The 282672-nt window shown below is 42.4% G+C and overlaps 20 protein-coding genes and 1 long non-coding RNA gene across 24 annotated transcripts in view; 14 read left to right on the top strand and 7 right to left on the bottom strand.

The window, feature by feature from the left end:
* adcyap1b (adenylate cyclase activating polypeptide 1b) overlaps window positions 1–632 on the bottom strand; it is a 2344-nt gene extending 1712 nt beyond the window's left edge. For both annotated transcript variants that reach the window (XM_068748643.1, XM_068748644.1), the window contains exon 1: window positions 538–632. In XM_068748643.1, the coding sequence (XP_068604744.1) occupies window positions 538–632 (95 nt within the window). The remainder of the gene's footprint in view (window positions 1–537) is intronic.
* A 9443-nt stretch (window positions 633–10075) lies between these two features.
* On the top strand, window positions 10076–21305 carry yes1 (YES proto-oncogene 1, Src family tyrosine kinase). The gene is made up of 11 exons (XM_068748635.1): window positions 10076–10358; window positions 11143–11242; window positions 11782–11880; window positions 12723–12826; window positions 13694–13843; window positions 14044–14199; window positions 16230–16409; window positions 17015–17091; window positions 17787–17940; window positions 18012–18143; window positions 19547–21305. Exons 1-11 carry the CDS (start codon window positions 10076–10078, stop codon window positions 19753–19755), a joined length of 1644 nt encoding a protein of 547 aa, XP_068604736.1. The 3' UTR covers window positions 19756–21305.
* Window positions 21306–21778: 473 nt separating this feature from the next.
* clul1 (clusterin-like 1 (retinal)) lies at window positions 21779–24842 on the bottom strand. Its single transcript, XM_068748638.1, has 6 exons — window positions 24740–24842; window positions 24429–24577; window positions 23731–24340; window positions 22850–22972; window positions 22551–22765; window positions 21779–21961 (listed from the first exon to the last, which is right to left on the bottom strand). Exons 1-6 carry the CDS (start codon window positions 24840–24842, stop codon window positions 21779–21781), a joined length of 1383 nt encoding a protein of 460 aa, XP_068604739.1.
* Window positions 24843–29732: 4890 nt separating this feature from the next.
* LOC137904661 (collectin-12-like) lies at window positions 29733–47969 on the top strand. The gene is made up of 23 exons (XM_068748865.1): window positions 29733–29844; window positions 29976–30026; window positions 36457–36579; window positions 37872–37958; window positions 38061–39104; window positions 39225–39788; window positions 39884–40026; window positions 40154–40263; window positions 40359–40505; window positions 42042–42106; window positions 43651–43735; window positions 43986–44061; window positions 44260–44355; window positions 44481–44627; window positions 44759–44849; window positions 45040–45235; window positions 45474–45568; window positions 46269–46357; window positions 46562–46649; window positions 46845–46899; window positions 46992–47145; window positions 47332–47459; window positions 47762–47969. Exons 1-23 carry the CDS (start codon window positions 29733–29735, stop codon window positions 47967–47969), a joined length of 3954 nt encoding a protein of 1317 aa, XP_068604966.1.
* A 134-nt stretch (window positions 47970–48103) lies between these two features.
* tmem236 (transmembrane protein 236) lies at window positions 48104–55051 on the top strand. The gene is made up of 5 exons (XM_068748639.1): window positions 48104–49919; window positions 52037–52298; window positions 52976–53048; window positions 53627–53750; window positions 54411–55051. The coding sequence occupies exons 1-5, from the start codon at window positions 49886–49888 to the stop codon at window positions 55049–55051; spliced, it is 1134 nt and encodes a 377-aa protein (XP_068604740.1). The 5' UTR covers window positions 48104–49885.
* Window positions 55052–57800: 2749 nt separating this feature from the next.
* cacnb2b (calcium channel, voltage-dependent, beta 2b) lies at window positions 57801–68843 on the top strand. The gene is made up of 14 exons (XM_068748864.1): window positions 57801–57848; window positions 63381–63446; window positions 63708–63830; window positions 63931–64070; window positions 65047–65108; window positions 65203–65228; window positions 65457–65537; window positions 65661–65719; window positions 65824–65933; window positions 66207–66215; window positions 66743–66894; window positions 67030–67125; window positions 67217–67390; window positions 68130–68843. Exons 1-14 carry the CDS (start codon window positions 57801–57803, stop codon window positions 68841–68843), a joined length of 1860 nt encoding a protein of 619 aa, XP_068604965.1.
* A 1335-nt stretch (window positions 68844–70178) lies between these two features.
* On the bottom strand, window positions 70179–72087 carry LOC137904456 (zinc finger protein ZFP2-like). The gene is made up of 2 exons (XM_068748637.1): window positions 71201–72087; window positions 70179–71032 (listed from the first exon to the last, which is right to left on the bottom strand). Exons 1-2 carry the CDS (start codon window positions 72013–72015, stop codon window positions 70363–70365), a joined length of 1485 nt encoding a protein of 494 aa, XP_068604738.1. The 5' UTR covers window positions 72016–72087; the 3' UTR covers window positions 70179–70362.
* Window positions 72088–74361: 2274 nt separating this feature from the next.
* Window positions 74362–88821, bottom strand: mrc1b (mannose receptor, C type 1b). Its single transcript, XM_068748862.1, has 31 exons — window positions 88752–88821; window positions 87984–88340; window positions 87487–87657; window positions 87142–87297; window positions 86584–86694; window positions 85657–85794; window positions 85391–85567; window positions 84777–84931; window positions 84545–84658; window positions 84292–84407; window positions 84039–84187; window positions 83742–83941; window positions 83137–83252; window positions 82624–82696; window positions 82370–82523; window positions 81528–81566; window positions 81251–81417; window positions 81068–81129; window positions 80593–80693; window positions 80372–80514; window positions 79855–79960; window positions 79635–79762; window positions 78807–78851; window positions 78605–78707; window positions 78026–78258; window positions 77619–77784; window positions 76722–76886; window positions 76507–76623; window positions 76027–76182; window positions 75889–75918; window positions 74362–75631 (listed from the first exon to the last, which is right to left on the bottom strand). Exons 1-31 carry the CDS (start codon window positions 88819–88821, stop codon window positions 75384–75386), a joined length of 4266 nt encoding a protein of 1421 aa, XP_068604963.1. The 3' UTR covers window positions 74362–75383.
* A 7649-nt stretch (window positions 88822–96470) lies between these two features.
* Window positions 96471–98751, top strand: LOC137904186 (peptidyl-prolyl cis-trans isomerase FKBP1A-like). Its single transcript, XM_068748328.1, has 4 exons — window positions 96471–96591; window positions 96683–96730; window positions 97194–97306; window positions 97968–98751. The coding sequence occupies exons 1-4, from the start codon at window positions 96555–96557 to the stop codon at window positions 98091–98093; spliced, it is 324 nt and encodes a 107-aa protein (XP_068604429.1). The 5' UTR covers window positions 96471–96554; the 3' UTR covers window positions 98094–98751.
* A 72-nt stretch (window positions 98752–98823) lies between these two features.
* Window positions 98824–107344, bottom strand: LOC137904187 (uncharacterized). Of its 2 annotated transcripts, none has more exons than XR_011105811.1 (3): window positions 107255–107344; window positions 106813–107021; window positions 98824–99201 (listed from the first exon to the last, which is right to left on the bottom strand). It is a non-coding gene; the product is annotated as an uncharacterized lncRNA (long non-coding RNA). The 2 variants fall into 2 exon arrangements; XR_011105812.1 differs by having other exon boundaries at window positions 98824–99198.
* LOC137904185 (nicotinamide riboside kinase 2-like) lies at window positions 102430–104820 on the top strand. Of its 2 annotated transcripts, XM_068748326.1 has the most exons (8): window positions 102430–102604; window positions 102683–102773; window positions 103499–103547; window positions 103717–103894; window positions 103985–104056; window positions 104135–104241; window positions 104363–104448; window positions 104540–104820. In XM_068748326.1, exons 1-7 carry the CDS (start codon window positions 102579–102581, stop codon window positions 104446–104448), a joined length of 609 nt encoding a protein of 202 aa, XP_068604427.1. In that variant the 5' UTR covers window positions 102430–102578; the 3' UTR covers window positions 104540–104820. The 2 variants fall into 2 exon arrangements, with proteins under 2 accessions (XP_068604427.1, XP_068604428.1); XM_068748327.1 differs by lacking the exon at window positions 103499–103547 and having other exon boundaries at window positions 102536–102604.
* Window positions 107345–108881: 1537 nt separating the features above from the next.
* Window positions 108882–113026, top strand: LOC137904657 (protein-lysine 6-oxidase-like). The gene is made up of 7 exons (XM_068748861.1): window positions 108882–109764; window positions 110196–110304; window positions 110706–110843; window positions 111023–111179; window positions 111825–111920; window positions 112739–112854; window positions 113020–113026. Exons 1-7 carry the CDS (start codon window positions 108882–108884, stop codon window positions 113024–113026), a joined length of 1506 nt encoding a protein of 501 aa, XP_068604962.1.
* A 19415-nt stretch (window positions 113027–132441) lies between these two features.
* On the top strand, window positions 132442–156071 carry LOC137904972 (myosin IXb). Its single transcript, XM_068749197.1, has 42 exons — window positions 132442–132528; window positions 132688–132750; window positions 132901–133696; window positions 136787–136881; window positions 137095–137157; window positions 137436–137535; window positions 138375–138475; window positions 139650–139773; window positions 140085–140174; window positions 140375–140491; window positions 140829–140963; window positions 141363–141484; window positions 142130–142271; window positions 142736–142925; window positions 143257–143335; window positions 143496–143588; window positions 143713–143752; window positions 143859–143981; window positions 144634–144714; window positions 144817–144927; window positions 145043–145165; window positions 145465–145614; window positions 145780–145910; window positions 146296–146637; window positions 146859–146940; window positions 147166–147363; window positions 149127–149233; window positions 149522–149604; window positions 149872–150056; window positions 150505–150612; window positions 150698–150868; window positions 150955–150996; window positions 151382–151493; window positions 151598–151671; window positions 151804–151996; window positions 152389–152517; window positions 152767–152872; window positions 152986–153117; window positions 153257–153380; window positions 154256–154356; window positions 154442–154566; window positions 154898–156071. Exons 3-42 carry the CDS (start codon window positions 132929–132931, stop codon window positions 155164–155166), a joined length of 5661 nt encoding a protein of 1886 aa, XP_068605298.1. The 5' UTR covers window positions 132442–132528; window positions 132688–132750; window positions 132901–132928; the 3' UTR covers window positions 155167–156071.
* Window positions 156072–157744: 1673 nt separating this feature from the next.
* On the top strand, window positions 157745–167826 carry mfsd14a2 (major facilitator superfamily domain containing 14A2). Its single transcript, XM_068748761.1, has 12 exons — window positions 157745–157828; window positions 159265–159360; window positions 162360–162422; window positions 163519–163646; window positions 163820–163934; window positions 164096–164314; window positions 165205–165318; window positions 166108–166179; window positions 166495–166607; window positions 167092–167189; window positions 167368–167525; window positions 167614–167826. Exons 1-12 carry the CDS (start codon window positions 157745–157747, stop codon window positions 167824–167826), a joined length of 1473 nt encoding a protein of 490 aa, XP_068604862.1.
* Window positions 167827–177300: 9474 nt separating this feature from the next.
* On the top strand, window positions 177301–208606 carry insra (insulin receptor a). Its single transcript, XM_068748613.1, has 21 exons — window positions 177301–177441; window positions 185149–185697; window positions 194940–195270; window positions 196405–196544; window positions 196783–196927; window positions 197262–197476; window positions 198058–198184; window positions 198577–198830; window positions 199797–199964; window positions 200345–200543; window positions 201163–201458; window positions 201770–201909; window positions 202423–202582; window positions 203802–203901; window positions 204001–204068; window positions 204420–204649; window positions 204747–204857; window positions 205458–205617; window positions 206024–206153; window positions 206403–206537; window positions 207138–208606. The coding sequence occupies exons 1-21, from the start codon at window positions 177366–177368 to the stop codon at window positions 207493–207495; spliced, it is 4092 nt and encodes a 1363-aa protein (XP_068604714.1). The 5' UTR covers window positions 177301–177365; the 3' UTR covers window positions 207496–208606.
* Window positions 208607–212246: 3640 nt separating this feature from the next.
* arhgef18a (rho/rac guanine nucleotide exchange factor (GEF) 18a) lies at window positions 212247–224035 on the top strand. The gene is made up of 18 exons (XM_068748857.1): window positions 212247–212331; window positions 212925–213065; window positions 213201–213451; window positions 213724–213849; window positions 214465–214582; window positions 214715–214966; window positions 215926–216002; window positions 216128–216309; window positions 216585–216640; window positions 218120–218293; window positions 218477–218605; window positions 219079–219191; window positions 219273–219332; window positions 219400–219447; window positions 219593–220078; window positions 222124–222445; window positions 222638–222742; window positions 223147–224035. Exons 1-18 carry the CDS (start codon window positions 212247–212249, stop codon window positions 223287–223289), a joined length of 2868 nt encoding a protein of 955 aa, XP_068604958.1. The 3' UTR covers window positions 223290–224035.
* A 551-nt stretch (window positions 224036–224586) lies between these two features.
* Window positions 224587–231798, bottom strand: sppl2 (signal peptide peptidase-like 2). The gene is made up of 15 exons (XM_068748658.1): window positions 231738–231798; window positions 230990–231106; window positions 230317–230499; window positions 229965–230054; window positions 229682–229821; window positions 228831–228973; window positions 228522–228618; window positions 228268–228384; window positions 228058–228139; window positions 227882–227956; window positions 227734–227796; window positions 227559–227658; window positions 227287–227364; window positions 226820–226980; window positions 224587–226273 (listed from the first exon to the last, which is right to left on the bottom strand). The coding sequence occupies exons 1-15, from the start codon at window positions 231783–231785 to the stop codon at window positions 226091–226093; spliced, it is 1677 nt and encodes a 558-aa protein (XP_068604759.1). The 5' UTR covers window positions 231786–231798; the 3' UTR covers window positions 224587–226090.
* Window positions 231799–232825: 1027 nt separating this feature from the next.
* On the top strand, window positions 232826–236879 carry dapk3 (death-associated protein kinase 3). The gene is made up of 9 exons (XM_068748413.1): window positions 232826–232856; window positions 233533–233595; window positions 234206–234566; window positions 234928–235057; window positions 235176–235224; window positions 235329–235355; window positions 235451–235603; window positions 235693–235738; window positions 236081–236879. Exons 2-9 carry the CDS (start codon window positions 233534–233536, stop codon window positions 236615–236617), a joined length of 1365 nt encoding a protein of 454 aa, XP_068604514.1. The 5' UTR covers window positions 232826–232856; window position 233533; the 3' UTR covers window positions 236618–236879.
* Window positions 236880–239346: 2467 nt separating this feature from the next.
* phc3 (polyhomeotic homolog 3 (Drosophila)) lies at window positions 239347–247399 on the bottom strand. Its single transcript, XM_068748856.1, has 15 exons — window positions 247223–247399; window positions 246929–247084; window positions 246786–246809; window positions 246530–246688; window positions 245696–245785; window positions 245313–245459; window positions 243762–244382; window positions 243553–243667; window positions 242874–243154; window positions 241609–241765; window positions 241386–241497; window positions 240734–240863; window positions 240123–240348; window positions 239602–239752; window positions 239347–239443 (listed from the first exon to the last, which is right to left on the bottom strand). The coding sequence occupies exons 1-15, from the start codon at window positions 247397–247399 to the stop codon at window positions 239347–239349; spliced, it is 2643 nt and encodes an 880-aa protein (XP_068604957.1).
* A 3268-nt stretch (window positions 247400–250667) lies between these two features.
* On the top strand, window positions 250668–270127 carry prkci (protein kinase C, iota). The gene is made up of 18 exons (XM_068748325.1): window positions 250668–250774; window positions 256529–256650; window positions 257341–257430; window positions 259143–259193; window positions 259933–260018; window positions 260402–260539; window positions 260668–260719; window positions 261417–261472; window positions 262484–262660; window positions 264630–264727; window positions 265298–265384; window positions 265489–265624; window positions 265753–265840; window positions 266050–266175; window positions 266806–266885; window positions 267158–267247; window positions 268231–268346; window positions 268460–270127. Exons 1-18 carry the CDS (start codon window positions 250692–250694, stop codon window positions 268545–268547), a joined length of 1764 nt encoding a protein of 587 aa, XP_068604426.1. The 5' UTR covers window positions 250668–250691; the 3' UTR covers window positions 268548–270127.
* A 7911-nt stretch (window positions 270128–278038) lies between these two features.
* The window catches only part of skila (SKI-like proto-oncogene a), a 20890-nt gene continuing 16256 nt past the window's right edge, over window positions 278039–282672 (top strand). Inside the window, exon 1 of the mRNA XM_068748466.1 lies at window positions 278039–279163. Coding sequence (XP_068604567.1) covers window positions 278039–279163 — 1125 coding nt within the window. The remainder of the gene's footprint in view (window positions 279164–282672) is intronic.

Here is a 282672-nt window from a genome sequence, read left to right as displayed (position 1 = left end):
TACAGCAAATGCGCGGAGACGAATTTACGTTCAGAGTTCTGCAATTCGCAGTGAAAATTGGAATCTATACGAACCACGCCCAAATTATGGTTTTGCTTTTCACAGAAGGACATAATAAATCTGAGATTTGTAGAGCTCTGCCATTCGTTTTGCCTCGCCTCTCCGGTGACGCTGGTCCACCGTCATCCCGTGGGCTATCCACTGCGCTCTCATTTTTAATAAGGGGAGTTCTGAGAACAGTCCCACCGGACAGATGCCTCTACGCAATTTCCATTGCAATTTTCCAAACGAAGCTGTTTTGTTCTTCTTGTTGACAATGCTATCAATTCTGTGATTTAACATTTTTGCTCATATTTGTGTGCGTAATTACGCACCATTACTTAGTGCTAACAACGCATTCAATAAATGGGAGCGTATTTACATATCAAAAAGCAAATACCATCAATGAACAAAAATTGTGCTCAGTGTAAAATAACATGAATGCATTCCAAAACATAGCCAAGTTTATAAATGCGCACAAAGCGCAGACACACCTACCTAATCTTGGGGTAATTTATTCCGATAGGTGTGCAGAAGACGCTGTAGTGCGTTAAAATGAGCAAGATTAAAGTGGCTTTACTTGAACTGGCCATGCTGTTAGAAAATGGAAAGCAGACGTAAAATGAATCAGGTTAGTCACTCCCAAAGAAACAACGTTCTTTGCTCTGTCAAATTCACAAGCTGCGCTACTTCTCTTCCTATAAACTATCCGAAGCTGGATCGATCATGAACCTCTTTAAATGAACTGGCGGAGACGCCGCCTCCGTTTGCTAGAAATCTTTTTTTTTTTTTTTGTCTAATTCATCCCATTTCGTAAAAGTTTAACTGATACGGAATCCTTTGCATGCAGCGCTGGAGAAAACAGCACGTCTCCTTGTGCAAGGAAGAAAAGGAATAGTTTCCGCTACTTTATCTGGTTCTCCATCAATAAATATCTCCTAGTTTTTTTTTTTTTTTACAATACACAGATAAAGGACATACCTCAGCGGGAAGGCAGAGAGAACGCTGTGCTGGCTGTGCCCCGTGCGCGGCTGCGGTGGTGTGTGCGTAAGAGAGACGGTATCTTTCTCACGGCACTTCTTTCCCGGCTGACGCGCCTCCGTCGTCTCCTTATGTTCCCTTCAGAACAGCCTCGCTCACTTTTTTTTTTTAACAGATTCGGTCACTCGCTGCAGGCGAACAGAAACTCTGTGGTAAAGTGGGCTGTATGTTCGTCTACATATCTTTGCCCTTAACTTTTGTTCTGTGCTGTGATTGCCTTGGATTTTTATCCTTGTATCGTAAGCCTCCCCCTCCCTCCATCCCTCCCCCTCCCCTCCCCCCAATAAGTCACATTAAGGATGCTACAGACGTCATCAAGTCTGGCTCCCGGAATATAAAAGTACAGTTCCTTTCTCATCCATGTATCCGTCAGACTCACCCCCACCCCCCCCTAAAATGGAAGTTTACTTCGAAACTTTCTTCTTTAAAAAAAAAAAAAGATTGTTGTGAACTCGTGAATTCATGAATTTTGCATAAAATCGATTTGTCCGTCACCGCGGTGGCGTATTTTCTCCCTTCACCCCCCCTCCCTCCCCCCTTCCCGCCTCAATAATAAGTCCTAAAATGCTTTTATGATTCTGACTGGGAAATGATTATCTCTGATGCTTCTGTGGGCGGCGGTTGTGTCCGTGGTTTTAATGGAAGAGGAAGAGATCAGGCTGATCAAGTTCGAGGCCCCTGGGGAGTCCGGAGCTGTCCGGTGCTGAAACGAATCGCCATCCGTCGTGTGACTGTATCTGTATTTACAGGAACTGCTTCTAATCAATTCCAATAATTATTTATCAATTGACATCTTTCAAATGGCCACGAAGCACCCGCGCCAAAGGCCTGGGCGTCGGCGTTACATTGTTGAACTATAAGCGGATCTGATTTAATCTGATTGAAACATGCGCTGATGACGCATCAAGCAGCCTCAAATGATTCACACATCTTCCCAGCATTATGATGTCTGTGTCATTATTGTGAACTATAACTAACTAACTATACATAAGACGTGTCGCTCTATTCAATTTATGAATATCCAAAGAAGCAGTTGGTCAAATTTGTCCACCCCGTATGCGTAAATTGATACTTGAATTGGTTTAATATTCTTGACATCTAAAACTGGCGTCTGAGAGAGAAGAGTTGAGTTATGACACTTTGAACTCCGATGGTCGACGCATAGGAACAAATCTAATTTCAGCGTCATGCGCCGTGTGGGCCCCGTCATAATCTCACCACACCTTTTGATATTCAAACTGAGTCACACCGATGGCTCACCTGCCCATTGAAGAGTCTGTCAAATAAGAGAGATTCACGTCAGCATTTATTTACTCTGACGCAATATGACGGAAAAAAAAAACGTCAGTCATTGGACGGGTTTGGGTGGGGGGGGGGGGGGCATCCACAAGTTCTTGGTGACACCGGCAGGGAACATAACTTAAATGGATAGATGGATCCGGTTGTTAATATCAGGCCCTAATGCGCGTATAAATGTTGCTCAGCAGCATGAGCAAACAGCGCCACCGTGAGGATTGCAGCATGCCTACATGCGGGCCATTCTTGCGCACGGACCATGACCAGAAACACTGTTCTCACAGGAGAACAAATCGTTTTCACCTCATACCTTTCAGCTAAAATAACATTGACTTAAAAAACCAACACCAATAACGTTCAGATTAATGTTTTTAAAATGTATAGAAAATTCCCCTTAGACCATTTATGAACCATTCATAATTATTATTTATCAGAATTTTTCAAAACTTTAACCAGGAAGATTTTTACCAAGTACCCTGAGGCCATGGTTTATTGCCGATCCTGTCTTGTTGATTATTATTGTGTAGCTGTTGTCATCAGCTGGTCACAATAGGACATTTTAGTGCCTTCATGATTTGAACCTCCCTGCATGCCCATTTTTATTTCATTCATTCTGCTGTTGAATCCCTCCCACTCCATGACAGAACATCCATCCATCCATTCTTTATACAAGCATGCAAGGAATATCCACGAGTCTAGGTTTATGCATCTGTGTTTATTATTAGAAGAATCTTTTTAGATACGTTTGGAAATAATATTGGCACATAAAAACAGAAAAGAGTCTGGCAAAAGAAAATGAAACCTTTTCTCTGACTGGACATCCGGCGTCCCACTGGGCTGCTTTTCAGGAGATGACGCCATAATAGAGCTGCACAATGCAGACAACGTCGGTAGAGGGCAGTAAATCCCTTCAGAATATTTTCATAAATCTCAGCACAAACACGCGCACACGCGCGCACACACACAGTTAGTAGTAATTGTTTTTGATGACGCAGAATGTTTATGACCCGAGCCTTTAATAAAAAAAAACTTTATTCGAGGTTTCTGCAGGTCTTCCACCTTCAGAACTGATATCATGTGCAGGCTTTGATATCAAGCAAGAAGCCTTTGAATCATTAACATCATTCATTCGTTCACACACCTAGGGGGCGCCAGAAGCCAAGACGTTGTGAAAGTGTTTGTAGGATAAAAGACACGTTACGCCGTCGTTGTTTATTTTTTAATTACACTGCACATGTATTTGTACGCAATTTTATTGGGTAATTGTGTGCACTGCACAGATGGCGTCTCTCCTCAATCTGTGCCTGTGATGCCGGCCATACTGGTCCCCAGAGAAAATCATTCAATAGGACGTTGTGTGACGTTAAAGTGTCATGGGAAATAATAAAATACACCTGCGTAAACTGCGTAAATAAAAAGAAGACAAGACGTACATTTCCATTAGAAACCCCAACTCTCAAGCAGGTATGTGTAAATTGTTACCTATAATAATTGTAGATGAATGAGTTGTTTTCATTATTGAAGAGGAAAAAGAAGGAATAAAAGAAAAATAAATTATTATGGCTAGAGGCAAAAGTCCTAGAAGGTGGTCTGAACTTATTAACAAGAAAAGTGGTTCTTTGCTGAGTTCATTTCTAAATCTATGATGTACGATTCTGATGCGGGTTCCTGAACGCCGCGCCATTACGCCTTTGGCCTGGTCTCTGCTCGGCGCTCGTTCGGCTATTGTTGTGAGCGTCCCAGCAGCGCGACCGCGCTCCGGAGGCAGGCGGTGATTTACGAATGTTTACTGTGTTCGTTTTCCTCCTCAACGCGCAGTAGTCAGTGACCTTCTTCAGCCGTCGGCTTCTGCTTTTTCTTTTTTTTTTTACATTTGAAAGGAAAGTACAGGACCCAAGTGGAGGACTTTGGGCTGGTTAGGTAGTAAATCGGTATGGGACGGAGGGGACAGTGAGATTCCACGCGTAAATTCTTCTTCCGCGTCCCTGGAGTGAACTGAATGGAGTAAAAACTCTGGAACGGGGACCACAGGGCGCATGCAGTCGAACGACGACACTGCTAAAGTCGCTTTTAAGGTAAGAAGTGCTCAGCAAAAAAAAAAAAAGAAAGTCACATGTTGTCCTGTCGGTGAATACGCAGGCCTAGTGGTGCCGTGACACTTGGAGAAAGTTAATTAAAGGTGCTGGAAGAGTTTCAGCTGCGTTACGCTGTAATTAAAGTCCAACTCATCGTTAACCCTGAACCACGGCTCGATCATATCGAATGACATGTATAATTATTTACTGAGATAATAAAACAGCGAGGATTTCCAAAAAAAACCGTTTCGGAATTGCTTCATTTTCATGAACTAAACGTCATCAAACCTTTTGATCTGTGACCTTTAGCCTCATTTGGAAATGTTCAGCCAAATCTGCCCCCTTTTCTGCCAATCACCCTCAGGCCTTGCTCACCATTAGAGCTTCCAAAAGGACAAAGCTATCATTAACCCTCTTGCAGTCATTGTGCCTGTCCGCTCTTGCGTGCTTTTAATGCGGTGGGGCGACTTCACTTTTTTGTATTTGCAGACTCCCCCAAACTTCACGAGTGCCAGTAGAAGTCAAGTACAGTGTTGCATCTCGGTCTGTGTACCTATACGCGTGTATTTGCAGTCTGTATCTGTTGGTCTGTTTACACACTGTGGTGCCGCAGTAATCCTCCATGGTAATCCCTCTGTTAGTACAGACCCAGTTGGCAATCCCGTCTCCCTCACACAGGGACGGTCCGGTGGCAGAGGGGTGAGTGGCGCTAACAGGTGGTGTCTGCCGGGTGGGGGGGGTTCGGGGCTCGTGTTAAGCCGAAGACGTGAAGGATCGGGGCGCTTTCCTGGAGAGTCACTCTGCAAAGTGGCGTTGGAGGTGGTTCGTTCCAAGGAAATGATTCGTCATTAAGTCATGGTGAAAGGAGAAACCTCAGATTTTGGATATCCAGCGATGGGGGACAAGAAAAGCTCCCACGGTTGCAGCTTGAGGATGGCTCTTTCTCTCAGCCTGCCTCGCTCTAGCCCGTCACAGCAGGTGGCCTCAATCGCATGAATGGCTTCGGAAGGAAGCGCCTCTTCTACCCCCATCGACCCCCCCCCCCTCCCCTCCACTCACGCAGTGGGATTGGCAGAGGTGGCAGGCTGCCCTGAAGATAAGACTGAGCTGCGTCTCAGAGAGTGTGCCAGGGAAATGGATGAGTAATGTCCCAGTAATGGTTTGCAGCCCCAAGTCCTCATCCTTTTGTGATCGAGGCCAATATTTATGAGGCCGGCCTGTCAGCTTGGCCTTTTGGCTTTTTGCCCTTGATTGATTTTTTCAAATCGTGATTAGGTTTGGCCTCACAGGCTCCTCCTGTTTGTCCAAGTAAAATAGAATAAAAACAATTCTCCTTTAACATGATCTGGCAGGAACTCGATAGCAAGCCATTGAGCTTTCTTGTAATATGGAAACGATCAATGCGAAACAATTCAAACACATTTTGGTGATCAAAGAACATGTCTGTGTCGGTTCTCAGTCGTCCAGGTCATGGTAAATCACAAAGAATCAACTGGACTTGTTCTCTTGTTGTTTTCTGCTCCAACAGGAAATAAGTATTCTAATCTTTGACAGATGGCCATCCACTATGAGCCTTAGGTTCTGTCCAAGGTTTCTGCCTGTTAAAAGGAAGTTTTTCCTTGCCTCCATTGCCGAAGTGCTTGCTCTTGTGAGTCAAGTTGGGTTCGGTCTTTCCCTGCTACACCTGTGAAGTGCCTTGAGATAACATTCTGTTGTCATTTGGTGCTATAGGAATAAAATTTAATTTAATTAAACTCTCTAGCAGTCTCTCAGAACGGAAGAAGCCTCTTGGATGAGAGGTGAAACATCTTCGATCAAACTTGAACAAGTCAAGTGGACTTCTTTTTCGCTCTTCGTGATTGATCAACGGATAGTTCAAGCAATCCTTTCTCTGCTTCGCAGCCTCAAAGTAGGGTTTAGCAGCAAAGGTTTTGTTGGTCCACACAGAACTAGTCTATCGTAGAATAGTGTGTTCTGTAAGCGCACTGGTGTATTACTCTTTTACACAGTATGTTTTATTTTATTGGCACCGAGTTTAAATTCTTAATCCTTTAAAGCACTAGTTATGACTCCAGTTGTTGTATCAGAATAGCATTTCATATCAGCCTGGAACCCACAACATGTCTTTTTACCCACACATGAATGTGTTGCCGAGTCAGCACTTCCACGCATACGTGCTCCAACTTCATATGTTTTTAGAGAAACACACAGTTTTCCATTTAAAGCAGGAGCTCTGTGATTTCTGAAGTCCATTTGCTTCATAGTCAACCTTTAAGGATCACCAAACTCCAGATCATGTATTCCTGACTCTACAGCCTCGATGACTGTGTTAGTTGTGAACCAGGTGACTGCAAAGGGAAAACCGGAAAGCAGCTCAAAGGTCGAAAGGCCTCTCCCAGTACACTCCAGAATTACCTCTTATCTCATGACTCGGAAGGAAACGGGAGTTACGTCTTGTGTCATGCCTGATCTCTGAGTGCCTTATACCTTCACAGTTGTTAAACAGATCCCATTTATAGGCACTTTTCTTGCCCAAACTATATGCGACCTGTTCTGTGATGCCTGATGCTGTGTAAATTCTATACGGTACTAAAAATATCCCCAATCGAGCTGCATCGATTAAATCGAGTAATTTGATTACAAAAAAGCGTCGATTAAAATTTTTGATTCATTTAATTAGTGTTGCGTATTAAAACCACCCATAAACTGCTGGCGCGTACCACCCGGGACTTAAGTGAAGCTTGTTGTTTCCACACGAGAGGGGTCGCAGTCCAGTGTGGTGGCGGGGAGCATGGGTAAAGATGGAGACGAGGGTGACGATGAAGATTAAGATGAGTTTTTATTGTCATTGTAATGTTTACACATGTTACACTGCAAGTTCTCCTGCTGCTAATACCCATCTGTGGATCCACTCCTGATGCTGCTGTTTTTGTGATGTGTTCTGTACTCGTATGTTTTTTGTAACTTTGTCTATTTTAGGGCATACGCATTTATTATGGTCATTACTGGAACGTGTTGCACGACTTCACCAAGGAAAATTCCCAGTCTGTGAACCCTCATTGACAATAAACTGATTCTGATTCTGATCTGGTCGCTATGAATATTTAACTCGATCTGTTACTTTGATTGATGGCTTGGCTTTTTGGCTCCACCTCTGACAGTGATTTTGTGCCTTAATTAGCATTCGTGCTGCTTGGTGTTAGCATGTGGGTTGCTCATGAGATTGGGAGCGTGCTGTGCTTTGTTGGGGAGCACAAAAGTACCAAAAGGAACCTTTTTCTCTGTCCATAACAAAACGGGATGGAACAAAGAACAAGTCGGAAGCCTTTCTCTCAATCACACCAACGTTCTGGCTTGCTTGGTTGCCCTTCTGTAGTAGCAAGACGAGGGAATTATTAAAAGTGTGGCATTTTTTGTTTCTTTCCTTCTGAATTATCGACAGTTCAGAACTTCATTCAGCTCTTGGAGTAACTGTGGATTTCACTGAAGGCCTTTCCTTCTTGTATTTTGAGCCAGCAGGTGGAAAATGAATCTTGTGGGCGTTGAGCCCATCAGGCGTGCCAGATCATGAACGCTCTCCTGAACTTGCTCAGACTTCCTTCAATTCTATCAGGATTTATTCAGGGCTGATTAATTTTTTTCTTTCTCATTTTCTTTTTAAATCAATTTCTTTGGGTGCCTGCTCATTGAACTAAGAACATGTTGGATGAGTTTTTATTCTAGTATGCAGCTTGTAATGACATCATTTATGGAGGAATCAATGAGGAGAGTATCCTCACAATGAAATGAGAAGTGTGATGAAGGACTTTAACTCCCGCCCACACAGGATAAGATATTTATGTATGCTTCTCCGAATCAAGCCATGGTGCATTGATCCTCGTCCTTCTTGTCGATACTTCAATTGCACCTCTTTTTAAAGCCGATGCAGTCGCCTTGATTCACCAGAATGAGCCCCTGCATTTTTCCCTGCATTATTTTTCAGGATTCGCTTCCCCTTCAAACCACATCAAGATTCTTTAAACTGTTTTTCTTTCAGGTCAGCCATTTTTTTGCATTAATATGAGCTGTAGGGTCAGGCGCTAAGTGTCGTAGACATTTGGACACATGGTGCGTTTGGACATGTGCAGCAAATAAGGTCAAAGATGGCAGTCATGCTTATTTTTGTGTTCTGATGCCTCTGAGGTTGTGAGGATGCAAAATGTATTTATTTTTTACACTTCAATTTAACTTGGATGTAAATATTCCACAATACAGTCGGTGCCAAGAGGGATGAGTATGTTTTCAGTCAAATTGCAAAACTGTCAAAATTAACTGTATCGCTGAACAGCTGAAAATCCTGATGGTGGTATTTTTACAAAACAAACAAAATCATCAGTTTTCAAAATAGTTTTTGCTTCATTCCTTCTCTTAAAAACTGTGAAGCTGCAGCTAAAAAGCCAAAATATTTCCCTGAAAAACACAACCAAACTCAGTTCGTCCAAACTTTTAAAAGTCGGTAAACTGTACTGACATTTCCTTCTTTTTCTTTCTTTCTTATACTAAAATAACAACAAACACCTCCTTCATATATTTTGGCAGTTTTGTGACACTTCGTGAAGCTGTGTTCAGTTTTTAATCATTTAGTATCTTTAGATGCTGTAATTAATGTGATGAGAGTAAAAAAATTAAATAATCACCACATGCCATTAAGACTCCTGGGGAAACGTCTGTGCACTAATGTGGTCTTACACCTAATCCAGCTTCTCATATATCAGTGAGACGCTTTACACTAAAGGAGCTCGTTGCAGCTCAATCTGTCAGTGACATCGTGATCACAGGGCAAAGCTGACACAACCATAGGCTGCAATACGAGCTGGTTTCAGTCTTCTGTTGGGACTTGTGAGGTCATACGGTGCAAATTCATTGTTGGCTTTCAGTCTTGTCTTAACTTCTCTCTATTCCTGACACAGCCTCTGCAACAACAACAAAAATAGTGATTTTTTTGTTGTTAATTTACGCACCAAAAAAACTCCCATTTCAGATACTTGTTCATTAATTTCGTTTTGAATTTCTAAGTTCATGCTAAACAGGTTTGGTAGTTGTTCCTGGGCACATGAAGAGGTTTGCTCCATTGAGGAATGAACTCCCTGCCTCGGAGAATTCTCAGGAGCCAACCCTGGACATCACCTGCTTGAACTGCTGCCCTCTGGACGCTTCAGGCATTTGAGGAGCTTTAAATCATGGACAAACAGATGTCTTCCCAGAGTCCAACATTAACTTATGAACAGCATGAACATTGTGTGAACTCTGAATGCTGTGATCATATCACCCATGGCTGCAGGGACAATATAGGTGTTTTTTACGTGATTTACTTCCTTTTCAGAGTTTGATATTTTAAAATGTCTCTGTAATCAGTAAGGAAGACCTTTTTCCACAGTGAGAGGAGAGGTGTATCATCTTATTTTATTTCACATAGCAGCTGAGAGGTTCGGGTCGTGTAGGACGTCTGATCCTGAAAGGTTTCCATTTTTACTTCTAGAACGTGTGCTTTGAATTCAGTCTTAAATGTCGTTGGTTTCAGGTTTGATCACTACATCTTGTGTTTGAATGTACGGTTATTCCCAATTAACCCTCCAGGCTCGACGATGGGTTGTGTCAGGAGTAAAGAGGACAAGAGTCCGGCTCTCAAGTACCGACCCGATAACACGAATGCCACGCCGGCCAACACACACCTGGGCCACTATGGACCTGACCCCACCCTGATGGGTCATTCACCAGCTATGAAGACACACAGCAACAGCTACAACAGTCACGCCGCTGGCCTCACTCCTTTCGGCGGGGCCTCTTCTGTCATGGCGCCCTTCGGCGGAGCCTCCACCTCCTTCACATCGGTGGCAGTGAGCAGTCCATTCCCCAGCATCGTTGCAGGTCAGTTTTTGGAGATGCTCTTTATTTAAGGAAACACTTTATTCAGCATTAATTACATACTCATCATTATTCAAGTTCATTCATTTTGCTGTCGGTCCGCTGATCGTTTCAAAGAGGGAATTATGTGTGAATCAATGCACATCTTTAACATAAATTCTGACTCAGTACGTTCTGAGCAGCAGCTGTTATTCAGGTTATACATTTCAAATGTGCCAGATAAAACATCAGGGCCAAAAAGAATCCCAAAATAGGTCTGAAGCAGTGCAGCAGGCATTAAGAAAACAATTACATGCACTGTATTCAATTGATTTAGCCATGCAAATACCAAGTTAACACTTTCAACTATGGTTTAAAACAAACTAATTTTAATGTTAATATTAAAATGACACTTTATTAGTACGCATCAAGATGACGCATTTAATGTGGGCCGATAAGAGTCTCTGCTCGCTTCACTTTGCACGGATCGACTGGTTTCGTTGCACGGTAGCGATTCACTGACATCAGTGGGACTGACTTGTGATTAAACCACAGAGTGTGATAAACGAAGAGAATGTTCAAAAAGAGAAACAAAATTAGAAACATTAAGAGAACTGGTTAATGGTTTCGTTTTGGCTCTGAGTGGAATATATTTCTGTTCACTATATTCATCCTCAATGAGGCCTTTAAAAATAGATAAACAGCAAGAAAGGAATGTAAGCAAACTGTATTTTTTTTCTTTATTTATTTTTTTCATTTGTTGTGCGTGCTAGGATTTAATGTCTGACTGGATTGACTCCGTTTTCAGGTGGAGTAACTTTTTTTGTAGCGCTGTACGACTACGAGGCGAGAACATCTGACGACCTGTCCTTCACAAAAGGGGATCGCTTCCAGATTATCAACAACACGTGAGTGTAATTGCATTTAATACTGATGGTGTGTGTGTGTGTGTGTGTGTGTGTGTGTGTGTGTGTAATCCTCAGTTGTATTCAGGTCTTGACTGAAATCAGTCGCGGTGAATGTGTGCCGCTAATGGGCCATCTGTCTGTCTTCTCATTTGGATTACAGTGATGGATTACAGAGTATTTCCATGCTTGTGTTTACTTTAATATTTTTGTTACAAATAAAGCACTTATAATACAGCAATATTTCCTTCCAATATTTCCTCAGTCACCTGTGGAAATATCACACTTGAGTTCAGTATACTTTAATTTATATGTGTTGAACATTTAGTTTCTTGTGCATCACTACATTCTATACAGTCCAGAAGGAAGTAGAGCCAATGGCGGCTTGTCTTGCACAATTTTCCTTTTGATAGTGAAAGTTTTTCACTGATAAGGTCGTGCTTTTATTATACCGGACTTTGAACGTGCCTAGATTATTTGACAGTGGACACCAGTCATAGCCAACAAGGTGACTTGACTATTCTCTCTCTCTCTCTCTTCAGGGAAGGCGATTGGTGGGAGGCTCGCTCCATCAACACCGGACAGAAAGGCTACATCCCCAGTAACTATGTGGCTCCAGCCGACTCCATACAAGCTGAAGAGTAAGAGCACAGCACCTGTTCTAACACTATCTGCCTCCGTCCTCTTCTTTCACTACGTGTGTCCTTCACGAGTGCTTTTGCTCTGCCTGCCCTGCTCACGCAGTTTTCCTCTGCTGATTAAGAAGATGTGATGTGATTGCGTGGTCACACATTGCGGCTACCTCACAGTGTTCCAACATAGCAGAGAGTCTACTCTAAACAATGGAGTCCTGTCCTAGAGCTGGTGGTGATTCTGGTGTGACAGAAAAATGAATTATCTGTGTTGCTTTCAGTTTTAGCCTGGTTTCTCATTGGTGTACAGACAAGGACATTTCATAACTCACAAAATATTCCCTGGATGAACAAGTCAAATCCATTTGCCTCCAGTCTGACGGAGGGGAACAACACGTCACGGTTTAGGAGTTTTGAATCCTTCTCAGTTTAGTTTGAAAAATGCGTCAAACAAGAAAGACAATTAATTCAATACGGCTGGAAACAGAGTTATCTATAATCAAAGTTGTATGGACTGAAATTTTGAACTACCGGTAGTTACTTTTTGAAATTGTCTTTGAGGGTGGCCATGTGTGACAGAAATGAAAATTCTTGAATTGAATCTTAGCTGTATGGTGCCACCTATTTTTCATTTCACTATTCCTCTGTGTTTGAGGCTAAACTCGCCAAAACACAGCCGACAAAGTTTATAAGCTACATCTGAAGCTGAAGGATTTCCAAGTCCACGAACATCTAAACATTACGTTAGAAGCAGTGTGTTCGTATTGTGTGAAAGTGAAGCTTGTTATGCATGATATCGCAGGGAGAGCTCCTCCTGGGTCCTGACTGTCTGACATTCTCTCCTTTGGCAGATGGTACTTTGGTAAAATGGGCCGTAAAGATGCTGAGCGTCTGTTGTTGCTTCCAGGGAACCAGCGGGGAACTTTCTTGGCACGAGAGAGTGAAACAACCAAAGGTATGAGGTGTAACGATAATTAGAATATAGAGTGGAACCTTGGTTCTTGAACATAATTTGTTATATTGTAATATTGTTCAAAAACACAAAATATATTACCTATAGGAACTAATGTAACATGATGTAAACCTCCATAAAATGACCATGTGACTGTCCTGTGTATTTTTCCTTCTCTTTCTCTTTAGATCAGTTTTCTTAGGAAAAGTCAAAGTTGTTTATTTCTCCATACCGTAATGCGCAACAAGATCCCAGAAATAGACGCCATTTTCATATTTGTCGATCATTTCCTTCTTCAATTGGACAGTTGTTCTCGCTGCTTTCCTCTTTCCTTTGACAGGCGTATTACTGCTGCCTTTGTTTAGATCCATGAGTAAGAGCTCAAAAGAATAAATCCAAAAAAATACGCACACAAAGCGAAAAAGGTGCACACAGCTACGGCAGATCTACTCAAACTGAACCTACTCCGCCTTCTTCCGCATGTCTTTGGTCCGTTTCGGCTCCACTCACGCGTCTTCGTTTTTTGTTTGTTTGTTTATTTAACCAGGTAAGATTGCCTCGGCTCTTCTTGTGTGTTTGGATTCCGAAAATCTGTTCGACTTCTGAGGCAGTTTGAACTCCGTTTTTTAGTTTGAGAACCGAGTCGTTCGAGAACCGATGTTCCACTGTATAAGGCGAATTCATGAAGCTTGTTTTGTTCATTAGTGCTGTGGATTGTGGTTTTATTGCAGCCATATGTTTAATTGTACTGTTAAAATGTTGCCGATTGCACTGATCTGGTTTTTTGTATCACGCATGGGATGGATGGCAGACCGGATAGTATCTGTTACCAAGAAGCACAAACTAACTCGATGTCTGTGGATTTTAAAGGTGCCTACTCTCTGTCTATCCGGGACTGGGATGAGGCAAAGGGAGAAAACGTCAAACATTACAAGATCCGCAAGCTTGACAATGGCGGCTATTACATCACCACCCGGGCCCAGTTTGAGACACTGCAGAAGCTTGTGAAACACTACACGGGTATGCCTAAACAAATTGTTGTTTGTAACTTCTGGTGTGATTTTAACTTGCTGAAATGTGTCTGTGCTGACTGTGATAAATGTGTCTTCATAAATCTCAGCAATTGTGTCTTTGTTTATAACAGGCTGATGGTGTGAATCAGCAGGCTGATTGCTAACTAAAGCCAACTAATTGTTCTGTCCTCTATTATGTGTGTCCAGAGCATGCAGATGGTTTGTGCTACAAGCTGACAACAGTGTGCCCCACAGTCAAGCCTCAGACTCAGGGACTAGCGAAAGATGCCTGGGAAATTCCACGTGAATCCCTCCGACTGGAGGTCAAACTGGGCCAGGGCTGCTTCGGAGAAGTCTGGATGGGTGAGCCGTCGTTCCTGCTGTACTACAGGATGCTTCTTATGTTTCAGCCAGTGCCGTGCAGTTTGGGGAGGACCGGGAGGCCGAACCTCACCTGCTATCCTGCAAAAAAACAACAATGTATATTTATCCAGTAGTTTGTATTATGAAGTTATTTTGAACTTGAACAGTTTAAGATTATTTTTCATTTAAAATAGCTGACTTGTCATATTTATCTTTCAAATAATGAGAAGAGATGTGCGATGAGGCACCAGCCAGCTCAGCCTCACCCTGAATTGTGCAATGACTTGGCTAACTGTTCTACATGCTGTGCAGTGAGAGTCGCTATTTACTGTAGCTATATGAACCAAATTACCAAAGTTCAGTTGAATCGAATTCATTTTTATTTCTATAGCGCCAAATCCTAACAGAAAGTTATCGCAAGGCACTTTACGGGTGTCGCAGGGAAAAACAGATCCCACAAGAGCAAGCACGGAAGCAAGGAAAAACTTCCCTTGAACAGGCAGAAACCTTGAACAGAACCGAGGACTCATAGTGGACGGCGGTCTGTCTTGACCGGTTGGGGTTGAGAAAGAGAGAGAGAGACAGAAGTAGAGAGACAATGACAGAGACGAGGACAGGTAGGAGGAGACTCAAAAACAAAGAGTGATAGAGAGACAGAGAGCAGGAGCAGACAATAACAATGTATTTACACTACATCCAGTAATTTGAAAAAGAGGCACTAGGTGAGGCACGCAGATTTTTAATATAAACCAATCAAATGGTGCATAAGAGACTCTGTAGGATTCATAAGTTTGTGAATCTGATTGAGAGGAAGTCAATGCCTCACCAGACATGAGCTTCACCGCACGTCACTGGTTTTAGCAACACACAAACGTACATTCATTCATTTATCTTCTTGAAGATGAGATGATCGCTTATATTGGACTAATTAGCATAAGAAAAAGCAGATTCTGGGACTTGGTTAACATTGCATTACATACCGGCTGTTGATCATTGATTAGTGTCTGGATCTGTCCTGCTGGGACACGATGAGATTAATACTTCTTAATGTTGGTGATTATAACAACAACTGCATGGAAACTAGTTAAGTTATGGGACGACTTCCACTATGCATTATTGGTAACGATACAATACAAACCAGAAGCAGTTATTGATACAGACAGTAAGAGATGATTCATTTACACATGTAGCGGAGTTACACTGGCCTCACGGAAGAGTTGATCTCTGACGCATTTGAGCACATGATTACTGATTACCATCGGATTAGATACACATATCAGTAATCACAAGTCGACTCCTACGCTTCAGCTCTCAGCCTGCATGCGAGACGGGGGCCTTTCAGTGAACACAGCTCTCTTCATTCATCATGCAGCCTTTCATTAAGCCTGGCCTGCAGCAAGCCTCGACCTGCAAGCCTACGCTGTGCAATCCCAGGAATCCCTCCCTGTCTCTCCCTGCAACCGTTTGCTCCTGATGGTTTTCTGCTATGCTTCTACTGCTTACCGAAACTCCGCCTTCTTATTAGACATCATCATTGGCCTACTTTGTGTGCACGTGTGCCTGTGTGTCCTTTGTGCAGTGTGACTCAGTGGTGAAGGTCAGTCTCATGACGGAAGCAGAAGAGCTCATTGTGTGTAAGCAGGGTGTGTGAGTAAGTGGCTCCCAACCAGGAAGTGGCTGGTTATTCAAGTTGTTGTTTTCTTTCTCTCTACAGCTGTTCTTTACCCATGGGGGGGGGGAGCCAGGAATCTGTCATGATGGTTGTTTTAGATTTAAGGAGTCTGACTTGAGAAGTGTCAAAAGTCTTTAACATACCCCCAGTGTGTCACTTTATCAAAAGATTTCCTCAGCAGTTCGTTTCCAATGCAAAACTAACATTGGTTTATGTCAGTGGTTCTCAGATGATGCCCCCCCCCCCCCAATTGGGGCATGGTGAGGCGAGGCGTAACAGAGAACAATTGAGGAGCACTGGTTTACAGCTCGCATCAAACATGACTGAGCATATTGTTTTCCTCGTGTCTTTTCATCAGGCACGTGGAACGGCACGACTAAGGTGGCTATTAAGACCCTGAAGCCAGGCACAATGTCTCCAGAGGCCTTCCTGCAGGAAGCACAGATCATGAAGAAACTCCGACATGACAAGCTAGTGCCTCTCTATGCTGTGGTGTCTGAGGAGCCCATCTACATCGTAACAGAATTCATGGCCAAAGGTATGGCCAGGCGGACCCAGAGTGCTAACTTTACTGTCTTTATTCGTTTCAACGTCTAAACATCATAAAGGAGCAGATGTCAAAACGGCTCCTTGAGTTTGTTAGCATCAGTTTAGTTTATCATAGCTGTAGTAAGTCTACGTCTCGCTGTATTTAAGTGCAGTTGTTACATCGACTCCACTAGAGTCAAGAAATCTAAACAACCTTTTTCCACAGATGGCTAAAAGTTCAAGTAAAAATAGACAAAGCAATCGGCACGAGTCACAAAGGGCGAAAATCCAAGCAGTGAAACGTGTTCTATTGTCGTTCACTGTCAACGTCACTGCTGCTGCCATAGAAACAGCAACCAAAGTTCTATAGAAATAATGTGTGTATGTCCACCTATGACTGGGAATATCTGTCCATCCAGTATTAGTGCTGTGTCTTTCTCTGGCATCCAATCAGATACACATGCATGTCAGGATGCAGGCTGCTTTAATTCAGGTCAAGTAACAGGAAGGATTTCCAGGAAATCAATATGAGACTTCCTGGAATAGTCTTCCAATCGATTCTGTCTGTACCACCGGATGGATGTATTGACGACGCTCTCTGTACGCTCTCGACAGGTAGTTTGCTGGACTTTCTGAAGGAAGGAGATGGCAAATACCTGAAGCTGCCTCAGCTGGTGGACATGGCTGCGCAGGTATGATCAGAACCCCAACATCTGAACACTAACACGGAAACACACGGAAACCGCCTCCGCCTCACGCCTGTTGTTTTAACTTCTGCTCGAAGAATCGTGCAGCAGCAATAAAGCAAAGACAGCTGCGCGCAAGAGTGTCCCCAGCAAGTGATAGAGTCTTGATAAAAAGCTTTTTTAGTTTCTTCATCTGGCTGTCATCATTATTTAACATCCCACTTGAAATCTTTCCCCTCCTCCTCCTCCTCCTCGCCGTGTGTGCTTCTCCTCTTTCTCCGCAGCTTAACTGCCTGTAGCACTTAAACGCGGATCGTCGGAGGCCTCTCGAGCCCAGTCGCCTCCTGTGATCTGCTCTTAATTTGGCCATCTCGGCACTAGCAAGCCTCTCTTCTCACTCAGCCGACTGGAAAAGTGTTTGAGAATGAGACTGGAGGCATTTGAAACATTGAGCCATCTCAGCGGGAGTTGACAGCCAGAGTAACTGATGTGTTAAATGTTGTTTTAACTGTAGACGATACTAGTTCAGTTGGCTTTTGGGTCCACGTAAATAAAGTGCACTGTATTTCACACGTAGCATTTGTTAATTAATGTCTTATTTCTTTGTTCTGCTTTCTGTGTAAAGTTAATTTGATTGGATGGGGATGCCATTTTCTCTTAGTTGACGCTCTTGTTTTCTGTCCTGTCCGAACCCACCCCAGATTGCGGATGGCATGGCCTTCATCGAGAGGATGAACTACATCCACAGGGACCTGAGAGCCGCCAACATCCTGGTGGCCGATAACTTGGTGTGTAAGATTGCAGACTTTGGCCTGGCTCGGCTCATCGAGGACAACGAGTACACCGCCAGACAAGGTGTGTGTCTGCATCTTAGAAATGTACCCATTTTTTCCCTCCACGTTGACTCTTAATAATTTTTTCCCCAGGTGCAAAATTCCCCATCAAGTGGACGGCCCCCGAAGCTGCTCTGTATGGCCGCTTCACCATCAAATCCGACGTCTGGTCTTTTGGTATTCTGCTAACGGAGCTAGTGACCAAGGGCAGAGTCCCATACCCAGGTAAGACCCAGAGAATCGTGCGTCTTCTTTCTCCTGCATCCACCTGATCGACAACCGAGTTGAACGTTTTCTATTCTATTATTTTTGCAACGGGGTAATCTCAACAAGTGTTCACGATGCTCTATTGTCTTTGAACATATTTTCATCATGACTCAATTCAGTTGTCTCTGAGCCGATTCCTATACAGAACCTCTTCCTGAGCAGCATCTCTGACCCCTGCTGTCTGAAAACAGTACTGCGATATGCCTGTTTCACTGGCACTGATTTCAGTGTGCCAATATGGTTGGTTTAACCACCGTGTCTTGTCATCGGCGATCTTACTCCTCTGGCCTCCTTTGGTTTCAGTACAACCTATACAGTGAAATTTGTTTTAATTACCATGTTAATACATGGTAAAGAAACGTCTATTCAACAGTGAATTGTGGGAGCCGAAGCCAAACCCCCTCCTTTTTGTTTTATGACCTATTGGACATTTGTGGTTAATGCCCTGCTGTGCTGAAGTCTTGTAGGTATACAAAGTGGAAGCATCTGCATGGGAACGCGTCACAGTTCTACTTGAATCTATATATATATATATATATATATATAAAACACTGCAGTATGACACATACCATGGATGCAGCAGCTGCTGGGGGGCTTTCTTCTCCCAGTGCGGGATAACCTGATCCCTACTGTCCCACGGAGAATGAAGGGGGGTGGGGGGGGCTGTGAACGTACCACCAGCTTTGTGTCATAACCTCTTTTAGCTGCAGTGGAGCTCCCCACGGAGCTGATGTGTCACGGAGTTCAGGATCCGCTGTCTTCCTATCTTGGGGAAGGGACAGGAAGAAGCTGACGCAGAACTGCTTGTTCTCTGTCTTTGATCGCTGCAGTCATTCAATAATAAATGGGGATCTGGCCTTATTTTAAACGGGAGCTTCAGCCTTTTATGGACCTGACTTGCATAATGTCGAGTGAACGCTGAGGCGGCTTACATTTTACTCAAGTAGCTGACTCGTGGTGCTTTTGGCTTCAGGTTTGAAGTTGAATGCATGGCTTACGGGAAGCGTTGACACTTGTTCCACCTTGTTGGAGTTTTCTTCATTTTCTGCCTTTCCCTTAACGCAGCATTTGTGTGGGCGAGCCTTTTTCTTCATCCTGCTGCCATGGCGCTGACATTTTCTGCTGCTTCAGGCTGCAAACTGGGTTCTGTACTAATCAAAAACCTGCAACCTTTTTTTTTCCCCCGACCAGAAAACTTTGAACTTGAATTTTGCTTTAGTGCCCTCAAATAACTGACTAGTAACAGAAGTCATAGTTCCAGGATTAGCAATTCTTTGGTTCTTGTAAATCTCTGTCTCTGCTCACTCTTTTATATTCATTAATATTACGGAATGAAACGTATTACCGCGTGTTTCCTCCAGGTATGGTCAATCGAGAGGTCCTTGAGCAGGTAGAGCGAGGTTACCGCATGCCGTGCCCCCACGGCTGCCCCGAGTCCCTTCACGAAATGATGAGGCACTGCTGGAAGAAAGAGCCAGATGAAAGACCGACTTTTGAATACATCCAGTCCTTTTTGGAAGACTACTTCACAGCCACAGAGCCACAATACCAGCCAGGAGACAATCTGTAGTCTGAGAGATGCGGCGCCAAACTCAGGCATCACACAGAGGTACATTAGCGGAGGGGAAAGCTCGGCACAGAGAACCTCAACTGCTGGGAAAAGCCTTTATGAGGGTGCGGAATAAGCTTTTTTTAAGGCTACAAACTAGTCCACAACCACACTGGCATATGTCCAAGTGCAAAAGGAAAGGTTTTCTCAAGTAGAGGGCTGTCCCTTGTGTAGCCGGGGACCATATGACCTGGGAACTTTGCTGATTTGTGCCTTGGTACATTAAGATCTGGGAAATCAGAATAATCCATATGGACTGGCCTCAACACTGTGATCAAAGAGAGAGGGGTTGTCTCTTAATTTCAAATTAACAGATGCTTTTTTTTTTTTTTTATTGCTTTTATAAATATGTTGAACCCCTCTCTGGTTCTTTATTTTGTATTTTTCCTTCTGCAAAGCAATTCTTTAGTATGGGAGTCCACATTATGTCCATGTGTGTGACTTTGGCTTGAATGTGTATATTTTTAAGTGACCAACAACTGTGGTTGAATTGAGATTGTAAAACCTTGATGGAGAAGATGAGGTGAGATGAATTAAAATAATGTTCTTCATCATCCAAGAGCGATGTCAGCAGGTGTTCATAGAGGATGTGCGAACTACGGGATTTTAGTGGGTGTGATCAGCTGGGTGACCTCGAACATGAGGGCTCATTTGCATGATTCATCTTTTTTTTTTCTTTACATTGACAAATCGAGTCAGGTATGATTTTCTGTTTAAATGGGGACTTGAAAAGGTTAAGAGGTATTTTGATATTATATAAATAAATAAATAAATCTCTTTTTAAAGTTTTATAAATGTCTTTGAGTGGGCAATTCTGCTGTGAAATTTAAGCGAGACTGAGTTTCTTTTCGGTCTGAAATTAGCATCTTTAGCTGTAAAAAATCTCCTTACCTATTTCTCCTTACATTTCAGACAGCCGCAGTTAAACAGCTTCGTCATTTCTGTGGTAGTTCTCTCCTTTTTATAAAATTCCATCAATCTTCTGTAGCTGTAGTGAAGGTAGATATTTTTTTATCCAAAGCCAGCAGCACAAATGCATCTTTTAATTTGTAAATGTGACTATGCAAAGTCAAGCGGTGGTGTTTTAGGAAACGGAAAGTCTAAAACATGTTTGCCTGTATTATGGTTTTGTTATTTCAACTCCCAGGTGTAGAAATTATGGTTCACATCTGGAGGGTAAGTAAACAAAACAACACACTTCGATCACGCCAGAGCTTTAGTGATTTTTCTAGACGTTAAATACAAATGTCAAATCAAAGGTTTTCAGCTGTGTTTCCACTGGATGCCCTCTGATGTGTGGTGGGGAATCTGGAAAGATGCAAAGGCATGTTCTTCTTCATTAAGTTTGAGCTTGGGGAAAAATAAGTGAACATTTGTTTGTGTGAGAACTTCACGTGACTGTTCCTCAAGCTGGGATGAGGGTAGCTCATGATGAATTTACTGAGAATGTCTGTGGAAATTCAGAGAATGGTCACAAATGTGATTTTGTAAAGAAACAAATAAAAGTTTTACAGAAAATTTTCATTTTCGTCTTGTTGCTGACAAATAGCTTTGATTCAGACACCAAGATTCCTCTCGCGCTTCATGTCTGCATATCGCTCTCTGAGCCAGTGAGTCACGCACTTTGATTATATTTGTATTTATTGAGCCGATTTTCTTAGTTTTTTTTACGGTCAGCATGTAGCAATGATTAACATGGTTCAATTTCAATGTATTTATTTTCAACCATTTTATGCTTCTCTACAGAAACACAATCTACTTTAATTCAAAGTGAAAGTTCTGATAGAAGCTGAAAAAATGGATGCCGTAGTTTCACTCCTCTTCAAACCTGTGAAGATTAAAAAAAATAAAAAATAAAAAAATCAGTATTGCAACCAAAATTTACAAGAACTATCTAAAGACAACATTTTACACGTTGTGGGCTGATTATGGTGCCTGTCCTGCAAAATTGAAGTACACAGAACAATGGAGGTGATGGAAAGTCTCACCTGAGCAGCTCCTTGTACTGGTTCAGAGCCTTCTGGATCACGTACTGGATGAAGTCTGGGTCCTTCAGGTCCAGCTCCCCAGGAACAGACAGGATAAGTGGTGGAGAGGACAGGATGGTCACCTCCACCTTGGTCTCAGTCACAGAAGCGTTCTGGTCTTCAGGGCTCTTTGGCGCCACCTGGTGATTACAGTAAGTAATGTTCCACATCGATTTCTCCACTAATGAGACATGCTTATCTTCACTTGTTGTATTTTTATATAAAATATTTGCATTCAGTATTTAAGGGTGTAGGGAAAATGCTCAATTCTTGTCTGTATCAGAATAGGATAAGTTACTTTATTTTTTTCAACAGTCAGGTTCTCATATATGGACCAACACAAGTTTGGGATTTAGGAATTCATTTCTTTCATAGTGGTCTTTAGGGCTTTTTTTTTTATTTGAGTAATTAGAAACAAGGATATATTCTCAACTCTTGTAAAATTATTATTATGGTTCGGTGTCAAATTAAGTCAAGATTTTAATGTTATTGATGGAAAATGTAATATTTGTGAATTCTGTACAGTAGAAATTAGGAATATACTCACCTTTTTTTCCACTTTTGTCTAACTCAGCCGAGTTTTCAAATTATGTGCAGACAGTTTGTTCTGTATTTTGATCTCTTTATATTCGGTAAGAGTGTAGAATAAGAGTATAGCGTATCGGTACTCATGTTGACACAAGACTTCTGTTTGAAGACTCTGCTTTCTCATTGGTCTCCTCTCCTCACCATGGTGACCCGGAAGATGTTCTCAGGGTTGCTGCTGTTGTTCACAGGTTGGGCCACCCAGCTAAACTCAGCCATCATGTTGAAAAGCCAGTCGACTGTTTCATCAGCGTGACGTTGGACGATAGACAAGATGTCCTCGTACTGCTCTTTGGAAACATTCAGCAATTGGGAAACGGCATCCAGCTCGACATGCAGCTCCGTAACGCTTGGGCACTCTGGAGACAGGAGGCAGACAAGTCGTTAGGGTGTATGTGAGGATGATGAAGATGACCCAAGCAGAGAGGGTAGCGGTGCTTCACCTGTGAGCAAGGCACCCTGGCAGGATTCACACTGGCGTTGGAGCTTCCAGCACTCTGAGGTGTGTTTGCGAAGGTTTCGGCAAAGCCTCCTGTTCTGCATGTAACCGGGGAATCTTTCCCTCACTACACCAAACAGAGAAATGTTTAGGGTGGGGGTGGGGCGGGTTATTGTTAATTAGGATTGCTTTATTTATTGTAGCGTTTAAATATTAAGGAAAGAGTCAATAAGCTACATCTGTGTATTAGGATTTCTTTACCTCCGCTACGCTGCGGCGCTACTGGTGTTGGTTTTTCTGTTAGCAAGATAACTCAACAAGTGAGGGTCGGATCTTGATTTGGTGATGATCCAGAAAAGATCCTGGATTCTGGATCACTTTAAAAATGAACATTGCAAGCAATGGAGCTTTAAAATGTTTTCCATAATATCTCGGTTGATTATTGGCCGATGTTTATGGCGTTTGACAGAGTCATGTAGGGTGGGGACCTCTATCTCACCACCGAATTTCATCTGGATCCGATCTAGAATAGAGTCAGGAATAGACACATCAACTCCGATTCACTTTTACTTTTCATGGTTGGTGTATAAAGATACCAAGAACAATCTAGAACCTTTTGTTGATGATCCAGATCACCATGTGGATGGTGTAAATCTAATTAGGAGGGGAATGAGCTGCTTGGTGGAGGTCTGCACTCGGAGTGCTTTTCTAATTTTTAATTTAAAATGCCTTTCGTGCAATATTTTAACAGCAATATCTACCACATGCTGCCAAAAACAAACATGGCTTCATTCCGATCTACCATGACGGCAGCTAACATTGAAAGTCCACACCAGAGAAATTAGCACTTGTAGTATTTTTTTAAGACCCTAATCCTAATCCCACCTTTCTTTGTCTCTGCCACCACTGTCTCGTGGAGCCCATCAAACATCTGGGTCACCACGGCGCCAAATTCGTCAACCACGCTCTTGCCAAAATCATAGAAGGACTCCAGCACCTCCTCCAACCCCGAGCCCTGCAGGAAGCCTGAGTCCAGGCTGGGGCTGTAGGGGTCGGTGGTGGCCTCCTCCGTCGGGATGTCGGCTTCATTCAAGAAAGCCCCCTGGAGGACTTTATCGAGCTTGGTGCGCATCCGGGAGACCAGGGCAACGCTGCGGTCCACCAGGGAACCCACTTTGCCTGTCAGGCGGTTGAAGGAGTCCTCGATGCGTAAAACCTCATCGTCCGCATCAACAGGGCCTTGATTCACCAGCATGTCCCCCGCATCGACGCGAGGGGCTCGGGGCCCAAAACTCCTGGACACCTTGTGGAATAAGTTCTCCACCTTGGTATGGAAAGTGGCAAATCCCCTGCGGCAGGTGGAGGTGTAGAAACTTTTACATGCATCCTCCAGACAGGGCCTGCAGGCCTCCCACTCAGACTGCAGGGAGTCTTTACACTGCTCCTCTGCCTCCTGCAACTTCTCCGTCACTTCCTGAACCAGCTGGGTTGCTCCCTTGTAGCAGAAGAAAAAACAAAAGGGACGCTCTCATATGTTAGCTCTCTCCTCTGTCTGTCCTGCATTCTGTTAGCATTGGGCGTACCTTCTTCTTGTCACTGATGTACTTGAGGGACTTCATGAGGTGTTCATGCTTCCGCTCATTACTCAGCATCACCTCCTTCATCTGTTTCACCCCATACAGAGCCCTCGTCACCTCCTCGTTCACGAGCTGCTCGCCATTCATAGACAACTCTGAGGGGAGGAACCAAAACCTGAATTTTCATAAACTGAATTTCTGTCAAAAAAAAAAACCCAGTGACTCTTAAAATACTGCAGTTTTGTGTACATATGCATGCAAGTAAAAGCCAAAGGAGTGTTGCTGAGATGAATTTGGGTTCTTGCGTGTCGACTCACGTTTTAACGTGTCCTCTGAGACGCCCCAGGCTTGATCCTCTGGAGCAGAATTAATGATTCCGACTGTGAGCACCAGGACAGCTGGACCGAACAGGAGCTTCATCTTGAGCTCCGGCTGCATATTGAAACATGGAATCCTCTCTTTAGACTGATAGAAAATCCCGTTTAGTCTGTGTCAGTCGGATTATCAATCTCACTCATGATCACACTGAAGCACCATGGGGGAGGGGGGGAGAAACACGTGGGCAAAACATGTTTGAAGAGCGGAACTCTAAAACAGCAGGTTTTCGTCTGTCCCAGAAAACTACCGGTAATAGGGTTTGGGTTTGAGCGTGATTAAGTCAAGCATCACTGGTGTGCATGATCAACAGCAGGCCTACCACTAGGTGGTGCTGCACATCCATCTGAATGAAATACAGCCTGCCACAGATGTGTTTCAATGAATCAGTGAATCGTCTCTGTGCAGGGGGAGGCCTTAAAATCTAGATTTCTTACAATAAACGCCACAAATACAATGAAATATTTCTTACTTTCCATCTTCTGTGGTAGTATACATTTATTAGACAGACTTTAAGCGTTAAACCGGGAAGGTCAACAGTCAGCACCGAGACACATAAGATCAATCATGTCTGGAAGACTCAGAGGTCGTGTTGACATCCAAACCATCTGCCGTGGCGGGAGGTCAGACGCCATCGAGTCATAAAAGCATAGAAGAAGAAACCTTTAAGAGGCTTCCAAGACAATCTAGCCTGCCTCACTCAGAAGAGTCACATCATTCTGATATCCATCATGCGTTTACAGATAAGGGAGGATGTATTTACTTGAATTATTCGGATATGGGCTCAATTTGCCGACTCACAACTTTTGCATTCCTACTCGATCTGTGGAATGAGCACTGAGATGTGAGCAGATATGTCTATGATCAATAAATGAAAAGAAGGACTCAGTAGTCACCGGTCTTTATCTTCGGATTCATGCTAAGTCGAAAGCAAGAATAATGAGCAGATCAGATGGTGAGATTTTTCTCATGATGTTATCAAACTAACATTTTCTATAAAAACAAAGTCTCATGCTGACAAAACGAAGCATGATCTTAAGGAAATGTTAAATTCAACTAAAGCCGAGTACAAGATATGGGAAAAAAAAGGCATGACAACTTACAAGCCGGATTGACTGCGCCTCTCCACCAACAGGAATAAATAGAGTGACCTATGTGGGCACCAGCGGTGATGCTACCCTGATCTGACCACGTCTATTTTGTGCTGCTTCCACCTGAGCTTTATCCTATTACAGTCTTTAAGTTGATGCTTTTAATCCAGCATTAAACCGACTTCTCTTGCATGAGAGCTTGCATAGTCATGTCAGACAGTATATGCAGCAACACAAGTGGCACACAAAAGCATGTCATGTAAGGAGCAGCTCATGAGTTCTGGCATTTCATTGGACTGAAATACAGACAATTTGCATCAGAGAAGTGAAATACGGTCTCTGTTTTGTTTTGTTTTTACTATTTGTATTAAATATAGTCATGAATGGAAGAGAACGAGTTCTAATTTGTTGTTTACCATGTGGAAATGTTCATAGTGCAAATGAATATTGACGCGTGTTAATTGAATGAATGTACGCTGCGGTGGGACATGCCGCATCCCTCCGGCTGCACTGACATCAACTCTCAAACTGTCCGTCAGCCCGTGCAACAGACACGCGAGGTGCGTACACACAAACACACACGCACACACGCACACACGCATGCATGATAGTGCTAGGAGGTGGTTTGGCAGCTATTCTAATGTAATAAGTCAACAGTTACAGAGCTGCATCTTTTGAATGCGTGGGCTGCAATAAAGTTGCAACCAGCCCGTATTAACATAAGCCTTTGTTTAGAGGCCGGAGGTAACGAGGACCAGCTGGTCTGCTCTGTGGAGTATTTTTAGCTGAAGGAAATAGGATTTGTTAAGTAGCTCCTCTCATGAATGGAATGTGAGCGACTCGGGTGCCCCCCCCCCCCCCGTCCAAATAAAGACAAATGTGCCCTTTTTACATGCTGTGACCCAGAAAATAGGGTCCTCAGTGGATAATAATGAAGAGCAGCCAGTGCTGCATCCCAGTCTGCAGCCTGTCTGGATGAGCCCTTTCGTCGCCTGCTTCCGAGAACACTGCAGGGAGAAACGTTACTTGCATGCGCGCCCAGGTTTAACATCAAGAAGTTGGCAAAAGAATTGTCTGAGCTATATGCAATATGCTATATGCAGCCATTGGTCAAAATAAATATTTTCTTGAACTAGTATGAAACTAATAACGATGCAGATGTGATTCATGTGCATTTAATGCTCAGCGAATCGGCTGTTAGGTGCAAAGACGTGATGGTGAAGCTGATGGATTTGTCCCTCGTTGAGTGATCTCTTGCTATAATAAAACTTTCACTTTATGCCCATCTGTATAACAGCAATACAGTGAAAACACGCTGTAATTAACACATGACTTAGAGCAAGTATAACATAAAACCTTATTTTTAGTAACAGTTACATGTTAGTAGCTTGTGCATGAATTTACTTTCAATATACTTTTTTTAAAAAAGCCAATCATCGTTTTGAAACAGAAATGACAATAGAGGAACACGATTTAGCTGCAGACAAATGCAACTATTGCAGGATTTTAACTGAACCAAATATTAATTTAATTATCAGTTAAAGACAGTGTCTGTTTAAAAAAAAAAAAAAACTAGAGAGTTAATTTAATTGACATAATTTTATGTAATACAAGACAAACTGAATGCTGCAGGTCTGACATCCATTCCCACATGCTGCAGAAGTACCATCCTATAATGTTATGGTCCAACACACACACACACACACACACACACAGGTTGTGCAGACGGTGCGTGCAGATGTGGGAACACGTGGTTTATTCCAGCAGCCCTCCGGGTGCACCATAGACGTTCTGCGGATGCCACCGGAGTGCTGAGTGCACACCAGGACACTCACGCACCTCCCCAGCATCCAGGACACACACACACCTCCCCAGCATCCAGGACACACACACGCACCTCCCCAGACACACACGCACCTCCCCAGCATCCAGACTGATCACATTTTTGTCCGGCTATTTCCATTCCTGCTCGGATTCCCCACTTGCAGCGAACTTTATTGCCTCTTTGCTGCTGCGTCTGAGCAACACTTGAAGTTACCTGCGCTGCTGGAGATCGAGCGGAGTTTAGGAGTCACGGATGGAGATTTGAGCTTTTACCAACACGCACAACAACAACAACAACAACCACAACAACAACAACTGTCATTTGGTTGTTTGGATGAGTGTCGTGCACTGGAAGGGAAACCGCGATGCTGTGGATGTAACGCGAAACGACAGCTGCGCTTCACGACGGTAGAGTTCTGCAAACCACAATGAAAGGTAGGAGACAGTTGAATAGAACTTCTGGAGCGCTCAGGGCGTAGTGATGGGGAGTCCATTTCTTTTCTGCTCGGGCTTTGTCGCTGTTCTGCCTCTTTCTCCTCTGAGCCGGGAGGAATGCGTGGGTTACAATTCACGTCTGACATCTGGTTTCAATTGAAGGACACCGCGTGTGTGTGTGTGTGTGTAGGTGTGCGTGTGCGTGTGCGTGTGCGTGTGTGTTGCATCTGGTGTCTGCGTGCTACTACTCACAACACGAGTCACGATCATGATAATAAAACCTCGTCACTGTGCGTTAGTGGAACACATGGATGGATTGGGGGGGGGGGGGTAGATGGAGGAAGATAACGTGTTTATCTTGGATAATAAAGAGCGGAATTCCAAAGCACAGAAGGAAAAACCGAGTCAGGCTGAACTTTGTACATGAACAGCTTTATTGTGGTCAGTGCGCACACGCCTCCTAATCCATGTGCGTCACAGCGCACCAACATATTTCATAATTTGCAGCCAACTAAAAACTACAGGCGTCCTGGAGATGACAAATGAACGTTTAGATCGAAAGTCCAGGTGTTGTTCTCATGTGTGTGTGTGTGTGTGTGGGGGGGGGGGGGGGGGGGGGGTTGCGGGGGGGTCGCGCTTTGCTTGGATCGCGTCATTCTTACAGGTCAACACACACTTTACGTTGGCTCAGCGGTGCGCGCTTCCTGCTGCCTTGTTGATGTCTGGGGTTTAACATTCATGTCCGCGTAATTTAAAAGTGTTATGTATTTGGAGGAGATTGAAAATATATCTTAAGTTGAAATGTTATTCTAAAATAGATCTAACCACGTGCTGCCTGTAACTACATCTAAAAAAAAAACATTCCTTTGCAGCAGCTTTAGTTTTTTTTCTTTGCAAAAGCGTCTGATCTCTATATCTATAATGTGGAGCAAATCCTTGTCTCTGGTAATATCCCTCTCAAAATCTGAATGAATGACACAGAGTCCAAACCAATTATCTTTTTTTTTTAATCCTCTCAGTTTAAATCTGAAACACTAATTCCTGCAGTGGTTCTTTAAAAAGCAGACGCACTTGTGCTGACGTCACAATTATATGGCTTTGGAACACAAATAGGAAAGTAAGCTGTTTCATTTTATTTATAGCTATTTAGGTGATCTTATCTCACTCCCTCATGAGGTGTTTGTTCCAAAGTCACACTGATTTCTTCCCAGAACGGTCATTTATGAACATTCCCAGACTGCATAGTTAATCCAGGAGATACAGACAATGTCCCGCCAGCTTTCCTCATTAACCTGCTCAATCAGCCGTTCTCTGATGGATAGCCATGCACGGTTCTCTCAACACCACAGCGCTCTGCCTTTGGCATCAGATTTGAGAGATCTTTCCTGACGGTGCTGACGGTTCCCAGGTCAGAAACAGTCAGTGAAGTTGACATTAGAGCAAGTTGTGAGGTGACAGCAGCAGCAGCGATGGGAGTCAGCTCCTCAAATGAAGGAAAAACAATGGCTTACTTCAAAGAGCTGAGCTAATCTGAGCGAGACGGGGTGTACAGTATTTCATTCTATAATGAAGCGCTGCACTGCTAATGGCTTTGATGGGCTGTGACACGAAACATTTGGAAGCAGTTTGTCCACAAAGTTTCTCTTATACCGGACTTACAAAGAGCTTTCAGCAAGGATTCAGGATCTTTATCACAGGTCAGGCTTTGTGTCAAAAAGGTTGAACAAACTCTTCGAATGAAAATGAGAGAGGGCTACTAAAAAATGTTAACCTGAAACCGTGACGATTCGTTGACCTTTATTTCATTACTTCTCTGTTTTCCCTCCAGACGACTTTGCCGACGAGGAGGAGGTGCAGTCCTTCGGTTATAAGAGGTTTGGTAAGTACTGAATGACTTCTTGACTTCCAGCTGTGAACTCAAAAGACCAACATCCTATAGGTTCACATCCCACATGACACCTTTGTGATGACTGCATAAATACTATTTTCTTTAAATGCAGTATTTTGACTGGATTGTTTCCACCATTAAACTTTTCTCGCTTCTGCTTTCTTTGGCCTTTTTCTCGGGGGGGTCCTCTGAAAAGGAAGCCCCGGCATCCTGGGTGTTCCGGACCACTCTACTGATTCTGCAACCTCATCAGCATCCTGGTTCACTTTTGTTTAACTTGGCAAAAGATCTACAAGTTGCAACACGGACTCTATTAAACAGAAATACACATTCCCAGAACGGGTCTGCTGATTCCCTCTAAAGGTTCTAAAGGTTCTCCAGACATTTCCAGACAGGTTCCTAACCTCACTCACTTGTCAGCCAATACAAACGATACCCACTGACCCGTAACTCCCTGGTTGTGTGTAAAAATATCCCGAAATGTTATTTGAACACATTCCTGGAGTTCAAGCAGCTACTCCTGACACAAGCAATCATTTCCCCCTGATAAAGATTTTTGGCAAAGTATGCAGCAAACTGCTTCTTTCTAAGGCTTTTGAAAAATTAAACTGAGTCTGAAAAGTCTGCTTGGTCTAAGCATAAAAAAAGTAACTATAAATCTGACCATATTCCCCACAGTGCTTTTGGTTAATGAACTTAGAAACTTAGACTTGTGTTAGTAGCCACATGACCATTGAAACATGAAACTAACGTTTTAGAATAGCAGTCACCACTACTACTACTGTACTTTGGGCTTGTCCAGTGAGGGGTCTCCACAGCAAATCAACCTTCTCCACTTCACCCTGTCCTTTGCATCGTCCTCCCCAACACCAGCCACTCTCATGTCCTCCCTCACTCCGTCCATGTATCTTCTCCTGGGTCGACCTCTAGCCCTGTTCCCTGGCAGTTCCATCCTCAGCATCCTTCTTCCGATATAGTCCCTGTCTCTCCTCTGGACATGTCCAAACCATCAAAGTCTGGTCTCTCTGACTTTATCTCGGAAATGTCTAACCTTCACTGTCCCTCTTATTGTCTCATTTCTAATCCTATCCAGCCTGATCACTCCCAAGGAGAACCTCAGCATCTTCATCTCTCCCACTTATTCTAACAGATTCTTAGTTTTTTTTTCTTTTCTTTTTTTTTTACCTTATAAGCTGTTTAAAGCTAATTTAATTATAAAGTATATAATAATAATAATAATAATTTTGATTATTATTATTATTATAATTTCTAAATATAACACACATCCAAATTTCTCATCTCATTATCAGCAAGCAATTGAGTAAATAGAAAAATGTGCCTCCAAAAGGTTGGACTTTTCTTTTTTGCTACGTGTCTTCTTTGCACCAGCAGTGGAATCCTGCAGGTTGTCCTGCTTCTATGCTAAAAGCAGAGTGGAAAGAAATCCTTGACTTATTCTGACATCTGCTTTCCACAGAGAGATCTATAAATTAGCTTCCTGTGTCGATGCTGGAAGTTTATATAGTGCTAATCTATATACTTGCGGAGAAGGAATCAGAGGCGTTGTGGGGCCTTCAGGGGGCCGTGCTGCCTCAGCAATGTGCCTGGACAGACGACCCCAAAAAAACCAGACAAATGAAAAAGTCATTAAACGAATAGTTTTTATTTTTTTATGACTGCTGGATTTATTTTCGTGTTCTTTAGTGCTCAGCTGTGATTTATTTTAATTTTTTTCTGCAGCTCATTTGTCAGCAGTTTTATATTCAACATATAATCACATTCACAACTTATTTTTAGGAGCAAAATAGCAAGTGGTTTGAATTTTTTTTCTGCGACTTTATTACCAGAAAAGAATGTTTTTAGAGCGTCTGTTACTCACAGCCTCCTCCGGGGCACGCATGCATTCCATTCATGTTCCGCTGGCCTAATGAAAGATTACCCACTCATGTTTTCAATGAAGACTTGAGCGAGTCAGAGGAAGAGACAATGAGAAAACAAAAACATTCGCAGGGCAACCAAATGTGACACAAACAAATGATAAACTGCACAGAACACTGCCGTTAAGACTGTTCTCACCCGGTCAGGGCGGTGGGTCAGTCCTGGATTGACCAATCACAAACTGGCAGGAATGCACCCCAGTCACGGCACACATCAGTGCGTCCTGGGACCAACGTAGCTCGTGCTGTGGGGGATTTGAGCTGAGAGTGTCAGTGTGTGTGTGTGTGTGGGGGGGGGGGGAGGTCAGCTCCAGGTCTCTTCAACAAAACCTTTGTTTAATACTTTAAACCGTATTTAACAACGAGAACGGTGACAAAGGCTTAGCCAAAGTCTGCTACAGCACATCCCACGCAGACACGGGGAGAACATGCAAACTCCTCACAGAAAGGTCCCAAGTCAGATTTGAACCCGCAACCAACATGAGTTTATGTTGGAGCCCCATGACAACATCTAAAGCCATAGGCAGGTTTAAAATACACAATACCACCCTGGCAGACAAAACTAACTCACCCACACATCAGCCAATAGGAGTCCAAAACACTGACTGGCTGGTGTTGGATTGTAATTGGGTTAAATGTCCCATCTGATGTAGGAGCAGCAACTCTGATTGGTGACAGTTCTGAGGTAGGAGCACAAAGGCTCATGGGACGGTTAGTGTTAACTTTAAAAAAGGGATGTTTTCATGATGCTCTGTTGTTTTTGGGTTTCAGCGTTTGTGTGGCTGGAACAGTGTCAATTTGTTTTGCTAATGCCGCCGCCGTGGCTGAGATTTCTGGCGTGTTCAGTTTTCAAGGCCAGTGTTCGTGTGTACGTGGCAGGCAGCTGCCGATGCTAACTACAATGCTTTGTCTAATGAGGTCCAAATTTGATAGGAATAACATAAATGGAATGCGTTGATGTCAGACTTGGTCAAAGGTCAAACCAGTTAAAGGTGTCTCACTCAAGTGTCGTCAAGGTCAGTTTGGTTCACAAAACCTCTCAAAATGGTTTGTTAGATGAAATGCTGGTTTGTGTTTTCTGTTTTGCATGTGGAGTGTTTGGAAGCAATCACAGACGGCCGGAATGTATGAATGTTATCAAGAACTGGCAAAAGACAGAATGTTGCATGCAAGATACAAGGACATGGATTTCAGTAGCACAAAAACAAAACTATTTCTATCTGTCTGCAACAAGCAGTGGAAGTCATTTGCCCAGAGGAAAGTGTTTGTGAAAAAGGACTTTATTCCATTTCCTATTTTTTTGCTTCTTAAACTTGATTGATTGAGCTTTGATTTCCTTCAGGTGATGATTGTATACATTTATTCATGCTAAATTTATTAGCTGAAACTAAAAAATAAACTGAAATAGGCCTAACAGAAAAAAAAAGACTGAGCACATTTATATTTAAACAATGAAATTAAATTCTGTGAACTTAAGTTAGAAACATGGGATTATAAAAATGTTTTGAATATAAATAGCACTAAATCAGACCACACAAAGTGGAAGGAGATTAATTTGTATTTTTGTCAACATTTATGTCATAGTGTGTTCCAACCTATATAAACATTCCCAGGCATTATTGTGCAGACTTTGACTCGTGTGTTTCATTATACCTGCTTTTAGATGAAAAGATGAAAGTTGTAATGTTTTAAGGGCCACAATGTTGTTGGCACGTTTCTCTGTCTTCTATGTTTTTAGTCTACCTTGCTCAGTCATGGCAACAACTTTTTTCCAGTCATGCCTGCCAAAATATCCCCAATACAGTGGCCCGGTCTCGTTTGCGAAGCACACTTGCATGCTTACAAGTCTGTCCCTTGAGAATATGATATAAGGCCCATTTGTCATTGACAGTTTCCTTCTAACCAAGCACAGATGGGATGACAAAATAAGATCTAATCAGCTCCATATGGCTGCATGCTTCCTTTTATTTAAACCCTAGTAAGGATCCATCTCACCGAGGTATTCTGCTTCCTTTACCACTTAAGAAGTTGAGGTTGAAACATTCCCTCTACCTCTGTATACCTTTAAGATACCCTTTTCTGCTTCTGCAAGGTTCTGTTAAGAAATGCAACACTGCTCATAGTTTCCATGACATGAACAAATATTTATCACAGCCACAGAATGAGTGAAATACATGGATAACATACAGTGTGCAGATATGGGATGAGCTCAAATTCCAATGAAGATGGTTCCAAAGTCTCATAGCTGGCTGCAGAGACATATCATGGCAGCTTCTCCAGAAAGCACAGATTTAAATATCAAAGCAAAAGTCATGTGTCCTTCACATGAAACTATTAAAACAGTCTGGTTAAAACAAATCAATGTTCTCCACTTCACCCTGTCCTTTGCACCGACCTCCCCAACACCAGCCACTCTCATGTCCTCCCTCACTACGTCCATGTATCTTCTCCTGGGTCGACCTCTAGCCCTGTTCCCTGGCAGTTCCATCCTCAGCATCCTTCTACCGATATAGTCCCTGTCTCTCGCCGACACTCTCCTATCACAGAGCACACCTGATACTTTCCTCCATCCGTTCCAGCCTGCCTGCACATGATTCTTCACTTCCTTTCCACATTCTCTATCACTGACCCGAGGTACTTGAAGTCCTCTACCTTCTAAACGTCTATTCCTTGTAACCTCACTGTTCCTCCTGGGACCTTCTCATTTGCACACATGTACTCTGTTTTACTCCTGCTCACCTTCATTCCTCTTGAAAAACAATGTGTAAAAAGAAGTCTGTATGGTCTTTTTGTAAATGTGTATTTACAGTAAGTCAGTATTTTGGCCTTTACACTTCAGCCAGGTGGAGAGTAGAGGCAGGGTCCCTCTGTGTAACTGATGGTTTTTTGGCTTGTGATCATATTCTGCACTAAAATAACACAAAAATGAAAGCTATAAAGTGAAAACATTCCTGTGGTTGCCACCCAGTTAGTGTATATAATATAGTTTTAACACTTTGCACAAAGGGTCTTCACACAAAAAGCCTCCAGGCTGTACAGACTTTCTTTGTGTTGGAAGTTTCCACTGCCAGCCAGGAGTGAGACAGGGCATGCAGGCGAGGGCAGGTACATGGAATAAGGGCATAAGTGTTTCTGTTACTGACTCAGGGTGTACAGGAAATGCAGCGCTTGTACAGACACCAAACTGGACCGTCCCATCGCTTTCACTGTTCATTAGGTCTGTCCTGTTTTTCTCAAAGTCTGTTGTGCTATTTTGACTTTCACTAGGATTGCTTATAAAATTCTTGATAGATTTTAGTGAAAATTGGTGGGAGGGTTCGGTTTGTTGTGGGACCAATCCCATTACATTTTGAAGTGGATCAGAATAAAGGGAGTACTTTTTTTAATTTAACTATGGGTGGCATGGTAACCTGTCTCATGACGGTTCTGGGTTGGGATCCTATTTGTTTGGATTTTTTTTTACATTGGAGACGAATGTCAATAATTTAGCATTTGGTCTTCATATTATACTGATATAGTAATATTTACTGCTTAAGCACTTCTGGTAAATGCAATCTGTATTTTGTTGCTTTGTGACATGCGCAAAGATGATAAAGTTTAATCTAAATCTAATATCAATTAAAGAGAGAATTAGACAAATACAATTCTGGAGTGTGTTGCATGATGTTGTACTTTAATGATCACAGAAATACCACCCAGGTTTTGCTCTTGACCCACAACCTGCAGACGGCCAGCTGTTTGTTTACATGGTGTGATACTGTCCTTGAAACAGTATGTGCTGAACCGGCGGGGGGGGGGGGACTTTACCACGCTAGCCACCACCATGAGGTCTCAGCATGCACAAGGACAACAGTGGCCCATCTCTCGGACCTCTTTGAAGTGATCAGATGTTATGTTTTCACAGATGTGTGGGTCTAAAGCTAAGAGGCCAAATCCCCATTACGCCTCTGGTGTCCCTGTCCAACCCTTACTTGGAAGGACGAAGTGTCTTGCTGTTGCACATTTAGGGACATAAATTAAAGGGATGCAACCAGCCTCTCGCACTCTTGTGGAAAGACGTCATATGAATAGCTGACCTATTCTAAATGTCATGGGGAACATTTTGATCAGAGCCTGGTGGTTTATCGGATGACATTAATATAGACGTTCACGTCAAGAGAAGAAAATGTATCAAGCATACTCTTTATACTAACTTACTTAAAAGTGTAGGAAAACATGCAAACACTTGCTTACAAGTATGGCCGCCCGTAATGCATTGTGGGAAATTTAGAAAAGGACGAACCCCTCTATTCTCTCATTCTAACTTAGTTATGGAATTAAATAAAAATATGCAGGTATATAACATATTTTTTTAAGAAAACCTCTTTGTGTTTATTAATCTTTTACTCAAGCTGCACATTTCAATTACTACTGATTCTCGGGATTATATCTGTAAATGGCTTCATGCACACTGTGTAGTGATTTGTGGAAATTCTATGTTGCAGGAATTCAAGAGGGTGCGGAGTGCACAAAGTGTAAGAATGACTGGGCGCTGAGGGTTGCTATCGCGCTGCTCTACGTGCTCTGTGCTTTAATAACGATAGCAGTGGCTGTCCTTGGATATAAAAGTAAGTCAAAGAGCAAAACAGAAAGTACTTTTTGTACAATTCAATGCTGTTATATTTAAACATGTCTAAGTGACCCAAAACCTCTGGCCGCGGGTGTACACACTGATAGGGATATTGGGGTCAGTGTCAGGCCCATGTGGTTTAAATGGTTTGGTGTTAATGACATACAGATGGCCATGCAGCGACTCCTCTATCTTAACAACTCATAGGAGATTCTATGTCTTTTAGATAATTTGTTGTCTCGTGAACCACATATTGGCCCACAAAAGGCTGCAGGTGTCAAATATATTTTAAGTTTGCAAGAAAACACACAAGACATAATTCTGTTTTCCTCATCTACACTAGTACATAAACACAATCGTCTGCACTATTTAATATATTCCTTAGTCTTGGTCTTTAAAATGATGCATTCTGTCAAGAGTTGAAAACACTGATTGTCACGTCTGTAGTGTCTGCTCTTGCACCACCAGTCAGCAATAATCTGCTCCATGTTGAGTAACTACTCAAGTATGGCTCATAGTTTGGATCACATTAAGCAGCCAATAAGCCTTACTCAAATTAGAAGCCTTATATAACTTATAATGCTTTTCCAATACAGCACTGAAGGAGAGAATAAAAGATTGACAGGGTGGAATAAGAGTGTGTGTTAGACATTAGGGACGAACAACAGTGTGGCCTGCATTTAGTTTCATATTACATTTTTTGTCACTATTGTCCTGGTATGTTCTCGACTGTGTAGAAATAGAATCTTAAATTAATGTTATTGTTAAATAATAAAGCTGATATGCACTCAGGATAAGAAATTAGTATCTGTATTTGTTCAAATGAATGCTGATGTTTCATGTTTTGTTACTTTTGCAATGATAACAGTGAAATTTAAGAATGTTTTCATGGATAGATTTTAGATGCCAGCATACCACCAGAAAAACAAACCACAGGGAACGGGAGATGGCTTGTTGTTGCAGATGTGAAGAAAAAGTTTGATATTTGTAATGTGTTTGTTATTGTTTGTGTACAAGAATTGGAATTTGAGGTTTGTGTTGATAGACAGATACACAGTTACCCAGTTAAAAAAAACAACACTGGAAACTGTTTAACCTGTTTAACTTCCTCTCAAATGAAGAGGAAGGAATACAACAGTGCCCTCTGTTGTTGAACAACAGTGTTACATGGTGGTGATTTGTCTTTAATTTTTAAATCTATCTATCTATCTATCTATCTATCTGAATCTGTACTGATTGATTGTTTATCTATAGATTTGCCTCATTAGTGCTTTGCTTTACTTTTTCTAGTGGTTGAGAGGATGGATCATGTCACAGAGGGAATGCAGAATTACGGAGGCAAGATTAATGCTGTGGAGACAGATTTGAAAAAACTAGGCAAGACTCATTAATATAACATTAGATGCAAAATAAGGATAATTTCATCTGCAATAGCTGTGAACACATTCTCAAACATTTTCTTTACTTTCACTTTCTTAGATGACCAGACAGGAGAGAAATCGGTCAACGCTACGAGTGAGTTCAACACTTTCAAGTCCGATCTGGGGGTGTTACAGAACAAACTGAATGATATTGCCCTCAGGACATCCAGAAACAGGCACAAACTGGACGATCTTCAGATCATAGGAGATGACATGCATAACGACCATGTCTACCTGAAGAGCTTTCTGGAAAGTAACACTGCCTCCTTACGTGGGGTCAATCAGACCCTGGCCTCCTACAGTGGCATTATCGACAATCTCCAGACAAACACAGCACAGCTCCAGTCAGAGATACAGGGCCAGGTCAAATTGCAGAGTCAAACCCAGGTTACTATTAGTGCACTAAACATTACCCAATCCCAGCAGCGTAATCTGCTCAGCACACTGCAGAGGATGCTTGAAGACGTGGGACAGGCAGTGCAAAAACTGAAGAATGATTACCAGACTCTGCAGCAGACGACCAGGCAGACCCAGTCTGACACAGACTGGCTTAAAGAAAAGGTCCAGAACCTCCAGGTCTTGGAAGGCAACAACTCAGCCTCGGCCCGGATCAACGGGGAAGTTCTCGATGACTTGGGGGCTCAGCTCAGCACATTAGCCAGTCACATCCAGAACACCTCAGCTCTCACTGAGGGGCGTGACCAGAGCCTGCGTGAGCTGATGGACCATCAGAGAGACTATGATAATGCCACCTCTTCCAAGTTTGATGAGATGGAAGCAAGATTAGACCGACATGAGAATGACATGGATCGTGTGAGTGGAAATTTGAGTTTTTCCTCGCAGCTCCTCGGTACCATCAGCTCTGACCTGAATGGCCTGAGGTCCTGCGCTGAGACAACGATACATCATTCAGACCTGTTACTGAGGCTGAATGGTAGCGTTGCCGAGGCCATGGCAGATAGCAGAGAGCTGCGAGCACAGCAAGATCAGCTGACAATCAAGTTGGACAGAGAGGTCAACAGCCTCTCTGTAGTGATGGGGGAGATGAAGCTGGTGGACAGCAAGCACACACAGCTCATCACCAACTTTACCATCATGCAGGGTAAGAACACAGGGGCAACATCTGCGAATTCTGACGAGGCTTTTTAAATGTGTCAAAACCACATAGCAACAATATATTCCGACATCGGTGGTCCAATCATATATTGTTATGATGTTTCAGGTCCACCAGGTCCAAGGGGCTCCAAGGGTGACAGAGGTCCCCAGGGGCCAGTTGGCCAGGCTGGACAGAAGGGTGACAAAGGTGAGAAAGGAATGTCAGGACTTGTGGGCTCCAAAGGAGAAAAAGGTGCTGCTGGACCACTGGGCGCAACAGGGCCAAGGGGCACCGCTGGGTTTCGGGGTCTTCCAGGCGCTAAAGGATCTAGAGGGTCTGGAGGACGACCTGGAAGCCCCGGTGAAAAAGGCGATCTTGGAACACCAGGTCTTCCTGGAAGGGATGGACAGCCAGGAATGCCAGGACCACCAGGGCCACAGGGCCCGAGAGGAGCACCAGGACCTTCAGGGTTGGATGGGCCCCGTGGGCCTGTTGGACCCATCGGTCCTGCTGGTCCGCCTGGACTAGCAGGAATACCTGCACCTGCACCTCCGCAATTTTCAAAGCCGCTTCAGCCCACTCAGAATCCTGAACGCTTCAAACCATCCCAACCGCCAAAATCAGTAGAAGAAAAGCAAGGCTCGGTGTCCCGGCAGGTCCAGATCCCAGCAGCCACGGCTCCATCACCTGGTGAATTCAGTTATTATACAAGAGTAGGAAATAGACCCAAAGCATACAAAGTGATTTTACTTACATAGCGACATCCTGTAAATGATTTCTTCCAGGTTGCCCACCGGCGTTCAGAAGGTTTGGAGACAGCTGCTATTACTTCTCATCTGGTTCCCAGAGACTCAACTTTGAAGAGGTTGAACAATTTTGCACTAACAAAACGTCTCATATGCTCATTATTAATGACAAAGAGGAACAGGTAAATGAAGACTCCGATAATTAATGTTACATATTCTCTAATTAGACAAGGATTTGCACAAATGTGGCTCATTTGTCAAAACAGATAAAAATCAATTTTGCTCTTTTTTTCTTTTCTTTTTTTTTAGCAATTTGTGAGAAATGCAATTGCAGGAAAAGGTTATTTCTGGCTGGGCCTTACTGACAAAGAGGAGGAAAATGTTTGGAAATGGGTCGATGGAACGCTTCCCGTTTTTAAGTGAGTAAGCCAAACAGGCTTAAATAAATGTATTCTGACAACCACATTGTTGATGCTTAAACGTTAAAGTGCATTGCTCATGTTGTTGCTCTCAGGAATTGGAAGGCTGGCCAGCCGGATAACTGGACTCACGGCCACGATGAAGGCGAGGACTGTGCTGGCCTCATCCATGATGCCAACTGGAATGATTTCTACTGCACTGACCGCATTGGCTTCATCTGTGAACGTGCATCTGACTGTCAGTAATTTCACACCTAAATATCAGAGCTTTTTAATATTTCAAATCTCCTGTTGGTGTGATTGTGTGTGTGTTTATCTATTTTATCGTGGTTGCTATGACTGTACTGTATAGTATTATCCATCATCATCTACCATCTATCATATTTTTATTATTTTTGTTACAGTGAAAGTTCCAGCTTCATAGCATACACCTAAAACAGCGAGAACTGTCCCTCGTAGAGCAGTGAAGAGGCTGGAGTTGAGTTTGAAGATGCAAGAAGAGTGAAAGACGTGAGGATGATCGCTGCATGTCTCGAGGGCTCTTATGAAGCTGGAAGAGTCGAGCATCACTGGGACTGGAAATAAGGTTTGCCTTTAAGGCAGAGCATGCACAGACCCAGCAGACGATGGAGTTGTGTTTGTACCGAAGGAAACATGAGAATGGGGCCTTTTTACACCGCACTAAATCAGTATTTGATGCAGCCATTGATGTGCAGACCTGTGTATCTGTAAATAATAGTTCACAAAATATAGCTTGTTGGCTGAGATTGAATTTCGTATCACTTCATTTCATAGCTGCATTCTTAATCTTGATGCAAAACTCGAAATCGGAGGCTGATGTTTGTAATAGAGTCTATCTATTTTTTTTATACTGTCAAGTGCTTCACTTCAAGTGCCCACTTACCATCAGCTCAATCAATATGACTGCAAACTGAGATGATGAACAGAAGTAATGCTTGTAAATGTTACCTTTTACTGACTGAGCTCACTGATGATTGTTTTTGATGCACAATGAGATAATTGCTGCTGCTTTATGAAGGACCGTATTGTTTTAGATTTTAGAATACCAGTTTGAGTACAGTATAGGGCAAACAATAGCAATATACTGATCATACCATGGTTGGTTTTTTTTCAATTACCGGTATATGAAATGCAGTACATGAAATGTGTTACATTTTTATAATTTGCATAATCAGTTGTTATTACTGACGTATTCCAATTGTAATATCGCTCAGGACTAACGTCGCCTTAATGAAATTACAAAATTCCTATGGATCACATTAAAATGCAAAGGAAACTGTGTGAATTTCATGCTTTTTGTCCTGCAACACCGTGATAATAATACTATTTTTTTGTTAGCATATCTAAACACTTCTACCTCTACTGTTGTGTACATGGCATGCTATAAAAACGAATTACCCAAGGCTGGAGCAGGAACTGCCATGTGACACGTCACATGATGGCGAACGTCAGATCATGACATGTTACATTTAAGGATAATTTGTAGTTTACTGTAAATTTTCTTGAGTGTAGAGAAAGGATAGTTATATTAGTATCTGTGTCTATCAAATAATATCCACATTAATGACCTCATTTCGTTCCGCATGGGAACGTCTGCTTCTTTTACCCAGAATGCTCTGCTGCTCGTCGCCGTCGAGCGGAGGAGTGACTGTGTAGAATCAGACTGCAGCCAGTTCAAATTCGTGTTTTTGTCGTTGTTATGTGTTTTATTGTATGAAATAAGAAACAGAGGAAAATAAATCTTAGGGGAGGACGAGATCCGTTGTTGTCAACACACCAGCAATGCCTCTCTTCACGGCAAACCCATTTGATCAAGATGTTGGTGAGTATTCAGGACTCGAGGCTATCTGGCTAGCTAAAGTAGCTGCAATCAGGCATCTTTGTTTGGGTTCTCCAAGTAGCGCCAATGATGCCTGCACCGCTTATTGTTCATGTCAGATGGATGTAATGTATCTTATAGCTAATGTATATAGCAGGCTGCATGAACTTACAGTGTGTGTATGTATATATATATATATATTTGTTGTTGCGTATTTGTTTGTTGTGCTAGCTCAGTTCGTTAGCCACTGAGCAGCTGACTAGCTTGCTACCTCATATACCTTAACATTTTGACGATAACGTCAATAAATCGTTTAAATGGTCAGAGCTAACAATTTTTAGAGTCGACGTTACTAAAGAATAGCAATATTTATTTCTGACGTATTGCATATAAACACATGTTTATATATATATACTGTTGGTGGTGTGCAGCCAGTGTTAGCTGTTTTGTATTAACAGTAGCTAACTAGCCTGCTACCTCACCGCTGCTTGACGGTATTCCTCTATTTTACATGTAACAATTTGAAGTGCCTGAACTCAAAAATAGACGAAGTGAAAGGGGATGCAGAGGAGATAAAAGGCATCATAGTCATTCTGTTTCCTGTTTTCTTCTGTCGCTTTGTTCTGAGCCGAGTGGTTTCAGTTCATATTTCTTTTATAAGACACACTTCAGTTAACCTTGAGTGGGATATTTTAAATATATTTCCAAGGAAACAAATAAATTCAAAAGCGCAATGATTTTTTTTTTTAAACATTTTATTGTATAATTAACGCTGTACGGTGCGGGAGGTGGGAAAGGTACACAAATGTGTCAAGATGTTATATTCCTATTCTGTTATGTTCCTATACACCTCAGTACTGTAAAAAGAACTTTGGGTTTTGTTGATTTGAGTTTGTTTGTTTTGGTATCAGTATTCGGTCACGTGTCTCATCATGGTATACTGTACCGTATAATTTGGGATGGGAAAATAAAGTTCTCGTTCAGCATTTGTTGCCTGACATCACAGTGTCTTTAAATAATTTGATGATGTTAGGTTTTCTTTAAAGTGATAGCTAATAACTGGATAAGAATGTTTGGCTAAGTTAGCAATTTGAGACCTTAATATCAAGTGAGAACAGGGCAAAAAGACGCAAAAAGCTAATTCCAAGAGGAAACGCATTATCACCAAATGAAAGGAAGTGTATTTCCTAAACACCCCAGTCTACAGTCTCAACACAAACCCAACATTATGAGCTTTCACGGTGAATAATAATAGTCAATCATCATTATTTGGTAATATCTTTTTAGCACAGGGCTTTTGTTACTTTGTATGTCTCTACTGTCTATGCTCTTTTGTCTTATTGCCAATGAACAAAAGACAAAAAAAAGGACAGACTCTCACATACGCAAACAACTTGTAACTTTATTTTCTTTGAGATATTTTTTTACCATTTGCATTTCCATTAACAAGATCCACACCTCTCGCTATATTCAGTTTAAGTCCCCGAAGAAATGTATTTTAAATGTTTACCTTTTCTGCTGTCATTTGTGGTTCTTATTTCCTGTAGAGAAAGCAACCAGTGAGATGAACACAGCTGAGGACTGGGGCCTCATTCTGGACATATGTGATAAGATAGGACAGTCACGCACTGGGTTTGTAGACTACCCCTGACACAAACATATTTATAAGCCATTGCATGATGTTGTAAAGCACCTGTTAGTAGGGATCACCTATAGACATGAGGTCACTTTAAAGATAAATATTGGTACATGTCATTTGATATGCTTTGATGGTTGATTAACAACCTCCAAAGTGACTTATTTTAGCAAATATATTTGCATATTTTTTTCCTTTCCAAGCATTTAATGACCTTGCTAATTGATCTGCATCATTCTGCTGCAGACCTAAAGAATGTCTTCGATCTATAATGAGAAGAGTGAACCACAAAGATCCCCATGTAGCCATGCAAGCACTGACTGTAAGTAGACAATTCTGTTTGGTGAAAGTGTTATTTGTTGCGATCAAAGAGGCACGATGTTTTCTTCTTCCAGCCTTTATTAACTTCTCAGTGAGATGTGAATGGACGGAGTAACCTTTGATGATGTGTTTTTCATGTGTATCCCATGTTTTTGATGGAACTGAGTGTGATGAATTGTTTGTACCAATATCCTCACAGCTCCTTGGTGCTTGTGTCTCAAACTGTGGGAAGATATTCCACTTGGAAGTTTGCTCGAGAGAGTTTGCTAGTGAAGTCAGTAACGTCTTAAACAAGGTATGGATTTCAGTTTTTATTTCCTGGGAACTATTCATGAAAGGTTTCAATAGATCATTTTGATTTACAGTGAGGTGATGGTACTTCAGATTTATTTTTATTATGATGTTAATTGTTGTCCCCAGGGTCACCCCAAAGTGTGCGAGAAGCTGAAAGCCCTGATGGTGGAGTGGGCAGAGGACTTTCGCAACGATCCCCAACTCAGTCTAATCTCTGCCATGATCAAAAATCTACGTGAGCAGGGTGTCACGTTCCCAGCTGTAGGGTCCCAGGTAGGTGACAATATGCTGTCTTTGGATTATCTAAACATGCTCCCTGTCATACATTTGTATTCCAAGGCCTTAAACTTCAGTTTATTCGCCAGAACATGGGGTTATCTTTTTTTTTTTCTTTTTTCCTTCAGGCGGCAGAGCAAGCAAAAGCAAGCCCTGCTTTAGTAGCAAAGGACCCCTCCACCTCAACAAACAAAAAAGAAGAAGAAGATTTAGCCAAAGGTATGGAGGATTTTTCAATCTGGTATTTGAAGGGTCTTTTTTCAGGAAAGCATGCCCACTTTACACCTTCAATTATTTATTTGCCTTGCATAAATCACTCTTTACACTAGTTTACTGCTTTGCAGATGCTCAGCAATATTTAAGGTCAAGGCCAAATATTTGGTTGCCAATATCTGTCTTGTGTGTGCAGCTATTGAGCTATCACTGAAGGACCAACGTCAGCAGCCGCAGACCTCTCTGACGACCCTTTACCCGAGCACCTCCGGCCTGCTTTCCTCACACAAGTCAGATGGCAGGAAGGTACGCGCCATCTACGACTTTGAGGCCGCAGAAGACAATGAGCTCACCTTTAAGTCAGGAGAAATCATCACTATCCTGGATGACAGGTGCATTTCTTTTCACACACTGAAATAAGAAGCGAGTAAATGAGCTCAATGATTTAAAAAATACCTGACAGGATTTGCTAGTTAATACAATTCCTGATGTCTTCAAGAAGCTCGACACTGTGCTGGCTTAATGAAAAAAAATAAACATCTGTCCATCTGATCTTTCAAATCTTTGATCCTCGTATGGTGCTGAGAAGAGAGTTCAGATCTGTATTTCCAAGAATTCTTTTAATTTCAGTGACCCCAACTGGTGGAAAGGGGAAACGTACCAGGGAGTGGGGCTGTTCCCGTCGAACTTTGTCACAGCAGACCTCACTGCAGAGCCAGAGATGAGTAAGTTTGCTCTTTTTATACTTGCGTCATCTTTTAGCCCATTAGCTATACTGTTTTATTGATCCCGCGGTGAGATCTTGAACGCAGCTGGTGAACGACCACAGCAAAATAACATAATCACACAGAAAGGAAGCGATCACTAATGTTTCATAATGATATCACATCTTGAGGTATGTCTCCTTCATTGCTGCAGCAGTAGTGATTTCAAACTTTTCCAAAGGAATTCAAGTACTTCCTGGTATACATGTGCCAATAGTTTAATGTGGGTTTATTAAGATGTTAAGTTGCACAGAAGGACCAGGGTTAAATGGCATTCAGCGTTATCTGCTCTGCTTTGTTGCGTCTGGTGAGAGATTGGCACACTTCTTTACACGCAAAGGTTTTACAAGTCCATCCAGGCACTCACTCTGGGCTTATGTTTTCTGTTGTTGCTTTTTTTTCCCCCGTGTTAGTTCCACTTAGCACACATGACCAACCCTGACTTGTTGCAGACTGCCAAAAATTGACTGGAAATTCAGAGCATGAAATTGTAATATGATTAGTCAGAAGCTTGTTTTAGTTTGGAGTTGTGCATTATTCTAAAATCACTTCAGGACTGTCATTGTTCCATCATTGCCCCAGATCTCTGGACATATGAGTAGCCAGTTGTTGTTGTGTAGCGTTTTGTTTGTGTCATCCACTTTGTCTTTGAAATCTACAGTCAAGACAGAGAAGAAGACGGTGCAGTTCAGTGAGGACATCCAGGTGGAGACCATCGAGCCTGAACAAGAGCCTGTCTATATAGATGAGGTAATAACTATGCTTGTTCAGCCAGTTTACCACACAATAGAATCTAACTATTAACAAAATGTCAATTGCTGTTAAAATCAGACATGGCAAAGTAAAAAATAAATAAAAATAATTCACTAATGTTGACTGGGTTTCTGTTTTAACATATTTTAATGATTCACTTTTCTAATGCACCTGTGAAATGTCATCACTGCAATCTTTCAGGATAAAATGGACCAGCTGCTGCAGATGATCCAGAGCGCAGACCCCACAGACAACCAGTCAGACAGCGTTGAGTTGCTGCAGCTCGAAGGTAAACCCAGTTTAAGCTTAAAGTATGTCCATTAATAATCATAGTGGAGGCTCACCGGTATGGCATTTGTGTTTAAAAAAATAAATAAAAATTATATCATTAAGACATCACAAGATTTTGACAAAGCCTTCGTCTGCATACAGAAGCTCATCTGGTATGACGGTGTTTTATTGTTGACCTATTTTCTTTCTCCAGGTGCTTGTAATCAAATGGGACCCCTCATTGATCAGAAGCTGGAGGACATAGACAGGTAGGTGCTTGACATGTTTTACCTGCTGATTCAAGCACTTTATAAATTACAAGATAGCTGCTTATCTGTTGTGTGTGGTTTTGTACGATAAGGAAACACTCAGAGCTGTCGGAGCTGAACGTGAAGGTGATGGAAGCGCTGTCGATGTATGCTAAGCTAATGAATGAGGATCCAGTGTATGCCATGTATGCCAAGCTGCAGAGCCAACAGTACTACATGCAGCAGCCTGCAGGCGTCGCACAGCAGGTACAGTCGACACGACTTGGGTGTGACGATAAACACAAACGGGAATCCTGAAGGCTTTGGATTGATTTGTCAGAAGTCATTTTGCAGCCATCATTAACTTTAGCGGTCCACCTGGTCAGACTGTTCATCTTCCCACCAACTCCTTCACTAACACTCAGTGTGCGAACACTCTGTTTATTTCTGTAGACACACGTCTACCCTGGTCAGCCTGCACCCGGTTCGTATGCCATGGGCAGCGCTGCGCTGCAGGGATACTCTGTTCCCATGGAGCAGCTTCCAGCTGGAACCCCTGTACCTGCTCAGCCAGCTCCCAGGTGAGACTCGCACAGCTCAGTGGACTGATTGGCTTCTGGTTCACTTGAGAGAAGAAAAAAAAAAACCATCAGAAGTTAGTGATATTATCCATATATTTAACAAGGAAAGAAAGTTCTGCCATTTTAAACCGCAGCACGACGCTGAAACATTAACTCTTTACTCATTCATCCACCTGAGGAACTGCGAGGATTGTGAATTTTCATATCATTGCTGGAACCTTCACTCAACCCAACTTTTGTTTTGTTTAAGTCGTGGTTCCATCTTTCTGTCTCTCCTAATGTTGCTTCACTCTTCCCACTAGTGATGTCCACATGTACATGGGGCAGCCACCAGTCTACACTGCAGCTCCAGGCAGCATGGCACCGTCAGAAGTTCAGACTTACCAGAACACCGTCCCCGCCCCAGGCCCCGCCCCAGGCGCCACGCACACGCCAAACTACAGCATCCCGAGCATAGCGCCCTCGTCAGACGTCTCGCAGGCTCCCTACTCAGAGAAAGTCTTACTATAATCCTGACTCACTCACACACTCACACACACACCAGACTTGATCAAACGGTGGTTGTACATATGTTATTTTAGTATTTGTCAAAATACGTTTTATCACAGCATGGAAGAAATGGTCCGACTGGAATAGACTCAACTTGAAATTTGACACTGTAATAAAAATGGTGCTGTTTTAGCATCTAATCAGCTGACCTGAAATGTACTCTTAAACTGCTTATGATGCACTTTCAATTTTGACAAATTGGAAAGCGATGTTTCCACCCCCCTATTTATTTACAGTAGTTTGTATAGACGTTAATCAAAATCTGTATTATTTTCCTGGTGACTTGCCTGATTATTAATTACAAATTGCAGACCGGTTAAATACTGAAACCACAAACATTATACCCCACTACTGCATGATCAAACGTGAAATTTGAATAAGCATTCCCTGACACTACCCTGCGCCATTCACACTGGAGTCACACACACACACACACACACACACACACACACACACACACACTACAGGCAGGTGTACAGCAGGAACACACACAAACGTAATTGCATCAGTTGGATTACCATCCTCAGCAATATGCGATTATATACTGTACATTCACTAACACACTAACATGGAGAGGAGTCCACAACATGTCATAGACTTCTCATTCTATTGAAACAATTGTGTCCCAAACAAGGATCATTGACTTCCTTTAACCTCAGCGTTTGTTTCTTTAAAAATTACTTTTAGCAACGCTGAGTCTTGTATTTTTTTGTCGATGTTTGGAAGTACGAAAAACTGAAGTCACTTTGTAGTTTTATTGGGAGTGGAATCCAGAGGAATTTAAGCGTGCACATGGCTCTTGTATATACTGGACTGAAGAAGTCATGCTGGCTCGTGATGACATCATGAGCCAGCATGCAATTAGCACAGCACCAAGTGTTGATCGCTGCCACGATGCCCACATTGGTCCAGAGCGAACAAAAAAAAAACCCTCACATGGCAAAATACAATATGGTACTTTTGTCATGTCTCTGAAATACTAATGGCTCCTTTAGATAATACAGAGTTTTCCTTTTCAAAACGAGCATCTCTAACTCCCTGCTGTTGGACGCAGGATCTGCTCTAGGGGCTGTATGACAGCCTTGGCTGCTGGCGACCTCTCTGGTCCACTCCAGTGTCCTTAAAGAATCTCTGTAGTCAGTGTTGGAAAATAAATATGTTCTTTGTTTTTTTTTCGTAGTACTCTTTAATTTATGTTTAAATATCGTTCTGCTATTTTAAGGAGCAGTGCAGGATGTATGTATTCAGAGATCAGCAGGAAATGATATTCTGTCTAAGATTGTCTTTGTTGTATATTTAAATTGGTCTCATGTTTGATACGATGCTTATTGTACTGTAGGGTCAGATGGTAATGTGAAAACCTGCTCACACCTGTCTTCGCTGTCTTACGCTAAAACAAGTTTCTACCTGAAGCAGAGCTGGAATGGGGTTCCTGTGACTGGAAAGTACCATCAGAATTTAGAAACGCCTCCTTCCTGAGTTCTCACTGAGCTATTAGTTACAGCGACTTTCGAGATTAAATATTGCACAATGTCTACTCTTCATACACTTTCCAGTACAGACTATCTACAAGAAAGGAGTTCTTTGGGAAAGCGTAGATGTTTACGAATACTGATTGGATTGGAGGAAACTGAAGGAAAATATTTATTGTTGTATAATGCTGAATGATCAAACATTAAGGGATTACAACGCTGTTTTAAACATGCTAAACTGGACTTTTTCCGATTGCAGAGAAACTCGTATTGATCTGACTTGAGATGTTTGAAAGGTGTTTCTCCCACCGTTCTTTTGCTGCCTTGAAGACATAGAACAACCCACATCTTAAACTGAGTTTAGGAACAAGAACCGCGTTTTATATTATTATTGTTAATTCATAGATGAGTTTGGGGTTTTTTTGGGGGGGGGGGTGTTGCTGCCTTCAGATAAATGAGTGAATAGTGTTAATCTGTTGGATCAAAGAGGGCCGGCTTAACAAAAGTAAAATACCTGTGACTGGGAGCCATTTTTTCTTCGGACAGCATCCGAATGCAAATCATCTTGCAGCACAATGTTGGAATGCAGCCCTGATGTAACTTTATTGCACATGATTGAGATAATGCCTGTTTTAATTTTGAAAGCATCATCATTGTGAAGTTTCTTTCTAAATGTGTTCCCTGCTGTTTGTATTATTTTAATCATACTTATTAATTGGTAATCACAATAAAGCCAGGCCAAATGTACAGAATAATCCGAATCGCCTTGTTTTTCATGTTTTTGAAGCCATTTCAGATCAAGGTTTTAGCTCTAGTAGTAGTTCTTCAAAACAAAGGAACACTTTACCCACTTTCCCAGAGCCCAAAGTCATCCCCTCAAATATTTTTTTCTTCTGCTAACGGTCCAAAACGAAGTTTTACAATTCTTATATTTGTGTTCCTACATTTAAGAAGCAGTAACCCCTAAATGTTTGACATATTTTCTTTAAAAAGTGAAAATATATCATCAATTAAATGTTTAGTAAATTTTCTTTGGATTAGTTGAGCAACAAAATTATTGTAGCGCTAAACTTTATTATGTGTAATGGTTTCTGACAAACACACTACTGTATTTTAAATTTATTTTGTAAAATATAAGTAAGGTATAACCTCCTTGCATGTAATATTCAAAGGTTAGATCACATAATCATTTGCGCCACCTAAATGTAAATTAATTTAGTTTTTTCCCCTAAAGAATTTGCTTCATGTCATAGAGAAACATTTCCAGAGGCTTTAATTGTCTTTATTGCCACAAGATGGCGATTAGCGCATGTTAAAAGCAAAAAAAGATTACTATTCTCTGCGTGCCAACATAAACGGCCTTGCGTGCCCTCAATTGTTGTTAACCTTCCATACCTACTTTTTGGCATCCCACCCTCGGACGTCCAACCTTCGGCCAGCATCTGTCTGATGACTCAGATTAGGACCAACCCCTGTTTGCTGCGTATTACAACAGCTGTGCAAACTCTATAATACGAGTTTGGAGCAAAGTCCACCAAGGCGGAAGACAATGGCCCTGAATTCAACAGAATTCAACTTCGGGCTTCACACCCACGATGTCGAGCCTCAAACCCTTTATTGTTTCCTGCGTGCCGCCAACACATGGGCGGCAGTGGCTCGGTAAGTTGGGAATTGGTTGGAAACCGAAGGGTCACCAGTCATGTCCAGACTGGTGTCTAGCGAGGGGCCAGCCTACCTCCAGAGCACTGCTGAGGTGCCCTTGAGCCCCAACAGCTCAGGACTCACCGACCATGGCGGCGCCCTCACCCTATGGCCGTAGTTTAGTTCAGTGCAAACTGGAAAGCTCATGTTTGATTGTTGTTTCATTTTTGACGGTACATGTTCCTTTTTAACGGGAATTATTCTGATCCAGAATGTCAGGAAAATCTTACATTTGAACATTTACATTTAACATCCATTTATGGATTCAAAAATCTGTTAAAAATAGACATCAACTCCGATTCAGTTTTACTTTTCATGATTGGTGTATAAAGATACCAAGAACAATTTAGAACCTTTTGATGATGATCCATATCACCATGTGGATGGTGTAAATCCAGTTGCAAGAGGAATGAGCTGCTTGCCGGAGGTCTGCGCTCTCCGAATAAAATTCTAGATAGTTGTTTCACACAAATTGTATTTGTATTTCTTTTGATTCATATTTTTTTGTATTACTACAGAAAATATTTGCAGATTATATTTGATTATGTAAATTTGTATGTTTCCAGCTATATTTCTTTATATCGAAAGTACTAGTAAAACGGACAATATACTTAATCTTATCTTGTATTTTCCAGCACCTGTTTACAGTCAGAAGTTTCATCAGCTTGATTTTCTCCTTGAAATGATGGGATAGGAGTGCTCTTCTTCTGTGAGCTTATAAAAATGCGAGCGTGACTACTTCATTACCGCAACAATAAAATAATACAGCCTTCGGTGCGGTGTTGGTGCAGAGTCCAATGGCCTGATGGGTTTGTGTTGTGAGAGATGGTTGTCAATGTCTTTTGCTCAGATCAGCAGGAATCATGCCCTCGGGGAAAACGGTCAAGCTTGTCCTGTACGAGGTGTTGCAGTTTGCAGCCCTTATTGTTCCAGTCTTTGTGATTATGGGGAGGTTTGCCAGCCTCATACGTGATGTGAAAGGAGAGGATCATACTGCATACTGGCTAGTGGTGGCGCTTTCTATCGCCTATGTGACCTCTGTCACGCTGCTGGTGTGGGTTCCACTGAGATATGTGACCCTGAAGCAGAAGAGATTCATCTCAGAGATCAAACAGTGGTGAGTACAGAGATTAAGTGTCTACATAAAACAGATAACGCACTTAAAGAGGTGGAATGGACAAGGAGATAAAATGCCTCGGACAAACCATGAGGTGTTGTGCTATGCAAATAGGGATGAAGAAATATTAGAAATATGGCAATTCAAAAAATGCATCTTAAGAATCAGACCTACATACAAAAATTAAAAATGAAAAACTTTCTTAATGGACAAAATGGGTTTTGTTAAACCTTTAACAAAACTTAACAAAACATTAGAGTGAAATAAAATGTATTCTTACAAATTATAAATTCAAATCAGTGAGCCAGGACACAACTTGTTTTTATTATTTGTTTCCCTTTATCTCATATCCCATCACTCAAGCTCGTAGCCTAGAATTACCCAAAGTGTGTTTCACCAAGAAATAAACACACACCATCCATGGCAAATTACGTAATGTGTAAAAAATGTGGAGTACAAGTCTTAGGTGGCATTAAACAGAATGCTTAGAAAACCATGTGATTGTAGATTTTTTTATTATTATAGTACATAATAGTATATATTTTTCTGATTCTGACTGATGTGTTAAAAAGCAGCATTTACAGTACTTTGCAAATTCTTTAAAAGAACAATTATCAGCATATGCTGATTTAATTGTCATTCAAATGTAAACTAAAACAGCCTCATTTGTTTTCCAGGAGACCGACGGCACTGGCGTATCTCATCCTGTGTACGCTACCGTGCTTTGCTATTTTAATAGCCAGCTCCAAGGTACAGCTATGGAAAGAGGTTGCTCTTCCCACTGAGAAGCATCTGTTGACTTTTTATTTCCTGTCGCGCTACCGAGACATTTTTGCTGTTAAGAGTATATTTGAGGCTCAGACTCTTTTTTTTATGACCCCTTCATGTGAGATAATGTGTTTTAGAGTACTATAATAACTCACCGAGTGAAGGCTGACATGGCACATTGCACCACAGCGTGCTTAACTCCTCTGTCTCTTTCTTGAATACCATCCACCAAGAAAGAGTTTCATTTTTTCACAGAAATTATCTTATTTACGTGGATATAAGTACGAGAATCTGGCCTTCAGAAATTGCCTGACACATTGACTACTGCTTAGTCTTGTGTTAAGGATGTTCAGCAGCAACTTAGTTTCTATGACGATCAGGTGATAAAATTGGACGGCCTCTTAAAACTTGGAATGCAGGCGCTCATCTTTCTGCAGCCAAATGTCACAACAGTGTCGATTTCGTTTCTGCACAATTCACCCCTAATCGTTTCTAAGTTCCACATCACTTAATTCTGTTATAGAACTCACATTGTGTTTTCATTTTATACTGTGCTCTAGTTGCAGGCTGACAGAGGAAGCAAACTCGACCATTTCACTGAGTTGCCCGTTTCCTTGGTGCTTTTCTCCCTCATATGTGTGGACATCATAGAGAGGATTCGCCCCTGCAGGCTCCTTGGACAGTGTAAGCCTCGTAATGGTCAGCATTGTTACCAAAGCGAATGCATCCTGCAATATTAAGTATGATTTTTTCATGTTATTTATTCTGCTGGTTAAAATGGATTGAGCTCAAATTCGTGCCGTGTTACGGATAAGGGTTTAAGCCTGTGTGACCTGATGTCCCAGAGAATTGAAGATATGCACCATGAAAACACAATGTTAAAGTTTTATGGCCCATGAATCACAATCTTGGTGGAGGAGTTTGGGTGCCGACTTGATCTTAGGAGCAGTGTTGTTGGGAGAATTTGAGTCTGTCTGTCTGTCAAACCTTTGATTCAACAGGAACAATGTGCTTTTTGTCCTGGTGAATTGACTCTGCTGGAAGGTTTGCCCAAACACTCTACATGTGGACTTGGTGAAGAAATACAACCATGTCCCTTGTAGTGCTCTTTTGGTGGCGCTCCCAGATTATGGGATATTGGGAGATCAAATATATCTGAGTCTTTGTCACGAGTCAAGAAAGAATGGAGCAGTTGACTGGTAGAAGGAAGGCAGACTAAACAGCAGGTATTGGCATCATGTGTAGATGAAAAAGACCGAGGACAAGAGCTTGGCCTTCAGGAGAACCCTCTCATACAAAATGTCATTTATAGCGGCTGATGTTGTGTGCTCCTGTCATTTTTAGCAGACAGTCTGGACCCTGATCTTGACATGTCAAGACCTGTCCTCACCAACCCGAACTATGTGGCCACCATTTCCAGACAGCTGCATGTTGATATAGGCCAGAACGGCTCAACCCAAAGCCATCCAGACGCCAGGAATGGCAGCACCTCAGACAGATGGCAGGACAACGCTGGCTCACCCAACTTCTCAGCACTAACCTCACGAGCTCCCAGCACAGCCTACCTGTACTCGTCATCCTCACGCCGTGGATCCTACTCTGGTCATCTGGGCTTTCTGCACAGGAGGGATATGAGGGCAGAGGTGATTGTGGACAGTTTTATGTTCTGGCTAGACACTGTGGAGTTAGTGAGAATGGCAGGAGAGCCATCAGTCTTCTACTCAGGATGGGTGTTTCCTGTCTACATCTTTGCCTTCCTGTCTACTCTCCGCGTGGCTATCGTTCCTAACAACCCTTTATTGGCATCTGCTGGACTGGTTTTGCAGGACCTTCCCTTCTTTGTCATCCGCGTTGCTGTGATCATTCTGTTTGGTTTTGTCACCCCTGTGTTGTACCCTTTGAAAAATGTTCTGGTGAGCTTGACTTTCATCTATTTCACTTTTCTGGCCAAGCTAAAGTTTTTTAAAAGGCCTAGCATGTTTTGAGAGTGGCATATTCATCATGGATCTGCTGTGAGTCTTCATGGCTGAACAGCTGGCAGCTTTATGTGAGCTGCAGCAGAGACGTGTGCTGCTGCCACTGATGATGAAGAGCAACATGTTTTGAATTGTAATGGCTGCACATTTCATCCAATCAAATTGTGGAAAATAAGTCTGGATTTAAAACAAGTCGTGTCTGTGTCCAGAAAGCCAACTGTTTATCTTTCTGTGATGTATTTGATTCCAGATGTTTATTGATAGATGATGAGGATATGCTTACTGTCATATGAACAAGCTTTAAAGTGTGATAAAAAAAAACAAACACTTAAAATTTAAAATTACATTTACTTCATTAAATGAACATAATTTATTTTAAAACTGATATAAATATTTGAAAATGTTTATTCATTTTTCAATGTTAATGTGATAATAGACAATAAAATAAAAGTAAAAAACATTGAATTCTTACATATTCTGATTCTGATTCTGATTGAAAAGCCCATTTATGGATTCAAAATCTTTTTCAAATACACATCAACTCCGATTCACTTTTACTTTTCATGGTTGGTGTATAAAGATACCAGGAACAATTTAGAATATTTTGCTGATGATCCAGATCACCATGTCGATGGTGGAAATCTAATTATGGAATGGAATGAGCTTCTTGGCGGAGGTCTGCGTCGTCCGAGTGCTTTTCTAGTTCATACTAAAATCTTCACTAATGCATTAGTGGAGTGGGTTTAGCACACTATGTTGTGTTGGCAGACTGCAGAGCTTTGTTTTATTCCTGCGACAGCATAAAGTGATGAAAGAGGAGGTCACCAGCTCTCTTCCTGTTTATCAGTCTGAAAGAGTCACATTCAGCTGTAAAGGGTTCTCCAAGGCACATGGCTTCTTTCATTTATTTTTTAGCATCAAAATCACTTTTCATGCTTGCATGAAGAGGTTTGTATTTATTTGTACTCATTACATACAGGCCTATCTTCATAACTTCATTAATGTCTTTTATAAAGACAGATAGTGGGCTGCTGTTACACTTCTGGGAGAATGAGTGAATCATTATATTTTTATTTCAGATTATGGATTTGTGTGCTGGGTAGGTATCCTACAAGCTCTTACATCAGCTATGCCATTTCTAACAGAAGTTAATGGCTGTAAGGATGAATCCTAGTGAACTTCTCCCAGGTTTTTCCTCATGTGCTGTGCGGCTGATTTGGTTTTTCATGAAATATAAAACTGATAAATGGATTGCCGTGACAAAACCTGCAAAGTTACAGCAGATACTAATGCAGAATTTGTTTGTATTGTCCCTTTGGGATGAATTGTACCATTAACTTTTCATCTACTGCCATCCTCAGGCCAGAATTGTAATTGTCACTTACTTTTATATGAACACATGCTAAACTTATGACATATCTACTTGCTTCACCTGCATTTTAATATTCATCGATAAAGCCTGAAAGAGTCACTAGAATAGCTGTTGACTGTAAATAATAATAAAAATCAAAATGTTTACTTTTAGAAAAAAGGATATTTCTTTTGGAAACAGGCTGAAACTTTCTCCCTGTACTGACAGCCAACTGTTTTTTGAAATAACTTAAAAAGAAAGAGATGCTTTTGCAGCTTTGCGCAACAATCTCTATGTGTCCCTTCATTTCTCTCTCAGTGTAACATAAAAAGAAGAACGAGTGCAGCAGCAAAGAGAAAAAGGTAATGACAGGAAACAACAGTGGAGGAAGAGGAAGCAGACATGGTCCGAGAAGAAGAAAATGAGGAGGAAGGGAGGATGTATCGAGGAGGATGGACAGGATGGCTAGGGGAGGGAGAATGGGTGGTTGCTGTTACGGGTGGAGGCTTTTATATATCTGGGAAGCTGGAGGCGCATTTGAATTCAGGCTGTGTGTCTCCTGCGCTAGTTGAATATTACCTGCTCTAGCGTGGCGACAGAGGGAGAGAGGGAAAGCGGCGAGCATCAGCTGCAGCCTCCACACACACACACACATGCATGCATGGTCACAACCACAGCGCAAGGAGTGATTTAGATAAGCAAAAACGCGACAGATATGAAAGGATCCTTCAGAGAGAGAAGCAGCGTGGTGGCGCGAGAGATGCTGGAGGAGAAGCTGCAGCACCGGTATTTTTGAGGAGGAAGGAATTGCAGAGAACCTGGCAATATTTGTCTCTGGACTCTAAGGGTGGGCTTACAAGAAAGAGGTTTAAAGGGATATAAGCAATGTGAATGAGACCAGAGGGCAGAGCGACAACCACGAGAAAAAAAATAAAAATAGTTCATGCACCAAGACTGTAGCTTAACACAGAGAGGATTCTGACTCCGGACTCAGAGAGAGAATTAGGATGGTAGGTAAACAAAGGATGTCAGATCTGACATGATGCGAACGCACAGGTGCGAAGCAAGACATACAGACCTCTGGGATTCCCAAGCACGTCAGACTGGTTCCCAGCACAGTCACTGGATTTGGGATCGATTGGATCCCCAGAAAACGCAGGACTTTGAAGATACTGTGAGATGGTTTTTGCATCCTATCACCCGGACTAATCTGAGGAGATAACGTTTGAGAGGGAGCATCCATTGCCCCCCAGGCAATCACATCCGGCAAGAACTATTGGATGCAAGAGATTCCCTTGTGGTGTCCCCTCTCAGGCTTAACACCTGAGCGTGAGCCTGGCGTGAGACGACCCACCTCAGAGGCTCCATCGGCGTGTCCCCTCCTCTTCCCTCCCCCTGGATGTCTTGATGTATTGCTGTGGGCTGGGACACGGGCAGAGAGTGCAGTCCATCTATGTAAGTGACACGCACAACCACATTTGCAGCATCCATCCTCAATAATCTCATGTGGATGGTATGACTCTGCCGTTTCTTTTCTTTTTTTTTCACTACGATACAAAGTTTAATTCAGCTACAAAGCAAAAGAGCCAATTAGAGTTAGTTTTTAATTCCGTATCAGCAAATTAATTTAATAAATGGCAGTTTTTTCTCTTATCATCCATGTCTGAGCTTTCTGAAGGAGGAGAATAGGGGGAGGGCATTATCTAATTTGCAAGATAGGTTTTACCGTCCTCTAAATAACAGAGGAGCACCAAGGACAGTCTCACTCCATTTCTCCACTTTTATATTTATTTTTGTCTTTCCACTAACTCTCTCTTCCTCTCCTCACTCTTCCCTCTGTCCGTCAGCCATTGCTTTTCTCTTCATGTGTCCGCTCAGTCTCTGATTAGTCCCGTTGGAGCTGATCCTCCAGTCTCTGAGTCCTGTCTCTGACTTCAGAGGACCCTGTTATAGCCACATGTCTACATAAAATAGGCTTACTGTTAGTTCAGAACTCAATATGTTGATTCCATCCAGAAGGAGGGCAGGATTGCCAGGCTGTGGCACCATGGCGGAGGGGCATCAGCCAGATATTTTGTTGCATATTTATAAAAGGCTTTATGGAACTGAAGAGAGGTTACACCACAGACACGGCAGCTGACAAGGAGAAGGAAGAGGTGGATTCGAGTGGATGGCTGAAGGAACTTTCATATCTGCCTCTGACAGGCACTTTAGGCGCTCTCCTATCTTTGTTTCCTTCTCCCACTCCTCCTACATCTTGTCGGTTTTGGATCATGTTCAGCTGGGTGTGATTGGAGGACGATGCTTCAGGCAAAACACGAATCTGGTGTGGGGTAGTTGGAGCATGAGGAAATCAAATGAAATGCCCGTCTCCACAGCTGAGTGGGCTGCTGCTGCTGCTGCTGAGAGTGGACTTGTGTGTTTGAGCGTGAAGACGCTGAACATTTTGGAAATCAGGCTCTTGGCCTTTCCGCCCACAAGCCATGTCAAGAGTGCCCAAGAACAAAAATGTCTCCTGGGTGAGTACTGCCTCTGCGGTAGACGTTTTCATCACTTCTTGCTCTTCTTTTGTTTGGAATTTGTTCGGATGCAAATGAATACATTTACGTTTGTATCTCAGGTCTATGTTTGTTTTGTAGCTTTAGATGTTTGTCTGACCCAAAGTGCTTGGTCTACGCTGCAAACCAAACAAATCCAACCGTGCATGCTTCGTTTCTGTTTTCAGTTATGTAACACTCACCCAAAGCTCTCTCTGGAGATTTTGGGACTTCACTCTATCACCCATCTGCTGATGAAGGACAGGGTGAAGTGGAGAAGGTTGATTTGCTGTGGCGACCCCTCACGGGACAAGCCCAAAGTGCAGTCTTATTAGTAGTAGAAATACATGGAAAAGTTCAACCAAATCCTCTTGAGTACTTTGCACTCTCCCACTGACAGTTTACAGACAGCACCATCAACTAACAGGTGTCTCCATACTTGCTGCATTCGGTAGTTATTTTGGGTGTGTTTGTGTTGAGGGAAGGAAGATGTCAAGATGTCCTGCGTGACTAAACCCTCAGGTCCTCAAGTCTCCTCAAAGGACAAAACACGCTCAGCATCTTGGTTTAAAGCCAAACTCGAAACAGAGAGCATGTTTTCCAATGAATTCCAAATAAAAATGCGTGAATGTTTCAGCGCCTTGAGTGCAGCAAAGCCTTGTGGCGTTAATATATAGAAACACATCAAGCTCTGTAAATGAAATGAAATGAAATGCTTTTATTAATCATCATCTGCTGACACACACAATGAAATCGAATTTAACACACGCATAATCACACCTGAATGGCGGATTTGAGAACAGAGCGCGCGGATATAAATGAATGACTCTTGGTGAAGTACATGATTGTATGGATGTCGGCTACAGAGGAATTATGGCGTGCTATCTTTTTAATCCCATCTTTCGGATCGAGGCCCTTCTCCAATTTGCGCAACCAAACCTCAGGAAGTTGTCGGGACGCGCGCACTTACTCCGCGTGAGCGTCCTTATCACGCGTCCTTCGCGCGGCGGAGAAATAAGCCTTTAATACCCACAGGACTCGTGAAAGGGTGACCCACACGCATCTCACAATACAGATTGAAGTGAAAGCCCCCCACGCCACTCGCTCGTGTCTCCGCCAGTTTCCTGCGCGTCGCGATTTCTGGAGAGATATTACGCACAAAACGGTGTTTTCTTCCTGCGTTTTGTGGTATCAGCGGATATAGTGGCCGGTTTTGTCGGTAGACGACACAGTCTGGTGGAATACGTGTCCACGGTGAGCGGATTAATTAATCCGGTCCTTACAACCGCGGAGTAACAGAAGTGGAATGCTTTGACAACCATGCCACCCAAGAAGAAGGTAAATACGGAATATACACGTGTGTTTCGTGTGTGTGTGTGTGTGTGTGTTTTGTTTGTCAGTCCGCGCGTGTCTATGCATGCACAGGAAGGATAGGAGAATGCACCATCTGTTGCACCAGGCGTTAATCCTTGTGTGGGGCCTGAACGCATCATTGCACTCAGTAAAGCAGTCGCTGTGCACAGGGCGGATGGGGATGAATCTCTGCTGGCATATATCATGTGTCCAGATGAAAACCACAAGATCAGAGCGAGTTACGTAACTGATGGGGTGTGAAGATCAGATTAAATCTCTTCTCTCGCCCCTTTCTGTCATTTATAATGCGTCACCTTCCTGAAAGCACTGAAATTCTAGATGTTTATCTTGTTGTTCACTTCACAGGCTACAGGTTTGGTTGGTCCAACAGCAGCAGGCAAAGACTTCCACAGCTTCATTCATCCTTTTGGTGCTTTTTTTTTTTTTATTAGTGTCACGTTGAGGTTCCAGAGCCAGAATCAGTATCATTAATAATGGCATAACCTTCTGGATGTGAAATATTATGTCTGCTGCAAACACACAAAAAAGGAGGTTAGCAAAAGGTTCTACTGGTTATTTCTCAATCCAGATAGAGATAATAATCTGCTGGCACAAATCTGCAATCTTTATAACTCTGAATGGAAGATTAGAGTAGGGACTAAGAAGATATTGTGTGTTTTTTAAGGTGTGACTGGCTTCTTCTTTTTCTTTCTTCTTCTTTCTTTCTTTCTTCTTTCTATCTTTTCAGAATGGCAAAAATAAATTAACACAATCATTGGTGTCTCAATCAAAAAAAAGGTAATTATTTTTCAGAAGACAGATTATTAGTATGAGTAAAACTTTCTGGATGTCCCACTGTCTTGGTATTACGATGTGTTGGTTAGACCTGGCCCATCACTTGGTACCTAGAATAGGAAAAGCCTCTTAGTAGCTGTTACTGGGGCATCACATGCCGGTGCTTGCTCCGCTTCCAAGCACCGAGTTCAGCAATGAGACGGCTGGACACTCTGGACTGTTTCACCACACTGAAATGATGTCAGGTAGCAATGAATGAAACAATCTGATTTCAAATGACTAGTCTATCCCCTCCTTTTAGTGTTAAAACATAAATGAGACATAATGCCCTGCAGACTGAGACACAGAGAGGGACAAACAGAGGGAGAGAGAGGAAGTAGTAAGATATGTTTATACAATGTAAATAACCAGTTGGAGAGTGAGGAGCGCAGTGTGTCATTGGAGGATATGCCAGTAGTCTATACGACAGCTTAATGATATGGATATTGTATTTCCCTCTGACTGTCAGGGAGCCGGAGCACATGGCAGCAGTCTTGGCTGCCTGTGAGGAGTTTGCATTTGTCTCTCCGTCTCTCTAAAGCTTAGATTGACACACAATATCTTAATCTGCTTAGTCGGACGCAAGCGTGACCCAGAGAAAGAAAGCAGAGCTCAAATACGCTATCGTATTTTTGGATTTATATCCATTTTGGTCTTTAGTGATCTGAATGAGAATTTCCTGACTGATTATGTGGTATTGCTCCGTATAGGTGCTATAAAATATGGTGCAAATACAAATGACCAAGTATTAATGATTAACACGTAAAAATGCGGTTGACCTCAAAGAGGATCAGCGTGACGAGACAGACTTCATTGTTCCTCGGCAGCAGACAGAACCAGCACAAAAAAATATGTGAACACCTCATCAAAATATCTCAGCCACAAACATAAGGCACATCCTTCTCTTTGAGACCCAGCCCAGCCTTCAGTTTGTCCTCTGGGGAACCTGCAGTGCTCCGGGCCAGCCAGCTGGCTCCTGGTGGTATACTGATCATTTTAGTTTGAGGATGGAGATTGTTTTCTCCTATCACACGCCATTCCTAATGTCCTTCCTGGCACGTGTCGAAAAAGCTGTGCAAAGGATTTTGAGTCACCTTCAGGTAGCTTCGTCATCGTTTCTCTCCTTCTTTTACCCACCTTTCCAGCCAGTTAGTTAAGTTACTGGCATCAAGGAAGGATGGAGGAGGAGGGACTGGCATTACACACAGTGTTCTCCATCTGCACTAAATAAGTCTGTGTTTTTATCACAAAGTTTGTGATGAAAAAACTTCAGTCGGGTCACAACTTAAACTATTTTACAGAAGAAAAAAGCATGAAGGCCTTGAATAAAAATTGTTTGATAGTTACAGATGTCTTGTTTATTGAAATAATGGATGGATTTATTAGGTAATACACATGTCTTCAGACAAATGTGTGACTAAAATATTAAACCATCACAAAAACATTCATAGACAAAAAAAATCTAATCATTCATTGAAAGAGAATTATTTTTGCATCTAAATCTAGATTCTAGATGATTGCAAAACCTATTCTAGAGCTGCTCTTTCGTTTGGAGAGAACAAACGGTTGCATCAGACATAACATTCATTTTAACATTAGTCATTCACAATCAAAAAGAGGAAAGTGCAAAATTCATCTACCGGTAATTTCCAAATGTTTGCTGCCCTTTTCTAAATGTCAAACCCAACTTGTTTAATTATTCAGTGCGGGGCATTTTATATGACTGGCTGGGTGACATGGCTTGCAGCAGGCGGGTGCAGTGAGAGCAGTTGTCTGCACCAGCTATGGGTAAATGAAGAACAACTCTGCCCCAGGAGATTTATTCCCTCCTCATCCTGCTGAACTCTCCGTCTTGACATTGTCTAATCTACATCCCACTGTCCCACCTTGTTATCATGTGTGCAAATGAGAAGGTCCCAGAGGGGGAACAGTGAAGTTACAGGGAATCGCCGTAAAGAAAGTAGATTACTTCAAGTACTTAGGTTCAACAGTGCAGAGTGATGGAGAATGTGGAGAGGAAGTGATGGATCGTGTGCAGGCAGCTTGGAACGGGTGGAGGAAAGTTTCGTCATTAATTCCAACATACTTCTCTGTATTTCTTTCTGTTTCTTTTGCTCTTGTCTCTTTTTGTTCAAGGTACATTTTCTGTTTCTCTTCAAGAAAATTGATAATGATTACATTAGCTTATAGGGCAAGCCACAGGAATCAAATCAATGCAAAGAACTGATCAAACCAATTCAACGACTCTTTCTCTCTTCTGCAGGGAGAGCGTCAGGACTTGGATGGAGTTGAGGAAAGAAACGCTCAGGTGCAACTCGAGAAAGCTAAGGTACTTGTTTTTTACCCTCGCCGAAGGGGAGGCGTGGGTATTGCAATTGGGTCTGTTTGTCTGTTTGTCTGTCTATGCGCATAACTCAAAAACTAGGGGCTTTGATTATGCTCTATTTCACTTTTGTGACCGCATGTAATCAAAAAGTAATCATGTTATTTTATCAAATGTAGTTGTCTTGTTAAAATGTAAGTCTAGGTGAACTGCTGTGACCTCTGATAGAAATCCCGTTTCGCACCAACACGTGTCCTGTGTCCTCAGTACAAGCCTGTGGCATTTGCAGTACGTTGCAACTTCTCTTACACGGCAGCAGACGACGACAACGTTCCCGTGCCAGGCCAGGCCGTTGTCTTTGAGGCCAGAGACTTCCTCCATGTCAAAGAGGTGTGGAACACACACACACACACACACACACACAGACAGCCCCCCAAAAATGTGGCTGGCATTATCAGTGCGAACAATAACTTTTTTTTCTACTGAGCAGAAGTTTAACAATGACTGGTGGATCGGCCGGCCTGTGAAGGAGGAGGGTGTAGTTGGCTTCATCCCCAGTCCGGTCAATCTGGAAACCATTCTCATTAGAAGAGAAGTCCAGGCGAGGAAAGCTGCCAAAGCCTTAGCTACGTACGTCTACATGTTTCTCTTCTCCACTATCTTCAGGGTTAAAAGTTACTACTTACATCCACGCTGTAGCTTGCTGACTTCATTTCTCTCCTACTCTCTTGTGTATTAGTGTGCATGAGTACCTCACAAATAAAGACATGTGAATACTTGTTAACTCTATTGTTACTCGTATTCATTCAAAAGTCATATTACGTTGGCTGCTATATTGAAATTATTTACTTGATCCGTCAAAGAAATCAATCATTGTCATCATTCATGACTTAACATGCTGTTACGTTTGATACAAGCGCCACTTAGGGTTATTACAGATCTTTTATTTTATTTTATTTTATTTCAGTGTAACTTAATTTCATGTGGTATGGTTTAACTCGCATGCAATTGGTCTGCATGTTTCCTCATCTGCTAAAGCACGACCGTAAAGACTACAAAAGTGGCGCCAGTTAAAATAGAAGTGCACCGTCAGGTTTTAAATCATAACCTTAGTTTTTGGCTGTCGGTCCGGGTCCGTGTGGGACGGACCCGGACCGACAGCCTCTTGTTGCCCGGATGAAAATCTGTTGCCACGTTCCACCTGATTGGGAGCATGAACATCCAAATAAAGAGGAATAAGAAAATAGATGAAGCTGTGAGAGTGCAGAGCGTCACCTGAGGATGTGAGAATATAGCTGCAGTACATGAGGGGTGCCAGAGGCAGTTTATTCTCTTAAGTGAAATGAGTCCTTTTAAGGCCATAAGTAACACGTCTAGTGGATCTTGAAAATGATGTGTGTGTGCTGATCACGTCAAGGGATTCAGCCTGTAAGCTTTGTATAGCTCATGTTTATGATATATATCAAATTATTTTATTGTATGGAAGCAGTGTGCTCTCTTTTTACCATGACAAGAACATTCGTAGACAGAAAAGATGGCTGCATTTTTCTCTGGTTGTCTTTTTAAGAAAGATCTGAGATAATTCAAGACTTTGTTCTTATTGCAGAAAAGCAGCGGCTCAAGCAGCTCAAGATTTGAACTCAAAGAAATACACTCCTCCATCGCAAGGTCAGTGCGTGCAAAATTTTTGCGACACTATTTTATGTTATTGTTGATTGCAGAGATAACCTTGGATACCTTTCTGATTGGTCCTTATGAACAGCCAATCAGCAGGTGAAAAAGAAACCGGTAAGTGATGGAACATTTGCTGCTCAGTTGACATTTCTAGTTTTTTCTTATTACACTGTAACAGCCATGCAGACGGACTGTGTGAAACGTGCTGGCCTATCAGTGGACAACTGAATTTATGATCTATTTTCAGTAAAAGAAAATCGAATTAAATAAAATATTGCATTCACAGACACTCACCTTCATTGTAATAGCTGGATTAAACTTGTCTTGTCTACGTGGCCGTAGGGAGAGCAGGTGTCTATGTACGACGTCGTGCCTACAATGCGTCCTGTGCTTCTAATGGGACCTGCGCTGAAGGGCTTGGATGTGAGTCTGTTTCCTGTGAAACCTATTCTGCTAAATAAATGCTGGTATTCTTTTTTTATTTATTTTTTTACTTTTAATAGTCAGGAATTTTATTTAAAATCCATGTTTCCCATGTCATTCCAGGTTACAGATATGATGCAAAAAGCCCTATTTGATTTTTTAAAACATCGATTTGAAGGCAGGTAAGTTCTGATTTAAGTCTTCAGCATCAGACCTTTCATATGTAAATAAAACATAATGAAAACCATGACTGTGTAAGCAATCCATGTTTCTGCCTCCTCTCTAGAATTACAATTACACGGGTCACAGCAGACATCTCTCTGGCTAAACGATCCATCCTCAACAACCCAGGAAAAAAGGCTTTAATTGACCGGACAAACACTCGCTCGAATTTAGGTAGATGGTTTTGCAGCCTTCTGTCTCAATCAGAAGGCTGCAGTCGTGCTACCATATTATTGTTATCACTTTTATTGTGGATGGATATGATCGGAGTGCACCTCATCAGACAATTCCGATAGTATCAATAACAGCAGTTCGCGTCCCATTGTGACGCTCCTTGTGTTGTCCCTTAGAAATTTTCACCCACTTGCAAAACAAATTAGGTTGAAATGTGGCATACGACTTACAAGGTTTTCTTGGCTTTTGTCTTTCTCATTGCTCTCATCCCAGATGCTGCGGGTATGTATGACTGAAAGCTCTGGTAGTCCATGTCAGTCTGAATGCTCCACCTTTGCTCCTTTCATCACCTTTTAGCAACGCTACCAGAGATTACGCGTTGGGTAAACGCATACGGCACAGGCAGACTCTGCTGTGATTTGTTTTTAATGGGCTAAAAGATCTAGGTAACTCAAAATCCTCCATCTCCTCCATGACCTGCTTTCTTTATTTTCTTTAAATTATTCCACCTGGAGTTATTGAATTGAAGGGGAAACATCAAGATAAAAAAAAAATGCATCACTTATTTTGTTGGTCTCATTAAGTAGGCATTGTTCACAGATCTATGTGGTGGTCGTGTGGTAGGTAATCAAGTTTGGAATCCTTTTCTTCATTGAAAGCTCCACAATAAATGTACGTTCTGGTAAGAGTCTTAAGCCATCGGGAAGTTACCTGCGAGACAGCTTGTTTTAGAAGAAAACAATATGTATATTTGATGGACTTCCTGGAACTGCAGTGGCAAACTCAGGTTTTTACGTCTACTTTTGCAGCGCAGATTCAGGGGGAGGTGGAGCGTATCTTTGAGCTTGCCCGTAGTCTGCAGCTGGTGGTTCTAGATGCTGACACAGTCAACCACCCACTTCAGGTGTCTAAGACCTCACTGGCACCAATCCTGGTCTATGTCAAGATCTCCTCACCAAAGGCAAGCTTGTCCAGTGATCATTATCGCCTTTGACTGAGTAGTCCTCAGTTCTCCCTTAGTAGACAGGGGGTTTAAAATGTTGACAACCTGTTCTTTTGTTCCTTTTTAATCCTCATCTTCACTTCTGTTGTGTAGGTACTGACGAGACTGATAAAGACAAGGGGGAAATCACAGACCAAACATCTTAATGTTCAGCTGGTGGCCGCAGACAAGCTTGCTCAATGTCCAGCTGTGAGTGCCATCTAGTGGCCACTGCCAGAAACAGACTCAATATTATCTATCTGTCTATCTATCTGTCTTTTTTGTTCTCATTTTCTCATAGGAAATGTTTGACGTCATCTTAGATGAGAACCAGCTAGTGGATGCCTGTGAGCACCTTGCTGATTATCTGGAGTCTTACTGGCGAGCCACACATCCACCCGAGATGGAGCCTGCCAATGCGCTGATGGCCCAGCTGGCTGAGAACACACTGCCCACCAGTCCTTCAGTAATACCGGTACCCAAGACACAGATGCATGGATGACAAATGTTGCAGAAAGAAAAAAGATAGATCGAATGCCATTTCCATGCTGTCATCTCATCCCACTCGCATCATCCTCGCTGTCACAGTCTCCTTATTCTAGCCTGCTGTTAAGTGTTGAAAACTGTTAGTAGGACAGTAAATTACGAGGTCTGCTGGCATGTCAGGACTTCATATTCTGCTGCATGTTCATATCTTTCCATTTATTCAACTAACATTTTCATTTTCCCTTCATCCTACTTCATTGGAAAGTTGAAGAAATGAGGGGTCTAACTGGTGAGTGAGCTGCCTTCTTGTTCTGCCAGCAGTCTGCAGTAATAGAGATACTTGAATGTGTTTTAATATTCATAAACATTTTTGAAGGCCAGTAATTACGGAATGAATGGCAGTAAAAATATATATATATAAATCAATCGACAACTAAATCTTTAATAAAAACAAACGATTTTTTGCACAAATAATTGTAGAGAGTGGTCAATACTAGTCTATTAATGAAACTGAGTTCTCATCCAAAAATATTCAACTCTCCTCTGTTGTGTTGCCAGTTTACTCATTTGAATGCTTTAATAACAGCAACAGTGTGGCTTTTTCTGTATGTGTGGAACTGCAAAGACATGTGTGTAGGTAAAAGCATATGGATTTGGGTACTAAATAGTTTGTGTTTCTACATACGCCTGTATATTTGTGACCTATACATTGCATTTTCTTGTCCCAGGATGGGCAGAAAAGCAAGAAGTCTGCTGCCCCTAAGAGAAAGGGTTCCCGGGAGAACCATCGAGAGCAAGAGGCCCGTTCAGTCTCAGCACAGGAACAGAGGACTAAGGAGGGCCAAAAAGAAGAAGACGAAGAACAGCTCCTGAAGACTGAACCAAAGAGACCCCAGCACACCCACCACCACCATCACCACCGCCGCCGCCGGATGGAGCATCACGGCCGCGCCGAGCACAATCAAACATCCACTGGCCTGGAAGAACACTCGAGCAGGGATTATAGACACAGGCTTTCCCTCAAGCATCTGCCTGATGAGAGACTGGAAGTGGTGGAAGATATGGTGGATGAGGCTGGGGAGGAGACTCAATATAACCAGCGGGGTCATAGCCAGCACCATCGCAATAGTAACCATCACCACCACCAACACCACCGGGGGAACAAACAGCCACATGTCGGGGAAGACTATAAGCAGGAGCACAATGAATGTAACCAGCCGCACAGGCGTCACTCACATATTCCACCACAGACCCACATGGATAAATATCCTCCACACAATAATCACAGCGATCACAACTACCAGAACCACCAGAGCATCAACAGGGACAGAGAAATAGGTAGAGAGCGATTCAAGGACAGAGAAAGAAAAAAAGATAGGGGTCGAGGCAGAGATAGAGACAGAGATGCACAACAATGGTGCAGAGATTCCTGCATACATTGACAACTGTGTTGTAGCCTCAACGGGTTAATGCATATCAACTTATAATGCATTAATGGATAGGGTAGAGTGGTGATCAGCTCTACGGATGATGACCAATCTCATATTTTTGTCTATCATTTATATAGTCGATTTTTGTCCCTTGGTTTTACAGTTTTAACAAATTTAACAAAGCAGTTCATGCATTTCTCAAAACAATTAGTGAAAGCTGTAAAACTTGGTGGATAACCTGCAAAAGCACGGCACTTGCTCAAAATGGATAGTCCATTCCTCAAAAAGTCTTGAAGGATGAACAATTTTGACACTGATCTGTGCTACATGCTGGATACTCTATGCATCTCATAAAATATATTGCTTGAATACAATCCCTATGCATTTGTACATACTTCATAATTGCCTTGTTAGGTTAATGGAGAAACAAACAGAAAGCCTATTGCTGTTCGAACTTGACCTGCTTGTGTGTGATTGCTCTGAGTTGGCAAGACTGAATGTACTTTGATTTGTTTCGTATTTTCTTTTTCTTTTTTTACATCATTCAGAAGTAAGTTTCAGAAAAATATGCATTCTGTTGTTCAAAATGATTCCAATTTAGAGCTGAATTATGTGTTAAGGTATATTTATCTGATGTCAGAAAATCTAATTTAGTCACACGGTCCAGCAACAAACAAAGGTGAATCAAAAGCGATTTGCTAGTCATTTTTAACTTTATTCACACAGAACTCACACCATCGTGTTCATCTGGTACCCAGGATGAAAAGCATCAGGTCACTTCACTGATATGACCTTGGATTTTGAACTGCAACATCTTTTCTGAGGTGTGTGCTTTGACTCTTTTTCTACGAGTGAGTGAATGTTTTTCTCCCAGACCCGCAGCTAATTATTGTTGGTGATGTAATTTCATCGCTGTCCTTTCTGCCACACTCGGAAACCCAAAGAGTAAAGAACCGAAGAGGACAATGGAAAATTCCTTCCTTTCACAAGATATTCCCAGTTGTCTCTTAGTTCTCAGAACAAAAGGTTTAGTACATTTCTAAAAAAAAAATGGAAGTCATGAATCAGAAATTAGTGCCACTAGTATTCAAGGAAAAATCTCTGCATGGATGAAAATATGTGATCTAATTGTGGAACTTTAGAAAAATTGCCAATTCCTCCTTGTTGATTCATCAATTCAGTTATTTAACTCAATCCAACATGTTGCTCACAAAAAATATTTACACCAGTTCTCACAGCACCACCACCAGCAATGATACAACTAAGCAAAAATTCCCTTTCCCCCGCCAAAACCCGCACACACATACAGACACCGCATACACATACATGAATACATACATGGTTTCATCTCAAGGGGCTTTATCCTTTCAAAGAAATAAATAAATAAAAACCACAGAAACTGAACTGTTGCCTGAAAGGATCTTCTGCTTTTGGTCAAATCATAAACACAATATATTTTTTCAACAAATCTTTCCAGTCCACTGGTCCTCGCCAGTGTGGGAAGACCTTCTGTGATGTTTCCCACGTTCGACTAATTTAAGGCTTCTGTGTGGGTTCTCATGTGGATTGTCAGCTTATAATTAGCACCAAAATATTTCCCACATGTTTTACACCTGCAAGGTTTCTCACCAGTGTGGGTTCTCATGTGGACTGTCAGACACCCATTATGTCTGAAATGTTTCCCACACGCTCTACACCTGTAAGGCTTCTCATCTGTGCGGGTTCTCATGTGGAACTTCAGATAAACAGTTCGTGTAAATCTTTTCCCACATGTTTCACACCTGTAAGGCTTCTCATCTGTGTGGGTTCTCATGTGAACTCTCAAAGCACTAGGCTGTCTGAAAGGTTTCCCACATGTTTTACACCTGTAAGGTTTCTCACCTGTGTGGATTCTCATGTGGGATGCCAACTGACTACTGGATCTGAAATGTTTCCCACATGTTTTACACTCGTAAGGCTTCTCGTCTGTGTGGGTTTTCGTGTGGACTGTCAAAGTACTACGCTGTTTGAAAGGTTTCCCACATGTTTCACACCTGTAAGGCTTCTCATCTTTGTGGATTCTCATGTGAACTGTCAAAGTACTATGCTGGCTGAAATGTTTCCCACATGTTTCACACCTGTAAGGCTTCTCATCTGTGTGGGATCTCATGTGGACCTTCAGATAATCACTTTGTCTGAAATTCTTCCCACATGTTTCACACCTGTACGGTTTCTCATCTGTGTGGGTTATCATGTGTAATGTCAGATGAGAAGCCCGTCTGAAACGTTTCCCACATGTTTTACACTCGTGAGGCTTCTCATCTGTGTGGATTTTCATGTGGGCTGTCAAAGTACTAGGCTGTCTGAAAGGTTTCCCACAGGTTTTACACCTGTAAGGCTTCTCACCTGTGTGGACTCTCATATGGGATGCCAACTGACTACTGTCTCTGAAATGTTTCCCACATGTTTTACACTCGCAAGGCTTCTCATCCGTGTGGGTTTTCATGTGGGCTGTCAACTGGCTCCTGTCTCTGAAATGTTTCCCACATGTTTTACACTCATGAGGCTTCTCATCTGTGTGGGTTTTCATGTGGACTGTCAAAGTACTACGCTGTTTGAAATGTTTCCCACATGTTTCACACCTGTAAGACCTCTCATCTTTGTGGATTCTCATGTGGACTGTCAAAGTACCATACTGTCTGAAATGTTTCCCACACGTCTCACACTCGTAAGGCTTCTCACCTGTGTGGATTCTCATGTGGTCTATGCAGTGTTCATTTCTTGCAAAAGCTTTGCTACATGTGGTGCAAACATATGGTCTCCCTTTTCCATTCTTTTTGCTGTGGGATTGAAGCGTGGGCTCAAACTCAACATCCTGTTCACATGTCTCACTTCTCTTATCGTGGCTAGTAGATGCATGACAGCTGTTAGAGAACAGCAGCTGGTCAATGTCTGCTGCTCCTACCACAGAGACAATAACTGGCATGAGAACTCCAGACTCTTCCGACGCTGCATCTTCCTCAGATTTCAGGTACAGAGTCTGATCGTTGCTGTGGTCTGTTTCTTCACAAGTAGGACTCAACATTAAGGTTTCCGTCTCCTGCTTCAGTCCAAGCCGCTCTCTCTCCCGACTGGTGGGGATTTCTTCCTGCTCCTCTTTCACATGTGGAGGCTCTGGGTCCTCTTTGTCCATAGTGGAGTTCATCTCCTCCTCACAGAGCTGCTGATCAGCAGGAACCTCCTCCTGCTCCTCCTCCTTACAGACGTGTTTCGGTGGACAATCTGGAGGACAGAGAACAGAAGAAATTGGACGCTGCTGTGATGAAACAAATGTAGACATGCGAGGACATACATACCCCGTGCCGCTGCGCTGGCCTTGGTTTCGTCGGCTGTGTTGGTGACCGTCGCCCCCGGGCCCTGGGCTGGTTCTTCTGCGTGTGGCTCTGGTGGGACCCCGGGGGTTGTTTTCGGGTTGCTGTGGCGGCTTGGGGTGATCTGGGGGGCTCGTGCTGCCATGGTTGGGTCTGGGGTGACTGCTCCTTTCTTAGGTGGAGGTTTCATGCATGCCAGATCCACCACTCCACAACCTATTGAAACTCGATTTGAGAGTTAACTCCGCCCACAGATCTCTGAGTCAGTGGAGGTTGCTGGGTCAGTGTTTGTGGCTCTCACTATGCTCTCCCTCTTCTTCCTCAGATCTCCTGAGAACTTGGTGATCCAGACTTTCCTCTCGAGACTGATGAGAACCTGGTGTATTGGGATAATTATTGGTTATGGTTGGATGAAATGGATAGAATCAAGGAGCACAAATAAATCCATTGCACTTTCTTTTCAGAACACTGTATTTGTCACTTTGTTTGTCCATGTTGTATGTTCACTGCGGTGTGCGCAGCCCTCTACGGCGGTAAACAGGTAATAAAACTAATAGAATATGAATAGGCTAGTCTGCCAAGAGGGCAGGTGACGGTCACAATCACAATAAAAATAAAATTGCATAGAACTCTAACAGTGACTGACGTTATTTACGTCATTTTGGTGAATTCTGCCTCTCTTCATAGCTCTTGAACAGAAAACGGTAGGAATGTGCTTCTTTCACTTTAACCTTTCATTTGGGCGGTTCGGTGTTTGCGTAGTCAGAGTGCATAATGTTCTGTGGGCCTTGAAATATGGGACAAAAGGAGCAAAAGCCGCCGGCACTGAATGAGTTAATTACTAACATGCTGAACATTCTTCCCATATCTGTGTCTCTGTCCTGCCAGCCTGTACAGATCCGCCTGTCCCTCTCTACTGTCTAACCATACCGGTTATCATGGCCTTTGCCACGTCTACCTTTGCCTCCCGTCTCACCTCCCTGTACTCCTGTTTACTCTCTTATGTCCCACTTATTCTGAGCTAACCTCGTTTCCTGTATACACTTCGGCACTTCCAAAAAAAAAAAAAAGAAGAAAAACAAAACTTCGGCACTTCCCCATTCCAACACCAGGTGTCCTTATCGCCTTTCCTCCCAGTAAACACACCCAGTACTCTCCTACCTGTCTCCGTGATCGCCATATCTGTTGTATTCCAGCCTTCTGGAAGCGTCTCTTGCCCACGAATATGTCATTTAAACGTTCTATGCAGTCGAGACACGGACAAGGCGGTATCGTTTTTACTTACGGTGAAATAATGCACACTATCTTGGGCAGTCCGTCTCCGCTACCGAATGATTTAATCACTTTAAAAAGTCTTGTAATCATACATTTATCTAGAGAGGGGGAAAAAAAGTTTAAACAAACTGTCTAAAAAACAAACTCAGTTCAGGAATACGGTCTTCGTGTTGCGATGAGACGCACGCCACGGGAACTAACCAAGCGAGTCCGCTGTTTGGTCACGGGATGATGACGTCATTGCATTACCCAGCAAACTCTGTTCTACGGAATGGCCAATCCGATCTGTTAACACGCCCTCCGACGTGCTCACCGTGGCGCCATTACTAAGTGTTGGAGTGATGAAAGTAAACAGCCGCACATATGGCAAACATCATGCAAAAAGTGTCAATAATAAAACAAATCGGAAAAGTAGCATTACCAGATAAACGAGCTCAATATGACACTGTGGATAATGCTACTTGGAAATATACATTTAATCCTTTATTACAGAGAGAAACCCGTTTATTAAACATGTACTATCATAACAATCATGTACATGTCGTATGTGTGCATCTGGTGTATTGCTATTGTGTAGCCAGTGTAGCCAACATTCAAATAATTCATACAATACATTCTGGTACTGGGCAAAAATACCTGTGATTAAATAATTAATATCTATTATGGAGGGTACAGAGAGATACTCATAGTATGTATGTTGTGTAATATGCAATCCAATCCAATGCAATTGTATTTGTAAGCACTTTTAAAACAAACACAGCTGATCAAAGTGCTGTACAGGATAAATAAAAACATCATAAATAAAAGACATAAATGTTAAAACAAAATAACACTTACCTTTTGCAGTAAAAGACGATGAGAAGGAAGAGTTTTCTTCGGTACATGTTTATTTTGTTTAATGACCCAACATGATTGCTTATAGAAATCAAAAGAAAATTAATTATTAATAAGGATTGAATAATTTATTTTAAATTATTTGTATGGCTTTATTTGCCGTGTGTACTCAAAGATGGACATAACAGATAACACAACAGACATTCTGGAGCCTATACTGGTTGGTTACATGTGGTAACCCTGTAAAGAAATACATTTGATATGTTATAAATTAATTGTTAAAGATGTCTCCTGTTTTGCTGCCCTGCCTCTGCTCACTATATCCCCACCCCCTCGTGTGTTTCCATCCATTTGGACCCCAGTGGCTTCTTCCCTCTTCTGCAGCATCCCTCGGCCTCAGGACCCAGGCACTGATCCCTCTCTACCTTCATTCTCCGCACTTTTAAATTCCCGTCTAAACCCTGTCTGTGTTCATGATTTTGAAACCCAACGGCATAATGTGAAACTAAACTTTTTTTCCCGCAGAGAGACAACAGAGAGGAGATTTTATCATATGCATGAATGTGACGAGAAAAAATTAACTGATACGCAGGGTATCGCAGGCTCTTTCTTTGTATAAAGAAAGATGTAAAGTACCATTTTAGATATAAAGGATGGCACAATCTTCCGTGAGATTTTCAGTTCTCATAATTTCACCCAATTTGCTGTTATTTTATTTAACACAAATCAATTTTGTTAAATTAAAATTTATTGTTTAGTGCCAAGTTTAATTTTTCATTTAATGTTGACAAGCAACACAGATTTATTTTGTACACATTTCAAGAGCACAAGCAATAAACAACATCTAGTAAGCATAAGCACAATAGGTCATAATTATGTACATTCAATCACTGAGACATCCTAGAGCCTAAATGTTTCTGTTCCACGAAGTCAGACATTGCCAACTTCATTGAAACTCACTCTTTGTGACATATTGTTAAATAAATGAATATATAGCATTTATTTAAAAAAAACAGCAAAAACACAAAATGAAGCATCAAAGTGTAATTCATCAGTCTGAAATACAGTACATCACATTGTATGTCCCACTGCCTCACAGAGTTATAATCGGCTCAGCATTTTCTACCTCTGCATTTTCTATTAGTTTATTAGTATCGACCACATCCGGCTGAGATCGTTCACTGTCGAAGTAGAGTGGGTTGATGATTGTAGTCAAGGAGTGAGGAGATTTCTTGTAGAGGAAGAATGCGACGACCATCAGAGTAGATACAGCAGTAATGACCAGCACAACTATCAAAGTCGCGTGGCCACGATTGCTCACATTATCACCCTCATGAGGCTCTGCAAAAAAAAAAAAGGAGTAGATGATAATCAGTCAATACAAATAAAAACTACCTTCAATTTTAAATATAATGGCCTGTTGAGGTGACACTGACTGTTTTATTAATTTTTTTAGAATAAATTATATTTTAAATAGTTTTAGAAAACTATTCCAATGGTTTTGTTTTTGATTAGACTTTTTCCCCAAAATCATTATGAAATAATTATTATACTTCAAAACATTAAAAAAAAAAAAAAACTATAAGAGGGTAACTTACCGGCTTTTGAGTCCGAATCAAAATTCATTACTGTTAAGGGAGGAAGGAAAATATTTTCAAACATTGAACTTTTTCAATCAATATAAATATATAATTTTATATAATAGCAGTGACATACAGCATCTAAGATCAGCTCACCTTTTGGTGTCTTGCAAATGTATGCTCTGTCATGCCATCTGCGACCGGACCTCCACATTCCATCTCCAGTGCTCATCTCAGCAAATTCATTCTCAACCTCATCTGTGGCCCAGTTGGTGTAGTCCAAAACGGTTTGGTCCAACCACTTCCATGTACCTGGGGACAATCAAGAAGTCAGGGGCTACTGTCGGTGTGTACCCTATTGCTAGTTGGGTTAACTAGTGTGACAATAACTTTAATAATATAATATCCACCTTGTCTTGTGGAAGACTTCAGTCATCCCACAATGAGTGCGCATGCATAGATGTAAACTAGCCATGTACTTGATTTGGACAGAATTAAAAAAATAAAAAGGGATTTTTACAAGTTTTATTACAAACGTAAGAAGCAAACTTCTAAAATGGCTTACAACCTCAAACTTCAGGTAGACGCTCACCTTGAAATCGCCTGTTACTGCAGGGACAGCGAGTGCAATCTTACCTTTGTGGGTTTTATACAGGCCAATCCAGAAAGATGTGTGGCTATCTTGAAATATTGCCACAGTGCTATTGATGAACGTTTGCTCATCTGGATCTGCAATGCTGGCCAGAAGTCCACCTTCACGACAAAAAAAAAAACACTCTGCTTTTAGTCATCACAAGAATGTCTTTCAAGTTTCAGCTGTGCGACCTTTCTTTCGACAGAATTTCTCTCACCATGCCTTACGCAGCTACTAGCTGCATCTGCCCATTCAATTTCATCTGTGGCGAACAAATAACAATTAGCCTTAAATGGCAGCCAGGTATAGCTCTCGCGATACTCCTCTTGTGCCTCTTCAGGGCAGACTCCTGGGTAGTCGTTTGATTCTGTTGGTGGCACATCTGTGGGTGAAGTAAATGAAATGAAATTATACCAAATGTCCAACTTTGAATACACTGAACTCTTAGACGTTGTAAAGCTTCCTTTGATCTAGGTCCTGAAGCAAGGCTACTATATTAGCTATTAGCTATACTGGTATTTTAGTACGGGTATGTCCAATAATATGCAGGGAAATAAATACAAATACACATATGTCTCGAGAAGATTAACGTTACATATATCCACCAGAGCTGCGCAGTCTTCCACCTCCTACATGCATCTGATCAAGATTGTCATTTCTAACTTTATCTATTACTTAATAAAGATGAGAAAAAGATTGATCAGAATTGTCTCATTACCTTGATTTGTGCATCAATTTAAACACGCTTTGTTATCAAACATTAAACATAAAGTGAATACGGCTTTTTGGATGCAAAACTATAGAACATTTGGAAAATACCCTACATTGCAAAGCTATGCAAGAACAATGAATTATCTGTCTAGATCTTCTATCTGTCCCCAAATTTAACAGGTTTTGTCTGCTCCATCCTTTGACCATGTTTTTGAGGAGAAATACTATGTGAATAAGGAAAATGTCTGCAAGAATCAGTATTGTTTAACCGTTAAACATAACACACACACAGTGTGCCAAAATGGTAAGAAAAACAAAGGTCTATTACATCATTTTCAGTATATGCTGTAGGTTACAGTGTGACTGATTGACTTTACTGACTTTACTGACTTTACTGACTTACCTGTGGTTTGCATGCAGACACTGTTCATGCTCTGATTGCAGTAAGCTGTTCTCCATTTGCCATCCAAATCCATGTGCACACAAGGCTTGTCCGAGCTTGGCTCCCTTTCTGCCCAGCTTGCAAAGTTGAGATGCCAGCCATCGATATACCTAAAATAACCGCCTGTCTGAAATCATTGAAAATATCCATTTCAGTTCAGTTGATTAACAAAACACTTTATTTATTACATTTATGGTTAAATTGTGTGACTTTGTCAAATATATTGTAGATGGTCTGCACTTCATGAGTGCTGTTTTATTAGAACATTTACTATTAGTATTAATAATTAATAATTTTTACTTGCAAATTACAGGTTATAATTTCCCCCGGACCAGTTTATGTGAGACAACACAGTAAACAGACTGTACCTCCTTTTTGTTTAGTCCAATCCAAACAGGAGCTTTGAGATTAGTAACCAGCAGCTCGATGTAGGCCTGTGTCCACTCATTTCTCAGGAAGGCCAGGCTCGCTTTATCACGTTCACAGTTTTTTTGGGCGTCTGCCCAGGTAAGATTTTTTGCTACAGCCTTGATGCTGTCATTTCCTATAGATACATAAATGCTTGGAATGGTTGTATCAGGTGGAGTATTGATATTTGGATCTTTGGAAAAGAGAGAAAAGGTCATATTATTCATGTATATTGTAAACATTTGTTACAATCATTAAAGGGACTACAGGTTACTCATACAGTATAATTTATCTCTCTGTGTATGATTTATTATTAAGCCTTAGTAAAATATGTAAAATAAATATTCACGGGGGGGGGGGGGGGGGGGATTTACAAAAATATATACATAAATAAAAAATAAAAATAAAAAACAATTAAGATATTTTAGTATTTATATTAACTGTTTTGTTATTTATTTATGTATATATATTTATTTTTAATTGTGCCAGTTTTGGTCCTCCATAAGTAAATTTGTAAGGGATCATAAAAATTGACTCACCAAGATTTCGAAGACAGACAAAGCCATAGGTGTCATTGCATGACTTTGAGAACCATTTACCGACGCCTTGGGTCAGTTTGCCGGTCATTGTAACACAGTCCTCCTGCTGAACAGCATTGACAGTGGTTGGGATTTCAAAACTGCTTTAATCTCAAGTGCAATGAGTGACATTTTATTTGAAAATCATGGATTGACTTTTTACCTCATTCCATCTTTGATAGAAACTCCCCTGATGGCGTCGTTTATTCTAAAGAGAACAGGATTACTTAAATTTTAAAGAGTTAATAAAATTACGAGTTCAAGTCAAGCACACCCTAAAGTAGACTGATACTCAATATTATCAAAAAAATCGCTGGAGGTTAGCAAAAACATGATTTCCACTTGGTGTGAAGTTCATTTTTAATTTAATTAGCTTAATATTACAATCACAGTACAGAAAAAATAAATAAAACTAAAAAAGCACTTAGAGAGTGCAAACCTCTGCCAAGCAGCTCATTCCCCTCCTAATTGGATTCACACCGTCCACATGCTGATCTGGATCATCACCAAAAGGTTCTAAATTGTTCTTGGTATCTTTATACACCAACCATAAAGAGTAAAAGTGAATCGGAGTTGATGTGCATTTTTAACTGATTCTTGAATTCAGAAATGGAGTTTTCAATGTTAAAATTTTATATTTTTTCCTGACCTCATTCTGGATCAGATCCAGAAGACATTTTTCATGATAGTGAATATCGGACCCCTTTATGACTGTCATTTTCGGTTAGTGAATTGAATGCATATTTTACGAGATAAGATTTTTTTGAAGCCTCCATTATAAGTAAATGGGAAAATCTGGTTTGTAATTTTTTATAAATACATTTTTAATCCAGATGGGTATCCAGATCATTTTACAACTTTTATGGGATCTAATGTAGACCAAGACCCATCTTCAGATTCTCCTTCATCAAGACCCATACAGCACTTTTTCTGTAATCCTGCCATCAAAAACATAACCTCCTTGGTGGAGGAAAATATAGAATGTACTTACACTACGGCCCCAATTGGTGTATCGCCTTGGTTGTCCATCAGTCCAGAAAAACCCATCTTTATTTAATCCATTTAAACCAATCCATAGATCTGAAGCTGCTACTTGGACCATTTTAGTAATCAGAAATGCTGAAAAATGTAAAATGTAGTAATTTTCATATTTTTCCTCCGAATTTTCCAACATTCCCCAACCAGAGAGAGAGAGCAGCAGCAGAACTAACCTTGCACACTCCTTGTGGGAATCGAGGCTAAGTTTCCTCCCATGGAGATGCACTGTGTCTTTGCTTCCTCCCAGGTGCCTGTCCGTTTAGTAACGATACTGTAACACTATGTAAGAAATAAAGAAAATAAATAAACTAACTTGCTTTGATGCCATTTAATCAGATCTTTAAAATTACCATGTTCTGATTTTTCTTCCAATTCCTGAATAAATAAAATGAACCCCATTTAACTTGTAAGATTAAAATTCTTGTATTTTATTATTTCTCTCAGCAGAATTTACATTGCAAAAACACCAATATAATTGTTTAATTAAACTACAATGTACCACGGTGGTTTATGTTTGTTGGGGCAAAACTATTTTCTATTTCGTCATTTTATGTCATAAAAATATATTAAATTACTGCTCAACACTAATTCATTCAACTCAAAATATGCTTTAATAAGAGCAAATAGAGCAAAATAGATTAATCCGCCATTGAAAAGTGTTTGGGAAGAACAGGTAACGCTGATTCTGACCTTTGATCCAAATTTTGTCCACTCGAGTCGGCAGCCACCTTTAGGAGCAGCTGTGGGAGCTGCAGTGGTGTTGAGAGGCGACGAGCCTCTCCGCCTGCATATAGACTGCATCTCTCGGCCACAGTTGTAAGTCTGCCAGGAACCTGAAACGCAGCAGAGGTTGATTTCTCTAAGAGCAGTTTGAATTTAGAGCATCTTATATCGTGACAATGATCACTCACCCATGTAATACGTCATGCCAACACAATTGCTATCAAAATTATTCATGCTTGGTTGATCTTCATCCCATTTTTGAAACCCCAATCGACTTCCATCCATCCACCTTAAAGCACAGTTTATTTTTAGGTGTGATGTGTAATAATGGCAACAATAAGTCTTTGAAATTGGGCATTTTCATACATTTTGGTGCAGGTTTGGTGAAACAATAGAGGGATGTATTTTGAGAAGCGATTTTAAAAGACGTTGTTTTAACAACAAGCCAATATCCTTGTTTAAATGAAGAGAAAGTTCTCGACTTAGATTGGAATAATATGCAATGGTGTACAAAATACACTGCTCAGTATATTCATTATAAATATCAATAACGATTACAAATCACAAACAATAGGTTAAAGAGTTTGGTGCATCCTTCTTAAAACTTATACTTTGTTGGCACATTTGTTATTATTAAATTTTATCTTAATAATTCGTGCTCACCATAACGACCCATCAAGATCCATGGACAACCCGATATAAAAGCTTCCGTAGCTTCTGGAAATCTGGAACCCCCCACACACACACACACACACACACAGACACACACACACACAAGCAAACATTGAGCATTCTGACCCACTTTTACCGATATAGTTGGGGGACGTTGCGAGTGTGAACACACACCTGTTTCCATAAGAAGGTGTTTTCATCTTTGCTGTTGATGGAAACCAGGTCACCATGTCTCTGCTGGCAGAAGTGACGGGCATCCTCCATGTATAAGTGGTTTGTGTTAATAAAGTACTGATTCCCTCTCCACTCCAGCCAGCCGTCTGAAGTGACGTTGTAGTCTGCTGTTGGTTCACACAGTTTAAACGGGTCATTATTTCACCACATCGTGCTGAAAACGGGTGTGTGTGTGTGTGTGTGTGTGTGTGTGTGTGAGTGTACAATGTCCGCTTACCTGAGGCTGTGTCATTTGGAGGTGGCTTTGGAGTTACCCCTGTAAGACCACAAATGACTGTCAGTGCTTTGTAAAAAGAAGATGTGACTTGAAGTATCAACTTATTCCACTCTCTCAGCGACTCTTCTGTTGTTGCTGCCCTCGAGCTGTGGTGACATCATCTTTACTAAATCAGGAGGGGGGGTATCTGGGGGTACTTTAGGAATCATACTAAAGGTTATAATGTTGAAAGGTTAAAATAGACTTTGTAGTTACACAAAGTCCTTCAAAGGTGAGACAACACTGCAGGGCAAAGATATTATTCAACACATGATTGATTGATTGAACACAACTTGCATTATTACTTTCTGTCCTCTAATATTACAATTATAGCTGTAAATATGGATTATTTGTGCAAAGTAACAGTGTATTTCTCTAATTCAAACCCTTCATGTTATATGTGGAGGTAAAGTACCAGTATTTTGTATATCCAACTGTTTAGATGACCAGAATCCATCCATCCATCTATTTTCTTGTCGATGAGACGGTCAACTCATGGTAGTTAATTGTTGAATTCCTTTTTATTTTCTCTAAATGCAAAATGCTAAACTCAAAAGATGTGTACCGGTAACTGGACAAATGTTTTTTTTAAGCATTATAGTTTCACCAACTCTTAAAGACCTTTTGTTGGAGACTGTGATAAGATATGGATACAGGAGGAATGTAATCACTCCCGTTCGAAAGACAGAATTAGGCATGAAGACGTATGCATGTTCAAGTCAGATTTTTTGCATGAGGATTAGAAATAATTTATCTTCAAAATAAACGAAAGATGCACAAAGGATCAGTGTTTCCAGTTTTACCTGCACGGATTTGACACAGCCAGTCATTGTAACTCTCACAGTTAAGGTCATTCCAGGAACCATCCGAATCCCAGTTATATATTTTGAATTCAACACAGGATTCGTCATTATTGTGATTGTTTGGCTCTCCTTCCTGCCAGTGTTGGTAGTTCAACTTTGAACAACAACAACAAAACAAAAAAAAAGTCACTATTTAAAGAGACGCTTTATGGCGATAGTGATTACATTAGTTGTGAAAGGTGCAGTTAATTTACCGCGGATCCATCACTCCATACATAACCGGTGGTGGGGTCAGGAGAACGAAGTCCAATCCAGCCTCGTCCATAACTGCGGTGCACAAGGTCATGTTAATGTTAGAATATTTACCCACGATGCTCTGTTCTCCCCTCACCCCCCAACAAAAGCATCGGAAATGTTTCATTTGATCACGTTGTTGCTTCAGAGGCTAGAGATACAGCAACTGAGGGCTACAGCAATGGGGAGGGACATTAATTCATTGATTAATATGCTTCCTGGTCTACTATACTAAGCATAAAAGAAAGACATTTCTCTCAACAATCACCAAAGCTTGGCATTTTGCTTTCATCATTCACTTTAGTGTTTTAGAGCGCTATTGCCACCAGGTCTTTGGATTTTATCCAACTTTCTACATACCGGTGACTGTAATACCATCGTTCTAAAATAATTATGTATTTATGCACATATACAGACTTTTGGTGCTGCAACTGAAATGTAATGAAAAAATAATAATAAAAAAAAGCTTATACCGGGCCACCATTTGCTCGGGCCTGCTGTGGATGCTGAGCAGGTCTCCTCCGATGGCCCTGCAATAATCCCTGGCCTCAAACCAGGTCTTCTCCTGGGATCGAGGCCCTGTAAAAAACTGTAACACAATACCAGAATTTAATTATCTAGAGCAGATGTGCACAGCAGGTAATGTGTTTTTGTTTTTTTGGGGGGATACAAAGTGCATCCTGTCAATAAAACTAAGTGGAAAAAGTGAAGTTAACCTAAAAGCAATAACAATACTACTACTAATAATAATAATAATCACCATCCTTTCTTTATTTTTTATCCTGTTGTTTTATGTGTGTTTATTCTCAGAAAGAGAGGAGAGAGAAATGGTTTTTGATTGTATTTAATGTATTTAATCCCTCGTCATAATTAATACTTAGAATGATTTCTTCTGTGACATAAAATATTTTAAATATGACCTAGGCTTGAACTATAAAAGCTGGTACATAAAATCAGCAGCTTGTTAGCATTACAGTATTCAAATTCACTGCATTACCAAAGCCCCTTACGTACATTACTCTTGATGGTGTGAGTAATTCTTGTTTTAATCGTGGTGAGCTGAGGTTTCTGGTTGTACCTTACTGCAGTAATGTCTTGTCCCCAATTGACTCCAACCCTCCTCACACTTGGGAGGGGACTGAGTGGGTGGTGGAGGAGTTACCACTGCATTCTCTGCCAGGTGTTTGCAGATATACTTCTCCTTATTGGTGCACGGCAACAGATCCCACAGCCCAGCAAAAATCCCCGTGGTCATCGCCACACAGCCCTGTTCATGACCTTGAATTGTTGACAAGATTAAAAATATATAGTCAGATGTAAATTCTGCTGCTCCCATCTAAGTAAAAAAAAAATTGGCTCCCATCTTCCTCCATACCGGGCATTGCAGCGTTCCAGTGGGTAAATCTCACAAAGTTTATGTTAGTCCACACAAATTCATCAATGTTCTTCTGGTTTGAGAGGCCCAGCCAGAAGTATTTCTCTGGTCTCAAGCCCACTAAGCTGACAAGGAATGAATTGTCCACCCTGGAAATATTTGCACAGGTTCATAGATGCATACACACACAGACACACCTACACACTCACAGTAACATTTTAGCAGTAATGCTAAAAGCATGCAATGTACATACCCATTTGTAACATCAGCTAAGTAGGAATCTGAGGCCTCACAATCATTTCGGGCTTCCTCAAACGTCTTTGTTTCCGTTCCTGTGAAGTAGCAGTAGGAGCCGTGCTTCTTCCAACCCTGCAGGAAATAAAACACTGATTAAAACGGCGATGTCCAGTTGAATGCGTGATGTTCTCGGCATTAATGCTTATTAAGATGCTGATAAAGACCAGATTCTTTTTTTTTTTTGTAGATTTACTGGAATCTCCACTCACAGCTTTGCAGCCAACATCCAAATCTACTTCGTCTCCGGTGCGTTCAGTGGAACTCTGTTTCATGCAGATAAAGCCATGCTTCTCATCACACGAACGGTCCGCCCAGTTCCCGTTCTACAGGGAAGAAGGATGCCGAGAGATGACATATACCCATATTCAACATGGAATATGGTTACAAGGATGCTATATGTCCACCATCACACACACACACACACACAGGGCATCATCTTACCTCCCCCATGATGAGAACACAGTCTTCACTATCAGCGGACACTGATGGTTTTCCATAGGTCCAGCTAGTGAAGCTCACAGCAGAGTGGTCACTCCAGTCAAAGAGCCCCTCTGTGCTTATATCATTCAGTCCAATCCAGAGTTCATCAGTAGAAGCTGATGGGAAGTGAAGAACGAACTTCATGTCGAGCAGCGGCTGTTTCACACTCTGCATGTTCCTCACACAATCATCAAACTACGGGCAGAATCTGAATCATTAGATCTTTCACTAAGGACTGCGTTATCGCAAAAAGACATTGCAAAAATAGGCGATTTTGATGAATTACTTTACTGTTGTTCTTATAATTTTGCTGCGCTAGTTTCATTCAGAACTTTGTTGTCTTCTTCCAATATGAAAGGTGTTCGTTCAAAGAGTGCAACTTTATTTTAAATGTATACTTTACTTGTGTGTAAAATTATATTATTTTACAAGAATGACTGTGTTATTGTTGTTTTTCACTGCATTTTGTCTGCATCTGAAATCTATTTCCAGATTGCTTGAGTTTTAAGGACAAGAATGAAGCTGAACTCAGCGAGCATGTTCTACTTAGGACGTGGGATGTCTTCATGTCTTACCGTAACCAAGCTGAGAGATGATAAAACTTTGGTCCTCCACATTGCGGACGCTGACCAGGTCGCCTCCTTCCTTACGGCACTCCCTCTTAGCATCGGTCCATGTTTTAGCAGTGCGGTAAAGGTGGAAGCAGTGTCCATTGTAGGGAATCCAAGGGTTTGAACAAAATCCTTGCTCGACTGATGATGAATACAAAAATAATGAGACTGAATGATTGAATGTGTCACATAAATGAATAATAAGGTAGCATAAAAAGATTGTCCTGTACTTTGTGGTGGAGCTGGTGGAGCCCCGTCTTTGTAGCAGATGTAGCCAAGTTTCTTGGTGCAGGATAAACTCTGCCAGAGGTGCTCCCCAGATGTGTCCAAAAATGCACAGTTGTGTCCCGGGTTTGGAAGTGGATGTCCTGCAAACACACGTTCATTTAGTCTATCAGTTTTTCCATGCATGCAAGGCGAAACATACATCATTGATACGTGTCCATTATTTACAAGGGTATAAATGAAACCGGCCTTTACTGATTTTCGGCCACTTGGGGTCAGTGTCATCAAGCTGTGGCCATAATAATACAACCTAATACATAGTCAATATGGCAACCTTGATTATGAGGGTAGCAAACAGCAGATACCAGACAACATGGCTTAATTTTATTTTCTCTGGACATCTGTTAAGAAATATTCCTGTTTTCTACACCTCAGTTGTAGCCCCTCCTTTAACACCTGGGAGTAATATCTTACTCTCGGGTTTAATAAATAAGCTGTTAAATGTATGCGTCTGTTGGTACGTAACATGAGAGTGAACCAAGGCGAGAATGTTACAGATGTTTAAACACTGCACAGCAGGGGTCCACTCGCACCTGACCCACCGATGGTGTCTCAGGGGGGCACAACCCCCACTATTGGAACTCCTGCTTTGGAGAGCAGAGTGGGCCTGCAGAGTAATAAATCTCATTATTGTGAAGCACCACTTTTACATCTCAGTATTTATGTTTCACTAAAAGAAAATATTGTCTTACAGCTGCTTAATGTTTGTAATGTGTCTGTCTAGCGTTTCTTTCCATTGTTGTTGTTTATCTAGTCAGAGGGTGAAGTGATGCAAACTCACGTCACGGATTTCCTCAGTAGTTTCTCATGACGGCAGGACATTAGGAACACCAACAGAGATCTTTAAACCTTGTTATCAGCTGCACACTTACCTGCAGTCCATCGCAGATAACGGAATGGCTTCAGATCAGACCACTGCCAGCCATGTTCAGGATCCAAGACCAGCCCGATCCACAGTTTGTGTTTTGATGTGCTCAAAGTTGCTGTGCGAGGCACAATAAAAAGAACATTTTAGAGTGTAAAAAGCACTTCTTCTTTTTTTTGTACTTTTACAAATTCCTTTTTTGTCATTGCTTCATAACAAAATACAGCAAAAAGTCAGAAATGAGAAGTAAACCAATCAGATGAAATGCAGCAGTGGCAACACTGCAGTGCATACTGTGAAGGATATTCTGACAATATCAGTAATATCGCTAATGACTATCAGGCATCAAAATCTTTTGAAACTGAGTCTTTCAACATTTGCATGCGTCAGTAAAGTCTTCCGATGTACAGCCAGAGTGCAGAAGCTTCCTGTCACTCCTGAACAACATGAATGGAACAATCACTACAATATGATACTAGTTATGGGCAGATTTTTACAACACAACTGGAATTATTGGAATCATTGTGCAGCTTCGTTCACACTTTGTTACCGGATGGTATCTTACCTGAGACCAAAGCTTGCTCATGGGGGCCGCTGATGCTGAGCAGGGAGGCTCCCTGCTGTTTGCAGCTGCTTTCACTCTGAGCCCACGTCAGCACTGCCGCTGTGTTGAGCTGGTAATACGCACCCGTTACACGGTTCTTCATCCAGTGCTCTGTGGCTGTGCAGCAACGCAGACATACGGCACAAGATAAACATTTCAAACATGAAATCTCTGACTGAAATCATGCTGCATGCTTTAAACCGCCGACTAAACCAGTGGTCGGTTAATGATCAGGACGGCATCTAATATAATTCAGTGTCGATGAAACAAATCTAATCTGCTGATGCTTGAAGCGCTTCTACTCACAAGTAGTTGGGCAGTATCCCCACTGCTCACGCTCAAACTTTGTTCCGATAGAGCACCAAGAGCGCCTTATTGAGGAGTCGAAAGTGGTGCACTCCCCAAACCATCGGTCTTTGTACAGGAAGGGAAACATGCAGAGCTTTCCGAAAGCGTTCCCCTCGATGGTGTAGAGTTCTGAAAGGCAAAACGTAAAATAGATTAAATGAAATCTTTGTCAATGAAATAGTTACTACTACACTACCTGTCAGGAAGTTCATTAACAATCATTTAACGTGTTCATACTCAATGTTAGAGTCAACAGGGTCTTTGATTAGCATTTATTTTAACACAATAAAAAAAAGGTTAAAAAGTGGTCTATTGACAACTTGCTGCAGCAGTAACCGCCAAATAATGTCTGATGATATGAGGAAGAGAGATCGGATGTTAATATGCTCGTGTATTGTGTTCTTTGGCCTGTTTCAAGTGCTGCGCTCTTCCTAGCAGACGTTTTTACACCATACCTCTGTATGTTCTTGAACACGCGCCACTGGATGTCCCCGTGATGGTGAATTGGTTATTGGGCCCAAAGGTTCTGGAGAGAGCGATCGATTCATCGGCTTTAACTTCAATATACAGCTGTTGGTCTTTGAGGGCAAGCATGGTTTCATTCCTGCATTCCCACTTTTGGAGAGCACTCTTGTCGTTACAATCATAGAGGTTCACTTCACTCCCCACACTCCTCCCCTGTGTTCCCACACACTTTCTGCTTGAGGTGGCAAAAAGGCGATCTTGTGTTGTCCAGCGCACTTCGAGGCAACGGTTGTTCTTTTTCAGCAAACAAAACCCAGTGGCCTTGTTTACGAGAGAGAATGGGGAATCTGCAGAGAAATAAAAACACGCAAGTTAAATCTATGTGACACTGTAATGCCAAAAGTGGAGTTTTATGCATGCTGATTGTGTGTTTTTTTTGTTGTTGTTGTTGAGAAATTGATAAAATAAGATTAGTAACATTAATTATGATGAAAGGCTACACTGTGTCCTGTCTAGCTGTGGCAGCATACTGATGCAACAACACAATCCATGCCTCTAGTTGTGCCAGCGACTTTTTGACACTGATAAATCAATGTGTTATCACTGTCATCAGTGGATTTAATTACCATTCAAAAACAATTTGTCACAAAAAAAAATGCTGATCCTTACAACAGACACACTGAAAGCTCAAAAGCTGTAACAAAGTATTTTTGAATTTCCGAATGTGCGACAGATGAAATCCTGAATGCATACTGTACCATTTAATGTTGTGCACCGACATTGGACGACAAGCGCAAAGACTGCTAGAGTTATCCTTGGGGTCGGCATTCTTCTGCTAGGATTCAGAACAGCAGACAATGTCCGTGCATCGAGAGCAGCAGGCTTAAGAGCATCGGACATGAAAGTGGGGAATCTTAATACCACTGACGGAGGCACTTTTTTTTCTTTTCATTGACAAAGTGTCATGTTTCAGATGTTTCACACATTTTGCTACTGGTCAAAAAAAAAAGGGGGGGGGGGGGGGGTTAGTAGGGAAGTAGGGAGAACACACACACAAACACACACTCTTTACTCACACAGCTGTCACTCTCCAGAAATGTCAAACGTGGCTTTATTCACTCCCGTCAGTGGAGACAAAAAAGAATGTGTTTGTGATTTATACTAAACATGAATCAGCAGCACCAATAAACCACTAGTATCTGCAAGAGCTCTGCAAACTGTGTTGTGTGGAAAGGTTACTACTAGCAATGGCAACACTTATTTTCTCTTCCAGCCAAAGAAGAAGAAGTTAATAAGCTGAATTAAATCAACAATGAAATGTGGAATATATAAGATATTATACTTGATGAATGACCTTCATCAAAACTTTTAAACTGTACAGACTTGCAGTTTCAGAACTGAATTTCTTTTGTCTAAATTGAAATTAAATGCAAACATCACTTATTCAATCTTGTGTTTAAACATAATGATAATGTTATTGGCTTTGCTTCTATCCATCAATATAGTTTATGTCTCATGACTAAATTATTATTTTCAAAGGCCATTATACTGTGAAAATGTGAAATTAATCAGATAAATGGGGTTTTTATTGTAAAGTTTAAACACGTTCGTGGCATCCCTTTTATTTTTAAGAAATTATATGACAATAAGGTGCAACCAATGTTGCTGCACGGCACAGCCACCGGGGCCACCGGGCAAATACTAAAGTGTGACACCTTCAATAAAAGGTTTGTCTTCTTCAATGAATGCCAACAGCCACTCAGGAATACATTTTCAATAACCTAATATTTCACTGTTGCTGATGAAGAGAAAATTCTGTGCATCTTGCATGTAGCAACGCAATATCCTCTTTTGGGGGAGCAGGAACACTCGCGTTAAACTTTGTTCTCCAGCTCTTCCCTAATATCTATCATGGCATTTTGTATTTTCGCTTCCTCTTTGGTTATTCTCCTTTTTGAGGCAGAGGACTGTGCTAAAATATGAACCTTTGTGAGTGCAGAAATCAGACAACTGCAGTTACCTTCAGTGCACCAATGCCCTTTTGGGCATGTAAGAAAACCCCAAACAACCCTAGAACAGAAATTTTTGGTAAACCACAACCATTGTCGTCTGAATCTCATTGGGTTCATGAACCAGAAGCGGAATATGTGTCTTGAATAACTGGCTCTGTGGGGCAAGAAGGTTAAGCAAACCAAATACCTTATTACTATGTAATAAAATAAAGCAATAAAACAAATTCCAATAACAGTTTATTGCCACACAATAAAATAAAGTTTGCTACCGCAGCTCTCTGTTTTATTATTAGATTCAGCATCCTCCATTTCATCCTCTGTTTAAACAGGTTGTTCCCTCCTGTCTCTCTCTATCTACGATATTCATCACTGCTTTCCCTCTGGATTGGTCACAGATTAGTAAAGCTGCTAAAAACCTTTGCTCAGGCACTTCACTTGCTTTTTGTCTGTTTACAGGATGCTGGCCTGCCGAAGCAAATGAATGATTTTGCTTTCACACTTTGATCCGACACTTTATATATCAGTCGTGTACATTATATACTGGTTTTCCAATACTTTTTCTTTTTACTCTAGTTGTTTGATTGCTGATTAAGTTGAAACCTCACTTGGCAGTGCAGGACTCAAGTTCTGCATCATTTCTCAAGTGAAATATGAAACGAGGTGTACTGCATAAACGCTGGACTTTAAGCTGCCGTGGAATGATAGACTCGCATCTCCAAGTTGCTCGTTGTGATAAAAGAGTACAACAGACATAAACTAATAATCACAAGAGGTTGCTGGTGTCACAACAATGTTTCAAAAATCCTGTCTTTTATTTGGATTTTCTGCTCAAATCTTTCCAGACATGAAGCGAATATTTGTTCTTTTATCAGGTAAGGGTAATTACTCTTATTTGTGTGTGTAGATAGATAGATAGATAGATAGATAGATAGATAGATAGATAGATAGATAGATATATAGATAGATAGATAGATAGATAGATAGATACTAGAGTTTTCAGTCACCAGAGAAGGATGAGCTGTATTGGTGTTTTTTATGGTGTAATATGTACAGTACATGCTGTGTGTTTATGAGATATTGAAGCAGTGAAGAAAGTGGCTTGGCTCATTTGTGCCCCTCGCATTCACTTCTTCTAATCTGAACTGAAAATGTCTCAACAGTGTTGTTGGTCGTGTCGTCCTGTCCCGGTGGGCAGTTCAGCTGTAAACCAGGATGTGTTCCAGCTTGTGTTCCAGTGTTCCACCACCCTTTTCACATCACGCAGGACGTGACAGTGCAGGGGATGCACTTTATTCTGTTTAGTTTCCTAACTGACTTCCTCAAGAAGTGTGTACAAATGTCACTCAGACACAAGTCACGTGCCACTCTGTGCAAGACTATGACTATTTTCTGTGGCAGAGTTCTTTTCACAGAGCTCTTTTATTGAAAAGTCCTCTTATCAATGGGGGAAAAAAAATAATGCTTTAGTCCTCCAAGAATATTACCATAAAAGCCATAGTACAATGTGATATACAACATGGAAATATAATTCAAATTTAGCTAGAAAAAAAGTAGTTGGTGATTTCAAAACAAAACACTTCCACTTCCACCTACTATGAAAATTCAGCCTTTTTTCTCCCCTAATTGAACAAATCCATTTTTGAATACTCCAACTTGACTGAAGCTGTTTTTGCATATCACACATCGACTCAGGCACACTGGCGGTATATTTTCTTCCTGGGCTCCCGGATGAGGATCTAATATCTAATAACCAGCAGCAGTACAGAAGGACCGCCAATTCCAGGTCAATTGATTCAGGCTCAGAGGTAAAAATAATAACCAGAAAAGGAACTGATATTTTATCAGTGATGCTCTGACTCCCTAAATGCCCTCATGATCAAATCAGAAACCAACAACAGAGGATTTATTACAATTGATGACATCACTCTCACACCAGGTCCTTGTCAAGGTAACTGCTAACTTTCTCTATAGATTATTACTTAAATGTACAGTATTTGATGAAAAGTAACTATATAATAAAATAAGCTGGTTTATTCCTACAATAAATGAAACAAGTTTGGGCTTTGAGGGTTGGACGTTTGAGAATGGCACATGTTGCTGGGAGGACATTAGTGTCGGTCAGGGTCAGTGGATGAGAGGAAGGAATGCTTCTAAAGACAATGTGGATCACACACTGGGTGAGGCCGCACACTAAGACGCAACTCCTCTTCCTCTGGACACACTTGTACAGAGCCCATAGCAGAATAGACTGGCTGCACACCTACAGCCCTCCTCTAGTCTTGAGGCCGCTGGAAAGACACAGACCGCATCACTACCGCAGACGAACATGGCCTACCATAAATAAAACACAATGATATAATGACGTGTCGACTACATCAAATGAGCAGGTCTGTCTCATGTCAATAAGTAACTTGTTCCACAAGGTTGGTCTGCAAAATAAAAAAGCATGCTCACCAACCATCTAAAGCACATCCCAACCAAGTGAAATTTGTGCACATAAAATGTTTTGTGTATTATAAAGAAGTCTGTTTCAAGGGTAAAAGAAACCAAATATGGAAGTGAGATTTCTCCTGCTGTTCCCCTTTTACATTGTGTTTAGCACCAATGCTGCTTGTGGGTATGGTGTTGGTCAAACGCTCTACATCGCCATCTTTGTCTTGTTGAGGCTCGGCCTTTCTTGATTTTACTGCTTATGCTAAACATGAAATTCCTTTTGCGGTTTTATTATCCGACTTTACCGTTAGACTCGTTACCATAAATAAAATGCAACATACACTGCATGTTTTTTATGGAAGGCATGGAAGAGGAACATCAAAAAAGAGGAGGGAAAGAAGAAGAAGCGACAAAAAACGGCATTCATTATATCTTATTGTCACTGTACATTGTACACAAAAGCTCCTTTTCAACTAAAAATGATTTCTAAATGTTCAAGCTGTACAACAGTTCACTATTACTGTGATAGGAAGCGTGCTCAAACATGTTTGTTTTTTACTGCCATAGATTGACATTGCACACTACTTGACGATACCACTATGGCTCTCCAATTCTTGCAGGTTGGCAGTGAATCCTCTCCGAGGAGATCTTACGAGCCCTGCTGTCCCACCATAAAACAGGCACACTTCACTTCGACTGCAACATACATGGAGACGGTAGGATGTATGTTTTAATCTGCACATAAGCAGCCATGCATCACATCTCTCTGGCGATGGTTTTGAATGAAAGGTTCAGGGATCATCAAAGTGTTGCTGTGGGGAACATGAATGTCGACACTCCTAACATGGATAAAAAGCAAGAGAAAATGGCAGAGACAGAAGGCTTCATTAACCCTTTGTTTGATTAAAGTGATTGATTTTATGGAGCCAGTGACAGAAAACCCTGAATGTTAAATCACAAGGCTCTGAAATCCGGGCAGCCACAGTCTTACTATGCACGCCGATCAGAATCTTTAAGAGTTATTGATAAATCTCAGGCTACTACGTGACAGTGGGATTGAGTCAAAAGTCCACGCAGATCTCGGCTGTACTGCATAGCCCCCCCCCCCGCGCTACCCCCTTCATCCTCTCTACTGCCAAAATCACTAAGTGTCAAAATATAATATTCTTCTTATCATCCTGAGTATATCTCAAATATTGTTTTTTATCCAGGGCATTTAAAATATCAATTGCTCAATGTTCCGCCTCCGTCGCTCTACCCTGCAACTCTCTTCCCAATCCAACACTCTCCCGTTCTTCCTTCCTCCTTTCCTAAACGCAGGTTTCACTTCCACATCAGCGCAGAGAGTGCTGGGTCACTCGGAGTGCTTATGCAGCAAGAGTGAGGGGAGTGAAGCAATCCTGCGGTCACGCAGTCACAACACTGTCTCCCATTGGATCCCTGAGCAACTGCCTGCCGGGCCTGCACCAGCAGCCTGAGCGGGTGCACGCTCACGTGCAATTTAGATTTCAGTTCAAATGAATAAATGGTGTCGATGTTTCCCTTAATATGTCACTCTGGAGTGTATCTACAATAAAAGGAGATCTAATATATAATTACACATTCAAGGGTATGCATAAAACATGTTCAAACAAATCCAGGTGTGCAGAATGATGTAGAATCTATTATGTAATACAACTTCTAAGGCATTTTATTGAAACAACTATCAATCCCCCCTTCTTGTATGGAAGCTGAACTATGTTAGCATTTTTGGCAGCTACAGTTAGTAATTCAATTATTTGAAACATCACTCAATGTAACAAAGTAAAATACACCATTGCTGCATTAGAAGGTTTAGCTTTTACGGTTCTGTCTAATAAAGTGACATCAGGATGCATATTCAAACACGACTTCCCTTTACTACATTTGAGGCCGATTGAGAAATATTCCTGACTGTTCCAAGCGGGTTACCTCTCTGGAATTATGTTTCTAACATAGTTGTGAAATGCTTATTGCCAAATGAATGCATTTGTATGCTGAGTGCAAGCTGCATAGTTTCAGCGAGCAGTGTTGCAAAAACCTATGCTCACTTCCTCATTGTGACGAGTGAATCAGCCTCCTGTCTTTCCTGTAGGTGTGGCAAATATCAGGAAATCAATGGGGATGAGTGGCAGCTGGTGCAGATCCATGTGACCTTGCAGAAAGTCCACCAAGTGAGTACAGTGGGAGGAGAGACCAGAGAGACAGCCGGACCATGTCATGCTTCTGGTAATAAGAAATAACAATCAGCCTTTTAATGTGTTGGATTCAGGATGTTACGTTCCGTTGGTGGGAATTGATGACTATTCACGTGTTCTTGAATTCAGCGTGTATTCAAGAAGCGATTCTCTCCAATGAATCACAATGAGCCACAGTTTCCTACTTTACCTGCTCTACTGGAGAAATAATAAATAGTAAAGTTGGATTTTTGTATTTTCATGGGTCAAAGGATCTATATTCTCCTTTAAACACCAACGAACATCCGTCTGCGTCCATCGTTTCTCTCTGTGTCTGCAGACAGTTTATCTGTAGGCCTCGCTGTCGGTCTGAAAGCTGCTGGCTGGAGTCATCATTTCCATCTTCCTCTTCATGATGAACAAGAAGGAAGTGTAAATAGTTGTTTAGATAAATAATTTACATAATATACAAATCAGATAGATGCTAATTATCTTGTATGTTTGTTTTAGGAATTGTCCTAGGAAACGGCAAGCACTGTTGAATAATGACAGAAATGACCAGAACTCTATGTTTGACATCTTTGACTGCAAAATAGATGGTCAAGTAGCATCTTGTCCAGCCGTCACAGAGTCCGGATGACTAATAAAACACTGTTTTGCTTCCTTCCAGGGTAGAAAACATGAAAATTGAATCTGAAAAATTCCTTCTACAATAACTCCAGCACATCAGTGCGCATAATTGATGGAACCATGACTTCATCTGAGGCATAGCTCAGATCAGTAACATCAATAAAAAAAATCAAAATCAGAACTAATTTATAAGCGATGCCTCTTTCTCTTACATTTCCTTCAAAATTAAAAATATTTTACAAAATGAAATATCGATTTCCAGTGTGGCGAAGCAATATTTGAAGTTTATTACATGTTCTATATTTGTATACAACGGACTTAAGCTTTGTTTTTGGTCGTGGGTGACATGGAATCAGTTCAATCAATTCAATCAATCAAGTCTGTTGGATCCAATAGAGGGCCTCGTCTTCTCTTAAAATCTAAAGTGTTGTCATTTGAAGACATGCTTAGTTTTTCCTGTTCTGAGAAGCAAGTTTAACGCAGACATACAATTAATGTATGATGTTTTCTTATGAAGTGTTTTAGAGCTCAATTAATCAAATTTGTTTGAATTGCTGTGATTGAAATGTGTGCTATTTGTTCACACATGACTGACAGTTGCTCTCATTGGTAATAAACATATTATGAAGAGTTGCAGGAAACACTAGACATAAAGTTCTGCTGAGGGACATTGTGTCATTACGTCTTTTTTTAATACCAGCAGCTTACATGAAATATGGCGCAGCCGCATCCTGCAGCCAGAAATAATAATCAACTTATTTAACATTTGCAAATTTGTTCTGAATTCCACAACAGAAAAAAAATTCTAAACTTTTGATGTACACGTCTCAAAATCCCGAAAGGCCAAGTGTATCAAATATTGATCCACTCGACTCAGTTAAATATAAATTCTAGTCATTGACTTTAGAAACTGCCATGGCTCCCTTGAACTTCTGCCAAATAACTGAACAAACTAAATCACTGATTGATAATATTTATGAATTACCGGAGACAAGGAGCATGTTAGGAGATCGCTGAAGACCGTGACTCTATTCATGCATTCTATTTGTCGTTTCACTGTTCTACTACGTTCTGTGCGTAAGCATGGTCAGAGGTGCGCTTACATTTACGCACGGTCGTACGCACGGTCGATAAATGAAGCCCCAGATCAGACGGTGGCGGTAATGAACACTAGGTGTCGCTTACCCGCCGCCAGAGAAGAAGAAAACAAAAGCCGGAAGAAGAAGAAGAAGAAGAAGAAGAAGAAGAAGACGACGACGAAGAAGACGATCGGAACAAGCAGGAGAGAACAATGGGAGTAGAAATTGAGACCACACATTCGGGAGATGGTAAGGTTTTTGACATACAGTTGACCCGTTGCTTTAAATATATTTCCTTTTCATAATATATATCTTAAGCTTCTACTTTTTCCCATTTCAGGAAAGACTTTTCCGAAATCCGGATGTACTGTTACTGTGCACTACGTCGGTAAGGCGTTTTTCATATCTGGCTAATCAAAGGTTGTTAAATTTACCCATTTTAACTTAAAATGTAAGTTATTATTCCGACATTTCCGCACTGATGTCTTCACCTTTTTAATTGAGGGATTAGTGAGCTGCTTTGGAGCTACTCGGTCCTGCTGTTCGACGGACCTGCGTAGCAACGGAATGATTTCCTTAGCATCTCTTAGCATAATGATCGAAACCGAAACAACTTGTTAAAGGTGACCTGAATTTGCTTCAGATAATTTTTCAAGCAGTATCTCTCCTCCTTTTGAAACATAAATGTAACGTCAATAAATCTATAGGATTGTTTTTGTTTTGTTTTTCCATCATTTCTAGTGAATGCTAAATCGAGGAAAGATAGCCGTTCTCTGGCTGAGATATTCTGTTAGGGCTGAAATCAAGTTGATGAAAACTTCTAACTAATTCTTGTTTTTGTTGTTTGACAGGCAAGCTGTTAAATGGAGTTAAATTTGACTCCTCCAGGGACCGCAACGAGCCCTTCAAATTCACAATCGGAAAGGGAAAAGTCATTCGTGGTTGGGATGAGGGTGTAGCTCAGGTATGTTGAGGAAGATACGTCAATATGTCCATTTATGTACCAGGGGGGACAGTGAGGTAACAAGGAATGGACTTCAAGTACCAGAGTGATGGAGAATGTGGAAAGGAAGTGAAGAACCGTGTGCAGGCGGGCTGGAACGTGTGGAGGAAAGTATCAGGACGTCAGCGAGGATGAAGGGAAAGGTTTACAAGACAGTGGTGAGGACAGCCATGATGGACGGCTTGTCTCTGAGGAAAAGACGGGAGGCGGAGCTAGAAGTGGAGGAGATGAAGATGCTGAGGTTCTCCTTGGGAGTGACCAGGTTGGATAGGATTAGAAATGAGGCAATAAGAGGGACAGTGGAGGTTAGACGTTTCGGCGATAAGGTCAGAGAGGACAGACTTTGATGGTTTGGACATGTCCAGAGGAGAGACAGGGACTATATCAGTAGAAGGATTCTGAGGATGGAGCTGTCAGGGAACAGGGCTAGAGGTCGAGCCAGGAGAAGATACATGGACGTAGTGAGGGAGGACATGAGAGTGGCTGCTGTTGGGGAGGACGGTACAGGTAACCAAGGCGACTCGCGGCTGTTCGACTGCGACTTGTCTGTTTACGTGTTGTTACTGAATCAGTCATTCAGTATTAAAAGATAATATCTTGGTATTTCTCACTTTCTTCACAGATGAGCAAGGGTCAGAAGGCCATCTTGACCTGCACACCAGACTACGCATACGGTGCTCAAGGATTTGGGAAAACCATCCCGCCTAACTCCACACTCAAGTTTGAAGTGGAGCTTCTCGGGTGCTGAGCGTTTCTGTTGAAAGTTGCTCTTCAGATTCTGCTCGCATCTCAATTACAAATGAGGCTAATTAAAGGAACTCTCTGCAGCGTGTCTAAATCTGAGTAAATATTCTGTGACAAAAATATGAGGCCATACCAGCATTGCTAGTGTTAGTGGTGAATGACAGCTCAGTATAGTGTTTTTGAAAATACATCTACTTCTATTATTTGTCTGAGTCACATTATGGATTTTAAACGGGAGCTAGAATCATCAGTGTTCTGTTTCTTTGTGTTCCATAAATCCATCCATTTGAAAGGCTACTAAGTTGGAACTCAGTCAAACTAAAAGTGTAGACTCATCATTTGAATCTTTAGTAACATGTTTCTTATTGATATAGATGCGGACAATAGCTTATTTGTGTTTTCCACTTTAAATCTATCACAGTAATCGCTAGGAACTCTGAAACAATGCAAAGAAATTCTTCATATGTTTGAACACAATGATGGCTCATGATAAAAAAAAAAAATACTATCTCTGCTACCTGCTTCCATTGTTGAATTCCATGCTTATACTGTTTATTTTGTTGTAGTTGAAGGCCTCAAGTGTCCTGGTATTCACACACCTTTTTTTATTGGCTGTCTTTCAGATATTGTGTGTCGCCTGGAATTAAAAAGAACCATTTATAATATGTTTCATTTTTCGGCATGAGCAAGTACAGTGCTGTTTGAAAGAATGTGAACCTTTAGAGCAGCTGAAAATTTTGTTTCAACATGATTTTATTGTTTTGTTTTTTTCATTTAGTTTTGGTGGTAAATAGGTTAATGCAGATATCTAGGATTTGATTATTTTAAACTGACATTTCCTGCAAATTTGGGGGGTGAAAGGCATTTTACAAGCCCGTATAAGTATTTTTCTGGAAATGTAGTAGGGAGACAGCTATCACATGTTAGTGCACATGAGAGCATACCCTTCATTTGCTGCCACCAAGTCCTTTCCAGGTCCTGCGTGTTTGGCAGTGACACTATATTTCTTGTTATGGTGATATTTTCTGTCACAGAGCACACAATCATGCAGCCTTCAGTTTGCAGCATCTGGGAGAAAACGTTTCACTGAAGTGCACGTTCACAGGAATCTGCTGGGTGTGGAAAACAGGGAGGAGAAGAGAATGACAAATAGATTATTAATATAAAATGCAGAGGTGTTATCGCATATGAGGCAGGATGGGCAGGTGTAGGAGTAAGAGTTGTCAACCTGCTTCATAAAATCAATCATAATCAATTATTAAAGTGAGAAAACAGAATTTAGCATCAGATGTTAATAATTTAAGCCTCTGTTCTGATGAGCCACTCTAATCACAATCTAGAAATGTAACTTCACACACACACACACACTTTTCGTGTGAGTAGTTGTAAAAGAGACATGGTACACAAATCAAATGGTAAACGATGACCCGTCTAAGTTGTTGGGTCGCTCGCCAAAGGCCCAAAGTGTCAGCTCTCAGTCCAAGAGCTCTGAAATCCAATTCTCATGAGGCAGGCTCATTATTTCAGGATTCCCCTAGTGGCAGGAAGAGTTGAAATATTGTTTTTGACTGTCATGAAAATGCAAAATTCTACAGTTATACAAGTGATTAAAAAAAAGAAAGTGTTGTGTCCAAATGCTGAAGCACGAAATACATTGCTGTATGACTGATGGAAGCGATCAAGTCCAACTCATCTTCTCTTCTGCCAAGTCATGTTTCAGTTCCAACTGAGTCCCAAGAAACGCAAGCTGGTTGTCACTGTAACTCCAGAAGCAGTGTTGCATAAAGCACGGCTGCTCTTGAGGATGGCTTGAGAGAAAAAACGGACAATTCTATTTTTAATGGCAAGTTGATCTGCAGTGCCCATCTTGTTCTGAAATCAAGGGAAATACCCACCACAGCAGGTTGGGGTGGGAGAGGTGGGTTATTTCAGAAGCCTCCCCTCCACCCTCTGCGCTTCCTCGAGCTGCTGACTATTCCTGGCTATCAGTCAGAGTGCTCGCCAACATCCTAGGAATGGACACCGTCTCTTGAGCAAATGCCGAGAGAGGAAGTGGAATATGTAGGCAAACTTAATATGTGTTAAGTTGGATTCAGTTTAGACTTTGTGCTTGCCTTACTGATAAAGATATGCTGCAAGAAATGTTGAGGAGAGAATCAGATTCTCTGTGTTTGGATTACAGCTCGAATGAATGGACCTGGGCGGAGGGCCCAGCTTATTCCAGACCAGATCCATGAGATGCACGACAATCATTTATCAAACCCTTATCGCCGGTGACATGCATCTAATCAAAAGGACATTTACACTGAAACATTACAAGATATAGATAAGTCAAGAAGCATAGCTCTCTTGCGTGACAAACTAATCGCAAAGACGGCATGACTTTCCCCTCTAAAATAAGCTTTATTGTGAAAATCCAATCTAGAGAAATTACCTTATTCAGTGTGTGTATATTTCTGACATTAATTGTTTTGTACTGTTTGATTTCATGGCCGTTTGTCTTTTTTTTTAGATCTCTTGTCAATGGTATTGAGGCAATCTAATGTCACAGTTTTCCAGACTTTGATATGCAGGTTCAGGTGGCATGCTTGTCGACATCTTTCAATGTCTTTCAAAAAACAATTGTCAGATAATAAAGGTACTTTTACAACAAGGAAAGTATTGTTTTAAAAAAAGGAAATAGATTTAAAGAAAATCATATTAAGTGTTATTTTTGAAAATGTGTCATTTTAACGGTTAAACCAAGCTTTGATATCATTAGTCATGTCGTTTGCCCTGCGTTGACTTCTGAAGCAGAACTTGCTGTGTGTAAGGTGAGCCTGGCCCCCGTTCATTACAGCTTACATCTACTGTCTGTTAACGTGTTGCCCTTTGGTCTAGAACACCTTTCAAAAAGAGTTCCAGTTATTTCGGGGCAGAGTTTGAGCGTATGAGAGTCGGCCAAGTCAGGCGATGACTTTTGTGTCACAGACAGTTTGTCTTTCTTCATGGGGGGGTCCTTTGGACATACTGTAATTCTCCACTGACGATGACTTCTTTTAGATGGTCAACTGTAATAATCAGTATATATTTGGATAATTTGCATAATGAAGCAAAAACAAAAGTCTTTTTTATCCGACAGTTCGACAATGAACCTTTCAATTCCAACTCATTCATTCACCTCTAAATCGTTCCCTCTTCGGTTGCTTATCTGACATATGGGTCGTGCTGCAGCCTATCACAGCTGACTATGGGCGAGAGGCGGGTCACTAACTCGACACGTTGCCGGTTCATCACCAAGGTTGAATGTTTTTGGTGGTGGGAGGAAGCTGCAAAACCCGGAGAGAACCAACGCGGACACGGGGAGAACATGCAAACAGCGCTGCCCACTACCCCAATGTGCTGTCCTAATTCCAATTCAAAATTTGCTAGATATATAAAGAAGTCTCTTGCCTCATTTACCAACATAACTGTTTGAATTCAATTGATTCTATTGATATTATATTTCTTGATGAGTGTTCCTAGAATACCTTACTCTTTCTGTAAATGTAGAATTATTTCAAATCAATTCTTACCAGAAAAATAATAAGGATAACTGTTGGTTAACTAAAGGTTAAACTGACTAACATAGATGAGATACAGACTTATCACACCTACAGGCATGACTTTAGATACTGTGGTCACGTGGCTTTTGACCACGTACTCATGATTGCATCAGACAAAATGTGTGACGCGTCAGGCAGACACACAACTGCCGCCTAAATATAGCCTCATGTGGCTTTCATTTTCAGCCGCCCACAGCTTCCAAGCAGGAACCTTTTCTGCTAAACCCAAATAATGAAATTCTTCCCGGCACTGTGATACAGATGTTTCAGTAAGAGGAATTGACTTTTATATTGCACTATGTATTTCAAACCACGTTCATTGACGTACTATTTCCATCCACTGCTTCCTGTCCTTATAGCACATGTCAGAGAAATGAAAGGTCCCATATGATAAATCAAATCTGAACATATTTATCTGTTTCTTTTAGTCTACACCCCTTTGATTTTTTTGTTTTTACACCAGACACCAGTCTAAAGTTTCCATGGCGGTGATTTTTGTTTTTTTCCCTCAATTTCCCAGCATAACCACTTTATCTGTTAACATTTAATAGCGTTGCTGGCGTCCACTGACCCGTGACAGCAGGTGGTAGATTTAGGATCTACTTTGATGAGCACGTGGGACTCCTAAGTCCTCCTGCTCCCATCGTCGCTGCGTCATGTGAGGCGGCAGCTTATTGGCTGCAGCAAAAGGGAGCTGATTGGTTTGGGAGGCTGTGACACCGCAGCTAAGCCCTTTAAATAGCCAGCAAAGAGATAGCTATCAATGAAGTAGTAAAAGGGGGGACATCTGTGGCAGCGGACAAGGGAAGGTTTTTAACAGAAGTCTTTGACAGACTGATTGATTTGGTTGGGTTCCCTCCTTTTATTTACCGAATTCCAGACGTGACCAATAAAGAGAAGTGAAAATGAAGTTCATCATTGGCATTGGAGGGTAAGATTCATTCCAGAGGAGCCACGTTGTTGCTCTCCATGAATATAAGAATAATCCATGTATGCGTTTGACTTCCAGAGTGACCAACGGTGGGAAGACCACTCTGACAAACCGGCTGCTGAAGACATTACCCAACTGCTGCGTGGTGCATCAGGATGACTTTTTCAAGGTGAGTAAATTCAAGCCAGCTTTCTTTTGAAGTTTCAACATTTAATGTTTAGTTTAAAGCAACAGTAAGTGCTTGAATGTGTTACTGTGTTACTTAATGTGTTATTTTTAGAGATGTGTCTGAGGACATTTTGTGCTGAGAAATAATCGGTCTGACCTGCAGATGTCCTGTCATCTCAGTAGCCTAGTAATGCATCTGGCTGAGTGTCTCCTGGACAGCCAATCAAAGGGTTGAGCGTCCCCACTTAAAGTCATTCCTTTTACAGTCAACCATATTTTTCTGTGGAAAAATAGCCTCATTTTGCATAAAATGAGCCAAATGAATTTGTATATCCACAAAACAGTATTCAGGATCAATACAATCTTGCCAAATGTTGATTTTAAATGCTTTTTTTTTTGTCATCGTACATATGTTTTACTGCTTTAACATATCAAAAACATCTAGTGCCAAATCTGCAAAAAACAAAAAGATAGTGGCTGATTCAGAGATAGCTTCAAAAACACTTTACTTTACATCAAAGTGATCACAATTTTTTTTAATGTTTTTTAGCCCAAAGGTTTTGCCATCATTTCTCGCAGCAGCAAAAACCATTGAAATCGCACCTCAAAATGTCCCCTCGCGCTACTTTTGGTGGAGAGGAGTCCTTGACTTGTCCTGTCCAGGTGTGATCAGCTTAGACTGGTTACTAGGCTGCAGCAATGTTTGATTGGTGACTGTTATTTCAGAGACCCAATCAAATAGAAGTCGGGGAGGACGGCTTTAGACAGTGGGATGGTAAGAGTGGATTTCACGTAGGAAACCCATGCAGTAATGTACTTTTCCTTTCCTGCACATTGACGTTCACTAACAGTGACTAATGTGTGCTGCAGCACATTGATGAGGAATGCTTATTGCGTGTGTGGTGAAGCCTGCTCTTTTCTCTTCTTTGATTGTTCTGTATCAGTGATCACCGCCCTGGACATGGAAGCTATGATCAACACCGTGAAAGGCTGGCAGGAGAACCCGGTCAAGTTTGCACGTTCTCATGGTGTTAGCCTGTCTTCTGAAACTGAGGCAACTGACTCAGAGGATAAGAGGACCCACATTCTCATTGTGGAGGGCTTCCTCATCTACAACAACAAGTGGGCCATTTTGTCATGCCACTCATTTCTGCTCGTACTATAGGCGTGCATCCACAGGCCGTGAATCTGAACCTCTTTGATCCTCTGCAGGCCTCTTATTGACATCTATGACAAATGTTTCTACATTTCCATTCCTTATGAGGAGTGCAAGCAGAGGAGAAGGTAAACAGCTCTTAGCGTGACGACGAGCGCTAAATGAATTATTGTAGGTTATAAGGTGACTGGCTCGCCTTTCTGCAGTACTAGGACATACACGGTCCCCGACCCCCCAGGCCTGTTCGATGGCCACGTCTGGCCCATGTATTTGAAACACAGGAAAGAGATGGAGAGCAACTGCGAGGCGATAGGTATGCCGATGCAATTTCGCACCACTGATGCAAAATATTCGACTGGAAGGACAAATAAAGATGAACTCCTGACAGCTATTAAAAACGGCCTTCATTCCTTCATGTGCATTTTTCTGGACAGAATACCTCGATGGGATGACACCGAAGGATGATATCTACAACAAAGCCTTTGAGAGCATCCAGAACTCCCTGCTCAACAACTTATAGGTAACTAAATGGATCATATTTACGCTGACAGGTTATTGATTGGTGTTTTAATGCCGATTGAGTGACTTCTCTCCATTTTCTCTCTTTGCAGCAAGACATTTGGAACAGTGGACTTATGTATAGACTTGTAAATATCATTGTGAAACAGCAGTTCTGTACCACTTAGCTTGTCTTGTAAATAGAGACTCCTGTCACATATTCTGCAGAAGAAGTGGACATGTTGTGTTTTTTGTAAAATCTTGTGTTATGTTTTTCTAAAAGAAAAGCCACCTCTGGATTCTCCAGTGTTCAACATCAGGGATAGGTCTCAACACTTGTCAGATGTCAATGTATGAAATGTCGCATGGGGGGGGGGGGGGGGGGGTATTTGTTTCCCAAAATCCAATGAAGCGTCTGAATCTACTGTATGTTTCCTGTCTTTTTAATCTCTTGATTGCTTTCAAACACTCCGACACAGTAGTTCCCATACAGCTCAGAATCACAAAGAGCTCATTGAGGTTGCCTGATAACAACCTGAGAATCCTCATCACACAGACTAGATTTAGAGCCTGAATAAAAGGATATTACAAAGTGAATAACAGTGATTTCCTGTTCAAAAATACCACAAATGATCTTATGGTAAATAACAGGAAAGGGAAAAAAAAGGTGTCTGGATTCAAATGTATCGTAGCTGACGATTTAAAAAAAAAGATAATCATCTAAAAGTTAAGATAAATTTATTTTCCATTTCCAAACGTTTCCCATAGATGAAAGCACACTTCTTCTTCTTTTATATTATAGCTGAAATAATTAGTTTTTCACATATAAAATCTATTGACGATTAATCCAGAAGAAAACTTTAAGGAATAAAAGACAGAAGTCTATTTTTTGGTGGTGATATTTATTATTATTATTATTATTATTGCCACCATCTGTTTAATAAATGCATGGAGTTCAAGTCATTGTGCTTATTTTCATTGATCATCACATCTGCATAGGATCAGATCAGACGCACCCACATCGCTCTGCCCTCCGTGTCTGCACAGGAATGAGGGGAAACACTGAGCAATAGATTTTCACTTTCATTTATTTCAATGTTCAATATTCAAGTGAACTGTGGTAACCTTGAAGGATGTATTCCTTAACAACAGTTAATTTCAGTGTCATCGGTCTGCTGACTAAGACGTCTTAGGAGTCAGTCTGTGCGTTTTATTTATAGGGTCTTAACTTTTATGAATGCATCCTTCTTCTGGCCACACATTGTACAGCAGTCAGCCCTAACCCTGGTGGAGCCACAGGGGGTGTGTCGTGGGCGGGGTTCATGGTCTTATGATACGCGCCTGAAAACCTTGACATGCCAACAAATGGCCTCCGGCACATTGAAGCTGCTCTGTCAGTTTATATTTAGGCCACATTCCTTGGTCATATATTTAATCAGCACACAACCAATTACTGACTCACAGCCCCCCCCCCCCCCCCCCTATACGCTCCATGGCCTGGCCTGACTCAGGGACCCATCCCAGCAAACCACAGACTGAGTAAGGTGAGAACTTTGTGGGGTGGCATGTGCTCCCACGTCAAACACCATCATGGCAACTCCAAAAGGACAGCAGTGCCAGCCATATTTGGATGGAGAGGCAGTGAAGGATTGAGTTCAGACACCCCCCCCCCCCCCCCCCCATGTGAGCGGCCGAGGACACCTGAGACATGTGAGCAGAACACTTGTGAATGAATGACAGGAATACTTGTGGCTGCCTGTCTGGAACTAAACATATATGAACAACTGGATTCATTTTTGAGCTTTACAGTTTTTAAATATGTCTTCATATACGGAATGAAGATAGATAGATAGATAGATAGATAGATAGATAGATAGATAGATAGATAGATAGATAGATAGATAGATATTGCATATAAAATATAAAATATAAAAGCACTTAACAAACAGACATCTTACAGTCAAGCCTGGGGGGATGATCTGGAGGATCATCGGCGTAATCCTTTAGTTTGGCTTACAGATCCATCGGTTAGTTATTAATGCATCACATATTAAGAAGTCTCAGCATTAATGTGTCATACATCGAATATATAAATATATAGACTCCACAGCATTTTGCTCAAAACTGAAAAGAAAGGAGAACTGGCTGTTCTGATTTTGGCAAAGATTAAATCAATAATAAGCATTTGTTAATAGAAGCCTGATGGTCTGCAGCTCCACAGGAGTGAAATATGCAGAATTTATAATTTATTAGCCATTTCTATTTGAGCAAAGGTTAGATGGTAAAAACAACACAATGTTTTTTTTCAGGGGGAATTCATGTCGACATAATGGCAGGATGTCCCACAACAGAGTGTAATAGCTTCCATTTTTGTTCAAACTCTCACCTGTATTGCCTTCCCATGATCTGTGGTAACCCCTCTGGAATTATCATATAGTTGTAAACTCCTCAGACTGGCAGTGTGAGGCCTCAGGGGAAGACAACAGCTATATTCCTTGTGGGGGTTTCTTGTTTTTTCTTGTGGCAAAAACCACTTTAAGACCATCATCTTCGTTAAATCTCACAAGTTGCAAAGCTGCGAGCAGCCCTGGACACCTAGATTCACGGGATCAGATATATTGAAAGCGTAGAAGAATTAGTCTTTCACACGGGGAAAGATCTGCTGCTGGTGCTGTTGGCGTACCAAAACAACATCCAGAAACTGTTTCTTTTATTTTCCAACATTGTTAATTTACAGTACAAATTAGTTTATGTGGCAACATTTGTTGTGATTTGTTTACTTTCAGGTCAGACACACAAGAAAGACTCAATTCAACATTAATACTTACTGGCTACACTTTCTGGGTTAAATGTCCTGCTCTGGAAGTCTTGTGCCAAACCAGTGTCCAGGATCTGCTCCTCTTATAAATGCGATCTGTAGCAGGCAGCAGGAGGCAGGGCTTTGCAGCAGGGGATGGTTTCCTTGACTAAGAATAGACGAGAATGCAGGCTCGCCATCCTAGCGCCCTATTTGGTATGTCATCTTAGACGTGACCTTTATGGAAGTCTGTAAGACTCTTTTATGGAGGACTAATTTTACCCAAGTTGTGATAAAACAACTTTAATTTTCTACCTGGAAAAAGAAAAGATCATGGTGATGAATTGAGTTAAATAGACATCGGGTTGCACGCCAGTTTAATAATAGGACTTATAGGATCATATAAGCTGATCAAAACACATTTATTAAAGATTTTTTGTTAGAAAGCTTTTAGTTATCAGTCGACTAACATACAAATCTATGTAAAACTATAGTCAGCATTTGTTTGCATTATTTAGCCACTATTTAATTCATGAAACAGCTTCATCTAGAAAACAAGAAATGGAAAAAGACAAAAAAAAGATTTCCAATAAAGCGGTCAGGAAAACAAAACTTTCTTTAATTAAACTTCAAGCTTATTCACACTCACAGGTCTTTTATTTAAAGGTCACAGTCAGTCTACATTTACTGACATTTCCATGCATTAAAAATAAAATGTAAGTCTGTGAAATAAAGAAAAATCCAACACAGCTACTGTGTCCTCAATGCTGCACATGACTTCTTGAAAATACTGACATTAAACATTTCTTTTTTCCCCCAGAAATTGCTTCCCTTATTATCAACAGTGAAACTAGTGACACATAAATACATCAGTATTTAAGGCAATATTGTTTTATTCTGATGAGCTATTTTGAGTTATTGAGAGTGACTCCTCGTTTACCACTGCCTTTGGAGTTGGACTATTTGACAGCAATGCATCAACCACTGAGGAACACATACACGTAGCGTTACAATACTGCCGCCATGTGGTGGACCTTTGATGTTGCATTAAGCCATGACGCGCAGCATCCTCATAGTTTTCTACGTATGGTTGATAAACGGACCTTGGCGCGACACTTGAATGGCGAGAGGATGAACAAAAAAACATTTAGACTTTTCTAGTGATATTTTAATATTAACAGTTGTTTTTATTAGTTATCAATTTCTTCTGAAGTTTATATTTTCACCAGAAAACGTAGATTTGTTTTCAAATTATGTATTATATTTTTTCTATATGATTCTTTTTCTATTGGGCTAACAATGAATCTTGAAAGTAACCAGACTGAATGGTACCTAACATTTCGATCACCGTGCGTAAAGTTGGCGCATGTGCTGTTCGAAGTCTTCTGTAACGCACAGCATGCTATGAGTTAAGTCGTCAAGCGAGCACGTTTGCCTTTGAGCGAGTGACTGGGTTATATGACCAGACGAGGCCCTCCTCTCCCATCCACTTGTCAGTCCTCCTGAGAACTGATATGCGGAGCCGCGCGTAAAAGCTGGAACTGCGCGCACGCTGCTACTTCGCACCAACTCCGCGCAAAGCAACATCTGGGCACGCTGTTCATCTCGCCTAATTTGTCATTGACTATCAGGATTTTTTTTTTTCTAGTTCAGCTGCCATGGCGAAATGGTCACTTATACTTTTATATCTTTTCCATGGATTACTTCCCGTCACCTTCGGACAGCAGCAGCGCGCAGCTGGCTCTTGGCGGCATCGGATTCAATGGGAGAACAACGGGCAGGTTTATAGCTTAATGAGCACTGGCTTAGAGTACCAGCCACCGCTTCCAGCCAGAAGCCATCACGCAAGGGTCTATGTAAGCAGCAGGAGCCAAACTTCAAGAGTGCGCGGAGGGCCGGCGCTCTTAAGACCCAGCCAGGCTGAGTTCAGACGTTTCACACCTGATGACGCTGCCGAACCGGGATCTATTACGCCGGGTCGCGCTATTAGGCAGTTTGCACCATTTAATAGTCGTGCGCAAGAGACCAGACAGCAGCGTGAGCGCCCTGACGCAGCGGGAGCTACAGGTCTCCCAGGTGTACGACTCTTAAACTCTGAGCTCACCAACACCATCAACGCCTCTGCGCCAGGGAGCGTGACAGGCGTCCCGGGCAGAAGCAGAGCTTTCACTGTGGATTCAACTTCGCTTTACGCCAGAGGAAGAGGATCAGGTTCTGGTGCGCAGTACCAAGCGTTGGGCACAGAACCAGGGGCGACGCCTGAGTCCAGACTCCCCGTGCAGACGCATCACTCAAATTCAGGATATCCCTTAACTCTGGAAAGGGAATCTGGAGGGCCTTCTCCACTGCCAGCCCCCACCGAGGATATTTCTAATGAGGTAACCGGTAATGGGGGAGGCATGGCTAACGACGACCCTCGAAACCGGTTAAAAAACCACCGGAATTCTGTTTTCTACAACACTTATCCCACAAGAGAGCGGCCAGTGGCGCGCACGCGCCGGCCGCCTGGCACAGGATACGGGACAATATATTTCCAGAATGGTATGTGTATCATTTCGTTATGCATTGGTGTATGAACATAAATAGTCTTTGACCAACAGGATGATAAAATATTATGATCTTTTTTATTTATTTAAATGTATTTTGATTTAAGCCTATACCCAGCTGTATATATAATGATCCATTAAGTACAACAGGAAGGAATGCTTCCACGTTTATTCAAAAGCAGGTATCAGGTCTCACTCACTGAGAGGAAAATAAAACAAGAGGAAATAAAATCTTATAGTTGGGCTTTAGATTCCAGCGAGAAAGCTGCAGGAATGTGAAACATTTTGAACGATTCCAATAAACACAAAGCCTCATTTTCAACCTGAGCTTTATTTTAGAGAATCTTTGTCAGAACAAATGTATTGGAAACATTCAGACAAAAAAAAAACAGAACTTTTTGCTGTCCCTTTAATCTCCCCTCCTAGGATTGCCAGACCTGGTGCCCGACCCATATGCCATCCAAGCAGGTGCTTATATCCAGCGCATGCAGATGTATGCACTTCGCTGCGCTGCAGAGGAGAACTGTCTAGCCAGGTGTGGTGCTGTGCCAAAAATGATTCACTTTTTCTGATGCAGAGAAACACATGTCTACACACACATAAAAGTATTTCCTTTGATTCTGCTGTTCAATGAAAACTAATTGCCTTGTTTTACTTTCAGCATAACTTTAAACTGTCTGTCTGACTCGTCATTGTGGCAGGATATCTGTTCTGCTGATAGCATTACAAAAACGCTTTGATCTTTTTACGGAGCAGTGATTCTATTCTCCAACATCATGTCCTGCCAAGACATAATAATCGTTCTGGATTGGTTTTTCCCCAAAGCATTAAGCACAATGGAACAAACCTTTTGCCCTCCATTACTTCTGAGGAACAAAGCCAAGCCCAGTCAGTTACACTTTCCAGCATGGCTTATTCCAATGTCTCCATTCCAAGGTCAGCCTATGGACCAGCCATCAGAGATATTGACTTCAGAATTCTCCTGCGGTTCCCCCAGAAAGTAAAGAACCAAGGCACCACTGACTTCCTCCCTGTCAAGCCAAGATACCAGTGGGATTGGCATAGCTGTCACCAGTAGGTTTCGTCAACCAACATGTGAAATGGCCTGCTTTACACGCAGATGTTATGACACACAGCTCTGTTGACCTCTGATATAACAAAAAAAAAAAAAAAAGAAAATCTGACTCTATTTGTTCCATATTACAAATGAGAATCTATTGTTTACAATTTTGCTCTATACTCCATGGTCTTAGACACTACCATAGCATGGACGCCTTTAGTAACTATGATCTGCTGGACACCGTTACTGGACAGAAGGTGGCCGAGGGACACAAGGCCAGTTTTTGCTTGGAGGACACAGGCTGTGACCCTGGATTCAGGCGGCGCTTTGCCTGCACATCTCATACGCAGGTAACAAACACTTTCTTTTATATTTGAGCCCTGAAAAATTGAAGAGCGATACTTCAAAAATAATTACAGTGATTTTGTTTTAAATATGCCCAACGTTAAAAGTCTGAGATGCTTTGGCTTATATTGAATTTTATGTAGAGAGTTACTTTTTTATTTAACCAGATAAGTCAATTGAGAATTAATCAACGACCCGGAACTGAGTTGCATGTTTTTGGAGGTGGGAGGAAGCCGGAGAACCCGAAGATAACCCACACAGATACAGGGAGAACATGCAAACTCCTCACAGAAAAGGTGCAAGTCGGATTTGAACCTGCGACTTTCTTGCTGTGAGGCAACAATAAGGCGGTTTAGGGCAGCTACCGCGCTGCCCTAAACCACCTCACATGGAATGGAAAGAGGTAGAACACAGAACTGTGATCATACGTGTCAATACTTGTTTTCTACAAACCCTCCAGACTGACTCCTGAGAAATTATTCAGAATAAAATTGTAGGGTGTGCAAAAAAATAATAAATAAATAACAAAATTGATATTATATAGTTTGTTTACTGGGCTAGTGGGAAAAAAAGGCCAATGTGATCTTTTCTAAAGAGTCCAAGCTTTAAATGAAACTGGGGGGTTTGGGTTGTGTTGGTTGTGTTGGCAGGGACTGAGCCCAGGATGCCATGACACCTACGCTGCCAACATTGACTGTCAGTGGATTGACATCACTGATGTGCGTCCAGGAAACTACCTTTTGAAGGTAAAGTGTCACATTATCATTTTTCCTCGACAACATGAAGATTTATTGAATAAGAAAACCTGCACACTGTTGCTCCTTTAAATGCAACTTATCAACAGATACACATGTGACAGTATCTTTAAATACAGGTGGTTATGCTATGAGGGATCCCTTTCCAAAATAATGATATCATAATTTGTTATTTATATTGCACTTAGCAAAACAGTGCAGACAGTGGTTTACAGCAAGCTGCTGACAGTGGAAAAAAGTAAACGGTTCCCAATACAATCCAGAATAAAAAAATAAAAACTGTTGGAATAATGTCTAAGGGCCTAGAGAATACTTTCACATGAGACATAATGTCTACAAGTTCAGACAGTGTAACAGGAGATAGAAAGTGTCTCAAAGTCTTCTGGCATGGATGATCAACCTTTAAAGGAGCCAGTCTTATTAAATTTACTCTTCCAGCAGGGTGTAACACAAAAGATTTCACAGTCAGCATCTGAGTCAGGAGACTCATAAGGAGAGGCTGGGTTTATTAGCTGAACAGCCATATGAAATAGAAGTCCAGGATATTTGTGGGCAGGTATAAGTTCTACTAGTCTGCTGACAACAATGCAGAAATATACACAATCAGTGTCTTAAGACTTTGAGTCAGTGGTCATTTTAGCTTCATATTTTAGCCCCTATATTTGTAATATTATATTATATTACAAATATAGGGGCAAATATATATTATTATATAATATAATAATTTAGTTAATAAAAAAATTCAAGTGTAGTTATTTATTGTTTTACCTGCCTGAAAAGCTACTGAAACTGTTTTTTTTTTTTTTTAGGTTACTGTCAATCCTAATTTCCATGTCCTGGAGTCAGACTTCACCAACAACATAGTGAGATGTGATATCACATACACAGGCACCTATGTCCAGACACACCACTGTCGCATATCAAGGTACAGTATAAGAGCTGAATTATCACATTAAATATGTATATCCTTATCTATTAATTTAAATTAATATACCAGAGAATATGTGACAAAAATGGTGACAGGAGAATCTCTTCATCATTTCTACTTGATATAAGTAGACATCTGCGTTTTCTTCTCTTCATTTTTCAGAGGTTGACGTCTTCCTGTTGTTGTTGGCTGCAGGAGTTTAGCAGCAAATGTCTCACTCTGTGCTGTGCAGCAACATCCGGTCTATGACTGACAAAAAGCAAATAGTCCTGAGATGCATTTACTTGAAATGAACGCAAACATGAACTCCAATTCAGTACATTAAACAAGTGAGATCAGATTTACTTAACAATGTATTTCTACAAATGTGCCACGATTCACACTATTAACAAATACAAGTACTGTGTTCTTATTCATTTATTTCTTGAATGTTGGTTTATTGCCACGTGTTGTTGTTGTGTTGTTGCCATTTGGTTTTATGGTTGTATTTAAAACATATTCTAATTTTATATTATTGTCAACTAATCTAATGAAAATACCAAAATCAAAACGTCTTAGTCTGTCTTTCAGTATTTTATTTTCTTTTGTAAAACATCTCCCTGCAGCAGCACTTTTTAAAATTCCACTAAGATGGGACTAAATGTAGAATCTGTTCGGGACTACTCTCAACAGATAGTATAAAATAAAAGGCAAATACAAAACACTTATATTCATGGGGGCATATAATCCAATGAAATTATGTGGTGCATTATAATTTGATAACTGATTTCAATACATTGTGATATTTATATATATATCAGCCTTTGGATATATAGTATAAATCCATGCTGGAGTTTGTTTGTGGGTTTGTTGACAACAGAGAATAAAATAGACTTACCCTTCAACCATTCTCTGATCACATCAGCAAATTGCAAGCATCTCATTTTATTCTAAATATTAAGGATATACCGTATGTATATGTTTTCTTATGTGTGCAGAGTGAAAGCGGGAAAATTGTAATGTATAACCTAATTCTATTTTATATGAATAATGGATTTAATGCAATAAAGAGAGCAGAGAAGAGTTCTTTGTTGCACCAATTCTGCTTGATTCTTCCTGATTTTGGAATAACAACCACAATCTACTCTACTATATGAAGATTCTTCCAGTTTCATTGATTCTGTGTATCTTTTTCTTGATTGTATCTGAGTCCAATAGTTTATAATAAAATTATTCAACGATAGATTTATTTTATCAGCTCCCAAGTGGACAAAAGTGGTTTTAACAGTCACTATTTTATCCTTGTCTTGTTGAGTATAGGACCTTTACTTTGACTGCTGGGACAGAGTATGGTCTCAGAGACAAACAGACCCCAAGTAGACATGGGTGGCATGTTTGCTGACAGGCCTCTGTGAAGACACAACCTGCAGGATCTTGTACAGCCATGCCATATCTACTAAAACACAACCAGACAATGATGAATGGAGGCGTTTTCCCATTCTCTCCTCACTTGTGCATGTAAAGAAAAAGGTCTCTAACTGCAGTAAGAGGCTTCTTCTTGGCCTAAAATCCATTTCATCTAAACCCATCTTGGGTTGGAACACTTGGACAATTCCATTTGTTGCACAAATGTGTTTTTGCAACAACCACTAGACTGTTTCAAACAGCAAAAGGTTGACAAGACATGCACTAAACCTGTGAAGACTGTATTTATTCTGGAGTGGGTCCTGCTTCACCTGATTCAAAGATGTTTTTACCTTGCACAAATCTCTCTCTCTCTCTCTCTCTCTCTCTCTCTCTCACTTTCATATATATATATTGTGAAACGTTTTAGAATGATGTGCTGGAAAACATGCAGGCTCCAGACAATGTGTGCATTGTTAAATGCACAGATGTTGAGTATTTAGAAAAAAAACCCCAGATGACTCAGATGTATCTTAAGAAAGCAGTGAACCAGGGAGATAAAAGGCAATTTAAATGGTTTACACTGGAAGTCATCAGGGTGCTTTCCTGCCAGAATAGATTGTCTATGTTATTGAGATTGTCTGGAAAATCCTGTGGCTACTAGTCAACTGGCTCTGTTCATATGTGTCTAAGAACTTTCAGGACAATATTTAGAGACAGTGACTCACCGTAGTCTTGTAGAACTGGAAGGTAGATCGGAACAGAATGAGGAGTCTAACAGCCACGCTGGCAGCTCTGCTATAGCCTGCACACATCAGTGTTTTGAACTACTTGAATGCAGCCATGCCACTATGTTCACCATGTTTGGACCTTAGTTTTGCATGCTCGCATGCTAATATTTGCACATATAAGACAAAATAAGCATGATAACAATTAAATATTCATGAATGAACTATTTACTATTCATTCTAAAGAGAAGATCAATGTGTGTACCATATTTACCATTTCACCATCCAATATAAAAAAAACTAATATGTAAACTTCATGATGCACCAATTTACTCTTATTGCATGTTTGTTACTATTAGAAGAGGGTAGAGCACCTTTAGACCTTGAATTAAATACAATTCAATTCAATTTTATTTCTATAGTGCCAGATCATAACAGAAAGTTATCTCAAGGCACTTTACAGATGTAGCAGGGAAAGACAGAACCCACAAGAGCAAGCACTTTGGCGACGGAGGCAAGGAAAAACTTCCTTTTAACACGCAAAAACTTTGAATAGAACCTAAGACTCATAGTGGGCGGCCAACCGGTTGGGTTGAGAGCGAGAGAGAGAGAGAGAGAGAGCATGCTAACGACAGGGACACCAGAGTTGACATCCACAGGTCCGGGTTCTGCAGCACCACGGACAGAAGGACCTGCAAACTGAGAGACATAACGATGGAAAAACAGAGGGTGAGAGAGAGCACAAGACTACAGGGAAGAGAGAGGGATTACTCACATACATTTATAACATGAAGTAGCCCATAGACAAAGGGAGAACATCCAAACTCCACAATGGTCTTTATTTGAACCGTTCCATTTTCTACCACACTGGTCCTTGTGTCACAAGAATAGGAACAATAAGTGAATCTACACAGTTATTAGCTTCCTCCTCTGGGAACTATTAATGGTTGCAAAGAATCTCATGAAAATCCGTCCAACAGCTCCTTTGATTTTTCATGTCTGGGGGAGGTGGTGGACTTGCTGACATTCTCTGACGCCAGACTGCAATCATGGTTGAAAGATTGATGGGCGCAAAACCAAAAACTAAGAGCGATTTCTTTAATTAAAGTCAGCACACAGACAAAAGCTGCCAGATTTTTGTTGTTGTTGTTGTTTCTTATGCCATTTGGCGTTAATCTTTTTATTTTCACATTTACTTTGCATGCTCTGAATGTTGTTTAGAGCATGCATCCCCAGAGCCAACAGCACTTTAAGCAATGAAGGACTTAAGATGTCAGAGCAGCAGACTGGCTGTTTTCCTCAAAACTCAGCTGGTCTCCTCCTTTTTGGACCGGCATGTCATTTTAAACATGAGAAGACAGTGACTATTTGCTCAGCTGTGGAAGCTCACACCAACATCTGGATGAAGTGTCTCATTAGCTTTACACAAGCACAGGACAGACCAAGGCAAGGCAAGCCTGGCACCTCTCATTTAGCCTGAATAAACAGAATCTGATGCACAGGTAGGTAAGGTGTGGAGGGGCCTGCTTTTACCACATGCCTGCAGCCGACACTGAACATACTTTGGCAAGGAGGCGTGTTTTGTGGATACATCTGCACATAGGTGGGCAGTATGTGGAGTGGTTACTAAGGCCAGGGTTGGAATGTGCAGGTCATGTTTCAACAAAGCGGGGCCAAGTGAGAGCTGGTGGGTCTTTAACTGAGGAACATGCTCAGGCTCAAGAGAATGTCCTGACAGGTTGGTTTAGGCACAGGCCGGAGAAATTCCTCAGCACTCCTGTCATCCCATTGAGATTAAGAGCAGTGAGGTCAGCCGTAGACCAGAGAGGGTGAGGGCAGATATACTATACTAGTACTACTATACCTCACCCAGGGTTACTTACACAACTACCAGACACAGTGTTGTAAATTTTCAGAGTGAAAACTATTTTGTGCGTTGAGTTAAACCGCAGAGGAGTCATCTTTGAGAGGGAACTGACGATGAAATGTGTTTCTCGTTCAAACTGGGTGGTATCGTGGCTTGGGTGGTATTTGGAGCGATGGTTCAGAGGAGTTGCTCTTCTTTGTTGATCCAGAGCATGTCTGTCTGTGAGTCCTTCATTTTTTATTTCAAACAATTGCACTGATTTTTCTCTGAACCATTCCATTTTGGTTACTTTGAAATTTCCAGAGAAACCCTCCAGTAATGATAAATATGGTAAAAATAAATTAATAAAATGTGAGCTCATCATTCTGTGGCAACAAATGGCAAACTTAATTCATTATATTGAATTTAACTTCTCTAAATCATTAGTAATCAGGGGAAGTTTTTTTGGTAGATTTCTTTAGATTGAGTTTCCAAGTAAGGGACTGTCGAAACAATGCAAATCCCCACTGACATAAAAACAAGGTTTAGCTGTGCGGTAGCTCCTTATAATAAATTGACCTCACTCTTTGAACTCGAACCGCTGCAGACACAAACACGCCTTGGCAGGTAACAGTGCCATCTTTTGTCTGCTGCCACAGCTCTCCATTTGTGAAACAGACAGAAAATTAGATGGAGAGTGTTCATGAGGTGGATGGTCTCTGCTAGCAGTCAAAGAGAAGGCTGCGAAAGCAGACTGGTGAAAGTCTCAGAAAAGACAAGCAGAGACGCTGAAACTGACCTGGCTGGACCAGGACTTAGCAGGCAGATCAGCCAGAGAAGTATTTCTACAACATTTGGGATACTTTTATTCGGCTCAGTGAATACACGAATCTTTTCCAATAGTCGGCAAAAAATGAAATGCAGATGTCATCTTTAATTTAACATGGAGCATACAGTGGTGAACAAAACATGTGTAGCGGATGAAGACGGACACATGAGATTAATTTGCAGAAGGATTGCTTGATTTATTGAGATTTATTGTCAAGTCTGCATTACCAAGCCTGTCTCCTTAGTAATTGTTTTTATTGATGCAAGAACCATGCTGCTGTGGGATAGGTTGTCTAAAATAGCTTCTAAAATATCTCTTGTGTTATAATCTAATTATAGGTAATATTCAAATACGGTGTAGGCTAATTGAAAATAGATTACTTTGCCCTATAACAATAGTACCAATAAATTAACAATGTAAAAAAAAAAAAAAGATGCCTTTCTACCTGTGTGGTTGTTGATTAGCAGTTCAGGGTTTATTCTTTTCAGTATTTTCCACTGTATAACCAGAAAAAGCCTAAATTGTCAGAGGTTTCATGAACACCGCTCTTGTCTCTGTGCTTTGTCTGACATCAAGTCACAGGTCAGCTCTTAGCTTGTAGAATTTTCCCTTTGAAAATACCCCCATCTTCAGGCCGTGCTCCATTTCCACCAGCTGACAGCTCATCTCTGTGGCATCAGCTCCTCCTGAAAACGTAATAAAATGTTTTTGTTAGATCATCGCTAGGCAGCTCATTGACAACATCTTGACAAGAAGCTTAAAACGGCATTGATTGATAGTTAACCTCTAGTCTACTGAATGCTCTAAAATAGTTTTTAATTTTTTTATTTTAATGAGGCTAAAATTATTGAAGTTATGTATTAACTGCTCCATGATTGAATTAATGGAAAATGAAGCAGATAATACAGATTTATACAATACAGATAAACTCATCATGTAAATACAAAGTAGAAATAAGAAAAAGCAAGATTAGCAAGGTCAGTCATCCAACTTGTTCGTACTATAAATGTAAACATTTGTAAACATCATTTAAGAACAGTATTTGTTTTTATTTCATGCAATACGCGTAATACAATATGAATATATTTGAGGACAGTAGTTAGGAAATGTATTATTAATATATTTATGTAATTTTGTTTTTTGAAAGCATGTTTGAGTGTGCGTTTCTGGGTTGCTTAGCACCCGAACTATTGGGGTCACCATTATAACATTGAACCTGCTTTGGATGGCAAATCCCAGATGAGTCAGACCTTTGAAATTCAACATATCAGTGCCTTGAAATACTTTGAAAGGGAAAAGAAAGGACATGGAACAGAGAACGCTACATAACCAAATGGAATAAACACTATTAAAATGAAAGCACATCCAAACACACTGTTTCAACTCCTTTTTCTGGCTGCCGGCCTCGACCTGAAGCTGCAGCCTTTGGAAGGCTCTCCCTGCAGCATAACATGGAGGGCTACTTTGCTGTGCTGCGGTGCTTATGTTTATATGGATGTAACAAATATCCCAAGAGTTTGCCTCACTACATTCTGGCATGTGTCCAAGGATTTTTATGATTAAAACCAGATTGAGCTTGCCCATCTCGGCGTTGCCAGAAAAATAGATTGCACTTGTGTATTTTCTGCACAAAGGGAAAGTGCAGAAATGCATGAAATGTCTGCATGCATTTGTAAAGTTGAACTTCTCAGAGGCATACTTAACTGTAGGTGTTTCATTCTCCCCTCTGCTGGAGGGAATGTTTCACAGATGCAATGCAGTTATTAAGTCTGCGTCTTGTTCACAGTCAGTAATGACACAACTGGCTTTAGCACAAGAAGAAAGATATCTATCAACCCATAGCTATAAATCACACCAGCCCCACATAAAAGCTGTGATCAGCCCCTAAATAACGACGCCCGCTTTGCGTCACATGCTTGGAGTCGAGAGCCTGCGAGGTCTTTCCTTAGCCCAGACCATTTGAGTTCCTGCCAAATCTCAGTTCCTTTAAAGTGGAGCTTTAGATACACTGTAAAAAGAGGACTGCCTTAACGTTTTATCTTTCAATCTGCCTTCGGATTTAAACAACGTCTTTAACAAAAAAAAGTTGATGTCAAAAGCAAACTCATTCTGAATGTTGCATTTGTTTTTTAATTTTAAAATGCAAAACTATCAATGGAAGGAAAACACATCACACTTAATTTGCCATGGAGACTCATTTTACAGTGTATTCTTCTAGACTGGTAAATCACGTGACATCAACAAACGCAGACACATTACGCCCACACACAGACATCAAACACACAGACGAAACCTGTTTTTAAGTCGGGAGGAGCGCTGCACTGCATCTACTGACTTTGAAAACTACGCTGCTTGTAGATACGGTCGCCATCATCAGCTGCACGCCTCGGGTGAAACATCGACACTCTTCTGTCTGAACTTACCATGAGTTGTTTCCCTGCCTGATCCCACTCTGACCTCCTCTCGATGCAACAGGGTCTCATGTTTCAGGCCCCCATGTCGCTGGGGCACGCCACCGCCCCCCCCTCCTTCACACCATGCTGGTGTTCTGCCGGCCTCTTGCAGAGATGGCAGGGGTTCTCGCAGGTTTGGGTGGCAAGTGGGAACCCTTTCGACATCGCCCATTTTGACGATATAGAGGAGGCTTCTGAGCTCTTGAACAGGACGTGCTGTTGCCAATGATAACCACAGGTTCCAAACTCTGTGACTGGGGCTCAGGGTGCGGTTGGCCAATATGGTTGGGGTTCCTGCGGCGGTGCAGGTGAGGGAGGTGACCGTTGGCACCTGGCCTTTCCTGGGTTGTGCCATTTTTGTGGTTGGTTGGGGTGAAGCAGCTGGTTTTCACCACGGAGGCCATGTGAACAGAGGAGGGAGAGTTCGTTCTTAAGATGATGCAGTCCTCGTTGGTTTGTTGCGTCGCCTGGACGAGAGGAGACTCGTGATTGGGCAGTGGAGCTGACCTCGGGTTACCAGGATTTACGGAGCCATGAAGGTTGCTGGGTGAGCCCTGAATGATGCAGGGCACATCCCCACTGAGGTCAATACCGGCTGTGAGACGATCGATCTGCTCAACCACCTGAATGGCAATAAAAAGAGTTGATAATTAAAAGAATTGAAAATAAATTACTCTTCCAGTTATTTTTCCATTTCATGCAGTCTTTATACTCCACAAAGTTCAATGAATATTGACCTTGTTGGTCTATTATATTTCTCTGATAGCTGTAGTCATTCAAAATTCCACTTATTACAATAAAAGTGTTTTCACACTTTGGTATATGTACAGGTACTTTGTACCATTGGCAAAGTGAATTTCTAACCACAAATGCGTCTCTTTTTAAAAGTAATGAGAAATAATTCAGCCAACATTCAAATCAAAGCCGGTCCATCTGCAAGTCCTTCTGTTTCCGGTGTCTCGTTTCATATTCATTCCGATTCTTTACATGTCACGTTGCTTCAGTACAACGTAAGAGCCTTTCACGGCGGCTTTCGGCTGTGAATCAGTGCTGTTTTACGGCTGCATACAAAAAGGATGCTTTCAGACAATTTCATTTAGTAACTGCCTCATGCCAGATTTTTTTTAATGTGCTGTCCCGGAATGCTGCCAAATTCATCGGTGTTCTACTAAAGGTCAGTGCAAACGTTCTCAATCACAACTTTGGTCAGCAATGATAAGTGAGTCATACAAATTCAATACACACATACACACACACACACACACACTGGTATGTTCTCATTAACAATTCCTGCGCAGATGCACGACCCGAGTCAAACTGATCTGCATTAGTGTTTTTTGGCTGATTTTATGTTAATTATTTTATATATTGCACCAACTGGGAGAGCACTGACAGAAAACAGAGGCCCCTGCACCTCATGCACATCTCAATGGTGAGACACCTGATGATGAACAAAGGTTAAACATCCTTAATAATAGGCCGTCTTACCTCTTTCATCTCCACGTGAACTTGTTTTAAGCCCCCCAACACATCCTCCAGCTCTGTCACCACATGTCTGATTTTATCCCTCACCACATCTTGCCTCCTTTTCTGCCTTACCGCCTCCAAACCTTTCCGGACGTGGTCGCAGTTGGTCATTGATTTTGAGGGCTCGGGACTGGTGAAGCTGGAGGGAGGGTGGCAGGGCCCTTTCTGTCTGCTCTGGTTGAAGTGTTCATGTGGGACTTCAGTGGGAAAGAAACCTTTATGAGAGCCAACATGTCCGTTACATCCCTCCACTGAACCACCTTTAACTCCTCGCCAGTCCTGGTGTCTATCTCCTTCCTCCCCTTTGTCAAGAAACACAGGTCCACAGTGGCCATTTGGCCTGTGTAAATGACTTTCATGGGGATTGTACACCTCCAAATGAGAGTTCTCAGGGGTACATCCACAATCGTGCTCCCCTGCATCCACAGAAACATACCTGACAGTCCTCGCGAGCCTGTGCCCTTGACCTTTCGCCTGCAGATGTGGGAGAGGATGTGGTATCCCGGTGTTAAAGGGGTGTGCCCTGGTGTTGCCGCGCACCACACAGCCACACTGTTCTGTGACAGTCGGGAAGTGTCTCACCCCAGGCTCCAGTGGGTAGCTCCACTGGGCAGGGTTCGGCTCCCACAAGTCATTTGACTGGCTGTAAAGGCCCGGGCCAGCAAACATAGGCCTCCTTTGTGGGCTGCGATGACCACTTCTCTCGACTCTGTCCACTACGAACGCTCTCCCTCCTCCTTCGGTAGCCCAAGGTGTCTGGATGTCTCTCCTGAAGTCCAGAGATGGGTGGTCTGTCTGTCTGGCTGATGCTGTTTGGTATCCCGGCCCACCATGATCACCGTAGCCTGGATCCTCGTAATGGACACAGTGCTGGCAAGAACATGGACTGGAGTTGTTGATGCGTTGAGGAAGTCGGCGTTGCTCCGTTGTTTGTGCCCCTTCTGTGTACATGTCCATAGAAGTCCGGAGGCTAGCGTGGAAAATGGCTTAGAAAGCAGCTGGCTGCCTCCCGTCCCAGCTCTCTCTAGCCCAGTCATTCACTCGCTCTGTTTTCCTCATCTGGGGTTTCCCACAAGAAAACTTTTCTTCGGCTCTTTTTTTCCCTCTCCAACCAAGACTTCTCCCTCCCCTTCCTTCCTGTCTGTTGTTTCCCTTCTTCTCCTCTCCTGTAGTTCCTAATCTCTATACCTTTTCTATTCTTTCCCTATTTTCTTCTTCTCCTAACTTTTTCTCTGCTCCTTCTTCTTCTTCTTCACCGTGAAGCCCTCTCTCTTCAACATGGGGCCCCTTTCCACTTCCCTCCCTCTCTGTCTCTCGTTCTACCTCTCCCGCCTTGCTGTTCTGTCTCATTTGCTGCTGCAAGCGCGCTCTCTCTCTCTCTCGCTCTCTCTCTCTCTCTCGCTCCCTCTTTCTCTGGCTGTGTTTCCCTGTTTCCTCCCCTCCCCTCTCCCGCTCTCTTCTCTTTCTCCACCTCTCCGTCTCTGCTATATTCTCAGCTGTACCTGAATGCATGAAGTCCGTCTCACTCCACTATAAATCCAGTTGTCTTGCGAGGCTCCCCCAGTGAAGGACTCGGTAAGGCTTTCTGTCAGTCAGAGTGTGTGAAAAAGTCCCAGTCCTGAAGCTGAGCTGATTAGTCCAACTAAAGCCTTTGCACTCTGCAATTAAATGCAGCCTGAGACTGAGAGGGGATGAGGAGAGGGGAGGGAAGGAAAGAAATGCAGGAAGAGGTGGGGTCTCTAACATACAGACCAGTAGTAACAGCACTCTGAGTGAAGGAGACAGAGTCACTGCCTTTGAACAAAGGGAATGGTTTTCCATCATTCTGCATCTCTTTCTCTCTACATTTCTGTCCGTCAGTGCCTTCCCCTCCTTGTCCTTTGCTATTTCTGTTTTATTTCCAAGTGATATCATTTTAACAAACCTTCACTTTGCAGAGGATAGACTTTACTGCAGCACGATGTGAGCGAGTCGTATCATGATGACTGATAGCCTCCATTCCTTCGGCGAGACTAGAGTTGTGTGTAGTTTTTTTTTTTCGGATGTATGCGACAAAGAAACTGATCATCGTTTCAGAGTCACCTACAATCTCTCTGGGGAAAAGTAATTCATTATAGTAATATATATATATATGGAGAGACAGGCAGACATATAATTATATCCCATCATTTTTATGTCAAGGTGGACTCACTCATGCACTACTCAATACACTCACGTAATACACTCAAGAGGTGCGAGACATGAATGCAGTCCTCTATAATCCTCTTTAGTTATATCGTGAATTAGATAGCGATGATACATTTATTGGAAAGTCAATCAATTTCCATTCTTGTCAGAATTTACTCAACTGAAACAAAATTAGCAGATTAGCAATATTTCCACCCAAAAGCAGGGCTGTTGTCTTAAGTACTGCACTGTATCTGTCTCATAAATGTGTTTAATCCAGAGAGGCAATAAAGAGAGGACTGTCAGACTGTCACCTTGATAATATTTCCTTGTGGGAGCTCCTCACACATCTACCTATATCTACGAAAGGAATATCAAAGGCTGCAGCGGTGATGCTGCCTAATATACACTCATCCATATAGATGATGTCAGTACGTGAGTGTCGGCTCAGGAACTTTCCGGCTTGTGCAGCTCTTACGTCATACTGCTTTGTTTGGCCTTCCCACTTCCCGCTCGACTGCGTGACTCAAGGGCTTACAGTACCACGAAGAAGAGCGCCGCATCTCGCCACTCTTCACTCTCCTACATATGGAATCAGTAGGATGGATGACCTAATTAACACTGGCCTAATTAACACTTGCGCTTTCTTCTTAATGAGTCTTTAATGAACGCTCAATATGGTGCAGGGATGGCATGAGAACTGTTTATGCTCTTAAAGATGCACAGACCCCCAGACTCCATGTCTCACGTCACACAGGATGCTGTGTAGTGATGTAATGTGGAAATACATTGTATGTCCATCCATTCATTTTCGTGTAGACAAGAAAATCATTTCTTCACAGCATATAATGTTAGAGCCAACCCCAATGAAGTCATATTTTATATTTGTGCTTGGTGTGTCAATGCAAAGTCCTGCTGAAGGTGAATACAATGGTTATGTTGTTCCAAAGAGGATTATAAAACAATTCCTGTTTTCAAGCCAGGAAGCCCAGTTGCTGCATGGTGCCACAAAAAATGCTCTGTTATGCAATTCATAGGAAAAAATAGTTTTTGAATTTTTGTGAGAGAAGCTGAAAGACTGTTGAGACTTGATTTCAACGACACATTAGACTACTTTTAATCCCGCACGGCTCCAAATGACTAGAAATAGAGAAACCCCAAAACCTCTCGATTGTCTGTGTTATAAGTAAAAGAAAAAAAGCTTTTAGTCCTTCAGGTTATTTGATATGGTCAGGCAACATATTTGCCAGCGCAGTGGACAGATGAAGTGAGTGAGCGTTGCCTTGAGAAGACCAGCTGAGTTTGTTGTTGCCATGATTGACAGCAAGAAAACTGAATGAAATCATTCCCTGCTGATTCCCTTCAATTCCTTAACCCTGTTAAGATTCCGTACGATTCCACCGACCTTGTGGTTTAGGTTTTGAGAGAAAAGGAAAAGGTGCTTTGGGTTGACCTGCTCTAAAATAGTGACAAGAAGGATGGAAGGGTGAGAGGCATTGAATGATGGAACTATGGATTTATCAGCTCTGCACTGACAGCACACAAAAAAAAAACACACGTTACAGTCAATGCAGCGATGTATTTTACACTGTCCGTAAAACTAGACGAGTCGAAGGCTGGAGAAACGTGAGCCGACGAGGCCATGTGTCAAGTTTCCATCAAGAACCAAAGCACAGCCAAGCCTATCCTTGTCAAGTAAATCAATGACTGGCGTTAAAAATTAAAATCTAAATGTAAAAGAAGCATGAACCGAGATGAACCGAGATAGCATTTCTATGAACTCATGCTAATGTCCACAAACTAATGACCGCACTAACGCTGAGGATTATATAATGTTAACCACATTCTCCAGTTTACTGTGGTGTGTTAACATTAGAACTTAAATAGCACCAAACTAAGTGCAGCTCAGGAATAATCAGCTTTACAGCTATTTGAACAAATTGTTCAATCTGAATCTACAATAAATATTCAGCAGTTTAATGTGGTTATTCATCCAATAGCTCTCGAGATATAGTCGTCTGTGCCAGAAGTAGAGGGCCGGAGGCCCAACGTTAAACTACGCCAATAACGTTGCATAAAAGTCATGGCAAGATCCAGAAATCTCCGCCACTCTAGAAACTACTTGATGGATAAAAATCTAAAATGTCAACAAGTTTCAATTTAAATGCTACAAGCCTGATAAACAGCTAAAAAAATAAATAAAACGGCATTGAAAACAAAAACATTGTTGAATGAATGCCATGAAAGAAATTATGTCTCCTTGTATTTCCTCTGGCAATGAAACAACATGACACCACGGACAAAGTGTCTGCTGTGAACACCTTCAGGGTTTCGGGAACCACCCTCTTTTGGGATTTGAAGTGGATTTCCCACATCGACGCTGTCCTGAAGAAGGGATGGCAGAGGTTGTACTTCTCAGCTTGCCTCAGGAGCTGCTGGTCATCTGCAAAACCGTCATCCGTCAATAACCGTCTGGTTTGGATCGGCCAAAAACGGGGCCGAACGAGACAGAACTGCTATAGACCATCGGGTGTTCAGAGTGGATCACTGGTGCTGGCCTTTCCCTCCATCTAGGACCTGTACCACTCCAGGATCAGGAATCAGGCTGCCAACATCTCTGCACTCCTCACACATCCCCATCCGAGCTTCTTCAAGCTCTTCCCCTCTGGTTGGCATTACGGAATCCTCTCATCTGACATGCTTGCTCAGGCTGATGAACAGACATAAAACTGCACAATAAACAATAAACTCCCATGCATATGTCTTGCACGCTCCAATTTATGCTACTACCAGGCTGTTGTCAAGTTCATTGCACTACTGGTTTTCTAAAGTGTAGTCTTTATTGCACTTCTTATGATTCAGTTTAGTTTTTATCTGTAACCTTAAACCTTTATTCAATTTTCTTTTGTTAAACCGGAGTCAAAATCATTACTTCTGTGCACAAACTTGGCTAATAGAACTGATTTTGTTTCTAAGTCTGATTCTGACTCTGAACACATCAGTCTGGGACATGAAAGACGGGCACTGAGTCTAAAAAAAAAAGATGAGAGTAAGACTTGTACTCGGAGGTGACCTGCAGCAATAACATCCGCTGACCTAGATAAGCCCACATCGCATTGTTCATTAAACAACTCACTGCCAAGGCCTTTGGTCATTAGTCCAATGCAGAAACGTTGAGAGGAGCATCACCAAAGTCTGTTATCCATCACGTTTTTGCAGCAGTACTGTTCAGATTCAGCAACATTGCCAAATTGCTGGGTTTTAAGCAGGTTAAACTGTGTTATATTTACCCAATTAATCTATCATATTAGTATTGCTGACATGCGCCAAGTAGCTCTGAATGCAAAGCAGCAAACAGCTGAGTTTCACTCTAAACTACAAATCAGGCTAGGAGAAGTGATGCTCGCACTAATTACAGTTCATCCTATGACAACAGCTGTTTGTAGCTTATAAAAGAGGCAACTCCACCTGGACAAAAGTAACAAATAACCAGCTGCTATTTCCATTAGCAGAACCGTGTCCCTATATGATTAAGATAATATGAATGCTGTACAAAAGTACATGCATTGTGTGTGTGAAGGTTTGCCATTATTTCCTTTTTTGAGAATACTACAAATATTTTAGCCCGTTAGAGAAATACTTTGAAATAAAAAAAAAATCAACCTTAGTTTGTGTATGGAGGACATAACTTTATTTCTGTTCAAAAATTAAAGGTTTAAGGGTCTTAAACATAAAAATAATTGATCTGATCATGAGGTTATGCTTTTGCTGTCATTTATCTGTCTGTTCTTGATGATTTTCAGTAAATGATGGGTGACAGACAGACCCACGTTGTCCTCCCCAAAAGCCATGTAGCATTCATTGCTTTTTATCCCAACAGATATTAGAGGACAATTGGAAAAAAACTCCTCCTCAATAAAAAGCAAATAATTAACATTGTTATGTCTGTGAGAAATATGATAATTTGTCTAAAATAACAATATGAGAGCTCGGCTGTAAGTTGCCAGAGCAGTAAAGAGCAGGATACCTTCAAAACTCTTCCAGCCGTAGCCACACATAATGGACAGTAGCCCGGCCTCTCAGAGCCAGCTAATGCTTCCAGGACTCTCCGCCATGCACTGCCCATCACTTGAGACTGGATCTGATTTCACACAGAAGCCGCTGCATCTCTCTCTGCTCTGGGCAACTCTGAACAATGAGCCCCGAGAGCAGTTACAAGAAGAGAAACGTGTTCTGTCTGTCACACTAAAATCATTGTGTAGCAAAGGTTGTAATGATACGGACGTGCTTTTAGGTCAAATAATATTGGCAGTTGGGGATTGGTTAAAAGTGGGAGAGGAAATCAATACAGGTTACTGTATTAATGTTCAAAATACATTGCACAGGTGTGATTTCTGCTTCTCTTCAGAATGTGAGGTGGACATTGTAAAATTGTTTTTGACCATGCCTGTGATCTTGGGTTTCACAGCTCTGTCTTGCTCAATGGGCCGGTGCATTAAGGGCCAGAAAAGAGCATGCTGCAGAGTGCTCCTAAAAGGCAAGGGGGGGGGGGGGGGGGGAAGCAAGCCGAGACGGCCTCTGTGTTCCCTTCAGAGGGACAGTGGCATGTAGCAGCCACGTATGGAAGCGCCGCGTATCGGGTTGCAGCGCTCAGATAAACACAATCAGAATGATGGAGAGACGGTGGAACGTGCATGGCGGGTGTGGTGAGTGACACGAGGGCCCTTGTGATGGAAGTGGAATGTCGTCCATTCCCTCGGCTTTATTACAGCGCGATTGAGTTTGCAACGTCTAAACAAGACACGTGTTCCCCACGCAGGAAGCACAAAAGGGACATTTTAGGATAACATCTCTGAACTTGTTACCCAGGAAGGAACAAAGACGAGGAACAAGACAGGCCTGCACTGAGGAAAGGAAGCTCTGCCTCTGCTTGTCCATTTGTTGGTCAGGAATCCAATAGAACTCTTTATCTCATCTGGTAATTTTCTTTCCTCAGTAAAAGATAACATTCATGAGGAGGTTCTAAGTTTGTTTGTTTGTTTGTTTTTGGTCTCTAATGGCAGCAGGAAAGTGTATGCGGGATTGACTCAAAAGAAGCGACAAGGGTTACACTCATTAGAATGAACATATCAGCCAGGGTAACGGTGTCTATAGAGCTCAAAGGAACAATCTGTGTCAAGGCTCTGCTGCTTGTGGGTTGGATCAAGTCATTCATTCATTCAGAGCAGCGCCAGACCTATCAGCAAGCAAAAGCAACATAATGTGAAAATACTTTTCATTGTTTTAGTGTCTTTATGTCATAAACTACATATAGTATGTATTTCACATTATAATGTGTTTCCCAGGCTCAAGGATGAATACAAATGCTTTCAAATGGTTTGATATCTGCAGGATCTATCTACACAGGATATTAAGAAGGCCTTTCAGATTTGTTCATGATCCTTTTTTTTTATCTTTATAACATGTACTATGCCCTTTTATAGGTCTTTGGGATGTTTCTCTTCTACCTTTTCCCTGGTTGTGAAATCTAAATTCCATCAAACCCTAAAATATTCGTCACTACTTTGACTCCATCCTGCAGCCCATCATATTTTAGTTTGTTGCTTCCTTCACAAACCCACATTCGATCTCACCTCCGCCACGAGGCGGGTGACTACTCGTCACGCTGAAGCAAATATGCCAACAGTGTGCACTACCAGCAGGGTGTGTAAATTCCACACCTGTCCCGTCATCCTTTCTCCCACCCTCCTCCCTCCCTCCCTCCCTCCCTCACTGCCCGCCCCCCACCTCACATGTGCACTCACCCACATGCAGCTTGAGCAGCAGAAAGCAGTCCGGTTTGCTACGAACATGCAGCAGAAACCAGAAGAACCAGCGGTGAGCGTTTGGACAATCGTGTGGAAGGCCACCGTCTGTCTCATTAACAGGTAAGTCGCATTTCACAGCCTCGACAGCCGCTTTTTTAATTAGATACATAAAGGCTGCATGAAAATACTTGGAGGATAGAATCAAAGAGCAATTATACTGGAATGGATTCAAAAGAATATGTCTTACTTTAGTTTATTCTTGATGAACATGCGTACTTTGTCCATCTTTTCCCTTATTCTGTCTGTCTTTCTCCGTCCTCTGAATAAACCCACTTCTTTTAACAACTCCACTAAGTTGTTTTTATGCTTCCCCTCCTCCCTTTGGGGGGGGACCCTTAACTTGTGTGGAATAAATCCTGAAATAAGGAATAAACTCAAGTAACCAATACTTTGTTATTCATCTTGCGTGATTCCACAGATAGATCGCGACGCTTCCCCGCCGGAAAGACAGAGGTGGCAGGATGACAAAGGTTGCAGCTGCTTTTTTTCTTTTCTTGATGCGGGCCGAAAAAAAATGTCAGAAAGGCTGTCCAGCTCAGGTAACTCCACTTGGACACCGATATCCTTGAAACGGATCCAACTCTCTTGGCTGGTGTTTACAAGTTTTGCCCAGCTGTGAGAGAGTGAAATCCTAGTCATTCCAAGTGGGTAACGAAAAAAATGATGCGGAAACAGAATGCTCTGATTAATACTGTAAAACTGTAATTATTATTTTTTTGCACACATTCCATTCTTGTTTACAAAGATTTAAAGTGAGAAAGGCGGAAGAGGGAATATCAAGGCACAATCGATGCCTGTGCACATGGTAAGTTTGCGGATGAAGGTGGCGTGAACGTGAGAGTGAGTTGTTTTTCTGCTTAGCGGTGATGTCATGATACCACTGTATGGGGAGGGAGGGGGGGGGGGGGGGGGACTAAGTTTATTCTGAAAAATGAGCCTGTGTCCTGAGGCCGAGACAAACTATCTGAGTACAAACGACAGAGGTCTGTTCACAGCCAAGCTTGGAAGGAATATCCTCCACGTCTTAAAGGAGGGAGACGATAAATCCACGTTTGATTTTAGATGCAAATTGTTCTCAATTGTTCTCTTTTCCCGCTGTGGAGCTGGACTTCTCATATACGATCACCGCATGACAGCTGAGCCATGAGCATAATGATTTCAGCCTCAATTAATTCCAACAATCACTCAAAACCTGTATGATTTTACAAGACGTTTAAAGATGTGCTCTCTTACAGAACGAGATGGACAACACTCTGTGTGACTTTTCTGAAGATGCAGAACTTAGCTCATTAGTGAGCATTGAGACAAACAGGATTTGTTCACAGTGGCTAAGTTCAGTGTCCGGAAACAAAGAATGAGCTCCTGCATGCTCGCAAGTCTCCGGCCGAGTTGAGAAAATAAAAAGGAGCTTTGAAAAGAGAACATGCTGCACGACCGGTCCTATAAAGCAGAGTCGTGCTGTAAACCTCTTGGCCTGTCCAGACACAGTGTCCATTAATGAGCGTCTCCCGAAGATGATTTCAAGCAATAAAAACGACTTGTTTACTTTGCGTCACAGTGTTTAGAACCGTCCTAAATTTTGTGATCTCAATTATTTTGTGATAATGTGATAGTGGAAATGTTCCAGTGTGTGTACTCCTGTGCCTACTGAACTGGATTCAGTGTGTCTTTGCAGAACTGGCTCAGTCCAGCAGGAACAAGAGTGACATCTACTATGACACAAATGGCACTAATAACACCTTCATCATCATCATAATCCCAAATAAAATATTCAAAGATTTTAATCACAGGAGTCAGTAGCATGTTTATTCATGATTTGTGTGTCTCATTTGATCTATAACATGTTGGTGATGATCAGCGCTCCCTCTAAGGTGCGCTCGTGCGTAATTACGCACAGCTGATGGTCTTCGCGCAGCGAAAATCTACGTTGCGCACAAAAAAAAAAATCCAACCTAAATTGAAAATAACATAAACACGTAAAAATTCATTCTGTGCTATTTTCCACTGTGAGTCAGTGAGTGGCCGGTGACTGGCTGCTCCGGCTAATGATGAGATTCACATGTTTTTACGCATCTAATAGACGCCATTGTGATCGGAGTTCCAGGACTCTCGCGGGACCACAGTACACACATCCGTTGCTTGTTCATTTTATCCGTTTTATTTGTGGATTTTTATGTTATTTATTTAAAGTGCGTTTAAAATAAAATGTTTTATTATAATGTTGCTCAAAGTTGTCCAAGGGTCTGCTCAGGGAGTTTGTGTGTTTGCTCAGACCCATGAAAAATCAGAGGGAACATTGGTGATGATCCGGATCACCATTGTGGATGATGTAAACCCAATTAGGAGGGGAATGAGCTGCTCGGCGGAGGTCTGAGTTGCTTTTCTCATTAAAGATTTCTATGAGTCCGCTGGAATTTAGTTGTAATACATCAAACGGGCACTGGATGGCGATCAAACGCCGCGGCTGGTTGATTTATAACGCAATGGTAATTAAACAGCTCGGGAAGGTCGCATTCTATTAACCTGTCGTCCGCGCCGTGGAAGCCTCACCTTCGAAATTCCCACATGAGAATCCTGCGTAATTCCTCTCGGCAGCTTTCCCTCCTGCTGGTCGGAAGGCGGCGCACTGAAGGTCAGTGGAGAGACACCCCTTCCATTTGTTTCCACCTCGTCGACGCGTGTTTGTCGGAACGTGTGCGGAGAAATCTAGGAAGTAACTCCAGCGCGTCTCAACTCCGAAACCGAGACGACGCGACGAGAAGCGGCTTTACGCGAGAAAGTGCGTCCCCGAGGCGCCTGGAAATGACCTTAGACTAGTCACCTGCTGAAGTAGAGAATACGCGGCGCTCGCGCACCTTTATGGGAAGCTCAGGTGAAGACACCTTTTGTTTTTTGTTTTCCTTGCGTAAATGGGAGTTCATTAACGCGACCCCAGAGGCGCGCAGATCTGCGTTTCCCTGAGCGTTCAGGCTTGAAATGAAAGTGTTGTTTTCTGGAAAGGTGACGTTTATTTTTCACATATTTTTTCCAGTTTGACGGCTGCGTGGATTTGTCTGTGTGGAATTTTAAAGGGAGAAGATTGTAGTTCCAGCAGGTCTGTTCTAAAAAAAAAATGGGTGGGAATGTAATGAAAGATTTATTTCACTATCGCGTCCATAGTTGAAAGTTATTCAACCTTTTCATGACCCTAACCGGTGTCATCTTCCTTTTTTCACTGACGTTTGGTCACATGCTGTTTCCACAGTGGGCATGCGAGCGATGCTGAAACCAGAATGAGTGCTACAGACCGAGCCGGGTCCCCTAAAGCGGACCAAGAGGTCCGCGTTGTGCAGATCTACCCCAGGCTGTCCCAGGACACGGCTGCCTATTGTCCCCTGCAGGTCAGCGGCGGGGACGCTGCAAGGACGGTCGTCCACAATGCGGTGGTCTCCCTGGGACTCGACTCCAGCCAGACGTACAGCCTGCTGGAGGTCAGGGAGGACGGCGGCGAGGAGCGACTCCTGGAGGCCGGGGACTGCCTCTTAGAGCGGGTCCTGCTGTGGCCGCCGCAGACGCAGAGGTGGCACCCTCGAACCCAGGGCTACTATTTTATACTGCAACAGAACGGAGGCAACCGGGGAGGAAACGGCAACGGCGACCATGACGATCTGTGTAACCTCCACGCCGTGACGGAGGAGAGCATCCTGGAGGCTTTACGCCAGCGCTTCCACAGGCTCCAAATCTACAGCTACGCCAGCAACATCCTCCTCGCCATCAACCCCAACAAGTTCCTACCCGTGTACTACAATCCCAAGTACATCAAGATGTACGAGAACCAGCCGCTAGGAAAGCTGCGCCCCCACATATTCGCCATCGGGGACATAGCATTCCGTGCTATGCAGAGCCGCCAGGCGGACCAGTGCATCGTGATTTCTGGCCAGAGTGGCTCGGGGAAGACCGAGAGCTGCAACTATCTCATCCACTGCCTGACCGCTCTCAGCCAGCAGACGTATTCCAGCGGGCTGAAACGGATCATCCTCGGGACCGGCCCGGTGTTGGAGGTAGGCTTCGGGTCGCGTAAATGGGTCGCCAACCTGCTGCAGGAAGTGCTTGTAGACACCAAAATGCAAATCATCATCATTGCATTTCAGAATTCCTAGATCCAAAGCGAAGGGAAATATCATTTCGGGGTATTTGGCTGCTTCTTATTGGTTCTATTAAATATGGGTCTATCTTTTATACAAATGTAGTGTGAAGATTTAACACCTCAAATATCCTCACCCCCCAACCAGAGACTAATTTGCACTGGTTGTTTAAAAAAAGCCACTAAAAGGCGGTTGGATGGTCGGGTCAGGCATTTTTGGCTGACATTATAATATTTTTTGTTTACCTTAAAATCTGTCTTTGCTGCAGAGGGACGAGGAGTCGAACGCCGTCTCTGTCATAAAATCAGAGGTCACTCTAGGTCATGGTGCCGAGCCTAAACGAAACTGCACTTGACGTTTCCTACTTGTTTTTAGGGACCATGTTAGTCATTCATGCTTCAAAACAGAAAGTGTCAAGTGAAGAAGCTTCTCCTTTACAGGAAGCGTAGACCAGTTCTTCATCTTGTCTAATCAAAACCAACTCCAAGTGACGTGATCTAAACCAGCAGGGACGCCGCTGGTCCTCATTCATTAATCAGGAACTCCAAGTGACGGCTTCCCAAGGGCCACAAACGTTTCCTGGGCGTAACGTCCTTCCTGAATTTTGCTGAATTGCATATCATATTTCAAGTATCGCCTTCAAATGTGGTTATTTCATCGAACAACAAACCCCTCGAGGAGGAAGAGTTTTGAAAAATGTCCCACTTCCAACATCAGACTAATTTAACACGTTTAGATTTGAAGCTGTTTGCACATTGTTTTAAAAAATTATTGATGCGTAACTAAGACAGGTTTTTTTATTTTTAGGGAAATACCCCTTTTTTTTGGCACCGAACCAAGTTTCAGTTTTACAAGGCGACCCCCCCCCCCCCCTCCCTGGGGGGCCTGTTGTCATTGCTTAAAGCTTTGAGAACAATTCATTATAAATGCTTTACTCTAAAGAGAAATAACCTTTTTCTTGACATGTTGCTTGTGACTCATTTAATATGTGGAAATCTACTAGGGACAGTGGAATCAGTGCTGTTCATCTGGATCTTGGTGCACATTGTTACTCATCTCACACACTTACACAACCTCAAGGGGCCAGCCTTGTGATTGGCGGCATCTGGATATGGATCCCCCCCCGCCCCCGAACACGTCCAACAAGTTCCTCCTTCCCTAGAGGAGCCGTTGCCGTTTTTTTTTCTTTACGGTAGCGAGGCTGAGTTTAAGCCTGCCTCCGTTTGTTTATTTAATTATGGTTTGCACAGATGTGTAAATAAAGAACTAATTTAGGATTCGGGGTCATTCTGAAAAGCAGTAGAGGCCGAGACGTGACCTTTTGACAGGATCCGTGCTCAAGTCATGAAAACCCATTTATGTGTTCTTTTTGTTCACCATGTCACGAGTCTTCCTTTATATACAAGGGCCACATATATATATATATATATTTATAAGATGCTGCTTCCCTTTTTGTCCAAAGTAACAAAGATTTAAAAACGGGAATACCTTTACAGTCGGTGGCCACAGTCGGTTTCCTATTGGGTGTTACCTGTCCACTTCTGGGTTGCTGTAGGTGTTGGTTATCAGAACTGGGGGAAATATTCTGGGCGTAGTCTTTGAGGGAACACCAGAGAGCGAATAGAAACTGGAACGTGTCGGAACAGGCTCAGCCAGGTCTGCTGGCAAGCCTCCTCTGCAAAGTGACCTGTTTTCGCTCTCTCTTTTTTTAACGTGGTTCTCACGCATGTTCTGTTTGTCTCCCTCCCTCATTGTTCAGCTCGTCATGGCTCATGGATTTTCCGAGCACTATATCCCAAGGAAGTATTATGACCCACCACCTCCATGATTCCATCGTCCATTACGTTTATAGCATTTATTTTAGGCTAATTGCCTAAAATAGCAATAAATATAACAATCTTGGTATTTTAATCATTTATTCAGTCACGTAATCGTCATTTAATTCCTACATCAGTGTTGATATAAAGTTAAAATAAAAACAATGTGTGTACAGTTTCAAAACGACAACAATGTAGGATCTTTTGTTTTTTTCAGCCATGGCATGAGAAATAAATGAACTGACGGCTTCAATAGCCTGTTTGTCACAAAGAGAAAGATCTCGCCCTTTTTGCCTGCTCGGGTATCATCGTCTTAATTCGAATTCACCGCTGGTGCTTCTCAATGTTTTGTTTTCGAAGCCAAATTCCTTCTGATAATCTTGGAATGTTGGTGTTGTTACGAGCAGAGGGGGCCCCGCCGGAATGCGTCATGAGTTTTGACCTCCAGAGGATCCAAACTTGTTTATCTCCATCTTTGTTATACCAACTGATCGACGCGGGCCTTTCATCCTCCCCATGCTGCATGCATTTATCGCTTGATCTGCGAGAGAATGGGAACCATGCATGCATTTTGCAGATGTGCAGTGGGTTGGAACATTGCAGCGCAGCTTTACCTGCCAGTTTGTGATCAGTACAGTGTATAAATCCAGCTCGTTGGCTGCAGAGAAGGCATAACTGTGGCCTGTTGAGACATGACCCTCAACATAGCGTTCACTGAAACGGAGAACGATGCCTTCGTCTGACATGGCCTCTGAATAAGTTTTATTTCCCCTCAAGAAAGGTTGCCGTTTAGGAAGGCAAAACTGATCCCAGATTAGCTGCAGTAATAAAATAATCTGGGATCCTCTCGCTGACCCTGCTGGTCAGGAGGCGTTTTTTTTGTTTGTTTATTTAAATGCCAATTGACATTAAACACTGCGACTAATATGTTTATTTTAAATTAAAAAGCGGATCAACACGTGCTGGAATGAAACTATTCTTTAGTTTGTTCGGTGTCGTATGAACTTAATCTTCAGTGCTGCTAACAGAAACTGTCCCCGGCCATCCAGAAACCAAAGCGATTGATTTGTCGGCTGCTCTGCAAACATTTAAAATGTTCAGTTTTGGGTGCCATTGTCTGTGAGGAAATACGGCCTCAAACGTTTCTGCACGCCTGAGCGAAAACGTATGTTCCCTTTATTGTAAACAGGCCTTTGGCAATGCAAGGACTTCAGAGAATAACAATTCCAGTCGCTTTGGGAAGTTCATCCGGCTCAACTATCTGGAGAGCGGCGTCATCCGAGGGTGAGGCATCGTGTCTCTGTTTTCTCTTTGTGCCGAATCGGTCAAGGCTTCTGCAGCATATCAAAACATTTCGTCTTTTTTGATTACATTTACTTTTATCAATTCTTTTTTCATATTTCTTGCTGCTAGCAACTACATAAAGCGTCCGCATGTTTGTACTGACACTCTCATCTTGCCTGTGTTGTGTGTTTCTTCTTCTTCTTTTTTTTGCAGGGCAGTTATTGAGAAGTATCTATTAGAAAAGTCCCGCCTGGTGTCCAGACATAAGAGTGAAAGGTACAAAGAAGACATTTTAATCCTTAAAAAAAAAGATCCTAATTCACATTGTTTCAAAATCTTGGCGGAGAATTTAATAGCTCACTGATGGAAAATATTTATCACGTTGTCACCAGTTTATTATCACCTGAAATCTGACCTCTGACCTCAGCAGAGACCTCTTTGGAGGTGTCGCAGTGAAACTTTTACAGCACCTCCTGCATGTTAAGAACATAACGGCGATGGAATAAAAGTAGCCTGCGCCCAGCCTCATTCTCTCTCCACTCTTTAAACTGCAGGAGCTACCATGTGTTCTACTATCTGCTGATTGGTGCATCCAAAGCGGAGCAGGAGGAGTTTCATCTGTTAAAGCTGCACGATTATCTCTACCTCAAGCAGGTACCTTTTAATCCTGACACCTTACAGCAGCAGTCAGAGAGGAACCGGGGATGAGACTCGATAGGTGTTCAAAGAAGTGGGCCCAAAATGCAAAGGGAATCCTTATTACTAGCGAGGCATGCACAAGCTTCCACTGTGGAGTGTATAAATACACACACGAAACTGGAAAACGAAATCTTAGCCACGCTTGGAATAGACCCTGCAGTTGATTTTATTTTTTTGAATTTATGTCTTTAGAAAATGTTGTTGCTCTGTTGGAGACTGAAAGAAAAAAACATGTCAACGCCACCGTGTTGGTTCAAGTCCCGGTCAAGTAATGTGATACATTTTGTGTGTTTTAAACAAAACAGTAAAGTACACAGACAACTACAAATAATTCCCCATTAGTACCGATTGTTCTGTGCTTGTTTGTTTTTAGAAGTTGATCTGTGGGCTCAACTCATTCTAAAATTAATTATGGAATGCATTTCTTATTGCTTTGCTCAGACATGAGAACATATAAATATAAATTCAACTACAATGCAAAGCCTGTCGAATCTAATATTGTAACTTCAGTCAAGTTTGCTTAGAAATATCAAAGAACTCTGTAGACACGGATCACATTTAGCATTATAAAAGACAACTAAATGAATCAGCAATTTTAGTTTGATTATAAAATCACAAAAGTTGTTTTAACATAAATAAATAAATATTGTAGGCAGTCATGTCTGACCATAAGTAATTCCTGTGAAGAGACGTTTCAGTTCTGTCTGCAGTATTGATCGTGTGAGGATGCTCTACTGACTGTTTTTGGTATCCGTGCCAACGTTTGTTTTTGTCTCATCTAATGATTCTTGCAGGAAGACCTCCACTTGGATGATGAGGAGAAACTTGGTCAGGAGTACAAGAGGCTCCATCAGGCGATGGAGATGGTTGGTTTCCTCTCCTCCACCAAGAAACAGTATGTACCAGTACTCTATTTGAGCCAGTCGACCACAGGAGCACCGATTGCACCCAAACCTCTGCTTCTGCCAGCTCCCCTTCCCTTTCTGTATCTGCCTACGCTGCTTTTTCCAAACTGGAGCTAAATATCACATATATTATTTATTAAATTAATATTCAGGTATGTAATTTACTCTGACAGACTTCACATTCTTTCTTGTGAATTTGCTTCGCAGCAGATATTCTAGATTCTCTTTAGATCAGCTGCGGTGAGCGATGTGTTTCCATGATTAAGGGTGATGGAATGTTGTCTTTGTTTGGAATTTGAGTTTAAAAATCAAAACACTGTTGAATTACTTAAACCCAAATATATGTGTCAATATAGTTTGGAAGGGAATGTTGTTGATAAAAATTAATCCTAAAATTGTTATACTCAGATTGGTCCATAAGGGAGAGATTTCTCATGAGTCAGATGGTGCTGTGGGTGTCATGACGACGGACAGAGACGGGCAGTTAGAGCCAGAGTATGACAATTTAAGTGATAAATTTAACACTTTCATTGTTTTTAATGAACTGATTAAATTACCTAATCCTTCACTAAAAATGGGGATAAATCCTGATTGATATTTTTTGTAATCAGTTACATCCGTGATGAGATGGGCATCAGGGACACAGCTGTATATCGCAGGAGGCTTAGATACATAAACAAAGATCCCAGCATTCATAGATCAGCATATTTACACATTAACAAAAAATGTTGCACAGTTTTAAGAAGAATATATATATTCAGTAAAACAGAGTTATTTAATTATGGAAAATATTTGTCATGATTTGTGCGGGTAGAGGTGGAACTTTGTCGTTTGATTGTTCCCTGGAAGAGAGTTTGTGATTCCTGCTCTGGAGTCGGTAACAGGTCAGAGCTTGTTAAGTCAAGCAGGAGCAAAAAAAAAAAAAAAAGGGCCGGAAGCATTTCTGGCAGCCTCAGGACAGAGTGTGCAAATAAAGGCAACCGAAGCAATGTGTTGGTTTGGTTTGCTGATGAATCAGCAGCCACAATCTGAAGTTATTTCTTGTTTAATGTTTCTTCAACAACTTGGTTACTAATAATCTACAGCTGACGGCCTGCAGTATGACTGCCAGATGGGTTTATCCACTTTAAAAACCATATGTGTGTGTGTGTTTGAACGATGCAGCATATTCTCCATCCTCTCTGCCATCCTGCTCTTGGGTAATGTGATGTTCATGCCGTCGGAGGAGACCCAAGTCCTGGAGGCTGGACCTGCTGAAGTTTTAGCCACACTGTCTGACCTGCTCAAAGTACGTTCCTAATGTAAAACAGCTGACTGGAAGAGAGCCCGGTACACTTTACACAATACTACAACTACACTATAAATACACAGTATACACATCCAGAATCTCTGTTTGGGATGAGCACACATTAATCTGCAAATACTTTTACTCTGAGTAGAAACACATGTAGAATAAAGTCACTACACAACTAGACTTGAAGAACACACACACACACACACACATATCAGCCGGCTTTGTTCTGTCAAATGTAGTGATTTTCTTATTGATTAATAATGTGTTGCAGCGCTTTATAATTGCGTTAACTGTTGTGTTTTCAGGTGAAAAAAGAGCTACTAGTGAAGACTTTGACAAATAGGAAAACAGTGACTGTCAACGTCACCGTGGATTCACCGTACACACTGCAAGAAGTATTCATTTCAATTTAGTCATGAGATGAATCAATAAATATTGAAATATATTGATTCTATTGACTTGCAGAAATGCATGTTAGTAATCCTCCTGCTTAGCATTCAGTTGTCTCCTATTCTGTTTTGCACACAGCAAATCTTTATTTTTCTGTATTTTTCAGATTGATTTGTCATTGATTTCTTTGGTTATGTGTGTTTAGGCCTCTGTGATGCGGGACTCCATGGCCAAGTCTTTATACGGCGCATTGTTTGACTGGATCATCCTTCACGTCAACCATTCAATGCTCAACAGACGAGACATGGAGGAGTCAGTCCCTGTAAGTGATGTGATAAACGTTGGGTATCATTACAGTGCGGCTCACATGTGCAGATGAGCTATATTAAGATCTTCTTTTTTTGCATGCAGCCATCTTGTACTTTTTTTGCTAAATTGATTCTGTATATGGCCTCTTGAAAATGTTTGGTTCAAAACGTAAAACTCCTTGAAATTAATCCCGAATTAACTTAAGAACTTGAGAAATTGAGACTGCCTTGGTGTGAGGCAACAGCGCTAACCACTGCGCCAGCAGTGGTGCATCTAGTTAATTCCATGACCACGTTTGCTGCCATTTCTGTGCTGGTTGTGAGTTGACCTGTTTGCCGTTTTGGTTTTAGTGCCTGTCCATCAGCGTCCTGGATATGTTTGGATTCGAGAACCTCCAGAGAAGCAGCTTTGAGCAGCTGTGCATCAACTACATCAATGAGAGACTGCAGTGTTACGTCAACCAGCACATCTTCAAGCTTGAACAAGTAGGTATCTTTCACTTTTAATGACAATCAGAGGTGGTTTTCCTTTTATTTATTATTTTATTTATTTACCTTTTTTTAGTGCATGCGCTACGTATTTATTTTATAGCCTGTTTATTCACTTCCTACATCAAATGTATGAAATGATGTAATCAGAAATCACTGCGTGCATGTCCAGACAGACAGACTTGACTGTAATGTTTCCAGGTGTTTGTTTTCTATGTTGATATTTTTGCTAATAAGGAGGTTTCAAACAGAACCGCACTATGGTCACTGCAGTATACAGCGGTGTCTTCGTTACTGCGTGTACTATAGAGCCACTACTAATTGTAGTCAGTACTACAGATAGGAACATATTTAAGTCTGCCTCAACTGAGTAACCTGTTTTTACATTTATTCCAGGAAGGTTATGTGTCTGAGGGCATCACCTGGCAAAACATTGACTACTCTGACAACAGCGGCTGCGTTCAGCTGATCAGTGAGGAGTCGACTGGACTGTTTGCCCTGCTGGATGATGAGAGCAAGTAGGTCATCAGTGATCCTCTATCTTGCCCTGCTGTAATTTTACACAATAAACACACTGTCTGGTGATGACATCTTTTTTTTTTTTTTTTTACAGGCCATAGTAGTAGCTCTAATTCATTTGCTTCTATCGGTTATGTCTTCTATTTCTGTCACTATTGATTCAAGGCACATAATGGCATCTAACTTTACAAGCTTGAAGCTCAAATAAATACAGAATATTTTTGTTTGATATAAGATTTTTATCAGTGCGGTTTTGCAGATTATTGCCAGCACCAGAGAAAACAAATTGTATTGAATTACAATACAGCAAAGGGCGGCTTCCTCTCTATGATATTACTGTGTTTTATGAGCCATTTATGGAGTTGAACATTTTCTGGTCTTGTACAGTTTTATATATCATGTTTATTACGGACTGATTGCGTGTCCACCTTTCTATTCTATCAATCAGTTGTTAGGCTGCTGCCAAATTTACTATAGTGATAGCCGTGTCTGTACACGAGAGGATATGATCTATCCACACATTTTGCGTAATAGAACCGTGACTATCATCGTAAAATGAGTTTAATTGCTTTGTCCAAGTTGGACTAAGTATCTTTGCCAGATATGATGCTAAACTGGATTCTGGGCTCGTTGTTTATCTCCAGTTCCCCTCAGACCGCAGCTGAAACACTGTTGGACAAGTTGAAGCAGCAGCATCAGGACAACCCTTTCTTCGTACCCTCTTCCAGTGCAGAACTGACGTTTGCAGTTCAACACTTTGCTGGGAGAGTTACATATCATATCAAGGTGAAGCATATTTCCCACAATGCAAATCTTTTTTTATTTAAAGTAAATGATAAGCATGCCCACACGCCTCTAAGGATCGTGGCTGGACAGATTATTTTATGGGGTTAAATGATGATCTGTGACACTGATCTTGGGAGTCCATCTTGAGACTGTGCTGATTCCATAGATTGTTGTTTCACCACATGACAACGATCTCAATCAATCCTCTGTTCTACCCTAAAAAAATAGTCCAAGTAAAGACTAGATGTTTCTCAAGATCATTCACTGGAATCACAAATCAGCATAAATATGACCAATATTGAATTCACCAAGAACAGCACTTGGTACCTTTTGTTAAATTCACTGTATTAAAGTCTGGAAGGTATGTGAAATGAATGTGGAGAACCGTAGTGTGTGACAAGAGTGACACTACGCAGGATGATTTGTCAGTGATGGCATGTGAATGAATCATTCTTCCTCCTCAGGATTTCCAGCAAAAAAGCACAGAGCACATGCGCCCTGAAGTCGTCTCGCTCCTACGGAGCAGCGAGTGGGCCTTCCTGCACCGCTTGGTCGCGTCCAGTCCGGGAGCACTGTTCAGATGGGGAGTTCTGCGTGCCACCATTCGAATTCTCACAGTGTTCAAGAACGTGGGACGACAACGTTCAGAACTGAGTAGGTTGATTGAGTTACTTACTGACCGCCGTTTTTCAGCTGCATTAAAGGTGACGAGTCAGAACTTAGTAGGATGTACGCAGTTGTTTCTCTAAAGGCCTTTTTCCTGAATATTACCAGAATGTTTTTTTTTATTCATTTGCTTATTGATAATTTTTGTGATTACAGTAATACCTTGACATACGAGTAGGATTCGGTCCCGGGCTGAGCCCGTTTAGCGGCAGCATCTGGAAGTTGCTCGTATCTCAAAGCAAAATGTTGCTCGCAGGCTTGTTCGTATGTCCAAGCGCTCGTATTACTGTATAAATGACATTTTGTGTTCTCACTACAGTGGCTGCAAGAAGAGCCACCCCCCGCAAGTCCCTTAAAGACATCAAACAGTGCAGCAGCACTATGAACAGACTGTCAAGGTAAAGTTTTCTATTCAAACTGACCATGAGCCAAATTCTTCTTTATTGGAGCATGAACAGTTGATTATTAACTTGGCAGCAATCGTCCATTTATCATTGCTCTTGATTAATTGCCTCATGCAACTCTTTAGTTGATGAAATTAAATGAATTTATTTGCAGCAATAGCCTGACTCTGGATTTTTCCTTTGATCGCTCTGTGGAAATGCCTTTTGATGTTTTTGAAGACATCTTTGCCAATTATGAAAAGAGAAAGTAAGTGGGCCACATGACTTTAGATTTAGAATGACCTACAATTTTCTGCTGCTCCGTTTTACATGATAGTTCTAGTGCTGTGTTTTTAATGGGGCTTCATATGGGGGCGGGGGGGTTTCTGCAGGAAAAGGCGAGGCAGTCGACAGAAGCAGCTTATTCCAAAGGTAACGTATCGATGAAGATTTTTTGCACAGTGTATTTTTACAGAAAATGTTTTTTCAGTCCGTCTGTCATAAAGCTCTCACGTGTAATCTTGCTTTTAAAAAACAGAATCTTATGGATTTTCACTCAGTCCAACATATTGTTGGTCTCACTGCACATGACCGGACGAGCAAATACATCTGTCACCCTCATCGCCAGGCAAAGCCCCCTGCAATTAGTGCCCAAATTCAGGTGTGTCCTCTTTGCATCTTTGTTGACTATTATTGCTCCGTGTCATGACACCACTTTTTTTTTTTTATTATTATTCTTTATTTGAATTTCATGTTTAGAAATGAGGCAATAAGAGGGAAAGTGAAGGTTAGACGTTTTGGTAGGTATATTCTTTACGCTACATCCATTCATCCATTTTCTTGTAGACGAGACGATCTAGATCGTAATGGTTTCTTCTACAGCCGATTATCCGCCTTGCGGGTCACGGGGCTGCTGGAGCCTATCCCAGCTGACTACGGGTCAGAGGCTCGGTACACCCCAGATGAGACGCCAGCTCAACACGGGGCCATATGGAAGACAAACAAACACGCACACTTACACTCACAGCTATGGACAATTTGTTGTGATCATTTCACCTGAGCTGCATGTTGTTGGTGGTTGGAGGAAGCACCTGGAGAGAACCCAGAACCTTCTTGTTCTGAGACAGCAGTGCAACCCACTGCACCACCGTGCTGCCCAACCTAATTTTTATATGTATTTTTTTTTGTTTGTTTTAGAATCCAATCCAGAGCACCAGTGCATGCTTGCCTCAACATTGTTAACGGTCTGTTTTTAAACCTGCCATCATAGCAACTCAACATCATCTGGCACTCGCTGCATCTGTTTGCTTCAGGTGTCACTCACAAAGCTGATGGAGAGGATCAACAAAGCTGAGCCATTCTTTATTTTCTGTCTTCGCTCCAACGCAGAAAAGGTAACGTCATCTGTGAATCTGTATCATAATCCAGGCACATTCGGTCCTCCTCGTTGGACCGGAATAGAAGAGTTCATAATGTGGGGAAATGTTCTTTTACAGAAGCAGCTGCACTTTGATGATGAATTTGTGCTACAGCAAATCAAGTACACGGGTATACTGCAGATGGTTCGCATCCAGAAGTCTGGCTACAGTGCCAAATACACATTTGAGGTAGGTTAATATTTGACTTTGATGTTGTGCATTTTAATATGTACATAATTTCCCTAGCTATACGTTCAGTTAATACAGTCGGTGAAAAGGAACCTTAACTGTGACTGTCTAACAGGAGTTTGTCAAGAAGTTCCGATTGTTGCTTCCAAAAGGAGCTCTGGGAACACCAGAGCAGATAAGCAAGCTGCTGGAGAGGATGGAGATGGATAGCACCACCTACCAAATAGGAAAATCCCAGGTTCAAATGAATTAATCCTGTTCTTAACTACTATTTATTCACTCTTGCAGTCACCCATGATTAATACTCATATTCCTGTAGTGCCTTGAATTGAAAACATCCAACAAAATCATATCAAGTTAGCTGCTTCGTTGTCACTGTTTGAAGGACAATGCAAAGGACATTTTTGTGCTTTTTGTCCTTTACATCAATTCATAAAAAAAAACACTGAAAGATTGCGTAAGCAGTAATCCATGTGTTAAAATGTACTCTAGTTCCAGTGGATTCATTGTGTGTTTGCCCGTCTGCCATACACTTAGGTGTTCCTGAAAGAGAAGGAGAAGCAACTTCTTCAAGACGCTCTAAACAGGGTCGTGATGCGTCGCATCGTCGTCCTGCAGCGCTGGTTCCGTACTTGTCTGATGAGGCTTCACTTCCTGCAAAAGAGAGATGCATCTATGATTATACAGGTACCATTTATTGTGTAAAAGAGCTGTCCACTGAAAGACAATTAAAAAATCAATTCACGAAGATTATTAGACTGCCCGTTGACAGTCCAAAAATGATATGGACTCTCTGCTGGAGTTTCCCAGCAGAAATGAGATGCGCTGACAGAGGCTACCGGTGTTTTTCAGAGGAGCTGGCGTGAGTTTTATGAGAAGAAGAACCAAGCTGCTACAGTTATTCAGACGGCATGGAGAAGTTCCCTGAAGCGGTCGCAGCATAATGAGGATGACTGGAACACTTTCCGGCCTGGACGGGACAGGTACATGTGCACCTCTCTATCCAATTACATATTAGGATTCCTTTAAAGCTCACTGTAGAAAATAAAATGAGAGGTTTAAATATTACATTTTGTTATCCTAACATGTATACTACTTCGATGCAGTGCGTGTTTTGTATATCGCCCACCTGCCCTGACTGAATTAGTGCATTTAGGAAATCTTACCGGTAAATTGTGATTGCATTTTGACTGAATGTTTATTAATTAACCAAATTCATTTGCGTATCTTTGATTTTAAGCCACAGAAATGTTACACATGTCAATCTAAAAGTGAATGTTTTGTTCATGGACCTTTTTGAAATTATTCGACTCAGCGCTCTCTGCTGGTCAAATCTTGTCTAATTCAGTTGTTCTCACAAAAAAACAGCTTAACAAAGAGAGGGTTAAAGAGACAAGACAAGGTGGAGCGCAGTCCCGGTAGGAGCCAACAGCCTGGCGCAGTCGACAGCCTGTCTGCTCCAAGGGCCAGGAGCAGGGAGAAGCGGGGAGGCAGAGGATCCCCTCCCCTCCTAAACAGACCCCTTTCCCTCCCATTGGACCCTAAAGTTCGCATTAATATTCACTCTACCAACCCATCAACGAGCCAACTTCGGCACGACAAAGACCAAGAGGGCGTCACCAAGAAGGCTGAGGGGTGGAAGGGACGAGCGAGCGATGATTCAAGTCCAGAAATACGGCGACAATCTGGGAAAAGGAAAGATGAGTTTAAGTAAGAATCCGACACTCTAGTAAAAGCCTGTCTTCCCAAACGTTCCGCGTTTAAGGTCTTTAACATGGACCCTTCATGCTCTTCCCAATCGAAACACGTCTTTTCACTGCTCTGTCTATCTCGTGAAAAGATGTTGGCATTCACATGGCCTTACTGTTTCAAAAATAATTTAGTTCTGAGAATAGATTACAGCTCGATGATTATTTTTGCCTGCATCACAGGCTCAAAGGAAAATCCATGTCTGTTGATGAACTATCAAAGATCACCTCATCAGGGTCTGACAGCTCACCGTCCACCAATGAGGTAACAATTTTCAATGTCTCATTCTGTATGTCAAAACACAGCAATTCAATCCATTCTTCTTTTTGCATCTCGGTTGTTGTGAAGCTCCTCTACAACAATACATGTTGGCAGTATTGGCTATTGTGTGTGTTCTAATCTGATGAACATAGGAGTGGATGCACAATACACACAAATCAAATAAAGGCCTCCCAGTCCGTGCCTCATTACCTTTCCTGGCCCAATTAGGTCAGGGTGCGTTACCGCAAGCAGCCCAAACGCAAGCGGCGCTTAGCCTACGCTCGCAGTGGTTTGATGGTTAACTTTGGCGACTCCAAGGAGAGCGAGTACTGGAGCTTTCCACTGCCTCCCATCAGGCCTCAGGTACCCTGTCTGAAGAGCTCGGCCAGTAGCGTTGATGTCCGGGCCCTCAAATCGCAGGTCAAGGTAGCGGTGGAAGAGTCGTCTGACCTACCATAACTTCTCTGCATGCAGGCCTTGCATGTGTATGTCCAAAATGTATTGAAGGGTGAATTGCTCTGGGACTTCAAAGAGCGTAAAATGAGCTGTTGCTTCCTGAATATAAGCATGGCTTTTTTTTGTCAACATATGCAAATGAGTTCTCAGACAGTTCAGACTTATTGCAGGCTGTGGTGAACAGTTATGTCCGTGTTTCTAGTCACGTGTAAAGCAAAACATGGAATGGGACTTATTCTTTTCATTTATTTCATTTGCATTTACATTTTTTATTTTTTTATTTATGTTTTATAGTCTACAACAGTTTCAGGTAATTATCACATCTTCTTTGGGCTTGTCCTGTGAGGGGTCGCCACAGTAAACCAACGTTCTCCGCTTCACCCTGTCCGTTGCATCGTCCTCCCCAACACCAGCCACTCTCATGTCCTCCCTCACTACGTCCATGTATCTCCTCCTGGGTCGACCTCTAGCCCTGTTCCCTTGCAGTTCCATCCTCAGCATCCTTCTACCGATATAGTCCCTGTCTCTCCTCTGGACATGTCCAAACCATCAAAGTCTGTCCTGTCTGACCTTATCTCCAAAACGTCTAACCCTCACTGCCCCCCTCATTGTCTCATTTCTAATCCTATCCAACCTGGTCACTCCCAAGCATCTTCATCTCCTCCACTTCTAGCTCCACCTCCTGTCTTTTCCTCAGAGCCACTGTCTCTAAGCCGTCCATCATGGCTGGCCTCACCAATGTCTTGTACTCCACTATCACATAAACACACCTGATACTTTCCTCCACCAGTTCTAGCCTTCCTGCACACAATTCTTTACTTCCTTTCCACATTCTCTCCATCACTCTGCACTGTTGGCCCGAGGTACCTGAAGTCCTCTACCTTCTTTACGTCTATTCCTTGTAACCTCACTGTTCCTCCTGGGACCTTCTCATTTACACATGTACTCTGTTTTACTCCTGCTCAACTTCATTCCTCTCTTTTCTCGAGCAGACCTCCACTTCTCTAAATTCTTCTCTAGCTGCTCCCTGCTCTCACTGCAGATCACAATGTCATCTGCAAACATCATATTCCAAGGAGCTTCCTGTCTCCCCTCATCCGTTAGTCTATCCATCACCATGTCAAACAAAAAAGGGCTGAAGACATAAGCATCTTAATGCATATTGTTTTTAACCATACACAGCAACTCATTAAACCCAGTATGTGTCATGCATATGAAGTGATTAAAGGAACCCACATGCTTCTGGTTACATACGAAGTGACTCTACGTTATATATCAGTATCACTGTGGTATTGTTTATTAGTCACAGCAATGTTTTCAGAAGTGAAAACAATTTGTAAAGCTAGGCAGTCACACTTAATATTTAATATGTTGATCTGGGAATACTACTGGAAATCTGTAGACTTGTCACATGTGAAAATAAATGTTTAAACATTATTATTATTAAATGAACTAGCTTTGCTCTGCTAACTAATGCACACAAATTCAAAGCTGACTTGGTGGCACGAGACAGTCGAGCTTTGCATGATGAGTAAATGTTATAAAGCTCTGTACTCTTCCTCTGCTAGTTTACCATGCATATTTATATGTGGTGTGGTTTTGTGGTGAAGGAGCTGTGGTGCAGCTGCTACACGGGGCATAAGGTGGGAAAGGAGGATTCACTTTACTGATGTGTTAGTTCACGGGTTTTTGTCCTTTGTAATTACACGATGCTCAATTTGATGCTGTTTCAGATACAAGCAGAACCAGATGGGTCGAGGTACAGTCTGCCAGTGAGGTGCGCCAATGAGGGCTCAGGAAAACGACAATCTAATCAGTCACAACTCATAACCCCTGAGAGGTACAAATTTTCAAGGACATTCGTTGAATGTTTTTTGGGCTGATCATAATGTTTTTTTCATAACCCAAACATTCACTGTCAACCCTGACATTAAAATCTGCTTCTCTTCAATGGCCGAAAAATGATAGGAACACACTTTTGTTTCAGATGTGAAGTCATAGTAAATGTTCTGTGGGGCTTGGAAAATTGGGCAAAATGAGCGAAAACTGGGGCACTCAGTATATTGCTGAGATGGAAATGGCTGGCACTCAATGAGTTAATGTTACTGCATGTCATTCTTTTCTACAGAATTTGGTTCCTCACTAAATTCCTAAAAAAGCGGTCACCTAAACAGTCTCCAAACACGGACTCCCCGTCACAAGATAAAGCAGGTAATCAAAATGTTTTTACTCCAATGCAGAAATCTTAATGTGTTTATTTGGATAATACGGATATTTAAATATGAACATAAAATTCACAGTAGTTCAATAACATGTGAATTATTTGAGAGCAATGAAGAGAGGGAAAAAATGCAGGCCACCTATTATTGTATGTGATGATAATGAAGTGTGTGTTTGTTTCCATACATCACTAGTAGATACAAACCTTCAGTTGTCATGTCAGGATATTGGTGCCACATGTCTTTTGTCTGATTGCAGTCTCCTTGCCCAATTATACTACACGTCACTACCAAATGCCAAACCAGAATAGTAGGAGGGTCAATCAAAACCCTTCCATTCGAATTAGCCGGGCCACACGGGTAACGGAGTGGAGCGCTTCCCTCGGTCGTGAGATTACCAACCCCGATGAGCTGCGGAACCTCGACGAATTCCTCTGGGGTCAGGTGAGATCATCAACCGGGAAATCAAACAATTAGTCACTTCATTGTTCTAGAGTGTTCTCTTTCTTTTACACAATCGTAAAAACATCTGTGAACTATATACAATGCATATATATGAACATTTACCACACGTAGTATCACAGAATAAACATGACATAATTACATTAAAGTGTAATTGGGGAAAATGCCTTTAGAAAGTACAAAATTGGCATATTGAAATTGAGAAATATCTTTACAAAAATATAGACGCCATATCTCCATGACATCCTTAAAAAAGCACTAAGAGCACTGCATCAACATCAATATGTCCTCTGTTACAAATGTATCAAATATTCCAATATTCAAGTGGCCAAAAAGGTTTATCCACAGGCCAGATAAGTATCCCCTGTCCGATTCCAGCAGGCACCTTTATTACATCATAACTTCTCCTTCCTTCATTCCCTCCGTCAAGGTAAATGAGCTTCGATCAAGGATTAAAGAGTTGTCAGAGACGGAGACCATTTTCCTCAAAGCCACCATGCAGTTCAGAGAGACCATCAAAAGCATGTTCTGTATCCAGGTTAGTTCTCTGTCATGCACGATCTCTGCGGGAATGTGTCTGTGTCGTAACTAACTAGCTTTCTTGCGCGCTTTGCAACCAACAGAAGCCTCAAATTGCATACAAAGATTTGATGAAGGGCTACCAGAAAAAAGTGAGCACATTAGCGGGGTCCATGAAAAAAACAGAGGTCACAGTGGTGGTCAACTTGTTTCAGTCTGTGCTGGATGGCTTCATCAGGGGCGAGATAAAACGAGCTGAGTTTGAGCCAAGCAAAGTAAGTTTGAGGATTTCAGACTCATCTAATTGATCAGGATCAATGTTCTCCTGACTCACTCCTGACTCACTCTTGGCGTCACTCAGGCAACCAAGTCGACAAAGAAGAGGAGGAAAAAGGAAAAATGTGTAAGTTTAATTTTTCACTTTACTGTGTGATATTTTCCTCTAATGCAGGCATGGGCAAACCAAGGCCCGGGGGCCATATACGGCCCGTTGGGCTATTTAATCCGGCCCGCCGAACTTGTCCAAATTATATAATTAAATTAAATTTTATTATAATTAAACCTGATTCATTTGACCTTTTCCCTGTAATGTTACCTGTAAAAGGCCAAATCCTTTCATGTAATGGGTTTTGCATGTAATATATATTAGTTCACACAAATACTCCATCCATCTGTTCCTGGCCCGGCCCCTCTGTCAAGTTTTAGAACCCATTGTGGCCCACGAGTCAAAAAGTTTGCCCACCTCTGCTCTAATGTCTAATGCGCTCTGGCTCTGGCTCTATCTGCAGATGGAGAATCCTCTTGATCACCTGTTCAGCACCTATCAGGTGAACATTATGCAGTCGTGTGACCTGTGTGGCTCTTACATCTGGGGAATGGAGAAAGCCTACATGTGTAGCTGTGAGTTCACAGAGCTCTAAGATGACAAGAGTTTCAGAACATTTCAAAACTTGGGACACAATCAAATGAAACTTCTTTTTTTTTTTGCTTGTATTTTATTTTAGCTTGCAAATTAATATGTCACAAGAAATGCCTCAGCAAAATCATCACAGACTGCTCAACACGCTGTGCCAGGCAGGTAGGGAATGGAATTTTTTTATCATTATTATTCCACAAATTCTACAGTAATGTGGAATAAGTCTGAAACCATAGTGATTCTCATTGTGAATCAATCCATCACCTTTCCCCCTCTTGTCTTCGCTTGTGACAGGACGATAGTACACCAGGCTCCCTTCACTTTGGGGTACAGGTCTGTGTCCTCACCAGTAAAGCCAACCCTGTGCCCAAAGTGGTGGAGTTGTTGCTGATGCATGTGGAGATGAATGGCCTCTACACAGAGGGTATCTACCGCAAGTCGGGCTCTGCCTGTCGCGCGCGAGAACTTTACCAAATACTGGAGACGGGTAAGAAATTCCTCATCGTCTCCTTTGCAGGGTAGAGATCCACATAAATCTATGTTCCTTACATTGGTTCGAGGCATCAGTGGAGCAAATGACAGCCAGAATCCATAGAACTTTTTTTTGGATCTATCTTGGAAAAGCCTGTTTTCTCTTTTCCCCTATGGGCCTACACTCTCTGTTTTTGTCACTAAGTTTCTATGTAAATCACTTTGCTCACTTATTATTTTGACTAGTTTGTGTTAAAATTAGTAAAAGATATATACTAAACATTTAGAAAATGGAGTGTGTATATTGAATTTTAATAGAAAGCAACTAAAAAAAAAACTATTGCCATGCCCCTCATCATCTAACTGTGCAGACTAATAAAACAGTTGTGTTCTGTCATTTGGCATCAGATCCTGAGGGAGCATGTTTAGACAATTACCCCATCCACACCATCACAGGGCTCATTAAACGTTGGCTCAGAGAGCTGCCAGACCCACTCATGACTTATGACCTCTACAGCGACTTTCTGCGTGCTGTGGGTGAGTTGATATTGAACAGATCAATGAATTCATTCTTGAACTATTCACCTCTGTATCCACGACTCCTCTAAAAATCAGGTCAGCAGGTGTGTTGAGTGAGGAGAAACTTAATATGTCCAGTTTTAAAAAGACATAAATTAAATGAGAATTATCTGAGAAACGCTTTTGCTCTTATCATGAATGTCAGTTTTAAAGGATTTGCAATATGAATGTTAAATGTTGACTGTCTATATATTTGATTATCCCCAGAGCTGCCAGAGAAACGAGAGAGAATAAGAGCTGTGTACCAAAAAGTTGATGAACTTCCTCCCTCTAATTACAACACATTAGAGCGGCTCATCTTTCACCTGATCAGGTAGGATAATCTGTGTTTAGCTGTAATGCTCATGTTTTCCCCTAAATTCTAAAGTATAACTGGCCAAGAACCAATCCCCAGATGATTTTTTTTTCATCCATATGTCTTTCTAGAGTTGCAAAGGATGAAGAACACAATAAGATGTCATCAAATTCTCTCGCTATTGTGTTTGCCCCCTGTATCCTGCGTTCACCGGACTTTGACGACCCCTTTCTTGGTATGAAAGATGTGTCCAAGACTACCATGTGAGTCATCCTGCACACTCCTATACTATATCTCTGTACCATCATCAAGAAGATAAATGTATTTATCCATGCTCCTGGAAAAAGCCAAAGTGCTTGTTCTTGTCACGTTCATGATGGTAAATAAATGTGTTGCCTGCAGGTGTGTGGACATCCTGATCACGGAGCAGTTGCGGCGCTACACTGAGATGATGCAGAACATCCAGGAGCTTGAGTGTGCGGAGGCCTTGGCTGTCAATCAGCTCAAATTGAGGAGGCAAAACACGGTATAAAATTCAGTCTGCCACTTTCCTTTAATATTAATATGTAACTACGTGTATCTAAACAACAGAAAATACATAAGTTTAAATAATACCAAAAACTAAAGCATGATAAAAGTAAATTCTGTATCATTTACATGCTGTTTGGCGTGACGCATATGTGAAGGGAGGGAAGGGTTATTCCTTTGAAAGGGAGTCCGCCTCCATAAAATGACTGGGTGACTGTCCTTCTGGGCTGAGGGCGGGGGGGGGGGGGGGGGTTCCTTCTCTTTCTCTTTAGGTCAGCTTTCTTAAGAAAAGTCTAAATCGTTGATTTCTCCATACCGTACCGCTCAGCAATATCAGAGACATGAACGCCATTTTCATATTTGCCGATTACTGTATTTCCTTCTTCATTTCAACAATTGTTCTCACTGCTTTCCTCTATTCTTTTCCAGTAGTGCTACTACTGCCTTTCTTCTGATCCATGACTAAGAGCTAAAGGGAACAAAGCTTAAAAAAACACACTCATAAAGTGAAACATTTGCACACGGACTTTCTCCTGTGGCGACTCAAACCGAACCTACTCGGGGAGACTCCGCCTTCAGTTTGTGCATTAATGTGCGTCAGCTTTGAATAGAAGTACAGTGTTGAGGTCTTCTTATGCCACACATGCTTTGTATATGGGACCAGGCTGCATGACTGACCCTCTTCCACAGACTGCCGTGTTAGCTATGCATGCATCTTATTTAGCTGTGAGCAGTAAGATTAAGCACCGGTGGAGGACGAACTTGACCAGAAAATGATAATCAATGTGGGCTAAAACTAAGGACTTGTTCAATTCATATTGTCGGTGTCAGTGTTTGAGCAAACGGCTCATCAGCTCTCTGATTTACTTAAAGATTGTTGAAAAGCCCTCGGAGCTGGAAGCTCCAAAGCAAATACATGCAGATGAAACCGAAAGAACCCTCATTAATAGGATCAAGTCCATCAAACAAGAAAAGTGAGTTGAGATTTTCCTTTTATTCGTGTTAAATGCATTGTGACTCTGAATTTCAGTTACAGAATTATTGCCTTGTTGTTTTCAGGCTGGACTTGGCCTGCAGGTTGCCAGACTTGGAGCAGGAAAACTCAGACAATGACAACCTGGACTCGGCATCATCAATGAGCTCAGAGAGCCTAGACGATCGCCTGGGCAGCCTGGATTCGGAAGGTCAGTAGGGGAGGTAAGGAGGTTTAACCTTCCTCTGGTGATTAAAAGGATTACACAACACTAAACAAGTACTTTGATGATTCATCGCGTATTGCATTTGTTCTCACAATAGCCATTTGTGTGTGGAAAACTGATCCAGATAAAAATATGACGGAAACATACCCAGATTATAGACACAGGGGTTGAACATAAATGCAGCCCCTCAATGCATATTATTATTTTTTATTTACTCTTTAGTGTGTTTTGCTTGTTGTGCCAATCGATAATCCATAATTTCAAACTAACACAGCAACCTTTGTCATTTTTACAAGTCTGATGTTTCTGCTATCAGGGAAGGCAAGTGTCCAATTGAAAACGGACGTCCCACCTAGACCTTCGGGCCTGTCACAAACAGTCAGAAGTCTGATGGATCACACAGATGATGAACAGAGAGAGTTTGCACCGGGACAAATGAGACATTTTACCCAGTCCATGTCCTTCCTGCCCAGCCAGGATAGTCCCTCTAGAACGCCACAGATAACCAGCGACTCTATGACTGGGACCTTTGACGACCTGGACATCCCATACATCGATGAGGATGAAGATTTAAACACAGCATAATACCACAAATTGCAATAATTGGAATATTGTAAGTGTGTTTATGGAAGATTTCTTAAGTAAAAAGATTTTTAAAAATGCACTTTGTTTTACAGACATTTCTTTGTATCAATGCTGCTACGGAAACAAAGTGCTCAATGCATTTAGTGTTGTATCATAAGGAAATCCCCTTCAACAAAGCCTTTGACAGATCCAGACAAAGACCTAGCAGCATGGAGCAACCTCTTTATGATGGCGCACTTTGTGATTTTTAAGTTTAGAATTGTACAACAAATTTTAGGAAAGGTAAGTATTTTAGACCAATTCTCTAAAGTGGCCCATCAATGATGTGAAATATTTCTATTGAATGAACCACTCTGTTTCTAATGGGACTCTGAGGTTGAATCAAATCCAGTAATTGTAACACAAAGATCAATTGGAGAATCAGAATGAGTCTCTATTAGGAAGATTGACATGTTATTTGTGGCTTTCGTTGTGTTTATTATTGTGCGTCAATGTGTTTTTCCTGCTTTTCATTTGGTGCCTAACTTGTGACTGACCACTGATTCACTGTAATGGGTATATGGTCTTATTTGACTGACTGAAAATACTTCCATCTGCCATTCTAATTGGTATTGCAGTGATATATCGCTGAACAAATGTTGTCCGTATATATAATTTTGGAAAGAAAAAAAAATAGGCATGCCTGTGCATTTTTAAGGAATGTAATTAATGCATATTGGGGTGACTGCACAGCTGGATTTTTATCACCAACCAAAATGAAATGACCATTTCATGTTTCCTGCTGTGATATGAATGACAAGACATCTACAATGACTGTCAACAATAATGAAACGTAACAGGTTTTATGTATATACTGTTAAAAATAACTAATGGAAAAAGAGACTGTAGCTAATAGAATAAAAATCTTCTACTTTCAAAAATCCTTCCATTAAAATCTCGTTTCTCTAAATGTTATTTTTCACTACTGAACATTCAACGGATTATTTTTCATATGTTGATCTCTTTGTTGTTCTCGCTGAAGAAACGATATTGAAGAAACGAAAAGCAGACGGAGAGAGCAGACCTCCACCGAGCACCTCGATCTCCCTATATTATGATTCACGCCAAAAATAATGGCCCTACATTTATTTATATTGGTATGGAAGTTTTGGTATTGGTATAGAAGTTTTTCCACAAAAAGCACACTTTCAGTAAAAGCGGATTCTTCTGGATCTAGATCCATAGCTTTCGAAGAGAAAACAGATCTGTTTGCCCACTACTAATTCCACAACGTCTTGGTAAAGACCAGCAAAAACGGAAACTCCTTTGTGCAGATAATAAGAGAGAGATTATTGAAAGTACAAAAACAAAACTGTTTTGTGGTGAAAATTTACCCCAATTTCAACTGGAACCGTTTCCTCAGGTATTAAAGATAGAACTAGGGAAGACGGGATGACAGAATGGGGGAGGAAATTCTGTCCAGAGTCAGGAGCGTCTCGTTCAGTCCAACAATGCCTCCGCAGCTATGCAGGGGTAGAAATCAACCTGCAGAAAAGGAAAAAAAAGTGGTGGTAAGATAGAGGTCCCCACCCTACATGATGGTGTCAGATTCCATAAACATTGGTAAACTAGCAACTGAGATATTGAGGAACAAATTTTGAAGCTACATTGACTGCAATGTTACTGAAAATTTCAAAGTGATACAGAATCCAAGATCTCTTCTCAGAGCGCAGACCTCCGCCGAGCAGCTCATTCCCCTCCTTATTGGATTAACACCATCTGCTTTTTCGATTTTATTTCTTAAACCAATGTTTGAAATTATTCCTGCTAGGTTTTAATCTTTACATGGTATGCATTTATTTGAGGGGATACAAATTTCCAGTCTAATCCACTGCATCTAAAACTTAATGAACTCTCGTTTCCTTTCTAAAATTATGCCTGTTGTGTGTCAGAATTTGCAGACATGCATGGATCATTTAATTGTTAAAAAATTAAAATAAATAATACTGCAAAAATGAAATTTGGGCCAATCCTAATTTGTGTACTGTTAAAAAAAATGTCTTAGATGTTGCCATTCTTGACTAACCATAAAAACAACAACCATTATTTATCATATTGTTTTTCCTGCATTGTCCATCCATCCAGCTTCCACAGTTTATCCGGGGTATCTTATTTATTTGTAAAAGTATGTACATTAATTACTCATTAGCGAAACCACTAAAGTATTTGTACACACAAGTGGTCCCATATAAGGAATTTCCTCTTTCAACTTTGAACCCGCCGGTGTGATGTTCGCTTGTTCCCATTTGAGGGCCAGAGTTTTCCCAAGCCAATGAAACGCTCCGTTTGTGTCTTCTGTTGTTTCGGAGTAGCCAATTGTTTATCGGCGTTGCGTGAGAAGGGCGGGGCCAATATTCGGTTCAGGAAGACGGAGTGAAGTGAGGTGGGGGATAGGAAATCATCATTTAGTTAGCTCGCTTGCTAACTGTCTGCATCCGAATTCCTTGTGTTGAAAGCGTCGTTGTCTATCGATAGACTGTTTTACTTTCGATAGGTGCCACGATGACCCGCTGACATCAAGAATGGACATAAGTTTACAATGACGGGGGAGAAAAAGAAGAAAAAGCGGCTGAACCGCAGCATTCTTCTTGCCAAGAAAATTATAATAAAAGATGGAGGAAGTGTGAGTTAAATATTTATTTTTCTCCGTTAACTCGGCTTGACACTGAGGCGAAATGCTGTCTTTTATTGAACTTCGTTGGTAGACCCGTCTGTTCCATTAAAGCGCAGCAACATTTACGCGTTGTGAATGGATCTGCTCGTATCTGATGAATTGCAACCGTTAGCTGGGGCTTCCCTGCTAGCTATAGCGTTAACGCAGCTAGCATTGGCTAATGTTAAGCGGCCTATGTTTGCTTGTGGTTTACACGTCAGCTCAGGTAGAACGAGCTGACATATGTAACCTCTGGAGCCGTGTTTTTATTTATTCCCACGGTAATTCAATTACCCTGAAGCATTAGCTCGTGTAACTTAAGACGGAGCCTAAAGTTAAGCTCACCTTATGCTCGTTGAAGTTATGCGTGACAGTGCATCACTGAGGAAAAACAGCATGGAGCTCAGTTAACATTAGCTTACGAGCATATGTGTTCAATTTGGATTGTTTCTAACCGATTTCTATACGCGGATAATCGCTTTGGATAGCTTTTGGCTATTGTTTGTGCTACCTAGCTATGTGTAACGTTGATTAAAAAGTTCGGGAGTAGCACAAATGCCAGTTGTGCAGCGTAACATGTTTATTTACTGATATAATCGATTTAAAAAAAGGCCCTGTCTTGAGTTTGCTTTTCATTTACACTCCTACCTCTGGATCATGTGTGATGTTTTTGTCAATGTGATGAGGTGTGACAGTCCTGCATCAGGTTATTGGCAAAGAGCAACCGTGCTAAAATGTATATAAATACAGTGAGACATTGCTGCTAGTTATGTTTTAAGTTGTATTAATTTTTCAGAAGATTCAGTGACATGTTTCGTATTTGGGCAATGTCAGGCTGTCGACATAAAGAGGAACTTGCGGAACACTTTTGGAGTCAAACGGGTTGGAGTTTCCCGTGATTTGCTGCTTGTATCACAACCACTTGTACGCAGAACTGTGGACTGGATTTCTGTGATGCGTTCACGTTTCTTCACATGGCTACATGAATAATCAGATGGGAGGGTAAATGTGCAGTAAGCATGTGCAAACCCTAAACGACGTAATCATTTTCAGAAGTATGAATCCGAGTGTCCTGTCAAAGTTCAGCATTAAAGCTCACACCATCATTGGGCCATACCCGACCTGTCCAAATAGGTCTTTATAAAGTCCGTCCATAAAAGCATATGAACGGAACCGGAAAAAACAATTCATCCTTTACACATCGAACATGGGGATGGGGTCATTTTGTTTAAGCCTACATTTAACATTTTATTAAGGCAGTTTCATGAACTGAACTGAATGCTGTTCAACAGGATCAGGGTCAGTTTACATTTCAACGCGTTAATGTAATTCCTTTAACATGCATTCTAAGCTGATGCTGCTTAGCTGACCGGTTCCTATTCTTGTGTGTCTCTCCCTCCGCCCAGCCTCAGGGAATCGGTGAGCCCAGTGTTTACCATGCTGTTGTTGTCATCTTCCTGGAGTTTTTTGCATGGGGGCTTCTTACCACCCCAATGCTTACGGTAAGCCAAGATTCAAAATATACGTAAAGGCACTGTAATAAAAAAACTAATTCAGCAGCTTGTGATGTTGTTGGTCTGCATCTGTATTCTGTGAACACGTAGCCAAAGAGTTGCTTTTCCCACTGACTGTAAAAACACAAGCCCATCAGTGTCTGTGAAATGACTGAATTTAAAACTGAGTTGGATTCGTGTGTGATGCACTTGTACTTTTGTCTTTTGCTTTACTGCATATGTAGTGGCCTGTATATTGAGCACTGTATATTCAGCTTATCAATGAGCTTCTTGTTTTTATTGTAAGGCCGCAATGGATATCTGCTAACAAACGCCACTCATTTGTGTCTGCACTGCAACTCAAGCAGCGTTACTGAGGAGGATTATCACTAGAAAATGTAACAGTTGTTCTATTACTGGTACGTGCATTTATAATTATAACAGATGATTTTTTTTACATCAAAATTAATCTGATATGTAAGCAAAGTGCTAAGAATACTCACAATGATTTTAGTATATACACTGCTCGCATAAAGTTAGGGCTATTTGGCTTTTGGGTGAACGTTCAGGATGAACCTGAAATGCAGTATAACATTTACAGGTGAGCTTAATGTAACCTCCTCTAAATGTTTGACTGCACATGCCCGACTGTTAAATCTTTCAGTACTTTTTGCGCAGTTAGCTGTTCTCTAACAAGCACAACAGATGTGTGATCCATGAATCGAACAATACACTTTTGTCAGAATTGGTATTTAAACAGTCCTCGTCATGCTGTTCATAATTAGACATCATGAGACCAAGTCGACATGTAATAATTGATCAAGTGGACCTCGCCATTGGGAGAAAAGCTTTTGGGTTACGTTCTCTCCTAAAGTACTTTGTGTAGAGACGGCTATCTCTAACAAATGAGAGCGAACATTTGGAAGGCAGATGATATAAACCAGACGGGTTTCTGAAATGCGTGCTTTCCAGCAGTCTCCTGTGTGAAGAAGCAGCTGTATGTGTAGCATTAATTACTAGGAACTTGTTGCCCATAAAGTCCCGAGGCACAGGCAGGCTTTGTGTTTTGGATTAATCAGAGGGTGCCTGACGATGAGAGACTTCGTTACTGCTCCCAGAGAGCACGTAGCGTCGTTGGTAACCAGCAGCAACAGTCTTCATGGAGAGTTCAGTGTGTTTGTGCTGGGTGACTGATATTCCAGACAGAGGGAGGAGCGTTAGCCTGCGTTAGCCTGCGTTAGCCTGCGTTAGCTGCGCCTGTCTACCCCTAAATATTAACCAGAACTTGTTCAGTCTCTGTCTGGCGTCACATACCCTTAAATAGAGAACACTCAGTCAGCTGAGAGCTTACAGTAAGTCTTTGAGGTTCCCTCTTCATAAACACACACACACACGCACACTCTGAATAACAAACTAACAAATGGCACAATCACATAACCTCCTCTAACTCCCATTGGCAGAAGTGATTAAAACAAGGGTTCATGTTCCTGCCAGTGTCAATGACACTTTGTACTTTGTCGTTGCTGTGTGCTTACTACTGTAGATGGACTTTGACCCGAACATCCAATGGATTACACCGATGCGCATGTTCTTTCACGTAGAAGCTGGTTATATTTATCCCTTGAAAAGATTTGAAAGGATACATTGATTATCCCTTTTCCAAATTTTAGAAGTTGTTCAAAGCCATAGCTGGAAAAAAAAGCTATTATTGTGCCAAGCTGCTGTAAATGAATGGAAACCCTTTGTTTTTGTTGAAATAATGTTTGTACCAAATCATGTTTTAAAAACGGTTGTGTCAAGTCATTTGCTTAAAGTTTAATGTAATGTTTCAACTTTATTTTGCCCCGGCTTGCTTGCCCATAATATTGCAAGAGTGATCTGCAAAGGTGCAGGCTGTTCGCAAACTAAACTTTTGAGTGTGTGTGTGTGTGTGTGTGTGTGTGTGTATATATCTATATAGCAATTAAAAACCTCTTTTCCATTATTATTAGTGTTGATTTAAGTGTTTTTAGACAGCCGGAATGGATTATATTGTTTTCAGTTATTTTATATGGGAAACATTTATTTGGCAAACGAGTGATTTGTGTCACGAGCTCGGTCCAGGAACGAATTCTACTCGTACGCCAACTAATCTATTTCCGGTACTGTAAATTGAATCAGGGCCTGCCACAAATATCCATTAGTGACGGCGCAACGGGGATGCCCACGTGACACAGATGAATGAAACGATGCCTGTCAGATACTGACCAATCTGAGCCGACAGATATGAGGAAGAGGAGCGTAGATCCATATAAACGTTAATGTATACTATAAGTACTTCCCAGTTTGACGACAGCGATTTCTTTGCAGAATTGTAATGATGTACAAAATGCGCAACGGATGTCACAGAGTCAAAAGTCGTAACAGGATGTTACAGAGATTTGATCAAGGGATTAGCTCATTTTGCTCGCCGATGTCACACTTCTCTTATTGTCTGATTCTTATTTGAGGTGAAGCTTAGTAGCAGCGATTTATAAAAGAATATCTGTTCACCAACAGAATGAAATAATTTAGAGCCCATAAAAGAACTCATATCGAGCAGTAATCAGACGTGTTAGCTTTAGCCATGCCTACTTACTCCTCTTGCTACTTGCGCAAACATCTGTGACGGTGAACTGTCTGTCTGTCTGTCTGTCTCTTTCCTCACTTACTGTCATGTTTTGATTTTTAGACCATGACGTTTATAGAAAGGACTGTTTACCATTTAATTCATAAAAATATAAAACCAGTTTATATATTTACAACACACGTATTCTACAGTATATTCTGATGTTAAAGTGAGTGTTGCAGTATGTATTTGTCTGCCATAGGCCTCTGAATAAATGATTTAGTTTTTACGGTGGATGTTTGTCTGAGGCTGCCACTCGTCTTTTGCTCCCTAGTTGTATTTAATTACTGCAAATTGATGGAGGTCATTGTTTGACGTGTGGAGTTGACTCTGTGGATGCTTATCTGTGTTTATTCTGCAGGTATTACACCAGACCTTTCCCCAACACACATTCCTGATGAATGGGTTAATCCATGGAGTCAAGGTACATGCAAGCAGAATAACGAGCCTTGATATTCCATCGCTCATGATATCAGAGTAATGGTGACAAACACAAGTGTACCGAACACAGACCCACATATGTTGCTAAGGTGTCTCTGGTGTGTATATTGACCTAACCCAAGGGCATGTGAAGGTGATTTCATTTTTGCCAACAAATGACAGGGCACTGGTTTTTCTGTTGTTGTTGCCTTCTTTGTGTTTTTGTTATTTGTGGCACTTTTTGTGGATTAAACAAATACATATTTATTTATTTTTCTGGTCGCATAAAGCCATTGTGTGCCATCTTTGCATGTTTGTCTTGTTTTTGGAATATTTTCTGGGCTTGTGCATTCTTGTTCAGCAACACCCGACTTGACTTTAATTCAGAGGCATCTGGCTGCTAAATATCTCACTGAAGGGCCAGTGAGATATGACACCTTAATCGTCACCAAGATAGTGGGGGGGGGGGATAAATGTTTTTATTTTCTTGCCATTATGAAAGGGAAAAAAGAAAATGAACCATTAATTTGGGTATTTTTATTTGCAAGATGAGGATTTCAAACCTCACCCGTGTTCACTAGAGCTTCTTGTGTCAGTCCTGGGGATTTACTCATATCATGGGATGGCTGGGTTCTGGTTTTGCTGGTCCAATGGACAAGCTTAAACTGGTTTTCTTTTGGGGAAGCCCCACTTGCCAGTTGAGAGCCAGCTGCCTGTGGATTATGAGCAGGATTCATGGGATAGCTAATAAACGTCTTTTATTTATTTTTTAAAGAGTAGGAAAATAATTTCTCGTCGGCTGCTGAAGCTTGATGAGACCAGGTAGTTCATAGAGAAGCCATTTTAACGAACATAAATAATTAATGGATCCTCCAAAGAATAGAGATTGTAAGGATATTGGCGGCACTTTTATCGGTAATGGGCACAGCGGAGCAAAATGTGTCCATCCATCCATCTTTAACTGCTTATCTAGGGCGGGGTCGCTAGGGCAACAATCTCAACGGGGATTCCCAGACCAAATGTGTTTACAGCACCTTTCTGCTACACCCACCATCCTCCGTATCTCACGGCCTCCTCTTTTCTTTGACCATCGTCTCCAGGGCCTTTTATCATTTCTCAGTGCTCCCCTGATTGGAGCGTTGTCAGACGTATGGGGACGCAAGTCTTTCTTGCTGCTTACAGTCTTCTTCACGTGTGCGCCCATTCCGCTGATGAAGATCAGCCCCTGGTGAGTGGAAAAAATATCAACAAATACTTATTCATGCTTTCATGTATTTAATCTTAAGCTTGATGGCTAAAACATCACGTCGACATGGAGGAGTAACAAAGATCTAAAGTTAATATTTTGTTCTAGCGTCTCTGCTTGTCTGAGCTGACACCAAAGCTGTTTCCTTCTTTCAGGTGGTACTTTGCGGTCATCTCAATGTCCGGCGTTTTTGCCGTCACCTTCTCTGTGATCTTTGCCTATGTGGCAGATATAACGCAGGAACATGAGAGGAGCACAGCATACGGTTTGGTAAGCAGATGGGTGACCAAAACCAGCTTCCTGTTTCCTACACAGTGGTTATAAAATCCAAGGAGCAATTCATCAGCAACTTTTCAAGCCTGTATCTGTTAATCTTCTCTTTTTCCCCCTCCCTCACCTCACCTCAGCTCTGCTCCTCCCTCCTCCTCCAGGTGTCGGCGACTTTTGCTGCCAGCCTGGTTACCAGCCCGGCTATTGGAGCATACCTGTCTGTGGCCTATGGTGACACCTTGGTGGTGATCCTGGCCACGGCGGTCGCGCTGCTCGACATCTGCTTCATCCTCGTGGCGGTACCAGAGTCCCTGCCGGAGAAGATGAGACCAGCGTCATGGGGAGCGCCCATCTCCTGGGAGCAGGCCGACCCCTTTGCCGTGAGTAACGCCGTACTCTGTTGAACATAGAATTATAAGCAGTCGTTGTTTTAACATTCATTTTCACCAGTCAAAGCTTTGGACACACCGTCTCATTGAATGGGTTTCCGTATTTTTATGACTATTTACATTATAGATTCTTTGTGAAGGCATCAAACTATGGAATTACTGTAATTCTGAGACACGAGCAAAAGATTGCTTTGAGATGCGACCAATGTCCAGATGCTGACTGGAGGCCAGGTCATGTGACGCAGCACTCCTTCTTGGTCGAATAGCCCTTACACGGCCTGGAGGTGTGTTGGGGGTCGTTGTCCTGCTGAAAAATAATAGATGCTAAATACAAAGCGGATGGTCAGGCGTGTCGCTGCAGGATGCTGTGGTCGCCACGCTGGTTCCGTGTGTCTTCACCATCGCACCTCCTCCATGCTTCACAGTGGGAATGCATGGAGGAACCATCCGTTCACCTTCTCTGCATCGCACAAGGACACGTCGGGTGGAAACGGAGATCTCAGATTTTACGCCATCAGACTGAAGCACAGATTTCCTCCTGGTCTAATGTCCATTCTTTGTGTTTCTTGGCTGGAATAAATCTCTTCTGCTAGTTGGTTTTCGTTCGTCGTGGTTTCTTAGCAGCTATTTAAGCATATGTATCTGCTACTAGAACTCTGGCATTCTTTTCTGGGTTCTAGTATGAGATGCTGTTAACTTCACTTACCCTCAGCGGCAGGGGTGGCCCTTGGTCTTCTATTGGTCTAGTATTTTATGATGAACTCCAAAACACTCCGACTCTGGTCAGTCAACTTGTGCAAAGGATGTTTCTGACATTGCTCATGTTTGAAATGACTTGGCTGTCCGACAAGTGAAGTGTTTCTTGCTGTTCTTATTGCCAGTCTCTGCGTAAGGTGGGCCAGGACTCCACGGTTCTCCTCATCTGCATCACAGTGTTTCTCTCCTACCTCCCTGAGGCCGGCCAGTACTCCAGTTTCTTCCTCTATCTCAGACAGGTGATACTCCGCTCTCCCCGCTTCCATATTTCCAGAAATGCCACAAAAGACTTGCCACTGGTCCTTCAAATATAGCATTTAATCGTTAATGAGGATCCTGTTTTCCGTTTACCAGCAGCACCCACGGCCCCTTGCAGATGCTGCAGCTTTTAGCGTGCATGTTTATGTGACGTGAGACGATGTAATCTCCTTTTGTTCCTAATAATTAAAGGCTGAAATTGTTACTTTAACCTACTTCACTCTAAGTAAATAACATCTGATGAACCAGTCAGGCCAGTTTGAAGCTTACACAGTCTCACACCCCTCTGAAACCAGATGACAAAGGCAAAGTGCGTCTGAGGAGTTGGTGTGAATACACACTTCTGCCTCCTTTATGGGCAATTTGCCTGTTTGTATCAGACCTCAGTCATCGCCATCAAATAATACCCCCGGCACCAGCTGCCCCACTGGTGATGCTGCGTATTTGACTTAAATGCTGTAGAGAGGAGAGGAGCTGTTTTGTTATTTTTAAAGCGGAACTCTAACAACAAGCATTAAAAAGTCGACCGTTTTTCTCCATCACTTTGAAAACTAGTAACTATTTAATCTTCTTACTGGTTGATAATTTTCTTAATCAAATAATCGTAGATGTATAGTATTTGTCATGGCAACTGTTGAGGTGGGCAACGTTTGTTCGGCGTGTTGATCCAACAAATGACTGCCGGGTTTGTTTCAGATACGCGCTCGTCTCTGACTGCTTTGTTCTGTCGTATTTTAACTGGTGTTGTCTGAATGCTCTTGCGCCCTCAGGTCATTCGCTTCTCATCAGAGACTGTAGCTGCATTTATTGCTGTTGTGGGGATCCTCTCGATACTAGCTCAGGTACAGAAAAATACTGTAATACTGAGCCGTTTATTTTGAAGCACAAAAAAAAGTCTCAATTTCCTGCAGCCCAAGTCGATAAAGTCGTATTTTATTACTTCTTCCAGGGAGTTCATATTTTTGCTCTTCTGTCTGTTTCTTAGCAGGATTACTATAAATGTTAACGTATTTCTTGGAAAAGCATGAGTATTTTTTTTTTCATTGACAATAACATGCATGGAGTAATTATTTCGTTTGGGCAAAATAGTTACAAAATAGTTTCTTTGTAATAACTATCAAACTGATGACGATGTGATGCGCGTTGTCTTTTTGCAGACGGTGGTGTTGGGGATTCTGATGCGTTCCATTGGTAATAAAAACACAATCCTGCTGGGGCTCGGCTTCCAGATCCTCCAGCTGGCGTGGTACGGCTTTGGCTCCCAGCCCTGGTCAGTGACCGACGCACCAGCGTGCACACCTTTCCACCATAGTGAGAACCGACATCTTTAGAGTAATGTTCTGTTTGGACCATCAAGGGGTCCAACTCCATCACCAGCACAATGCTTAGTAAAAATGTTAATTACTGGCATGATGGTGAATATTTTCTAATTTCATCTCACCATTCAAACTACAAAAAACACTTCAAGTGAAATTTTAGTTTGTTTAAACTCTTTTTGTGGTTTGTTGTTGTGTTTATTATTGATAAATAATCACATAAGCTGTGATCTACACAACTGCAATCTAAACGCGATTATTATTTCAGATGTTTGCTTTAGAATTCCTCCTTCATGTCCCGTGTTGTTTTAATATCCCGACAGTGGGGGGAGCTTACCTTTCCTAAAATGCTCCGCCACCACCTGATAATGACTGTTTGAGGCTGGATGAGTTAACTTTATCGTTTCACCCTTATCAAACCTGTGCTGCTGGTTGCAGGATGATCTGGGCTGCTGGGGCTGTTGCAGCCATGTCCAGCATCACTTTCCCCGCCATCAGTGCCATCGTGTCCCGTAACGCAGACCCCGACCAACAAGGTGGGTTTTTCCAACTGTTAATTTTTATAGATCGCATGAGAGGAAAACTATTAACACAGATGGTGCTATTTGCATGATTGCATGTCTAGTCAGAATAACAAGACTTCCTGTATTCTGGTTGTTTATGAGCTTTGCCTCATTGTGAGCACGCACTTTCCTTTTTTCTCGTCGGTTGTAGGCGTGGTCCAGGGGATGATTACTGGAATCCGGGGCCTCTGTAATGGGCTGGGCCCTGCGCTCTACGGTTTTGTTTTCTACTTGTTCCACGTGGAGTTGACGGACTCGGAAGGCTCTGAAAAAGGTGCCAAATCCAACATGGCTAACCCCACTGATGAGGTGAGCACGAGTACTAATTTTAAGCCGTGTATAATGTCCACATGTTGTGGTCGACCTTGAACAGCTATATCTCTTGTCGCGTTGTCAGAGTGCCATCATCCCGGGCCCGCCCTTCCTGTTTGGTGCATGCTCCGTGCTGCTGTCCCTCCTGGTGGCTCTGTTTATCCCGGAGCACACCGGCCCTGGCACGAGGACTGGCGCCTATAAGAAGCACAACAACGGAGCACAGAGTCACTCCCACAGCCCTCAGGGCAGCGGGGCTGAAGGCAAGGAGCCGCTGCTGGAAGACAGCAGCGTATAGCCTCAGCTAAGGGAGGGGGGGCGGCACACACCCTCGCTCTGACCCAACACCCGCCCGCGCACACGTTTTACCACATGGATACAGCTTCGCCTCAGGCGCACACCAGACTTGAGTGCCATCGAGAGCTGTTTGGTGTCTACAGCACAAAAGTGGGCGCTCCTTCTTTAGCAGCCCTTTTCTTTTCTTTTTTTTTAAAGCAGGGTATTTTGAGGACTCTCTGAACACCCAGTGTGCCGAGTTTGGTTTGGGTTGTTGTGAAGCAGTGAGAGAGACTTGGTTTGCGTCGGAGTCTTCAACAAGGCGCCTCGTCCCGGTGCAAAACAGGAGTGATTTGGTTTATAGTGCGTGGCCTACATCGCAAAGGTTTCTGAATCCCAGCGTGATTCTTCATATTGAAGTGGCAACTTATCCGTTTGTCCGGGCAGAGTGCGACAAACAGGGAGTTGGACACTAGTTAGATCGTCTTATCACAAGCGAACGTCTGTTTAGGAGCTTCAAGTTAAAGTAAAATTCTCTAAGCAGGGAACAAAGTTCTTCCTCTTCAGCAGGGAAGCACCAGCAGCTGTTCAGCAGGGAGCGGAGTCTGCAGAGCCACGTTGAGAGATGCTGCCTAATCTTGTTCTGGACAGATGATCAGTTCCGACATTCAAAGCTTCCTTCGACCATACTTTGTTTCAACAACACACCTTCTTGTTGAGAGCTGTGTGTGTGTGTGTGTGTGTGTGTGTGTGTGTGTGTGTCAGTGACCACTTAATTTGCTGAAACTGTTTTTCAAAGTTTACTTGCCATTCTCTAGATAAGTATTCATGTTTTGGTTGTATCATTTTCTCTTTTCAAACTGAAGGCTCGTTGTGTTTCAAGTTCTTATTCAAAAACAAATGTTGCCTCAAAGTCAATTAATATATATATATATATATATATATATATATATTAAATATGTAACCTGTATGAAGACTGAGGTCTGAGAAGGCTGTAATCTTTCGCTATTGCTCCCATCGGAGCTGTTACACACTTTCTATTCCTTTTTGTTTTAATGCACTTCCTATTCCTTCATTTTCTGACATTACAGCTCACGGAACCAAGATTTTATTTTGAAGGGCCATTTGGATCTACAAGTCCTCAGGTTCAGTCTGAATTAATATTAGATGTATCATCGTCATCTTGTAGCAGCAGTTCATTCAAAGCGTGACGATGTCTTCGGTAGTGATTGGATTTGAACTTCGAAATGGTTTTACACACAAACCGTCACAACTGACAATTTACGTTAGGTCGGATAGTAATTTACTTCTGGATGCTTCATTTTGAAGCACTGTGAGACGAGCTTTTCACTCGCATTTTACAGGCTTTGGGTCTCCACAAGGTGGAGCAATTTGATCAGTGACAAACAGCTGTAAGCCTGTTCCACCTGTAAGACAAGGAGGTAATATAAACATTACCACCTCTTTCAGGAAAGGACATTTTCCCCAAGTGCTTTTTGAAAAGCTGATATACACTTTTCTTAATACTGATGTTTTAGCTGCGATAAAGTGAGGGGCTAAAAAACACAGCACCATCAAGTTCTGCTGCTTTTGTCCAGCTACTCGTATTACGTTCTGTGTAATCAAAGCAAGATGTTTAATTAACAAATTGGATTAAAACAGGAAAAAACAAACATTTGAAACCTCACATTTACGAATTTACAATCGGAATCAGAACTGCAGCGACTGTTATTACCGCTTTGACTCTGAGCATCAGCCCGACGCATCAGGCGTAAACGCTGCTATTGCTTTTCTCGCCGGAGGGAGGCGCACGTTGAACAGCTGCAGGTGTCGAGCTGCTGAGGCCGAGCATCGCCGGGCAGGTCCGGTCCGGTCCGGTCCTGCAGCATCACGTCAGTGATTTGTTCCCTGTGTTCTCACGCTGGGCCAGTTGCTGACTTTATCTTCGTCATGTTAACAGTTAATTTATGTGACTGAAGTGCATTTAAGGAGCCAAATTTCAGCCCCATAAGGAAAGGTAACAAACGGTGGGAGAGAAAGGAGTCTTCTATTTTGTGCCATTGTTTTCGTACTGTGTGCTTTATTTTTTTTCCCCAATTGTCTTCATTTCTTTGGCGGTTGGAAGTTTGAATGCTATTTTTAATAGCTTTTCAAAACTTCAAGTTATTTCTAGGAATCTTTTCAACATTGTGGAGTGATGGTAAGTTTTTGTATGCCCATCGGTCCATTTTCAGTCTTGGGTCGTTATGTAATAACAAGCGTTTTACTTTGGTGAATGTCAGTTATAACCTTATCTACAGTCACTGAATGTTCCACAGCAAGATGTACATGTCAACCATGAGACAGTTTGACCTATCCTGTCAGTTTTCTTTTTTTCTGTGGCTGTGTTCCTTGACAGAATGCCATTGGTTATAGTTTTTTTTAACCATCTATTTGACCAACACATTGATAAAACTCATAAATTCACATCTTACTAAATTCCATAAGGGCGGCCATTGAACAGATGACTGTAAATGTCATGAAATAAGCTGAACCTATTGCAAATGTATATATTTATTGCTCAAGTGGACGGACTCACCTTGGTATATGTGGTTGGACGGTGCAGTTCTCTATTTCTCAACACTTGCCTGCTAGCCACTCCTATTTTCAGTGCGATGTGGCTTGTTGCCCGACCCCCCCCCCCCTCTCTCTGTGTGCCTAAAATCATTCAAGAATTGAGTAAGAAAATGGTGGTTATTATGTAAATATGGGAAACTAATGACAAACTATTTATTAAAGGTTTATTGTACAATGAAATGCTTCCGTGGGTTTTGTGGCGTGATCCAGGTTTTTCATCCTTTAGAGTTAATTGATGGAGGTCTGAGAGGAAACAGCCAATAATTCTGCGTTATATTTAGATGGCGGCTAAATCCTATTAGCTCTCATTAACATTTGTAATTCCAGAGGTTTTGTTTAGTGTACTAAACAACTGTTGTTGATTCAGTTCATCCCATCATTCAGAGTTTGATTGCAGCTCTAATGGCTTCTTCTCCCTTCATGCAGTCCTTAATGCTCAGGCTTAAGCTTATTTGCGTTTTTGGGTCCTTTCCTTTATTAAAGCCACACGGAGGCAGTAAATTCCGGTTAACATATATCATAATATGTTTACCATTTGTTTTGTTATGCAGAAATGGATTGCAGGATACAAATATTAATCATGAATTAAGAATTATTTATATATATATATATATATATACACATTTTGGGAAGAGAGCTTTTCAAAACGTGTTTCCTATAAATCCCAGATATTGATGTTCTGTAAACACGCTGCCCGCTTGCTTTGCGCCTCAGACGATGCTGTTTCTGATCTCACTTTCACCATTGCTTTTTGCTTTTCAGAGAATAACCTGCCTAAAGAGAAGCAAAGCCTTTTCAAGGGTTAGGGTTAGGGTTAGGGTTAGAGATGATTTATAGGAATTGCCAGATGAAGCTGCACACGTCAGATCAGACTTTACCCGTGTCTTCCCTCTGTCTGCTGGAATATGCTGATGCAGGCAAACCGTTAAGTTGGAGCAGCAGCTGTCCTGTGGTCTTAACCTCGTATGGAGGTGATAATAATTAAGACGCTTAGCCATAATCTATGCACATTGTTTCCTGACGCGTCCTCTAACAGCATTGGGCACAGAGGAGGATATAATTTCAATGAACTCATCGACACAAAGTGCTGCGTCATCATTCCGGTGGATGGTATAATGAAGATGACAGCCACATTACTCACTTTACTTTCCTCTACAAATTAAGACTTGAAGACACACGTTTGATATGTTTCATGCTCCTGTAGCTGAAAACTAGAGAGAGAGTCCCTGTCGGAACACGTTTACTTCCCGACCCTCATTGAGGAGCGGAATAGTGCTCGCATGTTGGAAATCGGGCCTCCTGTGCTGGAGGCCATGCTTGGTCCACAGTGGCGTTACTATTATTGTCAGTGTCCTTTGACGTCAGAGAGGCAAGTACATATATCAGGCTTCCTCAGAAGGGATCTTTTTTTGGAGTCGTACTCCTCGAGACACACCAGGACAGGGGAAGTGGAAGTGGGAGTCCCACTCGGTCCCGGATGCATGGCAGCGTGTCTTCCTGGGGTATAGAGGTGTAGAGCCAGGGGATGAATCATGTCTGAGCCCCATTGTTCTTCCAGTCACACAGACCTGTGTGAAACTGCGTTTCTCACTAATCTCTGCCAAAAACGCCTGCTTTCCCATGAACTGTATGCAGGCCATCAGCGTTTCCTCACGTGATTTCCTCCTCCATGTGGTCGATGATCAACTGAAGGACGGGTGAGGTGCCTGCAGGTACGAGCCGTAAGTACAAGTATAAGAAGAACATTCCTGTACTTTGTAAAAGAATGTTCTTCCATTGTTTTGATTTTTCTCTCAGATATGTTCTCTACTACCTCTGTAGGCTGATAAAAATCACCTTAAATTCAGGTTAAGGGTGAATCAGCCTTATCGCTCTGAACTCTGACCCTGTTGTTGTTTTTCTGTCACATTTGAACAGGTGCTGCCTGCGTGCCTATGATTGAATAAGCTAATGGTGATGTGCTTGTCAAAGTGCAACTTCACGATCACAAAGGGGTTTTAATTGTGGAAAGGTGATGGTAAAAAAAAAAAAAAAAATGTTTTGAGGCTCAAACATTTTGCAGTTTCAGCAGTTAAATCAAAGATGGGGAAAAATGAAGTTAATCTTCAACTTTAATTACATGCAGTTCACTATTCTCCAGCACAATGACCTGTATTAAACCTCTTGTAATCCCTGTGAGCCCCATTGGAGCCTTTTTAGAGGATTTTCAACCACATCTGAGTGAAATCTGAAACCTCAGGATTAACATACCTGTATTTTAAACGCTCGAAAATTGTGGAAGAAGCTTCCTGCGGAGATCAGCCTATATTTTCCCAAACAAACATAACTTTTGCCATTATAAACTTGTGTGCCAAAAGACTACACTGCATCATGAATTAACAAAATATATATATCAGTACTTGATCTTTACCTCTGCCAAGGAGGGAATGTTTTTGCATTTGTAACGGTCTGGCTGTTAACATAACTCAAAGTTACGTTGGAATGTTACCAGGAACAGATGAATACATTTTGGAGATTATCCGGAAGACATTCTGGATTCTAGAGCAGTTTGAAATTTGTGTTAACATTGCACTAAATGGCCCTTCAACATTTGTTCCTCAATATTTCGGTTGATTATTGACCAATGTTTATGGAATTTGACACAGTCAAGTAGGGTGGGGGCATCTATCTCGCCACCAAATTTCAAATTTCATCCAGATTTTGGATATTGAGATTTTTTTTAAATGGGGGTAGACTTATGTTTCGGCCTTACTGTGCATCGAATATTAGCGCAAGAGGTTTCTAACAAGCGTCGTCTTAGAGCTAAATGATCCAGAATCATCACCGTAATTTGGTCATAAGTAACATTCCCAACATTTCCTGAAAATTTAATCGAGATCGGTTTAACTTTTTGACTTATCTTGCCAACAGGAAAACAGACAGACAGATAAACAGAACTTCCTCTGCGGCGGTAACAAGCTCTTCTTCTGTGTGGCTAACACGTGCTCTTCCTGCTCATCCTAACCGAAGCCACGTTGACCCTTCACCTTTCATCTGAACCAGACTACTGGGGGGCCACGTTACTCTCAATACAGCGCGGCTGCCCCGACCCCAGCAGAGGTCGAGAGGTTGCAGGCTTAGCCACAGCTCAAAAACAACCTCTGTTAAGTCTGCAGCGACAGCCGTGTGTTTGTGTGTCATATGTTCTTATCCCCCTCGCCTCTATTAACACATCAATAGTTCTGAGTCATTATCACCCTCCTGCTCCTTCTTCTTCTTCCCCGTTTAGCATTTTCCCATAAGCGGATCATCTTCTTCCAATTGAAGTCACCCTAACCATGTCGAAACATCAGAGTGGTGTACAGACTCTGAAACTAAACATTACAGTACACACAACATGCACACTGAAAATGACCTACAGTAAGAGTGCATTTAAATGAAAAGGGGTTAGGGTTAAAATGCAGTTCCACATGACTGTTATAAACATCCCAAGATTAAAAGTGATCTTTCACAAATCCAACAGGTGGACAGTCATATTGACAACACACTGCACAAATCAAATATGTTCATTTGGCTTGTTTCATTGCTGATTTTGGCATCTCTTCAGAAATGTTATTCAGTTGTTATATTCCCCTGTAATGTCACTTTGCTGCACCATTTTTTTAAAGATGGTATGTTAATATTTTAATAAATTATTCATTTTATGTGACAGTGTGTTCTGCACGTTTTTACAGAATAATCACCTTATATGCAAAACAACTTCTGCAGAAAATCCAATACAAGCACAATTTCATTTTTTTTTTTTTAAGAAATCTAAATAATCTGAAAAAAATCTCATTGAGAAATAAACAAAATAAACGGTTCATGGATGAATATGAAGTAGGCCATGGCTTTATGCAGTCACTCAGCAGACTTTAATCTTATTACCTCAGTCCTGTAGTAGTCCGCAGATTAATGGGATTATGTTTAAGGTATAGAAATGCGCTTTAGCTCTGCTTCCTATACAATGCAACATGTTGCTGCATTGCATGACGGCTCGATCGGCTTAGTATCCAATTACAGTTTTGCTGTTAGTAACATTCTTCTTTTACTTATTGCCAAATAAGTGACCGCTGTTGAAAGGCGTTGAAAAACATCAACTCCTGACCCTGTTGCTTCACTTTTCCTTCCACCGTTTCAGGCGAAATGTAGCATGTTTTTTTTCTTATTCCAGTGAACTCAATTTCGGAGAAGGCAAACAGGACGTGACTATCGAGCACCAAACAGGCTGCTTCTGCCTTGACTGAGGGTGTAAACAGGCAGTGCATTAACAGTGCTGATGGAGATGCCACTGATTAATCATGTAATTTTGGCTTCTGAAAGATCGGTTGTGGGATACAGTTTGTGTCTGAGTGTGAGAACACAACTTATGTGTTTACACAATGGCTGATTAACACGAGGATTTTTTTTTCTCAGTTTCCTAAAACAACATAATAATCGTCTTCATGCAGGGCAGGACTACGTCGGGCCACATACAGTCAATCTAAGATCAAAATTCAGGACCCATGTTGGGTTGTAAGGCTTTCCAATGCAAGTAATTCCGTACAAGTTGCTGATCTTTGTCATAGTTTCTCTCCTCGATTGTGACAGAAGGCTTCAAGCTTCAATTTTTAACATCGGTTAAAGTTCAACACATTATTTTTATTATTACATTTCCTCTTACCGTAGATATAAATGCAAAACTCAAAATCACAAGCTCAAAAAAAAAAAACCAGTTTAAAAATCGGCACCAGCCTGCCGACAGAGCAAACTCTCCCCACTGAGATGTGAGTTAAGGTTTATTGGCTAGGAGGGAATGGTTGCACTCAAAATGTTCTTGATCTTATGGATCTTAATTTTCTCAGGTGCCTTTTTGGTTCCCCACTTTCTGTTGCGAAAGGCCACAAAACAAGCAACAATGTTTGACAATTATAGTAATGGTTGATTGAAATTATATATATATATATATATATATATATTAATCATGTGCAAGAATGTAATTTGAATCAAAATTAACTGAAGGTGAAGCTCAACTCATATACTGTATATATCTATCTGACAAAAAGCTTTGAAAATTAACTTGTTTGCAATTTTATTGTAGTAGTGGTAGTACTAGTACCGCAAGTTTAGAAAAAAAAATCATTAAATCAAATATTTTCCAGATTAATGAAATAATCAATAGTTTGACCTATGAAAAAATAAGAACGCACCGCTGATCACACTCTCCAGATGTTATTTCAAAGTGTTTGTCTAACAAGCATGAAGAAAGCATTGTTAAAAACAGTCATCAATTGATTTTCTACCAATCAATTTATGCATTACAATACGAACCTTTTAAATATGGCTATTTGGGACGGGAAAGTATTACCACGTGTCCACCCACCCAGTGGACACGTGGACAGCACCGGTCTAGGACCCAGCAATAATAGAAGATCCACACTTCCATGATAGCAGCACTAACATGGAGCAGGATCAACACACACACACACACACAGCAAAGAATGACAGAGGGGTCCCCAGCTGACAGATCAAAGGCCTGAATCCATCAGGGCCTCCAACCAGTTTATCACAAAACCAGATTATAGGCTGATACAAAAACCCATAAATGGATAAGATCATCCTGCATCAGGGGAAAAAACTGAACGAGACTCACAGATCCACCTGAGAATCTGCATTTAATCTGCCCTATAGCATCCCTGTGTGTGTGTGTGTGTGCGTGTGCGTGCAAAGAACAAGTCATTTTATAAATACAAATATATAATTGTTAATATGTGATTCTTTTTCTTTTATCACGTTCAGTATATTTAGAGGCTAATACTTCTGTGGTTTTACTCAAGTATAAAAAAGAAAGTAATGTACCAGATTACTTCTGCAGCGTGCTGCTAATGGTTTCCTTTATGATTCCGCGCTCCAGAATGAGGCTTGTTTACTCCATTAGATTAGATCGTTGTGTAATCCAATAAAGATCCAGTCCGTATTTCCCCTCCAGCCCATCTGGCTCTCTGGCAGCGTTTGTTTACTGGCGGAGAGGCTGGGAAGAGGGAAGAGGGGAGCCTTCAGCCTTCCTTCTACCTCTGTGTGCGGAAGGAGAAAAGAGGAGGAATCATCTCTCCCACCGAGGGACGCGTCGGGCCGTGTTATCAGTCAGCGGCGCTGAACATATAACGTCGGAACGCAATTTGGATTTGCAAAAACAAGCGGAGCCTCGCCTCGTCTGTCATCCCGTCGGATTGGAGGTCTCGCTGCGCTGACTCGAGAGGAATCGTCGCTTCGGAGCTGATCAATCACAATCTAATTGTTTTACGTGCTTCAGAAGTTCCTCTGTGATGTTTTGCTTTCGCTGGAGGACTTGAGTGGTTTTTGTTTTTGCTCTAAGAGACACGTACGTCACCGAGCCGCAACCACCGAGTCAGCAGCGCACGGCTCCAAACTTCTCCCCATGAAGGGCCCGCCTCATTGGGACGTCCGCGCACGCCAGCGCGTCTCTCAGCGGGGTGAATGTTGCGGTGCACCTGCGCGGGGTATGCTGTGGAAGAGTTTAATGGACTGAAAGGCTCGTTGAGAAGCAGCGCAAACTTCACTTGTGGCCTGGACTCGAGTGCTGGAGCCAGGCTAGGCGGCTAACTAGCCAGCTAGCTAGCTAGCTAATCTTTCGCATTCCGCGCTGGTGCTAGCTGGTGTTAGCTGGTGTTAGCTGGTGTTAGCTGGTGCTAGCTGGCGGCTAGCGTTAGCAGCAGCAGTGTTTGTTTGACTGAACACGCTGAACTCGTTCCTCCGCCCATCTTCCGGGATGTCTTCTGCTCATTGTTGTTTACCTGTCGGCCCACGCTGCGCCACAAAACCAGTTTCCTGAACGGACCTGCTCCAGTTCGAACTGTCCTGCCTCGCCGAGGACTCATCTGCGTTTGACCCGGAGTAGCCGGACGGTGTCCCCGCGTCGAGTCAGCGATGTGGCGCCGGACTTTGGGGTTTGTTTTGGCCGCTTGCTGCTTCGTGATGAGCTGTCATCGCGCAAGTGGAGAGAGTAAGTAACAGTAATTATTAACATTATTATTATTATTGTGTGTATAAAATATTATACTGCGTGTGTATCCAGGTAAGGAATACGTTGTGTAGGTAACATGATTAGTATCCAGAAAGTGTAAACAACAGAGACAACATATCTTCATTAGATTAAAAAATAATAAACTAAAAATGCTGCAGGTGAGGGGATTAACACTCTAATATTCAATCATTATCATTAAAGTTATCTTAAACATCGGGGAATGTGTTCAATTAAATGTTTTATTTTTTGTTTCTATTTTTTGCAAAACTATTTTATTGACATTTTATACCAAAAATAATCAATTAATATGCTATTGGGCTAAACATAAAGACACACAGTTTGCTCTATATTCATTTAGTCCCTTTACCATTTTAGACTGAATAAACACATCTTAATTTGAACGCCACAAACATAGCGGTGGCGAATCCTACTCGTAGATTAATTCAGACACTTCTGCAATAATGCATCCGGATACTTTAGTTAGTGGCAGTGAAAGGAGAAGGGAAAGCAGTGGTGGTAGCAACGGTGGTTTTTATAGACAGTCGCTGTATTGATCGAAGGGACAAAGGTTGACACTTATCAGCTATTTGATTCTGCAGGCACCGTAAACAAAATGTCAGAAGCAAGTAAGTCAAATTGAGTGCAACCTATTGACTTGTTGTTGTGGAATGGAAAGTCATGGCTTCTTGCTTTAGTCGGTGCAGGAATGTAACAGATACTGACAATCCCTTTATGTTCACCAAAGAAGAAACCCCGGGTGATGAGAATGAATGAAGCGTGCGCAGTCACTTCTCGAGCACCACCGAGTTCGCTAATTTGCTGCTTCACACTGCCTGACTCTGAATATTTCGCTTAAAGTGAATATTGCTGATACTTATGAGTACATCCGAACCCGTCGGCCTTCTTGTGCTTTTGCTGGTGAAACGGTACAAACGTGTTTGAGTGTCACAGCAGCACACGGAGCGACCGGGGTAAACGTGACGCTGTTCGCATGTTGTCCCAGACGGCAGGAAATGTTTTGTCATTTAAGGCAGGTGACTGAGCGGAGGTTACTGAATGTTGTGTGAGGTCAAGCTCTACATTCAATCAGTCAAATTATGCACTTTATATATCGTTCAGACTTCCAGGACTCACTGAAATGACGCGAATAAATGCAGCTGTTATTTTGAAACCTGGTTTTGCATAGTTGGCTTTGTGTTCAGTCGCCACGTCATTACTATGAACTCCCAAAATATTGCAAAAATAAATGTCTTCAAAGTGGAAAAACTTCAATTGAAATAATGCTTCAGCACGCCATCTGTATACTTAAAGTATTTCTCATCATAAGTGAATGCTCTGTGTTATGATTGGCATGACTAAAGGTTGTAATACTTTCCGCTCTGAATATTTTCCTTTTTATATCTTTGTGTGCGGCGTGCTAAGACTTTAAGCGCCGACGCTCTGGTACCTTTTTGATGCTTCACGATTGACTCGATACTGATTTTCAACCGGTGCTGCAGAGATGTGAACAATGTGTTGGCATCTTTTCAGTGGCTTTGCTGGTGCTGTTTTGTTGTTGTTGTTGTTTGTTTTGCTGTGGTATCAGAAGAGATATTGATAAATGATTACTTTTTTGCCAACCATGCAGCAAATGGCACATGATCAAAAAAAATGTGTTGCATGTTATGTACAATTTTAAAATGAATACCGTTAAATAATATCAGGCGTGAAAGGATTTCAAAATGTGAGGAGGTTGATCCGATTGTTTTTCTTCTCTGGTCTTTGAGAAACGAATGCTTCGAGGTGTGTTGCAGTAATCTTGATGGAAGCCGATAACCTAACGCACACTCACTCCTCCGTAAGAACTGTGTCTGCTGAATGACCGAAGCGCGTCGCCTCGGGTAACTCGTGCTTCTTCAGGGTATGGCAGCAGTTTTGTTTTCACACTCTGAGAGAAAGGAAGTACAGACATTTTTGCCATTCATTGGGTTATCAAAGGGTAAAAAAAATAAAAATACAATGTCATCTAACCAGTTTGAGGGGGAAAATGTAAGGCGCAAATCAAAGTGAGTTTGTTTTTGCGCTTACAAGTGAAGTATAATTCCTTCTTAAAGGTTACCTACCACGTCACAGTCAGAACTTATAATCTTTTATGTCTTATTTCTGAGTTACACTTTGGGAAATGTCTGCAGTCACTGCCAATGAGCTTTTACTCTTCGGTCGCTAAGCTTATTGCTTCTTAATTTTTCAGGTTTTCTTCGTTGTGTTTCAGGGTAAAATGTGGCAGAGTCTTGTCAATCTCTTCACTACAATTTTTCATTAAAATATATAGATTATTTTTACTTTACCCCTTGTTCTCCAGAGTTAAAATGTATTTGATGCCTTTGAAACTTTATGTTGCTATCCGAGTCACATATTATTGTTATACATGCGAGAATAATTCTGCGGTCATCGTCCTGCTTGTTTCGTCTGTTGGTTCGCAGCTGGCTGTTTTGCCATATTTCAGCGCATCGCTGTCCCATGACAACGCATTGCTTTTTTTCCCAAGAGTGTCAAACAGCAGGCACTGATCTATTCAGTGGACTTGTTACTAGTGGGAGTAATGAACCACCTGGATTTATGCTTCTTGACAAGGAGAGCGATTGTAAGGTAATGAAACTGACGCTCACCCACCCACTTCTCCAAAAACACTTCTTACACACGGCCACTGCTGTCTCAAGTGCTTAAGTCTGCCGCCGTTTGTGTGTGCACAATAGAATAGCGTTTCCGTTTGTCACCCTGGCTGTTTAAAATAACTTAAAAATGGAGTCATGCAAAGCACATGGAATGTTTCACTTTGACTGCACAGTCGTCTCAGATTGAAGCGTTTGTCGTCGTAGATCTGGACCCTGTGCAACAATACATTCTTCTTTGCATTACTCCATTTTTAAGTTGTGGTGGTGCAAGTTTAAGTTGACAACAGAAATCTATTTCCTATTGCGGTTTTATATCCTTGTGGTAATAATTACCTCACAGTTAATTTTGGTCATGTGAAAAAGATGTGTACCCAAGTGCAACTTGCTCCTTGCCTGAACTTTGGCCAAGAGCCACCTCTCTGCAGGATCGCATTCTCACTTGTAACTGTACGAGTCCCTGGAACCCAACTGCACTTTGTTTGGTGTTTTGTGCTGTACTGCCAATATTGCTTCAATGGAGGAACGTTTCCAAAGACCTGGGAACAGATGGAGAAGCCCTCCATTGGTACCCTTAAAGGCAATGAGCTCGCTTCCCAGGCTTATATGTGGCATACTGCACATCAAACAACCTCAAGATGGAAACTTGTGACTTAGACTGTGTTAAATACCTTATTTCAATGACGTACGTAGCTATGGCGACGCACTTTCCATGTCGCCCTTAGCGAGCAGCTGCTGCATTTGATAACCTGCGCGATCCCCATGATTCATGAGTCGTTTCAAAATAAAGTCATTTCATGTGTCACTTTGTAGCGGCTGTAATATCAAATATCCAATCCTGTGCAACCAAAGATGTGTTGCCTGTATTAATTATCTGGAGGTGCAGCTGAGCTCCTTGCAAACTTGGTCTATGTTGACTTAATAAACGTTGCTTTCGGCTGAACAAGTCTCGAGAGACGAAGTCGTTTGCCTTATCTGTCACGTTCACAACAGGAGTGCGGCTTGTATAAAAGAGTGTTAATGTCACATGCTAAGGAGAAAGAAGGAAGGTAAAGGTTATTGAAAGTGGTTTGTGTGTTTGAGGCATACCTCCACACTAACCGATGTCTAGATTTTACAATCTCTTAAGTTCATTACGCCGCATGTCTCTTTTGACACGGTGAATCCACTCCTCGGTGACATCAGCATTTGGTGGTTATAGCTTTTAGACTGTGTTGGAAAACAACAGAGCAACGAAACCTTGAACAGGGAAGTGTTGTAATCGTCGTTTGTGCATGCGCTCTGAGGCTCACCGTTAAATATACGGCACCAGTAGCCGCCTCTTTCACAAGTCTGAAGTGTTGGTGCCTGTTAATGCTTGCAGCAGCAGTGAAAGGATTGTGGGATTGTTCCCCCGAAGCGCAGCTAACTTTCTTTTAGTATGGATATGTACAAGCTTTGTGTTTACATTTAAAATATGTCAATATTTAGCTCTATTTGTTGGATGTTGTGTCCATTATTTTATAGAATCTTGATGTAAAAATTGTTCGAGCAGCGTCACGCAAGTCAGATGTCAGCAAAATGACTTTTTCTTTTTGTTGGCGTCTTCTTTCTCGTATTTGATCCAGCTGTGTGGATTTCCTGTTTGCCTGACTTACTTTGGCTGTGTGGCCTGATCCCAATGTGAACCAGACGACCTTCAGATGTTGGCCATTGAATCTGGACAGATTGTTATAATTTACATAATGTGCAACTAATTATAAGTCGCAACGCTGTATCATTGCATCATCGGCATCTGCTGATAGGTTTTCCAAATAATCACATAATAATATAGCGATTACTCATCACAACTTTCTTGAGCCCAAAATGTCATCTTGTCACAAAAAATAAACCCGCCACCCAAGATGTCGGCTAGGTTTGAAATTGAATTCTGCCTCTCTTCAACGGCCAATAACTCCAGAACACTGTTTATTCCTGATGAAAGAAGATACTTTAATCTTTCACTTTGTACATTCGGTGTCTGCATAGCCATAGTACGTAATATTCTGTAAGTCTTGAAATATAGGGCTAAATGAGCAAAAACCGCTGGCAGTGAGTGAGTTAAGGAATACTTCGTACCACAGACGACGTGTGAAAAAAAAAAAAAAAAATTCATTCTATTTTATGTATTTATCTGCTCATATTGGTTAATTTAATGCTGTACCTGAACAGGTTCTGCTGACCGGAGAAATGAACTCTAAACTAATTTAAATTTTATCATATGAAGTGCAGTGTAAATAATGTATGCAGAAATGCATGAAATCTGGTGTCCTGGTTATATCAGAAAAAAAAAAGAGGATGTTGCAAATCAAATTTATGAAATTTGGCACCTTGGGCAATTTCTATTTTGAGTTTGAAGTAGATCAGATGAACTGTTTTGAGTTTTAAGTGAACGTACGGAGGAAGTAAACACATTAAGTCACATCTCAAAACCCTGCTGTTGTTTCGCAACCCTGAAACGGTAAATGTTCTTCTGTTATTTTGTTCAAAAATGTAATTTAATTCTCTTTGAATGACTTTTGACAAAAGGGTTCAGGCTAAAGGTTCCTGAGTTTTTATCTTTAGTAGATATCACAGAGTTTCCATGGTTGTGTTGCGTGGCTGGAGATGGATCTGTTGACAAGGTAGCTTTACACATGACTGCAGCTGGAAGCTTTCAGGGCTTGTCTCTTTCTCTGAGGTTAAAGAATCGTTTCGTGACTACAGTTGATTTTAATTGGTGTTTGTTTTACATCCACTCTATGCCTCAGGTGCTATATTGATAATCTTGGCGTTGTTTTGTTTGTATGTTGAAGTTTTAATCAATGTAATGGTTGCTAATGACTAATTATCCTTGCTCACAGTGCTGCTGAAAACCGTTACACAACTCCTTTTTAGGTGATGGTAAAAGTTTGTCAGTCTCTGAGGTGCAGGCGGTGAGAGACTGCAACGACTTTGACAGCTGAAAACCTGCGTCTCCGATCAATGATTCAGAGCAAAATGACTTTCAGTCCGGTCTGCGACAGATTGTGTGACGTATTACGCTCTGAGGCTCGTCCAGTCGTGACAGTTTCCTTAATGATGTTTGCATATGATACATGGTGCATTTACATTTTGGGATACACCCGGTTTGTTTCATTTGCGTCATGACATGTGATCAGAGTCGGTGTACCGAAAAAGTTCACCCCTGTTGAACTGTGTGTTTTGTAAATCGAGTGTTTACACATGAAGAAGTGAGCTTGGCTGCTTCTTTCCCTGCTGCCGCTTTCAAATTGCTCTCTTAAACACAACGGCGCTTCCACGTTCCAGTTTCCAGAGTGTGAGCCACTATTGCTACCGCAGGAGTGTATTGGATTCTCCATTGGGAATGCAGTGCTAAAAATATTGTCTTGGCTGAAAGTGTAGACGGACTTGCTGTCCCGTGAGGATTTGCCTTCCTCACAGGTCACTCGGTTTTCTAATGGCTGACTTGAATGAAGCTGCAGAACCAGTGTCCACTTATATGACGCACCATGCACCAGCACGGCACTGTGTTTATTAAACCGTGTGCGTGTGGTCTTGGGTGAGAAGTGGCCAGTGTCTGAATTTGTTAATGTGTTCCTTTATGTGTTTACCATTAAACTGCATATTATGCGTCATGAAAATAGATAATTTGGAGGGTGATGCGATAAGGGTACAGGGTTATGGCAGGCAACTCCAGCTCAGGATTTGACTTTACTCCCGAGACGGCGAAAAAGAACTGCACATCGACATGATTTTTAGAAGGAAAAATGTTCTTTTCAACATGCCAAGTTGCTATTAATAGCTTTCCATTTAAACCCATGTTAGGACATTTTATGTGCGCTTTAAACAAGCCTCAAAGTTGCAGGCTGAACTTTAGATAATCGCAGAGTGGATGCTGGTTAAGGTCACGGAGTGAAAAGATTGTTGTCTGGACACTCGGTAATTGGACACTGTGTGTGTGTGTGCGCGTGTGTGTGTGTGTGTGCGCGCGCATGTGTGCGTGCATGTGCCGTTGTCTTGTGCTCTTATGCAACAGAAGGTGTAAAATGAGTTGCTGCAATAAAGAGGTGAACGCCTAGCGGTTACACGGCTTCCCCACATGGAAGACCAGTTTATGTGCCCAGCTCAGCGGTAAACAAATACAGCCCCCCCCCACAGGGCTACACGCCTCCAGCTGCACCCATGACTTGTTTACTGTACAATTGGACCTGGAATGTCCTGCGGTGCACCTGCAGAATTCTTCATGGAACTTGTATCACACACGGCCTGCATAGACAGCTTGACTGATCCCCCGTCAATGCACTTTTAATCTGGTAATGTAAATATTTGCTTGCAGCTGTGCGATATTCTTTTTTTTTATTATTATTTATTGTGACTTAATGGAAATTCAAATAATTGCGATAGTAAAAACATAGTGAAGGAATGCCTCATTAAAGAAGCATCATCGGTCTGGGTGAAGCCTTACAAAGCCACAAATCTTCTACCGGTTTCAACACGTTGCCGTCGGTGCTGCAATTCCATTTACAGACAAATATTTTTAATGCATTGGTTCATGTGTTTTTTTTTTTATGGTCTCTTCAGTTACAGAAGCCAATCCACAAATCACCTCGGCGTAACCAAGGATGAGCACTCGCTCTGGTGACAGCACTCCATATTAGACGGTGGCTTTTGGCCAGATATGAGGTCAGATGTCAGTGAAGTTGGTCTGGTTTTCATCAAAGCCACAGACATAACTGCATATTTGTTAGTAAAATATCTCCTCTACTTACCAGGAAAGTCTTTTTTTTTTCTTCCCCTACTTCGACCCTGTTTTTCCAGTTTATAGAGCAGGCGTCTTGCCCAACTCGTCAGTCATATTAAGCAATTGTAATCCATCCAAGACTCAAAACAAATCTCACTCGTGCGGCAGCGTTGTCCTGTTACCCATTCCAAATCTACTGTATAGGTTTGTTTTGAACATGCGATTGATTTTGTGTCTTAAATGAAGGGATCGTCTTTGTAAAGAACCCGTGTCTTTCCCTTTGTGTCTCCACAGTTTGTCCGAGCAAGGACATCCGGAACAATGTGACCAACCTGCAGATGCTTGAGAACTGCACTGTAATCGAAGGCCACCTGAAGATCTTACTCATGTTCAAGACCAAGGCTGAAGACTTCCGAGATCTCAGTTTTCCCAAACTGATTGTGGTCACCGACTACCTGATGCTCTTCAGAGTTTACGGCCTCGAGAGCCTCAGCGACCTCTTCCCCAACCTGACTGTGATCAGAGGGAGCAACCTGTTTTTTAACTATGCTCTGGTAATGTTTGAGATGCTGCACCTCCGGGAGGTCGGTCTCCATAGCTTAATGAACATCACCCGAGGAGCTGTGAGAATCGAGAAGAACCCCGATCTCTGCTATCTTTCCACTCTGGACTGGTCCAAAGTCCTGGACACGGTGGAAGACAACTACATCATGGCCAATAAGAATGACAGGGAATGTGGAGACGTGTGCCCTGGGGCGGCCGTCGGAAAGACCACCTGCCAGACGACCACCATCAACGGCCACTTCAGTGGGCGCTGTTGGACTCAGAAGTACTGTCAAAGAAGTAAGTAGTGTTATAACTTGTTACCCGTCTCATTAAAGTAAAAGTGGATGCTAAGGGTCGAACTATGGCAGGATGTTGTTGTTTTTTGGAAGAGGATAGCGCTAAAGTAGCTCAAATTAATTTGATCAACTCTAACAGCACATTAATACTGAACCTTTTTGAATTTTCAACATTAATTTGTCATAAAATGAGATCTGATCTGAAGCTATTTGGGTCATTGCATCAACCAACTTGTCCCTGAACACAGATGCTACTCGTTCCAGTGACGCCTTCCAATCACAACACTTGTTTTGGAGGTAAAAAAGTAAACTGTGACCAACACGTTCCCCAACATTTCATTTTCATATCAAGATTTGCGTAATTGTGATACTTTCCAACAACACATCATAATTTCCATTCCATCAGAATGAATGACGAAGTACAGCCTAAATGCTGTTTGGCCCAAACGTAGCTGTTCCCCTTTTTAATTACTGAAACGTCAATGTTGTCATTTGTTCGGGTTTAGTGAAGTAGGCCGACTTCAGTGTCAACACGGCTTGAGCTGCGCCGCACTCTGTGACGCAACACAAGTCTTTGACTGTTTACTGTCAAGAGTGTCGTGTTACCATTACTTGTGTTGTCTGGAGTAAAGTAAACCATGTTCTACACATCGTGGCTCATTCCTCAGCCCTTCCTTTGTGTTGTGGCTTTTTACTGCAACATTTAGGAGCACACACTGCCTCAGAGTTCAAATTGAAGTGCTCAGAGGAATTTAGCAAACAGGTGCTGCTGAACATCTTGGCTCACACCGTTACACAACTCTGTGTTGGCTTAACGGTTCCTTTGAGCGTGTTTATCTGCCGCTTTTTCTTTTTCTTTTTTTGTAACATTTGTTTGATGCGGAGGCTACAGGCATGTTCCTTGAAGAGAGTTAGGCCAGTTATTGTTCTACTTATTGCTATTATAATCTTAATTGGTTTTCCTCTCGCGACTTTGTGCGTGAGGAAATTACTCCTGTTTATTTTAAATACATTCATGGATATAATGTGGTGACAGGCCAGCCAGGAATCTGCATCAATGCCTGTTGCAGGCCTGGGAGTATTTTACATGTTTTAATTAAAGGCGATCTTAATTATCTATCCTCTATTGTAGATGGCGTGAGGAGGGTTCTACAGCTGCCGTGGCTTTCTCCACCAATTGGTTTTACAAGATCTGTTACATATTTAATTAACGGCAATAAATTGGAGAGCAGCTTTTTAGACTCCTCGACCCCTGATTGTTTTGAGACTGTCCACGCTTGCAGCGTGCGAGTTTCTCTTGGCCCTGGGCAAAGGAAGCCTGCTGTCGTTTTATTGCAGCTTGTCACACGTCAGCTTATTGCCATGAATTGCATTTTAGTCGGGTCAAGTGAGGTGATGGACCTCTTTATATGGACGCTCTAAATATAATCTTGACTCATGTCGCACATGTCCGACAATCGCGTGTGTGTGTGTGTGTGTGTAACAGCAGCATAGACATAGGTTCTAAATCACACACGGGATATGGCCCCTGTTTGTGCGGACGGTGCACGGCTATTGTTTAGTCTTGTTGCTACGGAACAGGAGAATGACACTGTGGTGTGATCGTGGATGTGAACACATCTGTCATTCACTCGGGCCGTGCCAAAGGGAAAAGCAAGGTCGCCGGTCCCGTAACAGTCGGCGCTGACGCCACAGTCCTTTTCCACGCCGAAAAATGGCGGGTGCAGATTATCAGAAAATGCCTTCCCAATTGTTTCCTGCCTTTGTTCATCTGCTTCCTCTCTGCTGTTATTAATGGATGGCGAGGCCACGGGTTCCTCCTCAGTAGTGCTGGACAATCTTATGAGACCAACATACTGATTGGTGGGAGGTCAGTGAGACGGGGAAAGAGGACGGATTTAGCCTGTGAGGAAATGGATGGATATTGTTATACTGTTGTTTTTATTATTGTGAGATAGAAGTGACCCCTGGTGTGGCAAAACTTTAAGGAGCTTTGACCTTTTTATTGTCACTGAAAACTCACTTTATTCCTGCCAGCGTTGTGAGGACAATGAGGAAACTAATTTTAGCTGGGAAGCCAGCATTGTCCTCTTCCCACCAATGAACTGTTTCTATTTTTGAAATGGCCACACATGAATTAAATATAATCTTTACGTTTACAACTGGAAATTTGCGCATGCTGTTCCCAGTCTCCACTGCAAAGCATGAATTAAATAGTCTTCAAACTAAAATGAAACTGATAGAAAACAAAGAATAGTGCCTGATAAAGACTTTACACATTGAGAGGAGTCAGCTGAGGTGGTTGGGGCATCTATTTCGGATGCCCCCTGTTCCGGGCATGTCCCACTCGGAGGAGGCCTCAGGGAAGACCTAGGACACGCTGGAGAGAATGTGTCTATCGGCTGGCCTCGGGACCCCCCCCCCCCAGGTGTGCAAAATATATCTGCCGTCACCTCCTCAGTAGAGACCGCTGTTATTACGTGGCAGGTCTGCAATCTCTGTGTGGAGATTTGACATAACATTAAACCCAGTGCCACATAGATACAATATACGCCTGGACACAAGGCAAGGTCCAGATATATAAAGCCATGGGAGTGTCTCCAAACCAACCTTCAGTCAACTCCTCTCCGAGCAATTTGCCTTATTGGTGCCTCCTATTTACATAAAAAAAGAAATTGCTGTGAAGTTAAATGTATTTTCATGTACCAGGATGACAAAGTGCTTCACATTAAAAAATAAAAATAAAATAAAAATGGTAAAAAGAGTAGCAAAAATAAAATATTGCTGCTACAAAGCATCGATGAAAAGGTCTTTATGAACTACGAGACGCTGAACAGTTTGAAGCGTAAGGAAAGAAAGCTGCTCTGCTAAAGCTGTTGTCTGTTGGGCTTGGCTGTGGCACAACTGGACAAAAACGTGAATGATGGCAGAAAATGCTTCTTTTCAGTCTCTGCGCAGGCAGATCTATAACATTCTTTGTAGCATTAAGTGTCTCAGTCAGCCATGAAAAAAAAAAAAAAAAAGACAAATGCTGAAGGCAGAAGTTCTTCTGTTTATTGGGCAAAAGATACTGAGCACCATTCTTCTACTAATATTACAGAAGGTATTAAAACTAGCCGAAACTCCTCCTTTGGGCCGAGTTAGCCGCTCTGGCGCTCAGTCGTGTGGAGCTGCACCCAGCGAACCCTCGCCGTTTAGCTGCTGGAGCTATTCCAATGGAATCCCAGACATTTAAGGCATTTGTTAAAGCTGGGCCGACAGGCGTTTCTCACCGCAGCCATTTCCAACAGCCCGCTGCCGTTTTATAGCAGATTTAATTAGCCTCGCAAGAAAGTGTTTCTTTTTATCTACTCTTGGTTACCTGCAACATTCGTTCAGATGTTTTATCAGGGTATTCACTCGTTTTTTTTTATTACGCGAGCAAGCTCTGATTTGATGTATTCCATTTTTGTTTTTGTTGCAGTCTGGTACACCTGTGCAAAAAAAAAAGTACTCAGGGCTGCAAAGGAAATAAAATTGTGCCTTTAGGAGGGGGTTTCTTCATAGTTAATTCAAGGACTTGGAAAAAAATCGATTTAAGTTTCACATTGTCTCCTTCCTGGTTGTCTTTTTCGCTGTTTCAGTGAGTAATGTACGTTTTAATATATTTTTGTGATCAGAAAGACTTCATATTTCTACTCAACCAGTCCTCACTTGACAATTTTCTTCAGAAACAATATCCATCTTATCTTGGTAATAGTCAAGATACCTCAATATTGTCCTTTACTTTAATGCACAGCTATAACTTTCTGAAAATATTGTTCAGTTTATCCTTTTAAGTCAGAGGCTCTGCAATAGGAACTCTGGTCTCAGTCTCCACCTCCAGCTATGGCTCCATTTTATTTCAATTAGGAAAGCAATTTTCTTTTTTCCATTCCTTGTATCCGGCTGTTTACTCTGCAGGAAACAAGACAGAACAATCAAAAGACATCAGCTGTAATCATACATAAAGAAAGCCTTCACCAAAATACGAGCACCAACTGCACCTGCCTGATTGTCCTAATAGACAGATCTACCGTGCAGTCTGATTTGGTATCATAATGCCTGCCAACATTTCTTTATTACGACTGTGGACACCTGCGCCCTATAAGAAATCGAATGGGTTTGTTGAAATAAAAAAGATAAGGGGTTATGTAAAGGTGCATTAATGACCTTAATGTGATATAAACGATGGCTTTTGGGGTCACACACGTGGATCGTCATTATTTTTACCTGACACTGGGCCCTGGACGGAAATGACGGTTCAAGGCTGTGGTGTGCGTCATTTGTCTGTCAAGCAGCAGCAGCAGTAGTTTAATTGCACATCAATGAATCCACAGTGCTGATGATTTCTATTCCAGTCACGGCCAACTGGATATCCTGCCTTCAGAAGACTGCAGTGGCAGGACAGTATGACAAACAGATTGTTTTTCCATGTTGTTTGTGTGTTTTTGTTCTATTAGCAAGAGGCTGGGACCGCTTAATGAAAGTGTTTACGATTCCTGTCGCTGCCAGAGTCGTCTCAAATCAGCCCTGATGAGTCAGACTGGCTGATAAGTGTTTTGCAAGAACCAAAAGAGACAAATAAGCCCAGGTCATTCCAATTTGCCTGTTTGTAACGTGCTGGCAAAAACTCTTTTCTGTGATATACGTGCTTTACCGTGGTTTGGCTTGTGGACATACAGTACGAATGATTTAATATTTAGATGTTAGAATAAAGGTTATTTGTCCTTACTAATTTATATGCAATTTAAAATACTATTTTGGGTCTCTTTTATTTTATTTTTCAAATAAAATGGTAAAATGTCAGCGTGTGCTCATCTTCATTTGTGTAAGGCCTGCAAATATCAGGTGTTTCCCTTTTTAAAAAAATTGCTTTTGTCATTATCAGTTTGATTTTTATAAAACAACAATTAAATGACCTTTTAAGTTTTCCAAAAGTATTACGTTTATTGTTTCCTGTTTTGTCCATGCAACAGTATGAAACATTTATCCAATGACAAGAAGAAAACTTTCATATTTCAAGGTGAATCAAGCCAAATGCTTAATTTTCCTTGGAAAGTGATAACTAATTATACGGATTTATTTTCTTCACAATGACTTTATTGTCAAATAAAAAAATTAATACAGCTTAATTATAGACGCTGGAAACAATGCTTTATATAGGTTGTAGCACATCTCATGACTCAAATGTCATGCACTCAATGAATTCATTCAACGGACACGTCCGTCTCCGTCTGCTGCTCTCATTCCCATTAAAGGTACAGAGGGAGCTAAAGTGAGCAGATGTGTTTGGAAATAGAAATGACAGACCATATAAAATCTGTTCGCCATTAGTAGAGGGCGAACGCGGCGTTGCTTTATCGATGACAGACGCCGGCGTGCATCAGGGCAGAGAAACCAATCATCAGTGCTTGAGAGGAGTTGAAACCCCGAATCGAATATGCCGAGGGCAGAGGAAGGGATTTTGAATCTGTTAAAGATGATGGAAACTGATTATTAATATCATTTTTTTTTTTTAATTGGACAGAAATGACTGCAACCAAAGAAAAGGCGTGCTGAGTACCGCTGGTACTTTATAGTTTAACATTGTTTAATGTAAGTGTCTGATCTAGCAGCAATGTTAGCAATGTAGCGCTGTCGTCTCACAGTGAGAAGGTACCGGGTTTGAGTCCTACCTGTGGGGGAGCTTGTATGTTCTCCCTGCGTCTGTGTGTGTTTTGTCCGGGTTCTCCGCGTTCCCCTCCCACCTCCACGCCGTCACAAACTGTGCACGTTTCAGGCTGTTTGCTAATTGAAAGAATCAGTTTGAGAACATCACTGTGGATTTAGGGAACTTGACATTCAAATCTTTCACGACCTTTTTATAACCTGAATGTTTAATGCAAATTGTAAATAGCCGTGCCCCTGTGTACTAATATATATTAACTGAAGGGGGGGCATGACCGCATCATCTCTAAATTACTAGTCAGCTGTTTCACAGTGAAAGCCATGACGGGCCATCTATGGCATATTAGAATCATGACTCAGTGGTTTTGGCATTTGTTAAGTTCTGGCATTGCGGCGCGTTATTTTGTTGCTCTGCACTCAATTTGTTTCTCCTTTGATTATCATTTTCTTATACGCCTTTGGTTAAAGCTTGATTCTATAAGAAACAAAATGCTACCCTCGTCATAGACTTGGAAACAAAGCACACCGCTGCAGTTCCATTTGCCATTTTGATCTCTGTGCAAAAAAAAAAATCCTGACTAAGCTGCCGTTTCGTCACTGCCATCGAAGTGGATCTGGAAAAAACTCGCCACAAAATGATTTAAGTGACAATTGCGGTTAATCACAAATACTGAGGGTCTTGATTTCATGCAGATCTCAGAGTTTATGTTGCAGTGAAGTGTATGCATTTTGGTGACAAAGAGGGAAAACTTTGTGTGCAAGCAATTCACACAGAATATGTGTATTGTTTGCAGACGGCAGAAGAGAAGGGAGTTGTTGCAACCTCTGATAACTCTTTTTGCCTTTTCAGACACCCCAAACTGCTTAAAGGTCGCCATTGGCTGCCAGGCTACGCAAATCTGTTGCTTCACATTCTGATTCCAAGTTGGCCTTCCTCTGTCGGAGCTATTTTTCATCTTTGCTGCCCTGGAATCTGGAGTTGTGCCGGTTGTTGTGTAGTTCAGGCTTTGGGGTTTGAGTATCTCATTGGCCCAATCCAAGTTAACCCGTGGTGGTGATGAGACGGAGACAGTCAGACATTTCTGCAGCATTAGACCCCCGCCTGCAGGTGATCAGGTCGACCCAGGAGAAGATACATGGAGGTAGCGAGGGAGGACGTGGGAGTGGCTGGCGTTGGGGAGGACGATGCAGAGGACATTGATTTGCTGTGGCGACCCCTCAGGGGACAAGCCGAAAGTACAGTAGTAGTCGTCATCGATCATATCATATCAGGTCAAACACACCGTCATGTCTTATTTTCTGTGACATTTACAATCCCATGAAAATGTCTGGTAAACTGTTGCCTCCCTACTCAAATGTAGCCAGCTGTAAACAGGCCTAAGTCCAACTGCCAACTTGCCTCCCCCCAAAAAAGCCCCATTGATTTATTGTTGTCAAGTGATTTCACTCTGTCCAAATGGAAGATAAGTTGAGGAGATGCTGACGAGAGCAAACTCAAGATGAGCATAACTAAATGACCTGTGCTCTTCATGAATGGTTCTGGCTGCAGGGTTTATAAGATGCATGTTTCAACAGATTTGCATATTTTGAGGAAACAATGACAGGATGCTGACATTCCCCTCAGCATCCTCCTCCACGAGATCAAAGACGGCTTGAGGTGGCCACCGCTCAAAGATCCTCATATTTAATAAACATGCAAGGAATAAGTCTGCCCCCCCCCCCCCCCCCTCTGTGATGTCTAAGAGTGAATGGGACTGCTAATTTAAGATCACTTACCAATGCTGAAGCAACTCGGCGGACATCGCCGAGGCAGCTGCTGGCAGAACGAAGCGTGTAAATCTTTTGGTACCTCATAAAAGTACGCTGCTTGTTCTCAGGTGGAATTCAGTGCATGTCTGGGGCCGTGCATCAGCGCCTGAAATTGACTGACCCACAAATAATGACCCTTGTTTTCCGCCATTCCCAGGCCTAATTTGAAAACAGATTTGACATGTGATGGTGAAATTTCATGTGAAAAGTGTTGCTGTTTATTTTTATTATTATTTTTATCGTCTGTTATTATATACTCCAGTAGAAATATTGATTCATTTATTTTCTTATCCTCTTAATCCAAAATCTATCCCAGCCGTCTTGGGGCGAGAGGCGGGGCACACCCTGGACAAGCCGCCAGTTCATTGCTGGGCCACACGTATCAGTAGACAGACAATCGGACAGACACTCACACCTATGGACTATTTGGTGTAACCAATCCACCTAATTTGCATGTTTTTGGTGTTGGAGGGGAGAACATGAATGAACATGAACAGCGCTATCCACTGCACCATCGTGCTGCTCCATAAAAATATTAAAAAATTGAATTTTAGATTTATATATATAAGTCCAGGTAATGTTTACATTTTTTAAGGTGGACAGTTTAAAATAATATAATACAGCAGGAGCTACAACCTAATAATTACTACATGGACAGAAACAAATATTGCTTAATTATATTGTCTGTAATCATTTGCTCTTTAATGAATGTCAAGATTTGCGACTATGTTCATTATTTAATTGTCTAGCTAATAAAAAAAAAATCTGAGTTCAAAATGGCATTTTCACATATTTTGTCCAGTCAGGGTGTTCAAATCTGAAATTTTTCAATTGATGTATCAAAAAATCCTCAAATCTGTGCAGCTGAAACTATTTTGAATTTATTCTTGATCATGCTCTTTGAATTTTTTTATCTTTTGATTAAATTATCAGAAAAAAGAACTGCTGCAGAAAATAATATAATGGCTTTCAAAAATTAGACAAATCCACATGAATAAGAAATTGTTCAAAAACCTAAAGATATCCTAAATATTAAAGTCAGTTTGTAGAGGTCAACTCTTCAATGGCTCAGTCTGAATTTAATATTTACAGTTCTGGGGAATTGACGTCTGGAAAAGCTGTGGAAAAAAATAGTTTGGATTTATGATGAATGACCCGAGCCACCATGCTGTTCGGCAGGATTTCCTCATCCAGAAAATAAAATAAAAATGTGAAAGTACTTCCAAGGGAATAATTTGTGCTTTTGATTAAACCCAGTTCACAGCAGTGAGAGAGAAAGTGTGGAGCAGCATCCCCCCCTTTAGTCCTGTCTTTTATTTTTTTGAGTCTGTATACCTCCCATTGCTGCTGTGGTCTGGCTGGCTGGCTGGCTGGCTGGCTGGGGGGGGGGGGGGGGGGGGGAGGAGAGGTGCACAAAGGGTTAAACAGTACTCATGCCTTCCTTGGAGATGGGAGAGGCCATTTGAATGGCTAGCATCTGAAGCTAGCCAACACATTGGCTAAGGCTGAGGGTGGATCTGCTGCTGGAGCTGTGTTCTGAAATGGAACTCTGCTTGGAGGATCAGGAGTCAGTGTGAGCAAAGGTGTGTGTGTGTGTGTGTGTGTGTGTGTGTGTGCGTGCATTTTCAGAAACCTACCAATTGGGTGTTTGTGTTTCTCAGCATTGAAACGCAAATAAAACCGCAGATCTTCCATCCTTATAAAACTAAATGTATAAACTAACTGCTGCCCCTCTGTCGCCTGCAGTGTGCCCTGTTCAGTGCAAACATCGCGCCTGCACCAAGGACGGCCAGTGCTGCCATGACCGGTGCTTGGGCGGCTGCACCGAGCCAAACTCCGCCGGGCACTGTGTGGCCTGCCGCGGCTTCCGGCACGAGGGCAGCTGTGTGGAGCGCTGCCCCGCAAACTACTTTTCCTACAAGGGATGGCGCTGTGTGTCTCTCTCGTTCTGCCAGGATCTGCACAACAAATGCAAGCAGGAGCGCAACAAGAACCCCGAGTGCCCCGGGTACGTCGTCCACAACGGCGCCTGCATCCCCGAGTGTCCCTCCGGCTACACGACTGTCAACTCCTCCTCGTAAGTGAACGCTTTAACCGCTGGTCTGGCGGAGCAACGTGTGATCGTTCTGTATGTATTAATGCAGATTCACAGACGCACACTCATCAAGATTAAATCCTGAGTTTACACGCAGGTAGTAAGGAGTGTCACTTCATGTATAAGACCATTACTGGCGGACCGCCGCTGCGTGAATTGTGTCTGCGTCACACAATGGAGAGTTTATTTCTATAATTTATGCGTAAGCTGAACGATGCAGCACTTCTGTAACTCTGGCTGCTCCGTATGGAGGCGAGACGCTGCGCAGAACATGGAGGCTGTTCCTTTCTATTCAAGTGACTGCAGTGATGACGGCGGCTTGAAAACATGTCTGTTAACATGTCAAATTCTGTCTGTTATACAGAGATCCTGCTTCGGTTTGACTCCTCTGCCTGTGTGTGTGTGTGTGTGGGTTGAAGCTGGGTCAAACTGGTGCCTCTCTGTAGGACGGCTGGCACTCAAGTGTCTGCTTTTGATTCGGTATTTTTTCACGACATTTTCTTGTGACTCACGTTGTGCAAAATTGATGGTTGTTTACCAAGCGCAGGCGTTTGCGTTGCGGTACGCAAACTATACACAAATGCGGATGGCCAGGTGTTAAGTGTTTTGTCCCTTTTCCTCTACATCTGTAAAGTACAACCTGTTTTTGCGTGTGCATTTGGACCTCGCTCTCCAGACACGGGTCTAGAGCGGTGTGCTTCTGCTAGGATGCCATCAACCTTTATTGCCTTGCTTATTTGATCTGTGTTGATCATTGCGGGCGAGAAAAGTTTCCCGTGGCACAATGGAAAGGGAAAGTATCAAGACGGGTCGGAAAGTTCAGAGCCAGGTGGAGAAACAACATCTTAGATTTATTTATTTTTTATGTATGTTTTCAGGCCCAAACGACCTTTGTAGCCACCCTTCGGGGTGGCGGGTCATGAATTCCCTGCTATCTTTAATAGACAAGTGTGTTTAGCTTACAACTTATTAAAAACTGTTTCATTGAAAAGTGGAAAAGTGGTACCATTTAAAGTGCTTTACTTTAAAAATCACCCTACGTTTTGAGCGCTATTGTAAGGAATACTTTTTTTTTTTTTTTTCTTACTAACCAGAAAATGTTCCTTTGCCCTGCAGGATCAACTGCACTCCCTGTGCGGGGCTTTGTCCGAAGGTATGTATGGGTCTGCACACCGTAGACTCTGTCATGGCTGCACAGGATCTGAGAGGCTGCACTGTTCTCAACGGGAGCCTGGCCATTAACCTGCGAGGAGGAAGTGAGTCCCTGGTTGTTGTTTTTTTTGCTGTTACTCAGGGTTAGGACAAGTCAAATAGGTCAACGCTACACAACAATGTAGAGAAATAGCATGTGAATGGAAAGAACTCAACTCAAGGATGAGAAGTTTCTCTGAGTCTTTACGGTTGAGCAGTGGGACGCGTTGGTGCCAGCTGCCTTTGGGTCTCAGTCCCCAGCCTGCAGAAGTCACTGTCGACTTGTGTCTTTTGTTCCTGCAGACAACATAGCAGCTGAACTGGAGGCCAGCCTGGGTCAGCTGGAGGAGATCACTGGCTTCCTGACAATACGACGTTCCTACGCCCTTGTATCGCTCTCGTTTTTCCGCAAACTCCGCGTTATTCGTGGCGAGGAGCAGGAAGTCGGGTGAGACGCCGTCTCCTGAGCGCAGCTCGTCTTTGCCACGTCAGAGCTTTCCTCCTGTAATTACGAGTTAAAAGCAGAAGGACTGACCTTTTCAAGATGTCTTTCTGTGGTAGCTGCTTTCCTTTTTTTTTTTGATAGACTTTCCTAAATCATACGTGAAGCTTCGTTCAAATAAGATGGAAGAAGCTTACAGTCGGAATGGCAAAGAATGATGATAATGCAAATTGCAGGCTAGCCATACAGAAATACTTTACGTCTCATGTTACTGAAGAAGCTCTTTTAATAACATCCTCACTGAAATGGGTCCTTGTAATCTTGTGCGATCTTTTTCCAGGAATTATTCCTTCTATGCCCTGGATAACCAGAACCTGCGGCAGCTGTGGGATTGGTCCAAACACAAACTGAGCATCCTGCAGGGTCGCATGTTCTTCCACTACAACTCCAAACTCTGCATGACTGATATCCGCAAGATGGAGGAGGTGACTGGGACCAAAGAGCGGCAAGTCAAGAACGACATTGCCTCCAAGACCAATGGAGACCAGGCTTCATGTAAGAACCTTGGCCCTGATGACGTAACAGTTACTGTGGCAACAGAAAACCTTGTCCTGGTCCAGACGCAAACGACGTCAGCGGTCATTTCCTGTCCAATGTCTGCGAGTTCAACCAGGAACAAAGCAGCAGTAACCCTCAAACTTGATTACACAGCAATATAGGGGTTCTTTTTCTGTCCTAAGAGATGGGATGTGTTGGGGATGAGACCTTGATGAGTTTTCTAACATGAGAAAACTGCAGTAAAGCGAGCAGCATGGTTCCTGCTGTGCTTTCGCTGATGCCTGCTGCAAGTGTTGGTAACGGATCCCTTCTAATCCCTGCGTTTATCACTGAGTGTCTGTTTTATGGTCATGCTGCTCTTTATTCCTTTACTCTCCTGTTTTGGATTATAAAGTCCTTTTCTACAAAGGCCCCCCAGGCCATATCTGCAGGTTAGGGTTGGCAGACCATGAGCCACATCTTCCACTGCTTGCGCAATGGCGGGGATTCGTTTTAGCATCTGTAACTCTCTAACCCTAATACAATCATAGAGATTACATACAGACTTTTTGTTGAACTTTTAATCGATGCCTCTCCAGGTGAGAACCATCTGCTGAAGTTCACCCAGATTCGAACCATGAGTGATAAAATTATGATCAAGTGGGAACCCTTCTGGCCTCCAGACTTCAGAGACCTGCTGGGCTTCATGGTCCTCTATAAAGAAGCGTAAGTTAATATTCAGTCAGCCAGTTACAATTAGATATGCCACCCATTCATGTTTAATAGATGACAGACATTGACTACAAACGTATAGATCTAGTGGATGATTCTAACGTCTCCCGGCTCAGATGTAGAGCAGACCATTTTGATTTTATGATTCACTGATTCGTTTGTCGATTCAGGTTACAGTTTCAGAGAGGAGCCCGTGTCATTTATAGGGATCTATTCTATACAGCCACTGCAGTGCTTATAAGGCCCTTCCTTGACTGACTCGTCAGATAAATATAGCATTACGTTCTAAAACTGAAACCAAACATCTTTGTCACCTGAAACACAATTTAAGCTTGCATATAACCGTCTTCTCCTTCTGTTCCTATTATTGTTTGTCTCCTCGATAGGCCGTTTCAGAATGTAACCGAGTTTGACGGGCAGGACGCCTGCGGCTCCAACAGCTGGGTGATCGCTGACGTGGAGCCACCACGCCGTCCCACAGAGGGCGACAAAGAGCAGCTTCAACCCGGTCACCTCATCCTGCCGCTGAAGCCCTGGACGCAGTACGCCATCATGGTGAAGACTCAGCTCTCGGCCTCTGACGAGCATCAGGTCCATGGAGCCAAGAGCGAGATCATCTATGTTCGCACCAATGCCACCAGTAAGTCTGATTCATATTTCTGCTCATCATCATGTCTTCCTCTGTGAGAGGTTCTGATTCCCACTTTGGCAGCAGGTTCCTTCACAAAAAGGTTCCTCTTGTCAGGAGGAGATAATAAATGGGGCCTTGATTTGTTTGGGTTCGGTCTGGCGCCTCCGTCTATTCTCATTACACACTTCCTATAAATTTGATGATTGATCACAGAAGCTCCTGCTCCTCGACAGTGTTTCTTACCAATCCTCTTCCTTGGAAAAACAGATTAAAGCATCTGCTCAGAAGATAAATCAGAAGACAATCCGTTATGTAACATCATCCTTAACAGGCCGCATTTGATTTTACTCACTCTGCAGAACACGCTTATCAACTGGACCACATTTGTGTTAACCCGAGATGACAAAGCACATGCAGATGTATGCAGTATATTGGCTAAATGAAGAAAGGCAACCTGTCCTGAAACGGCACCAAATTATTATTGTGCCTCTTGCATTAGGCCTTTTAATCTGTTTTCATTAAGTAGGATCGCATTAAAAACAGGAAAATAGAAGCCATATTACTGTTTGTTCTGCAGCTTGAACCTGCACGTAATTCTACAAGCATTGTAAATTAGCTGATGCTAAAATTTCATCAACATCGTTAGGACAGGGAGTTAATTGTGGTTGTTGCAGTAAACAAGAACGAAACCTAAGTAGAAGCTAGATGCTACATAGGCGTTGTTGACAATCTACTCGCATAAAAACAGGGTTATTTTTTAAAACCTTCAAATTGTAAGGGAAGCAGCTTTTCTGATGAATGTCACATTGCTCTTTTCTTGTAAAATAGGTTCTTGACATCAACGGCTTATTTTCCAGGGTAAATAACGGTTAAATAAAATCTGTGGCAAAATCCAATTGAAACCTCTTTCACCTGAGAAAAACAAATTCCCTCTGATGAAACCTCTTCTCCTGTTTTTCTGTTCTGTCTTCCCAGAACCTTCAGTCCCTCTGGACCCACTTTCCTCGTCCAACTCTTCCTCTCAGATCATCCTTAAGTGGAAACCACCCAATGACCCCAATGGCAACATCACACACTACCTGGTGTTTTGCCAGCGGCAGCCTGAGGCCAGTGAGCTCTACAAGTTTGATTACTGTCAGAAGGGTGAGTGGCGTTATTATTTGTGGCTGTCCTCTCCTCGTCTCAGAGACAGAGGCAGACACGTCGTTCCCTTTAGTAGAATAGCTCTCATCACTCGAAGGCCGTTTGTTCCGAGGACGCTATGATCGAATTCTCTTTAATATTCTTTTTTTCTTTCTTCTTATTCTTCTTTTCTTATAATCCAAATATATCAAGTCACATTATATAGAAAACATTATATATAAAAAGCCTTTTGGGTTAACTTCATCTTTTTTCTCATTTTCCTTTAAAGTATACTTGTTTATGTACGAGGCCGTACTCTACGTCTGCGTTCATGGCACCGGTAAATCCAGCCTACGGATCTCCTGTCCATTTATCTCCTGTTGCCGTGTCCCTTTCACCAGGGATGAAGCTGCCATCGCGGGTGCCCACTCAAATGGACAGTGACGAGGAGCAGAAGAGGAACCAGACTGAGGAGCAGGGCCAAGGTACAAGATGTTGCGCCTGCCCCAAAACTGACAAGGAGCTCAAGAAGGAGAAAGAGGACTCGGAGTACCGCAAGACCTTTGAGGACTACCTCCACAATGACGTATTTGAGATCAAGTAAGACAACAGAGTTATTCCTGTTCTCAATTAAGTGTGTGTGGGGGGGGGCATCAAAGTGTTCCATCATTGTTTAATTTATGAAAGTAGCAGCTTGAGTCCGGTTGGACTCAATTCACAAAGGCTTTTCGTTCTCTTTTGTTCAGTTCTGTTAAGCCTTCCACTCGCACATTAAATGCCTCTTGCACCATTCTGTGCTCGGTATTCGGATCATGATAAGCACTTCATAAAAGAAAAGAATGAGTAATAATAAGGCTGAAGCTAAACTCTGCTTTTTAACCCTTATTTAAATGTTATTAGGGTACTAGGTGTTTGTTTCTCTGACCCACCCACCTATATAATATATTGTGAATAACATAACTCAGAAAGGGACAGTATGTAGTCCAGATCTAATCCAGATTTAATCTGAATGGCCACACTTGAAGTGAGAATGAAATATCAGCTGTTTTAGGGTATGCAGATAATACTTTAAGGCCATTTCTTCTGGAATACATTTATTCTTTAATAGAATTTGCGCAGCGAACTAGTCGAAAGCAACGATTTGCTCGCTGCGGCCCGGCCGGTTGTCTTCTGTTTTCTGCTGTTTGCGATGTTTCTAAACTCGCCTTTCCTCATGTAGACGATCGAGGCAGCGGCGCTCTGCGATGGGCATCGCCAATCAAACACTCGCCTTCCTGACCACTGCCCCGAGCCCGCCGCGTGCCACAGGAACCCCTGGGGAGGAGGAGGAGGAGGGGGAAGAGACCTTTGAAAGCACTAAGACCGTGGTCGCTGTCCATGCAATGGGGTCGACTGTCATCTCAAACCTGCGCCACTTCACCAGCTACCAGATTGAGATCCATGCCTGCAACCACCCAACGGACCCCTCCCGTTGTAGCATGGCGGCGTACGTCAGCGCCCGCACATTGCCTGAAGGTGAAGGCACTGCTGATGATTCTACTGCTGCTGTATGGCCTCTCATTGCCTTTTCTCAGAGAAACCTTTGCAGCTCTAAAGCGCCATCTAGTGGACTTCAAAGTCGATGTCTTTTTTGTTTTTTTATTCTCGTTTTACAGCACCCCCCCCCCATCTAACGTCCTATTTCAACAGCAATCAAACTGTACAGCTAATGGTCATTTTCACTGGATGTTGATTGATGATTTTCAGTTTGCAGTTCCTTGACATTCTTAAGGCTGGTGTGGAGGGACACCGTTTTGATAGAAATGAATCTGATTTGATTTTTCCAGACAAAGCCGATGACATTGTGGGTCCCATCAGATACGAGGTGACAGAAAGTACCGTGCACATCACATGGCAGGAGCCTGTTGCCCCTAATGGTATGACCATCCTGTATGAGGTCAATTACAAGAGGCTGGGAGACACTGAGGTAAGAAAACACACACACACATGCGGTTAATTTTGTTTTAGTGTTTATAGATTAATTATTGCATACATTGAATCCTGCAAACCAGAAGCATCAACACGGAGACCAGCATGTAAAAAGTGAATTAATATTGACAGGATTTATATTTTTAAGAAGTGATGCACATGAAAGTATGTGACTGCAGCTGCTCTGCCTGCTGCCGTTTTAAATCCTACTCAGGAAGTACTTTCTGTTCTCCATTCCCAGTAAATGAATGCTTCAGGCTTCAAATGAAAAGTTGCGTTATGTTTTAATTGCTATAGAGACAGTTCTGCAAATGATCTGGTTCTTATTAAATATGACAACAGCAGCAGCACATACGTTTCCACCTTTTTAAAGATGTGAAACAGTTTAACCCCATAACCCTAACCCAAACGTGTAATGAGTTTGTAACTTGTTTGGAGCTGGGAATCTGTGATGCGGCGTTTCTTCCTTTGTCTGTTCACTGGCTGATCTTCAAGTGCTGTTCTTATGCAGGAGCTGCACTACTGCGTGTCGAGGAACATGTACAAGATGACTCGTGGCTGCAAGCTGAAAGTGATGCATCCTGGGAACTATACAGTGAGGATACGGGCCACCTCACTGGCTGGGAACGGTTCCTGGACCGAGCCCACGTACTTCAGCGTCCAGGATCCGAGTAGGTCTCCATCTACAGCAAAGTTCCTCCACCTGTGTCCCAAAGTTGTACTGGATTCCGTTTCATTGTCGTTTGTCACTAATACATATATCAAATATATCTAATATAACATGTTACACAGGAACACATGCATTGGATCTGATGCAAATTACATTTCAAATGGACACATTAAATATTTTTGCTCCGTTTTAAAATATGTTGCAGAATAATATCTATGAATACAACACTCTAAAAATAAAATGCACACACTGAAATAGAATCATTTATTGTGGATTTGAGACTGTTTATGTTCAGTGATGAATTTAATAACGCAGTGGAACCTTGGTTCTCGAACGTAATGTGTTCCGCAATACTGTTCGAAAACCGAAACTATATTTCCCTTAAGAAATAATGGAAACTAGATTAATCCGTTCCTACGCACCTGATAAATGACCATTTACATTCCTACAGAACATGTAACTACGTGTATCTAAACAACAGAAACGCATAAAGGTGTAAATGGTACAAAAAATAAAAGCATAATAAAAGTTAATTTAACACAATTCTATATCATTTACATGCTGCTTTGGCTGCGGTGTCGGGAGGTGGAGAGGCATAATGGTTATTCCTTTCAAAGGGAGTCCCCCTCCATAAAATGACCGGCCAACTGTCCTGGGTTTTCAGCTTTCCTAAGAAAAGTCAAAATCGTTTATTTATCCAAACCGCAAGTAAAAAATAAATAAAAAAAATCGTTATTTAACCAGGTAATTTTGCCTCTGCTACTCCTGTGTGTTCGAATTCCAAAAATCTGTTTGACTTCCGAGGCATTTTAAACAATGTTTTTCTGTTCAAAAACTGAGTCGTTCAAGAACCGAGGTTCCACTGTATTCATACTCATAACAATTATGATGATTGATAGATAGACAGACAGACAAGATTGCAAAACATTCTACAAGGGAAACATACATTTTGTGTCCTACTGTAAATAACTACACACTAGTTATAAATGTGCTTTGAATATTTTTAACTACCGCTAAATCAGATATCTACATACCGTGATGTAATCAGCTGCTCTCCAAAATGGAGAAGTCAGAACATAAAAGTCAGGAAACCCCCTAACCCACCCAGTCCCCATAAATAAACATCCCAAGATGATTTTCTGCACTTTAGTAAAACTTTGTTGGAGCTTGTTTTTGTATCTTTCAACTGAACTCACCGTCTGGGTGGATGTGTTGAACAGGCGACCCTCTCTACATATTAAAGATCGTCATCGGACCAATCATCTGCTTCGTTCTGCTGCTGTGTGTGTCCACCATAGGATTCATCATGTTCAAGAAGAAGTACACAATTATCACACTCGTTTACTTCATTTGTCAGATTGTGTGTGTGTGTGTGCTGTTATTAAATGCATTTCTGTTTGTTTGTTCTTTTCCTTCTAGTCAAACTCAAGGGCCCAGCGGTCCATTATACGCTTCTTCAAACCCAGAGTATCTCAGTGCTAATGACGGTGAGTTAGCTGTAGAAATTTATAATTGAAATAAGTAGATGACGCCTGTTTAGACAAGATGTGTTATTTGATTTATGCGTCTGATTGGATTTCTGCAAATATAAAGTAAAGAAAAACTTTCACTCTGCGTGTTCATTCATTTAGTTCAAAAGCTCCAAAGCAAAGAGACATGCCAGAAGCTCCTTGAGCAGCTGCGCTGCAAAACTCCGAACAGATCCCTTGTAGAATTTAATATTGAATTCACGAGTGTGAGAAAAAGGAGAAATCTGAAAACTCTTCCTGTCCAATGCATAATCCTGCTTCTAAACCTGCAATCTTCCGTGTATTTAATGATTTAACTTGTTTCTTCAGTGTATGAGGAGGACGAATGGGAGGTGGCCAGAGAAAAGATAAACATCCTGAGGGAACTGGGACAGGGCTCCTTCGGCATGGTCTACGAGGGCATCGCCAAGGACATTGTCAAGGGGGAGGGGGAGATCCGCGTAGCGGTGAAGACGGTGAATGAGTCGGCCAGCCTTAGAGAGAGAATCGAGTTCCTGAACGAGGCCTCGGTCATGAAGGCCTTCAGCTGCCACCATGTGGTAAGGAGAGGCGACGTCTGAAAGGGCAAATCGAGATCTGAGCTGTTGCTACTAGAGACGCGTCGTTATAATCCAACCCCCCGTCCTCGTCTCTCAGGTGCGTCTGCTGGGCGTCGTGTCGAAAGGCCAGCCCACCCTGGTGGTGATGGAGCTGATGACCCACGGGGACCTGAAGAGCTACCTTCGCTCTCTGCGACCTGACGCTGAGGTAGATCTGATCACTCAGTCATGATGGAATCTGATCTTTTTTTAAACGTATTCATATCTGTTCTAGCTTTGTTTGAACTTAGCAACTTCTTCTTTTCACTTCTGCATTCTATGTTTATAAATGGTGCAATTATATATACCTAATAGAGCATGCTGCCCTCTGTTTATTTATTTATTGGGGGGGCAGATTGTGGAACATTCATTCATCAAACCAGGAGTTATCTCTTCTGGTATCCATATATTTCTTTTATTTAGATTTTGTTAAATGATCCTCGTGGGAAATTATAAGATTCTAAGATTCTCTACTGCAGGGATGTACTTCAACACTTTGTCATCTTTGATCTTGGATACATTAAACTTAAACTGATATGTATGATTGATTATGAACCTCTGAAGTGTGAAAATATACAGATTTCTATTCAATTGGAATAGGAGGGTGGAAGACTTTTAATTTTTCAGAACAAACAAATATTTTTTCTTTAAGATGGATTTTTCCCGGATGTTTCCGAGTATCGAATCTAATCCTATTATTGCCATTGAGAACTGTGTAACTCTCTCGTGTTGGCAGGGCAGACGTTTAGAATCTCTTTTGCCCCCACAGAACAACCCCGGGCGTCCACCGCCTACTCTGAAGGAGATGATCCAAATGGCTGCTGAGATCGCGGACGGCATGGCTTACCTAAATGCCAAGAAATTTGTCCACAGAGATCTGGCTGCCCGGAACTGCATGGTAGCTCATGATCTCACCGTCAAAATAGGAGGTAAGGTTCACACGACAGAGTTTGATTTGTATTTTCATATCCAGGGATGTGGCTCTATCACCATGTTGGTCCTCTTAAAAATATGATGCTAATTAATAATCTTGGTTGGAATTTGAAATAAATATAATAAAAAAAAAAACATGGCCCCATTTGTGTGCCTTTTCTAAATCCACATATAAATAAAACGGGATGTGTTTGATCAACATCTGGACACTGCTGGACAGAATGAAATGTAACACCCTGGAGTTGTGCATCTTGTATTAAGATTATGTTAACACTTTTAGAAACGGCATCTGTATGCGTGGGCAGTCTGGACACACATTTCATGAAGATTAGTTTCAATTTAGTTATATTGAAATCCATTTGAAATTCAGTGCAGCTGACGAAAATGCTCTTTTCCTCTCAGACTTCGGTATGACGAGAGACATCTATGAGACGGACTACTACAGGAAAGGAGGGAAGGGCCTGCTGCCCGTCAGGTGGATGGCGCCGGAGTCCCTGAAGGACGGCGTCTTCACTGCTCGTTCAGACGGCTGGTCAGTGTAACTCTGATTTAGGGTTTGTGTTGTGTATAGCATAACAAAGTGCTGCGTTGGACAGTGTGTGTCAGACCGTATGTTAAAGAGAAGAAAAGCAGGTTTGGAGCTGCTCTGAAATCAAATCAGGGTTTGTGGAGCCATTGCCTTGTTTTCAGCTCGTGTTGTTGACCAGCTTCTCAGTCTACCTTCGCTCTGTTCTGTCTGATGGCTGATGGGCCTGTTCTCATTCTCTCCCTGTGGTTTCAGGTCATTCGGGGTTGTGCTGTGGGAGATCAGCACGCTGGCCGAGCAGCCGTACCAGGGCTTGTCCAATGAGCAGGTCCTTAAATTTGTTATGGATGGATGCTACATGGACCGGCCAGACAACTGCGCTGATAAATTGTAAGTACCGGAGTAGCCGAAGTTATTGTACACAGAGACATTTAAGATTTATACTGGAACGATTTGGTTAAGTCAGACTAAGTAAGTGTAATGAGCTTATTTACGTTCACTGTCAGGCACAAGTCTAAATATATTAAATATATTAAAGGATGGAGCTGGTGATGGTATTTTTCTTTGGAACAGGTATAATCGGGAATCTGTCTGTAGGACGTATATGTCAATATATCAAAATGGTAAATGTACAGATAAAAACTATGTTAACGTCATTTACTGAAAAACACTGTAGTTTTATGTTCAAATTAAAGTCTGCTCTTTGGAGGTGAAGTTTGCTGTGGGATAAATATTTGCCGCTCCAGTGAGAGTATTTTTGATTTTGCGACTGTTTACGTGGGACTGACAGAAAACAAGCCACGCCCCCAGTTCATCATGACAAATATTAATACGTCAGCAAAAATATTACACCTGAAGCTCAAGATGATGTTACAGTGTGTCGTCCCAACAACAGCAGATGAGAACATTATGAAAGAAACAAGTGACACCCAATGATTTAGGGTCAGTGTGATTTAACCGTGACCTCACTCTCCCCCTGTCCTCACCCAGCCACAACCTGATGCAGATGTGTTGGCAATACAACCCCAAGATCCGTCCCACCTTCCAGGAGATCATCGCGATGCTCCGCGAGGACTTGCATCCGACCTTCCAGGAGGTTTCCTTCTTCCACAGTGAGGAAAATAAGCCTCCGGAGAGCGAGGACTTCGACCTGGACATGGAAAACATGGAGAGCATCCCTCTGGACCCCTCGTCCTACTCCCAGAGGGAGCAGTGTTTGGACAGAGACGAGGGCTCCTCCGTGGGCTTGAGGGGCAGTTACGAGGAGCACCACATCCCGTTCACACACATGAATGGGGGAAAGAGCAACGGTCGAATACTAGCCCTACCGCGGTCCAGCCCCTCTTAACATTATGCACACGTCCCCTGTAAACGTGTCAGTGCTATAGATTGAAATATATTTTTGTTTTTGCTCTCATTTTATACAGATCACACTTTTATCACACTCGTCAGTGCCCATCAGTGCATATTTCAGGACCTTATTTTTCTCCTCAGATGCCACAAGTGCACACTACAGCCAGTCGACACACAGAAGACACCTTTTGTACTTGAGGATTATCCCCGGTCTCTCTTGTTCATGATCATATTTTATGTACTGTGTATATATATATTGACAAGTTTTTGCTCAACTGGGTAGATAATGGATTCAACTGTGAAAGAAACTCTTGACAAACAAACAGGCTGCTAAAACCCATTGTCCTTTCCCATGTCCGGACTGGTCCCTCTCCCTCTGATGCAACAAAAGCGTTGCCAAGTTTTCAAAAGGAAAAAAAAAACAAAAGTGCTCTTCTGGTTTGTCTTTGGCCTTCATCCGTCGTCATGGAACTGTCTGAATCTTTGTACACAAGTCGGCGACGAACTGAAAACGAAAGACCGGGAACTTGAACAAAGTCTCTTTTACTGGAGAAGCTGGTTGAAGTGGCTTACCTCTCCTCACACTGCAGTATTCCAAAACCACACACAGGATGAAAATGGACCGTGGCAGGATCTATTTTTTACATTTATTTACATGTCTCTGTTTTCTTTCTTGGGTTTTCACATTTACAGCTGAAGGATATTTAAACAGTTTTCAAATTACGTTGGTAAACGAGTTCTGCAGATTGACCAATAGCTGCTTCTTTGGTATACTTTTGTGGGTATAAAAGGTGAACTGTATATATATATATAAATATATATATATATTTGTACATAGCTAATACTGTATGTTGTCATTCATGAGTTTGGTTATAGTAAAAATATTTACGTTAGGCTCTTTTCTAATACAGAAAACCGAACTATATTGCTTTTCTTGGCCTCACGATCATCCAGTAGTTCTCGTTTCTTCTTTTCCCGTGGAGGGTGCGTGTGCGGTTAGTCATGTTTCTATGCCATGCCTCAGAAAAAGAGCTTCAGATGTCTGCCCATCATATCAAGATCAAATAAAACATTGCTGTTAATAGTGCTGCAAGGTGCATTCGCAATGAGGCTCTGGTGGTGCTTCTGTTCGTTCGACTTTTCTGAATTCATAGTAACGGTTTCATCATTTAATCCTGAGATGTGTTATGTGTAAGAAGGAAAGTTGAGATTGCAAATATGAGAGCAGCCAAGCGGCAACATGCTGAAAACACTAACGGCGATTTTCTTTTTTCACATAACCACACACACGATTAACTAATTGTTGGTAATGTCAGAATTGTGTCTCATTAAAATTATTTGTTAATTGTGTAACATGCCAGGAGGAGAGCGATAACGATGATCCGGTCCCAGTGGGAGAATGAATGGATAAAATATCTTCCAACACTTTTTGCGTGGAATCGGCTCATGTTCGAGGGGTGGTTAGGTTAGGTGGAAACCCTGAGCATTAAAAAAAAATAAAAAATGATTTATTTACGAATGTTTCACTTCGGAAACATTATTTTGGTCTTCAATATAGTTGCCATTTGAAGCCAAAATAATAATACAGTCGCTTGTATATCAATATGGAAGAGCGAGTTGAAGCAGAGCGAGCAGGAGTTTTGTTTTTCTTTTTAACAGACTTTATTGAAAATGAACAAATATAATAATAAAGAACGCGCAGGAGTCACGCATGCGCTTCACCCCACGCACACGCACCGTAACGCGAGAGGAGGAGCGCTCACGCACGGGAGGCTGGGGTTCCTGTGAGCGACTCCCTTCCCTTCTGCTCGGCAGAGTCTTATTTATTCGTGCACTTGTTCCTCCGTCGGTGGAAGCTACGGTATGTTCCTTCCCTATCTCGCCTAAGGCTGGACGGAGGCACAAAGCCGGCTGCTGTTTTCGCTGCGCACTATTAATATCGACCCTGGTAAGAGGAGTCTGATGTTCGGCTTTATTTTTGTTGTGTTGTTCTTTATGTTTCAGTTCAGGACCTGCCATTGCGTGTTTGCTACTGTTATGCTACTGTTATGCTACTATTGTTAGCGTTAGGCTTCGGCTAACAAACTTAGCTTAGCTAGTAAGAACTAGCTGCTGACTTTGTCAACACGTCATAATTATGCGAGCAGCGTTGTGTTGGGCTCTTAATAATAATTAACTCGACATAACCTGCAGAACTGACGGACTGCGTTTACGGTTCTATGTCGAGTTTTCTGGGGGGCGATTTAGATAAGAGCCTGCACTTTAATAACGCTGTCAGTATTAGCTAAGCAAACGTTAGCGTCATGTTTCACCGCTTTTAAGTGAAGCAGCGGGCTAGCTAGCTAGCTAACGTCACTATGACGTCACGCGCAGCTGCGTCCGTTGCGACGCTTGACTTGACTTGCATCCGAACGAGCGACATGCTTCTATATTTATTGATCTAAGCCGGCACGTTTGAAGCGTTCAGCGAGCGACGTCGTGAGTTCAGGTCAGACTCACCCAGAACTTTGGCATTCCTCGCATTCCCTTTCCACTGGATGGATGTCCGGGTTTTAATTAGATGCTGAAATTCATCCAAATGACACTTTAAGGTGTGTTTCGAGGGGAACCGCTTTCATGTCCTGGTCTTGTAACACGTGACCTGATGTACAAAGGTAAATTATGTGATGCAGGTAACCGATCTGCACCAATTTGCTTGTGCTGATCGATGCAGCGGTTTGTTGGTAGACGTTACAATGAACATGGAATCTGCATGTCCTCATGGGAACATGACTATTTTTAAGTGGGGGTTTAATCCCATCACTTGATTAATCCATGTGGTGCAATATTAATGTTTTGTGCAAAGGCAGGAGACAAACATGCACATCATCTGGACCCCGCAAACAGCCACTAATTTAAGGTCTCGTTATACTATATGTAATTAAATGAACGGGTGCCAGAGACGATGAGATATTTGTTTGAAGTGTAAGAATTGAATTGTTGTGGACGGGTAAAGGCCATGAGGCTGCGCTCTCTTTTAAGAGATCAGGTTTTCTTGCAGCTCGTATACAGTACAGTATTGCGTTTTATCGCTGTAGGCTACCTGAGATTATTGCTGCGTTACACACACACACACACACACGCGTCACTTTTCTGTCGAATCTGGGACGGGTGGATTTCCCCTCTTTGTGCCGACAGAAACAAGCTGGCACGGGTTAACGGCGTACTACGGCAAAACATAAAAATACACGTCACAGTCATCTGAAAGTCAATCAGTGAAATGTTCATCAAGGCTGGTGGATGAGGAAAGTGTAAGAGAGGACGGGTACATTGAGGAAGGAGCTATTTCAGTTATCTAGTATTCCTGTTCTTGGGGGATTATACCGGCATCCTCCCATCTGCTGTAAACAGGAACCTGAATCACTGGTTTCTCTGTGCCAGCACCTTTTACATCCTCCTAATGGCTTTAGTTTCATAACTGTATTGGTGGTTTCATATTTGGGGCAGGACCAAAGACTTTCAAAGAGGCGACGCTCTCCGAAACACCCGTATGTAGAAAACTGTCCCCGTCTGTGCTTCGCCTCCTCTCGAAGGCACTCGGCAGACTTGTTGGTCTTGTTTCGTCTCTGTGGGGGGAATGGCCTGTGTGTCGTGCTGCTTTCTTCTCATCCAGTGTGGGCGAATCGTTTTAGGTGCGGCTGTCATTCACAGCGAAGGGTTGAGCCAAACAATGAAGGTATGGCCGATAGCATGCCGAGAGGCTTGGGAACGAGTCTGTGAGGAAGGTAATATGATATAAGCGCCGAGGAAAAGTTCATAACCTTTAACGATCGTGCACCTCGTTCGTCAAGTCTAAAGACGAGTTCCTTCGAGTCTATTTTCTTTTTAGCATGGCTGACCAGCATATAAAATACAAATTCAGTACTGTATCGAAGTAGTATAGAACTTTGAATATGTTTACACACACACACACACACACCTCCATGCTAATCATTTTGTTTCTGTGTCTGACAAACTATTTGTTGGATCTGAAAAGTACGGCGTCGACTCTTCATATCGTCATCTGTGTAATAAGCAACACCTTTTCCTTGTATCACAGGTTACAGTACAGCTACCGATCAAATATTTTGAATAAACATTTGAGAGAAATGTGGACTATGTTTCTGTTAGTTCAAGCCTTCCCTTGACTTTCTGCCTTTTGAGTTGTGCGGGAGTCGTTCTGTGGCGTGAGCCAGACAGGCGAGCCAGAGGCTAACAGCAGAGCTCCTGTCTGAGTTTTTGTCATAACTCCTTTTGGACGAACAGTATATTGTATATTTTAGGTGTGTCTGACTTTGAACAGCTGCTTCTTTAGTTTAAAAAGAAAACTGTCTCTGTTGAAACTAATATGCTTTAATAGTTGCCGTCGTAGGTCAAATCAATTTTTCCCATTATCCGTTCCGGCCGTCTAAAAACACTCAAATCGACACTAATAAAAAAAAAAAAAAATGTTTTAACGGCTATATAGATACACATGCACAATGATATAATAAATGATATTCAGTATTACTGTTAAATAAAATATATTTTCATTGTAAGTTTTACCTTCAAGACAGGCAATAGCGCTAACAGTGCAGTGCGAAGGAGGAGGCGGAGAGTTGGACGATACGGAGACACTTTATATCGTAATTGAACGTGAACTTGGACATAATAGTATTCCTAATTGCCCCTCAGGTGTAGATGAAGTTTTCTCTGATTCTGTTACCCACTAGATCCCTCCCGGTGCACATGGATGAGGTCGAAGGCCTGCGTTTGAAACTCGCGTCTGAGGAGTTGCTGAATTCCTTCCTGGCTGAGCCCATCAATTCAGAAGGTGAGCTGGTCAATGGCAGCAGGATTTAAACGCCTGTGGGGTCAATAATTAGCAGGTATTGACCCCACAATTAATCTACTTTGAAGACAATCATTGTAGAATAATAAACTAATAAAAAATGTATTGATTAATTTATATATATCTATCCAGCTCTGCAAAACCTAATAGATTGCAACTCAGTTCAGTTTTCATATGGGGTAAATCAAACAATTATATTGTGCAGCCTGATAAATGGTGTTTCATAACACAAAAATAATGAATACTGGTTTCTTTATTATATTTTATGGATGTTTTGCTGAGAAAATCATTAATGGGTGCAGCAGTGGGTTAAGGTTATTTAAAATTAAAATTCCACACAGACGGCTTTAATATCACAGTTCATCGTCCTTTAGATTTTATTTGTGTGTTCGATGTTGACAAGTTTAATTCCATATAAGAAAATCTTTGCCACAAAATTTAGAAATTTGAAAAGGACTAAAAACTAACCTTAACCTGGCCAATGGTGAATCGCTGACATTGACACGTAGTCGTACGACCACACGGCACAAGGCGTGTTTGGGTCAAGCCCCAGTGACTTTCCGTGTGTCATCCAGATTCCCATTATGCTTCGCTTCAAAGTGAGCTTGAGTTCAGCGCCCAGAACCTCAAAGCGGAGTCATGGAGTGTGATTGTGGACCAGAACTACCAGAAGACCCTGAACAAAGAGGCCGTTGAAAGGCAGGATGTGATCTATGGTAGGTCATGGTTGGATTTACCTGTAATTACTGCACGTTACAAACGGTGGATGTTTCAAATCGGTGGATGTCTTTGCATCCCTCATTGTTTCTGTGATGACCTATTTCAGACTTTATGTATCCCGCTTCATTCAGAGTTTATCCAGACGGAGATGCACCATGTGCGCACCTTAAAAATCCTCCTTCACGTCTACATGTATGAGTTGAAGCAGCACCAGCTGATAGAGGAGGCCAAGCTGGAGCGCCTCTTCTGTGGGGTGGAGGCCCTGCTCAACCTCCACGGACACTTCCTAAGCCGCCTGAAATTGTGCCAGAAAAGGTGTCAAGAGGAAGGATCCCTCAACAACTACCAGATCACCCAATTTGGAGATCTCCTCATCTCTCAGGTAGAGTGAAGATTTAGCGCAGCCTATAGTGCACCTCTGTTTCCTCCTTCGTTACAATTACACATCACTACAGTTCACCTTCATCGCATGCTCGCCTGTAAGATTTTTGTTTAATATCCTTCCAATTTTACAGTAAAAAGTACTTTTCACCCTTTAATATGTTGGGTTAAAAAAAATGTGTTCCATGTTTAGCATTACCGGTAATCAGGACATGCTGTTTACCTGTTTCAGAACATTAACACCCCCCCCCCCATCCCCTGCCCCCCTATTAGTTTTCAGGCGTCCGGGGAGAGAGGCTGATTGAGTGGTACGGTGCTTTCTGCAGTCATCACAATGAAGCCATGAGCATCTACAAAGACCATCAGCAGAACAGCAAGAAAGTACAGATCCTGATGAGGGTAAGTAAGCTGAACGCAACGGTTCAGTGGTGTCCAGACTGTAGAGCCACACCCTCTAAATGTAAAAAGAATAGACTGTGTACATATATAGGCCACACCTTTTTAAATGCACGATTCCAGTGGCTGCAAACACGCCGTTGTGCCCCCAGGAGTCACAGCCAGAATTGAGTTTTTCCTCTTGATGGCTGCTCTCACAGAATCTGTCGTATTAGAAGAGGCTACATTTATTGATGGTATTTTTCATTCCCACTATGCCACCTGGCTTTATTATTAGTCTATAAATTAGCCTTATTGTTGCATAAGCCGCAGGGTTCAAAGTGTGTGGGGGGGGGAAAGAAGTAGCGGCGTATACTCCAAAAATTACAGTATTTGGATGTGATTTTCTTCATGACATATTGAGGCCAGTAGTTTGGTTATATGACTGGGAAAAGTGGATTATCTCGCCTAACATCAGCAGTATTGGAGAGAGAGGGGCCTTTTTGACACCAACGATGACGTGCAGGGATGGATACCATTACGCCATGATACTTAACGGCTGTTTGTTGACTGTTTAGAAGAGACTTGCAGGGATAATGGATGAGATACAGAAAAGCAAGTGTTTCCTTCCTATGACAGAAAATACGTCAGCTGCCCCTTGTGCGAAGGCTGGGGATCCCAGAGTGTTTTATGTTGGTGTCTCAGCGTATCACCAAGTATCCCGTTATGGTGGAGAGAATCATACAGAACACCGACGGTACTATTTCACCTCCTACCTGCAAAAATAATCCACAGGGCCTCTCTGACGACAAAGCCTTGCAAGGAATAGTCCTCGTGTTTTCACCTCTATAAATATGGCCGAGTCGATGTGGTGTTCTTCACTTTTCAGCTGACACAGATGAGTACGCTTCTCTGGTACAGAGTTTGGTGCTTATCAAAGACAGCATCTCTCAGGTGAACGATCAGGTCCGTCAACATGAGAAAGCTGTCCGTCTAAGAGAAATCTGCCAACGTCTGGAGCCAAAGTCTCTGGGCCGGATGATGGATGGGCAGCTGTTTCGCAGGGAGGATCTCCTCCAGGGAAACAGGACGCTGCTGCACGAAGGCACCGTCACCTGGAGGTCCTCTGGGAGGCAAAAAGGTTTGTGACAAGTTTCTTTACTGTTGGCTTGTGTTTGTCTTAGTCTGTGTTTTGTGTAGTGTATGCAGGAACTTTCTATTTATTTTTTGTTATGTTCGTAATATTGGAATACCATTTGTTTTGTAAATATTGCCATTACATTGACAATGTTGACTGTCTGATAATCAGTATTAACATTCAAGGGTTTTGTTTAGTGTTCCCCCGCTGTGGAAAAAAAAATCCTGCTTTCTTTGTTGGTTTTGCCTTCATCTGATATTTCCTGGTGCAATAGATGGCGGGTAAATTACATCTCTGTCCCAGTGTAGGGCAGGACATACCGTTCACAACTCTGATTGTCTTGTGAATATGACCTGAGGGCAAAACGCATAACTTTCCTTTGTCCAAACAGAACTACTGCATTGTCGTACTGTAATTCACTTCTGTATTGCATAAAGCATTAAACCTGTAGTGAAACTTCATGATTTCTTACAATGAGTGTTGGAGGAGGTCGTGTGAATATTCTATAATGGATGCTTTTTTTTCTCGATAGATAGCTGGTTGTTTGTTTTTGTTGGTGGTTTCAGGTTCGCCTTTTCACTTTTCTATAACATTTCAAGGCAAGACTTCTTAATTTTTTTTGGCCATTATCATGGAAAAATAATGTTAATAAATAAAAAATATACTCATGCTAGGACTGGGTTTCTCGGGACAAGGGATTTGGTGATATTGCTAAATGTGCCAGATAGCAGAGCTGAGTAAAGTTAATTTACTTGTGTCTATGGATGTGTTTTGGTCTACACTTTTTCAAGGTGATAAATAATTCGTAGCTCATTGCTACAGCAGCAACATTGTTGTCTTTGTGTTTTTAAGGGAGGTTATGCTTTGTGTTTGGTTGTTAATACGAAGGCTGAAAGAAGTCGTGCAGCAGTATATTGTGACTGATTGTCATTCGGTGATGAGCAGCATTCCTCTCCCTGCAGACATCCATGCTGTACTGCTGTCAGACGTGCTTCTCCTCTTACAAGAGAAGGACCAGAAGCTCGTGTTTGCTGCTGTGGTGAGTTCTTTTTCTGGGTTTTCCCACGTGGACAAGAGCGATTCAGCCTAAGGTGCTGATTTATATTCAAATCACTTCACTTGAACAACGATTAATACCTTCTGATTTGTCATGGCTCACGTTAGGATAACAAACCACCAGTGATCTCCCTTCAAAAGCTGATCATTCGGGAAGTTGCTCATGAAGACAAAGCCATGTACCTTATTTCTACATGCACCACCATCATGGCAGAGATGTACGAGATCCACACGGGCTCCAGAGAGGAGTACATCAGATGGACAACTCTGATATGGGAGGCTATTAACCGGTAAGCGGAGGAAGAGCGGTGAACAAAAGAGTGATAATAAACAGTTTGTTTCATTGTCATTATATCAACAGAATCATTGTAATTACATAAACCTAAATTATTCATTTTCACATCTGATGGTGGTGAGAATACGATTGTTCTGTCGTTCACTCGTCTCTCTGGCACATGGTTATTACAATGTGCAAAGCTAAATATTGGAACTAATGTAAAAACATTTTAGAAAAAAATTACAATGTATAAATAGCTATATGTATAAAGTGGTTTGTGTAATTCAGTGGTCCAGAGGAGGAGCTGCTCTGCCAACTGACTGCTACGCTGCAACAATTCCAAGGTAATGATCGAATCCCGATCACACAGAAAGCCTCGTCGGTCTTCAAAGCTCATCTCTTATTCTGCATCCTTTTTCTCAACGTTCAGTCTGTGGAACAAATGAATTATGTTCGTGAAAAGTAGAATCTAATGTCTGTCTACATGTTCAGTTTAAGCGTGCGTACCTCCGTGACCTCGCTGGTTTAGGTTTGTAAGTGCATTCACACTCACAAATAGCCAAGTGTCCAGACTATGTACTCGATAATGGCCTAGAAGTGGAGTGTAGATTGTGGACACGCTCAGTAGAGGGCTTCTGGAACCTCCGTCCACCGCCTGTCCTGGGCCGGGTCGCGGAGGCAACAGTCTGAGCAGGGATTTCCAGACTTCCCTCTCCCCAGACGCCTCCTCCAACTCTTCTGGGAGAATCCCGAGGCGTTCCCAGGCCAGCCGAGAGACATAGTCTGTCCTGGGTTCCCCAAGGCCTCCTCCCGGCGGGACATGCCCGGAACACGGGGGCATCCTAAATAGATGCTGACTCCTTTTGATGTGGAGGACTGCTCAAAGTTCCTCCCTGATGCCTGAGCTCCTCACCGTGTCTCTAAGGCTGCGTCCAGCCACCCTGCGGAGGAAACTCACTTTGACCGCTTGTATCCTTTCGGTCATGACCATAGGTGAGAGTAGGAACGTAGATTGACCGGTGAATCGTCTCCTTCACCACAACAGCAGACCTGTGCAATGACGGCGTCACTGCAGCTGCTGCATTGATCCGCCTGTCAATCCCACGCTCCATCCTTCCCGTTCTCGTGAACAAGACCCCGAGATGCATGAACTCCTCCACTTTGGGACAAGGACTCCCCACCGAACCGGATAGGACAAACCACCTTTTTCCAGTCAAGAACCATGGCCATTATGTAGGGTGGGGGCCGTTCTCACCACTAAATTTAATCCGGATCAGATCCAGAATGGAGTCGGTAGCAATATTTAATTTTTACATTGAAAAGCCCATTTACAGATTCAAAAATCAGTTAAAAATACAAATCAACTCTGATTCACTTTTACTTTTCGTGGTTGGTGTATCAAGATGCCAAGAACAATTTAGAATCTTTTGATGGTGATCCAGATCACTATGTGGACGGTGTAAATCTAATTAGGATTGCTTGGCGGAGGTCTGCGCTCCCTGAGTGCTTTTCTAGTTCAGTATTTTATTCAGAGATGCTGGGTTGGAGGTATTGATTAACATGCAGGTTTTCATGTTGATCATTATTGATGAGTCCTAGTAAATTTCAGTATGTACACAACTTTTTTTAATTAATGCTTTGTGTCATTGGTATTTATACATGTTAAACATTAGGGTTTGGTATTTCAGGGGGCAATGTTAACTTTACAGGAAGAATTATGTTAAGCAGGAATGACTGAAAGAGGCGCGCTGAGCTCAATCAATCTGCTGCTTTATTTCCACTGTATGTACAAGACTTGTTTATTCTATGCCATTGCTCCTTAGATGAACTCAAGGTACGGGATGACAATATAATTCAGAGTCTGTCAGAAAAGCAGCAGATCTTTGCTGAGCTCTATAAAACTGTGATGGAGCAAGAAAGCCCACACAAGGGGCTCCTGCTCCGAGGAGACACTGACCAGCAGGGGGAGCTGCTGCTTAAAGGAGCCATTGTTGAAGGTAAGGGGCAGTTAGTTTTGTAATGACTTGAATAAAGAGGCGATATCAGCTATTTGCAGTCATTTCTGCACCGGGTAGCTATAAAAACAGCCGCCAGCGTTCTGTCTGTGAATTTTGGTTTCAGCCAAGCAGTGACTAAAAGTGTGCTCATGCAGGAGATTCAGGACTTTCTTTAATTTGCAGTTGAAAACCTGCAGAATCTGCTGTTAAGGATAAAAGCAAACTTTCCGAAGGATGAAGATGAGATGCAGGAGGCACAATTCAGGAGCACGGAGACTACGGACACTAACCCTGCTGCAAGGACTGTAAAAGGTGAGCTGGCATGGATGACAGCAGCTCTTCTCACGCCGTTGGCTATAATCTTACGTATTTAAGTGTAAACGTTCATCAATATGTATTGTCCCCGTTTTAAATAAACTCAAACTCAAACATCAGTGTCACAGTGTTAACAGAGAAGTCCGGAAAAGGAGTTCCAGGTCATCATGAGGAACGCAAACCTTTCAGTTTGGCGTTCCGTTTTCACTTACAGGTTCATCGTAACATTTCTGACTTGAATTTAATTGAGGTCCTCAATAGATTTGAGCAAATGTTTCATCTGAGCTCTTTTATCAGACATTAGAAAAATATACGGAATTACCACTTTGGTTACACATTACTGTACTTTAGAGGTGTTTAACGCAAATATATATCGTCTACTCAACTGAACAGCAATGAAGAAACCGTCGTCACACTGAATATGCGATGGTGTTTATTGGCTTTCAATGTCTATTCTTTAATCCAATCAGGCGGCGATGAAGCAGAGAGCTCCGATGACGGCAAGGACTGTTCAGTGGACAATGCCAAAACGGAAGACCCTCAGCTCCAGGAAACGTTCTACCCAGAGAGCCTGGAGCAGTCGGTGAGTGACGGATGGAGAGAAACGTGTATTCACCCTGGTGACGACAGTTGAGACATTATCATTGTGCCAATTTGCTTCAAGGCCGATGACGGACAGATGGAAAACCGCAATTTAACCGGCAGCCATTTCCTTGAGCCCGAGGTAAATGAAATCATTTTTCTGACTCAACACGAAATGGAAACTTTCCTCTGATTGTTCTTTTCTGTAGGTGTGTGACAGGGTAATTCTGCTAGCACAGAGGCTATACAGCTTACAAGTAAGGTGCTCTCAATTATTCTGACATCTATTTTACTCCTGAGACACAAGTTCTTTTTGAAAATTCTTTATTTTGAACAAAAATAAAATGCATTTCCCACTGGTAGATTCGTGTCAATTGTTATGTCAAATATTTCACTGTGCAGGCAATCGTAGTGCAGCAGGACAGCCAGACTGAGCTGCAACACGCTTTTCAGTCCAAGAGCAAACAGAACGCCCGACATTACAACAGCGCGCTGCTCGAGCAGGAGAAGCAACGCCACTTGGAGAAACACAAGCAGGAACTGGCCAACTTGCACAAGTTGCAGGCCCAGCACCGAGAGGAGCAGCAGCGCTGGGAGAAGGAGCGCGAGCGGCAGAGGATGCAGATCGAGGCTCGGGAAGCGCAGCTGCAGGGGAGGGAGGATGAATGCCAAAAGCGGGAGGAGAAGCTCGGCGAGGAGAAAGACGAGCTGAGGGGCCAGAGAGAAAATTATCAGCAAGGCCTGGAGAGGCTGCGAGAATCCACCAAGGCAGTCGATAAAGAGAAGGAGCGTCTCCATCAGGAGAAGGAGCGGCTCGAGCAGATGCAGGAGAAAATCAAGAAGCTCATCCCCAACCAAGGATCCTCCGCCTACGACGATCCTGCACAAGTAAGGAATCATCGGTTAGGAGCCCGTTTGGCCGACGGTCATTAACGGCGTGCTCATGCTTCCTTGTACTTTAGACGCTGGTTCAGATTTAAAGCGTATATTCGCCGACGCCTACGCAGAGGGGAGGATTTGTGCGCCGGTCTGGCTGCCTGGTGTCTGTAATCGCTCCGATTCCCTCCCACACCCGCCGGGGGTCCGAGGAGCTGTTGAAGTTGGATTCGGCGCGCTGGCTGTAATGGAGTTTGGCCCGTTTGATACCCCGTCTCAGCTCCCCCCCTAGCTGCGGCGTGGGCCGTTTTATCGCCTGCTCGGTGGGCTGCATCGCGGATCCTGATCAGGGACATCACATCTCCGGTCATCCGTGGCTTCTGGTTCGGAAACACACGGGTGACCTTTGTGCCGGTCACGTCGTCCACACGGTAATCGATGTAATCCACCACCACAGAGGCGTGCTCCTCCGTGGTCGGCTGCATTCCAACCTCTGCTCGGTGAGCGGCCTGTAAATTAGCATCATCTGACGTCACAGAATGGGCGAAATGACGACCAAAGCCAGCCGCTCGAAGATGACGTGCACGTCTCCAGTAGATCAGAGTTCGGTGGCCGCAGCCCACGGCTCGTTTCAAGCAGTGCGAAAACATTCCTTTCATTGTCGTCTGGTTCTTCTTGAGGAATTGAAGTTCCCAAAGTTCTTACCCCCATGAATTTCTTCCGCGTCTGCTCCGTCGGGGAAAGCCGTGCGGCTCCTCCTGGGTGGCCCCCATTGATCTGATGATTCCGGGTCGGACTCACTATATTCCTCCGAATCCGAATCGTCACTTGACCCGAGAGTCGCGGTGTGAGGCGACACAGGCCGACATTCGCCGCTCGGTCCGGGTTGGTCGCTTCGCCTCGGCTCCATGACTTCTCCTCGGTTGTACTCATCTGCTTTCTGTGTCCGAACATGACTCGCACTCTCCGTGAGTGTAGGTTCCCTGTACCGCTCAGATAGCATGTTCTCCTCCTCCTCTGCGCCTCTCCTGAATCTCCGCCGCATTGTAATATCATTTATGCTAGCCGATACGCCGCCCCGCTTGCCCCTCTTCCGCTTCCGCTTCCGCTCACAGCGTCTCCTGGCGGTAATAGAGGGCGATCACAAGGGGTGTAACGGGGTGTTTGTATTCTGCGTACCGTTTCGGTTATATTGTTTGCACCTTTTCTCATTACATTTATTACTAGCGCGATCTAAGCGCTCCGTGCGGAACTGAAGTCTTGGGCGAGTTTCAGCACGGACGCCTCTGAGTGTCGAACACCATTGACTGAGGGGAAGGCGTGACGAATGGCGAAGAAGCCCGAGCTGGAAGCCCCGCCCATGTCTCGTTGCAGATCTGTGCTTTCTGCAGAAAGTTAATCTTTCTAGCCAAAAACCTTTAGTTGAATAGTTACATTTGTCATATTCAGGCTTTTGCTGATAAGTTTTCAATGTTTACAGTTTTAACTTGTTTTTTTTAATAATTTTATTCAGATTTTAAATCGTTATAAAATTAATGCTTAATGTTTTTTAATTTTGTAGTTCGTGTAATTTATTAGAAATATCACCCAAATGGGTCGCTTTTATTTATTTATACAGGTGCCATTGTTTGCATTTATAAAAATTAAAGCATTAAGTCATTTCTTTCTGCCTGTTTTGCACTGAAAATAACCGAACCGAAGTTACATGTTAGTGTACCGTTACACCCCCAGTATTCACTGTAGACCTGCCCCGGAAAAGCGTACGTGTGTGTGTGTGTGTGTATACACGCCACAGTAGCGATGTACTGTATTTATACGTATCGGTATTGAATGAGTAAAGTGAAGAAAAGACAACTGTACTTTCAGGTGATTATGTACTAAAGAAAACCATAATTAGGAATATTGTAATGCTGCCTTTTGATTGGGTTCACAGAACACAGATGTTGAAGTAATGTACAATATAAAATGACACAGTGGAGTCAATAATTTATCCTCACAGGTAGAACACCAGTCTGTAAAGATCACTGAAATACGAGCATCTCCACTTTCTCCTTTAGTACTGGAGTCACTCCACTTACCAGTCGTTCCGAGGACTCACAGCAAACGGAGGCGGAAGTCTGATTTTACCTGCGAAGCTCCTCGCCGTGCCGACCACGTCTGACCCCTCAGAAATTCCTCCAAAGGTTCCACCGCGCAGGGAGAGCATCAGCCTTCACCCGGCCAAGCCCGAACTCCCCATCCAGCTGGTCAGCACCACCAACCAGGTGAACAAACCTGCACCTGTACAGCAGCAGATCCCTACCAAGCTGGCTGCGCTGTCCAAGGGAAAGGAGAAAGGCCTGAAATCCAAGGGGGCCCACCAGAGAACACACAGTGCAGGTCAGGAAACGGGCCTGTTCGAAACCAGGCATATGTACACACAAGGAGACTTCAGAACAGCAGATTATAAATATACAAAGAAGAAAAACATTTGAAAGGTCACCAAACGATTAAAAACACAACTCAACTGTTTGTCTGCATTGGGACTCTTGTTAGAGTCAGACTCATCCACTTCTGTCCTTTTGCGTCCAGCCTCTCTAGACGTGAGTCAGGTGGTTCCCATCAGAGCAACCGGCAAAGAAGGAGGCAGCCTAAGAGCCAAAAGGAACAAGAGTCCTCAAAGAATCTACCAGTCAGGTAGACAAAATAAATCATTTCTCAGACGCTTACAGTAGAAACACTCCACGGCTTATTAGACGTGATGTTAGAAATACATTTCAGAGGAATTTGAACCCGAAATCCTTTTCAGGAAACAAATACTCGTGTGTACTGAGGCCGTGTTGTGTCGGTTCTAGGCCTCTGAGTTGCAGGGACATTGTTGACATCTGCAGGTGAAAACAGAGCATCTCTATTTCCAGTGAGGTGTTTGTAGAACTGGTTAGCGACCAAACGGCTACCTGTTGTGGAGAAGTCTGAACCTGGCAAATAAGAGTGAAAGAGAGAAAAATAAAGAAATCAAACGGGGAAAGTCAGACTGCAGTACAAATATGAAAGGGGAGAGTGGAGATGCATTTATTTATTGGATTCTACTCTTCCCTCAGGGACCTTCAACTCACCAGGATCTGTGAGAACCTCTCCGTCCTTCAGCACATACAAGGATCGCAGCGACACTCCTCCACCGGCACCGCCTCCGTTTCCCAGAGAAGTTCTGGAAAAAGGCAAAGAGAAGGTAATCTACCTTTAATGCAGAGCAAGAGATGGAATCTCACGGAAAGACTATGGACCTTTTTTAAAAGGCATCGGGACCAACTTAATGGCATGTACATGTCTGGAGTAAAGAAGTGAGCCACCTTTAATGGAAAACCAGCCGTTCACTTCCAAATTATCTGCTATTGAAAACAAGAACCAGGTTGGTCAAATGTTTTTAGATCCTGCCATGTTTTGTAATATATTGTTTTATGCAAAAACAAAGACTTTAAGTTAAAAGAACCAATAATTTTATTTAAGTGAATGTAGGTTGTTTTGAACCATTTAATGCCCTTGTCTTAAGTTTTGTTTTTAAGTTCACTGTTGAGGAAGATTTTTAGAATTTGCACCTTTTTTAAGATACCGAGAGGTGCCAACATTTTTATTTCAGAAAGAAACATAACCATGAACTGAGTGCTACAGTTCTGATCCTCAGTATGTAGTAAAGTTATAAATCAGGTTATGCAGAAGAAACGACGTGTAAATATTATCAGGCGTTGTCGATCCTCCCCGACTGGAGGTGGAGTCGGGACCAGCAGGCTTGTTTCACACAGCTGATCGAAGCCTTGATTACAATGTCGGAGAATTGTTGTCATTTATTCATAAATGTTGTGAATTAACTTAACATTTAGCATTATTTGATGACTCTCTCATATAATGACATTTTGGCTGCTATCATGTATTGATAAGTTCCTCCCAAATTCCAACTAATGGGTCATGGAATAAAAACATGTCTTTACTTGACGTTCAGTGTTTTAGGGATTTATTTCATTTGGCTTTGGACAGTAAAAAGTGTCGGGGTGCTTCTGGGTCCCGGCTTGTTTGTTCTGACGACCGTCTCAGTATCTCACCAGTGTTCAGACACACAAAATTACTAATCTGACTGGATTTGATAAACTGAACTCAAACTACATCATTAATGAGCATTGGACATCAAAATTACCTTTTTTCTTAACTTCTGTTTCTCACTCCAATGAACAAACGTTTGCAAAAATTCTCTTTATTATTTACTCTGTACTCCCTAAGATTACAGTTAATAGTTATCAGTTATTTTTTTTAAAAAGTAAACATTAGTATAATAAAAATGTAACATGAACATTTATTATATTACAAACAACGACTTGATTGAAACCTGAGCTTTTTTTGCTCACTTTCTCTCATGGAATCGATCAGATGAATTGATAAAGCTCGTTAATAAAATACATTTGGTGGATATGTTGAGGCTGAGTTTGTGTTGAGCATCAACAAATCAATGAGCTCTCTCTCTCTCCCCTCCCCAATCACCACACCAATCATCAGATCCAACATCTTTATTATAGGTATTCCTCAACACAGGCGTTAAAACCAACTTGGTGACAACGATTTCAATGAATGATCTTGAAACGTGCGATAAATGCCTTCTGACCAAACGATTCCACCTTTGGCCTCAACATCTACACAGAAATACTGAACTTGGTTAACAGGCATCGTAAATGGTGACCGCTGAAGTCAAAGCAAAATGAGGATGGACATGGGATTCATGGACACGTTTGTCTGTCTTTTAAACCTTAGAGCAGTGGTCTCCAACCACTGGGCTGCGGCCCGGTACCGGTCCGTGAGGCATTTGTTAAGGGGCCGCACAGGAAGAAGAACTAATGTATACAATTTCCGTTATATCGATTATTAGCGTCTAAAAGGTGTTTCATTTTGAAAAACCGGATTTTCTCCAACGTAACAATCGCCTCTTGATACATTGCTAAACAAACAGGCGTGAACTCGCAAAAATTAATAATAATAAAAAAAAAAGTCTTTGGAGAGCTTCTTTGCTTCGGAGAAAAATCTAACTGAGGAGGAAGAAGCAGAGGAAGAAGAGGAGGCGTTGACCTCCAAGAAGAGAAAACAGGACTAAGACTTAAAACACGGTTTATCAACAGCTGATTAGCTCCGTTAACGAGTCAATGAAAGGTGCCTTAGAGGGAATACAGGAACGCATACAAACAAGACAACTCCTTCTGTCAACCCGTGGGTTTAAAAATATTGTGCAAATCATTTATGAACACTGGTGGTAAAGCACGTCTCTCTCTCCAGCTTGTATTTCCTGCTTACTGCACCACATTATTGTGAAGCACAAGTAACGTATACAGAGCCTGAGCAATAGATTACACATTGGCTTTATGGAAAAGGAGAAATCTAAATAACATGCAAAACTAAATATCACAAAAGGAAGATGAGAAATGCTTATATTAAAAAAAAAAAGATGCTAAACTTGCTTATGAAGGAAGTGAACCTTCCCAGCTATAGTTTATATTTTGACTGCATTGCTGTCAATAATGTAATGACCGGCTTATGTAGTGCGTTTTTAAAAAAGGATCTTCTGTTCCCAAGACTTTATATAACGCCTTAAATCTTCTCCTTCAAGCAGACTCTGCATCCAGGTTTTCTTTCGTGCAGCTCCACGTTCTACAACAGAAGTGTCTGGAGAGCTCGGCTGAAAAGCCGCCTCCATTTGAGCGTTTCTGCCTAAGCAAGCTTTTCACCTGAAACTACTTTGAAAAGCCGTTTGAGCAGATTCTATACTTGCTGTGTTTTTCCATGTCAATACATCTACCTCGTGTGTTCAGTCCCTTTGCCCTGCTGAGTCAGCCATTTAGTAAACTAGTAATTCAGCAAAAGAGATCTCCTCTGGGCTTCCCTTCACACCAAGAGCAAGTAAATGTCCAGACACAAAAAAAGAAATGTCCATGTGAACACAATGTAGAAAAAAAAGAAACTTGCACAAATTAAACATGAAGTGAATTGTAAAATGTACTAGATGTCCGCTCAGTCCGATTTCTTTTCCTCTTCGTCTCTCTCCACTGGGGTTGCTTCCTGAAGTGGGTGCTGGGGTGATCCGGCGCTCTCGCTGGTAGCTTCCTTGGTTTGCGCCTCTGGTTTCGCCGAGGACCCGTCAGTCTGTGGCGCTGCTGTTTGTGTACAGTTGATAGGTGCGAGGATTAGGGCAGGCTGCGGGGGGGGGACAAAAAGCAAGTGTCTATATAAGGTGGCTGAAAACCAAAACGTAACGATGGTAAGAGAAGACAGAATAGGTAAGACAAAAGAAACCATAGAATATGCAGGCATTCCTCTGTCCGCAGGTAGAAGTGAAGCAAAATGTACTTCTTTATTTATTTATTACAACCAACATTACCAGTTAAACCCCAATTAATGAAGCGTTAATGATGTCAGTGACAAATGCATGAGCTGATCTACATCACCAAGAGCACCAACAATCATGGCCTCAGGAAAAGCAACGCTAAACCAGACGAGGATGTTTTAATGTAAAGTCGCGAGCCCACACGGAATAGCAGCAGCCTCAGCAGCAGACTAGAGAAGACCCAGGGTGGGAGACAGGAAGGTAGAAAGAGTCGGAATGGATGGAATTTTATGGGGTTACTCAACTTAAAATTCTACTTCATGCTGCATGTTGTTGTTTGTTTTTTTTATCTAGAATGCTTTTGTGTTTTCTTTTTGCTCTTCGGCGGTAGGCAGTCATATCAAACTGGTATTCACCACAAATCCACTTCCAGTCCAGAACTGGGGCAACTCCCTGCGCCACAGTGCAACGGTGAGGCTGGTGAGCAGAGTGCAAGGCACCAGGTAGAGCAAGGCCGGCTGACCCATCTGCATCACAGCCAGGGCCACGAAGGTGACCAGCAGGCCAACGCCGTACGCTAACGGGAGACAGAGGGGAGACGCACACCGGGTCAACAATCCTGTGAACACGTATTTTAATAACCGCTACGGGTACTGGTGTCCTCCGTTGGATGGATCCCATCGATGTCCACTAAAGACCACATCTTGCGTTACGGTCGTTCCTCATTCATGGCGGATTTTACATTCCTAGACCCCCCCGCGATACGTGAAAATATACGTTTGGCAAGAAAATCGGCGGAAAGTGAACCGCCGATTCCCCCCCCCCTCGTCTTTAATGTTAAATCCATCAGAATTGTAACACCAAGTGATCTCCACGTACGTACCGATCGTGCAGGCCACAAAGTAGATCCTGGAGGACTGTGTTAGAATGTCAAACCTGTGGCAGTACGCCACCAGCAGACCTGACACAGGAAACAGTGAGGCGTGTTATCGCACAGCTAGAAATGATTTCCAAATATTATAATATATGGAATTACACAGCAGCCCTCAAACTAGCAATAAGTAGAATCAATGGTTATTGCTTTAAGATTTTTGTTTCTGGTCGTGACTGCAACAGAACCACACGATGCGCTTTAAGCAGTTCCTTGTGGAATACCTGGAACCAAGATATCACCAAAGCCCAGGAGGGAGAAGGGCCGGTCGCAAAGCGCCAAAGGGGAGGAGTTTAACCTCGGCACCTTGAGCACCATGGGAAGCTGGAAGAAACGCCAACGTAAGTTACTCCTCCCCTGAGAGGATGGGAGATGTGGGCCGCAGTGAAACGAGCTCACCTTCTCGTGCGTGGAGGAGTCGGAGGGACCAGCCGCTACCTCCACCATTATGCTCTCCCCGCTCTGTGAAGAGAGAGCCCAGTGACTACCGGCGCCCTGCAACAAGCTGCAAATGTTTCAATAACGCACGAGGACAGTTTTGACGCACGCTTGTCAAGAAGGGTGTGATAAATACGAAGAAAACATCGTAGACAAAAAGGACCGTCAGCAGTAAGGTGCAAGCCTGCAGAGGAGAGAGAGGCAAAACGCATCAGGTGAGTTTAGAACTGGCACGGCGCATGGGATCCTAAAACCCGTTTCTCTTCTAGTTCAGTGTTGAAGCACCTTGAACGTGGGGAGTCTGACAGTTTTGAGCATGTAGAGGCAGAAGGCGATCCCCAGGGCATCCTGCAGCACCCAAGCCCACCTGGAGGGTAACAAGACTGACTCAGCCTCCACCGCCACAGTAGTCGTCATCATCGTATCATGACAGCATGTTCTGTTGTGTGGTGTGTGTCTGTGTGTGTGTGTGATGTCATGTCTCTGCAGGCTTACTGGTCTTCATTGCGAAACACCACCCAGGTGACGCTGACACTGATGCAGAAGGCGGACAGCAGCAACATGCGGATCTGAGGACGCTTGTGCAAGTATGGCAAGTTGTTCTCCGGCACCCTGCGTTCGTTGGATGGCGAACAAATCAATGATATTCAAACAGAGCGGTGGATCTAGTAATGCAACTTTACAAATTATAAAACAATATACCACCAGACTTTTGCCAGGTCGAACTCTGAACCCGTTCCGTGTCTTACCTGCACTTGCAGAAAGGGAGTCTCCTGACGAAAGGCCACAGGCAGCTGTGGAGGCCGACGGAGGAGGCCACGCAGAAGATGGCTACGACCCAAATGGCTAGACGCGGAGGAAACGGGGAGGTATGAGGCGAGCGCTAACCGCCACGCGATGACTCTCATCGAGGAAGTAGACGTTTATCGTGCTTTGCTCTAACAAAGTGAACCTTTAAATGGTGGATGCACAACAGCGAATCAAAGATGCTAAGCACTCTGCTAACAGCGGCTTGGCCTTGATTCATTCACGTGTGTGTGTGTGTGTGTAGTATATACCCAGGTGGTCATAGAAGAAGTAGAGTAGCACCAGCATGCTGCAGCACATGACCACGAAAACGCAGATCATGATGGGGGTGACGTCCACCGTCTCCTCGTCCTGCTTCTCCTCGCCGTCGTCCCGTTTGTGCTTCATGTAGCGTCTGTGGAGAAGCGAGGAATTCAAGCCGACGCGATGACCTTGTTTGGGATGTTTGCTATCTGGCGAGAACCCCGCAGATTAAAGCTTGGCGTCTTTGCTTTTCTTGGATTATTTGGGAGCAGGTTCTACAGAGATGAAGTTAAGCAGCCTCTTTGGTTTTTCTTTCGCGTTTGTTGAACGGTCTTCTGGTGGTTGGCGACTTGTCCAAACAGCCAGAATGATCATCCCATTGTTCACAGTCGATATTTACCGTCGCTGATCCAGCTGGTGCTCACTTCCTGAGTTCAGAACACACAGCCCACATTCCAGGATGTTTGAGTTTTTTTTGCCTGTGGTTCTGTGCGTCAGAGGACCCATCTGTCTGTGTCCTCAGTCACCTTGGCAACTCAGATAGGAAGGATGGCTGGGATTGGCTGCTGAGTCACTCGTATGACCTCAAGTAAACAGGCATTTGCTGCAGCGCCTGGTTTTAAAAGAGGAACTAAAAACTGCACTTCTCTGACTCCACAAATATGATCCGATGGAATCGGTAACATTTTTGTATCTCAAAAAGACAGACGTTTAATTAAGGAATTTACTCTCCGATACATCAGTGTGTCGTGACTTTTACTTCACCTACTGGCAATCCAACTATACATTCAGAACCTTGTCGTAGCAAACAACGACCATCTGCCCCCCCCCCCCCCCCCCACCCGTCATGTCCACTCACTTCTTGCTGTCTCTGCTGCCAGCCCAATAACCTCCGACGGCAACTGTGCCTACTGCCATTAGAAAGATGATCACCATGTTGTAGTCCAGCACCGGCTCGTTTGGTGCGTACATGGCAACCAGTCTCAATTCGCCGAAGGTCTGCAGGAGTGAGAAGCAGCGTCAGATCAGGTGGAAGCTCACGATTAGGCCCATCGACCGTGCGTTATTTTATATTCGACGAAGCTCTCGTTTATGCTTCTCCACCACCCACTGTGACGTATCAAGTGGGCGGCCACCCTCACCTTGCTTATGTCCAGCATATCAGAATAGCTGAGCAGTGCAACGGGAATGTCGATCTCCTCGTACTGAGTCTTATTCCCTGCAGGCGGTGTCTGTAATGGAAAAGGGAAACGCGCATTTCTCATTTTTGGGAAGCCAAACTCAACGTAGTCTTAATGCACGACGACTAGCTGAGAAAGCCTCGGGGGGGCGTTTTAACATCTCAGGGGGCTTTGCGTAAAACTCTTTGTGCATGAATGTGAGATAATGTGAAGCACGTACAAGTGCCAACTATCCCTCGAGTAAAAGCGAGCAACCGCTAGCACAGAGCTGCGCCGTCTCCATGCAACATTGTGACGCTTATGAATGAGTTACCAGTCTGTCCTTGCTGACAATGAGCAGGCCCCTGGCGCCGTTTATCTGAGCCAATCGGACTTTTTCATAGAAAGTGCAGTTGCCTCTCATCACCATGGGGATGCGATTAGGGAAGCCTCCCTCTGGGACATCAGCGGCTGAGCACAGGACCGATGTCGTCAGGTCATAGATCTGCAGACGCGACTTTAAGACAAAACATTTGGAATGTGAAGCAAGCTGAGTTCCTGTTGTGGCTCTGTGAACGAAAATAGATTTCTTACCAATAAGCTTTGAACAGGCTGAATAAAATAGTGAAACCGGTTACAGTTGCTACGGCTCTAGATGTATAAAATGTAAATATTTGCTAAATGTCTTCTACAATAATTCATCTCGAACCGGAAATGAAACTCTCATTTGATCAAGGCAAAGTAACCGAGATTTGAAGAAGACCTCCGGAGTGGATTCCTGAAACTCATTATATTTTAATAGCCACAAAGAGAGAAGCTGCCAGCGTAACGTCAGACACAACAGACTGGAGATCAGATTTCAGCATCCTGGAAAACATTGTATTGATCACAAACACATATGTGCATTCTGTATTTCTGTATCTCTACTATTCTGTGTGGCTGTGAGACGTTTTGGATGAATGGTGTCACATTATTATTGTTCACAACGACTTTCTTCTAGGACTTACTGCCTTGCTGAGGTCCTGAGGAAGACGCGCCCACTGGGAGTTGAAGAATATGCAGTAATCCTTTCCTTTGCTCTTGCCCTCGTCACTGAAATGGGCCATGCCATACTCTCCCACCACCTGCACAAACACGAGGAACACCTCCACAGTGAGTGTTCGTTCATTCCTTGTCACCGTTAGTCCTCTGCTGGCTGTGCAACAAACTGCCCCAGTCTCTCATTCTGATTCGGATTCTGTCCGAAGGTAAAAAGCAGGACGCATTATGGCAAATTTAAATAACGATAGATTGATGGCTGAAGTAAAATCTTTAGCCAAAAGCTTTGAGGAGACATGTTGTGAAAGCATTGCTCGAATAGAACATTTAATTTTAAATTAAGACACAAATAATGGTGACTAGTGGGTGGCTATTTTCATTTTACAGTCCCCCAGAATGTTTTTCTTTTTTTTACCATTAACTTGTAATTCTCACACTTTACCACAGATAAACGACTGTTTACTTTAGCCGATATAAAATGCAGCCTGTCTTGCAGTAATTTCCTTAAAGCAGTGAGTTTTAGTGTTAAAATAAAAAAGGAGTGATGTCGAGCTCCATGGGCCACAATGATATCCTTTACCCGCATGCTAACAGCTAGCATGCCTCTGGATAATCCCAATGCACAGCTAGCAGAGCTCTGCTTCGACATGCTCGTGTGTCTCTGCGGTCGGTAAACGCCCAGAGAAACATTTTGTTTTTATGCGCTCCGTCTCTCACCTTCTGGATGAGGAAAGCGGCCCAGATCAGCGCTTCGTTTACCCTCATCACGCCTAGCTTGTTGTTTCGTCCATCGACCAACCACGGCTCGACTCGCGTCTCTCTCGCTGGCCCACACCAGCTGTTCCAACAAGCCACGCCCATTTGTATGCGCGACCCTTTTCTCGTCACGTGGGCGGAAACGAGAAAAACTGTTTTCATGAAAACGATGACGATTTTAAGACATTTATTAAATATGATAAGTCACGTTTGGTTGTGCGTTACAGATAAATAAATTAAAAAATGTATTCACCCCACCAGCTAAACTTTCCGTCCAATTTGAAAGCTAGAATGTCACCAAAATATCGGATATTATTCTTATTGTAAAGAAAAGAGAATGCAATGTTTTACAAACCTTGATATATCTGACAGAGGAAAAGACTCTAACTTAGAAAATAGGTTACTTTCTTTCTGATAAGTTATACCGGTAGTTTTTTTAGGCTGCACTATTATTGAACACTTGAAACTCATTTTCTATTATCTAGTTATTTGTAGCTCATATAAAGATCACAATGTATGTCAGCGGCAACTTAACGTAGTAAGTATTAAGTATTAATATGTACTTTAATATGTACTATAATATCAAGTGCTGCCTGAATAAACCCAGTCTCTGTTCTTTGCATGCTTGATCTTGTTAATTGTTGACGTACTGCAGCAGGTTGGTTCACTCAGCATGACGTCATTCCATATGTTCTTCCTGCTGCAGGAGATTTACCTGAGTCAAGCAACCAATCACCGGAACCCAAGGGAGTTCTTCTTTCAGAATAAAGTGTTACATTTTCGTTTGAATATTTCTACAGTTGTGCCTTTATACTGAAAGGCAGCTAGACAGTAGTACTCTATACCAGAAAATGTCAACCCGTTTTACTTCATGTTGAAGCATTGAGCTTTATACATTATCATTAGTACATGGTGATGCATTGTCTCAGGATATAGAAATCCATTTAAACTTGTAAGACTCTTATTTTGAAAACCGGATGTTTTAACCCTTAATTTGGAAAGTTTGACGGAACTGTTGGGAATTCGCGCAACTACTTCGGACGGGGAATACGGTACTGAGTACTCGCAGCCAGCAGTATTGTAAGTATACGTTACAGCAGTAACATGCTTATTTGTTTGGTTTAATAGATACTTTCTGGCAGTATTTCACTTTACTGAGGTATTATTTATGACCACTAGCCAGAGCCGGTGTTTACATAGTAGCGTTAGCTTTTCGCTAGCTAGCTAGCTGGCTTCCGACGCATACACTCTAAATTTTATTTGAATGTTCTCTGCTCTTTTAACCTTAAAGTTTCAATAACTTGTATCTATATCTCTAGTTTCTTGTGTTTGCAGTCCCTAGTTCCGCTGCTATTTCACCAGTTATATCCCATAGGAAAAATGTCTGCTACCCATAAAAATAAAAAACTCGAGTCGCTATTTAGCGTCTCGCATTATTATTAAACATACACGTTATCAGCTGCGGGCAGTTTCTCTCTTTTTTTTAATGTTAACCACGCTTTTTACTGACCCGTAACGAGCCCCTTTAACTGGGTCTGGAATGGGGCAGCAGATGACGTCAGCGGGACTGGCATGCAGAAAGTCTCTGAAAACCAAAGCTGTGCTCACTCGAGCCAAATAAGGAGGAGAGAAGCCCAGCTGGGAGCAGAACATGAGGATTGTGCTCCGGATTAATCAAATGGAAATATAGATATGCTGACGCAGTTTTGTTTCCTCTCATTGTGCTTTCATGTTTCTTCCTTCTCCTTTATCACAGCATGGCTGGCTTCAGGCAAGAAGATGTTGAATTGCATTATGAGATGGGAGAAGAGCTCGGCAGGTATTTACTATATTTCACTCACTGGTTTAAGTCCATCCTGCTGCCCGACGGTCGTCGTCGCTTCAGACAGTTCATAGGTCATAGTTCATCTCTCAGTCCTGATGTGTAGCGCTCCAAACGCACTTGTGTGGTGCTTTTATTATAGGCTAAGGCATTGTAAGATAACTGAAAATAATTTGACAAGTCACTTACGGTATATCTTGTGTTTTATTTAAGAAGTGAAACAGTCGGAACAACTCTCTCTAATGTCGGTCAACATTGCTAACGCACTGGTCTGCCTTCCCGGGCGATGAAATGAATAAATGAATCCTCGCATATTAATAAAGCTCTTGAGGCAAGTTTATTTTCGTTAAAATGCACTGAATTCGTTTATTTTTCATGTTTTATCATCTGATTATACATAAATGACTAAAAGTGACTTTTGTTAACTTGTACTTTTTTTTATTCTCACTTGAGAGGAAGGTCGAGGAAGAAACGGATCACACAGTTCTTCATTTTAAGATGCATGAGCCAAAATACTGCAGAAACCACTTCAAAGGATAATTAAAATAGGAAGAAGGGGAGAAAACGCAATCTATTAGTGTGTCTGTCCATTTTCTCTCGCCTCCAGTGGACAGTTTGCCATCGTTCGTAAATGCAAGGAGAAGAGCACAAGCGTTGAGTACGCGGCCAAGTTCATCAAGAAGCGCCGGCTGTCGTCCAGCCGGCGGGGAGTGAGTCGGGAGGAGATCCAGCGCGAGGTCAACATCCTGCGAGGGATCCAACACAGCAACATCATCACGCTGCACGACATCTTCGAGAACAAGACCGACGTGATCCTGATCCTGGAGCTGGTGTCCGGTGGAGAGCTGTTTGACTTCCTGGCTGAGAAGGAGTCTCTGACCGAGGAGGAGGCCACCCAGTTCCTCAAGCAGATCCTGGATGGCGTTCACTATCTGCACTCCAAACGCATCGCTCACTTTGACCTCAAGGTCAGCTGTGTTTGTGAGGTGTTTGTGAGGCTGCTTGATGAGTTTGTGATCGACTCGGTCTTATCAGTGATGTTAACGTGTTTTAATCTGCTTTATGAAGCAGCGGTAATGACTTCCTGCTTCTCAGCTACGTATCTCTATTGATAACTGTGAGATGAGGCTGTGTGTGAGCTGCTGGCCGGGTGCACGGTGAGTGCACGGTGAGTGCACGGTGAGAGGGCGTTTTAATGGGGTCTCAAATAGCACATATGAGCCGTTCTGGGAATGCCTTTCCTGTTCCAGCTGCACTCTGCATCCACACGATCTGCGTTACAGCCTCATCTGGTAACTAACGATGAGCGGCCTCGTTTCTGCCTCTCAGCCGGAGAACATCATGCTGCTCGACAAGAACGTCCCCAACCCCAGGATCAAGCTGATTGATTTTGGAATTGCCCATCAGATTAAAGCGGGAAATGAGTTCAAGAACATTTTTGGAACGCCAGAGTTTGTCGGTGAGTTTGTTTTATTCCACTCCTGAATATCCAGCACATGGAGTAAAGAAAGAGTTCATGCGTTTCAGATCTCCACATCTGGTTTGAGCTAAAGCGTTCATTCCTCTGTGCTTTACAGCTCCTGAAATAGTCAACTACGAGCCGCTTGGGCTGGAGGCTGACATGTGGTAAGCCGTAAAACGTCCTTTTTGGGGTTTTTTTTCTTCTCTGAAGATGTTTATTGGCTTGTGGGATCGTTTCCGTTCATGCGTGTGTCATCTATTCTCTGCAGGAGCATCGGCGTCATCACGTACATCCTGTGAGTAACATCGGGAACCTCGACCGGCTCGGCCTTCGTCGATAATCAAACATCAGTCGGTTCCACCTCATTCGCGTGGGTTTGTCTTCCTGAAGGTTGAGTGGAGCGTCACCTTTTCTGGGCGAGACCAAGCAGGAGACCCTGACCAACATCTCGGCCGTCAACTACGACTTCGATGAGGAGTACTTCAGCAACACCAGCGAGCTGGCCAAGGACTTCATCCGCCGGCTGCTGGTCAAGGATCCCAAGTAGGCAAAACCATCATAATAATAATAATACCGGTCGTTGTGTCCTCGCATGAAAAGTGGCGTTTCCTGATAATAATTGTCTTTTCCAGGAAGAGAATGACGATAGACGACAGTCTGGAACACCCCTGGATTAAAGTTAGTCTTTTTAACTTGAATTTTATCTTAATGTCCTGAAAAAAGAATCCACTGCTTCGTGTCTTTATGATCAGTGCCGTTCATTTACACGTTCTTCATTCTTAATCACATCTACTGATGTTTGCCAGGTATTAGTTCTGTTTTTCTGGCTGATTGGTAACAATAGACTGCACGAGAGGAAGAGTGTACTCTATATACGATATGTCTGAGGCTGTTTTGGGTTTTATTGAGTGTCTCATTCAGGTTTTAATTACAAAGTAGGAATGAGATATCGTCTCAAATATCTGCTATGGATTGACGTGTATTCTGGAGACACGGTCCTTCACATTTTTCATTCTTCAGGTGATTAAGAGGCGGAATGTCCGCCCGGAGGAGAGAGACCACAAGCCTGAACGCCGACGCCTGAAGACCACTCGTCTGAAGGAGTACACGATCAAGTCCCACTCCAGCATGCCGCCCAACAACACGTACGTGAACTTTGAGCGCTTCTCTCAGGTTCTCGAGGAGATTGCAGCAGCCGAGGACGGCCTGAAGGATCTGGAGCGCAATCAGCGCTCATGCCAGGAGGACGTGGCGGCGCTGCTGTCGATTTACGAGGAGAAGGAGGGCTGGTACAAGGAGGAGAACCAGAGCATCTCCAGCGACCTGAGCCATATCCGCCAGGAGCTGCTGCGCACTCAGGCGCAGCGTAAGAAGAGTCAGGAAGAGACCCGGCTCACCATGCAGGCCACCAACATCCTCAAGCGCAAGTTCGGGCGCCTGGAAAGCCGCTATGAGATGCTTGCTGAGCAAGTGGCCTCCGAAGTCCGCTGGGTGGAGGAGCTGGTGAAGTCCATCTCTGTGGAGAAGGGAAGCCTGGGCTCCAGCAGCATGCCCTGAGCAGAGACACTTCCGTCCGGCCTCTCTCCGCTCAGTCTGGGGGACACTTGTCGTCTTTAAACTCTGCTGCTGCTTCCCGTCGGAGAAGAACAAGCACGAAGCATTCCCCCATTCGCCCATCGGTCATTCCTGTTTTTATACCTTTTTTATTTATCATTTAAGATTTTTTGTTTTGTTATCTGTCTATCATACTTAAAACAAGCACGAGCAAACTATATTGGCTTACTTTGTTTTTGTAGATGAAACATTCATTCATTCATTTCCCAACCTTTTGTCCTTTACCGGGTCGCGGGCCAAGCTGGCCGAGAGGCGGGGGTCACACCCCGGACAAGCCGCCAGTTCATCGCAGGGCAACACAGAGACAGACAATCAGCCACACACACACACACACCTACGGGAAATTTAGCGTGGGAGGAAGCCGGAGAACCCGGAGAGAACCCAGGTAGACACGGGGAGAACATGCAAAGTCCTCACAGAAAGGCCACAAGTTGGATTCGAACCCGCGACCTTGCTGCGAGGCAACTACGCCACCGGGCCGCCCTTCAAAACATGATGATTTTTTTTTCATTTACTTGTATATTCCTTTTCCATCCTTTTCCAAAATGCTTCAGCACATACAGGCTGGTTTACACCGACTGTTCGTTTATCCAGTTACCTTCATTTACGGCTGCCGTTGAAATTCTCATGTTGAGGCCGTGAGGTGATGCTAAAGGATGCTAAATAGAAACCCTCAGCAACGAGGAAATATAGAGTTTTGTTTTGTTTTACGACACATTGGTGGATGTTATTATTATAAATATTACCAAGTCAGTTCTCAAGTGTCTCCCGGAGAAAATAGGATTGAAGTTAAAGCGGTTTTATCTTATTTTATCAGTAAATATTATCCTTTAAGTGTTCTATTCTTTGTGGATGCTGAATTTGAAGTGTACCAGAAGTTGATCAACTTGTCTTTTCCTTTAAATGGAACCAAATTACGGTACATGCTTCTATCCTGGACAACATTAGTCCTGTAAAACGATTACCCGTTTCAGGATCGATCGACGCATCACAGCCGTGCCTGTAAACTGATTGATCGTGTTGCCTCTGAGAGCGCTCGTCTTGTGTATCGCATTGATTTCTGTCACTCTGATACTCCTCAATGGGCGGCTCGGTGGCGCAGTGGTAAGCACTGTTGCCTCACAGCGAGATGGTCGCAGGTTCGTCTCCGGCTTGTGGCCATTCTGTGAGGAGTTTGCATGTTCTCCCCGTGTCTGCGTGGGTTCTCTCCGGGTTCTCTGGCTTCCTCCCGCCTCCAAAGACATGCAGCCGAGGCCGATTGGTGACACTAAATTGCCCGTAGGTGTGAGTGTGAGTGTGTGTGTGGCTGGTTGTCTGTCTCTGTGTTGCCCTGCGATAAACTGGCGGCTTGTCCAGGGTGTCCCCTGCCTCTCGCCCATTGACTGCTGGGATTGGCTCCAGCTTGGCCCGTGACCCGATAGCGGTATAAGCGGTGAGAAAATGAAATGATACTCCTCAATCACATACACAACTTTTGCACAGTAGCCTTGTAAACCAAAACGTGTGTGTGGAAGCCTTCTGCACAGTAAGCCTCATTAATGTGTGTTTTCGTACTGATCGTCTCTGCACACTTGGAACATTCCATCAATATGTTTCACATCCAAGTGACACATTCCTCCATGTATAGCATAGTAAGTGTATTATGTAGTAATTAGTATTTGTTTCAGTGGAAAAGTATAGAGTTTGCACACAAATAATAAAGGCAGTTTTCCAAAATATGTTTTATTCTGTCTTGGATTCAGCAAGAGCTGAAAAATAGACGCGTCTGAAATAAACAAAGTTCCCACTGCAACTGATTCCAGTCCGTGTTTTTGTTGTCGGATTATAACCTTAATTCAACAGTGATCCCATTTCAGAGCTACTCTACTTTCCAGGATGTGACACCTTGTAAAAGGGAGTACACTTCCACCGTCACGGTGACTCCATGTTCTTAATATCCATATTTCTACGCAATGTGTGCATTTTGAAGGAAAATATTTTTTTTATCACTATTAATTTGTCAGATTATAATTCAGTATTCAGATTTTATACACTAAACATTGTGAGTTTATCAAGTATGATGTGAGAGGTTAGGTTATTTGTTTTAGAGGGGTTTGGCTGCTAGGCTTAAAAATTTAATCTGCGTAATTCCTCTTAATTTCACACAACTGTTTCTTTATATTTTAGATTTATAGACCCGAAAGGAATGATGTGAATGTCTGGATGAGATTTAGAAAAAAAGGATACCAGATTGTCCCAAACTTCCTTTATGATCAATACCTATTAATCTTATCTATCTATTTTAGATAGATAGCTGCCCTCTGCTGGAGGGTCACAATAACAAGCATAGATTTTTACGACTTTTCAGTCTCATGACTGCGTAGATATTCCATTGAGGAAGGTAGAGGGCAATAAATCAATTTGCTGAATGCCCATCTAAAATACCACAAAACAGTTTACAATATTTAATATTTTATTTGAATATTCATGTCAATCACAAATAATAAATAGCAACCTTCATTCATTTGTCTCAACGCGTAATTACAACTGTTGATGGTGAACGTATCAAATTTCATCCGAAGATTTGCAGGCAATAATTTGGATTGTAAATTTTTATGTGCAATATAAAATACAAATGACTTCTAAAAAAACATTTTGGAACAAATGAATGCTTGGAGTCTGCTAAGAATCTTTTACACAACGAAGAGAGGAGGCCCAATGAACCACCAGGCGTGATGCTGGTCGGACGTCCCGCTGTGCTGCACCTGCAGGAGCCGGCGGGATTGAAACCTGTGGAAGGTTATCCCGGAAAAAAAATGGCGGTCTGTACATTCATGAGTGCCTTTAAGTGTCTATATATGAACCGGAAGGAAAACAGGAACACAGACAGCACTTCCATGCTCCGACTCCCTAAATCCATTCTGACAGCAGGAATGTTCACGTTTCACAGATGCTGGAGAGAATTGATGTGGGCACAGAGTTTCAGTGCAGGTCCCAGTTTGAGGTTCATAGTGCTGACCATGTGCTCCTCCGTAAGCAGCAGCAGAGACTGTCCATCTATCTCATGGGAGCGAAACTCCTCAGCTACAGCCGGACCTCCTGGAGAGAAGAGAACATGTAGCGTTAAGTGCCCTGTTCATGTTTGATCTATTTTGCATATCTACTTGTACCATACTTTCCTAACATCACAAATGGTGAAGGAAGTATGCAGACACTTCACAGTATTAATGCGAAAGTAGTCTAATGCAAGACTTACGGTTACATGAGCACAACCAGCATAAACAATGCAAGGTCATCAATCTATAAAATGCTATGTTTGCAGAGGCATGTCCTGCATCTCATATGGGGTATGAAAAAGATGGCTGGACTCAGATGAGGAACATTTAGGTTCACGTGGCAGACTCAAGTCACCATAATTCACTATTTGACACATTCAATGAAGGCAGGTGGATTAAACTCGCAGCGGTACCTGGCAGAGAGTTGATATAAGAAAACACTTCGTCCACGTTCCACTGAGACGGAGACCGGATGTCCTCCTCTTTGTCGGAAGCTGTTTCGGTTAGCCTCTGCTCCCACTCTCTCTCCCTCTCTCGCTCTCTCTCTGCCTGTTTACGGAGTCTGGTTGTCATGGGAACGGGACATCCATCTTCCTTCTCTTCATCCGGGGGCTCCTCTGAACCAAATGCCGTATGTGCCTGCAGAGCACAGAAAGGAGACAAACACTGTATTGTCTGTATTCTGGTGGACAGTTTGTCGAGTAAAGGTCCACCAGGTATAACCATCGGTCATCTCAGATCAAATTTAGGTTGCAACATTTTCACATTTAATCTAAAGGTATGTTGGCATTAAAAAAAAAACAAATCATAAAGGAATTTACCTTTAGCTGGTCAAGCGCCGCCCCTTGACGCCATTTTGGACACACCCATTGTTCTTTTTTTTTTTTAAGCCTGATTTTTTAAAATATTTTTATAATTACTGAAGCCATCTTGTTCATTATAGCAGCACAATTTGGAAAACGTTAAATGAGCAGCTTGGACCAGTGACCCATGCAGCCCCTCTACGTCACTGCCATTAACGGACCTGTCTCACAAAGTGTTGTCTTGAGGCTCCATTGATTCTGCTGGGGGGTCGTCCTCTCCTGCCGACGGGTCTGTGACCCCATCGACGAGCTCTCAGCACGGAGATGCGCTTGGTGCAGCTAACACTGAACCTGGTTCAAAATGTTAGATCGGGTCAAAACATGGTCATTACATGAAACACCGAGATTCCACATGAGAGTCGAACCGACTCTGATGCAAACGTCAACAGAGTTAATGAACAGGGCAAACAGTTACATTGCAGCGAAGCTGAAAGGCCCAAGTTAGAATCAGCATGGCTCATTAAGATCATTTTGCCTTCCCTACCCTGTCTCTGATCACTTATATAAACTTTATTACAGGCTCTAGACCCAATAGTAAAAACAGACAACACAAAAACACAGCAAAACATCATCTTATTCTTACACTTATATACATTAATATTATTAATGGCCTCATTTGCACATTTGGGCATCATATCATTCATTAAAATTGTGTTCTGTTCTTAGAAATAAATAAATTAGAAATAAATGAATTCAGTTTAAAGGTTTTTCTCTTTCGTGTTGCGGTTTTTTAATCAACCCAAGAAAATGAAATAATTTCAATACACTATTAAATCTCTATTTTTATTCAGTACACATGTTTAATTTATTTACCTTCTGACACAAGCCATGGAGCAGAAGCGTCTGGAGCGCAGAAACGTGTGAGCATAACCTCTGCTGCCACAGAACTCGCACTGCAGCACATCTGCAGCAGTCTCCCCCAGCTCTGCAGCATCACAGGACCAGCTGTTATTCATGCCTGCACACACATACACACGTACACACACACACACACACACACACACACACACACACACACACACACACACCATCTCACCATCTACCGCAGGGTTGTCATTTTCCATTTCAGAGTCACTTGAATCTGATTGGTCTGCATCCAGCGGACTGTCCTCTGCTGCATCCACATTGGTCTGTGTCTCCTGGCATTCAGGAAGTGCAGCCTGCTTGTCTGTTAACGGCAATGAGGGAACCACCTGCAAGAGGTCAAGGTATGAGGTTTACGCAGGTAGACGTAAGGTGTAATTCTTCAATAGATGATTTAGCTCAAGCTAAACAAATTTAAAACAAATACAAATTCACAATATTATGTAATTCTTTGCTGCTTTTACATTTGCTACATTGCAACAGTCTTGGTCTCCTGAGTGGAGGACATGCCTGCTCAAGCCAATACTTTGTTTAGAATCAGGTAAAGATGTATCTATTACAGTATATTTTATTGTTACTGACAAATCTGCTGTGTCAGCAATGCTTTAAAGCGCTAATGTTCTTAAAGACACTTAAAAAACACCACTTAAAAGCCTCGCTTTGTGTTTCATCATCACAATCTAAATGTCAATGTAGTTTATTTTCAGTCGATGCCACGTACAACATCCTGCTGTTGTGAACAATAAACATGGCACCAACACACACAAATAAGGATAGAAAAAAACAAATGCAAAACTGATTTCTTTGGTTAAAAAGCACTTTTCGGAGTTCTTTTGGTAAATGACTGGCTGATTGATGGGATTGATGACCTTTGACATCAGACGTCAATCTTACAGCAGAAGACTCATCCAAACCAGGTTCTAATAATAAATGATCTGGTTCTATATGTTAGTGTGTCGTCAGGTTCTTGTTCCTGTTTGTCTCTACCCTACTGCCCACAGCTCGGCTGTAACGAGTTGCTGTTTGGCTTATTAACGTCTTTTTATCAGGGTAACTCACTCCAGCAATTTCCCTTTGACATCTCTCATCAACAAGACATTTCTCTCAGAAAACTGCCAGTCATTTTCTAGATCTCTCACCATTCTTCATAAACACAAACAACAATTGTGCTAAAATATAATGGCTCATGAGTTTTAGAACATACAAAACATTGCAGTAAATGAAAATCCCTAGAAATTCTTCTCTATTCAGATGCTTGGTTTGATATTTACTGACTATTTCGAATCACACAGAAAAAAATATTTCATGCTACATCCCTCATCGTGCCTGCTCTGGAAATGTTTTCATGTTAATACATATTTAATCACATCCACCAAACAACAGAACACGAGGCTCAATGCCTATTGAAAGGGTTTTGGAGTAAGAAATCAAAGTTACCGGGAATGGCTCCAGGCCCTCTCGGATGACAAAGCCCTCTATGAGGTGTGTGAGGATGTGGGCTGCAAGGATCCTGTCAGGGCTTCCAGGGAGCCTGGCCAGAGATGAGGCGGGCTGGCTTGGAACTCTTAATGTAGCCGGCATGACGGTAGGAGGAAGAGGAGGAGGAAGAGTAGGAGGGTCACTGCCGTTGCTGCTACTGGTGGCGAGTTGGGAAGGCTCTTCAACTAACGGTGACCGGATGACTGAGCGACTGGATATAATGGAGGATGAACCCATCACTGTTGAGGAACAAGAGAATCTAAAGATAGCAGAACTGAGAGGTTTACCAGTTCAACGTGCTTTATTTATTATATTTGCCAGAAAAACAGGGACATTTTTCATAAAGGAAGTAAATAAATCTAAAATTAGTGACGATGGAAACATATACAGTACCTCATAGTAGGCTAACGCGATCTTAAATCATATTAATTTTCAGAAGTAATTGTACATAGCTCCAACCCATTTGTGAAACTAATTGTTCCTGTTTAAATGTTTGTGTTTATTCAAGATACGCTCTTTACATTATATTTTCTGAGCCACACCTCTCAGGCTAGGGTGGGGGGGCCGGATTAGAATATTTTTATTATTATTTAATATTAAATTCTCTTTCAGGTTTCCTTTCAGCATCGTGTGTTACCTGCACCATTCAGTGTTGGTGGCACAACCATCGATGCAGGCATTACGTCCCTCTGTGGACTTTCATCTTTTCTCTCCTCCAAACTCAGCCCATTAACTTTGCACGTTTGCCTCGGCTGAAAGACAAACACCAAACAAAACCTTTGTCAGTAAAACATCCGCTGACGATGGCCAAAGCGGAAAAAAAAAAAAAGTCACATCACGGCTCACCATCGGAGTTTCATCACGTCGGACTCGATGGACTTTCAGATCGACAGCCACTGTCTGGGGCGGTGGGAGGTTCTGGTAGGGCATCTTGACCAGAGCCTCCAGCGACACGCGCCCAGACTGCACATCCAAAGCATGGACTGAATGCATGGACAGCCTTTTGAGAGAGGCCGGAGGGTTCTGGGGCAGCCTCGGGAGAGCCAGAGGTGGAGGAGCTGGCTGATTCTGCACTTGTGAAAATGAGGTACGATGTTGTGGGGCAGCCAACAGGGGCGGAGGCTGAGGCTGAGGCTGAATGGTGGCAGCTGGGATTAGGGTCTGACCTGACACGCTAGTAACAGACAAAGACGAAGAAGAAGAAGAGGAAGAAGACGAAGATGGTACGCGGGGATCACTTTTGGTTTGCGACTGGCTGCTGGGAGTGTTCAGTCTTTTAACTGAAAGAGAAAGAGGGGTTGAGTTGGCTTCTTGAGGTGCTACTCGGAGGGCGATGGGCTGGAGCTTCCTGTGGTTTGCAGCACCTCCTGTACCCTGCTGGAGGATGAGGTGGTGGTGGTGCGCCACTCGGTGGCCTGGAGGACGGTGCAGCTGCTGCTTGACCAGAGAGTGGGTCTGCACTGGAGAGTATAGGAGAGTAAAGCAAAGTTAGCAAGCAAACAGAACAGGTATCCTTAAAACTAGACCTTTTCCCCCTTTCCCTAAAGGCTGACTGGTTTGTTGGGATGTTGATGGCCTGAAATAAAAGGAATCAATTTCAGGAGGCATCTTTTTTTGGAAGTTATCATGTTGGACCTCCAGACTACGCTCCCCAGCAGTGAAAATGCAATCATTACTCAAACTGGTGACCCACTGGACTTCTTCATCTTGGGGAATTAGCACCAATGTGACCGCACCAAATCACCAGGTGGTTTACACAGATTCATATTCGCTTTCCATTAAAGCAGCAACACAGTGTAAGAGAATTTCTCTGGCAGCTTCCTGAAATATTTTCTTGATTTTCCTCCAAAGCCATTTTAGAAAATCATTTTTGGGGACCCCATAATGGCCTGATGCTTTCCAGGTAGTCTGCCTGCAGCATTACAGAAAAGGCTATGACTTTGCCTGCAGATCACCAATTTGGGTCATATGTGGGGGAGACCTTTAATCATTTAAAAAGATTCCAAATTATATTTTCCAGTATTAAAGGGAGCTTTTTCTTAGTGCCCTAAGAAGTGCTTCCTAAAATATAAAGAATTAAGCACTTGAAAAATGTATACCAAATTTGTTCTTTGTAAAAACTATAGTACAGAATCATTAACTCTGAGACGATATCTATGTCAGTGTTTAACAGAATGAAGCGAAGTTATAAACAACATGCTTTTTTTTTTGTTGCATGAAATGGATGAAATTATGTCAATTTATAAAAAATGCAGTTGGTTAATTTCCGTTGCAGTAATTCGTCACTCTTTGAAAGTCAGGATTTTAGAAAATGATCCTACCTGGGGTTATAATCTGAGGTCCGGAGGTCAGCTGGGCGACATAATTCAGTCCTCTTTCTGTTAAAGTGTCAGTCACCTGACTGGATTTCAGCAAGCAGGCCGACGTTTTTGATAAAGAGACGGCCGGAGGCAGGGATTGAGATTGGGATGACGGCTTTAGAATCACACTGTGGGCTGAAGCCATACCTCCAGGTAAGTGGGCACTCAGAGCAAGATTCTGCACCTGAATAAATCAAATAATCAAAGTAATCTGGGATTAGGGTCTGACGACTCATCACTGCATTGTCTTTTTATCACTTCTTTTTAATGTGCGCTGTACCAATCCTCAGAATCCTAGGACAGGCACACATTTCTATTTTGTAACATGGCTCTCGGCAAAGGGATGTAACGTCCTGTGGACTATGTTATTTCAGTTTTATGACGTGCATGGGATTCTGATTTTGTGATTATTTTTTTTACCTGAGAGGAGGCAGGCGAAGAAGAACAAGAGCTAACAGCAGGGAGGTCTGTTTGAACCGCAGCCATTGTAGCTGCAGGGGTCAGAATAAGCTAACAGTAGGAAGAGAGGGCTAATTGGTTACAAATTCAAACATAAGATATCAAATTCATTAAAAAAAAATATAAAGAGGCCATGCAGTTCCACAGTACCAATGTGAAAAAATGATTTGGGCTGGAACGGGTGGAGGAAAGTATCAGGAGTGCTCTGTGATAGGAGAGTGTCAGCGAGGACGAAGGGAAAGGTCTACAAGACAGTGGTGAGACAAGACATGATGGACGGCTTAGAGACAGTGGTGAGACAAGCCATGATGGACGGCTTAGAGACAGTGGTGAGACAAGCCATGATGGATGGCTTGTCTCTGAGGAAAAGACGGGAGGCAGAGCTAGAAGTGGAGGAGATGAAGATGCTGAGGTTCTCCTTGGGAGTGACCAGGATGGATAGAATTAGAAATTAGACAATAAGAGGGACAGTGAAGGTTAGATGTTTTGGAGATAAGGTCAGAGAGGACAGACTTTGATGGTTTGGACATGTCCAGAGGAGAGACGGGGACTATATCGGTAGAAGGATACTGAGGATGGAGCTGCCAGGGAACAGGGCTAGAGGTCGACCCAGGAGAAGATACATGGACGTAGTGAGGGAGGACATGAGAGTGGCTGCTGTTGGGGAGGACGATGCAAAGGACAGGGTGAAGTGGAGAAGGCTGATTTTCTGTGGCGACCCTTCATGGGATAAGCCGAATGGACAGTCGTAGTAGAATGTGACAAAATGACTGAGATATTTGAGAGGATTTATACCATCTGAGTGCGAAGATACATCTGAGCTTGGTTACAGTTGGCTGGTCTGTTTCCCAGCACCATGGCCTGCTGGGACATCGTGGCCGCGGCACCAGTGGAGCTGGACGTTTGGGTCCGTCCGACCAGTTGTGCTGTCGCTGGAGATGCTGGTAATGCAGTCTGTATTTGGAGCAGCGCGACGATAAAGAGTTAGATTACGAGGTATATTAAAGAGGAGAGGTACGTATATCTATGCGCTACCCCCCATCGTACTTACCGAGTTTTGGGACACGCCAGAAGGCTGATGAGATGAGAGCGCCTGTTTCTGACAACCTGAGGCCTGAAAAGTAACGGAGAGTCACACACCCTATAGCATTGGTTAAAATGACAAACACCTACACAAAGCCAACAGCGTCTCACCTGCTGTATGGCAGCCAGACTCTGCAGGTGGGGGGCGTGCTGGTGTTGCTGCAGGGCTGCTGTCTGCAGCATGAGGTGATGCTGCTGGGCTGCATACATCTGATGCAGGTATTGGGCTGCCATGTTCTGAGGTCTGTGAATTGTGTGCTGGATCACCTTTTTCATCACACAATGAGCACATCAAGACATTTACAAATCAATCTCGGTTCAATTTCTGCAGGACAGAGTTCAGTTTATGTTCTTATTGAAATGAAAGATGTTAAAACTGAAGCATTTCAAATATTTTAGCATCACCTGGACCGCCTGTCTGTCAGGTGAGACGATGCTGACAGAAGCAGAGGGTGCCTGGGTGCACGTGGTGCTGCTGGTGCTGACTGTTGCCAGGGATACGGCAGATGATGGAGTTGGGGTGGTGCTGGCTACAGACCTTTTAGTGTCCGGCTGCTTCTCTCCAGGGCTCTGTGTGTCCATCTTCCAGGTCACACACAGTTTCAGTAATGGGAAAACTACGTATGTAAAACAGGCTTTAATTAGCAGGAAGTCGTTAAATTCAACAGTTCAGAAGAAACACAGTAAAACCAAACTATGTTCCATGATCAATTACAAATTGAGACTAAATAGTTGCTAATCATTAAATTAATTAAATCATTAAACAAACCCCACTACAGCTAACAAGGCTAAAGTATATAGTTACATATTAGCCCAAGATAAGCAGGTTTTGCTCTCCAGATAGGAAACATCAACATAATATCCTCCATCATACTTTGTTGAAGAACTTTGACTAAATTCTACCTATAATATATTATATTCCACTTTACTCATTATTGGCAAATACTTCTGTGATTTATTTTGAAACTATGAATTACACACTGACACATCAACCAATCTGATACTTGGTTACTACAACTGTAAAAGCACCTTTATCTCTAGTCAATGTCTGACTGAAATCAGACATTCAAAAACATACAATACACTGTATGAATATTCATATGATTGCAGCAATGAAAAGCGACTATAGGCCTATCCATTTTAACTCTAGGAAAAAGACACAATATTTTTTTTAAAGCAATTCAAATAACATAAATACTCAGACTCTTAATTTCTTTTTTTTATCTGGTCATTTTGATATGTATCAAAGGTAATTATCAGATTGTAGTACAATTAAGAAGCCCTATTGAATGAAGAAAACAGATGTCTTATTTACATTGGAATCAGAATGAGGTGTATTAGGTATATATACTACACAATTCATTCATTTGCAAATGTGTATGAAGGTTATTTTATGCTACCACATCTGTAAAGAGAAACTGCGTTAAACAAAGCTGCTGCAGCGCCCGCAGGCTCGTTTCTCTTCCTCTCTAACAATAACAGCCAAATGAATGAATCGTCCATTGTCTCCCGGCGTTAACCGTAAAATGATAAACCCCCGACACCATAGTGCATTTCATTAAGACAAACATCAACGACATACAGCCTTTACTACCATAGTAGCCGAATCCTGATTGCTTTTTCCTGCAGGAGTCGGTTCTGCCCAATTAAAGGGTGGAAGGATAATCTTCATCTCGATAAATCCTGAACAACCACAAATGAGTTTTCATCTTAAATATGGGCTGCAACGTGCAGACGCGCGTCTCGCATCACCCCCTGTCTGTCTGCCGCGCATGCTTTTATCCATGCACGTTACAATCATTCCTTATTATCGGCGTTACCTGCCTGGTATTAGTAATCAATCACATGCCGTACCCCGGCACGTTGTCGCAGTCATTCGGTGACGCTTACTGGCGCTTCTTTACCGTCTAAAATGGAGAGTGAAAATCAGACGGCAGCCTATAGTAAGAAATATATATATTTATATATTTATATATATATAATTATTTTTTTAAACCGCACACAGCACCGCTGTCGGTGCGGGAGGACCTTCCACATCCGAGGAGACCCAATAAACCTTATTTGCTGGGTTAAATTGGGTTTTGTGAATTGCATCTGTCTGACGTTTGCTGGTAGGTTTTAAAACAGATATCAGTTTAACTCTTTGTGAGAAAATCCCTACAAAAAAAAGGACACAAAAGTGTTTAATCTCAAACCCCGCGCTAATACTGAAGTTGTTCCTCTGAACATGTATATTTTCTTTACAGGCAGATATGAAGGGTATTATGTATTTATTAATGTGTTCATTTATGTGAACAAAGGACCGTGGCATTGGTGTGGAGCAAAAAGCAGGACACATATTTATAACAAGCACGACAAGGTGCGCCAAGAATGTACCTAATTCACAAATAATCTGTGGTTCATCTAATATAAGAGCAAAACAGATTTCAATGTGGATGGGTGATTTAAAGAACATAGCATAACACATTTCCAGAACACATAAATTCTGGAATCTAAAGGTCGTTCAATATTTATTATCATATTGTTTCTCTGTAGAAATTACATGAATTTGTATTAGTATTTGTATGTCTGTTTAACAAATTACATCTTGTTTTGAGTATCAGCAGGAACAGATCCACGGGGCTATAGAATTAGGATTACTTGTAACCCACTTTAGAAACATAGCCCAATGAAAGAAAAAAAAATCTATTGCCACAAGATGAATGAATGAATATATTTATTAGATAGAATGTTGGAGTACAAGTACAGTCAGACAGTAGCATGTATTTCAGTACAAGTACAGTCAAACATCCTGTCTAAGAGGAGCATTTCAAAAAAGCCCTTGCGGTCTTGTTTCCTTTGAAAGTCCTTCGTACATAATTTCCAGAGTTAGGTCATCACGACCGATCAGGGCTTTGAAGCGCTATCAAGGATGCGCCTTTCATCTGGTGTTCTAACTACCGGAAATGTCAGAGTACAGGATAAATTACTTTTGTGTAGCAACCTGGTCTATTGTTTCAACATACGGTACAAAAACACAATAATACGAAGAGAGCACAAGAATCAGATTTAATGTAATTATTTTCTTTATTTGCTGAATGTAGCCTGATGTTCAGTGACACTGAATGAATAAATACAATGAATTAACTAAATCTGATATTTAAAGTCAAATTTATATACACGTGTAAACAAGTAGTGATGTTTCAGCTTATTCATATGTTTTTATCTTTTCTATATATTATTATTATATTATATTATATATCTTATATATATGTTTTTTTCTTTATTGAAGCACGGCAGCACAGAAATAAAAAGAAAAAAGAAATGCATTTGCTTTTGTTAAAAGTCAATTTTGTTGTTGTTTGATCCAAAGCGCTGGAATGAAATGTCTCCAGGCTTATTCGGATATCCGAGCTCAGATGTTCCACATGAAAGCATCACGTACCCCCATAGTATTTGTACTTGGTACAGTCGGAATGCAGAAAAATAAAAAGCATTTAATTAACCTTTTGTAGATGTTTACCACAATATATATATATTTTTTCTCACGTTTAAATATATTTACGGTTGTTAAATGTCAATGTTTTTAAAGTGATATCTTACTATCGTTTGTGCAGATAACTATTGATTACCCCCAGCATTCCGACGGTGGACTCGTCGTCTTTTGGCCTTTGCAGTAGGGAGTTGTTTGGCGGACCCAGCAAGTTTTTTCTTTACTTTTCATGTTATTTTTGTTTCTCTAAAGAAGGACAAGTACTTCATATTTATCTTAATTCGCTCCGTAGTGGGGCCGCCGTGTCGACAGACTATACAAACAGTGTTTTGGCCGCGGTAGACAACTAGAGAGCCGAAGAAGGAAGGAAGGAAGGAAGGCATCGGTGAGTCGGCTGCGCTTATGATGCCGACGTTGCGGGACAGCACCATGTCCCACCCCGGCGAGAATTCGCACCAAGTCCGGGTGAAAGCGTATTATAAAGGGTGAGTAATTATGCTTTATTTGCGGAAGAATTCTGTTTTTGTAAGAAGCCAAGTGGTCGTACTTTGGGACTTGTGAAGGTGGCTAACCAGTTTGCTAACATTAGCCAACTTAGCTAACGTCCTGCTAATGTTGGACGGCAGGCTGAGGTGAACTTATCCAGGCGGGCAGACGAGTGAAACTGTCCGGACGTGTTGTCCGTGTCAGGTCTGACTTGGCGTTGTTCAATAAGTGTGTCGCCGACATCGTGAAGATGTTCACTCTGAATAAGTTGACCTACAACTTTATGTCTGACTGAAATCCTCTGAGCTTGTCTCTCAGCTCGGATAGCGCATATTTGCTAGCAGCGACTGCGAATGTTAGCCCCTTTAGCTAAGCGTCGCTACTAGTCCGACATGTTAAATACCAACATTAACTTATAAATCGATACTATTCTAAATGGACAATGGCAGCTGCGATTAATGACTGAACGTTTCTATTGTTGTGGTAAGTTTCTGAGGAGATTCTCAGACCTCCAGGTCATGGTAGGTTTCTGAGGAGATTCTCACACCTCCGGGTCATGGTAGGTTTCTGAGGAGATTCTCAGACCTCCGGGTCATGGTAGGTTTCTGAGGAGATTCTCAGACCTCCAGGTCACGGTAGGTTTCTGAGGAGATTCTCAGACCTCCAGGTCATGGTAGGTTTCTGAGGAGATTCTCACACCTCCGGGTCATGGTAGGTTTCTGAGGAGATTCTCACACCTCCAGGTCATGGTAGGTTTCTGAGGAGATTCTCACACCTCCGGGTCATGGTAGGTTTCTGAGGAGATTCTCAGACCTCCGGGTCATGGTAGGTTTCTGAGGAGATTCTCAGACCTCCAGGTCACGGTAGGTTTCTGAGGAGATTCTCAGACCTCCAGGTCATGGTAGGTTTCTGAGGAGATTCTCACACCTCCGGGTCATGGTAGGTTTCTGAGGAGATTCTCAGACCTCCAGGTCATGGTAGGTTTCTGAGGAGATTCTCAGACCTCCAGGTCATGGTAGGTTTCTGAGGAGATTCTCAGACCTCCAGGTCATGGTAGGTTTCTGAGGAGATTCTCAGACCTCCAGGTCATGGTAGGTTTCTGAGGAGATTCTCAGACCTCCAGGTCATGGTAGGTTTCTGAGGAGATTCTCACACCTCCGGGTCATGGTAGGTTTCTGAGGAGATTCTCAGACCTCCAGGTCATGGTAGGTTTCTGAGGAGATTCTCAGACCTCCGGGTCATGGTAGGTTTCTGAGGAGATTCTCGGACCTCCAGGTCATGGTAGGTTTCTGAGGAGATTCTCAGACCTCCAGGTCATGGTAGGTTTCTGAGGAGATTCTCAGACCTCCAGGTCATGGTAGGTTTCTGAGGAGATTCTCAGACCTCCAGGTCATGGTAGGTTTCTGAGGAGATTCTCAGACCTCCAGGTCATGGTAGGTTTCTGAGGAGATTCTCAGACCTCCAGGTCATGGTAGGTTTCTGAGGAGATTCTCAGACCTCCAGGTCATGGTAGGTTTCTGAGGAGGTTCTCAGACCTCCAGGTCATGGTAGGTTTCTGAGGAGATTCTCAGACCTCCAGGTCATGGTAGGTTTCTGAGGAGATTCTCACACCTCCGGGTCATGGTAGGTTTCTGAGGAGATTCTCAGACCTCCGGGTCATGGTAGGTTTCTGAGGAGATTCTCAGACCTCCAGGTCATGGTAGGTTTCTGAGGAGATTCTCAGACCTCCGGGTCATGGTAGGTTTCTGAGGAGATCCTCACACCTCCGGGTCATGGTAGGTTTCTGAGTTGAATGAAATCAACTGGATTTGTAGGAAAAGCTTGAAGGCGTCCGAACTGTGTTAGCCGAGAGGCATCTTCAAGCTTTCCCTACAACTCTAGTTGACTTTATTCAACAGATTTATTTTGTGGAAAATGTTGAGACGTAGGAGTTTAGCAATGCTGTTGATGTTCAGGTTGGACTGCTTGATAGTCTGAGCTCACATAACTGTCAGTTTTGAACTGATGTTATTAAGTTGTTGACTAATACACTGATTTGGAGCTGATAGTTGATCTTTTTCAAAATGATACTGATATCCATTTCCTGATTTCCTTGGTTATGTTTTTCTCCTGCGCTCAACATAAGCTGAACCTAAACACAGCTAGAATCTAGTTCATCCTGGAATGTCTTATTGCTGCTTCTGGGCATCGGGACAAGGATCGGAGGCCAACCAAATCTTAAAAAAAACATGCCGGGCAAGTCATTTTTAGCAAGGCCTGCCATCTTTCTAACTGGCTTTGTGGCACACCTCGAGAGCGCTGTGTGTGTTGAGCATTAGGAGTCATCGCACAGGACAAAGCATCTGAAGTATTTATGAGGCTACTGCTCAGGAATCTCTGCTATGCTGTCAAAGAGGAAATGCTTTTTTTGTTTGCTTATCGGAAGGCATTTAAACCAGGATGTCAGAAGTTGGGAGAGTGAGCTTGAATAGTTTATAAATGACCTGAATCAATCAAGCAGGCGTGAGAAACATGTCTGCGCTCTTTCCCAAAACATATTATAACAGCAGAACCTTTGAAATATCCCAAGAGAAAGCCTTGAAAAGTATCAATCAAATCAAGTTACACTTGTGGTGAACAAATGCTGTGTATATTGTGTGCGTAATTTTGATAATGGATCAATACTTTCAGTAATTTTTCAAGCACAAATATTGAAACAAATGCTCAATTTTCTAAAGATCCAGCGTCACAAATCGCAAAATTTCCCCCTTTTTATCTGTCATATTTAGTAGAAAAGTGAATATTTAAGGTTCTTAAACTAGGACATTTGAAGTTATCCCAATAATAAAATGGATCGATCACTATATCTAATTAGGACCAGAACTTTGATCTATACTTTAATCCACTTGCAAGACAAATGCCATCATCAAGCTTTGTGAATCTGTGTGCAGGAAAACCCGAATAAGGGCAATGATGGAAACTGCTGCCGACCTGATGGAGGCTACTCTTACGTAAACTGACGTTGTGTAAATTAGTCTGATTCTGACGATCATTCAACGTCTCCACTTTTGTTTCAGAGTGGCTGTCTGTCTGTCTGTCTGTCATGTTTGTTATTACACTCTAGTGGTATTTCAGCTCGTCTATAGTGCCCTCTTTGAGTCCATTCTTTTCTATTTGGCTCTTGTCAGACATTGTCAGCGACAGCAGCCTGGTGTCGGCCGGTTGGAGTCGCAGCCTGTCACAGCGTCGTCTTCATTCATCAGATAGTGACCATTCGGTGGTGATAGATGTGGGTTGACTGCATCTACAGATGTTTATCGTTTCAGGGCATCTTCCTAACTGAAGCTTTTTGAAGTTCTTGATTACGCTCCTTGTTATTTTCATTTGATTCAATAGAAAACTGAAATTTGCTGTGGTTTTATTCAGCTACTCAATTCCTTGTGTTTTGCTCCAAAGTTTAATGCTTCAAAATATTAATTACATTTATATAGCTCTTCTGAAATGTGACCGTTCACTTGAATAGGCCTTCCACTGATTGGATAACTGCTCTATGCTTCTCTTCTTTAGTAGTTTAATGTTGTGTGCAGCCTCGTTCCAGTTTCATTTCTCAGCATTCATCACGCAGCTTGCTGTAGTCCGGTTTTTGGCAGAGGCCTAATCCATTGGTTAGAACCTGTCTGTCTGATTTCTAAAGAAAAAGTTAAAACTGAAGTTTATATCGTTACAAAGCTGCTTATAGTGTTTTAAGTCATTTTTGAAAGAAAAGCATGCTTTTCCCTGCCAGTGTCTCAACATTGTTTTGCTCTGTTGCCAGCACTAACTAATGGAAGGCCTTTTTCGGTGCCAGATCAACCTCAGGATCTGTCTTTCTTCAGGAAACTGGGATTGCACCGGCTCGGTGGACTAGTTCAGTTATTTTTCGCTCTTGAAAGGAGCTGCTCTTCTTTGTCGTTTGCATCACTGCTTCAAGGCTTGGCTTTGTTTAAACTAGGCATGCGTCATCATCTCGCCATTTTACTTGTGCTCTGAAAGCCCTTCAAGCACCTAACCTGCCTTGAAGTTATTCAGCCCTCATTCTCCATCTATTCACATTTAACACACATCTCTACTCACTATTCTAGCATACCTTGTCAGCAGCTCAGGATTTACGTTTACGTTCGTCCGTTTTGCTTTTGCTGTGTCAGTTAAAGCATTTGAGTCTTCAAAAAGCAACATAATTATCATCTGAACAATGGAAAATATTATCCCTTTACACACATTTAATTTATGTAAACAATATTAAACATGTAATAATATTGTAAAGTTGTATGAAGCACAGAACAATATAGCCAGCAAATATGCAATTAATTGTATCATTAATTGCTTTGTCTGTAACCCAACAGACACATTGTGCTTACCAACCATATTAAGTTGACTTGTAAAAAACAAAGAAAAAAAAGCCAATCTTCACATGATCAGCTGGAACTAGTGAATGCTTGCGATGGAAAGAAATTAAAATTGTCAAAATTAAAGCAATTAAACCTCTCAGCATAGTACTTTGTATTTCAGCTTGTAACTTTTTTATTGACTTGTTGTCTGTGTTTGTGTTTGTGTCGCTTTTAGCTGATGCTGTTTGAGACACCTGAGATGTTAAAAAGTTACACTTTTGTCTCTCGCTGTTTAATGAACATCCACAGTAGAGGTTCAGTGACACAGCCGGTCGCCTTCTGGCTTTTAACGCGCCGCCTGCACGGACACAGCGTGGGAATGTTTGACGTGCGGTCATGCCCCGTCTATCTTCTGATGTTTCAGGGACTTAGGAGGAAGTAAAGCTGCCATGCTGGTCCTGGAGGCAATATCAGACTGTGGGCTTGTTCCACCCCTGCTAATAATTGACATGAGCAGGGTGGAGGAAGAGGGTGAGAAAAGTGAGGGAGGCAGCACAAGGAGGTGTCTGCGCTGGCTTTCCGTCAGTTTATTCATTTTGATGCGTGATTCCTTTGGGACGAGACCATTTTAATACCTGCTGTGTAGAAGTGTCATCCCGAGCCACGCCCTGTAGGTGCTCCATTCATCTGAACTGAGATATCAACTCTTTATTTAGTTTATGGCTTTTTCGCTCTCGTTTTCTTATTTACACCCACGGTCATTTTGTACAGACGGATGTACACGCACATGACAGACTGCTAGACTCTGATTCACACAGCAGTGTCGCTTATCACCCCTTCCTACCCCATCTCTACTGTTTCCCACTGAGAACATGACAGAAAGGGGGGGGGGGGGAAGAGTATTTAACCTTCATACGTATCAGTAGCTACTGAACGTCTTGAAAGAAACTCCGAAGTGTTTCGTGTGCATTTAATATCTAGAAGTCACTGCCATCTATTCCCTAAAAACTCTACTCGAGTCAACAAGCCACAAAGCTGCACGTTCACAGATGTGATGATTTAATCCTTTTGTTTTTAAATCTTTTCGTCATTGAAAATTATTCCTAATCCTTTTTAGGTCCTTTTGTAAATGCAAACTGATTGACTTGCATTTGGATGCTACCTCATTGTGTTTCTGTTTTTTTGGGTAATGCTGCGTTGCAGGCCTACTCGAGTTGACCACACAGTGATGCCGCTATTTTATTCTAAATCTCGAGTTTTTGCGGGTCAGGCTGTTCACAATTCTGATTGATACGGCAGTACTTGAAGTACCGGTCAGTCCGATGGTTGTCCGAATATCAAATCATCTTCAACATGTAAAGATATATGAACATACAAACATAATGATAAATGTTGTTTTCCCTGCAGAGACATCATGATCACTCACTTTGAACCTTCCATCTCGTACGAAGGTCTCTACGGGGAAGTGAAGGATATGTGCTCCATGGACAACGACCAGCTCTTCACCATGAAGTGGATTGATGAAGAAGGTACATCTCCTTTTCCTTTTCTCTCCATTTGCTTTTTAACAGGAGCTGTGATGAATTGTGTTGTCTGTCAGTCCCAATACGCATGAATGCACTCCAGTCATAAGTCTGACCGAATTAGAAATGACAAAAATCGTTTTTAATAGTTTAAAAATATGTGATTTACCAATTTTTGTCTCTCACACACGAAATAATAAGAAAAAAACACTAAATGTTTTAACATAAATAAGAAATAACACATTTCCGAGTACTAGTAGTGTTATTGCTTTCTTCTTTCTTTAGAACACAAATTACTAACTACACATGACAACATAATTGGTTTATTGATTGACTTGATCGATAATGGAGACGTTAAAGCTCATAGAAATAATGCCAGGCTGCCAGCGCGACTGCAGAACCAGGTAATTCCATTTTCTTCAGGGGACCTCTTGATCTTGACAATCAAAATTGTGTCGTGAAAGTTGAGATTATATGGAACCGATCCGAAGTGTCATTGTTGTACAGTCTTCACACAGTGCGTTCAACATTCATTTCCTACAAACACAGAAAAGGGAAAAATGGTTTACATCAAAGAAGGTGCTGAGGATGTAAGAAACGCGCTGATTGCTGTCCTTCACCGGATTTCTTCCACTAACCTGCTTCTCTTTTCACTCCGATGTGGTAAATGACATCCGGCTTCTCCTCCGCCGTTAGGTGATCCCTGCACCGTGTCGTCTCAGCTGGAGTTGGAAGAAGCTCTGCGTCTCTACGAAATCAACAAAGACTCTGAGCTCATTATCCACGGTAAATTTATAACGTTCCGTTTCAAGCTTTTAAATCACAGGAAGTACTTTTGTCATCAAACCTGTAAAATGGTGCTTCACATCGGGACCAGACGAGAAGCCTGCCTCCCCCCCCCCCCCCCCCCCTTTAAATTGGTCAGCTGTAGTTCAACGCCAGACTTGAGCTAACAGCTGGTAAGGCATGCCATCTCAAAGCATTCGTTCGTTTTTAATTATTATTTTAGTAGCACTCATGCCACAAATATTTTATGATATACCGCTGACACGATAAAATAGATTTACTTTATTTTGACTGATAAAAAATATAGTAAATGGTAAATATCAGATTTTCTTTTGTTACAAATATTGACATACGAAAATTGATGAAAAATAAAAAATGTATAATCTTGCTACTTTTTTTAGTAAAGTAATATACTCTGGTATTTTGTCCTGGAAGATTGGAGAAGCCGTACTTCCCCTGTTTTTCAGCCAAATTTGTTTTAATAAAAACACCTTCAACAGTTTGATTAATTCTGTGCTACCATGTCGTATTTTCCCCATGATGATGTATATGTGAGTATACAAAATACAAATGATTAGATCTCTGAATGAATGAGCGAAATATGTAAGGCACATCGAGTGATACAATTGATGAAAGTATACAAATTGTTCTTGAATCCATTCAACACCTCAAGGGTCTTTGCTCAGATCAAACGCAGCGCTAATCTTTATAATGTGCTCAGTCATGTAAACTATCTCCATTCTCTAGCAGTGCAAATTATTGTGCTGATCTATAAATACCATTTGCACCACCACAACCATCCCATTACTCGTCGTCCTGTAAAGCCATCGTGCTTCTACAAGCGCGGACCGCCCACTGCTCCTCTGGGATGTATATATATTTAACATTTGAAATGTATACAGAGACAGAGCAGCATCATAGCATGTGACTCACGCACGTGAAAGTTACATTACATTACTCTGCTGTTGTCTTTTTTGGGGGGTGGGGGGTGGGGCTTGAGCTGGTTCACATTCTCAACTAAGCTCTGCATTCCTGGCAGACGGTTCTACAACTTCATGAATGTAGAGATCACAGCTACGCCCAGACACAGGGTGGGGATTGTGGGGTGAAAGGGACGAGTCTGTGGGGGTATATGAACCCTTTGATTGACAGGATCGCTGTGTATAAGCACGCAGCCTAGACCGGGGGGGGGGGGCTTTGTGGTTAATGTAAAGTTTTAATTAAATCAGAGGTGAGGGGTCGCGTACAGCGGATGTGAGCATGATGGCAAAGGATGAGCAAGGGAGGGGGCTGGGATCAGGGTTTTGTGGGTGGGTGCCTCAGGGGGGGGTCGTCGGGTCTGCTCATTAAGGAGCGTGTCAGCTGGAGCCCAGGCCTCGCCTCTGACTCACACTGCCCCCAGTCCAGCTCCATCCGTCTGTCTTGCACACATAAATAATCTCTCACCTTCTTTAAGATTGTGGCTTTTCCATTTTTACTGTGTATTCCGAACGTCCGGACGCACTTATTCTACTGTAAAAACAAGAGTGAATTTCATCACAAATTTATTTTGGTGACGGGCTTGATAACTGTTGTAATGGAGACATAATTAAAAATATTCTAATACCCTTCCATGAATAGCGACGGCCTCCACTCTCTTAGATTAAACTGTTTTTTTTTTTGTTCTGAATGTTGCTATCTTTATCGGATCTCCTTTTTTTTCTGCTTCCCAGTGTTCCCATGCATACCAGAGAAACCTGGCATGCCCTGCCCGGGAGAAGACAGTGAGTTAAACTGTTTACTTCATAAGTTGTAACGGAACCCGACATTTTAATATGTAGGATTTCAAACGGGCAGTGATTCACTGACTCCTGTGGGTCAGTGTACTTTGATTAGTTGAGGAAAAGTTTAGGATAATGTCAAAGGCTATTGTTGTGTAACTCAAGTTTGTCCATTTGTAAGAAACAAACAATCTATTTGAGAAAATGAAACGTGCACAATCATCACCATCCAGATGATAGTCCAGTATTTTTAGAACATGTGATTATGGATTCAAAGCTGAAAACTCTGAATGTCAGCATTCAAAGTCCTGAACTTTGTGTCTTTGAATGGGGACAGAAAACACAAGGATCTTAGGTGTGTGTGTGTGTGTGTGTGTGTGTGTGTGTGTGTGTGTGTGTGTGTGTGTGTGTGTGTGTGTGTGTGTGTGTGTGTGTGTGTGTGTGTGTGTGTGTGTGTGTGTGTGTGTGTGTGTGTGTGTGTGTGTGTGTGTGTGTGTGTGTGTGTGTGTGTGTGTGTGTGTGTGTGTGTGTGTGTGTGTATCTTCTACAACATTACAATTATTACTGAACATTGTTTTATAAGCTCATCAAGCCATAGTACATGTTAACATTTTTAATATACAGTATGGCGTGTAATAACTTCAGACATTTAATTGAAGAGTATATATTGGTGTACTTATGTACAACTCCCAAATGCATTACAGCAGAAGTAAAGCAAACGGCTTCCTTTCACTTTTTCCAGAGTCGATATATCGGCGCGGCGCCAGACGTTGGAGGAAGCTTTACTACGCCAGCGGCCACGCCTTTCAGGCCAAACGGTTTAATAGGGTGAGACGTCAAACTGAATTTTGCTAAACAAGGCTATTCATTTGTGTGCTTTCTTTGCCATAGTTATCTACTGTATTGTTGATTTCAGATGTGTTATATTCCCATTGACTAAAGGTTAGACGCACGGCCTGAACACATTTTGAAATGTAATCAGCAGACATGTATTTAAACGCAAATGAACACGTGCTGCTTTCGGGCTATTTGACTTTTCATTGGCTGGAGGAGAGAGCGGGCTGGTAGCGTGTCGAAGCAATGGCTGCTGTTGTGTTTCATTGTAGACCAGTCAGCCATGTTTCAGAGGCATTCACAGCCTCCTCATCTCCTTGAATGTAAACTGATTGTGGTTGTGACGATGGTTTTTCTCCTTCTGCCCTCCTGAGCAGCGAGCCCACTGTGCCATCTGTGCAGATCGTATCTGGGGTCTGGGAAGGCAAGGCTACAAATGCATCAACTGTAAACTGCTGGTGCACAAAAAGTGTCATAAACTGGTCACGGTGGAGTGTGGCAGGCCGCTGACCCAGGTGAGGCCTGATGGTCGTCTCGTTCATCAGCTCGGTGGCTTGGAGTAGACCATGACCATTTACGACTCGTGTAAATGCTGGTTCTGGACGGCCTCTTTCTGTGTTTGATGCTGAACGTTGTCGTCTAGGACACGATACTGCCCGGGACGCCGAGTCCATTAGACCCAACCGAACAGCCAGGTAACACACGCTCATGTACGCACACGATTTTAAATGTGTTTTAAAAATGATGTTTGGAATCGGAAACATCACAAAGGTTTTTGTTTCAGTTTAGAATCGCACTCGTTAACTCATTGAGTGCCAGCCGTTTTCAGCTCAGCTTTCTGCTGCGTGCTCTTTTTAAAATGAATTTAATTTTGCTACTTGCCCACAAATCCCATTAAATGAAACCATCTTTGAACTGGTGTGTCTTATAATGCTTCTTTGGTCCTAACCCACTAACCACTTTTGAAGATGTAAATATCTATTAACATATCACAAGCTGAATATTTTTTACTGAATGCTAAACTTAGCGGTGTCCTTGTAGCCTCGCAGCATTCCCAGTTCAGCCTGTCTAGGAATCCAGTCCCAGACTTGTAGCCCAGTCGGGCGGCTTTAAGGCCGACTGGTCGAGACGTGTAATTCCTGTAATGCATGCGGTATGATATGACAGGATGTGCTTCTCCTCTTCATGTATGTGCGAGATGCGTGAAGTAGTACATAAAAGGATGGAGTTTTTGTTTCTTCTCGCCAAGCGGAGAGACATTTCTCGAGCACTGCAGCGCTGTGAACAAAAGTGTCTGACGGTCTCGCACCTACTTCTTCCTCCTCCTTATTTTTTTCCTATCTTGCCTCCCCCTCTCCTTCTGTCTGTCTGTCACTTTATTTTCTCACTTAGGCCCACAGAATAAAGACTCCAGAGAAAGCTTGCCTTATGACGGAGAGGAGAAGGAGGTCGGTGAAGATTTTTTTTATTGATCAGTGTCGCTGTCCCCTCGTCCCCTTTCAATCAGATCAGTCATGTTCAACATATTGATATGGGTGTGTGTATATCTTCGTGTATGGAGGAAGAACACACTTAAAACTGAAGGTGTGATTTTTATTTTTGCATGTATATTTTGCCAGTGTGCATACGTGATATTTAGAGTGTGCCATAGATATAGATTATTCTTTTTTGGGGGGGGGGGGGGGCTAATAAAGCAGCCCTTTAATGCCAGATGCTTATTAACTAATTGACTGCCAGCCATTTTCAGCTCAGCTATATGCTGAGTGCCCCAGTTTTCGCTCATTTATCCTGATTTTCCAAGCCCCACAGAATATTCTTTACGATGACTATGCGAACACCAAATGAAAGATTAAAGTCATCAAGAATTCATAAAGAATAAAAAGTGTTTCCCTAGCATTTTCTGTTCTGGAGTTATTGGCTGTTGAAGAGAGGCAGTTTTCAATATCAGGTTTGGCTGTGAATGTTTGTTGGAGGTGAATTGTTGGATACAGAGACAGAGATAAAGGAGGACGAGCCAAATGATGTTATCTGTGGTTCCATGTCTAACTCTGGGGAGTGGGGTGGTCACGGGAAGGGAGGTTAGATGGATAGAGGTTGGAAACAGTTTACCATGGAACAGATTACAGGAGAGGAGGAAGCTGCTCAGGGAAGAGGGGTGATGGTGAGTTGGTGGTGTTCAGGGTTATGGAGGAGAAGGATAATCGAGCACGTCCTCTGACGGAGACGCCATGATTGTATTCAATACAGACATGAACGTCATTTCTAAGATTTACTGCACAGAAGTGGGGCTGGTTTAATGTTTATTTACAAATCACCAAAGGCAATCGCAGCTTTATCAATAATCTATTGATAATCTTGGGTGGTAATGAGTGGACTGAAGTTTCGCATGATGAATTGTTCTACTATTGACTTTATGTTTCTCACATTGCCTTTCCACACAATGTTTTACCTGTCACCAGGCAGGGAGCAGCAGAGATGCGGGGAGGTCACCTTCCAGCCTGGGCCTCGGAGACTTTGATCTACTGCGGGTGATCGGTCGGGGCAGCTATGCCAAGGTGCTGTTGGTGCAGCTGAAGAAGACGGAGCGGATCTATGCCATGAAGGTGGTAAAGAAGGAGCTGGTCAATGACGATGAGGTAAAAATAAACGGTGATATGACGAGACAAAATGTTCTGACGCAAAGTTTGACTAACATATTTCACTGATAATCGAGTGATATGCCGAGTTGGTTTTTTGTGGCCTGGGTACCTGGTTTAGTTTTTGGTCAAATGCTTCAAGTCTTTAAGATGTGCCTCAAATGAATCCCTAATCTCCCAGTCAGTGTCTCTTAGCTCGCATCTTCTGCCCCCTTTCTGACACTACAGGCATCTGCAAAGAAAAAAAAACTGGTGATGTATACAAATGTGCTAACAAGACTGACTGAACATGAAAGGCCAACCTACCCTAAACCGCCAATATATTCTGACTTTACAACTTCAACAAAACACCTGCAACATGTATTTTCAAGATATTACTCACAAGGCTAATTTGTATTCATGTATATGTTTATTTTCCCTCCATCATGTGAGAACTTGTCGCTTATTAGTTATTTTAAAAGACAAGTGTTCCACCTGAGCCTGTTCTATTCTATGACCGGCAGCGATGCAGCCACTATTGGCCTGCATGCAGCACTGAATGAGTTGTGCACGAAGAAAGAAACTTTATATGGATTACTTTTGCTGAATAATAAAGCAGAATCTCGACTGCCTTCTTTTTACTTTAGCTTCTCCTATATGTCCAGCTGTAGCACAGGCCCCTGAGAAGGAAACACCTGGTTCCCTGAAAGCACAAGAATATCAGTGAAGTAACAAAATATGAAGTGAAAAAATTCCAGTATGCCGTTAAAAACCTGTCATAAACGGACAAAATACAACAGACGAGTGCGGTCAGAACAGTCGTGAGGTGCATAGGCCGTAAATCGACGACCCCCTGTTCTCCGAATGACACTATTTGCATTTTTTTTATATCCGCATATGTAGTTTTGACTTTAGAAAGTTAAATTAGAATGGATTTTCTCTTGATGAGAAACAAATTAAATCACACCGACAGTCAAACTATTTATTTGCACCATTGCTGCGATTTCTAGATATTCAGCACAGACAGTTTCATCTTTTCAGTTCATGATAAACATAAGTATCCAACTGTATCCCATGGAGACGTCTTCATATGTCACGGCTTGTCTGACTAGAAAACCAACAATATTGAATTTATATTACAGCAAAACAGAGAAAAGCAACAAATCCTCACATCTTTGGAAAAGCTACAACCGCAGTACGATCGGTGTTTTTATTTTCTTTTAAAATCAACTTAAACTATTAATCCCATATCAAAAATATCTGAGCTGTGTTGATTAACTTCAATTCATCTTTAAACTTTTCACATAATGGCTAACATCGTCATTTTGTTTGATACCTGCTAAGAATAGAAAATACACAAACCCAAAAAAGCAAACTCTCTTTTTAAGAGAACACAGTGTGGCAGAAACACAATCGGTTTAAGATAAGAGAAAGGTAGTCGTTGGTGAAGTCACGTGTCTTCTGTCAATACCCTCTATAATTAATAGAATTAGCACAATCAATGGGAGCTGTAGTTCACAGCACAACGAGCGCTTCGTTGCATGCCATTGAACAGCCGTCTTAAACACTTTGAGTGAAATTGACAGACCTCTTCCGAGCCATCAGTCTTTTTAAGAAGGTGCGGATAAACCATCATGCCGTTAAAACTTGATCTTGAAGTACCGGTACATGTGTAGCAGCACAGCCAGTGGCAAACAGGAAGGAGTAGCTATCCTTGATTAGATGCACTGAGTGTGATTGGCGGGTGCGGCGGTGGCTGTCCCTGCCTTCCCACCGTGAGCAGCATCCGTGTCCAGACGTATATTATCATCCACCTGCTTCGGTTTCTGCTGACTCGGCCATTTTCTCTGCTGTTTGCCCTCCTTTCACATGAGCCAGACCCAGCTGCAGAGGATGGTCAATCGAGCATTGTGCTTATTCATCTTTTATAGGTTCAAGGGTATTTTGTCAGAATGAGCTCTACTGTGCCTTTGTATGTGTTTCCCTTTAGGATATCGATTGGGTCCAGACAGAAAAGCACGTATTTGAGCAGGCCTCCAATCATCCCTTCCTGGTTGGGCTCCACTCCTGTTTTCAGACAGAAAGCAGGTAAGATGGCTGCTGCTGTTTGATACACGGCTATCGCAAGGCTGTTCAAAAAAAATGTAACCGATTTTGATGTCGTTGAAAATAATTGAACAGTTATCAAAATGATGAAGCTTCTACTGCGTTCAGTGAAACTCATTTACCCTGTTAAGGCAACCAGACAATATTGGCCAGTCATAAGCAACACATTCTAATGAACACATTATACCCAGTGATGCTGTAGCAGCATACGGTTAGGTAAAAACGAAATTGATCACTTGGTTAAGGTTATTATGGTTTCATGGTTAAAACATGGTTTGTCTGTGTTGTTACGTTTTTAATTCTAATTTCTGTTTGGTGCACACAAGTACATGCAGGGTACCGCAACCATTTAGAAAAAAAAATCTGACTATTAAACTGCCAAATTAAGAAAGATTATAACTATTATGAGAGACAAAGGGACCTGTAAAAATTAATTTAAAAAAAACTAATGCTAAAGACAGTGTGGGTTGTTAAATTAAAGTAAAACTACATTGGGCTACTTTTTAAAATAATATTTAAAAACAATCCTGTAACATTTGCTTCATTTTACAGATTATTCTTTGTTATTGAGTATGTGAATGGTGGGGACCTCATGTTCCACATGCAGAGACAAAGGAAACTCCCAGAAGAGCACGCCAGGTAAAGTCCAGCTCTCTGTCACACCCGCGTCTTGTTAAGACCCGGATAAGATTAATAACGTCCAGCTTTGATTACACCTGAAGTGTTCTGAATCTTTTTTTTAGGTTTTACTCGGCAGAGATCAGTCTAGCACTCAACTACCTCCATGAGCGTGGGATCATCTACAGAGATCTGAAACTGGACAACGTACTGCTGGACTCTGAAGGACACATCAAACTTACAGACTACGGCATGTGCAAGGTGTTGTTTATAGCTGCCTGTGTCTGAAGGACCGATGGAAAAATGCTCTTTGGATATAAGCCTGCGTATGGATCTCTTAACGTCCAGCTGAGAGGATTTCACAGCTGACGGTCCTTTCGTTTTTGCAGGAGGGGTTGAGACCGGGGGATACAACAAGTACTTTCTGCGGTACCCCCAACTATATCGCCCCTGAAATACTCAGAGGAGAGGATTACGGTGAGAATTATGACACGCAAACTCTCTCCAGGAAAACGATCCTCCTGTTTGCCGTGACGCCAACGTTCATGATCATATCGGTGTCTTTTCTCATGTATTGATCTGCATTGTCTTCAAGGTGTAGTCGTGGACTGGGCCTTGCTGTTTTAGAACATCCTGCCTCCGACTTTGTTTTTGGTGTGTAATGCCCACAATGCGCGTGTCTTCAGGGTTCAGCGTGGACTGGTGGGCCTTGGGCGTGCTGATGTTTGAGATGATGGCGGGCCGGTCGCCCTTCGATATTGTTGGGAGCTCTGACAACCCAGACCAGAACACAGAAGACTACCTCTTCCAAGGTAGCACACGAACACACCTGCTGATGATGCTTATAACAAGAGGGGGGGGGGGGGGGGGGGAGCAGAGCAGAAGAATGTAACGCCTTAATTTTAACACCTTTCCGATAGCCGTATCCCAAAGTACCACTCGCGTGCCATCTGTTACAGGGGAATGTGTGAATGCTTGTTTGTGTCTGTCATTGTTTAATTGTAATTACAGTTCTCAAAGTTTTGTTTTCAGATAACTGCCAGGAGTCATATTTTAACACACTTGACCTAAGATCCAGGTGCTTTATTGAATGTCTTCTGTAAAAGTGTTCAACACGCCTTTACTAGAATGTAAAGTAGCGTCCTCGCTGGGGCTGAAGCGATACGATACACGATAGGATTTGATACACTTGCATCGTTTTCTGAAAGATTTTAAAGGGGCATTGATTTTGGAAATGCTCTACAGCGACACTGGCGGCTGGCAGACCTAATTGCTCTTCCTACAAAGTGCGGGACACGGGGGATTTGAATGGGGCTTAATGTATCGATACTCTCTGGGGAAACAAAATATCGATATATATGTTGCAGAATCGATGAAATTGCTCAGCTCTAGTCCTCTCTGTCTGGCTAAACCACCTTCCCTTCTTTCCTCTCCTCTCTCAGTAATATTGGAAAAACAGATCCGAATCCCCCGTTCACTGTCAGTCAAAGCCGCCAGCGTCCTCAAGGGATTCCTCAACAAGGTAAACGGTCCGACAGGATCGAGCGTAAACGGCGTTGGCTCCTTCCGGCGGTGAGATTGTTGTGGCCTCAGTTACTGTCGTCTGCCCGGCTTTCATTCTTCTTCCTCATTTTGGCTTTCACACATTTTCACCGATCATGACATCATTTTTAATTTCCCCCTCACTAGCATCAGTCCTCTTTTACATCTTCCTCATGGCTGACTCTCTTGTGTACCTTTTTTTTTTGTATCTCCTGCTGTCACTTAACTCGCCACTTGCACTGACTCCCACAGGATCCGAAGGAGCGCCTCGGCTGCCATCCTCAGACGGGATTTGCAGACATTATGGGTCATCCGTTCTTTAGAAACGTCGACTGGGACCTCGTGAGTCATTCACTTTTATTGTCCTTGTGCTTTTTTTGTCTCTCACTTCGCTGATAAAACGTATATTTGATTCTGTTGATGAGAAATAAAGCCAGGTCATTAAAACATGCTGGTGTCGGATCTCTTATGAATTAAAGGGGTGATCGAGTATTAATGCTCAAATACCATGGTGTTATTCAAACTGAGGGATTTGACTTTGATGTTATTTGCATTTCAAAATGAACGTGCTCTAATCAGACATCTTTCAGTTTTTTTTTTTTTTTTAAGGAACTTAGGCCAGCTGGTGCTTTTTATGGTACATTTAACAATCTAAAACAAAAGTCATCGACAAACAGGGAGCACGTTTTTAAAGATCTGTATATGCCTAAGTGATTAGGTATATTTCATTTCTGCAGGACAGACAGACATTTACTGGCAGATGGCAGGCAGGCAGACAGCGATCACTGTGACCTCTTTATCCCTGTTTGGTCTGGAGCAGGGAGCAGGAGTCTGCCGGGATCACTTGACACTCCAGCCCTTCTTCCGTGTCCCTCTCCCAACATTATCCCAACAGTTGGCACAGCAGGAAACCGCATGGACTGCAGGGGGCGCAGTTCTAGACTTAGAGACAAACCGCTAATGAGGCAGGCGGTTAAACTTTTCACTGAGACGTGTGTTTAGAATGGATGATGGTTTTACTTACTAGCTTCATTTTACAGAGATTGTGTTGTCGCTCAAATGTCACGTTTATTTAAGGAAACCAGATGGAGTTCTATGGCGGCGGAGCCAAAAACCATTTCAAGTGGATCTTTGTGTCTTCCAGGTTTATCTAGCTTATTTACATTACTGTTTAATCTGCTATTCTTTTTTAAACAAAACATCACATGTCTTTAATTTGCTTGTTTAGTTTGACCTGGCAACAATGACCTATGTCACCAGAACCACCCTGTGTGCATTTTGAGTGTTTTTATTGTCCCACCTGATCCCTGTTCTGTGTTTTCCAGCTGGAACAGAAGCAGGTCGTCCCTCCTTTCAAACCCAACATCTCAGGGGAGTTCGGACTGGACAACTTTGACGCCCAGTTCACCAACGAGCCCATTCAACTCACTCCTGATGACGAGTGAGTGCCAGTTTTATTATCTCGTTTTCATTTATTATAATGAATAGATCCATGTCCTTATCAATAAATTGCTGCTGCTTAAATAAGACCAAACTCTCCGTTGTTCTTCGCAGCGATGTGGTCAAGAAGATCGACCAGTCTGAGTTTGAAGGGTTCGAGTACATCAACCCACTCCTGATGTCAGCGGAGGAGTGTGTGTGAGGAACACAATGCCTGTGCTCACACATACCACCCCCACACAAACACACACACACACACACTCATGAACGCGTTACGTGGCATTCGCCGTGTCCTCAAGCTGCATGGATACGAGACAACCTGGTGACATCGACCTGTTGGAGGGCCGCACACGCACAGTAGAACGCTTATTTGCCAAAACCAGTCTCACACTCAGCCATTTATAACCACTTGCCCTTAAACATACCTTCTTTCTGGATTATTTTTATATCGTGTAAATCTGCACTGATCTGTTTTCTCATCCGAATTTATTCTGAGGTTGCTGTAGACGGGCGACAGCCTGACATGTGGACTGTGAATCGTCTCCTTTCAGCTGGTGGGGGGCTTTCAATTCATATTTTATTTGTGTGTGTGTATATATAATATATATACACACACATACATGTATGTGGATTTACTATTAAGGATAAATATTAGACGAGGCCTTTTAAGCACCGAGCCACAATTGAACAATGTAATTATCATAAGATCACTTTAAATTTGGCATTGTAGCGACACCCCTTCTGTAGAGGAGAGTGAATAATGCGAGCATTTTAAAAGCAAAAAGATAAAAACCTATATTTTCCTACGTATGTTCTGAGTATAAAATATCCAGCCTGAATAAAAGAACCAAAGTAGTTCATGCTTTGGTGGTTAAATACATTTACAATGTCTGGAAAATAGAAACTGTCAGATTTGCATCCTCTCTCCCAGATTTGAAGGCGTGCACACAGCAGCATCCACACAACACTAACAATCAGTCAACACTGTGCAGCTCGCTGGGCTGGGAGGCTAGCAGGTAATGCCTGATCGCTGGAGCACAGGTTACATTCTGCTGTTCAGATCTATGAAATAAACATTCACGCAGGACCAAATGAAAAACGTTGTGTTGTTGGTACGATTAGAAGGTACAGTATACAGAAGGAAGTTATGCTGTCCTAAGTCATAGAATTTATATATTCTGATTGGGTTTTTTTCTCTTACTATGTTTTTTTTTATTATTATTATGCCTGTTTGAAGCCTATGGTCTGATGAATTTTTGTACTTCTTCCATTCCATGTTTGTCTTCTATTAAATCAAAAATGTTAAAGGATTGTTAAAATGACAAGTTTGAAGTTGTAACGGTGCAGTTTGGACTGCTGTGTTCTATTTTTACCATGTCAAACCCACAGTTCCTCTTCTGAATTTAGTTTTTGCAGGACGGCTATATAAAGTATATGAAGGCTCTGTAGAGCCACTCTCTACCGCCGACTCAAATGACACTGGCGATGGTGCATGAGCCTCCAAGACTCGCCGAGTCAACACTTCTGTCTTCTTGGAAATTATTTCTGGGCTTATGTGGTGACCGGACGAACATATTCATCTGTTACACATTACTTGTTTTTCTTTTGTGAATTGAATTTCATTTGGAATTTTTGTCACTGCATTAATTTTGAGATGTTACTGGGTGAACCCAATGGAAACACAAATAGTTTTTTGGAGGTGTTAACCATCCAGAGGACTCTGCTGAACTTTATTATTCGTGCACAAAGGAAAACACAGACACTAAAATAAATTTATTTCTCTCCTTGTGTTAAAATGTGGTTGTCAGAGTGAGTCTCGTTTGTGTGGAACAGCTGTGTGAAACCAGCTTTTACTTTTTTTTAAATGGGGGATCTTTGTCTGAAATATTAGCACTGATGATGTCATCATTCTCTTGAGTGCGCCTTGATGCTTACAATGTTTTCACAATGACCACTGCAAGATTACATAAAACAGTTTCATACAGTTCAAAACTCGGTAGACATGACGTAAACTCTCCACACGCCACTCGTATGATGTTGATGCAGAAATGGACGCGCGCATCGTCGCCGCATGTGAACACCTGCAGCTTCCCTCTACAACTTACTGTTTACTCACTGAGCTTGGACGGCTCGCTCGTTCTAATTGGCAGGTCTGCAGGAAGTTGCAATGCTTGAGCAACACCCAGAAAGAGCCGCGTTTACGTTGGTGGCAGGATACTCGGATGTTCCCAAGGAGCAACCGAGTAAAGTGAGGCATGTAACATTGCCCATTGTCATTAGGTTTGGTCTCACATGCCGTGTCTACACTACGGAAGTGTTGTACTATGAATGCTGAGTCCCATTCAATGATAAAAAACAAATCATACTCTAATTTGACTCAGTAATAAGATAATAATGGAGTGATAAGTTTTATTGTGCTAATTCTTGCTAATAGAAATAGCCAGCGTTTTATAGTACTGGTTGTTACACCCCTCCTGGATCTGATTCTCAAACTGTCCCGGCCAATAAAAATGGGAATCTTTTTAGGCTTTTCTCAAGTCTGAGTACGGAGCTAGATGCTACATCAGACTTTCAAAAAAGAAATGTTGACAAATTTAGCAGGCTGATGCAAAAGGTTATGTTTTTATGTTTTAAAAAATGCCTCCCTGTATTGAGATGCGTGAAGTCCATCCCAGAAATCCCTCGTGTTGTCAGCTGAGAGCAGACCTAAGTTGTCTGGTTGGCGAGGCCCTTAGTACTTAAGATAAATCTCCTCTGCCCGGCTTGCCTGTGTCTGGTCGGTCACGTGACGCCCGTTGGCTTTTATGAGGCTTCTGCTTCTTAGGGGGGTCAAAAGGTCAGTGGCACCATTGCTCTACCCTTTGCCCTCACACAGTGCTGAGCATAGAGAGGTTGGAAATGATGTCAGAGATAATACATTGATTTGCGTGCTGCAGTAATGGTGGATAGAAAGCCATTGTGTGAGGCTTATATTCATATACTACACCAATAAACCGTTATATACCGCCCCAACCGAAACAGAAGATCGCATTGAAAAATTACTCCATTTGTACGACTGCGCCTGACAAATCAGCGTTGAAACTTAAAAGGACGAGGATAACGGCCTTTGCATAATTCTGTATTCCCATGATGGTATGTTTGACATTGTTCCTGTGCCCTCCCTGCTGGAGTATAGGTGTACCCCCCCCCCCCCCCCCCCCCAGGCACTGTGGCTCCTCGTCACCTTGCGGAAGACGTGGGAAAGTCTAACCTTGTATAATTAAATGATTTAAAATGAAAGACCTAAAAAACATCCTGCTATAATTGCCCTTATCGTGTTGGATGTTTTATTCCATCCTTAAAGGGATTAATTAAAGCAGCCTAAGAGTCATAATTCTGTGCTAAATGCAGGCTGTTAGTAAAACACACGGAGAGTATGCAACTGTCTGCCTGCGATCACGCTACATGTAATAGTTGTACTGCTGTTTCTTTGGTGATGAACGACTTAGAGAAGCATCTTGAAATGAATTTTCATAACCAATGCTTCAGAGACACCCACGTACTGTGTATAGATCACACCTCAAAGTACTACAATAATGAACAAACAACTGCTCTGATGAAACATCGATTAGAGCAGGAGAAAGATGGGGAAGAACGACATGAAGAGGGCGGGTGTTTGTTATTACAGCAACTCGTTTATGCAAAGCAGTAAATTCTAGAAGCAGCTCTCAGTAGGACACAATACACATCAGCAGAGCAGCGTGTTGATTAGAAACATTACAAAAAGCCTGAATGAAAAGTAAACAGCTTCATTTATTTTCATGTCTTTTTTTGATTTGATTTGATTTGAATGCTTTATTTCGAACATGCAAATTAAAAGACAAATAGAAAACAAACAAGCCGAAAACAATGATAATAGTCAAAGCAACAATAACAAAGTCAAAACAACAAATAATAATAGGAACAAAAGGATAAATACAGAAAACACCTTTGAACATTATCAGAACTTCAATGTACTAGCCGCTACGTAGGGGAGTATTTACAGGCCACTGAAGCGGGTTGTTGCGTGTGCAATTCAGCTGCAGGTAACGCGGCTTAAACTGCCCAAATACAGTCTTGTTGAAAGACTATAGTTAGAGGACCCAAACTCTGAAGGTGCCCACTAGGCTCGTCTCTGTCAGTAGATTTGCATAAATTAAACAATGCAGAAGGACTGCATACGGAGGTCATCCAAGGCGGTACACACTGAATACAAGCTACTTGTCAATGGAATCATACAGTAAAATTCAGTGTTGGCACTTTCATTTCCATTCATTTGGTTGCTCTGTAGCTGCAGACTCGACAGCTTAGCAACCGCCGTTGTAGTCACAACGAATTGGGTTGCCCCAATCCTATATACCAGACATCTTTAAGCTCAGTGCGTTTACACGTATATCCTGGTTTGGCTCTCATTCTTATCAGGATCTTATTTGAGATATGTTTACACAGGCCATAAACCTGCATGTCAATTCAGAGTATAGTATATGCATTTCCTGCAATATCATTTATCAATATTTTGTTATTTTAATATTAATCAATTCAATTGTTTGGTCAATAAAACAGCTTGTTTGTCTATGAAGAAATAATAATCAAAACTAGAAAAGCACTCGGAGCGCAAACCTCTGCCAAGCAGCTTATTGGATTTGCATCATCATTATCAAAGGTTCTAAGTGGTTTTTGGTATCTTTGTACACCAACCATGAAAAGTGAAAGTGAATCGGAGTTGATGTGTGTTTGTAACTGATTTTTGAATCTGTAAATTTGTGTTATGAGCGCATCAAGGATTTGGACCCAAGAATGCGGAGCAGACAAACTCAAAAATAGCTTTTATCTTAAAAGCAAAAGCAAACAATGAAAATATTTTATACACAAAACAATAGATAATAGTATACGGCCAGGTTTTAAGCTAAGGAGGACAGGCTGGTTGTCCAGGGAAACAAACGATATCAAAGGGAGACCTCGGGGAGTCCTGACCTCATTCTGGATCAGATCCAGAAGACATTCGGCATGATAGTGAATATCAGACCCCTTAATGACTGTGATCTTTGGTGAGTGAATTGAATGCATATTTGAAAAAAGTATTATTATTATTTTTTAATGTAAATGGGAAAATCCAGATCACGACAGTATCTGCAATCCGGATCTGACCCAGATGAAATTTGGTGGTAAGATAGAGGTCCCCACCATAAACATCGGTCCATAATCAATCAAGATATTGAGGAACAAATTTTGAAGCTCCATTGACTGCAATGTTACTAAAAATTTCAACGTGATCCATAATCCAGGATCTCTTCTGGATCATCACCAAAATGTAATCAACCGTTCCTGGTAATATTCTCAACATTTCCCGAAGACTAACTTTTTGAATTATCTCGCTAACAGACAGACAAACAGACAAACAAACCAACGCCGGCGAAAACACAACCTCCTTGGCGGAGGCAAAAAGAATAGTACAGAATAATGTTGTGTGTTGAAGATGTCAAGAAAAGTATTCAATATTATTGAGTCGTGGTCCATACTTGTTTTTTCACCAAGATGGACAGAAGCAAGGAACCCATTACTAGTCCAAGACGACGATCACTTCATTCACTAGGGCGATGACAATCACGGATAACGGCTTATACAGAATAGTTTATAGTGATATATATTTAAATATCGCGCTTCTATACCACTAGAATACACGACAGCAGGTTTTTCTGCCTGTATATTTTTCTGCTCATACTTCTCTTTCTTAAGTAGGATCTCATAATACTCCAGTTTTACAGTGTGGTATTGGCACTTTTACTTACATTAAATGAGAAGGTGTAATAATGCTTCAGCCGCTTCTCTGATTGCATCAGAATTATCATGATGTTCATCTCCTCACTTTGTCATTTTGAAGGTGTGTGACCTTACGACCTCGGCGCAGCGCTCCAACCCGCATCATCGCACCATATTAAATATACATCTATTGAAAAAGTATGGAGACATTTCAATATCCCTCATTGATCTGAGAGGATATATTAAAAACAACTGTGCCACCAGGGTCTACTTAGCCGTAAGTCCAATAACAGTTAGACGGCCTGAGGCTTACCAATGTGCCCCCCCCCCCCAACCAGTTACCTCATCCTTCAGCTTTATGCTTTACACCTAATGGACAATCAGAGATGGCCACAATAGTGCAGATATGAGATTAATTTAGTCCCTGCTGCACACAGACTGACGTTATTACAGGAAAATCAATGTCCTTCTTGTTGTTCTCTGGGGCTGGACAGGGTGTTCGCACATCTGCTGTCATAATACAACTGCTGACCTTGCTGTCACAGAGAGAGAGAGGGAGAGAGAGAGAGAGAGAGAGAGAGGCGCTGCAGCAAAACAGCCGACAGCGTTGTTTATCAAAGCTTTATCAAGCCTCTCTGCTCCCACAGATGTGTGACATCAGACTGTGGGTCGGTCAGCCAGCCAGGGTGTGCCTCAGCGGAGAAGGAACTCCCAAGTCGTAGATAGTTTACAGATAAGAGTCCAGACAGGAGTTATAGACGACGCCATGCATTCAGACTCAAATGCTTTCCTTGAGAATTCTACTTCCTTTACATGAAATTATAAAATCTCATCCCCGACATCCTGATATTCGCATTTTATTAACTTCTCAGTGCCACTGAAGGGACATAGGCTGCCTGATTGACCTTTTGACCTTTTGTAACGGATAAGACCATTAAGAGAAGGGTGGGGGGGGGGGAAATGGGAAAAGAAGCCATCCTGTTACGCACTGATGTTTAGCCACGGCTTAACCAAAATTTAAGTGCGATATAAGGCTGTGCTCTGGTCAACCCTGAGGAAAAAGAGATGCCAGCTGAAGCCGCGTAAATAAAACCAAATTTACTAAATCATTTATACCAATGACCATACGTAAAATAAATAGTAACAAAGGATTTGGACCCAAGAATGCTCATATTTGCATTAAACATCATACCTTAACTCGTTTATTCAACGCTGCTGTGATTTGTTTTACCTGCTTTAGAGCCAAGGTGCTCCAGAGAGGACAAAAAGAGACGTTCTGGAAAAGCAGCGGGGAAATAATAAAACGACCTCTTTACACGCCTGATTTATCAATCCATCAAAGCTAATTAACGTTGATGTAATGTTATTGGAAAATCCCTTTTGAACTAGTTACAGATCCAAGCTTTATTTAAAACGATCACTGCAAATAACATTTAGACTTTTGTTTTTGTGTCGATGAATTTAACCAGCTGAGAATTCATCTAAAGTGTTTGTTATTATTTTTTATCACAGGAAGAAGATGAGAATGATCATTTAAATTAAAAATACAGATTGTTGGGGGGGGGCATCGTCCTTTCAGAAATGGGAGGTTAAACCGTCAGTGACGCAGAAATGTGCCGCAGTGAGGGCGCAAAGCTCTGCGTCCTTCTAATGGTCCCGCAGAAACGCAGCGTTGGGCTGAAGTCTGTCTCCGCTTCTCTTCTCGCAGCTTCTCTGCTGGAGAAAACAAATCTTCCTCCGGCTGCGTGAGACAGACAGACAGACAGACAGACAGACAGACAGACACCCCCGCATCGCTTCCGTCGGCCGGATGACGTCTCCGCCCCCCCCAGCCCGTGTGCAGCGTGACGTTGCGGGGCTGGAGTGGAACCTCGAGCTGCGTCTTGTCTGACGGACCGCCAGGCTGATCCAGCACTGAGGAGGAGACGCCGACGAGGGGGGACGGATCCACGCAGCGCTCAGGTGCGTGGCGGACGAAGCGTTCTATGCGGGACGCGGGTTTGTCGGATTGATGTGGAACCCCGGCGTGGAGTGAGCCGGTCGCGGAGCCGGTCGCGGAGCCGGTCGCGGAGCCGGCCCGGTTCAGCCCGGTTCAGCCCGCCGCGTCTGGGGTTAGCCTGGCGCCAGGTTAGCGCTGTCGGTTCTCTTGGTTCTCCAGCGTGACCGCGTCGCTGTGCGCGTTTATTCTGCTTTAACGTTGTCGTGCGTCTTTCGCGTTCGCAAACGGAACCGGCGCTACGGCTGTTTATTCTCTGCGCTCGGGGGGGGGGGGGGGGTTATTATCGCTGGTGTTGCCGGGACGATCGGGGTTGATCTGGATCGCTCCTTTAGCGCACTGCACCGGGGGGGGGGGCTGGGCGGCGCGCCGGGAGAGAACACGGGCGAAGGTTCAAAGACAGCTGACGGTGTTTCACCAAAACGACAATTGCGCGTATTTGTATTTGTATTTGTGCTTGTATTTCCACTAATGGTTCCCTTCATGCTTGTTCTCCTCGCGTTCTCCGTTTATTTATTTATAACGTCACACATTGAACGCGCAGCTTCGTGGAGTCGTCTGAGTCGGGCTCCCACCGGGTCTGCGTGCGTAAATGCGCGACCGCGGCGCGCCTCCCTCCCCAGACCAGACGGTGAATGTCATTATCAGCGCTGTCTGCATACCAGCGCTGTCGCGGCGAGGAGCGGAGGAGGTGAGGAGGAGGAGGAGGAGGAGGAGGAGGAGGACCGGAGGAGTAACATACGCGCTGTCCTTAAAAGGATCCGGTGTCGGTAGGAATAATTCACGCAGCTAATAATGGTTTATGAAGTTGCATGAAGTAAAAGGGAGCAATGCGGGTTTCTGACGCGGTCCGGTCGCAGGCAACGTTCCCTCTAAGGTGCGCTCGTGCGTAATTACGCACAGCTGATACGGTCTTCTCGCAGCGAAAATCTACGTTGCGCAGATTTCTACATGAAATGCATTTCACGAAGCGCAACACCAAACTCTGATCGGTGTCGTCCTGCAGCAATAGAACATTGTGGGCGACGCTGCGTTGTAAATCGGGGGGGGGGGGGGGGGGGGGTACTACTATAAGCGATGTTTTCTTTTTACATTAGATTTAATGATTCATTAAGGACTGGCAGTCCGGAGGGGGGGGGGGGGGTCACTGTTTTCCACGCTGCCCTGCGTCACGCTGTGACAGGACTGAGAGAAGGGGCCGGACTGCTGTTAAGGCTTTTATCAATTGTTTTTCATGGGGCTGGCGGGGTCAGAAGGGTCAGCAGACCATGGGATGGGGGGGGGGGGGGAACGGCACTTTCATTTGCTAAGTGAAATGTTTTTTTTTTTTTGACCATTGTTGTCAGCCGCTCATTAACAAAGTAATGGGAGGCTGGTGGAAACCAACGAGCTCGGCTTGTTATGTCTGGTCAACTGGATCCGCTTGTTAGAATTCTCACGGTGCTGGAAAGTTTGGTGAAAAAACCCAAAATGTAAATTTGCCTCTGGTCTTGGAAAAAGTCTCGTATTTGTGCGAAGTATGGTAATGAGGCCATTTGGTTTTAATGCCAACGCAAACAGACGTCTTCGGCCATAAAACGTCACTCCTCCGGATTCCTTTTGTTTCATGCCCCAAAACATTTTGTCAGGGATTATCTAATGTGTCCTTAAAAGAGTGATTTGGCTGTAGAGTTAGATGGAGCAGAATTAAAAACATAAATAAATCCTTTCTCAGTTTTATAAATGTGCCCCCCCCTCTCTCTCTCTCACGTACAGGAAGTGGATCACATTCATCGCGTAGAAAGCCGCGCTCCATCATGCACGTGTCCACCTACCAGCGGATCTGTGACGTCTGAAGCGACGCGGAGACGAGAAGAGACTCGAGGGAATACGAGACCTCAGCCAGCAGAGGCAGCAGAGGCAGCAAACGGCACGGTGACATGGCCGGCACGCAGACCAGTTTGAAAACCCCTTTCAAAGACTTGACCTCGTTCAAAGGGAACATGAAGCGGCTCTACAGGGAACGAATGGAAGACGCCCCCATCAAGAAACGAGTGATGGCGGAGATCAAGCTGAAGCGCCGCAGCCTAGAGGCCTCCTCCCCCAAAACCCCAAAAGTGAAGAGGGAGCAGATGGAGGATCTGTACCACGAGTCGGACGTGGATGTGGAGGGCCGGGCTGAACTGCACGTAGTGGGCTCGGCGAAGGCCCTGGACCTGAGCCCTGGGCTCAAACACACACTGGCCCAGTTTACCCTCAGCAGCCAGAGCTCCCTCGGGGGCCCGGCTGCCTTTTCGGCCCGCACGGGCCACGAGCATTCCCCAGCCGGAATGCCCCCCCTGCCCTCCCCTCCGGTTCTTGGCGGAGGCCCTCTGCTGGTTCCGTGCGACAGTTCCACTGAGCTCACCCACTCTCTGCTGGAGGGAGAGTCCATCTCCTGCTTCGTCGTTGGGGGAGAGAAGCGACTTTGCCTGCCCCAGGTGCTCAACTCCGTCCTCCGCGACTTCTCGCTGCAGCAGATCAACACCGTGTGCGACGAGCTCTACGTCTACTGCTCGCGCTGCGATGCTGAGCAGCTGCACATCCTCAAGGTGCTGGGCATTCTGCCGTTCAATGCGCCTTCCTGCGGCCTCATTACGCTGACAGACGCCCAACGGCTGTGCAATGCTCTCCTGCGTCCCGGGGCAGCCTTACCCGCCAGCCCCAGTGGTAAGCTGTCGCCCCAGGGCCTGCTGAGGGAGAGCGAAGCCAGCTTCCAGGTGGAGCATCAGTGTCTGGGGAAGTGCCAGGGTCTCTTTGTGCCCCAGTTCTACACTCAGCCAGAGGCGCCCTGCATCCAGTGCGTTGAGTGCCAGTTGCTCTTCTCGCCACAGAAGTTCGTCATGCATTCACACAAGTCACCCGATAAGAGGACCTGCCACTGGGGCTTCGACTCAGCCAAATGGCCGTGCTACCTCCAGCTTGCCAGGAAGTACCAAGACACGCCCGAGGAGCCGAAGCTCAAGCAGCTCCTGGACGAAGTTAAAGAGAAGTTCCACTTCAAGTTAAAGAAGCCTCTGGACAAAGTAAGTTCAGCTCTGAAAGATGCCGGTTTTTGTTGTGATTGCATGCAATAAAATGTCATTCATCTTCAATCTTGAATGGAAACCTCATTAAAAGCTCTTCAGTCTCTTGGATAATGTTCCTTTAAGGCCTCCTTAACTGGCTGGTTAATTACCCCCCCCCCCTTTCTATAATTGTCTATTCCTGCATCCTGGTGTTTTCTTAAACCAGCGTTGACCCGTCCTGGGACAGGTGACGACATCTGCCTAGCAAAGTCTGATCAGATGAGGTTAGACCAGCTGGTCCCAGCTGAAGGGGAAGTGCATCATTTGTCCCCTCAGGTCAGCAGGAGGTCACTGAGAATGCCAGTGAACAAAAGGGCATTATAGGGAGCGCTTCTCTCACTCCTATAGTGAATTGTTCTGATGGCAAAATGAAAATGATTTTCTTTGCTCACTGTAATTGGAAAAAATATATTCTTTCATATTCGCTACACACAAAAAAAAACTACAGAATGGAAGAAAATAACGTGACATGATGAAAATATCTGTTTGAGAATTAGTTTTAGAATTCCATCAAGAGAGGCTCGGCAACTTGGACAGAATACGGTCGCTTCTTGAAATAAGAAATCCCCCAAAAATAAAGTCTGGCACATAGTTCCAAGATTGCAAATAAAAAAGATTATTAGTGACCCTCTTACCTCCTGGCAGTCCTGAAATTGAAAAGCCTTTATTGCATCCTGGTGAAAGCAGAACATGGCAGCGTCCTCTAAATGATTTTTTTGATTCTTTTCTTTCTTGAAATGCTTTTTTTTTTTATTAAAAATCTAATGCAAAAGGGGCAACAAGCCCATTGAAAAGTCAGCATCCACAGCGGGAAAAGCTCTCGATTGTTTCTATGCCACCGGCTGGTTTATGTGTCATGACCTCTCCGTCCAGAGTGGCCTGTCCTTTTCGTATTGCATTGTGGTTAAAAGTGCGGTTATGCTTTTGTCTGTTTGGTCCGGGTTGTTCACTCCAACCTGGCATTTCATTGGGATTTTCAACAGAAGATTCCACCTTAATGTTTGAACAGAAAAGGCTTCACTTCTACCACAGAGATTAAAGCGTGTATTTGCGGCATAGACTGTGAGAAAGCACTTTGTTAAAAATTTTAATTAGGAGATGCCTTCATTTTTGTCTGGCTAACTTGGCGTGTGACTATTCTGGAAATTCCATCTTCTGTCTTGGCTATCGTCCCGAGAACATTCCTGTCTTGCAGCTGTCGTCCTCCTCTTGGTTTGAGGTGCGCATCTTGGACGGTGCAGGCGCACAGAAAACAAGCAGTGAACACAAACCACAGATGCAAAACACGTAAAAAAAAAAAAGACATTCTCAATGTGGATGATGTGGCCTACAACATGCTGTCTGCGTGTGTAAGCGTCAAGAGACAAAGTAATGGTGTGTAACGCATTGCTAGCTGGAGGCCAGTATGACGCACCGTCGCCTCTCTCTGTCTCACGCGTTGCCATTCTTTCTGGAACCTCCGTCTGACCACAGTTTCAGGTGCTTTTTTCTCTCTGTAAGGTGATTTCCCTGACCGTTCTTTTGTTCTTTCTTTCCCCACATTTGGTTTCTTTTATAATCTTGTAGCGATTGTTTGATGGTAGCAGACTTTTTCTCTTTATTTGCAAGTTCTTTCCCTGAATAAAACGCTCAAGTTAGAACGGTTTAGGGTTAACAGAAAGACAAAATCACAAATGGCCAATTCCTGGAAAGGCGGATGTCCTCCAGGAAGCAGGTGAATTTGGCACGAAGAGTGGATGCCGTTCCACTTCCCCAACAAAGCGGATGCGAGGGTGTGCGAAGGTCGGCAGCCAGAGAGCGATGAAACCTTGCAGTGTCCTGCTTCAGTCAGTCGGGACACTGGCCTCACCTTTAAGCCCAGCCACTCTGTTTATCCGTGAGAGTATACTGGCGTAGCAGCAGTTTGTGCGCCTGAACAGGAAGTGAGGCAGACGGACATGTCTCTCACCCAGAACATCCTCGAGGCGCTCGGTGTTCGGCCGCCTCCACTGTGCTGCCTGTGTGACTCACTCTTTCCACATCCCAGTGGATGTTAGTGGAAGGCCAGCCAGGCAGCTCGTAGTCACACACGCGATTCTGAGAAAGGGTGGCTTGCCTCGGCGTGTTGGGCTAACCCAGGCCGCAGACCGTGTTCCCAGTGGCCGCTCTTTACACACAGCGTCAATGTGCACATTTACAAGTGGTTCATAGTTTAACCGGAGGGTTCTTGGACGTCTAAAAGGAAGGAGACACAAACAAGGGAGCCTTCTGGAAGTCTTTTTTTTTTTTTTTCCTTCCTTGGTTGCTCCAAAAACGACTAGTCCAATATCCTGTTCGGAGTGTTTAGTTGAAGAACTCCAGGACTTTGCTCTCTATAAATGGTGCTTTGTGCCTTGGGGCACTTCTGCCCCGTCTACTGATCCCTGCTGTGTAAATAGTTTGCGAGACAGACGCCACCAACAGACATCAACAAGCTGATGCTTTATTACAAGATTTACTGAAATATCTGGCCGGCAATGGTTTCCTTTTGCCGTCAGCAGTGGTGACAGATTGACTGACTTACAACCGTTACACACACAGACGTACTTTCCACCGAGACGAGATCCTGTGTCATCAATTATAGGGAGGTTTTTTTTTTTAACGACAGGAAGTAACAAAACTCGTGGTAACTCGTTCTTTTTTTTTTGGTAATTATTATTATTTGCACGTCGTGTGACGTGAGGTCACCCGACAGGCTCATCTAAAGCAAAGCCTCTGAATGACGATGAATTAAAAGACTTTCTGTGATGCGCTCTCAATTGGCTTGATATTGTGTTTCAAAGTAAGAAACAGGGTGATCTAATGGAGGCATAGCAGCAGTTCCCCTTTCCAGACGAACCGCGCGGCAGAACGTCGAGAAACGAGCGTGTTCCCTATTTTGCCTCGTCGTCGTTCGTGGCGTTGAGCTGGCTGAGAGTCAGACGTGTCAGACGGAGAGAACAGCCTTCCTCTGTCTGCCTGCCTGGCTGGGCTGACATCGTGGCTGTGGCACAGACGGCGGACAGCTGCATCTCTCCGGCTTCCTCTATTTGCTATTTGGAAACCAGTGACTTCATTACCAACAGAGACCGGTGCAGCTGCAGTCTCAGGCTGGCTGTCTGTCTGTCCGTCTGCCTGTCAGTCATTCTCTTGGGCTGAACCTGATTGGATATCGGCAGGTGTGCTAATCACCTTGCCTTTGCCATCTTTTCCGACCACTCGCTCTATATCGACCTTCATGTCCTTCCTGTCCTTAACCATCGCAACCCCAAGACTTCTGTCTACACGTCACTTTACCATCCTTTTTCCCCAACTCAACCCAGTATATAGCCATTGTAACCCCCCCCCCCCCACACACACACACACACACTTGTGTATGTCTCCAAGCCGGATGAGAGAGAGGACAGTCAGGTGATATTGATCGGGTGTCCGACCATGATGTGTGTGTTGAGACTGCCGGCTGACACAGA

The sequence above is a fragment of the Brachionichthys hirsutus genome, chromosome 15, assembly GCF_040956055.1.
Source record: "Brachionichthys hirsutus isolate HB-005 chromosome 15, CSIRO-AGI_Bhir_v1, whole genome shotgun sequence".
NCBI lineage: Eukaryota > Metazoa > Chordata > Actinopteri > Lophiiformes > Brachionichthyidae > Brachionichthys > Brachionichthys hirsutus.
This window is presented reverse-complemented; position numbering and strand designations above follow the sequence as displayed.

Bases quoted from the DNA above. Each gene is read 5' to 3' on its own strand.
- LOC137904657 (XM_068748861.1), top strand. From the start codon at position 108,882: ATGGCGAAATGGTCACTTATACTTTTATATCTTTTCCATGGATTACTT. The intron at 109,765-110,195 runs GTATGTGTATCA...CTCCCCTCCTAG, and splicing joins GACAATATATTTCCAGAATG to GATTGCCAGACCTGGTGCCC. The intron at 111,180-111,824 runs GTAACAAACACT...TTGTGTTGGCAG, and splicing joins CCTGCACATCTCATACGCAG to GGACTGAGCCCAGGATGCCA.
- LOC137904972 (XM_068749197.1), top strand. From the start codon at position 132,929: ATGAGTGCTACAGACCGAGCCGGGTCCCCTAAAGCGGACCAAGAGGTC. The intron at 140,964-141,362 runs GTAGGTATCTTT...CATTTATTCCAG, and splicing joins ACATCTTCAAGCTTGAACAA to GAAGGTTATGTGTCTGAGGG. The intron at 149,234-149,521 runs GTACAAATTTTC...TCTTTTCTACAG, and splicing joins CAACTCATAACCCCTGAGAG to AATTTGGTTCCTCACTAAAT.
- yes1 (XM_068748635.1), top strand. From the start codon at position 10,076: ATGGGTTGTGTCAGGAGTAAAGAGGACAAGAGTCCGGCTCTCAAGTAC. The intron at 11,881-12,722 runs GTAAGAGCACAG...CTCCTTTGGCAG, and splicing joins GACTCCATACAAGCTGAAGA to ATGGTACTTTGGTAAAATGG. The intron at 12,827-13,693 runs GTATGAGGTGTA...TGGATTTTAAAG, and splicing joins AGAGAGTGAAACAACCAAAG to GTGCCTACTCTCTGTCTATC.
- LOC137904185 (XM_068748326.1), top strand. From the start codon at position 102,579: ATGAAGTTCATCATTGGCATTGGAGG. The intron at 103,548-103,716 runs GTAAGAGTGGAT...GTTCTGTATCAG, and splicing joins CGGCTTTAGACAGTGGGATG to TGATCACCGCCCTGGACATG. The intron at 104,242-104,362 runs GTATGCCGATGC...TTTTCTGGACAG, and splicing joins GAGCAACTGCGAGGCGATAG to AATACCTCGATGGGATGACA.
- cacnb2b (XM_068748864.1), top strand. From the start codon at position 57,801: ATGTATTGCTGTGGGCTGGGACACGGGCAGAGAGTGCAGTCCATCTAT. The intron at 63,447-63,707 runs GTACTTGTTTTT...CTGTGTCCTCAG, and splicing joins TGCAACTCGAGAAAGCTAAG to TACAAGCCTGTGGCATTTGC. The intron at 67,126-67,216 runs GTGAGTGCCATC...ATTTTCTCATAG, and splicing joins AGCTTGCTCAATGTCCAGCT to GAAATGTTTGACGTCATCTT.
- dapk3 (XM_068748413.1), top strand. From the start codon at position 233,534: ATGGCTGGCTTCAGGCAAGAAGATGTTGAATTGCATTATGAGATGGGA. The intron at 234,567-234,927 runs GTCAGCTGTGTT...TCTGCCTCTCAG, and splicing joins TCGCTCACTTTGACCTCAAG to CCGGAGAACATCATGCTGCT. The intron at 235,739-236,080 runs GTTAGTCTTTTT...TTCATTCTTCAG, and splicing joins TGGAACACCCCTGGATTAAA to GTGATTAAGAGGCGGAATGT.
- tmem236 (XM_068748639.1), top strand. From the start codon at position 49,886: ATGAGTTTGGGGTTTTTTTGGGGGGGGGGGTGTT. The intron at 52,299-52,975 runs GTGAGTACAGAG...TTTGTTTTCCAG, and splicing joins ATCTCAGAGATCAAACAGTG to GAGACCGACGGCACTGGCGT. The intron at 53,049-53,626 runs GTACAGCTATGG...ACTGTGCTCTAG, and splicing joins TTTTAATAGCCAGCTCCAAG to TTGCAGGCTGACAGAGGAAG.
- mfsd14a2 (XM_068748761.1), top strand. From the start codon at position 157,745: ATGACGGGGGAGAAAAAGAAGAAAAAGCGGCTGAACCGCAGCATTCTT. The intron at 163,935-164,095 runs GTAAGCAGATGG...CTCCTCCTCCAG, and splicing joins GGAGCACAGCATACGGTTTG to GTGTCGGCGACTTTTGCTGC. The intron at 166,608-167,091 runs GTCAGTGACCGA...TGCTGGTTGCAG, and splicing joins GGCTTTGGCTCCCAGCCCTG to GATGATCTGGGCTGCTGGGG.
- LOC137904186 (XM_068748328.1), top strand. From the start codon at position 96,555: ATGGGAGTAGAAATTGAGACCACACATTCGGGAGATG. The intron at 96,592-96,682 runs GTAAGGTTTTTG...TTCCCATTTCAG, and splicing joins GACCACACATTCGGGAGATG to GAAAGACTTTTCCGAAATCC. The intron at 97,307-97,967 runs GTATGTTGAGGA...CTTTCTTCACAG, and splicing joins GGGATGAGGGTGTAGCTCAG to ATGAGCAAGGGTCAGAAGGC.
- sppl2 (XM_068748658.1), bottom strand. From the start codon at position 231,785: ATGAGGGTAAACGAAGCGCTGATCTGGGCCGCTTTCCTCATCCAGAAG. The intron at 227,659-227,733 runs GTGAGCTCGTTT...CGTTTCTTCCAG, and splicing joins ACTCCTCCACGCACGAGAAG to CTTCCCATGGTGCTCAAGGT. The intron at 226,981-227,286 runs GTACGTACGTGG...GTCTCCCGTTAG, and splicing joins CTTTGTGGCCTGCACGATCG to CGTACGGCGTTGGCCTGCTG.
- arhgef18a (XM_068748857.1), top strand. From the start codon at position 212,247: ATGGATGAGGTCGAAGGCCTGCGTTTGAAACTCGCGTCTGAGGAGTTG. The intron at 219,333-219,399 runs GTAAATGAAATC...TCTTTTCTGTAG, and splicing joins GCCATTTCCTTGAGCCCGAG to GTGTGTGACAGGGTAATTCT. The intron at 220,079-222,123 runs GTAAGGAATCAT...TTTCTCCTTTAG, and splicing joins CCTACGACGATCCTGCACAA to TACTGGAGTCACTCCACTTA.
- insra (XM_068748613.1), top strand. From the start codon at position 177,366: ATGTGGCGCCGGACTTTGGGGTTTGTTTTGGCCGCTTGCTGCTTCGTG. The intron at 203,902-204,000 runs GTACACAATTAT...TTTTCCTTCTAG, and splicing joins TTCATCATGTTCAAGAAGAA to TCAAACTCAAGGGCCCAGCG. The intron at 204,069-204,419 runs GTGAGTTAGCTG...TTGTTTCTTCAG, and splicing joins GTATCTCAGTGCTAATGACG to TGTATGAGGAGGACGAATGG.
- prkci (XM_068748325.1), top strand. From the start codon at position 250,692: ATGATGCCGACGTTGCGGGACAGCACCATGTCCCACCCCGGCGAGAAT. The intron at 256,651-257,340 runs GTACATCTCCTT...CTCCGCCGTTAG, and splicing joins GAAGTGGATTGATGAAGAAG to GTGATCCCTGCACCGTGTCG. The intron at 257,431-259,142 runs GTAAATTTATAA...TCTGCTTCCCAG, and splicing joins CTCTGAGCTCATTATCCACG to TGTTCCCATGCATACCAGAG.
- clul1 (XM_068748638.1), bottom strand. From the start codon at position 24,842: ATGAAGCTCCTGTTCGGTCCAGCTGTCCTGGTGCTCACAGTCGGAATC. The intron at 24,341-24,428 runs GTACGCCCAATG...TTCTGCTACAAG, and splicing joins ACATCAGTGACAAGAAGAAG to GGAGCAACCCAGCTGGTTCA. The intron at 21,962-22,550 runs GTGAGGAGAGGA...TGTAATCACCAG, and splicing joins ACATCTTCCGGGTCACCATG to GTGGCGCCAAAGAGCCCTGA.
- phc3 (XM_068748856.1), bottom strand. From the start codon at position 247,399: ATGGACACACAGAGCCCTGGAGAGAAGCAGCCGGACACTAAAAGGTCT. The intron at 245,786-246,529 runs GTATAAATCCTC...TCCTACTGTTAG, and splicing joins TGTATCTTCGCACTCAGATG to CTTATTCTGACCCCTGCAGC. The intron at 239,753-240,122 runs GTACCGCTGCGA...TCTTCTCTCCAG, and splicing joins TTATATCAACTCTCTGCCAG to GAGGTCCGGCTGTAGCTGAG.
- LOC137904456 (XM_068748637.1), bottom strand. From the start codon at position 72,015: ATGAACTCCACTATGGACAAAGAGGACCCAGAGCCTCCACATGTGAAA. The intron at 71,033-71,200 runs GTGTAAAACCTG...GAAACCGTACAG, and splicing joins ACAGGTGAGAAGCCTTACAG to GTGTGAAACATGTGGGAAGA.
- mrc1b (XM_068748862.1), bottom strand. From the start codon at position 88,821: ATGCCGACCCCAAGGATAACTCTAGCAGTCTTTGCGCTTGTCGTCCAA. The intron at 87,658-87,983 runs GTATGGTGTAAA...TTTGCCTTTCAG, and splicing joins GTGTTCAAGAACATACAGAG to AACTCTACACCATCGAGGGG. The intron at 83,942-84,038 runs GTATGGAGGAAG...CAACAATTCAAG, and splicing joins CTGGAACGCTGCAATGCCCG to GTCATGAACAGGGCTGTGTG.
- LOC137904661 (XM_068748865.1), top strand. From the start codon at position 29,733: ATGGCTTTGATGGGCTGTGACACGAAACATTTGGAAGCAGTTTGTCCA. The intron at 36,580-37,871 runs GTAAGTCAAAGA...TACTTTTTCTAG, and splicing joins GGCTGTCCTTGGATATAAAA to TGGTTGAGAGGATGGATCAT. The intron at 44,628-44,758 runs GTAGGTGACAAT...TTTTTCCTTCAG, and splicing joins TCCCAGCTGTAGGGTCCCAG to GCGGCAGAGCAAGCAAAAGC.